At 43.5% G+C, this 288,358-nt stretch overlaps 2 protein-coding genes and 1 long non-coding RNA gene across 5 annotated transcripts; 2 read left to right on the forward strand and 1 right to left on the reverse strand.

Moving 5' to 3' along the window:
- Positions 1-16,417: 16,417 nt before the first annotated feature.
- bach2b (BTB and CNC homology 1, basic leucine zipper transcription factor 2b) lies at positions 16,418-174,292 on the forward strand. Of its 3 annotated transcripts, none has more exons than XM_074685208.1 (5): positions 16,418-16,458; positions 120,301-120,555; positions 144,141-145,640; positions 164,616-164,822; positions 167,586-174,292. In XM_074685208.1, exons 2-5 carry the CDS (start codon positions 120,313-120,315, stop codon positions 168,111-168,113), a joined length of 2,478 nt encoding a protein of 825 aa, XP_074541309.1. In that variant the 5' UTR covers positions 16,418-16,458; positions 120,301-120,312; the 3' UTR covers positions 168,114-174,292. The 3 variants fall into 3 exon arrangements, with proteins under 3 accessions (XP_074541309.1, XP_074541308.1, XP_074541307.1); XM_074685207.1 differs by having other exon boundaries at positions 16,438-16,463; XM_074685206.1 differs by lacking the exon at positions 16,418-16,458 and adding an exon at positions 17,379-17,697.
- A 1,637-nt stretch (positions 174,293-175,929) lies between these two features.
- Positions 175,930-180,278, reverse strand: LOC141802284 (signaling lymphocytic activation molecule-like). The gene is made up of 4 exons (XM_074685823.1): positions 180,245-180,278; positions 177,836-178,138; positions 176,237-176,485; positions 175,930-176,087 (listed from the first exon to the last, which is right to left on the reverse strand). Exons 1-4 carry the CDS (start codon positions 180,276-180,278, stop codon positions 175,930-175,932), a joined length of 744 nt encoding a protein of 247 aa, XP_074541924.1.
- A 6,304-nt stretch (positions 180,279-186,582) lies between these two features.
- On the forward strand, positions 186,583-192,278 carry LOC141802218 (uncharacterized). Its single transcript, XR_012599461.1, has 3 exons — positions 186,583-186,831; positions 189,250-189,403; positions 191,823-192,278. It is a non-coding gene; the product is annotated as an uncharacterized LOC141802218 (long non-coding RNA).
- Positions 192,279-288,358: the final 96,080 nt, after the last annotated feature.

Consider the following 288,358-nt stretch of genomic DNA (forward strand, 5'->3'; position numbering starts at 1 on the left):
CCCCACAGTCCACTTTAAATGGGTTCAGGTTCAGAGAAGCCTCCTCTGATTCTGGATCAGGTTTGTATCTGGTTTCCTCTTAGCATGGTACAGTTTAAACCTGACTAAATAAATACATGCAGAGTTGATTTACAAAGAGATTCATGCTTTTATTAATGCAATGATCTCCACCTCAGAGTCATGTCTGTTTCTGAACAAGGACCTGAAGATTTGGTCCACCTTGTCCTGGTTTTGCTCCTTGTCCCTATTGTTCAGAGGTTTCTCCAGATTCTCTGAATCTTTTAAAGATATTTTGTTCTTTTGATGATGAAATCCACTCGGTATTTCTCATTTCACTCTGAGGAACATTATTCTCTACCTGTTGAACTATTTGCTCACACAGTCTCTCACAGAGTGATGAACCTCTTCCTGTATTTCTGTCTTCTTACTAACCTGCTGATCATTATCTAAGTAAAGTGGAAGATGTAATGTTCTTAACTTTTTTTAATGCTGGCATTAAATTTTAAAGGGGCACATCTATTTTCTTATGAAAAAACAGTTTTCAATATTTGATTTTTTTTTTTTACTTTTTAATCATTTTTTGATTTCTGGTTTTGACTGTTATCATTTGCAAACTATCACATTCTGTTTTTACACAGCACCAATTTACAAGCCGACTTGTGTCTCCTAATGAGATTAAATGACTCATCCATGTTTTCTGTATTGAAATGCTGAAGCTCTTCAGAGTACGACTGCTTTGAACTAATCAGAAAACAACATCCTGTTTTAGTTTGCTGATTAATATCCACAGGCACCATTCTCTTGAAGTTTGAACTCTGTCACTGGAGTATTTCGCTTGCTGCCAGCTGAATGAGTCAGCATCATCTGCAGGAGCGATGGTGGTGATTACTGGAGGATGATGGGTAAAATGAGGACATTTTCAAACAGTTTAATGTCAGCATGTGACGGAAAACAAATATGAGTGTATTTTGCTGCCCCCCTTTTTTTCACAGCCTGACTTATTCTGCTGCTAAATCATCTCCTGATTCCTCAACTCATAAAATGGAAACAGAACATTGAGTGTTCATTGCACCAAAAACTGAGCTAAATTAAACATCAGCTCTTAAAGGTTGGAAACAAAAGGCTTCTTTTCTGAAAAAAGAGACCAGATCTGAGGGGGACAGCAATGACATGTCATTTATTTAAATGCTCTGGTTACTGCAGCTTTAGAAAGCATAAACCTCACCACCTGTTTTAATCAGAGGCACGATGTGCTTTAAAAACTGAGCCGAGCTGATGACACAGAACTGAACTTTGTGGTATTTGCAGGATATGAAGGAGCCGTGTTTAAGAGGCGTGGTGAGAACACCGAAAGTATCTGTCAACAACAACATCAGATTAACATCTGCCCTGAGAAAGATGTAAACCGTCAATATCATGACATAATTTCTAACTGAGATTATTTATCAGTGTGTGTGGATGATCTCAGATTCACAGGGTGTTTCTCCAACACACAGAGTAAACTGAGCGCTGTGTTCTCAGAAAGATGGTGTTTTCTGCAAGCAGCTAACTTTCTCTCCCCTTCTACACACAAACACACACAAACACTCACCTGACAAGCCCACAATGACATCTGTCATCTGTGGAGTTGGAGGCTTTTACCGTCTAATCTCTGAGGTATGGAGAGCTGAAAATGAGCTAAGTGTGTCAGAAGCATGCTGGGTAAGCTGGAGGCAGGGATTGACCCCTGCAGTTCCTTCACACTCAGACACACACACAAACACACACACACACACGTTGGTTAGAAAACACACACAGTATGAGGCGGGTTCATGCAGCTGAGTTCATCTGCAGCGCTCAGATAGTTTCTGAGCGTTAACCTCTGTGAACCTGCTAACTCAAGACACGAGTTCAGGAGAAAAAACGTCCTGAACGTCTGCTGCTCTGAAGTTTGAGAAGAAAGCTGCTTCATAGAGGAAAAATAAGTGGTGAAGCTTTGAGAAGTAAAAACAGGAAGTAATGTTTTATTCAGCGATTCCTCTGATTGGCAAAAGACTAAAAAAGGACTCAAACAGATTCATGTCTGACACTCACGAAAGAGTCAGGCGTTCATGTCTTCATCAAAATCTTGCAGGACTTTTTCTAAGTTTCAAACTGTTCAGAAATCTCTAGATAATTTCAGCTGCACCTTGTATGATGCAACATATTTTGCACCTCTGGGCAAATATTTGATGTTAGTAAAAGCTGATAAGTGACTTGAACCTGAGGCTGTGAAGCTGTGGAGATAAGAAAACCAAACCTGTATCAGGCCATCACATTATCACTTTCTCTGCTTCCTGTAAAGTTTGAACACAGTCAGGTTGGAAAGAACCTGTGAAAAGTGAATCTATTAAGCCAAAACAGTAATACTTTTGCTAAAGTTACAGATTTTCTCAGTCACTTTGGTACATTTCTCGAATCATCCTCTGCATTTTCAAAACAGTTTTTACAAAAAGCAAAACACTGTGGATTACCTGCAAAAGACAGTCTCTTACCCAAATTCTTAGTTTATCTCTCAGCATCAATAGCCACGGTTACATGAGGACTTTTTCATCTTTCCGAATGGAATCTTTCTGAATGACTTTTCCGAAAACAATAGTATACATGGAAAGGAATATTCCAATCTCTGGTCTACATGCGCCACTATAATGAAACAGAACAGTCAATGGGGCATGTGCAGAAAAAACGTAAGCATCACAAGATTTATCAAAGCTGGAGGACAACAGTTTGTTTATCACAGTGTTTCAATACTCCGTATTGCGAGTTTGTCGTCCGTCCAGTCTAGAAATTATGTTCATTTCTTTCAAAGTTTGGATCAAAAACAAACTTTCCGCAGCAGTCCAGTGCTGACGGCTCGCCGCCATTTTTAAAGTTGAGAAACGTCTCTAGTTGCGTCTTACGTCATATCTGAGCATGTGCTGAAAGAACGCACCCTGACAACTTTCTGTTTGAGTGAATGCAAGATACTTCAATCGGTTTGGAGAAAGGAATAATCCACCCCTGTGGAACCGATTAAATGTCCATTGGGATTGGCACTTTTCTTTCGGACTGAGGTTTATACAAAGGTTAAATTCTTTCCGTTTGAGCAAATAAACCGAATGCAAGCGGAATATTTGGGTCCATGTTTACGTGGCTAGTGAACGTGTCAGTGCATCAGAATGATGAGTCCTGGTGTCAGTGTGTATGGATAGGACAGTCAAAGTGCTGAGTCATGTTGTCAGTATAACAGGATGTTCTGATGTAAACTATGATTCAAGTTTTGATGACAGTTACTGTAAATTGTAAGTTACATCTTAGTGTGTGTGGAAGACTGATTACAAGAGACTGGACAAAATTTACATAATTTTTTTCGCAGAAAGGAAAAGGCACTGTATGCAAAAAAATAAATAAAAAAATAGATGTGAACATCTAACAGTCTCTTTAGGGAAAACTGTTCATGCAGTGCTGTGAGAATACAGGTCAGTGCAGTCTTTCTACACCTCCTCATGTTCCTGGATGCTGGGCCACACACACACACACATATATATATATATATATATATATATATATATATATATATATATATACATATATATTAATTCTTCAATATTTAACCTTGCAATGCTGCGTTCATGTCCAGCATGGAAAATTGCCTACTCTTTCACTCCCTCACAGTCACAAGGATACATTCAGGTACCTAACTGTAAACATGGTACCTTTTGATTTAAAGGGACGGTTCAATTTTTTTTTCAAGTGGGGTTGTATGAGCTCTATGTGACCACTAAGGACATTAGATACAGTAGAAAGTTGTCTCCTCTCCCTCAGTAAGCCACAAACTGTAATCGATGGTGACGAGGAAATAGACGCTAACAGGGAGAGACCGTACCAAATTCAAAGGCTATTTTCTCTGCCTACAAGAACTAAAATCAAAAAGTAATACCACAGTTTAAGAGTACGATACATAAAACATTTTTTAAGTGCATTAAGTCTTCGGAAATATAAACATTTATCCGGACCTAACTAACTGGTCATGTATCCTTCTGCGCAGCGCTAGTGCACTCCGTCCCCCCTCCTCCTTTCAGCTGTAGGGAATGTAAACAAGCTATGCTTTGTGCACAGGTTGTAGCCTCGTGTAAGTTTGATCAAGTATCGTAATTCTTTTGTTTGTACTCTAAGGATTGTGAGGCAGCGTAGGAAATTCAAAATGAGTGACTATGACAGGGACGAAGAAGTTCCATTCACTTTGGAACCAAAAGGATACCTGTATGAACCGGAGTACACAGAAGAAGAGCTGCTACAGATGGTGACTGAAAAGAATACAGAGGAAACATCCACGGACGACTTTCTACTGTATCTAATGTCCTTAGTGGTCACATAGAGCTCATACAACCCCACTTCAAAAAAACTGAACTGTCCCTTTAATGTGAATTGGCACCCACTACTTTTGACAGAATTCGGTCGGTTCCTATAAAAGTACCTGATTCGGTACCCATCCCTTGTTGCCACTGTCTGTACAGGGGAAAGTACACAGACATACTTACCAGTTGATGGTTCATGAGATGAATCTTTGAGCTGTTTCAGAAAACTGGTTGATCAGTGGTTGATCTGATGCTTCACACGTTTCCATTTGTTAAAGAAAGTCACAATTGACCAGAGAGAAATTTTCCAACTCAGACAGATGTAGAAAAAAAAGTCTAATGGAATCATGTGGAAAGATGTTTGACAGATTATGATAACCTGTTCAGCCTTTTTGCACGCAGTAACTTGTGCAATTAATTCAACTCCTAAAATGTTGTAAATGCTCACCATTTCACTTTGGACTGCTTTCCCAATGAGGGCCAGTACAAAGCAGGATTCACCAAGAACCTGAAGCTGAAGCATGGATCTGTACCAACTGTCTGTGGCCCTGCGTGTGGGAGCTGTAAGTTTTACTAATTTATGTCGCTTTGCTATATGCGCTACCTAGCTCGATAGCTTGATGAATGTGGTTTTAGCATGGCAGCTAACGTAAGTTACGGTTTGTAACTTAGTTTCCTCACGCTACATTAACACACAGGAGTAAATAATATTAGGGGACATTAAAGAGAAGATATATGGACATATATTTCACGTGAAGCCAGCTTTATATACACAATGTTATCTTTTGTTTGGACAGATGTGACTGCTTGTCGCGGTAGCCCTCGGCGGAGCTAATGTTGTGCAATAGGGTAGCCAACGCACTCTCAGCTGTTATTAAAGACGCTAAGACCACAGTCACCACTAATGTGTGTGTTACTGCAGCAGTTTAGTTTTTTTGATAGATGTCCCTCATGGTACTGTCTACACACAGTTCTTTCTGCTCAGTATGGTTATGTAACTCTGATTAGCACCAAGCTTCTAATGTTAGCTTTATTTACCTGATGGTAACTGCAGCAGCATATCAAGACACACAATATTTGTTACTAACCACTCAGAAACGTCCTGCTGCAGCCGTAGAGTTTGGATTTCTTCAGGCGCCTCTCCTTCTGGGTCAGACTCTGGATCAAACTGGTACCACTGAACCACGGCGCTTCTATGAGCCATATCTACGCATTCTATGTAAACACTGCAGCATGGTACCGGAGCGAAAACCACACCCTCGTCCAAAGAAGTTGTGAAGGAGGCGTGGACAGGGCAGCTCATTATCATTTAGAGCTACGCCCACAGAAACCACTTGTTCTCAGGAGCGCTCAGTAGAGGGATTTTACAGAGTGGCTAAAGTCCAGAAAATAACTGGATTTTGAGGAAAAAAACTTTATATCGACTGTCCTGGGACTTCTGAGACCCGTTTGAACTTGTTGAAAAGTTGCATAATATGGGACCTTTAACAGTGACCATGATAATCCATTTTGATCAACAGAAGTAATTGACAATGTAGGAAACAGCAGAGAACTGTACGCAATCATTTGCATGGATGTCCCAAATTATCTGCGTTTTGTTCAAAGAAATGAGAAACAGCTTTTTTGATGAGCACAACAGACATGATGATGTGAAGATTTAACAAGTAGTTTTGAGAATTTCAATTCTGATCTGAGAAATGAACCAATGCAACTGATAAAACCTGTAAATGACAAAGTCCACACCAAGGATGTTCATTTTTTGACTAAAAAAATCTGTTACCTTTGTAGAGATCCTTTCATTACTGCCAGACATGATAAATAACAACCTGAGTCTATCTGTGAAGATAAACTGACTCCAGAATAGAAGAAGGCACATATACTGCAAACGATAATGACCAATCCACGGCTCAGAATCTGTATTTCTTTAAAATTCAGGTTCTCGTTGAAGGAGTAACGTGCACACAGTGCCTCAGTCTGAGCTGTGTGTGTATGTACGTGTGTGTTTGTGGAGACAGAAATAACACTGATGAAATATGCATCCAGTGTTTTCTTTCAGGTGTTTTATTGTGTTGCTGCATGTTTTCTCACAGGAGCCAGAAGTCGTCCTGCAGGTAACCCGAGCATGATCGCTCGCTCAGAGGCGGTCGTTGTTATGAATGGCGGTTAGATCGCTCCCCGAGGCCCCGTCAGACTCGCTGTAATTGATGTAATCAAAGGCATTTGGCTCTGGGTCACATGCCGGCTCACTGACTGAAAACAGCGCTGCATTTACGTCTTTGTGCCCCTGCCTGGACTTGCCTGTCTCCTTAGCCAGCAAATTCGTGGAAGTTCTTGTTGGCTGGCGGTCCTGTTTGGGTGACCGCAAACCCCGATGAATCATTTGGAGATGAGTCATCCGCGCTCTCGAAGTGATGACTCTTTGACCGAAGTATCTCTCGCTCTGAGCAGGGCTGTTTTTTTCATGCTTTGGATCTGCTTTGAACACTTTTCCTATGAGTCATCGCTGTGAGCAGATGCAGGATTATACATGTGCCTGTTTGCTCACGGTGCAGATTTACTGAGGAGGTCTGGATTCAAACCACAGACTGAGCTCCATGAAAGCCCAAAACTTGTGGAATAAAGAGAAACACTTATTTAAGCTTGTAATGCATTGTTGTTCCACGGTATGCAAACAGCTCTCATGGGCTCTCTGTTAATGAATCTCGCTCTGCGCTGACACAGCTGCAGGTTGTCTGTGTTTCTCTACACATGGTTCACATCAACTGATGCAGCTGGGTTCATTTTCACCTGATTCCCACTAAACTCAAGGATGGGTCTCCTAACCTGACTTTATCACCAAAGTTTAAACCAAGAAGGAAGAGTTTTAGGTCTGGATGAGAGAAGGGGGAGTAGGCTACAAAAATGTCCACGTTACCTCCCACAGAAGTCTCTATTCAGTGTGAGTTTGATCTCACAATAGCCCAGTTTACATGGGTCCAGAAATCCTATTTAGAATCAGATTGAAAGGTCAATCAGACTTACAATGTCTCGTGTAAACACCTTAGCCAATCTGATTCACCCAAATCTGATTGTATTTCAGGTCAGATTGTCTGGGCATGCGCTCCCTAAAACGTAAAAGGCATGTAAGTGAAGTACGCAGAGCAAAATGCGGTCAAACAAAAAACAAACATAGCAAACAAACAGAAAAACTGGACACAATAAGCGTACCCAACAAAACACAATGTGAATCCATCTTTCCAAAGGTTAACAGGAACAGGAAGTACACCTCCCCTTCTCTTACACATTTACAAGTATTGGCAGAGTGACATAATGCACAGGTCAAAAAAAAACCCCAATACATTCGGATTCAGCTAGGACCATGTACAAGCGGATTGAACGTGGCTCTCTTTACTTAAACTTCATGTGTACAGATCAAATCAGATTTACCTAATCTGATCGATTCCAAACAGATTGAATTACCCATGTAAACGGGGTAATTGACTTTTCTGCATGGCATTTACATCTTATTTATGTTTATGTCTTGTTTTCTGTGGAAGTTTTTGAGGGCTCTGTCCAAGAAATTTTCAGGAGTTGCAAATTTGCACAACGTGATGTCTTTCCTGATGGATCAGGGGAGAAATAAATGTCAGGGAGCAGGATGTGATATCAAAACCCAACAGTACAAAGCTCCAGGGTAATATTTTTTTTTAACATGATGGTGGACAAGGTGACAGAAATCAACAGTATTGATTCTCACGTTTTCAGCTATCAGCATCCGGCTCACACGCCGCCTACCACAAGGGGGCACAGTTGGTTGTGGAAATGCAAACAGGACCAGGCTTAACCAAGTACCAAACCATAATGATTTAAAGGATAAGTTCAGTTTATACAGCTTTTACATTGTTTATAAAATGAAGTAGAACAAAATACTCACCCAGAAGGCTTTCCTGATCCAAGCAGTGCTTCAGGAGATATTTAGATCCAAAATCGTGCTGCAGACGTCCGTATAATTGGATCCATCAGGGCATCGACAGCGCCGCTCCTAAAACTGCATTAATCGTCCAAAAACTCATGTTTTTCACCAATATTCCATCATGGTCCGCTCCGGGTTAGTCCTCTGCTGCAGTCTGTGTCACTCCAGACAGTGCTGTGTGGCTGTAATGACCTCTGAACTGATGAAGACTTTGTTTACGTTTGCCCCTCCGCGCATGCGCAGTACTCTCTGGAGAGCTGACTCCACTTCCTCCTTTCTTTAAGGGGCAAACGTAAACAAAGTCTTCGTCAGTTCAGAGGTCAGTACAGCCACACAGCGCTGTCTGGAGTGACACAGACTGCAGCAGAGGACTAACCCTGAGCAGACCATGATGATGGAGTGGCGCTCTCTATGCCCCGATGGATCCCATTATACAGACGTCCGCTGTACAATTTTGGATCTAAATATCTCCCGAAGCACTGCTTGGATCAGGAAAGCCTTCTGGGTGAGTATTTTGTTCTACTTCATTCTAAAAACAATGTAAGAGCTGTATAAACCGAACTTATCCTTTAACAAAAACAAACATGACTGTGCAGTGGAGATCACTGCACTCAGCTTGTTCTCAGCTCACAGTTCAAAGCTAGTGTCCCTAATGGTCCTGAATCAGGAGAGTCTATGGAGTGTGGGCTTATACATTTGTGAAGACGCCATTAATAATGCTGAACAATATTTACAGGTTTAAGAGAAGCACGTTCTGCCATCCAGCTGATGGCTCCGTCTACATGCAGTCGAAATTCACGAGAAGGTCAATAATCTGGTTTCTGAAACATTTGAAATAGCATGTTTACATGTGTGAGCAATGGTATCCCAATCAAAACAGCGACAACACCAAGCACTGACAACATCTTGACGCATAGAAAACACCATGACGCAATCGGCATCATTTCTGTTGGGTCTTCCTTTATCCATAGCAACAGCAACAACAACAACAACAGCAGCAGCAGCAGCATAACAGACTCCCTGTAATCAAAAGACCAAGACTCCTTGCAAACAGAACATGTGCAGAACACAAATAAAAGTTCCTTTGGATGGGGATATCCTGATAGGCGTTTACATGAACAAATAATCAGATCAGAAAATGAGGAACCCCGGGGGAATTTTCAGGTTTTTAAAAAATGGAATATGAGCATATTCTGTTTTTTTTTTTTTTTTCTTTTAAAAAGGGTTACTGGTGTTTACATGGTCGTGCACAACCAGGTTATTGCTCACAGCTGACAGGTTTCAGAGAGACCAGGACAAACCACATTCTGCAGGATTAAAACAGCATGGCTCTGAAGGAGAGGAGTTGGAGCATCATGAAGTGAAAAATATGACAAAGGAGACCCTGAACCGTCTTCTCTCAGCTGAAAATGAGACGTTTCACTGTCTCATTTTTTCTGAAAAAAGAGTCTGCTGATTCACAAACGCTCACAGCGTGCTTTAACTAAATAACTCTCACTGCAGGTAAATACAGAGATTAGATGATAAACCCTGATGTTATGATGTGGATTAACTGTAGATGTGAAGAAATATGTTAACTATGAAGGACGCAACGCATCTGAGAGCCTCACAACAACACCTGAGATGAACGCTGCGCTTATCTGTGCTAATGCATGAATGACAGGACGCATTTTCTTATGACACCTTTAAAACAAAGGAGGACATTCTTCACATGTTGCACAATCTCAGAGAGGATTTCAGAGTCTGCACACACACACCGGTCCTCCTGTGCGCGCATGTGTGTGTGTGTGTGGAGCTTCCTCTCTGTGTCACAGCGGACGTCTCACATGCTGCTTTTATTAACCATAATTAAGCTTCCTGACTTGAGAACACACTGTTTGTCCGCAGTGTGAGGGCTAGGCTGGGAGGGAAGGCCATCGCTCGATGGACTCCCTCAACCCACACCCTCCACCCCACCCCCACACCTCCCCCCTCTTCCCCCACATCTCCCCCCTCTTCTTCCGCCACCCAACTTCAGTCAGCCGCCTTTCTTGAAAAGCCTGAAGGAGAGGTCACTGAGTGCAGGAATGCCACTGCTCACTATGTGTGTGTGTGTGTGTGTGTGTGTGTGTGTGTGTGTGTGTGTGTGTGTGTGTGTGTGTGTGTGTGTGTGTGTGTGTGTGTGTGTGTGTGCACGCACTCAGTCTATACTCTGTAATTAAATTCTCCTCATGCATTTAGTGCATTGGGACCATGAGGGAGATGTTGACAGTGAATGCAGCGCTCTGAGACAAAGAGCTGGAGTCTCGTCTCACAGCCTCTTTAGACACGGGGCCGCTCCCGCCTGCACGAGGCCCCCGGCCCCCGCTTTAGAGCTCCAACACTTCCAGAAATAAAAACCCTCAGATGTCCTGAAGGTTTCTGCATGGATGAATATGAATACCTTCACTAATCTGGGGGATTAGCTGCTGGATTGTCAAAATGCGTCTCTGGACCCCCCAAAAATTACCCCTCAAATTCCTTCAGTGCTGTCTTGTTTTTTTCTTGGCATTTAGCTTCTTACTCCAGGAACCCTCAGATATTCCTCTGTCACATTTGACTTTTAAATCATGAGTAATGCATATTAATTTCAGGCTACAGCGTGCACAGGCAGCAAAGAAAACCTGTACCTGTCATCTGGGCTCTTAGAAGTGAGCTGAGTTTGCACAGTTGCAGATTTTGGATTAGGCAAAAACTCATCCGTCTGTTTTCAAACACACTGTCTGTCAAAGAGGATGTTTAAATTCTAACTGCACTTGATTCTCTTTTTTCAGTTCAGTCTTTATCGTTCACAAAAATCTTAATTATTTATTATTTTCATAAGAGAGATTCTCAGAGATTCCTTGAAAACAGGTGAAAACAGATGGAGAAAGCAGCATTTCTCCATCTTTAGCAGCCGTCACTCGGTTCCAGAGGGTGCTGCAAGCTGAGCTGAAGCATTCTGGTTTCTATGTTCTCAGTTTGCTTTTGATTTTTTGATTCAGGAGACATCCTTTACAGCTGACATCATCATACCTTTATTGACACTAACATACTCTGTAGTGGGCCAAATTTAGATACATTGATAGAAACATTTGGAAAAGAACTAAGTATGTTAAAGAAATGGGTTGATTCACATAAATTAACTTTAAATCTACATAAAACAAAATTTCAAAATTTTCAAATTATGGCATAGAGGTGTGGGGGAATACGTATAAAACTAATCTTGATCCAATTTGTGTGATCCAAAAAAGAGCAATTAGATTTGTAAATAAAGTGACCTACAGGGAACACACAAACTAACTTTTTATCAAACTGAAGGCTTTAAAATTTAGGGACTTGGTTATCTTTAAAACAGCCCAGTTTATGTATAACATAAAGAACAAGTTACCTGTTCACATTCAGGGATTGTTTCAAAAGAGAGATGTGTTTTTTAATTTCCGAGGGGGTGAAATATTTAAAAAACAGATTGTAAGAACAAACACAAAGCAGTACTGTATTTCTGTTGCTGGGGATAATATTTGGAACAAGTTGGACCCAGAGCAAAAAGACTGTTTATCATTATTTCAATTCAAAAAGACAACCAAGAAAAACATTTTAAATTCCTATGTTGAGAGTGACCAATGACTGTTTAAAAAAAAATGTTGAAAAGTCTTTGCATCCAGTATATTTTGTCTTGTGTCTTGTATTAAAGCATTGTGATGCATATCGGCTTAAAAAAAGAATTGGCAGTTTCTGTTAAAGCTGTGATGTATGGACTGGTAGCCTTCTATATGTTTTAAAAACAGTGTAACTTGTGTTGGGGGCAGGTAAAATAAGCTTCAGCTTCAGCCTGCTCCTTTTCAGACTACCATGTTGTTTTGTTGCTATTTGTCGCTCAGTTAACAAGTTTGTCTGAATAAACTAAAATAAATGAAAAAATAAAAAAAAACATCATCATACCTGAGCAACTCGACAGCACAAGCAGCTTCATACAAACACGTATCTGCATGTTACAGCAAGTCAAATGAAGGACTTTTTAAGACTTTTTAAAGCCACCTTGATTAAAATTTAAGATCGAAGTCACTAAAAATAAAAGTGATGGTTGGGGCATCCTGCTGTTTTACAATCCAAACAGACGTCATCCAGCCAACCCTCAATAAATTAGTACTTACCCATAGTCACAGACTGGCTAGCTAGCATGCAGTAACAATTTATATCAGATGGATTAAAACAAAAACAAATCTGACAGAAAATTGTCAAAGTATAAAACTACAGGTGCCTTATGTTTCAGGAGTAAAACTGACACGTTTCTCTTTGTTGAAGCTAAAGATCTGGGCTGACAGAGATGAGCTGACCTCTTTTTAACAAATCTGACCAACAGTCAATTGAATTTTATACCTATGTGGAGTAACAGAAGCAACAGGTGTTTCAAATAAAACCTTGAATTGATTAAAGTATCAAGAAGTTATTAAAGTCTGGGGAAATATCCCCCAGATAGAAAAAATCGAACTATTCTAACATTAAACAGAAGTGTTTTGGAGCATTTTAAGATTGGGTTATGATTAATGAGGACCTGGTTTTTATGCAGGTTAGGACAGAGGAATAAGAAGCCTCCTATGTTCTTGACCTGGAGCAGCCTGAAGTAGAAACAAGTCGTACAGACCCTCAAACAAGTTCCTAAAGTTGGAGTAAAAACACGTCAGACTTTAGTCTGGAGGAACAAATGAAAAACAAAACTGTTCTTAGATTATTAATTGTATCAATATTTAAAATGCATGAATGTGTTCCTGATTTTATTGTTGTTGCTAGGGACCAATACCAGTCTGAGTACTCCCTCTTGAATACTCACTGCTACAGAGAACCGATACTACCAGTACTTTTGATACACAATTACACTGACAAATTATTTAACGAAGACAGCACAATCACTCTGCCATTAAGTCCAAAAAGACCCACAAACAATTCTCTCTGAGTTTACCTTTTATTTATATATATATATATATATATATATATATATATATATATATATATATATATATATATATATATATATATATATATATATATATATATATATATATATATATATATATATATATATATATATATATATTTTTTTTTTTTTACAAAAAGTGCAAAATAAAATTAGTCACAACTTTCAGAATTTAGTATTTTTTTAAATTAAATTAAGTGCAAAATAAAACAGTTAAACTCTCCCTGGTTCATTCATTATGTCTGAACAGAACCTGAGGCATATTTGCCATGGTGTCAAACCAAAGCGAGTAGCAGTACTTACTGGTGAGAAGGACTTACTTGACATAGGTTTTTTTTTTTGCCTTGAGTACCTTCATGAGTACCGATACCTTGAAAAAAGGCTGGTGTCCCGATACCGATACCATCCCTAGTTATTGCTATATTTGGAGCGAATCCTTTTTACTGAACTGTAGCTGGATGTTTGGTGGGGCGTTTGGGGCGTTTGGCACGGCGCGTTTGGGGCGTTCGCGCGTTTGGGCGGCAGACGCAAATTCGCTCAAGTTGAAAATATTGAACTTTTGACACAAATTTGTGTGAAGGCTTGCCGCGGCGTCATTGATTTGATGACTTTTTGGGGGGAACCACCACCTGCTCCGGCTCCAACTCCGCCAGAAGATGGAGGAGAAAACAATCTGTGTGGTGTGTCATCATCCAGAGTTATACGATACAACATGTGTACTCTACAGAGACCAGAAAAAAAGGATCAGGCTTGGGTGAAAGTTGCTGAGGAGAGTTCTGAAGGTAAGTTCTGTAAACATTTGCTTCCAGCTGGATTTGCCTGCACAGGTCATCACTGAGTCCGACTGTGTTTTCCTCAGCTGAGTTTTGAGCCTGATAGAGAGGAGGAAAGAGCGGGGCAGTGGCAGAGCCAGGGAAAAGATGGAAGTTCTCTGTGGTCCTCTCTTTCCTCGACCCCTTCATTATCCCCAGGGAGACCTCCGGGAACATGGGTCGGGGGGTCGAGGATGAGGTTGCAGGGAACAGCCAAGCAGGGCTGGTGGATTACCAGGGAGAGGCAGCAGGCATTGATTGTGATCTCCAAAGCTTTTACACACTCTCCTGTCATACTTTTGAAACCACAGCTCATTGTTTTTCAGCTGCTCTTTTGGGCTTTCGGTCTTTAAATGAACGGGCTCTCTACTCCGCATGCGCAGTGCCGCGCTAACGCCCGTTCGCCCCTCAGCTTTTTAAAATAGTCCAGCAGCGAGACTCGGGTGTTCACACGGCGTGTTACAGGCGGTTTGCGCGAATAAATTTTGCGAGTTCGCTTTTGGTGTGGCTGCACCATAAGAGGGCTTTTTTTTACATTTTGACATCACTTATGTCGTATTGACCCCAAAGTCATTAATAGTAAAAAAAAAAAAAAAAGAAAAAAAAAAGCTAACTTGTGATCTAATATGTCATGTAAGTATTGTGTTGTCAAATGGTCCACTTTAAAGCGCTTTCATGTTGGGGGGGCAGTCTGTTGTCTGTTTTACAGTGACGAAAAATACCACAATTCTGAAACTGATGAAACTGATCGTACAACTTAAATCCCCGATACCAGCTGCTAGCAAGAAAGTAACCATTCTACATCTCCTTCTTGAAATGTCCCGTGAGAAAATGAAAAAAAAATTGCATTAACTAGTCCTACCCTACAAATTTTAAGACCTTTGAATAATGTATTCTAAACCAGCATATAACTTTTTGAATGAATTTAAGTCATTTGAAAGGACTTAATTTTGGGAGTTTTTAAGACTTTTTGAGGACTAACTGATCAGGTGTTAAAGTTCCCCTGCTGTCACGACTTCCCCTTTGGAAACAGCACATTTCTTTAACTGTTTTTGATTTTGGTCATGTAATGACGCTGTCTCCTCGCCAGCACCAATCGGCTGTTGGTGTTGTTGTTTTGATGTCGAGGCACCGTCTCAAATTGAGGGTTAGAGCGTGCAGCAGCAGAGAGAGCTGCTCTTTGAATGTGGCTCAGTGGAAAGTGACGGCTGCTCTGAATGAGGGGGCTGTCTGCTGTACTGTGATAATTCATAATTACATGCAAACTCCCCGGGGGTAGTTTTTACATTAGGAATTAAAACATCTCCACCGAGTGTTCGCTTGTCCAAATAGGTTGTGAGCTCCTTCCAGAACAAAACGCTGCCTCCCTCACATCGCTGGCGTTTAAGCCGAGCAGCGTTCGCCAGCTTACCTCCCTCCCACCACCTCGCTCCGCTCATTTCACTCCATCATCTGCATTTCTGTTTGATTTGTTTTTACTTATTCAATCTCATCCCTTATTTCTGCCTTCTATCTTAAAATTATTATGATACTTTTTATGGAATTCCACTTTTAGACCCAAACACTCAGATTTATAATAAGCGCATACTTACCCAAAACTTGACCCAAGGGTGGAAGAGTGAATGGTTTAGCCAATGTCCCCATTAAATTGTTGTGCTTCAGAGTGCATATAAAAAGAAACGCTGGATGTTCAGACTAAGTGTGTGCAGATTTCAAAACTTCTATATATTCTATGTTGTAGAAATCTCTTAATCTGTCTGTAAACTGATCAAAAGTTAAACTATTATTTTGAAAAAACCACTAAAACCTGACCATATCTTTGCTGGATGTTCGCCGCATCTTCACCAGACCTTCACCAGACTTGCAGAAATGATGAGGGTGTGCCTAAAACTCTTCCTCTGACAGACCTCCAGAGGGCTGGCCAATCAGAGGGAAGGGGGTTTATGGGGCGCGGAGCCTTAAAGAGACAGCAGCTCAAACAAAGAGTTTCAGACAAAGGCTGACATAAGGCTTTCCTAAAACACCAGAGACAGAAATCTAGAGATTTTTTAAAGCTGTAAATCATGTAAAGATACTACGGGGGCACCAGAAGGACACAATAATGACTGTTTAAAGCACAATTCCTCCTCTTTAGGTAACAGCAGTCAAACATCTTTACCCCACAGCTGGTGTTTTCAAGATTACAAGATTATGCAAGGCCTCCTGGCCATGTGTTTCCCTCCTTTTTGATTGCTCCTCATGTGTTTCACCTGTGTCTTATTTCACACCTGTGGTGATTGCCCCTCTGTCGCCATAGTCTTCTTGAGCTCTGTGTCAGTTCGAGGTCGCCTGTTGCTGCCATGTGTCCGTTCCTTGTCTTCAGTGGAGGTGATGTGAGTTTTGTTCAATAAATCTTTTTCTGAGTAATCTGTGCTTGGGTCCACCTCTTATGTTTCCTCCTCCTACTTCCATGACCCATAAGCTCTTGTTGGGATTTCAGTTAAAGCAGTGAGCTGCCTTTCTCTCATTGACAAAATAAATACTAAAAATATTGTCTATATTGTCTATTTTTATGAATGTATTTATGTATTTATTTATTTTCATGTTTTTCTATACAATGAATCCAAATGTGTCTGATCACTGATCATACAATTTACACAACTGCAATGTAAGAGGCATGACAAGCTGTTTATTTAGTGTTGACATGTAAAAAGTTGAGCTGTAGCACAAGCAAATTATAAATAAATAGATAAGTAAATAAATAAAGAGTTAAAGGCCCTGAGACAAAAGGTGTTCCTACCATCCCCGCTCGCCCCTGCTTGAGAAAATTACTGCTCCATCGTGTACCCCCCAAATCGCTTTAACAGCTCTGCGTCTGGTCTTCTGCAGCGTTTTTGTTTTATTTAATAAATAAACAAACTGGTAAACAAATCAGTGGCGGTGTTTTCATGGGTCCCCGTCTTTCAGACTCTAACCGGGCTGGTTTTGAGGCGGTCTGACAGGAACTGGAGCCCTCACAGTAATAAATGTGTTTTCACTTTTTGTCCGCAGCCAGAGAGAAACACCTTGTGTCATCTTTCACCGTCACATTCCCGCTGTGTGTGTACAGAGAGAGGGGGGCGCGAGCCAGCGAGCGCGAGGGGGAGGGGTTTCAGCGCGCGGGCAGCGGTGCGATTCTGGAAGCTTCACTGCGAACATTCTACCGAGTGCGCCGGCGCTTCACGCCCTCCGTAACGCCAATCCCGCACGGGCCTGACGATGTTGTGAATGAGGGGGATAGAGTGACGTCAGCGGCCGAATGTCAACAATGTAGCGACTGAGAGAGTAGGCGTTCCAGTCGAGTGTAACAAACAGCGGAGACGGAGCGGCACGCCGCGCGGGATCACCACGCACGCATTACTCACACAAACACGCGCGCGCACGGACCGTAGAATTACACACGGTGTTTCCGTTCTTTCTTTCTCTAAAAAAAATCAGATAGAAGTGACCGAGCGGAGAAGAAAAGAAGAAGCGATGTATGTGCAGAAAGGAGGCTTTGAGGAAACGACAAAGCGAGTCATCATGTGAAAGAACTTATGTGGGAAACGGACGCACGGGCTGGAATACGAGCAGAATAGAAAGTCAAAGGTGAGCGGGCATGCACCTTCTCTTTCAGCGTTTTCCCACCTTCAACAGCAGAGCCTCGCTGTGTTTCCTCTCCCTCTCCCCTCTTTGTGAATCTCGCTGGATGTTGATATCCTCATAACCGAGTTGCAAACTTGCATAAGTGTCGCAGCGGTGTTGTGCTTCTCCAGGCAGCAGAGCAAGCAGCCAGGGAGTCTTCTGTACTATATGTGGAGAAAAGCTGCTCTAGAAAACGCTGATAAAAACCACATGTACTGATCCTGAAAGCTCGGCGGTGGTGTAAATACACTGAAGGGTGTAAATGTGTTTGGGTGTGAACGCGGGTTCAGGAGTGAAACTCTACTCTTGTACCACATCCTGTTATGCTCTGAGTCAACACTCCGTCCGTGTGCGCTCCCCGTTTCTCGGGTTGTGCACGGAGAGGAGATGCGGCGGTGATCCCAGTGGAGTGTGAGGCATGCTGAGGAAAGAGAAGCTGTCACCTGCAGCGTCACTACACACCTTCATTCAACTGTACGCACATCAGATTAATCTGAACACAAAGCGTGCTGTTATTGTTATGAATACGGCTGTGTTGTGGTGGTGGCACTGTGCTTCCAGTCACTCCCACTAATGTGGAATAATCTGCTCTTGAATCAAATAAATTTTGGAATCGAATGGTGAAATATTTGCTGTGTAAGGACGAGCTTTGTTTTGCTCCGGCAGCCAAAGGAATCACCTCATCGTAGCGCTCGTTGGCGGGCTTACCGAACAAAACCCCCCACTTTTATTCCAATTAAACCCTCTTATAAATAAAACCCGCACTCCTTGCATCTGCAAGCTCACGTAGGGGCACACATTTCTTCGAAATCGTGTGGTTGATGTTAGAAAAACAGCTGCGTCTTTACGCGCGGAGCGGTCCTGCATTGTCATGTGAAAGGGTGCTGCAGTGTAGTGGCTTAGTCAGTCCCTGTCAGTCTTGTTATTGTGTAGCAGTCAGTGAGGGGTGTAGTGGTGAAATGTGCTTCCTTACGCATCGATGTGATTTTTTTTTAACCCTGTTTGATACGTGTGTTCGTTCAGATTCTGCTGTTTGGTGTTTTTTTTTCTTTCTTTATATTCCATCAAAGATGTTTTTTTTAGAAGTGAGGTGCCTCAGGTGTTGAATAAGAATAAATTAAGCCTCATTGAATTGTTTCTGCTGGGTTCTTGGAATAAAAGCGGTGTGGCCACAGCGCTCACGCAGTGGGAGAATGATGTTTACGCAGAAGAAATGTCTTTTATTTTTAGATACTATTGTTTGATCTCGTTTGTGTGTGAGTGTGTGTGTGTGTTTAATCATGGGGGAGCAGAGTGATGCTGCCGCCGCTGCTGCTGCCATTAATGCGGTGATACAGCATTTTGAGGAGCGGTGACATCCAGCCTCTTTGTCTGTTTGTGCTGATGCAACGCGATGATGGCACTGGGGGGATCGCATCATCGAGCCTCCACCCGCGACCATCCCTCTCTCTCACACACACACATACACACAGGATGGAACGCTGCTCTGCTTCTGGAAAATTAACGGATTGCATTTCATGAAAGCGCGCTGCAGATGAGTGTGAGCGGAGAGGAGAGGAGAGGCTTTATTCGTGCCGTCATTGTCAGTGTAAATGAAAACAGTCGTTCAGTGACATCGCTCCGCTCGCTCAAACACGTGCATGGCGGCAGCACTCATGCGTAGTTTTACGCACACAGCCTTTTGTTCTGTACAGTATAGCTCCGCTGCCTGCTTTTCCCATGCATGGCAATCCTCTGCTTATTGCGAGGAGGGGGGAGGAGGAGGAGGAGGGGTGTCCAAAACTGTAAACCCCACAGTGACTCAGTCAGGCTTAAATGCCACTTCATCCAATCTGCCAGGCTTTGTCTCTGCGGCTGCTATCACTGTGTCAGCTCAAATATCGAGCATGTTTGTGTCTCTGCAGCAGGACTCTTTGTTTCTTTGTCCATCAGTGTAAGAGGAGGAGGAAGTAACACATGGAAATCCTTACTTTGATAGCGCTTATTTTGCACACAGTAGGGGAGACTGGGGACAGTTGTAACATTTTGGACATTTTTTTCTCTATCTTTGAGCAGAACCAGCCCAGAAAGAGAGCCCATATTACAGCGGATTCAATGTCTCTGCATTGGCTGCCCGTTTCTTTTAGGATAGATTTTAAGATTCTCTTACTGGTTTTTAAAGCTCTTAATGGTCTTAGTCCTTTATATTTATCAGATTTGGTTTTACCGTATGAGCCCCCTCAGGAAGCTCTCTGTGAACAGTTCCCAAAGTTAAAACAAAAACTTACAGTGAGGCATCTTTTTACCACTATGGCCCCCACTTATGGAACAGCCTACCTGAAGACCTGAGGGCTGCTAATGTTAATGTCTTTAAAAACAAACTCAAAACCTGCCTATTTAGTCGAGCTTTTACCTGAATTACCTTTTAGTGTTTTATTTATTTTAAGTACAGACCACTTTTTATTATTTTATCTTGTTTTATTTATTTATTTTCTCTTTTCTTTTTGAAATCTTTAATATTTTCTATATTTTAGTCTTTAGTTTTCCTGTTTTATTCTTCATTTATTTATCATTTTATATATATGTATATTTTAACTTGACTTCGAGTATCTTTTAGTCTTAATTCTTAAAAATCATTTTCTTATTTCATATTATGATATATATAATTTTATACTTTTTACCTAACCTCCAGTGTTTTCTCATTTTTAAAAATTTAAGACGGCGTTTCCTCAGTACGTACTGGGCACAGCAGTGTGCTTTATTATTATCTTTTATCTATGTTGCTTTTTATTAACATTGTGAATGGATTGCTGTGTGGGTGGAGCGGCTTTGGGGTATAATTCTTTTATTTAACTCACGTGTCTGTTTGTAAAGCACTTTGTGCTACATTTTATTAGTATGAAAAGTGCTATATAAATACATTTTGATTGTTTGATTGATATTTTAACCCAGTGTCTCCAAACTGCTGCACATAGTAGCTTCAAGTGCCTGCTAATGCCTTTGCAACACAAACAGAAAATACATGGCTTCATTTAAATACAAGGAGTGAAATGTTACAAATCACCCCTGAAGTCCAGGTCCGTGTTTTTCTTTTTACCAAAATTGCTGTGGTTCTCCAAAGTACAGGATTTAACCCTATAACGCCTAATGTGTCATTTGATACACAGATTTCAAAACCTCTAACTCATCAACATGATAGTTTCCTGAAAAAAAACAATTTAAAATGTAAAATGTTGCATACAGTTTTAGGCTGCAGCTATCGAATATTTTAGTATTCGAGTATTCTACTGAAAATCCCATCGATTAATCGAGTAATCGGATAAAATACATTTTTGTTTAGTTAAAGAGCAGTTATTTTTCAAATGAAATTTTTTCTCTTCAAGAAATAGAATTTTCTGATACAGCACGTCAGTAAGAGCACTTGCTTTGGTAGCTCCAAAATTTGTTAACACACTTTGACACATTTTTCGTGCCTTGTACATCTCAACAAATGCTGTGGACCCAAATGGCACCAGTTTCATAGAATGACCCATTAGTCTCCAAACTCCAGAAAAGAAGCTAGATTTGTTGCTAGTTGCTATTTTGTATAAGAGGTAGCTTGAGGGGTCTGAAAACTCTCTTAATATGGCCTCAGCTTTGTTTGAAATACCACTCTTTGATCTTTTTTAAAATTAAACGATTCCTCGAGGCGAGAAAATTACTCGAGTAATTTTTGAAATCGAGTACCTCGAATCATTCGAGGAATCGTTTCAGCTCTAATACAGTATTTTGTGCATTAAAAGAAACGTGTATTTAGCCAAATTAGCCAGATTTATCAAATTTAGCTTTAAATATACTATAAACTGAGCTGTGCTCAGTGAATGAAGAGAAAACATTTAGCACAGTGTAATGACCTGTTTGTATTGGATTAGTGCAGCACTACTACTACTGCTGGCAGCAGGAGAGAGAGAAAGAGAGAGAGAGAGAGAGAGTGTGTGTGTTTAAACTTCAGGGCTTTAAATATACTATAAACAAAATATAGCAGTAAATAGATAAACAATAATAATTATTATTATGCAGATTTTGTTAAAGGGATAACAAAAAATCTCAGTTCTAGGGAAAAAAAGTTCGATGGCTATTTTTTGATGGTTCAGGCTTTAGAGGGATGAACTACACTCATGTCTAAACATTTATAATAATAAAACTTTACAAAAGGTACTGTGCACTCCCTCTGACAATCAAACATTAGTGTGTTTGTGTTTGTCTAACACTAAAATTTAGAAATAATAAAAATGAACAAAATGTGACAACACACACTGGCTTAGCTGTGTCTATTTCAGGGCATTACTTCTTCACATGTGGACTGGGATTTAAATGTGTGTGTTCAGAGTGAATCAGGACATAGTTTCAAAGTGTCTCAGGTTCTTTGACTTTGAATGAATTTGGATATTTTGCATTCAGCATCATCTAATTCCTGCATCCAGGAAAGACCTTTCCAACGTGCTCCAAGCATAATGAAACAACATTTTTAATACTGTTATTTAAAACCTTTCATTCAAACATGCAGCATTTACAATTGAAAACCTGAGAAGAAAATATCTGAAACCAGTGGGACACAAAATTGTTTTTTTTTAGTATCAGGTGAATCAGAGATGATTTTTAACATTCATTAGAAACATCATATATCCTTATTTTGAGGTGTAAAAGTCTAAGATAGAGAAAACTGTTGCATTAAAGTTTAACAGCATTGGGAAAAAAATCCACATCACTTTATAAAAATGTTTTTACTAACTTATATTCAATCGGTGTAATTAAAACTGATTTAAAGTTTTGTGCCTGTCACCTCGCTAGTAGTCAGAAAGTGTACTTAAACTAGATTATCCACATTTTTGTCTAGTTTTGTGTATCCAAACATCATATTCTGATCGTAAACTGACAGAATATCTTAATCTCTTGCTTTATTAAAAAAAAAAAGAAAAGAGAAAGAAAAAAAAAAACAGATTGTGCTGCCTGGAGAACAAAAGCTAGGTTGACTTCAGCTTTTTTAGATGGCCTCTCTTCATGACGGGCTGAAAACTGTCAGTCAGAATCAGATGGGTAATGTCACAGAGACCACGTCAATATATTTACATACAGTCCATGAGTTTTTCTTACAGCGCCATCTTCTGTCCTGGCATGCATACTGCAGCATTTTCAGTCATACTTTTAGATCCTTGTGAACGCATAATTTCTGAAACATTGTCATATGAATATGAAGGAAAACTTTCCTTTTTTTAATTTTTTTTTATTTTTAACTTGGTCTGTTTTCACGGAAATGTGAAAGAGAGCAGCTCTGGACCTGTAGCTTATTGGAGGAGGTGAATCTGAGGAGCAATCGGCCGAGAGAAAGAAATCAGGACACAGAACAGGAAAACACAAAGCTTTAATATGCAGAGAACTAATACAGCATCACACAACTTTATATCCTAGTGATATGAAGTTGTGTTTCTCACACCCCAAAATTTAAAGGTGTTATAAATAGCCGCTGTTATAAATGGATAAAGTGTGAGCATATTTTTAGTCTGAAAGTGGGGTTACATGCCTGTAAAGCTCTCTGAAGTCAGATTAAAAATTAAACATAGGACATGTCCGACTTGGTGCAAAGTTATGGTATCTGCACCTCTTGCTTGGAAAAATCTGGTTTAAAAATGAAAAACCCTGTCAGTCTGAGTGTTTGCTAAACTCCTGACCCCGAGCTTTCTGTGAGACATGTCTGAGCTGATGATCTCTAAAGTTTGTGACCTTGGCTTCATGTTTTTCTTGAAGCTGGAAAGCTGCTTGTTTGTGCTTGGTTCACTGTTGGAAAAAAGATCTCTGATATCAATGGGATAGTTTGCATCTCTGTGAAGTATTTCTGTTGATTTGCGCAGCTGCAGGGGAGTCTGAGTGGGACTGGTCCTTTAAAAGGATAACCCACATTGTTTTTACAGAATAACTGTTATTATATAACATCTGTGGAGTGGAGCGGTCTTGGGAACGTCTCACAGTCTCAGCAGTTCTGTTTGGGGGATCTCAGTGTAATGAGTCCCTCAGGGTTCCCCGGCCACAGCTGAAATCCCACACGGCAGCAGAATCCCTTCATGTGACCCCGCCGGTCCCACCATTCATGCCATCTTTCCATTCTGAACTGCGCCGTCCCAGACCCGTAAACCGCTCCTCCAGGTGTCCTCTGAGCGCGTGCAGTCATCAGGTTCTCTGCTGCTGAAGCTGCTATCAAGCTCATTAAAACGCTGATGATAGAAGAAGCTGCTCAGATAGTAACCGGGCACTTATGGGTTAATGATTCATGAAATTGCACTTGGAGGAGGATGTGATGGAGCGATCTCTTTGTGTGATTGTCCCTAAAGCTGCAGCAGTTTGGCTCCAGATATTACAAAGTCTGCTTTGAAAGCAGAGCCCCTTTAAAGAAACACAGGAAAAACTGCAAATCCATGAGATTTTTTTTCTTCTGTGCATCATTAAAGGATCGTTTGCATCACTGAGGATGTTTAAGTAACCCCCACCGGCTCAGCCCAACATCCCCAGCCTCAGCCTCGGCCAGGAAAAAAGAAGAAAACATGTTCCCATAGCTCTCCCACGTCAGCACAAAGGCATGTTTGACTGGGCCGCTGCCAGGGTGAGGCGTAGATGGAGCAGCACTGCTGGGAGAAATCTAAGATCCTGCACTCTACGCTCATTGTTCCCCCCTCGCTCCCTCCTCCCCGGCTCTGTCATATCATGGCTGCTTGTCCCTCTCCTCTGGCCGTTCAGGGCAGCGATGTGCACTGGCATTATGGCCTGGCATGTGAAATCAGATTGCGTTATCCTGCCAGCTCCCATCAGTCTGCGGTTGCAGAGTCAGAGCCTGTCTGTGTGTTTGCTGCTCCTGAGCCAAGAAGCCATCAAACCCAGAGCACCACAGGCACTTTTCTGATTGTTCTGTTTGGGTTTGTTTTCTTTTTTCCCCCTCGTGTTGCCTGTTAGAAATTATCAGGACACGTAAATCATCCTGATCGTTGCGTCAAACATTTGCAGTGATCTCAGGGCGGGCTGCCTCAGGCGCAGAGCTTCACCTCTTCACCTCTGCTTTAATGCTCTTTAGTAACCCGTCCTGTGGTCATCCATAAGGATGCAGAACATATTGAGCTAATGAAATGATGCACATATGGTCCTAATAGCTGTGGAATTAAAACACTTAGAGGGAGGGAGAGTGAGGGAGGGGGCAGGAGGTCTGAAACAGTGGAGGAGAATGAGCTGCGTGCAGAGCTGTGCTCAGTGAATGAAGAGAAAACATTTAGCACAGTGTAATGACCTGTTTGTATTGGATTAGTGCAGCACTACTACTACTACTACTACTGGCAGCAGGAGAGAGAGAGAGAGTGTGTGTGTGTGTGTGTGTGTGTTTAAACTTCAGGGCTCAGTGTGGAGGAGCTGCAGAGAGAGGAACCTGCAGCGCTCCTGTTTGGACACAGTTAGTTTTCCAACTGATGAGGTGTAACAATTGCAGCTTTGTTATCATCAGCATCTCAACTGTTTCATCGTTGACATAAAGATCATCTGTCAGTGATGATGTGACATCTGCAGTTAAAAAAGTTACTCTATGATAAATGTGCCATAAGAGCCCATGTCAGTACATATTTACAAACTCTCCACATGTTACTAAATCTCTGATTATTCATTCCTACTTGAGCTTTGTTTGTTTGTTTGTGAGTATAATGTATAAAAGCTGCTCAAGTGTCCAAGTCTGAACAGCCTCATGAAGCATGAGGTAAATTTAGCTGTAAAGTATAACCTGAGTGTGATTACGCTTCAAAGACTTCAAATCAAATGTCGAGACATCTAGAGACAAATCTAAGCAAATGTTTACGTCTAAGCCGCTTTCACCTGACAAGTCCAGGAAAATGTCTCATTTTAAAGGTAAAGTCTACATAATTTTTCTTAAAAAATCACAACATGTTAACTTATACAGGAATAATCCTGCCCAATCATCTCCTATGGCTTCTATACACGTGTGTCAGTGTCTGTGTCTGCCTCAGCCCCCTCCTCTGTCTCTGTTGATGTTTTGGTTGTATTGGTACGTTTCTGGGCAGAGAGCACGGTTACATTGGACATCTGCAGTGCGTTCAGTGACTTTACGTGCTGATGTTAGTGGGTGGAAGAAGCTAATCAGAGCTGCTACGATAGTGGAAGTAGCACGAAGGCAGGAAAATGCAACCATAGTGAAACAAAACTCCAAAAAGATAAAACTTTTTCTTAAATGAGGGTGAAGCTTGGCTCGACTTTCACTCACTTTGGAGAGCAGAACTGGACGAAGAGGGACATGAGTTGTCTTTCTGCTAACCAGGTATGTGTCAAATACCTGTAAACAGCTCATGCTAACATGTCAAGCCAGGCAGGGGCGTATTGAGTCGTTTGGGGGCCAAAGGCAAACCCAGTCAATGGGGCCCTCCATGTCCTTGTAACTCATCTTCCTCAGAGCTAGACTGGCCTTCCCTGGGTCCACTGTCTCTTTCCCAGAATCAAGGCATGAGACAGTGCTAATCTTTTACAACGCAACTAAATGCATTTCCTCAAGTTCTGTACTTTAGTTTGATTTTTAAAAAAGTGAAAACATGATTCAGTCCACTTTGTCCTGGATTTGAAATCTGTTATGGTTAATTGACAGCTTATTTGTCCCACAGTGGGGAATTTACAGAGTAACAGTAACAAACAAGAAAGTATGAGGTGAAAAACATTACAATGATTAATTTTGAAAAAAATAATTTCGTAAAGAAGAAATATGTAAATATCAAGCACAACATAAAACTGGAAAAAATCTACTGAAAGAGGTGATATTTACAGTTAGCATACTTTTTGGTACTATTATTTTAATTTTGTATTGTAAATTTTGTATTTTTATTTGACCCCTGCCCAGTGAGTTATGTATCCAAAAAAGAGATTTTGTACAATAATGTTTTTGTGCAATAATGTTTATCACCAACTTTATGGGCTAGATAAAATCCTTAAAATCCTAAAAGTCCCATATGTTTATCTTAGATCTCAGAGCAACATTGTTTTTATTTCTGACTTGGTTGAAAAAAAAAAAATCAAAAAAAGTTTTTAACCACTTTCTTCCTGAATCAAATTTTCAGATGTGTTGTAACATGGAATAGCCCATTGAATAAGAAGGGAGGGGGAGTACCCAAAACGATCATTAAAGATTAAGCCTTTTGATGTATTTTGAAGTATGTGAAGTAAGATTTAGAAAAAAAGAAATGCTTTCAATTGAAGAGAACTTCAAAAATCAGTTTTTAAGAGATGCTTTGGGGGCCCCTGGGAATCTTGGGGCCCCAGGCAACTGCCTGTGTTTGCCTAATTGTAGCTACGCCCCTGAAGCCAGGTGCACAGCTCGCGAGTCTCTCCCACTCAGAAACGTACTAACAAGTAATGAAAAGTTCTGCAGACAGTACCTTTGAGGTTCTGAGACAAAAATAACCACTTAAGTACCAAAAAAAGAAATAAATGAAAAAAAAATGTACTTGTTTATTTCTTGAAAAAAAATATACATATATTTTTGGTCCTCTAATATTTTGACGGGAGACACTTTTTCTTGACTTCTCAGGTGAATGTGACTTTAATTGACTCAAATGAGAAAAAAAAATGCATTGACGCTTGATTAGATTAGAGTTTTTGCAGTGTGGTAATTAATCTGTCAGTGGGGTGAGAAAAAAGACGCTTCAAGTTTCTCTAAATGTGATTTTCTTTTTCTAATTAAAAAAATAAAGCGAGTAAATTCTCCCTAATCACATCAAGATGAATTCACTCTCCAGAACTTAAAGACTTTTTTATTCAGGTTGTTTGTCTAAGGCAATAATCAGGACTCATCAGGTGGAAATGGCTTTTACTGAGACTAATGAGACATGTTGATTAAAAACGAGACAAAAACAACTTATTTTAAGTTATTTTAAGCCAAAGAACCAGTTATAACTGCACATGCTGTGAGAGATAGGAAACTCAACAAGTTCAGATATAATTTTACTCATTTTATATCTTACTACTTGTCAAAACTTTTAATAATATCAGTACACAATGCATTTTCAGGATAGGTTAGCATTATTCATGCCATTTCCTTTTGAGTTTGACTCTTAAACAGGTTTCACTCAGATCTCAGCATGTGAAAATGAAACACGTCGTAATTTTTTTTTAACATAGTTAGAAAATTTTCTCAACTGAGAAAAAAAAAAGAAGCTGAGAAATGTTACAGGCTTCATTGTGAAAAATAACAGAGTTGGTTTGATTTTCAGATTATTTCCTTTTAATTCAGACACTGAACCTTTGTTTAAGACTGTTTTGTATCAGTGTTAAAGTGATGAATAGTAAACGTGATGGAGATGTGTCCTCTACACTTATGAGGATTAAAATGCTGGAAGTCCTTTAAATTTCACAGTTTCTCTGTGCTGTAAGGAGGAGAATGAAAGGATCAGAATAACATTTTTTTTTTGTTTTATTATCAGCTTTTTTTTGATGTTGACAAATTGAAAAACAGTTTTGTTTACCAGATTTTATGAGTAAAGTGAGCTGGTGCAGGTTTGCAGAGCACATGCAGAGCGATGCATGAATCCCACGCATGCTTTGATGCCGCTCTTGCATGTTTTTTTATTCCCCTTACTTGTGTGTGGTCGTTTTTTTTTTTTTTATTATTCCAGGCGTCACAGAAAGTGAGTGACATGTGTGCTGCATGAGCCCTCTGAGGAAAATGGCGGCCTCAGAGCCACAGGAAGTGCTTTCAGTGAGTCTAGATACTCACCTTGGAAACAGAAACGGAGCGTTATCGTGGCATGAAGCCCAGCCAGCTTCTCCTCACATTCACGCTGCATTTTCTGAGGGTTGCAGAGGTTATTCAAAGTAAACACTGTTGTCTGTGTGCTCCCCTGAGCCCCACCCCCCCACCTCTCTGCTGCCGCCATAGAAATGATATGCATACCATATCACATTAGAGCCGTTTGCTGTGAGTACGGCGGAGTAAACAGAGAGTGTCTCTGGGGTGAGGCTTCCTCTGGTGCTGAGGCTCTCAGGAGTCGTAAAAAGTCTGAGAAGAAGTCTGTCAGCAGGTTTTTCTTCTCAGCTGCTGAGTCAGAAATAACACAGAGACTCAAACTGACCTGAGAACAGCCGCTGCAGCCTGTCCACGTTCAGCTTCATCACATCTACAGGCTTTAATGTCAGTCTGAGCTTCTTTGTTTGTTAAAGACTGTTTGTGATGGCAGCTTCTTCTGCAGCCTCAAGCTTTACACAGCAAAAACTGAAATCGAAGCAAGTGTTTTTTCTGAGTTTAAGTAAAAAAAACTGTCTCTTATACTTGATATAAGCCACATTTGACTGCCAGGCTCAAAAACATGTCTTATTCAGAGATATTTAAAGACAAAAATGAGATCTGAATATAAAAATATCAGTCAGTGGGATAAGGAAAATGTGCTTGTGGGGAAATTAGAAATAATGTTGTGATACGAGAAACTTTTCTTACCCCATAGATTTTTTTTTTACTTGTGAAAAGCATTTCAGACCTCATTTTTTGTCTTGAAATAACTTGAAATAACTTGAAATAAAACATTACAAAGTCAGACCTTAATGTAGAGCTAATTACATGGGAGAAAATGTTTGTTGTGCAGTGAAATCTTCAAGAAAAACAAAACAGGATTCTGGGTTTTGTTTTTTCCTCCCACTTTTTACTCTGACAGAAATGTACACATTTTTAAGTCACAGGTTAAGTAAAACAATAGTTAAAAGTAGGGACATCCCGATCCGATCACATTTTCGGAATCGGGCCTGATCACGTCATTTTTTTATCAATCGTGGGAGGGGGAATCGGAAAAAGCCTGTGGCCTTAGTTCTTGTTTTTAATTAAAATGTGTATAATAGCACGTCATCATTCATTTTAGAATAGAACTTTATTTGTCATTATAACAAGCACAACAAAATTGCAAACAACGAAATTGCAACCTTATTGTCACACACATACAAGGTAGTCTAGTTGATCCAATGCTGCACTAAGTAGAGAAAAAAAGCTATATACATGTTGGCTAGAATGATACCTTCATTTAAATAAAACAAGAAAAACTCAAAGGACAACTTGTAGGAGTTTTCTTTTCTTTTTTCTTAATACATTGCTGAAAGATGGGATTTGGAAATATCAGGATCGGCAGATACTCGAAATAAAAAAATCGGATCAGGAGCATAAAAAACGGGATCTCTAGTTAAAATACAAAAATGATGCAAAATCCACTCGTAAAACAAAATATGTCAGCATGGAAGAATTATACTGAAGCGTTGTGTATCAAGACATTATTTTCATTTCAAGAAACTTGACTGGAAAATTGATCTCACCCTGTACTTTTTGTGTACTTTTTAAAATCTTTACAAGTAAATCTGGCATCATTTTTGTCTTTGAATATCTTTAAATAAGACACTTTTGGTGAATTTGGCTGAAAAGAAGTCTAATAAGACAAGTGTAGAGTGCACACACTTCTATTTTAGTTTTTTAAATTCCACCTGAAGACATGTTGAAATATTGATCTCTGTGTTTGTTCATCCTAATGTCAGATTAGAAACACAGTGACAGTTTTTCAACACGTCTCCGCCCTCCTGCAGAACAAAAGCTGCTGTGTGCTTCTTCCTCTGAAGTTTGAGGTCACATCCTTGTGCGTGTGTGTGTGTGTGTGTGTGTGTGTGTGTGTGTGTGTGTGTGTGTGTGTGTGTGTGTGTGTGTGACAGTCTTTTGTTCTCTGAGTTTCTGACATTACACCGCTGACTGCAACAGTTAAAGTTTGCCAGTGATCCTGAAATCAGCTCAGTCTTTTGCCAGTGGCTGAATTATTATCACCATGAACTCATTAAAATCATTCTGCATTTATTTTATTTTCAAAAACACAAAAGTGGCACATTTTATCTGAGTGGAGGTCTCTGCATTAATAGAAACAGACGTGACTCTGTAGTGGAGATCACTGCATCAGATTCCCTACTGGAGAAACGTCCTCCTCAGTGTGTTACGTTCACAGACACTGACCCAGTCAGTGGCCGTGTGGAGGTAAATGAGCTGGTTTCCATCTCACTGGAGGTCTCTGTGCTTCCTGACGGGGTCATGTTGTTTCCCCTCACCGCTCCGTCTGCCCTCGGGTTGATGGGAGAAAAAATGGCGCTGGGCCGAGCGTAGTGGAAGGTATTTCAAACAAACAGAGGAGTTTGGAGGGTGAGCATATTGTTTGAGTGGAGGATGCTGTGAACTTGGAGGTGACAGCGGCTCTCACAGAGGTCACAATTCCTCCACAGATGCATTCATCCGCTCGTCTTTGTACTCCAGACTCAGCTGACAAAACAAACACTTCCACAGTGTGTGTGTGAGTGTGTGTGTGTGAGTGTAAGATGTAAATAGAAAATAAAGAGCTGTTTCTCGTAGGTCGAGGTAAGCAACACGTCTGAGAGGAGCGGCTGATCCTTCAGTAAACAACAGTTTGATCTCTGGTTTGTTTTAAGCTCACAGCTCACTGTTAGGAATGATGACAGGAGAGATGCTCTCACCTCCTGCTCATCACTGGAGCTATCAGTACCATCATGAACCCAACTTCATAACATCACCTTAAAGTGACACTTCACTCAAAGAAGTAAAACACAGATTCACATTCTGCCTTTGAAGTGTTTGAGCTGCAGTTTGAACTCTTTTCTGCTTTCATGATATCCATGTGAGACATTTCTGTCTTGAAGAAGGTATAGACTTGGTGTCAGGATAGGGCAGAGACTACTGGGTAGAGACCTGAAGAAGATACTCAAACTATCAATAAAAAAATCCTCTTTGAAATAAGGAAACTTGAATCGTGTGTGAGTTTAAATCAGCATTGTTGTCAAGTCACAAGTCTGAGTCCAGAGACAGGAAACAGTTGGGAAATCTAGGACAGGTTAAAATCTGAAACAAAAGTTGGAATGCTCAGAAAGAAGTGCAAACTTTGAGATGGAAGTTTGAGCTTTGAGAAGAAGTTTAAAGAACTCATTTTGTTAGTTTTCTCTGCAGCTTTTTTTTATTTTATTTTATTTTATTTTTTTGCAGAAGATGAATGCATTTAAGTCTACTTCAAAATCCCCCCCCCCCAGGATTATTTCAAAAAGTAATGTAATGATAAAACAAATTTAACAAGTTGAGAAATGAAAACTGGATTTAAGAAAATAAATTTTTAAATTTTTTAAATGAATTCAGACATCTTAGAAACTGAATTTACATCTTAGGAAAATCCTATTTTAAAAAAATATAAGATTTGAGAAACATTTAAGCTCAAAGTCAGAGCTCTGGGGTTCTGGGCTGAATTCTTAAATTGAATTCTGTGAAATTTGCTAGAAGTCTGAGAAAAAATTTAGAAATATAAAAAAACATCGTAATCCTCAGGGTTTTTTAAATAATTAGTATTTATTTATTTTATTGTTTTACTTTTTTTACTGTATTTTATTCAACTACAAAGTAATCCTGAGTGATAGAAAGGCACATTTAAATAAAAATATTATTATCATTATTATTATTATTATTATTATTATTATTATTATTATTATTATTATTATTATTATTATATGTTTTATTATTTTTATTTAAAACGTCCGTAAAATCTGAAAACAGTTTTAGTCTTGAATTTTCTAGTGTTCAAGTGCAATGTTTATAGAGATTGTAAGGAAAAAAAAAACAAATTTTGGGATTAATTTGAGAATTCTGAGGAAATGTTCAAATTTTCAGATCAAATTCAGAAATTTTATATAAGGCCATAATCCTGAATTTGTTGAGAAGGAGTTATAATTCTGTCTTTTCTTTACAAATGTGTCACAAAAAATGATCCTTGTCTGTTCACCTGTATGTTTATCAGAAAATATCTTAGTGCTGGGATCAACATTAGATCCTGTGAGTAATGAAAAAAATCTGAGAAAGAAGCAGAATTTAGATCTTAGTTTTTCACTGCTTTCAATCCCAGAGTTTTTTTCCCCCCATGCATTATGAAATAAAAAAGTTTTCAGCTTTAAAAAATATAGTTCCTCTTCTTCTGTCCTTTAGTTCATAAATAATGTATCTATCTGTTAATTTTCAAATGGTTACAAAAAAATGATTGAAAAATGATCTAATCTCCCCTTTTTGATTTTTTCTTTGTCTTTTCTTTCCTTCTTTTTCTTTCCTTTTTTTCTTTTCTTTTCTTTTTTTTTTTGCTAAGAAATAAGCATTGTCATAAAATTGGGTTTGGTATTTAATGTAGAGCTTTCAGCCAAGGCTGTTAAAATAAAAGAGACAAGGAGAATTTAAAGTTTTTCTAAAGATTTTAGAGTCTGATCTGACATGGACCTGTGAGGTGTCTGTGTGATACCTTTTGATTTGACTGTAGACTGGTCTCTGTGATCCCAGCTTCATAAAACCAGAACCATCTGCATCAGATGAAGGTAAATTTGGGCGCTCGACTCTGAGCGATCTGAGTCAGTTTACAGTAAATCGAACGCTCTCTGACGTCGAAGCAGTGGAGTGTAAAACAACAAAGTGTGCTCAGAGTGCGGTTTGGTGAAGACGTGCAGCTGTAAAGGAGACTGTGTGAAGGAGGGGAGGGGGGCGGGGGGGTTAGTGGAGGTGGGGGGGGGGGGGGGGGGGGGGGGGCATCCTGTGAGACCAGCACAGGTGGTTAGGAGGGGTGTGGGTGATGTGGAGGGGAGGCTGTGGGCGTGGAGGAGCAGTAATGTGCCCACTTCCTGCACCGAGCCCCCGTGCTGCTCTGTAAGGCAGTAAGCCTACAACGAGATCAGCAGGATTTGCCGGTGGTGGCGTGCTGCCATCTCACAGCAGGCGGCCATAGGTGGAGATCCTGTCTGTGCGCGAAGTGGCCCACTGCGCCTCGTTCGCCTCCTCATCATCATGTGCTTTATTTCTGATCATGCCACAGAGAAGGCACATTAAACCTACGGCATGCATTGGACGTATAAAATCTGAGGGCATGACGTTCTCGATGGGTTTTCCATTTGTTGCTCACAGATGTGGATGGAAAACATGAAAGACTAAGTGTTGGGTTGGATCCATGTATACAGCCCTTCCTGTGGGGGAGTCATGTGTACGCCGATACTCGCTGGTTTGAGCTGATTTCATCCTGTAATTTGGTAAAACAGCCTATAAAACATACAGCAGGCACACATCCTCCCAGGACATGTTTACATCATGCATGTAGGAGCAGGTCAAACTCATTCTGGTCCTGAGGTGCAACAGAAGACTAATAAATGAGACGGGGAATCTGTTCCTGCAGAATGACAGCAGACCTTTGGAAAGCTTCGATCTTTAAAACCCATGATCTGCAGCTCCAGATTAAACGGACCCTAATACGTCAGTCCAACCAGCTCTGGTTCAGTTTTATCTGATATGAAAACAGTTAAAAGTTTTTCTTTAATATTCTTACTAACTGGTTTGTGATCCACCATCACACACAGAGGAGGAGAAGAAGTGCAGCTGCAGCAAACGGACAAGAAAGTGAAAATGGCCTCACCAGGTTTGAAGCCCTTTTTTTAGACAAGGCAGTGAAAAGATTAGAAACCAGGGAACGAAAGAACGGACACACCTGTGGTGAAGGGCTGCAGGAACCTTGGTCGCCTTCTTTAAAGGTGATAGCCTCTATAGAAAGGTCTGCTTTATGACATTTGTGAAAAACCAGGGCCATGAAAGTCCTCAGTTTTTTTTTCAGGGGAAAGTGCCTTTTCATATCTTAAAAATGGATATACAGTAACCGTTGGATGTTCAGACTGAGTGTGTGCAGATTGTCAAACCTCTGCATATTGCTATATTGTAGAAATTAGACGATTATAGCCTGTCACCAATTAATCAACATCGGCCAAAATGTAGCCGATCATAAAAAAAAAAATTCTCCACAGAGTTTCTGTCACTCCTGCCCCTGTGTGTTAATAAATATAAGGCTACGACACAGCGTCTCACTTAATAATGCCATGCAGGATTAATCTGGGCTTATAAATTCATTAGTTATTGTTTTGGTTGAAATAAATTTTGAAAATGTTTCTATGTATTTTGTTATAATTGTATTTATTGCATGCTTTGAAAGCAGCGACATTGTTACTTAAAATCTAGTTTAGTCCCATGCATGAAATGGAAGATGGAACTTTTTAATAGCTAACCATAGTTTGTGTAAATATACAGTATTTATCCTGTGTATATCAATGAATTTATTACATATATCAGCCCATGTATTGAATATCAGTTGATATATCGGATATCGGCTTCTTTTTGCCCCTAGTATCAGTATTGACATCGGCCCCCAATATCTCATATCGGTCCCTGAATCCGTCCATAAACTGATCAAAACACTTCATTCTAAAAATAGAACCCTATGCATGTCCAGCAATGATAACAGTTTGTATTAATGGTGAAACAAAAAATCTATTAGTGGTATGCATGCACCAGGATAACACCCCAACAGATCATTGACTTAAATGGAGGTAGCCCCCGCCATTACAGAAGCTAACAACAGGATTACAGCGCCTGTTTGTTCAAGTTCATCAAACAACTGCTTTAAGAGTTATTTATCAAGTTACTAAGGCAGCTTTCATAAATCTTGTTTTATTTCTGGGGTCTTCAACTGTGCGCTTGGAAGCACCACACACACTTACTCTGTTTAGGAGCTTTATCCAAACGTTTTTTTCTCTTTGTTTATCTGATTGATTTGCTGATAACAGTGGTTTGCAATTTCTTCCATTGAAAAATGTTTTTCTTGAGCTTCTCTCAGTCACGTTATCACTCATCATGTATTGTTGTTTATGCATAGGAGTAGGGGTATAACGAAATGGTCAATTCACGAAATGATACGAAATACGAAATAGAGCTCACGATACGAAATACTCATGATACAAAATAAAGATTATAGAAAATCCCAAACAGAGGGAAATTGTACCAAAATCTTATTTTCTTTATTTTTTTTTCCAAATAAACAATAAATATTGCTTTATCAGTAAATAAATGCTTTTTGAAAAAAACAAAATTTTAGTTTTTTTTTCCCTGAATTACACTTCAGTGCAAATACTAAATTAAAATCTCAATAAAAAGTGTTTTGTTGTTGTAACAATCAGGATAAGAACCTTCTTGAATGAAAAGGAAAACAAATAGCAGTCCTCAGAGCTGCAGTTTTTCGGCTCAAGTGTGCGGATCAACTGTCGAAATCCAGCATCATCGACAACAGAAAAGTGCTGCATATCATTGGCTATAAAAAAGTCTATACTCTGTGTTGTGTCTTTTGCTCGCTTACTAGCAGCTAGCAGTGGTGCAGCGAATGCTTTCTGTAGAGTCGTTTGGTCTTTTGCTTGATGTTTTTTCGGTGTAGCTTCCAGTAGCTTCTCTTTGTGACGTCGTTGTAAGTGGTACATCATGGTTGTTGTACTCGACGTAGTATACGGCGAACTGTAGCGGTATATTCTGCACACAGTTGTTGTTTTGTCCACAATCTTTTCACCGTTCTCCCGTCTTTTACATGGGAAGCCAAAATAGGTCCACACAACCAATTTATTTGATGAAGGAGCGTCAGCTCATTCCTCCACATCTTCCTCCATTTTGAAGCGAGTGTCAGGCTACGGTAGGCGAGGAGGGTAAAAAAATCATTAGTCTCAGTTGTGCCTTTGCGGTTTTTATTTCATACTTTTATTTCGTATGTCTTTGAATTTTATTTAGTCATTTTTTATCTCTCGAAATTTCGTGGCACAAAATTTCGTTACACCCCTACATAGTAGGCATTCACAATTTGTATTTGTTAGATGGAGTTTTCTAGGAGGTTCCCTGTGATTATGACATGTTCTGCTTTCGCCTCGCTCTCATGGTGTGATTAGTTAACGTGCAAATTAGTTACAGTTGTCCATGCGGCTAACGCTATAGCCAAACAGGCCATTCCATAACAATACATTAAGACTAATAGTCCTGTTTGTGTAATGACTGGACGTGCGTATGGGTCCTGATCTCCACAAACGCTGAAATGATGAGGTCATTGCATAAGGTTAACCCAACTGACAGGCCTCCAGAAGGCTGGCCAATAAGAGTGAAGGGGGTTTGCGGAGAGGGGAGCCTTAAAGAGACAGCAGCTAAAACAAAACATATCATTCATTAAAGCCTAAACAGTTTAAAGCTTCAATAAATCCCAATTCCTGAATTTCTCTTTGGGGATTGATAGAGTACATTATATTCTATTCTACCCCCTCTTTAAGTTTTTTTTTTTTTTTTTTTTTTTTTTTTTCTCTTGACATGTTTGGCTTCTTCAGACAGATGAGCACTGTGTAAGTGGGGATATTACATATAAAATAACACCTACCCCCAATGGTTGCTCACCTGAAATGAAGCCATTATATATTCATATATAACCTGCATCAATAAAAACTAACAACTTAACATTTTTAACATTTAAATTTATGACCAAGAAAACCTCTAAACAGAGTTAAAGGTTTACAAAAGATCAAAGTAAAATCTGTACAAAATTAAAGATAAAGTTACTCAAAGGTTACACCAACCACTGACTCACAAGGTCTAACTAAACAAAATTTATTGGTAATTAGAATAATCAACATCACAACAAAAAATATATAAAGAAGCCAAAATTCACTGAGCAGTAACAGCACGTTTTTGCTAACACATATCAGTGAGTGTGGATAATGTGTCATCAAAGCTCTGTGTATCTCAGGAGAGGAGCTCAGGATGGAAAACAGATCACTGAACAGTTATCAAAGAAAATACCTCAGACCTAACAAAGCATTATCAAAGAGCTGAAACTTCTTTCCAGCTGAGCTTCTTCTTCACGTGCAAAGTGTGAGTCCCATCATCCAGACTGTGCACAAAACGACCAGAGGAGGAAATGACCTGAGAGAGCACAGTTTGACGGCTGTTAGAGGACAGATGTTGACGTCTGGTACCTGGCAGTGACTCTGAAGTCTCACAGTCTGAAGTGATAAAACGTGTTTGATGGAGAGAAAATGCTCATCGTAGCTTCAGGACGTGTGAACCTGAATGACCTGAACAAACAGGGAGTGTGACCAGGGTTCATGGTGGGTCCACGGTCTGTGTGTGAGTCTCTGGTCTGCAGTGAGTCAGCAGACCGGTTGTGTACCTGCAGCGTCACATGGTGCTCCGTGCAGGCTGCTGGTCGGACAGATGGGGAAAGGTCAACACGGCGGAGCTGTGGACTCTGCTGTTGATTCTGAGTCACAAGATGTGCGTCAGTGAAGCATGTTAGACCGCAGAAGAGGGTCTGGACTGCCTGGTCCTGAACTTTTACTACAGACACCTCTTTGTTTCTATGATTGGTTATCTGGTTAAACTTTTAATAAGAAGAACATCTTTCTGATGTGAAATTATGGTTGCTTTGTTACCCTGGTTCAGAAGCTGTCTCTATCTTTTTTAATTAAGCTCTTTGCGCTAATTAACATCAATTAACATCAGCATCTGATTCAGTGTTTGTACTGTCATGGCCTTACCATCATGGTATCGATGCTATTATTGGTTAAAAGCTTTTGTTGCTTTTAGCTTGCTTCTCATTCTTTGTCAGCAAATCCTGAATCATTGGCTATGTTTACATGCAGTCATTAATCCTTTGTAAACACCAATAACTGGCCATGTAAATACCAATAACCCTTTTTAAAAAACAAAATTTGCCCATTTACTAGTTTTTAAAAATCTGAAACCGCCCCTGGGTTCCTCCTTTTCTAACCTGAATATTTGGTCATGTACAGGATATCTCCATCCAAAGGAGCAATAATTTGTGTTCTGTGCATGTCCTGTTCACAAGGAATCTTGATCTTTAGAGTACAGGAAGTCCACCATGCTGCTGCTGTTGCTTTGGACTGCTATCAAATATTTTGGTATTCGAGTATTCTACTGAAAATCCCATCGAATAATTGAGTAATCGGATAAAATACATTTTTGTTTAGTTATTTTCAAATGAAAATTTTTCTCTTTAAGAAATAGAATTTTCTGATACAGCATGTCAATAAGAGCACTTGCTTTGGTAGCTCCAAAATTTGTACACTTTGACACATTTTTTGTGCCTTGTACATCTCATCAAATGTTGCGGACCCAAATGGCACCTGTTTCGTAGAATGACCCATTAGTCTCCCAACTCCAGAAAAAAAGCTAGATTTGTTGCTAGTTGCTATTTTGTATAAGAAGTAGCTTGAGGGGTCTGAAAACTCTAATATGGCCTCAGCTCTATTTGAAATACCACTCTTTGACCTTTTTTAAAAAGGTGGAGAAAATTACTCGAGTAATTTTTGCAATTGAGTACCTCGAATCATTTGAGGAATCGTTTCAGCTCTACTATGGACACAGTAAGAAGAAGCATATATGTTGTCCATGTGTCGAGATGTCATCCGTCCTGCTTTGATCGGGATATAGTGTAAAGGTAAAAGCCTTTAATGTGGTGTTTATGTCTGGTGTTAGCTTTGTTAGCCATGTCTGTGAATAACATGATGCTACCCAGCCTTCTGGCATTTCCTTTGGCGCTGGGTTAGCACAGCTAGCTCGTCCATCTTATTGGATATAGATCTTACGTACCCAGTAACGATGGATGGGAGGACAGGTTGATGTCAGCTCTCTTTAGCTCACACAGCAGCACAAGCACGTCGTCATCACCTCCTTCTCCTCAGCTCGCAGAGAACACCAGTCCTAGCACCGGTTAGCATATGCTGCAGAATGCTAACAGGTGAAATCTTGTGAGTAAATAATGTAAATGTAAATCATGGTTATACATAGGAGCTCTGGACACACAAAAAAGCCAATGAATGAGACATGAAAAGTAAAGACAGCCTCCAAACGTGAAGATGACAAAAAAAAAGAAAAAAAAAAAGTTTTTTTTAGTTTTGTTTATTCCCAACAGACATTAACTATGATTTGAGCATGTGACAGAAAACTCCTTATAGGAGCTTTAATGCAAAAATCTGCACGTTTACATAAAATAAATTCAGATAATGTATCATATATTGGCATTGTGCTTTACCCTAAGCATCAGATTCTATGACACTGGTGTGTATGGTGCAACTACCCATGCACTACTCTATAAAAAAGCAGTTTAGATCCATGCATGGGAACTAAAACTGAAGTTGATAAAAAGTCAGGGTGACGAGTTCATTCTCAAACTGTTTGTTTAAAAATGTTAGGGTGAAATTTCAATCACCTTAGCTCTCATCACTCAGCAGTAAACCAGATCCACATTTGGTGTGATATATACAGTACACAGTTACTCCCAAGATTTTATGGTAAAGATACAGGAGGGTGCTCTGTGTTTGTCCTGTTAAAGGCAGAGAAGAAGAAATCTGAGACAAACAGAGAGGAGATCAATGTAGGTGTCTTGGTGGTGTCTGTAGGAGCCATTTGGATGAATTACTGAAGCCCAGCTCTCTTTTCATGTCTGTTAAGTACTGACTCTGAAGTAAATTGGCCTTCATGGTGCTGTGTAGTGATAGCAGAGTCTGTTTGAGTGCTCTGATGTACAGTGAACGCCTTCAACATGATGTTCAAGAGGAGAGGAGCTGAGCGGCAGTGACAGACTGAAAACAGGCTGAAAACAGGCTGATCCATTGTCTCTGCAGCGTTTTTTAACATGTGCTTCATCATCAGGGCGTGTTAACCATCATGAAATCTGTCACCATCAGTAAGAGCACGCTCGGGTCGAGCTGTGTGATTGTAATAAATCGACGTCAGTGACAAAAGAAGAAGAAAGAGAAAAAAGATGTCGCAGCTGATTTAATTCTGAAAGTGAAAGATTTCTGCAGCAGAAAGACACTCAGTGCTGTTTGCTGTCGCTACATCAATGATTCTAAATCCCCTCAGACTGTTAAAACTGCTCCATGATCGCTGTGACTGACTCCAGCTCCCTGCAAAGCAAAGAAACCTCCAGATAATCCAGTCTGATATCAAATGTGTTTACAGGAGTGAACTTAATTTCAGTGGAAACTGATGAAATGAGACAGAGACTGTAAAACAAAGAGTTAAAGAAAACATCAATAGGCTTAACATTATGTGCTACTATGTGCACAGTTAACATATATATATGTAATTTCATAATCATAGTCTGTTTGAGATTATTGATTGATGGCAAAAAAATCAACTTTTACATGCAAAATAAAACCTGAATATCCAACCCCCTTTATCAAACTAACAGAAGCGCTTTTTGGCATAATGTATTAGATTTAACTCATTTACACATACATTCAACCTTAGAATACACACAGTGAAAACTGAAATCTGAGCAAGTGTTTTTGTCTTATTTAAAGGAAGAATTGTCTTATTAAGCTTGATATGAGCCACATTCAACTGACAAATCAAGACACGCACCTTGTATTAAGATGTTGAAGGAAAAATGAGGTCTAAATTGCTTTTAACAAGTAAACAAAAAATCTGCCAATCAAATAAAGAAAAAAAATGCACTCGTCAAGTTTCTTGATATTACAATAATGTCTTACTACAAGAATTTTTTTTCTCACCCAAATGAGAGATTTTTCTTTTTTTTTACTTGTTACAAGCAATTCAGACCTCATTTTTGTCTCTAAAATAAGACATTATTCCTAGACTGGTCAGGTGAATCTTGCTCATATTACGGCTTAAAGACTTCAGAAAATATATTATTATTATTATTATTTTTTTTTTTTTTTTAACAAAAATAAGACATAAACACCTTTTCCAGTGAAGTAACATTGAATTAGAAAATAAATAAATAAATTAATAAATAATCAAATAAATAAATTAATGAATTAATTAATAAATAAAAAAATACAAAATTAAACTGATGAATTTTCAACAAGGATTTTTTTTTCCAGCAGCACACTGCTGGTTGAAAGAAAAACTTCATAACAATTCCAAATGTGTTTCTTTAAATAACTCACTTGAAAATGTGAAAAAAATGTTATCCTGTAAAAAAATGAACAAATGAAATGAAATAAACAATAAAAAAGAAATTAAAATGGTACTGTTAAACTCTATCCTCAGAGAAATTTTGACATTCACCAAAAATCCAACTTTAATCCAAAATTTGGATTGTTGGACTTAAAATGTGTGAAAACAATCTTTTTTTTTTAAAATAATGGTGACCAGTGATGTAGCTTTAAAAATCCAAAAATCTATTATTTATTTATTTTTTCATTTCTTTATTGAAGTGGATTTTTAAGAATCCCAGTTTTACTTTGTTTTATATTCATATATTTATCTAAAAACATGTTAACAAAAATCATTTCAGGCGGTTAATAGATTAACCAATGATGTGTTAAAGCTTAGGTCTGTAGAGTGACCGGAAGGATAATCAAAGTAAATCATGCTGGTACCTAAAGCAGCTCTCTTTAAAGCATTTATCACTTTCCATCAAATAACATAAACGTGCTAATCGTTGAATCATTAAAAACTCAGATCATTGAAGAGGCTGGATGATATGTAATCATGGCAAACATGCTTCATCGTACTAAGGAACATCCTGAACCCTGTGATGTAAAAAGATCTGAGTCTTTCATTAAAAAAAAAAAAAAAAAAAAAAAAAAAAAAACAATCATAAAAAAACTGAATTTGAAAGTTTATCAATGGAACAAATTCAATCCTCAGGTGTGTGAGTGTTTCTTTACAGTGATACACATCAGCCTGTTTTACAGTGTGTGTTCAGTTTGTGTGAGTATTTATGGATGATGGGAGGGTCTGATTCAGTCCCCCCCACAGACACACTCACACACACACAAACACACACTCACAGTCATAAAGCTACCTGTCAATCATGACTCTGACTGCCTCTGACTGACAGTGATGTTGTCAGTGTGATAGTAACGCAGCTCGTGGATAAGTGATCAGTGATCAGCGTCAGGACATGAAGGACGGCTTTGTAAGTAGCTCTGCTCACTCTCCGGTTTAATGTTTTTAATGGTGAAAACACGACTTTCTGCTGGCAGGAAGGCTGTGTTTTATTTTTTCCTGTTGTGGTTAGACTGTGTGAAGGCGAAGGCAAACATTTGTCACACTGATACACACAAACAACAAATCAGACTGAAGATGGAGCCTCTTATTTCACTTTATGAGCTGTGTTTTACTAACAGTTTTCAACCCCAGATAAAATCACATTTTTTTAAAAGAAATTCTGTTATTTACCTGCATTTACCTTCATCTGTTTTTATGTTGTTGTAGTCTCGTGACAGATATATCTGTGAAAAGCAGACATATCAGAGTGATAATATTTTCAAAACTAGAGAAACTGCTGAAAACTGGTAAATACTCGTCAAAGTTCAACTTTCCATTTATAACTTTATGCTGCAAAGGAAATTAAGCTTCCCTCTCTGACTTCCTTTGCAGGTGTCAGAAATGCGGCTGTTGTAGACTTTATATCCAGAGATAATAGGGTGAAAGCTGTTTTTTCTCTCCTCTTTAAGGCCTTTTGACAACATCTTCAAACTTTATGTTACACTACACATTTAACCCTTTCTCTTCAGGCTAAAATCCCACTGAATAACGGCTTATTTAAGGGGACTCTGTAATGACACGCTGCTCATAAATCTCTTCATGGCACCGCTCACGTGTAAATAAAGTCAGAACTCTTATCCCTACTTCTCTTTCTAATCTATCCTCAAACACAAAGGCGCTCTTTGTCCTGGAGCTGTTAGTCTCATAGCCAGAGTTTGTGGCTTAGCGCAGATCCAGGAGTTAAAGCGGCTGTAGGAGGAGTTGAAGTTGTCACAGTGCTTAGTCCGGACCACGTGGAGAGTCGACTCCTGGGCGACTGGCTCTGTGGTGGCTGTCGCATGCTGCTCACAGACCTCCCACTGTCAAAATACAGACATCTAAAATCAGAAAGCACCCTCACCGACGGATTCATACGCTGCATATCCTGTTTTCACTGCTGTAAGCCTCTGCTCGACAATGTTAATTTGAGAAAACAAAAAAAAATCTTAGACTAAGTGCTGACCAATCAGGCATCAGCAGGACTTAGTAAAGGCAGGAAAACAGTTTGTATAGACAGCAGAAGAAAAAGCAACATAATCCACTCCCAGCTCCCATCATCAGTGATCTGACATTGACTTCTTCTCTTTATAGACAGATATCTGTATACAAGAGCAGCTAACAGTCTGTTCTGGATCATTTACATGAGGTGTGGTTACATGATCACTTCAGATCAGATTAGAAATGGAAAAGATTCAAGATTCAAAGAGTTTATTGCCAACTACACAGTATAGAAACATGTTTCCCTGTTCAATGAAATTCTGTCTTTGTTGTCCACATTGAATGCCAACAACAAAAACATTAGAAGTGTCACAGAAAAAAAGTAAAACTAATAATAGGAAAAAGGATGGACAAAAAAAAAGTCTAAAAGATAAGGCAGTTCAAGGCAGTGTAATAATTCCCTCAACAGAATAAAATGACTCATAAAAACACCTTGATCAGATAAATTCAATTATATAGATTAATTCAAGTATAAATTCAGTTCCAATTAAGGCATAGAATTTTCCTTTAGTTTTGATTTAAAAGTTTCATTACTTTTGACTTTGAAGCCAAATGTCAGCAAAAGAAACTGGTCAGAGAATGAAGTAATGGTCTTCATGGACTTTTAAAAAAAGGCAAAATATCATTATTAGGCTTGGAAAAAAAAAAAAAAAAAGACTGACATTGGCTTGGTTTTCTTAGTTTTGAAATTTACACAACAATAAATAATAATAATGTAAATATAACAATAAAGGCACAGCTGACTTGATCACCAGGAGGGTATGCTAGCTGTTAGCAAAGAGTCTCAAGGCCCGCCTCCACTTTGCCTCTTGATCTCATCCAAAGTTAAGCTAAGTGAGCACTTCCAACATGTTGCTGCTGACCATGAGCTTCAAAACTCAGTATCAGAAAAAAATGAGTGATGTCACAGAGATGGCTACTACTCATTTTACTGCCTAAAGCAAGAATAAAGAAACCTGAACAAAGCTGTCACCGTCTTGTCTTCTCCTATCGGGAACAGTGCCATATTTTCACACTGCTTTATTATAATAGAAACAGAGTGCAGATGGTCTGGTGGTTTGGGTCACGCTCCAGGAGGTTCGCCTTTGCCCAGGTGGCCCGGGTTCGGTTCAAGCCTGTGGCCTCTTTCCCACATGGGGCTCCCCATTCTTGCCCCCTTTCCTGCTCTATACACTGTCCTCTACTACGCATTAAAGGCAAGAAAAAGGCCAAAAAATATCTTTAAAAATTGTATTAAAATAAAATAGAAACAAAAATCAGTGGTAACTGACATTAACATTACCTTAACTCTCGTTATGCTGTTACGACCAGAATAGATCATGTATTCAAACAGAAAGATTTCAATTGAAACTGTAAAAAAGTGGCTCCCTAACCCTGAGACACTTAGACACCAATCTGCCTGATGCTGTATACCAAAAGTGAGTTTAGACTTTGTAGAATTGATCCAGAATGATTGATACAACAAACCAACGCTGTGAAACTAGTCTTCCTCTCTTCTAGAGAACAGATCTGAAAATGCTTGACTTTTTGGATGGTACAATGATGTAAGTCTTCTCCTGAGGATGGAGCTGCTCCTTCCCATCAGAAGGAGTCAGCTGACATGGTGCAGGGATTTGATAAGGATGCACCCTTAAGAGGTGTTTGGGTTTGTCCGGCTGGGAACAGGGCCCCAGGACAGACCCGGAGTTTCCTGGAGGAATTCTAGCCTGGGAATATCTCTGAATCCCCCAGGAGGAGCTGGGAAACGCTGGGAGAGGGATGTCTGTCTGTAGACTTGCTTGGACTGCTTTATATGCAACCCCACATGGATTACTGTGATGACTTTTTACAACTAGTAAAAAGGTGCTTCAGAGAGGGACTCTTTGCTGACTCACAGTGGCTCTTGGGTTATCAAATGTGTCATTTCCCAATAAAATATGAGCCATTGTTTTCTTTAAGCAGTTGGATTTCCCTTCTCCTTTGTCTGGTTTGCCTTCTGTCTTGAGTTTTTGCCAAACACTGTTTGAAAACACAAGATTTAATGACCTGAGGAAAAGGAAGTCATTCAGAGATCCTGTTAAGGCGTCCAATATTGAAACTTTGAACACAAAGTTTAGATTTAAACACCAACTTTTAAAGGTCCTTCTATCGAGCCCCACTCTTTGAGAAAGCAACGAGCAAAAGAAAGAGAACTGGTCGTTTGTTTGCCGACACGGTAAAATGTGTTGCTGGGAGCCATGATGAAATCTATCAGATAGGATGGGCCTGATGTGGGTCTGTTTGAGTCTACTTGAGCCCGTTTCTACCAAGAGGTTCAGTTTGGTTTGTCATGGTACGGCACACCTTTTGTAGCATTTCACCAACCTGTGCTGTCCCACTTTTTGGTACCCTTCTGTTGGGGTGCCAGACACACCGATACAACCCCAGAGGGTGGAGCTAGAGACACTGCAGTCCGTTGATTGGTGGAAGGAATCGTCACTTCCTGTGCGACAGTGATAATAACAAACCACACATGATCCGGCCATGTTTAAATCCAGATGACTTTGTGAAAATAACTTTCTTTTTGTTTGGAAAATGGCGTCAGGAAAAAGTATGAAACTGCTGTCTTCTCAAAAGTGTGTCTTGTTTTTCTTCTTCGTTGGGTGTTGCCCTGCTATAGTGTCATACTATTACGTAACTGACGCAGCTATCGGCATCCAGGTTACACACTGATCCAAACCGGACCACTTGGAGGAAACAGGGCTTAGCAGAGCTGACAGGAACAAGTGAAAACCCTGAATCACACTCGTCCCCTTTGACTGCTTCCTACATAAAATCAGGAGTTGTTTGAGGTCTGTGAACCGGCTGACCTCTAATCCAGACGGAGTGTTTCGTCTGTGTGTGTGTGTTTTACACAGCAGGAGTAATCCCAGCACATAACTCACACATGGCCCATATCTGAAGTTTAAGTGCCATTGCTTGTTGCCCGGGTTTGTGTGAGGCCTCCCTGAAGTATCCGTGCTGAACTGTACGAGCCTGTCTGCCTGTCTGCTTCCCATAATGCACCTCCCCATCTCCAGGCTGGCGAGGGCAGTGAAAGAGGCCATTGTTCGTGTCACTCTGAGGCATGTTGCATGCACTTATGACACAGAGTGGGAAAAATTATTCCCATTATACTGCTGGAATGTCTTTGAATCAATCAACTCTGTATGAGGGGACGCGGCTCTGCGGTAGACCTACATTTACAAAGTCCAGCAGTCACAAACACGGCCTGTTTACATGTTTGATAGAGACATAAATCAAGTAGAGTTCAAAAGTAGTTTAAAGGGGCTTTCAGTCAATTCTCAACCTGATTTTTTGTCGATTTTGGCAGAAACAAAACACAGAAAGTTCAGGAATTCCTTCGGGAGAACCAGCAGTCATGCCACAAAAGGTAACAGGTCGATGAAAGTACGTCATCCCAAAGTTCAGCTACTGGCTAAAGATGTTGATTTAAGTGCCTGAAAAGATCCCAGTCCAGATTAGATTACAAGATATTTGTATGAGAAAAAGCTGTTGCAGAAATCCTTTAAAGCCAACAGAAATCAGCCCTTTGTGCTCTGATTGGTCAGTTCTATCAGAGGGGCGGAGGGGGTAGAGCCAGGGGGCGGTTTTTGCAGAATGGCAGTATTTACAAAATCAACATATTGAATGGGGCAGACCGAGCGAATTTGCTGTTTGCCAAAACTTCACCGAAAGGCATTGATAGCACTAATAAAATGGCAGAGTGTAGGATACGTCCTTTTGTATTGGACCCCGAGTCAGACCCGGATGGTTCAGCAGCTCAGGAGGAAGAAAATCCACCTGGACACAGATCATCTCAGGACGCTTCAGTGTGGTGAGTCAAACCGGTACTGTAACATGTATAGTTTATACGTTTATACTCGGCTCTTGGTGGGTGTATCCCTCGATGGTGGTTCTGTGACTAACTGACATCACAGAGGAGGAGCTGCTTTATCAGATTACTCCAATAAAAAGAAAGGATCCTCGTGTCGTCATGAAGATCGAAATCTCGCGGCCAACTGGCAATGACCTATTTTCAGAGGCATCAAATCTCATTCTAGGATATCAGAAAAAATACAATATCTCATTTTTTGAAAGTTCAGGGGGTGAAAGGTCTTGTTTTCAAATTTATTATATTATATGTGAGTAATAAATCACGGATCAGCATGATATGTCCCCTTTAATGACACGTGTCATGTCATTATTATGACAGGGTCATGTCAGTCTTATGCATAACCCCTCAAATGAAGTGTTGCCAGAGGTCTTTGAGTGATTAACTCATTATTTTATTACTTAATTTTAACCAAATGAGATAAGTAGCTCAATTAAATTTTTATTATTTTATTTTTTTCTGTTTGACAGCTCCCTGTATTAAATATAACAATTTTCTAATTTCTTAAAAGCATGTAATTGTCCAAGTTCCCCTGCATAGGCATGATAAATTCTTATAAATACCCTTTTACCAGAAGCCCTGAGATAAAATTGATTTATGTTCAAATTCAGTTTCCCCAACTTTTGCAAAAAATAATGAATTTATGACCAAAACATGTCTGTAATTCCTCAAATGACATCCTGTTTCAAACTGATACTGTGGCAAAGTTGATGCTGCTCCTTCTTCTTTAACGCAGATCAGAAAATCCAACTGAGCACGTGCAGAGTGTCATCTGCCTGACTTGTTTCTTTTCAAAGGAATTGAGTGTGTTTCCACGACTGTGATTCTGATTGCCTTTTTTATTTAATTATTATTTTTTCCCCCAATGTATTCATCCTTTACATTACCAGACATGTCAGAAGCACTCAGGTTTAGAAGTGCAGAGCTGAGCCTTTTAAGGTAGGGTCTGCAGGATTTTTTTGTTACCTTCCAGTAAACACAACATTTAAACTGGGATCCTCCTCCTCGGGTCAGTGCCAGCAGCAGCACACACCGACTGCCTCCAACCAGGGCTATGAGAACACCTGACTTAGCATGTTAGTACAAGCTAATCTCGGGTATTTGGCGCCTACCTGGTTAACAGAAAGCCAACGAATGCGCTTTTTGTCCTGTGCTGCTCTCCTAGTTCCTAAAGGCAAGTGAAAATTGAGCCAAGCTTCACCCTTCACCCAGCTGCTCAGGATAGCTTCTTCCACTCCCCATCTACACTCAAAGTCACTCACTCACTGGGCGGGCTGTGATTGGCTGATGTAACCACGCCTACTCTCCACCCAGAAACATCTCAACACAACCAAAACATCAATTTACGGACAGAGAAGGGGGATGAGGCAGACACAGACACTGACACACGTGTGTAGAGACCCATAAGAGACTGAGCAGAATAATTCCTGTAAAAGTTGAAGTTTCAGAATTTAGGAAAATCCTGCAAACTCTAGCTTTAAAGAAAGATTATTTAAAGGTTTCACATCAGGAGAAACAGCCTCTTTCAAGCTTTTTGTGCTTGTTTTTATTTTCATCGTAACCCTGAGCAAAAACCACCTACTTCGTCTGATTCAGCTGTCCGATCCTTTGAATCTGTTCACTTTCCAAGGAAACAAGAGGCTTTCAGGACTTCTCTCCCATTAATCCTTCTTTCTTTCTTTCTTTCTTTCTTTCTTTCTTTCTTTCTTTCTTTCTTTCTTTCTTTCTTTTCTCACTGAGCTCTGATTGATGTTAAGGAAGCCACAGTGGGAAGCTTGCAGCTCCTCTTGTGGATTCTTCCTGCATGACGTAATGTTTCGATGAGCCTCTGTGTTGTGTGCACATGTGCAATGACATCAAAACAAAAGAAATATCCTCCCCCTGAAAAGGTGGACTTGTCGGCCACATCATTTATGCTCCACATGATGGGAGACCCTTTGAATCCCCTTAAAACAGGACATTTCTCTCCTTTGACATGCGTGAGAACGTTTGATTCCCCCTGTTCTCAAGTTCTAGTGCTACATACGACTCAGGGGGTTCCAGATCCGGTTTCTGCGTCTTTAAGTGGTGTAAGAAAAGTCCTTGTTTTGCTCAGACTGCTTGTAGGAGTCACAGCTACTCCAGGTGTAAACCAATAGCACTGTGCACAGAGGTCATGAAGCCTGCCTCATCCGTCAGCACGGTCTATTTTTAACCTGCTGTATCATGTATCACCTCTTCACATTCTGTCCTTTTGTTCAGCGAGGAGGGATATTTTGGGACACTCTCGGGTAGCGTGGGAGGCAGGAGAGGTTCCGCCTCACCCCGACAGTTGATCTTTCCTCTGTTTGATGTGTGTGTGAGGTGAGGTGAAGCCCACGCCTGCTGCTGACCTGTTGCAGGGGTTCAAAATGTGCTCTCCCCATTCATTAGGCTGGGCGGCCCGCGCTGCTACCAAAGCGCTTTCACTACATCTGTATTTGTGGTCTCTGATCGGATCCAGATGGCAGTCTGGAACACCCGTGCAGACCTGGTACGAGCTTCACATATGGCGAGCAGTAAAGGAATATTTAAAGGAGCTCTGCTGCCCGGGTCACTCTGCAGACACATGATGTCCTGTTCTTTAGAAAGGAAAGATAAAATCTGCAATTCAGGCTCATAGAGGTCCTAAACCAGCATCTAAAGATAAAGACAGACACAGCTTTTTGTACAGTTTTTAAATGGAGGTGACTGAGCTGTCTTATTTGAAAGCACTTACTATTGGACAAATCATTACACTGTTTTTGCAGTTATGTTTTTGCTTGCATTTCCCACAACCTTAAGTTCAGGGTATTTCTCTCTGGTTATAACTGTTACTTGGTCGTAAAAGTTTCCCCCTGGTAGTGACCATCAGGACAGCTTGAAACTGCTCCACATGTTTATGAATATTGTTTTCCTTTAACAGCGTTTTACAACAAAAATATGTTAAAAAAAAAAAAAAAAAAACATAAAAAAAATATGATAATAACTGGCTGAAATGACGCTGTAGCATTAGCATGGTGTGGATATAAGGTCTCCGTGTAGATCTCTACCATTGTTGTAGAAAGAGTTCAGATCAGAAGCCCTGACCCTCCTTGATTCTGACTGCTCAATGATGGAGTATTGTCATCAAAGGTCATGTGAAGACTTATCAAAATCATTTATTTCTTATTTCTCAGTATATGTGGCTGGAGCTGATTTTCCCAGAAGAACTCAAATCCATGTACGACACACAGACTATAAGTCCTGTTTCCACCAAGCCATCCAGCTTGGATCAGTACAGTTTGGTACGGGTTGGATTGGTTAAGCCTGATCCTGTTTGCATTTTCACAGCTAACCATGTCCAGGCCTGTCACAATAACAATTTTTGCTAGATGATAATTTTCCAAAATATTGTTGCTGATAAACAATATTATTGTCAATATTATTTAGATTTTTTTTTTATTTTTTCATTGATGTAATTATGATAAATGGGATAATAAAGTGAGTACACCATATCAAAAGCAAGAAACTTTAATTTCTTTAGAGTATTTAACTGTAGTTAAAAGGTCAGGATCTTTTAAATAAAAATAAATTAAACCAAAAATATAATAATTTTAACAAACAAGAAAGAGAAAAAAACACAATAAAAATGAAATGGACTCTCTTTTAGAAAAAAAACATGTCAATGAAAATAATTAATACTAATCAAAAACAATAAAACATAGACCCTGTCTCTGAAGAAAAAACAAAACTCCAAAAAAAAAAAAAAAAAAAAAAAAACCAAGAATAAAAACTGTAGCCTAAATAAAAGGGAGTTTATACAGTTCCTGAATTGTTTGTAACATGTACTTTTTCCCAGTCAATCCATATTGTCTGTCAAACATTTCTAACATTTCTGGCTTTCAACCGTATTGAAGGGCTGCATTTCTTTGGCAATGTATCTGTCTTTGAGCACCCACCATTTGGTGCTTTTATTTCTATTTACTTTGCAGACCAAAAGCCTCAGTAAGAGCGGATTGTCAAAGAACAAGGCTCCGCTGCACCTCCCCTTCTTCTTCTTCTTCTTCGTCGCCACTATTTTCAAACAAATGCGACATATCAGCTCGTTGGTGTTTATGAGCTCACACTTTGTTCATTCTGATAAAAAACAAAATATTCCCACACTGGGACTGTGGCAGGCGGCTTAAGAACCGTATCTTTCGTGCCATCACTCATATTAGCGTGTGTTTCCTCCTTACCCCTCAGGACGCTCGCTTCAGCTCTCTCCGTGTGTACGGGCGAGCAGCCCCGTCTTCACCCCAAAGATCGCATTTTTGATAGATGCTCACTCCACTATAAATCCGCTAAATCCGCTATAGAACCTATGCTCCCCAATGTTAGGAAAGATAGACGTAGTGAGCCATCTTCTCATTCAGCCTCTTTGGTCAAAAGAGAGGGGGAAAACAAACATGCATGTTCGTGTCAGTTTATCGAGGCTGGCAAACTTACCGAGGACGTTTTTATTTATCGTTCGGTTAATTGATTTATTGATTATCGTGACAGGCCTAACCATGCCCTTCTTGGTAGGCGGCATGTTAGCCAGATCCAGATACATAATAGCTTGATGCCATAGCAGCGACACAGTGTACCCCGCTAATAAATCCAATGAAGAAGAAAAAAGCAACACAGTAAACAAAGAGCAATGATTGAAGACATCCAGCAATTAATCTTTTTGGTTATTGGCATGTGGCTCACTGGCACTTCTATAGAAAGGGTACCAAAAAGTGGGACAGTATGAGTTGGTAATTTGTACAGGGTTAACAGATCCAAACCATGTGGTGGAAACGAGGCTTAGAAGTCCCTTTGATGACATACGCTAACTCACAAAGATTTAGCAGTGAGTAGCTAAATCTGTCCTTTTGCTTCAAGATAACAAGAGTCTATCAATGAAATGAAGAACCATGATACATTAGATCTGCTTGGTGAGGTTGCTGCTGATAGATGAGCATTGGTAGTCCCCACAGAGAATTTAACTGGCATGTTGGTGCATCAAAAGCTGGACTATATTCCGCTGAGTGCGCTGTGAACTGCAACATAATACAACTCACAATATGTCTTTCGTAGAAGTACCAGGACTAATTTTAAGTTTATAAAAAATAACACTGATTTACAGAGTCGTGGCTAAATGTTGTTTGTCCTTTCCGTCCCCAAAAAGCACAGATGCAAAATAACCACCAGGTTCTTGAAACTTTGAGTCACCGAGTATGTCACCAGATTCTGCTTCATGGTTATCAAAGATGCGTTTTTAAAGTCCAGGGGCTGGTTATCTGCACATCTGTGGTAACACAGTAAACCGATGTGCAGATTAAATGATCTTTACAGGGGCAGACTGAACTTTCAATAACCCTGGTGAAGGTAGTTTAGGGTTAGAGAGGAGAGAGAATGAAATATTAACTGCTTGATTTCACAAAGAGTAGTTTAAAACATTTAGAGCACTTTCCTGGAACATATGCTATAAATAAAAAATGAATGGTGATCACACAGGGCTGTTCTTTGAGTTTTTCAAAAGGAAAAATAATAATAAAGGAGTACAATAATAATTAGAAGCATTAGTTCAGTGGATTTCTTTTCTCTTGAGTGGTGTTGAATCATGTGTGTGAGCGTTAATCTGCTGGAGGACTGAGCCCACAGGCTCGTCTGCTGCTGTTTGTTTGGGTTGGGCTGTGATCCTCCTTTCCAGTCTGCTGCTGCTGCTGCTCTGTTTTGCTCTGATTTTTGCTGCTATGAATGTGGCGGGGGAATGTGCACGGGGCGGGGTAAATGAGGGGCGGGGAGGGGGGGGGCAGGAATTCCCACTCACTTGGCTCATCTTGCATCTGCTCAACCCTTTCGCTGAATCTCCCCCGCCGCACATGGAGAAGGGGATGTTTTGTTTGTGAAACAGCGCTCTGAGGCTGTACGGATTGTTTTTCAGGCACCGGAGGGACTCGGAGCACTGCGTGATGTGGTAACTCTGTTAGCCAGAGGAGCACCGCTGAGTTCATTCATGCGCCTGTCATGGGCCTCCTTTTTGCTTTTATTTTTAGCCAGAATCCATCAGGTCTGACAAGCGGGGCAATTTGAGCCCAGGCGAGGGCAGCGCTCCAGGTTCCCCCCACAAAGTCAATCTTCTCCTCCTCTGTTGGGTAAAAAAACTGAGCTGTGGATAGCCGCGCTGCAGGCTCCGGGTTTTGTTGAGTCATGTGAGATCATGTACACAGAAACACAGGAGAGGTGGGGCTGAAGGTGGAGGGGGCCTGCAGGGTAAATGAGGTGGGTGGGTGGGAGCTAAAATCTGCTCCAAGGCCGTCAGACGGCAGAACGTGCTGCTGCCAGCCTTGTATAAGGTAATGTCTAGTGAGCATGCTGGGGTGGGACGTGTGCACAGTTTATTTTAATACATGGCAGGTCCTGCCAGAGGGGGGAGGGATGTGGAGCCTGCCAGCTCGTCTCAGGACCACTGTCACACACCCGACGAGACAGGACTTTTTACTAGACAAACCCACCACAGGCGAATAAAAACACTGAAAAGAGGCAAGTTTCAGTCCAAGTTTGACGTTTTTAATCTGCATGATCACCCTGGATTATCTTCACGTCCTCTGAATGCTGTTTGAACTTCTTTAAACCTCTCTGCTGGCTCCTCTCACACATGCATGTTTTGAGACAACCGCCCTGCAGGGAGGTCTGGCTTTGGCATGCCTCTCTTGTATTTAGCATTACAGTGATACAGCATGAGTGGAGCCTTTAGGTGGTGACGCTGCACAGAGTGGGCGTCTTCTGGAGCTTCATACCTGAGAAGAAACATCTCTGCATCACATGCTCAGAGAATGGAGATTTAATCTGACTAATGAGATGCTGTAGGGGCTGCATCACTAATTTAATCACGTAAAAGCTTGGCGGATGAAGAACAGAAACTCTTCAGTCCTTTTTTTACAAGTATTCATGCAGCATTTAGAGTTGTAACATGTTTTGCTGCAGTGTTAGCATAACTCATAATTAGAGTTAGTTTGTTTCTGGATGGTTACTTAGTAAAAGCTGAATTCTAATCAAGTTTTTATCAATCCAAGTCCAGAAAAATGTCTTATTTTAAGATTTTAAAAGAAACAACTGAAGCATGAAATATTTTGTTCACCCATCCATCGTCCACTAAACGGCTCCAGCAATGCCATCAGTCAAGACCAGTGGCAGCTTCCACCGGCTCCTCTGAGGGGATACTGAAGCGTGCCAGTTCAGCCAGCACATATAATTCCTCTATCGTGTCCTGGGTCTACCCTGGGGTCTCCTCTCAGCTGGGTATGCCCCAACCACCTCATCTGGCTCCTCTCAATGCAGAGGAGAAGCGGCCCTTCTCTGAGCCTCTCCAGAATGTCCGAGCTCTGAACCCAATCTCTAAGGCTGAGCCCAGACGCCCTGAGGAGAAAGCTCATTTCACACGCTTGTATTCATGATCTTGTCCCTTTGGTCACTACCCACAGCTCGTGTTCATAGATGAGGGTTAGAACGTGGATTGACTGGTAAATTGAGAGCCTCGCCTTCTGGCTCAACTCTCCCTTCACCACAACAGACTGGTTCAGCATCTGCATCACTGCACTGCTGCTCCCAACCCTGAGTGGACAGTCCACCCTTTCCCTTACTGAGAGCCATGGCCTCAGACTTAGAGGTGCTGATCTTCATGTTTCACACTCAGCTGCAAGGCACCCTAGTGAGAGCTGCAGTGTTCAATGAGGCTAGGGATGGGTACCTTACACATTTGAAACACTACGGTACCGATGCCCGGTACCTAGCAATTGGTACCGGTACTCAACGGTACCAATTTTTGGTACCGGTACTCAACGGTACCAATTTTTGGTACTTTTTGTGGTTATGTGGTGAAAACATTAATTTGTTTAACAATGAAATATATATTTTTTTCAATTTAACATATTTATTCTTCTATATATAACCTTGAAATGCTGCGTTCATGTCCAGCCTGGAAAAACCCCTACTCTTCCACTCCCTCACAGTCACAAGGATGCATTTAGGTACCTAAACATGGTACCTTTTGATTCTACACTAATCCATACCCGTCACTTTTGGCATAATTCGGTCGGTACCTAAAAAAGTACCTAATTCGGTACCCATCCCTAGGCAAATAGAACAACATCATCTGCAAAAAGCAAGAATGGGATCCTAAAACCCTAAACCTGACTTCCTCTGTCACTTGACTGAGCCTAGAAAACCTGTCCATAGAAGTAATGAACAAAACCAGTGGCAAGGTCAGCCCTGTTTTTTGGTCATTAAAATAAAAAAATCAGCCAATGGGCTAAAAAAACAAAAAAAAAAAACAACAACACTTTTTTCATGTTTCTCGAAATTGAACGAATGACTTTGTACAAGAAACCAAAGAAAACCATTTTTCTTACCAAATGCAGATGTTTTTAACCAATCCAGGTGTAATTTTTGTTTTTGATTTTTTGAAATAAGACATTTTTCTGGACTTGTCAGATGAACGTGGCTCACATTAAGTCAAATAGTACATTTTTTTAAATTGAAATAAAACAAACACTTGATTAGATTAAATATCAATGACCCAGAGAATCACAGAAGGAATTTCTTATCACAGGGAAACAATGTAGATACAAGGACATTCATGCCTTGTCATCATGTGAAAACTTTAACACAATAAGTGAGTCTATCTCAGCTTTGCATTTCCCCTGATCTATAACTGATCTGTGCTTATGAACATCCACATTTTGTGGTAATGCACAAATATTAGTCTGTCATAAAATCAAGTGTTACACCCACCACTGTGTCAGTCTCCTATCTCTCAATGCTGCCAAAATGATGGGCTAGGCTTGTGATACAACAAATTCATGACTGAGCTTTGATTTGTGGTGCATTATGGGTGTTTTCTTTAGTTGATACACCACCAGCCTTGGCAGAAACACTGGCTTACATCTTAGGCATTGTACTGGGATTATACACCTTCTTTTATGTCTGATGTAATTCACAATCCTGATTTTGGGAAACTTGATGAACCCATTATCAAATCATCATCCTGGAACCACATATGGGTCAGAGTACATCCTGGAAACAGGTCTCACACTGCCGTAGACTCTTATTCTTGTTGTGCAACCAAAGCCGGAGAGAGAAAGCATGCCTTCCCAGCATCAATAATTGAATCTGAGCTAATTTTGGAGTTGGACGGCCATGGGATGCTACTATCAGGTTCAGGGTTGACTTAATGGCTAGTCGCCAGTGACAGTTGCCAGTGATTGGATTGCATGGACTTTCTTCTTTATCAGCAGCATTATCTTTACAGGAGCCGGCTCTGGCTGTTCTCCTGCAGCTGGTTTTAAGGTTTGGAGGACAATCACTGGGTTAATAATCTTTGCAGCCAATGAAAACCTGCATCAGTCTCTTAGGGTATAAATCAGCGGTGTGTCTTTGCGGGGTGTTGTCAGGCGTGGTGGAAAAGGCTGTTCGCCACAGAAGCACAGGCTTTTCAAACCCACCTTGAGCAGTGAAGGTTACACAAGAGGAGAGTTAATGACCGAGCACGCAGGGCAGCTTTAATGAGCCCTGCACAAGTGTTATTTAGGTTCCATTATAGCCTGTCTTTCTGCTCCTGTTGGAGCTGTCAAGAGGCTGTATATTCTCCGTCTGTGCATGTGTGACTTTTGACTGTGGCATCTCTGCATGTCTACACTGCTGTGCTCATGGGGGGATGGAGGGTGATGCTCTATAGGAGGATATCTACAAGTACTACATTTATAAGGAAGAAAATCCAACCACAGCCATAATGTCATTAATCGTGTCTTATTAGGGCACAGTGGAGCTTTTGTTTGTACTGTTAGAGTGCCCGCTTCCTGACCCTGTGATCTCTACGCATGAACATACTGAAAGGCCAAACTGTTAAATGTAGCTCTGATGTAGACAGTTTGGGGACAGAGGTTGATGATACAAATGCTTTGTCTGCTGAAGCCACTTAGCATTTAACTGGTACTTAGCCTAGAGGTGGGCCCAAGAACTGGTGGTTTTAGTCTTTATTCTGTCCCTTTGATGCCCCCGAAAAACTTCACATGATTTACAGCTAAAGAAAAATCCCCTCTTTCTCTCTCTGGTGTTTCAGAAAACTCTTGTTTCAGTCTCTTGTCTTAAACTCTTTGTTTTAGCTGCTGTCTCTTTAAGACTCCCACCACTCCAAACCCCCTTTTACTCTCATTGGCCAGCCCCCAGGAAGCCTGTAAGGGGAGGTAGCTAAGAGCAGACCTTGGTGTTTAAGGTCTGCCCCTCAAAATTGCAGTGAACCAGTTAGGATATCCTTATGTGATATCCTCATCATTCCTCATCATTCAGAAAGTCTGATTAAAATCTGGTGGAGACCTGGTGCAGATCTTGGGTAGATCATAAAGTGTAAATCTGGTTTAAGGCTGGTGTAAGTCTGGTGGAAATCTATTTTGTATCTGGTGAAGGTCTGGTGTAAACCTGTTGAAGATCTAGTGAAGATCTGTTGAAGATCTAGTGAAGATCTGGTGTAAATCTTTTGAAGATCTGGTGTAGATCAGGTGTACATCTGTTACAGATCTGGTGAACATCTGTTGGAGATCTGGTGTAGATCTGTTAGAGATCTGGTGTACACCTGGTGTAGATCTGGTGTACATCTAGTAAAGATCTGAAGAAGAGCTAGAGTAGATTTGGTGAAGATCTTTTGAAGATCTGGTGTGGATCTATTAATGATCTGGTGTAAATCTGTTTAAGATCTGGTGTAAATCTGTTGGAAATCTGGTGTTCATTTGTTGGAGATCTGATGAAGATCTGGTGTACATCTAGTGTAGATCTGGTGAAGGACTGTTATAGATATGTCGTGCATATGGTGTAGATCAGGTTTTATAGCTGGTGTAGATCTGGTATAGATCTGTTGGAGAACTGGTGTTCATTTGTTGTATATATGTTGTACATCTGGTGTAGATCTGGTATAGATCTGTTGTAGATCTGGTGTACATCCAGTATTAAATTTGTCTAGAGCGGGTGTAGATCTGGTGTAAATCTGTTGAAGATCTGGTGTAGATCTGTTGGAGATCTGGTGCAGATCTGTTGGAGATCTGGTGTAGATCTGTTGGAGATCTGGTATTGATCTAGTGTTTTTCTGGTTTAGAGCTGTACATTTAGTGCAGATGTGTTGGAGATCTAGTGAAGATCTGGTGTAAATCTTTTGAAGATCTGGTGTAGATCAGGTGTACATATGTTTCAGATCTGGTGAACATCTGTTGGAGATCTGGTGTAGATCTGTTAGAGATCTGGTGTACACCTGGTGTAGATCTGGTGTACATCTAGTAAAGATCTGAAGAAGAGCTAGAGTAGATTTGGTGAAGATCTTTTGAAGATCTGGTGTGGATCTATTAATGATCTGGTGTAAATCTGTTTAAGATCTGGTGTAGATCTGGTGTAAATCTGTTGGAAATCTGGTGTTCATTTGTTGGAGATCTGATGAAGATCTGGTGTACATCTAGTGTAGATCTGGTGAAGGACTGTTATAGATATGTTGTGCATATGGTGTAGATCAGGTTTTATAGCTGGTGTAGATCTGGTATAGATCTGTTGGAGAACTGGTGTTCATTTGTTGTATATATGTTGTACATCTGGTGTAGATCTGGTATAGATCTGTTGTAGATCTGGTGTACATCCAGTATTAAATTTGTCTAGAGCGGGTGTAGATCTGGTGTAAATCTGTTGAAGATCTGGTGTAGATCTGTTGGAGATCTGGTGCAGATCTGTTGGAGATCTGGTGTAGATCTGGTGTAGATCTGTTGGAGATCTGGTATTGATCTAGTGTTTTTCTGGTTTAGAGCTGTACATTTAGTGCAGATGTGTTGGAGATCTGGTGTACATCTAGTGTCAATCTGGTTTAGAGCTGGTGTAGATCTAGTATTGATCTGGTGGATATTGTGTGCTATTTTGAGAACAGAGTGTTGTGATCAGTTTACAGACAGTTTGATAAATTTCTACAACATGTAGAGCTTTGAAAATCTGCACATGCTCAGTCTAAACATGTGGTAACATGGTACTTCAGAATCAGGTTTTAGATATGGGAGAGCAGGGAACCCCCTCTTTAAAGAGAGTGCTCAAAAACATAAAAAACCATGTTAAAGATATCTTGAAAAAGTATCAAAGGGATTTTATTTTAAACAACACTTAACCAACAAAACTATATTTTCTTTGGAAAAAAGTGCAAGAGAATTCTGAGTTTTGTTCTGTACTTCTTCAAACAAGAAGAGATCAGTCTGAGCTCAGTATGGAAATGACATGCTCTACACACACACACACACACACACACACACACACACAGAGCTACAGATTTATGAGAGGCCATTACTGCCTACCACTTTGTATGAGTATGTGTGAATGCAGTGTTGGTGGTTCGCTCTTCAGCTACTAGTTCCCCAAATAGCCCTGCAAGTAGTCATTACCTCACCCAGCGTATTTTGCAAGGACACACTGATGAACTCTGTCACATCAGTGTCCAGCCCTCTCGACCCTCCCTGCTCCGTAAAGGTCAGCATTACTCAGACTCCTCTCCTGTGGTTCCTAACGCAGACTTCTATCTCTGAATTTAAAGACTTGGGACAGGCTTTGGTGACCCTGATGACTTTGTTTTTACATCATCTGGGGTCAAAGCTCATCTGGAGCCAAAAAGAAATCATTACACAACAGTCTGAGGTTGACCAACATGAGTCAGATCTGTCATGAAGAGAGTGAACAAACAGTTCATGCTGTTTTTAAATCATTAAATGAAACAAACCTGTTTTGAACAAGTTCCCTGGAGATCCATGTCTGATCTTGATATTTGGGGCTGACTCATTTGTGTTAGTCTGCAGTAAGTGATCTGGTCTCCTGTCGTTGCTAACAGCGCTCTGTCTGACCAGTGCCAGCTCATTGAGTCGTGGTAGATGTGGTTGGTGCTGAGGCTGTTCCTGTTCCATCTTTCCTCTTTCAGTGTGATATTAGACACTCGCTAAGCAGCCCCCAGCCTCAGGTTGTTAGCTTTTCTCAAAAGACGAGGATTCTTTCCGTCCCTTTGTTCTCTGTCGGCTGCTTTCGTTGTTGATTTCTAAATTGCTGAAAGGATTATTGAAGTAAATGCTCCATAAATATTTCACAGAGCTAGCTGGAGAGCGCTGCTTCGTATCATAAATTAGAATTCCTGAATATTTCATTCCTGCTGAAGTTGAACTGACCCTCCTGAAAGGATGTGCTCCTCCAGACTTGTGGATTCTGTTAAGGATGTTGTTTTCTCCCAAACTATTGATGCATGCAAATTCCTCCTGTGTTGTCAGGACCGTAGGCTGAAAGGATGCCTGTGGGAAAAAAGGCTTTAGGAAGTTTGGGGCTGTAGCCAAGGATCATGGGAACAGCCGAGAGGGAAACGGAACACGGACAAAAGCGGATTTTCTTTTCTGTAAATCGGAGTTTACTTACCTTCTGGCACAGAATGCAAAAAAGGAGCCGGCTGAAAAATGTTCCGTAACGGAGCGGTGGAAGTTGGGGGTCATTGTTCTGCAGGTTCATTTCTGTACCGCGGCCCTGGATCCGTGCACCCATCACTATGGAAACCATTATGTGGGGCAATTGGCGTCGGAGTACTTTAGAAACCTCCTTGGAATATATTAGAGGCAGCAAAGGCCCCACTCTTCTCACCTTCAACCTCACGCTATTATCTGCCGGCTAGTTTTTACTCCAGGCCCCGTTCTCAGGATTTCTGGAATGTTCAACCTAAAGCTGGAGGTAAAAACAACCTCGCTGCTGTCAGCTGAGCTTTAAAGACACAAAACAAGCCCTGTGAAATAACCCTCCACCACTCACGCTCTGGATCCTCACCTCCTCTTTTTTAAAGGAGGATAAATCAAATTGGAAATATTCATCAGGAGTGGTGAGCGCTCAGAGCTCCAGGAGTGAAATGATTTGCGCGCTCTTTCTCCTGATGCTGCAGAAAACTGAAATAAGACAAAGACTTCACACGCAGCAGATGTGCTGAGGCTCAAATTTCACTGAGAAACTGACGCTGATTCAGACGCTTATTGAATTGTCAAGCTGTGTATGTGTGTGTGTGTGCATATGTGTGCGTGTGGTCATTAGCACAGACCTGCCTGCTGAACAGCCTGGGAAACACTCAGAATATGAAATGGATGATTTTCCTCCATCGTAGCGTTATTACCTCTCTGCCCTTCACACACATTTCCCTCCGGTACCAGTTCTCAAACTTGAATCGCTCAGCAGTTTCACGGCCGTCAGCGGAGATTTCTTCAGGGCTGCAAACTACAAACTGACAGCACAATACATCAGTCCAATAGGCTCACATTCCTCTGCTGAAGCCATGCACTTTGATTTTATAGCTGCATAATTGTACAACAAGCAATGTCGGCGGTAAAGTTCATAAACCAGATCTCAAAATGACCCTTTAGTGTTCATCACTCAGGTTTTTAGTGGAAGCAGAATTATCCAAAGGGGTCTCCTGAGGTCCAAAACAAACACACTGGTTAATCAGAGCTGTAAAAACCCTCAATGTTGCAGTTCTGTGTTAAAAACCAGTGTTTCTTTAGCTCAGTCCACGACTGGCTCAGAGTCAAGCAGTTGCTGACTTGCTGAAGAAAATGTGTTTCATTGTTGGATAAAAGTCTGATTTGACAGATGTAATAATAAGGGAGAAGTCAGCTGGAAGTGATTTCATGTCAGTCGTACTTGAGTTTTCAAAAATGTGCCTGTTAAAGTCAAAACACGAGATTCATTGTCCGGAAAAATTGGAGCACTTTAGCACTGAGGAGCCAAATCCAATTTGTCTGACATGTTTCTGATCTGGATTCATCCTGGATTACTGAAGGCAAACATTATTGTATCACCACTTTTCCTTTCAGTGCAGATTTCTGTGTTTCATCTCAAAATGGCACATTTCTATTCAGCAGGAAAACAAGCTTCCTAAAGATCTGCTAACCCATCTGGCTGAGGTGATTAGCAAAAGCCGAGGCAGATGGTGCCACGGCCAGATTCTGCGTTGCTTCAGGGGTGTATTAATCTGCATACACAACTGACAGCCATGCTTGGCTGAGAGGAATATTTCTGTGCCGCTCAACGAGTGTGAAAGTCACTCTTTCCCAGCAGTGTGTGGGGTTTTTCTGGTGGCTCATTTAGCGTGGCGAGCCGATTGACTGGGACCCTCAGGATGTTTTTGTTCAGGGACGGAGAGCAGGGAGGGGTGTAGGGGGGGCGGTATGTGGACCTACATGTGGAGTAAAGTGAAAGAGCCATGCAGCAGCAGCCCCCCCCCTCCTCCTCGTTCACTGCTGGCAGAGGGGTCTGGAAATGTTGACACACGGAGCGGGGAGCAGCCCCAGAAACCCCAGGAATCCCCCCGAGAAAAGGCTGGGCGGGAGGGTGAGGTGGAGCCTTGGAATGCACTCGGAGGAGTCAGTCACTTATTTACTAGCTGAACTCGGTGAACCCTGCCTGAGTCAGCCACTTCCACCCGCGGCCAGTCTGCCCCACCTCTCCCTCCCACTTTCCTCTCTGTTTTGTTCTTTAACCTACCCCGCAGCTCTTCGTCTGCTCAGCCCTCCCTCCCCATCTTAATATTGACAGACACTTTGCTCTGTGGCTCCTTATTGGACAGAGAGAGTCCTAATCCAGCCCCCTCCTGACCTCTGTCACCCTGTTGCTCACCCTCAAGCTGCAAACGTTGAGGTCATGGGCCCATGATGAGTGCAAAACAAATGTCAGTGGAAATGTGAGTCAGGCCGGGCAGAGTGTGCAGTACAGCCGGGTACAGGAAGCGCCACACGCCCTGTGGGTCTTGGAGATTGTTCCCTGAGCTCACATCATGCAGGTTACTCAGGACACCTTGATTTCAAAGTGGGGTTCAAAGTGAGAAGAGGTCATGAACCTCAGACAGTTAAACACAACTGAAGAGAAGAACACCTGTTACCACATCGTATAGCTTCATCAAGTGTTCAAGAAAAAGCCCACACTGGAGATTTTAGTGTGGAAGGTGTACTTTAATTCTACCAGCATTACATCATGCACTGAGAGAAAATGTTGAAGCCATTTGATAAATAAACCTTTGGAGTGTTGGATTGGTTAGAATTATGACTCAGCTTGCAGGCTGCCAGTGACTGTCACTGCGCCAGTCTCAGTGGATTGGTTGCAGCCAGGTTAACTGATCATACCTTAAGGCCTACGCTACCAGAGGCTTAGCTTCACTACAGCACTAAATGGGTGCAGTTTTAGTTTGGCATCTTTGTGTTTTAATATCTTGTAATAAAACATTTCTCTGGACTTGTCAGGCTAATGTGGCTCATATTAAAAGTAGGATCTGCAGGAATTTTTGTTACTTCTCAGTAAACACAACATTCAAACTGGGCTCCTCCCCCTTGGCTCAGTGCCAGCAGCAGCACACACCCACTGCTTTAGACCGAACCTACATGAATACACCCACTATCCCAGCAATTCCCCAAACCATCGTGTTTCTATGCTGGAGAGACTCAAGATGTGTGCACCTGACTTGGCATGTCAGCACGAGCTAATCACAGGTATTTGACACATACCTGGTTAGCAGAAAGCTAACTTGTGTTACTCCTTGTCTTGTGCTGCTCTCCAAGTTCCTGAAAGTTGAGCCAAGCTTCACCCTCATTCAGGGATTAAGTTTTATCTGTTTGGTGTTTTGTTTCACTTTGGTTGTTTTTTTTTCTTGCTCAGCTATCATAGCTGCTCTGATAAGCTTCTTCTACAAGCTGCCGTCTACAGGCAAATTCACTCGCAGACTTGGCACGCTGTGATTGGCTGATGTAATTATGCCTACTCTCTGCCTGTAAACACCCCAACACAACCAAGACATCAACATCCAGGCAGAGGAGGGGTTTGAGGCAGATACAGACACTGACACGCATGTATGGAGTCCCATAGGAGACAATTGAGCAGGATTTTTTTTTTTTTTTTCAGGAATAAACCTGCAGACCCGATCTTTAAGCATAATAAGACAATTTTACTAAAACACAAGACACAAGCACTTGCTAAAATGCCAGTGTTTGCAGTGCAGACAGGCTCTTTATCCCAGATTTTGTGGTTCGATTTGTGCTGGGCCTCTGAAAGAGAAGGTTCCGTTTTGATGTGGATATAAATGGGAAGTTCTTGTTTCTTAAACTGCTGTGGCTCTAAATGATCAATAGGTATAGAAAGTTTTAGAAGCGCTGGAGTCGATTTCTTCATCCAGCAAACACTGAACAGGCTGTGATGGCTGCTGGGTAATCCTCGGAGGCAGATTTGGCTCATGCTAAGTAAAAGTGTTTTTAGTGCTTTTAAGTGTCTGACAACACCACAGAAAGGATCCCAGCAGAGACAGACCTTTCTGTTTGGGACTAAGACTCTTTCCCTCCTTTAGAGCCACCAGACTCCATTCATAAAAACAGTCGTTTTACCCACAGAGCCCAGGAGTTTCTGAGCTACCACGCAGTTTGTGTGTGTATGGTATTGTGTGTATCTGCTGTTTCAGATGAGTAAAAACAACCATACAGAAACTGCAGGAGAAAGAAACACGCAGAGAAACAAGATGAAGACAGCATTAGGCCAGTAACTCCTGTGTGGAGTAAAACATTGATATTTTGAATGGAGTCTGGTGGCTTTTCAGCTTCTTCTTTATCTGTGACACAACAGTCTGTAGAGAAATTCTGTATTTAGTATCAACACTCATGTAGCCATATATATATATATATATATATATATATATATATATATATATATATATATATATATATATATATATATATATATATATATATATATATATATATATATATATATATATATATATATATAGTGCTTTGGCGGAGTAGTTAAAGGTCTGACTAGACAGAGGAACCAGAGGATAGTGAGCCTTCAGCCAGAGAGGAGCATGATGAAAGGAGGTGTGATGATTTACAGCTGTCTCAGTTCTCCTCTCTGACCACTGATCTAATGAGAGGACAATAATCCATGAGTGTGTGGGAACCAGGCGCTGTCCGTCCGTCTCTGATAGTCTCTGCATGCTGATTACTCAGACTGGGAGCTGTCAGTGGACTGACTCAGTCTGCATGCAGGAGAGACGAAACTTGCCTCTGGTTTTTACATAAATCTTTTAGTAACTTCAGTGAGAAATCTTGTGGAGACAGAGAAATGTGGAGCAGAGCTGACCTGACTGTGGACTCTAAATGAAGTCTGATGGATGGAGATGATCAGGCTTCTCTCATTTCTTGCAGGGTGCTGTTCCTGCTCTTTGTTATCACCTTCTTATGAACTTTACCGCCGTAACACTGCCAGTCAGATCCCTGCTGCATGGCATCCCATCATGCATTGCAGAATGAAAGCATTTGCAGCAATGGATGATGTTGCTAAAGTTTTTCTCTCAAGATGTCATAGTCATGCTTTTAAGTCAAACAGTGGTGTGAATCCACAGAGTGATGAGTGTCACAGCATCCATGAGCAGTCAGTTTACTCCGTGTTTTCAGATTTGAGGACTATTACCTCTAGGAATGGTTACCTTTCACATTTGAAACAATACGGTACCGATACCCTGTAACTGGCAATTGGTGCCAGTACTTAACAGTACCAATTTTCGGTACTTTTTTGTGTTTTTGTGGTAAAAAATATCAATTTGTTTAATAGTAAAGCATTTTTTTTTTTCAATTTTACATACTTATTCCTTGGTGTATAACCTTGAAATTTTGTGTTCATGTTTAGCATAGAAAATTACCTACTCTTCCACTCCCTCACAGTCACAAGGATGCATTTAGGTACCAAAACATGGTACCTTTTGAATAGGGATGCACGATTTTGGATTTTTGCCGATATCCGATATGCCAATATATCGAAACCCTTTTTGGCCGATACTGATACCGATACCAATAATCACAAGTTTGTTTGTTTCTTTCACTGTAAAGAAAGCTAAGTCTATCCTGTACTGGCATGTATATGTTACTCTTATTGTGACGGTCTTATTTGTTTAAGAAACACACACAAAACAAGACAAAAAACATTTGATTTTACCATAAATAAGAAATGTATTATTTTTTCAAACTCAAGACATTCAGTATTGAAATACAGAAAAATAATATCTTTAGATCACATGAACTTTAAATGTACAATGCATTTTTAAACATAACCAAGTTGCATTTGATTATTTTAGAGCTACTGTAACAACCTGGTGGCAGACACAGAGCTCTGCAGTGCAAATAAATGAAGTGCTACATTTTATTTAAGGAGCTTATTTTTCAGATGGAAAATAATAATAATCCTAACTGAATAGCACCTTATCGGCTGTGCCTATTGGCAGAAATTTTCATATCTGCTGATACCGATAAACGTGTTTTTAAGCTTTTATCAGCGGATACCGATATTGTGCCGATAATATCGTGCATCCCTACTTTTGATTCTACGTGAACCGGTGCTCAGTACTTTGGACAGAATTCAGTCGGTACCTTTAAAAGTACCTCATTCAGTACCCATCACTAATTACCTCACTGGTTCATTCAAACTTACAACTAAAATAAACAAAATCTGTAACAGTATGCTGCTGACAGATTCTGAGTGTTGCCCAGCCCTATTCCTATATTAATGATAGATTTTCTCTTGAGAAAGGTGAAGATTTAACATAATATGAGTACCATGATTTTTAAAACTGGGACGATGCAAAACTTCATTAAGAAAAAGACACATTATTTTGTAAATTATATCATCAGATAGTTACATTTTTTAAATATTTTTTTATGGTCCAAGTTCCATTTCCATGCAGCCCTCAGCCTTCATATTACAATGTATGACTTATGGCGCTTAAGGTAAACATGCTCTTACATATTTGGACATTTACATCCTCTATCAAGGTCACAAACCAAACTTGATTTTATTGTGTTCAGCATGCAGGAACAGAAATATTTCTGCATAGAAAATAAAAATGTTTTTCGTAGGTTAAAATAGCCTGAACATGAAAAATAATCCTGATCAAATCCAGGTCCTGATTCTGACATTAAAAAAAAACATCCTGAAACATTTTACCCACATTGTCCAAGTATGTGAGCGAAGTGGAGTGAGGATTTCTGCTCCTTGCTACCCGAGGTGCCTACCGACGTCGTTCCCTGCTTAAAGTCACCATGCCACTCTATCCGCTCACTCCGAAAATATGCGCCTGCACACTTTACTTATCTTTAATTGAAGCCTTAGACCCCAAATATGTTGGAGGTAATAAACTATTTGTACTCAGATACTGTACTTAGATTTTGGCCCAGATGTGTGCATGCATCAGACTTTTGTTGAGAGCAGAAATGAGCAAAAGTTTAGCAGGACGGCGCCCCGCTCTGCCACCCCAATAATAAAAAAAGAAACCCAGTTTGCGCTCCTTACAAAATTTGGCCCCTCTGCTCACATGCTCTCTATATCACCCCCTAATGGAGAACATGTTCCTCGGTCAGAAGCAGAGTTTGCTGATGTTTTTGCAGCACGTAACACTGCAGAAAACTGACCACTGATCATCTGGGATCAGAGACACCTGAGGGAAAAAATGAGCTTTGATTTCATCAGACTGTGATGATGGAACAAGGAGGTATGAGCACACTAAGTAGCTGATTTTTTATAAAAAAAACTATCATTAAACGAAAAAAAAAAAAAAAAAAAAAATTCACAAACAGAGCATCCATATGTTACTTGGGAAAAAAAAGTCGCTGAATAGATGCCAGTGCCCATCACTGATATCTTTTACTTTTAGTTAAACTGTCTGAAAAAACAAGGCTGTCAAGTAAAGAATTGAGACATGGTGTTCTGATCTCTTCACAGCACAGAACAATTCATTCACACCTTTGTACCAATGTGCAGAGGGTGTCAGATTTTATTTGTTCATTGCTGCTTCCTGTCTGCTGTGTGTCTCACTCGTCTGATTGTCACGGCCATAAACGACTTGAGCAAACACACCAGTGCACCTGTGAAGCTTCAGGCATGATGATGCTTTCCCTCCAGTCTTATGACATTCTGAAATCCATTTCCTCCCCTGGTTTGAGTATTTGGCAAACATCGTCCAAACAAGTCCACTAAAAGCTGTTGTGACACTGATATTTCTGCACAGACGAGTTCGGACATGGTTTTAGAGTTGGACCTGAGGGTCAGGGGCTGCTGGGAGAGTTGTGAGTACACAGAGAGCGCAGTTTACGGAGGGGACCTTTGGCCTACTTCTCTGATCACTCATCTCCAAAAGCTCTCCAAACTTTGTTCCCTATTTACAAACTGTCATTATCTAATACCATCGTCCTGCTGCACTGGCAGTTTGAGATCTTTCACCATCCTGCCCTGCGAGGGCATTAAACTGGGTCTGTGTTTGTGCCTGTGGGTGAGAATCAGGAAGAAAACACACTCTGTCTCCGCTCTCCTGAAGACACTCAACAATCAGCGAGTGCCGCTTTGTTTTTTTCTCTTTTTGTTTTGACTCTCCACATCCCGGCAGAAAGTAGGTCACAGGCTGACCGAGGTAAAGTATGAGGCAGCAGTTTACTGGCCCCCTCCCCTCCCCTCCCCTCTCCCTCTGAGGCGGGTCACAGCTCCAGGAAGCTCGCTGCAGAGGAGACGTTAAACACACAAGTTCCTGTTTCACATCTGTTTCCAGCGAGCCTCGCAGACCTGCAGAGGCCTCCCTCACCTTGTCGGTTTAACTGCTCTGTGACCCTCTTTCCCTCCCCTCGCTTCCTAGAAACCAGAAAACTGTGATGACGCGCCTGCCGTTGACTCTCTGCCCAGAGTAACGAAAACTTGAGAGATAAAATCAGGAAATACAGGTCCTGTGCACAGGCAGCTTCTCTGCTAGAGCGCCGACCCTCGGGCTGTAAATAATTAACCAGGTGTGTGTTTAAGAGGAGACGCAGCTTTGTGTGAGAAGCTGCTTCTGGATCTTGATATTTAGCCCTAACAGTCCTCAGCGTGGTGAGCCTGAAACAAAAAACCATTCAAGAAATCCTCTCAGAGAGATATTGTCAGCTCCACGGTCCGCTGTTTCCTCCAGCTGCTCTCACATAGCTCCAGTTTGTTTTTCCGTCATCAATAAAGTGGTGTAAGCTTCAGCCGGGCTTCCCTGCACTTATATAAAGACACACACACACTGACAGGATGTATTTTTAGCTCCAGGAGATACTGTGACCTGCCAGACATCACAGAACAAATTATCCTCCTACTACACCTTGCTGCTGGAGAAACCCTAGATAGGCTGAGGCGTGGTTAGACAGCGGTGTCAGAGGAGAGGCTGAAAGACAACACGAGCAGTGACAGAGTCCAGGCGGGAGGCCAGAGGAGCTCAGGAAGAGCCGGGAGCAGGGAAAGGTGTGTCTGCTGCTGTTACCTGGACTTTGTGCTGCAGCGCCATGACCTCAGGGCCAGGACGTCATCAGCAACACTACACATTCAGAGAGGACAGGACGGTGCATAGAGCAGGAAACAGGGAGACTGACTCAAGGGCTTACGTCATGTAACTAGATCTCTTTTCAACCAAACTATTACTAGTTCTGGTTCCAGGATAGTGCCTGCACCAACTCTTTGCTGGCAGTGTTGCCAACTCCTCAGCATCGGAAGTCACTATAGGCCCACCATAAAGTCGCTAGAAGTCACCAGATCATTTTTTTTCTATCCAAAGGGGCAGCGCCCTGTGTGCTGGTGAGAGAAAAGACGCAGACAGAAAACTCCAAATCCAAACTGCTGTTTTTAGTCACTCACTGAAATGATAAGTTCAACCTGAGGTATCCTGCATCACGAATTGTTTATACCGGGGTGAAGACAGTTTCATTTTTAACATTCACCTTTTTTCTGTAAAAGTTGTGAGAGTATGTCCAGGACACATTAGAGGTGATTTCTTGATCATAAATTAAAAAAAGACAAAGCTACTGAAATCCCAAGTTGAAAAAAAAGCACATTTATAGCAACTGGCCCTTTATTATGGTCTCAGAAGGTTTTTTTTTACAACCTTTAATAAGCAAATTAAGAGCTGTGAAAGTTGTGAGAGGATGTCCAGGACACACAAGAGATGATTTGGTGTCAATTAATTAAAAAATGACAAAGGTGTTGAAATTTCAACCTGGAACTAGCACATTTTCATTGACTGGCCCCTGATTATGGTCTGTGTTTTTTTTAATGACCTTTTATAAATGAACTAAATACTGTGAAAGTTTTGAGAGGAGAAAGCTACTGAAATTTTAACCTGAAAAATTGTCTTTTTAAGGCAAAATGTTGTTGATGATGAAGATTAGCTGAGTTTCTTTTAATTATTATGTAGAATTTATTGTTGTGATATGTTAAGAGCTGTCACATCCTAAAACAGCAGTGGATCGAGGCAAAAAGTTGGGGGGGGTCACTAGTCTGCACTCAAAACTTTAGAGCCCTGTGTTTTATGGTGAAACAATGATGCAGCTCCAACGTAGCTCTTTACTGATGGAAAACTGAACCGTTTCTTAGAAAGAGCGTGGTTAGTAGCCCTGTCACGATAATAAATTTTGCTAGACGATAATTTTCAAACATATTATTGCGGATAAACAATATTATTGTCAATAGATTTTTTTTTTTCATTTTTTCATTGATGTAATTATGATAAATGGGATAATAAAGTGAGTACACCATATCAAAAGCAAGAAACTTGAATTTTTTAAGAGTATTGAACTGTAATTAAAAGGTCAGGATCTTTGAAATAAAATAAATTAAAAAATATATAATTAATTTAACAAACCAGAAAGAGAAAAAAATACAATGAAAATGAAATGGACTCTCTTTTAGAAAAAAATACATGTCAATGAAAATAATTAATACTAATCAAAAACAATAAAACATAGACCCTATCTCTAGAGAAAAAACGAAACTCAAAAAAAACCCAACAACAACAATAAAAACTATAGCCTTAATAAAAGGGAGTTTATACAGTTCCTGAATTGTTTGTAACATGTACTTTTTCCCAGTCAATCCGTACTGTCTGTCAAACATTTTTAACATTTCTGGCTTTCAACAGTATTGAAGGGCTGCATTTCTTTGGCAATTTAGCTGTCTTTGAGTGCCCACCATTTGGTGCTTTTATTTCTATTTATAGACCAAAAGCCTCAGTAAGAGCGGATTGTCAAAGAACAAGGCTCCACTGCACCTCCCCTTCTTCTTCTTCGTCGCCACTATTTTCAAACAAATGTGACATATCAGCTCGTTGGCGTTCATGAGCTCACACTTTGTTCATTCTGATAAAAAAGAAAATATTCCCACACTGGGACTGTGGCAGGCGGCTTAAGAATCGTATCTTTCGTGCCATCACTCATATAAGCATGTGTTTCCTTCTTACCCCTCAGGACGCTCGCTTCAGCTCTCTCCGTGTGTACGCGGGAGCAGCCCCGTCTTCACCCCAAAGATCACTTTTTTAACAGATGCTCACTCTGCTATAAATCCACTATAGAAACTATGCACCCCGATAGACGTAGTGAGCCATCTTCTCATTCAGCCTCTTTGGTCAAAAGAGAGGGGGAAAACAAACATGCATGTTCGTGTCAGTTTATCGAGGCTGGCAAACTTACCGAGGACGTTTTAATTTATCGTTCGGTTAATCGATTTCTTGATTATCGTGACAGGCCAAGTGGTTAGAACCAACTAAGCGCCAGCACCGAACGAGCACTGATGGTAAGGGGGTGTAGGATATACTGGTGCACCACCACATGACAGAAACAACAGAATCTCATCCAGGAAGTGTAGCGACACGAATCAACTCAAGGCAATTCAAGTGCTGGACTCCTTCTTTCAGGAGTAATGACACAGAAGAAATACCTTAGATTCAAGACTCTGACCCCAGGAAACACGCCTGACATCAAAGATGAAAAGTAACAGGACAAACACAGACACAGAAAAACGATTCACGAGGTAATGAAGCACAAGTGGAGCTAATGAGGGTGGGGACAACAATCACTGAGGCAGGAAGTGCATTAAGAACGAGTCAAAGCTACAAAAGAAAACTGAAAAACAAAGAAGACTGAGAGAAAAAGTCTGAGTTTGACAAGTAGAACAGCAACTCCTACTTTCTGAAACAACATGAGGATTTCTGTCAGAGCAGTGTGACGGTTTGGAAAAGGCACTGATCATTTCTAATATCAGAATAAACACCTTCCTCTTTCTTTCACCTACGGTTGTGTTTGTTTTGAGGATGATACATCTTCAAACAGGTAAACACTGTTTTTCACATGTTGCTTCTGGTGTTTTGTTGCAACAAAAAGAGGATGTGGTGAAATAAATCTGCATGGAATAATAAATGTTTTTATTCAAATGCCACGTTACTCATCACACATGAGATAAAAAACCTCCTGCCCACCTCCCTCCTCAGGGGAGGCAGATATTCAGCGCTGAGGGATGTGATACAGTCTGATTTTTTTGAATATGTTAAACCTCTGTACATTTTCCAGTGTGGAAACAATGAGGGGTAGTGGGCGCAGCCTACATTTCCACAGATTTCTCAGCGTTACAGTGAGTGATTCACATTTTCCACTTACTGTAAAGTAAAGCTCCTGGCAGCTGAGGGTGCTCTGTGAGTAATTTGTTAGCTGTTAGCATCTTCAAAGATGCTCTGCTCAAAGAAAGAGCGGGAGAGAGTCTGTAACAGCTCATCATCACATCTGACACCGTGAATGCTGCTGCTTTCATACAGCGGCACAGGAATAAAGAGGAGCACAGCTTGAATCACAATGCAAAGTGAAAGCTTTATGAAGAGCTACCTGCGTCTTCTTAATGATCGCTTTGCTGCAAAACCAATCTAGCCGCGGGGGGATGAAAAGCCTCTGCTCATCCTGTGTGATTGTGCACTTCAGGGCTTAAGAATCGCAGCGGTATCGACGGCGCTCTGATCAATAAACCATGTAGAGGAGAGGGTGCAGGGATTCAGGGGCTGGTTCCTCTCCGAGTATGTGGGAGTCGTGGGATGAGAGGAGGAAAAAACACGCTCTGTTTGTTGTTGCTCCGCCGCTGCAGGCTGAGATCAGACTAATCAATAGCAGGGATAATGTGGAGATGAGTCGTATGACATCAATATTAGGAGCAGAGGCCCAGAAACACCATTGTGCTGCTCTCCAGCTGCACTGTGCTGAGTAAACAGTGGCTCCCCTGAGAGAAAGGCAGTCATTGATGGCTCTCCTCCTCCTCCTCCGTGCCACTCAGAGTCCACTCATCACCGAGGGGAATCTACCTGCCCACCCACAGAGGAGGACAAGGAGCCGCGGTCGATCGGCGGTTAAATACGACGGCGTCTCGGCGCTTTGTGACATTGACAGACGGTCTCCAGCACTCCGCCACTCTCCTGCCTGGCGTTTTTATTGGATGGTGAAATAAATCACTGAGGTTCTGTTCAGGACGATTCATGTGGCTGATTGAGTGGAAGGTTAGGGTTTCACTGACACCTGATGATTTCACAGCAGCTCTCATTTTCCCGGAGAGAGCGTGCAAGAGGGTACAGAGGAGAAAAGATGCACAGCCTGTTTTTATAAAATCAATCCAACACTTATTCTGAAACTCATATTTCATGCCTGAGATAATGACTCCCTGGATGGATCAGAGATTGTACAAAAGACGTGGACCAAGATGCTGCCATGTCACGTATTGATTTGGACCATCTTTTTGATCTGTTTGACAGTTTTAGTCGTCTTCTTTTGCTAAAAGATGGCCCCACTTTTGAGAAGTAGATGTTGCAATGCTCTCTCTTTAAAGCTTCTACTTCATAGAAAACTGCTGCAATTGAGTCCCATAAATGATGCACTTGACCCAAACTTAGCCATTGCAATACCCAGTCTACAGGAAGTAGTCTCTGTGACTGATAACGTTGAACTCAGTCTAACTTTGAGTTAGCATAGGGATGGGTAATAGTAAGATTTTATTGATACCAGCGCCTGAATGGATTCCGGTTTCTGATTTGATTCTTTATCAATTCCTTCAGAAAAATTCCTCTGTATAGAAGGTAGCTTTACAGGTTTTCTGTGTCACTGACATTATATTGAGTTTAAAAGTAAATAAATATGAAATTGGTCAGTGGATCTGGATGTCTATGTAAATAAATAAAAATATGTAAAAATCGCACATTACTTGAGTTTGTAGTGTTTTGTTAGAAGTAATTAAGTGAAATAGGCCATCTAGTGTCTGGAAGTGGTCATAGCAATGCTTTAAGTTGTTTAGAACATTGAGTTTGCCATAGTTATGCTGAAGTCAGCCATGAGCCTGTACGTATCGTTGCTTTTATCGTTCCATTTGTAAAACATTTTTCTGTTAGTGTTTTGACATTTAAAGGTTTCAGTGTTGATCACAAAGTAATTTTGATTTTTCTTTGATGAAAGTTGAAATTCTGTTTCAAGACCAAAGTTTTACAGATGTATGCTAACTAGAGCCCGACCAATATGGGATTTTCGGGGCCAATGCCGATACAGATACTGAGGGCAAAAAAACCCCGATATCCGATATATCGACCAATATCCGATATATCGGCTGATATATATAGAATAAATTCATTGATATACACAGGATATAAACTGTACATAATCACAAATCATTATAATACCCATATGATTCAAGACAGAGACAGAACACTAATAAATTAAAACAAGGAACTTTAATTATAAAACTGTCAACATATGAACTGTAGTGTAAACCAATGGTAAATAAAAACAAGCTGTAAACACAATAATAAATAAAGAAGTCAAACTGTAAACACAGTAAGTAGAAAAAAAATAAAAAATGTAAACAATGAGCAACTTACACGACGTTAAAACGCTGTATTAAAGTCTTACATTAGATAATGGTGGACCTGTGAATTAACAGTAGCATTTATCTCTGTTTATCTCACAAAAAAGCAACTAACACAACGTTAAAACATTGTTCTATAGTCTTACATTACATAAGGGTAGATGGAGGGGGCAGTGTGCAGCCCAACACACAGGAACAGGAGCAGGAGCAACAGAATCTCCCTGGAGCAAGAATTTTTATAATCTGCTACATTTTGGCTGATGTTGATCAATCGGTGACAGGCATAATCGGCCCGATTAATTGGCCTTACCGATAAATCGGTTGGGCTCTAAAGCTAACCACTAGCATATAAATGCAATTTCTTGTATGTGTTGGCATCAAGCTAGGACTATTTTTCTATATCCTTTGAGGTTCATTAGGGGATGTGTAACATGTTAAATGTATTAAAATTGAATCTGGTGTGAGAGAGTAATGTACATTTATGTGTGTGTTTAGTTCTTCAGTAAAACTTCAGGAAGAAAAACCTTAATAAAAGTTTTCTTTGGAAACTGTTATCCATCTGCTAAGCAAAGCTAAGTTAGCTGGGGGAATCATCAACATAAGGTCCAACAGCTCTGGCGTAATGTATAGAATTAGAAATAATCATTCAAGTGTCATCTCATTGTGTCGTAAAACGGCGCTACCTCCGCTGCAGAGCCACAGCTGGCTACGAGGCACTTGCTGCTTAGTGTATCAGTCCTCGCGCGGCGTGCCAGATATAAACAAACGCAGGTAGTCTGCCAGGACGAAGAGACACGATGAGAACTAGAGCCCGATTTAGCAGTGCTTTTGTGTGAAAGTAACGCGCTTAAAATTCCTCTAAATAAAGCTTGAATGCAGACCAATATCAGATTTTTTCGGTGGGAGTCCGTTTATTTGTGTTTTTGGTCAAGTAAAATATGGCCCCGTCTGAGTGCAGAGGAAACCGGCAGAGGAGCAGGGAGGGGGTGTTTGGTGCGAGCGCTCTGGGCTTCTGCACAAAAACACTGCTGTAGGGGTAATTTCTGCCCTAAACCTTGTGATAGGACCCAACTTGTTCCATCCCGGAGCATCACTTTAAGGATACCAACATTGATGAATTGAACCATTTATTATCTGTTCTTAACTGGAATTGTTTTATGTTACCAATCCCCAAGTTAGGGTGAGGGAAATCGGCTGGTCGTTGGCTTCATCTGAGAAACTTACTATAACACTTGTTAAACAGGGAAAGTGACAACCCATTGATCAGACAACACAATTAAAGACTCAAGTCTGAGGGACACCCTTATGTTGTGACCAGGCACATGTTTCACCATCTCAGGAAATGTATACAGTCATACAGGACCTGAATGAGAAAACTCCTGTACATGCTGTTACATAAACATGCTCTGCACGGTCAAACCACTTTAACCTGAGTAACTTGAATGATTCAGCGTCTGCTTCTAGTTTCTGGAGAGATCACCTCAACAAAAAGGTCTACCTCAGTTGCAAAAGTCTGATTTTTTTCCAGTGTACATAATTTGATAAAGCGCAAAATAAAATGCAGCTCTCAGGTGTGGAAAAAAAGGAAAATCTGAGGAGATATCCTGCTGCAGACCTCAGAGGGAGAAAACATCTGGCTTTATACGTTTTAAAACTATGCATGGATGTTGATGTTGGATTGAGAATATATGCCGTGCAGTAATCTGTCTCTTCGAATAACTGACATGAGATTCCTGAAACTATATGATCCACATCTAAGGTTGCTTTTATTTTTCCATGGAGTCATTTTTCCCTGTGCAGGTTTGTGTGTAAATGGCCCGACCAAGTTGGCTCTGCTTCAGACGTCGGGCTCTTCCAGGAGCTGCTGGGCCGCCTGATGAATCGCTGTAATTCCCTCTGCAGTTCATGCTGGCGCAGAAAAAAAGGTAGAAAGGATAGGAATCCATATCCCTCTCCATTCTTTCTCTCAGGCATGACTAAGCGAGGCCACTGTTGCCTCGATGCTGTTTTATCCTGCAGCTGAAGGCCGGAGCTGCTGCTCTGAACTGTTTAAGCTCAGGAGGGAAAGATCAGGCAGTTTAACTCTCCTCGCTGCAATTAAAGCTCTTAATGTGCTGATCTGCTGATGAAGCCTCTTGTGTCTCCCTAACAGCTTCAGTTTTGCACCAATGAGCACATTTTCTGCACTGAGTTGAGAAAAGGACTGCTCTCTTTCTTTGTTTGGACTGAAATGATGTGGTAGTTTTTTAGGTGTAATCTCCTCATAGGCTCAGGATAACAGTTAGACCTAACATTGTTGTTTAAACCAGCTCTAACGCTGGGTGGTGGATGAAGTGAGTCCTTTATGCAGCTCACGCTAAAGACCCTGTAAGGCCCTTTTATTGGAAACAATAACTTGGAGGGACAGGAAGGTGGAGTCTGCGATACTCAGCCTGTTTTTGGATTATGTTGTGTTAAAGAGGGGGTAGTCTGAATATTTTCAACAATCTTCACCGGACTTGTTGAAACAGTTAACTCATCAAATAGGGATCTCCTGACTGGTTCATGACATGTTGGAGGGGCGGGCCTCAAACACCAAGGTCTGCTCATAGCTTGACAGGCCTCTGGGGGGCTGGCCAATCAGAGGGAAGGGGGTTTGCAGAGCTCCTGCTCTTTGATCTCCATACAGGCTGTTTTTCTGCAAGTCAAAGCCTGCTGATACTTTATTGGCTGATTCTCTCACTGAAATTAGATGTGAACACAAAGCACTTTCAAAGCTAAAGTCTAGACTTATCCAATCAATCAATCAATCAATCAATCAATCAATCAATCAATCAATCAAAATCTAAACCTACCATCAATAGATCGTACGTTTTTTATAAAACAATATCTTTTGGGCTTTTTTGCCTGTTTTTAGGAAACAGGATGAGGGTGGGGGATGACATGCTGAAAAGAGGCCCCAGACTGGATTCAAACCCGTACAAGGGGGAATCTCATGGAGCGCGACCTAAACCATGAGGCCAGCTGTGCTCCTACATAGATCCTACATTTTTTTTCAGAGTAGAATATGTCAACAGATTTTAGGTTTAGAGCCAGTCTCAACTGTCACTCTTTCACCTTGGTCTTACCCTTCTCTCTGTCCCAAGGGGTGAAAACACATCACTTAGAAACGAGACACCACTCGATTCCTGCTACGTCGTGGCCCTTGGTTGTTTTGCTGGCTGTTGAAGGCAGAGCAACTGTTTCTTCTTTTCCAAACTGAGCACACTTTTACAAAGTGACGATAAACCGATGTCAGATTATGGTGACAAACTCACAGCAAACGAACTTCACTACGATGTACTGTATTACATGAGTGATGAATTAAGCAAACGTTACAGTATTCAGAGGCCATATCATGTAGCTTCTGAATACTGTAACGTTAGCTTATGTTGCTAATGTGGCTTAGCTGTCTGATCATTTTTGAAATGCAGCTCACTGTAGTGAAGTCCGTTTGCTGTGAATTTGTCACTCTGGCCTAACAGCGGTGTAGCTATTATTAGCTGTAGCTGTTGCTATAGCAGCGTTAGCCAGACAAGTGATTTCAAAATACAACCAACACTTCAAAACATGGCTTATATTTTTGTGCACTAGCAAAGGATTGGGTATCTGGTAAGGATAGACTCTATTATCGGCCGGGCCGATTGTTGGAACCGTTATTTGGCATTATTTTTTTTTATCCGACGGCTGATAAACAAATTTACAACCGTGTTGTTGCAGCTCTGATGCAGCCGCTCTGCTGTCTGCAGTCAGTACTAAATTCCCATCACTGTCCCACCCACAGTATCATCTGATTGGTTACAAGCAGAGACATGGCTTGGGTATCAGCCAATCAGCAGTGCAGTTATAACAGCTATTGCAGTTGCAATAAAACTTTGGAAAACTTTATTTACTATAGGAAACTTTAGCTATTTTTTTTAATATTTTCATTTAACTTTATAAAACATGCTGCTGAGCCTGGGAGCTGTTTAATAAACTCATGCTTAGACGGATTTGAATGAAGTTAAGTGTTGGAGTTTGTATTGTTCAAAATTTTGACACCAATATTTTCACTTTGACTGCAAATTAATATCAGCTTCAAATATCAGTTATCGGCCTCCTTGACTACAAATAATCAGTATCGGAATCGGCCCTGAAAAATCCATATCGGTTTATCTCTCGTATCTAATAAAGTGAGGTTCGGGTTTGTCTTTGTTTCAAAGGCTGTGTAGTCCTCCACCTTATGGAGAACCAGGACACCACTTCACTAGACGTGCACGTGCAAAACCAATGACAAAGGGTTAGAACAAGAGCTAAGGGATGGAGCTTACTGACCCCACAGGGATGCTCCTAGCAGCATGAATGGTCAGCATCATGAATGAGGAGGAGCTAAACAACAGATCGTGTAGTTTTATATCATGTTATTTCAGTTCAGTTGAAATGCCATAAACTGTTTTCACTGGATCACAGTTGGTGTTGAACAATCAATTTTCTATTGTGCATGATCCACCGTCAGCTAGTAGAAGGGGCCCCTATGTAACACTTGATTTAAAGCTTGAATTGATAACTACCCATGATCCTTCACTCTGCCTTCCATCCCCCCTCACGGTGAGGCTCACTGCTCTCGATGGAGGGGGATGCCCGACGTATAATTGGCGGAGCTTTGATGTGACGCTGCTCCGCTAAGCCTCTCAATTCTGCACTTAGCACTTAACAATGCTCGTCTCCTTCATCTGCAAAGCCAATTAATTTGTGGCGTGGAGTAGCATTTCAAAGGCCGGCTGCAGAGAGGGGGTCGTTTATGTTTTTCAGATGTTTCATATGCTTTCATTTGAAGTTTCTGCACAAATGAGTCGTCATCAGAGGTGGTCACGCAGGCAGGGGAACCGAAGTGCCACATTTCTCGCTGAGTGTCTCTGTTATGTGGTTTTTTATTGTCAGAAGATGACCAGAAAGCAGCTTCAGGCTCGTCTGCACAGTTATATTTTGTGTCAGATGGCAGACAGTCACTGGGAGTCATTCATGCAGTCCTGAGATGTACTATTCAGCTTGTGGAACATTTTCTGACTCATTCCTGGCTTCCTCCTTCATAATATGAGTCAGAGGCACGGGGTGAACAAAGGTTTCAGACTGCACAGCATTCTTCTCTCTGTGTATCTGTGTGTGTGTGTGCAGGAGTGATTCAAGCTGTTTGTGCTGTATTCATGAAATAATGAGATCAGATTGCAAATTTAAAAGTGGCGTTTATCGCCAAAAGAGGCATTTCGAAAGGAGGGAATCCCGTCACTGCAGCCTTACTAAATCGGAGACCTCATTCGGAGTCTTCTAGAGATTTACTGAAAGCCTTAAACTGAGACTGAGAGTGTGAAATGCGGTCTTTATTTCCACCCTTTCTTTCTAGATATAAGTTTAAGTCGATCATTTAGAAGTGTCACTGTGGGGATGTTACCAACTCTATTACGGACGCACAAACAGACTGAGATTTACCCCATTTTATTGATAAATGTTCTGGTCATCAAATCTTATCTGAAAAAGAATCATAGTTTTCTTTTACTTCATAACAAGCCTACACGTTCTGACTCTGTAGGAAGCCGTTATGCACGGCAAAGAGGAAAACGTGCACCCAAAGCAAACTGATGAGGAAGAACAGCGTCACCGGTGTGGATGTTTTTCACTGTTGCAGAGGAGGATAGGAGCATTGCAATTTGCAAAACATTTGCTGCAAGTATTCAGTGAAGGAGGGGAAAACAGAGCTCAAGATTTAACACAAGCAACCTTTAAAGTCAACTGGAAAGTTGTCATAGAGAAGTAGCTCGTATTAGCATAAAATTATTCATCAAAAACAGCTTCTTCAGCAGCCACTGCTGCACTCAGTCTCAGGCTGATCAGTCTGTTTAACTTGTGCAAGAATTCAAATGAAGTCCATTATAAGATTATATGAAACCTCTTTCAGTTAAATTTTAAAAATCAAACATCAAGACCACAAGGACATCAAATCGTAAAATTACACCAAACAATCTTTGCAAATTTGAATTTTGACAAATAATAAAAGTAAACATCTGAAAAAGTAGCATCCCTCAAGTTTTCTCAAAACAAAACTTATGATTAATATTGGATCAATATTCACTTAAATTTGGTTGTACTAGGCGCTGGATGCAATATTGTCTTCTGACATTAATAACAGTCATACATGTGAAACCTGGGAGTTTTGATTAACATTCATGTTTTTCTCTAATATCACCCCAGAGTGTTACACTGTGCAGCTAAATGTGCATGCTTTTCTCTGAGAGGTTGGGTCTGCTGCTGTAATCCGCTGGACAGCCGCTCTTATAGTTTGTTACAGAAGGAGAGGAGAAAATGGATCTCAGTTTCTATTTCCTCTGAAGAACAGTGTGGACATCCTCTCATTTCTCTGGGCATCCATTCTTTCTCATAGCGACCTTTTTCAACCTGTAGCTGATGCTCAGACTCTGAACATTGTTAATGTGCGTCTCTGTTTGGGGTTTTTCCCACTGATCAGATACTGTGCTGGGGAATTTTCTCTGTTTAGTAAGCCTGAGCATTCTAGTTTATTGATGGATTTAATTTCATTTTTCCACTTGTCAAGGTAAGGAGCTCTGTTTTCTTTGGTTATAGATGCCAGGTGAGTTTTGGAGAGATTTTGGTTCTTACATTTTGAGTTGGCAGGTTTCTCTGATGTTTCATAGAGGAGCTGTCACTTGGCAGAGGCTGTTACTAATAAAAGGCTTTGTGGTGGTAGGAATCAGGATCAGCTCCTGCTAAGTGAACCTGGAACTGAACAGACCTCCTCGTGTGTAGAGACAGGGGGAAGTGTCCCAGCTCTGCTGTGCGTCCACGGTTTGGACATTTTCTGTGGGTGTTGTGTCCCATGTCTCTGGGTGAGGATATCTCCACAGAAACAGAACCAATATCTCTCTGGCCTGTAGAAAACAAGTTATTGAAGCCACTCTTTTATCAGTTTTAGAATGCGAAGACGTGATCTACAGGCATGCCACAGTTACCACACTCAAACCACTCAGTATACCAATCAGTCCTAAGATTCATAACTGGTGACAGTTTCTCAACCCATCACTGCATCCTGTATGTAGAAGGCCGGCCCTCGTTATCAGTTAGACAGGACAGGCATTGGTTACTTTTCATACAGCTTTTTTGGGCCACCCCCCTTTGCATCTAGGGATGGGTGCCCTTCACATTTAAAACAGTACAGTACTGATGCCAGGTACCTGGCAATTGGTATCAGTACTCAACAGTACCAATTTTCGGTACTTTTGTGTGTTATGAGGTAATACATATCAATTTGTTTACTGATAAAATCTCAAAATTTTTCAATTTAACACATTTATTCTTCGATGAAGAACCTTGCAATGCTGTGTTCATGTCCAGCATGAAAATCTGATACTCTTCCACTCCCTTACAGTCACAAGGATGTGTTTGGGTACTGAAACATGGTATCGTTTGAATTTACATGAATTATGGTGCATTCGAGGCAACCTGTAACTCGTATGTTTCCCAGTTGAAATCTACAAGTTTCGACCTGAAGGCAATTTAAGACTTCAGTTTGAGCGCAAGGAATTCTGGGATGTAAACAAACTAGCATGGCAGAAATTCTCAGATTTATTCTTGGTCATTTCAATTACCAAAGGAGTCTGCAAGTTCTTTATTCAAGGGAAATGGAGGAGGGGAAACGGCGCATGAGGCATTTACTTTGTATTTCACAGTATATGTCGTTATTTTAAAGTATATTTTTTGTTGATTAATGGACTGAACGCCAGAGTTGCTGCCAATGTGCAATGTGTGAACATCAGACTCGAAGTTTACACTTGAAGCCCAGTGATGATAGCTCTCTCTCTCTCTCTCTCTCTCTCTCTCTCTCTATTAACTATTTCATGTTAGCGACACATTTGTCCACCGTCTCGGATACATAAAAAATTATAGTACATAATCGTGTGTGTAAATTGTGATTGCAACGTTCAAATTTACTTTACATTGTTGTGAAGTCTATTTCTCACCCTTTGTCATGTGCAGCACCACCGCATCCATAGAGGCTGCCATATTGTTTTGGCACAGATGTGACGTCACAAGTCGTAACTCGGAGTACATCGATCTGGTACGGGTTCACGGGTCGTAAGTTACGAGTTCGACTGCCGTTCCAGGGCATTTTCATGAGTTACAGGTGGGAAATAAACAAGTTACGGGTTGCCTCGAACGCACCATTAGTACTTGGTACTACAGATGGAATTATAGGTTGAATGAATCTGAGGGCCAACACCTCACTTCTATAAATGAGGATGGGTTGCATTGGTGGTTTGAATTTATTTAGTGAAGTTTTGGTGCTGTAGAGTGCCCTATATGTCTTATCTCTGAGGGAAGTTAGTGCTTTGTTAAATTTTCCAGGTGCAACCCCCCCACCCCACCCCACACACACACACACACACTCTCCTGTTATGTTAAAGATAATTCTTCTCTTCACACATGCAGACTTGTCACAGCAGGAACGCACAGGTGTGATACTCCCACTAATGATATGTAAACCTGTGAGGTAGCCTGGAGGACCTGCGTGGTATGCAGCCATCATTATTAATGTCATTAATGTTATTAGTGCTTTTACTTTTATTAATGTCATTAATTACACAAGAGCCTTTGCTAATACAACCAGTCTGACTGTGCACAAAGAGAGGACACGTCTTATTTGTCACCAGACCTCACAACATAACAGCCTCAACATGAAAATAAAAACACAATCAACAAGTGTTTAAGATCATAGTGTGGTATACTTGGTGTGTGTGTGTGTGTGTGTGTGTGTGTGTGTGTGTGTGTGTGTGTGTGTGTGTGTGTGTGTGTGTGTGTGTGTGTGTGTGTGTGTGTGTGTGTGTGTGTGTGTGTGGGCCTGCTCGGTTCTGCATCTGTGGGAATGTGGAAGTGAAACAGAGCGAAGGCCCCTCAGCCGGTCTGTGTGTTTGTGTGTGTGTGTGTGTGTCTGTAGAAGAATGGCAGGGGATGCATGTCCTGCGGCAACCCCGGCTCTTTGTGAGCTGTTTATGAGTCTCCTTTGCCCCTCACCCCTCCTCCCCCTCACCCCTCCTCACCCCTTCACCTCCTCGGTAATGAATTTGTTGTGACGACCTCGAGCCACAGTTCGAAACAAGATTAGGACATTCACAGGGATGTGAACCATTTCAGAATAAGACAGCTTGTGGGGTTTATAATCTGTGGCGGGTGTTTACAGTGGAGCTGATTGTTGGTTCCTGGAACTCAGAAAAGACGAGCACAAAGCCAATAAAAGTCAAAACTTGGAGACAAACAGCAGCAGCTCTGGTGACGTCAGCTCTTCCCTGATGTAACCCTGAGTCAGCGCAGGCCTGACGAATGGACCGTGACTCACTGGAGCTGTTGCCCCGGCAGGTGAAGTCTGGGCTGTGTTTTTATGAGCTCTGCGAGCCGCAGAGGTGAGAAAAGTTCACAGGTTTATGCGAGGAAGGACCAGAGGCTCTGCTGAGCCACACTGGTAAACTGAGCTCATGTTGAAACTTGTCTGCAGAGATATCTGAGATACTGTCCAGAAACACACTAAGTGTCACATCTGTGATGTGGTCACTTCCTTAAAGTTCAAATGTCTGTTTTTGATCAGAGAGTCAATTATAAACATTTCATGATGCTGTTACTGACGGCTAGTGTAATACATAAAAGTTACTGTTGTCCAACAGCTTCCACTGATACAAATCTACACTGCTGCACAGAGCAAACTTTGTTCTTAGAGGTGCATTCTGTATATTCTAAGGCACAATTTGTAGTATTTAAAACTATAGCATCTAGTTGAAAAGTTTCAGTGTGTAATCTTAAAAGGTACATTATGTAGTATTTTAAGGTACAATGTGTAGTTTTTAAAGGAACAGTGTATAGTTTCCAAAGGAAAAGTGCGTAGTTTTAAATTTATGGTATATGGTATATAAAGGTACAGTGTGTAGTTTTAAAGCTACAGTGTGTAGTATTTAAAGGTACAGTATGTAGTTTTAAAGCTGCTGTTTGTTGTTTTTAAAGGCATGGAGTAGTCTTTTTGAATCCTGCAGACTGACACAGCTGATCAGTGTGTTGCAGCTAGAGACACAAAGGTTAAATTAAAAAAAAAAAAAAACAGCACGTAAACCCAACGCTGAAAAGTTTCTCTACACAGTTAGACACTTACACAACTTTTTTAGTTCAGCCTGTTTTGTATTAAAATGGCCTAACAGAAGCGGTGGAGCTGACCTGTCTAGAGAGATTTATGCTGTGAACATTCACCAGCTCTGCAGCCGGTCTCTAAAGAGCTGAGCGGGATCTCCTACCTGTTGACTTCACACAACACCACTTAAAAAAGAAACTATCCCACTGAACAATAAATCAATGAATGAATGTTTTCATCTTTTCTAGTAAGTTTTAACCTTGCAATGTTCAGTGTTCCTGACTCCTCACAGCAAAAATGCATCAAACATTTTAAACTAAGGCAGCAATCATGTGAGTCAGTCCACCCCAACCAGTGTACCAACACCAGGCCAGGAGGCAAATGTGTAAATGTTTCAGTCAGCACATCGAAAACATCCCAAACCTCCAAAACCAGCGGAGCTGGGTCCAAATCCTCTGTGGTCACATGATGGATGGATTTTCCTGTTTGCCTCCGTAAGCAGCGCGACCAGTGCTGAAGGTGTTCAAACACAGAAAAGTGAGATTTTAATACACAAAAACCAGATTGTGATGGATCCATAATCCAATGAGGATTACTCATGTCATGATTTCACTGAGATAAATGAGCGTTAAACTAGCTGACATGCAGTGTGTGTCACAGAGTTATTGAGTTCATGTAGGCTGTGAGTCGATGTGAGGCTTTACATTCGAACATATTGAACTCGGTAAACTGGGACATGAGCTGGGCTTCAGAGTGGAGAGAGGTCACACAGAGCAGCTGTGTGGGGCTCAATACTCACCTCTGACATGTGGAACAGCAGCCAATCAGCAGCTTCTGGACGAACATGCTCATACCTGAGTGTGTGCGTTGCACTGAGAGAGAGGAGAGCTTGAGGTCTGTGTTGTGTCTGAATGAGAGCTGAGAGGCTTCTGCAGGAACACACACAGACTTATACACCTCATCAGAATTTTAACACAAGTTCAGTTATACAAAAAGAAAACAAGTGATCAATTAATTGAAAACAATTAAAGTGTTCATCAGCCGATCACCTTTACGTATTAATGTTTCTATTTTAGTGTGTTGTTACGGCACCACTGTTCATTTTTAAAGATGTTTCAGATGGATCAAGAATCCAGTGAGCGATGTAATGACACGTTTACCTGCTGAACGCTGTTAACTTACCAGTAGATGTCATTTCATGACACACTGCAAAAACTGAAATCCAAGCAAGTGTTTTTGTCTTATTTGTTTCGAAAAAAAAAAAAAAGTCTTAGTCTTGATATGAGCCACGTTCAACTGACAAACCAAGATGTCTTATTTCAAGATGTTAAAAAATAAAAAATATTCAGTCTGAATTGCTTGTATCAAGTAAAAAATAAATGAATAAATAGATGAAATAAAATTGAAAAAAAATTGCCTATGAGGTAAGAAAAATGCACTTGTCAAGTTTTTTTTAAATTATCTCAATACAAGAAACTCTTTTCTAACCCCATTGGCAGATTTTTTTTTATTTACTTGTTACAAGCAACCCAGACTTTATTTGTCTTTGAATGACTTGAAATACGATTTTTTTTAAAAATCTACAAATACTTTTTTCCTGTAAATAAGTCAAAAACACTTTCATTTTTTTTATTATTTATTTTTTGCAGTGTAAAATTACTGGAATGTTTCCTCTTTGTGTGAACAGTTCTTGCTGTCTTGGTTGAGATCTTTTGATTTCATCTCTTAGGGAATGATTCTGGTACTCCAATATTCTGGCAGCAGGTTGCTTGGCCTGCAGGTTACTTCCTGAAGGGGCGGGGTAAACCCCAATCAATTTGCATATTCCACTCCAGAAGATGAAACAGCTCGCTGAGAAATGCAGGGAAACAGAGGGATTTTCTGCAGGCCTGAATTAATGATCCGACTTTTTTTTTAGAAAAATGCTACACACATGGACTTTTTACAAGTATATTTTACCTTAAAAAGAAATAAAGGGCAGTTTTGCCCCACTCAGACTTTGTTCTTTTCTCTTCCTCGCTCAGGAAGTATTCTTGAGAAAGTTCAGCTCTGAGCATGTTTAGATGTTGAAGACATCATGGTGGATGTTGTTGTGGTGTTCAGTTCTGGAGCAGCTAGCAGCCTGCAGAGAACAATGAAGGAAACTGAGCCGGTGTCCCAGCTTCCTGCTCTTTATGCTTAAGTCTGGAGGGGTCCTGTTCCTGACAAAATCCTGAGAGAGGGAGATCATGCGGTCTGTGTGTGGTCATGTTAGTCTCCTCCCACTTCAGCAGATTAGCCGTAAAGCTAAAGCTTAGCCCCTCAGAGTGTCTGCAGGCTTTTAGGGACACTATAAAGAGCTCTAAAAGACATAGATCAGACTCTCCATGATGAAACTGTTGCAGAATTCCCCCTCCCTGCAGCTCTGATTCATCACACATAATCATCTGGTGTCTGTCCCAGAACTGCTCTCTTTTTCCATAACAAGGCTGACAAGCATGTATGTGCCATGTATATATATCACTTTTCATAACATGCAGGAATTTTCTGTCATAATGTAAATGAAAAGGGCAGGAGTAATGACAGATGAGACATAAACCCAGTCTGCTCGTGGAGCTTTTCATGCTTATTTTTGTCATCTGGCCAGTCTCAGCCATTATGAATCCATTGAAGGATTAGGTAGTTATAAATAGCCTGCTACCATAGGGGACTCAGTGCACAGTCTGAACCATAAACAAACAAACGGCATTTTGTCCACGGCTCAGTCTGCCAGCGTTTCAGGGAGTAATTTGCGGTGCTGACCTCGGTCAGGAAGCGGCGGCAGGATAAAGAGAAGCCATTTAGCTGCGTTTAGAGCTGCAGCCTTCTGAATCGGCCCGCTCGCAGGCCGCTGTGTGGCAGCTGCACGGCCACAAACAGGCTAAAATGCTCCGATGTGAAGCGGAGATGTGCATCAATCATGCTTTCCAAGAACTGTGCGTCTCCAGCAGACCCAAAGTCCTCCCGCAGACCGTCGTCCAGCAGGTCATTTCAGCCAACGCTGTCTCTTCTACATTTAGCATCAGCTTACGTCTGCGTTCCTCCTCCAGAGGTTTCCGTAGAGAGCGGCTCTGAGAGGAGGGTCAGACCTCTCAGCAGACTGAGAACGGGTTGCTCTGGCCTTGAACTCAGGCTGAGGAGGATCACCTCTGAGATGAAGAGCAGGGAAGCTTGTATCCCCAGATCCACAGCCCAGGATTGTTGTGTGCATGTCCACAGAGACAAGTTTCTGTCAGGAACAGCTGTCTGACTAAACTCACTGAAGACTCAGGATGAGAAATGTTTTTATTTATGCCTCAGTTTTGAATTTTGTTGCTGTTGTCTCTTTTTCTGGTTGAAGTGACTTTGAAGAGATCAGCAGCTCAGAGATGCTCTCATCAGCTCTGTTGTCTGTGTCTGGACTGCAAGACAGGATGTTGCTCCTGAGACAGAGAATGACTAACTTGTTTTTGCCACATAGTCAACAGGCAGACAGAGAATGTCATGAACCACTTTCTGTAGCTTGGTTTGATTTTACATGAGACTAGATTTTCCTGAAGAGAGTTTTTGTTGTTGAAAATGAACCCCCATTGTAACAGGGCTTCGACCAATCAGAATCAAGCATTTACACCAAGCATTTGATTAAGTCCAAACTGTTTCATTGGCAGGCTGTGAATGTTGATTTTTGCAAAATAGGACACTTTGGCCCCGTTTTCACTAGAGCCTGACCGATATGGAATTTTTGGGGCCAATGCCAATACCCATACTGGGGGCAAAAAAAGGCGATATCCGATATATCGATCAATATCCAATATATCGATCAATATCCAATATATCCACCGATATCCGATATATTGGCTGATTTATATAGTAAATTTATTGATATACACAGGATATATTCTGTATCTCTAAAAAAAGCAACTAACACGACGTTAAAATGAGATTCTATAGTCTTACATTACATAATGGTGGACGGAGGGGGCGGGCACTCAGGCAGTGTGCAACCCAACACAGAGGAACAGGAGTGACAGAATCTCCACAGAACAAAATTTTTTATAATCGGCTACACTTTGGCGGATGTTGATTAAGCCGTAAAAGGCATAATTGCCCCGATTGATTAATCGGCCCAACCGATTAATTGATTAATCGGCCCAACCGATTAATTGATTAATCGGCCCAACCGATTAATTGATTAATCGGCCCAACCGATTAATTGATTAATCGGCCCAACCGATTAATTGATTAATCGGCCCAACCGATTAATTGATTAATCGGCCCAACCGATTAATTGATTAATCGGCCCAACCGATTAATTGATTAATCGGCCCAACCGATTAATTGATTAATTGGCCGGGCTCTAGTTTTTACCAAGCAGTCTGGTTTAGTACAGTTTGGTACAGGTTGGATCAGTAAAGCCAGATCCTTTTTTTGCGTTTCCACAGCCATGCCCCCTCTTGGTTGATGGCGTGCTGGATGCCGGAACTGAACCTCTTGGTATCGGGGCTTAAAACATGGAGCTTTGTAGGGATTGACCCACATCTGCAAACAGCCTCTAGTGGACACCTGAGGTATTGCAGCTTTGGCGCTTGTACATGTGGTTTATTTAGAACTTATTTAGAGGTTTGTTAAGTTCTTCCAGAGTTTGGTGCAGCACATTTAAGGGAAACACTTTGAAAACTTTAAACTGAGTGGGTGCTGCAGGTGTCAGTGCTCTTTAAAGAAGCTAAGTCATTCCGATCAGGTTTTATGTTGTTTTTGTCACTCATTAGGTTCGAGAATCAGACCACCTCTGTGACCCTGAATTTCTGAAGGACTGATGAGAAACTGGCCCCAAATCAGTTCCAGTTACACTTAAAGTAAACCATTTGCATATGAGTCAATTTCCCTTTTGATTGAAGGCTGGATAAAACAGAGCGCAAGAATTTCCCTCCTTCACTCTTTTCATGTTTGATCTGAAAGGGAAATTTACACACAGAGCGGGACTCGAAAGGCAGCGACACTCTGCATTTAATTCAGGGACTTATCTCCATAGCATCATTCAGCCTTCCTTTTTTCAGTCATAAAGACACCAACAGAAGCTTTGATGCTTTCATGAGCTGCAGAGTCATTAGAAAAGGCCAGACTGTGATGGATCATGAGTGTGTTAAGTGTTTCTCTTCCTGACTTTGACCTGGAAAATGTCTGGATTGGAGGCCTTTCTGAGGTGAGAGGAAAATGAATTAGATCAAGAGCGGATCAATGTGTGAAAACAAGTCGTCCTGCTCTGGCTAGCTGCGTGTTGCCTATAGATGTTGTGCTCCCAACTGATTATTGGATTAGTAATTTCCAGCCATGATGGAAAAATCAATCAGAGAAATGTCCTCGGTATAGAAACCATCACAGGGTCTGCTCGCTGTGGAGCTCAGGGCCGGTGTGTGAGCTTCTGCAGGAGTGACTCGTCCAGAAACACTGGCCTGCTTTTCGACCTCAGTGCTCTTTCTCCTTGAACTTGTTACAATGCAGTGTTTTTAATCCTGGAGGAATCAATACCCTCAGCAATAAACATTGATCTGTGCAGAGCCCAGACTGTGACTGAGTTTTTCAGGCAGAGGTATGCACAATCAGAGAGGAGCACACAAAGGTCAGAAAAGCAGCAGAGAGGAGAGGTTTATTATATGTATTAAACCATGCTCTCTTTGCCTACACGTTTATATTTCAGCTTAACAAACCTGAGGATGTGAAAGTGAAAAAAGCCTCTGTTTCTGTAACCAGCCCACGATGGAAATGTGGTTTAAAGTGGTGACATCACAACAGTGGAGCAATCAGTCCAACTCACAAATCCACAGTAAAGACAAGTCATGATTGATGCTTCACAGCTGTAATCAACCTCACGCCACAAGGGTCCATTTGAGTTTTTATTTGAAAAATATAAAAAAAATTAACTTAAACAACTTAAAAGTTTTTATGCTTATGGAAGTTATATTAAACAATTTCACTGTAAGCTAGAAGGTCACCGGTTTGATTCCCAGCTAGACCAGTGGGCTTTTATGTGTCGAATTTGCAGGGTTTTCTCCAGGTACTCCGGCTCCTTCCTACAGTCCAAAAACATGCTCACCAGGTTTATTGAACACTCTAAATTGTCCATAGAGTGTGTGTGTGAATGGTTGTCTGTCTCTGTGTCAGCCCTGCGATTGGCTGGTGACCAGTCCAGTGTACCCCACCTCTCAATGACAGCTGGGATAGGCTCCAACACACACACACACACACACACACACACACACACACACACACACACACACACACACACACACACACACACACACACACACCCCGACCCTGAACAGGATAAGCGGTTCAGAAAATGAATGAATGAATGAATAAACTTCACTGTAAAAAATAATAATAATTAATCCACTGAACAGTAAAAAATGCTGAATTTTTCACCTATGACTAACCAGTTTATCAGCAGAAGTAACATAATATAGTATATGTATTTTTTTAACCAAGCTGCTTTTTTCTTTTCCTCTTTATTTTCTTTGATAGACATCATGTGCAAGGCATTACTTAGTTGACAAAGTTTTTTTTTCCTTTTATTTATTTTATATTTTTTTTAATTCCCCCACACAAAAAAAGAAAAAAAAAGAAAAGAAACTAGATTTTAGGAACTTAATTGGGAAATAAAAAAATACTTACAGCAGTTCAAATAAATAAATGAATAGACAGGTATTTTGGATATTTTATAGGACATCAATTAGGACAAGGATCTGCAACCTAGTTTAAACATACTGAACAATTGTCTTAATGATATGTTTGAATTTATGAAATTGTAGAACTACAAATAAAAATTAATTTGATTAGGTACATGGATAATGTTGCTCAACTTTTCATTTTTTGTCATGTGCTAATGTCTTGCCACATATCAAATATGTATATGGAGTAGGAAGTTACATGAATCCATCCACACAGAATTAGAATCTCTTATTTCTTCCACATTTGTCTCTTTGCTGATTTAGTTATCCTACCAGGGCTGTAAAACTTGAGGTTAGCCACAGGTGCATGGAAAGTTGGTGGGGTGTTGTAGGTGGTGAAGAGGTGGCAGGCTTTATTTGAAGGTGTGATGCACATTTAGTTCAACAAAATGTCAATGCATCATTTTATTTAAGTGCCTGTTTATCATCAGTATTTTTATTTTGACAATATATTTTCAAAGCCACAGGAAGCCACTACAAAGGAGTCAGAGAGCAGCATGTGACTCCAGAGCCGCAGGTTGCAGACCCCTGGTCTAGAGGTAGAAGAACAAAAAAAAAAAAGACTGACCCTGGTTTGGGACACTTGCTGTGGTAACTGTGGCTGTAACATGTCAGTAGGTGCCTCCACTTGTTCAGGGTCAGACCCCGGATCAGACCTGCAGTGTTCTGGTGTGGGCTCTTCTGGAGGGCTTGACGTGTTTGTTTTGGTGTTTTTCCACCTCTGCATTTATCCGCGTCAGTCAAAGTTCAGGCAGCCCACCAGCACAGTTACTCATTATCACAGCATCGCAACTGACACTGAAACTGAGACTGCAGATCCCCCACTGAGGCTGAATTTATGTTTTCTCTAAGTGGATTTTGTCGTAAACAGATAATGATAGCATTATACGAGACCTTTAAAGGCATCACCAGTAAAACAATCTTTAAACTCAATGAACTAATCCCATTTAACTTTAAAGTCTGCGTTTATTTGCATTAGGAGAAGAGTTAAATTGATCTTTCATTTTCATCCCATAATGCATCAAAGACAAAATTATTTTGTTCAGTCCAACATGCAGCTAAAGTCGGAGTCAGACTAATGACTTCCACAGACAGGAACAATATTCAAGATTGCGAAAGAGTCAATACCCTAATGCACTATCATTTCCCAACAATAGGATCATTACAACACCTTTATGAGCCTTTAAAGGTTGGGCATTAACGCATGCAGCGCAGCATCATGCAGACACAGTGGCTCAATCTTTACTTATAACCCACTTTGTATTTTGCATAGATCAAATCCAGCTCCTCAAACATTTGACTCACTCTTCTCCTGATGCAGAATATTTCCACTGTCACTTGTGATTTGCGTTTGCGTGTGGAGGGGTCTGATAAATAAGCACTTTCTGCTTTCTCTTCTCAGGTTGACTCATCAACACTTTTGCCCAAAAGCCACCAAACCACACTGCGTGTCACGTCTGCGCACATTCGAAACCGTAACCTTTCGGTCTGTGCCCTCGCTGTCAGAAAGAGAGGAGTCAGAGCTCATGAGCTGACGTACTCTGATCTACCTGATCCATTATCAGCCGCACTGATGGTTTAGAGAATGCAAACGAAAAGCTCAGTCTGCAGATTTTATCTGGAAGAATAAAAATTCACGCTGAGCTTCATTTCAGGCTGAGAAAGCACTTTTCATGTGAGGAATCAGTGAAATCTGCTGACTAATGATTGCTGAAACACGCACACTCTAGACATGATCGATTTGAGTGTTTCACCAGAAGCTGTGAAATGAGCGCAGTGGTTACAGAAACCACTGAGATGAGTGAGATTATAGAGACACGTTAAGACGGCTCCTGCATGTCAGGCTGACTGATACGACAGAATATATCACAGCACATCACTGATCCATACTCCGACAGTAACGGCACAATGTGTTCATCTCATACTGACATTTTAACCTCTATTCCTCTGCACGAACTCAAGGGTTGAATTTTGTTAACTCAGTATCTATTGTTTTAAATGAACCTTACAAGTGAAAAAAACTCAAATGTCTTTAATAGTTCACATTAACATAAGTGCAGTTTTTGTCATGTAAATTTAGTTATTTTTCATATTTGGATTTGAAATTTCCACATTCACTTTATGAATTTCACCTTTTCATTCCCTTTATTTTAAACAAGTAAAAAAATGTGTGATGAACCTAAAACAGAAAAAAAAACTCTCAGCACATTTTCAAACTTTGCATTTGCTGAAAATATTTCTTCATATATGGAGGAAGTTTGTTCAACTAGCAGATCGAGAGGAGGCTTTTATAGAGTTGATAGTTTGTGTGTTCATCTGAAATTTGACACCAGCGGTGCTGAAGGGAAGAGTTGTATCTCATAAAAGTGTAGTGGGAGTGAGAAGTGGTGCAGACAGAGCAGAAAAACCCTGACCTCAGGCTGCCTGACACCCTCAGCTCCATGTGCTGTTGTTTTGTGTGCGCTCAGAAAGGTCAGAGAGATGCTGAGGTTTTTGGCTAAAGTTCAACATCTCAAGTTTCAAGTTAACACTTTTCTGTCCACACTTGCAATCTTGTTTCTTGAAGCTTTTTTTAATTTTTTTTAAACAAATTGAACAGACTAAGTGTTCAGCAGATGTTTAGAAAATATAACCAGAATGACATGCTGAAAAGCCACCAGACTCCATTTTTAGAAATCTTCACAGGGGTTGCTGGTCTACTGCTGCCTTCATCGTATTCCTGTGTGTGTTTCTCTTTTCTACAATTTTTATTTGGTTTTATTTACTCGTTTACACACAAACTGTGTGGTAGCTCAGAAACTCCTGGGCTCTGTGGGTAAAACGACTGTTTTTGTGAATGGAGTCTGGTGGCTCTAAAGGAGGGAAAGGTCTGTCTCTGCTGGGATCCTTTCTGTGGTGTTGTCAGACACTTAGAGGCATTAAAAACACTTTTAGTGAGCATGAGCCAAATCTGCCTCTGAGGATTACCCAGCAGCCATCACAGCCTGTTCAGTGTTTGCTGGATGAAGAAATCGACTCCAGCGCTTCTAAAACTTTCTATACCTATTGATCATTTAGAGCCACAGCAGTTCAAGAAACAAGAACTTCCCATTTATATCCACATCACAACGAGAAGCTGCTCTTTCAGAGGCCCAGCACAAATCGAACCACGAAATATAGGATAGATATAAGACAGCCTGTCTGCACTCACTGCAAACACTGAATTCTGCAATGAAGAGAGTGATTCTAAATATAACCAATAACCAATATTTGCATTTTGAATAATGTATACTCCAACACATAACTTAATTTCATGGTTATATGTTTATTAAACAGCTGAGCAGCTAGCTGACGTGAGAGGGGTAGTGGGGAAGGACGAGGTGGAACCATGGGCATGACTGTGCGAAGCGAGAGAGACAGGGGATTGGATGGACTCACGGACCAATCCGAACCACGCATGCCATGCGCGGTTAGTATTGACCAACTAGTGTGCAGCTTTGCAGCGGATATACTTAATGGATTTTTTTCGTTCTTTTTGGTCTTTATATTGTGTAGATTGGACCACAGGACTATTCCAGCCCTATAAACGGTGTTATTAAGATGTACAAAGCTTCCAAATAGTAGACCATAGCTTTAAAACCAAGTTTTTGCAGCCCGAAATTTCTCGTGTCATAAATCATTTTGATTACTTTTTCGCAATTAACTTTTTATTGCTTTGGGGGGTTTTTTTATAGAGCAAAACAAACATAAGGTTGGACAGTATAAACACAGCACAGAAAAACTACAAAAGTATAGTTTAACGAAAGATATAAATGGTACCACTACTGACACCACTACAACAAACAAACAAAAAGAAAAAAAAAGATACACAGTTTCATGTGTCATAATCATTTAGATAGCGTTTGCTGTCCCAGCTGTTGATTTGTGTAATTCATAAATGAGTTTATTGATGTTATGGGCGTGCAAGCATCATGTGACAAATGTTTTCAGTGACATATTAACACAGCACAGACGCTTCTAGTCAGTCACCATGTTATTTAAAGACCCCGTATCGCTATGTGTATGTGTACACACACTTTGTGCTACGTTAACACTTCACTCCACTTTCCTGTGAGTATATGTGGGGCCTTGTGTGTGTGTTTTCAGTGTCACATCACTTCTTAAATTAGCTCCGTCACACTGCTGCAGCTTCCAGAGGCTCCTCTAACCCCGTATGGCCGTTCTCTGGCTCTGTAATGTGAGTTGGTGAGCTCTCAGTATACGAACATGTGAGTAACCTGACAGTGACGGCTGTCCAGCAGATCCTCACACATGCATGCAGGGTTTCTGTGTGACCGTCTGATCACCTTAAGGTGCAGTGAGGAGAGTCTTACGTCCGTGTCCGTATGAAATGGGTAACATTATCTCTGAGCGCTTAAAGGTCGACTTTCTGATTCAGTAGAAGAAGACCCGGTCTATCTGCGCTGGTGTATTTTTAGCTGTGTCATCGCACACAGGGCTTTGCAGGAGCAACATGGCGGGCTGAACTCTTTACAAACCGAGTCCCAGAATAACCCGTACATGTTCATGTCACAGGTTTTTAAATTAGGGCCGTAACATCCACAGAAGCCTCCTCCTCTACAAAACAAAGAGACATGCGGCTTGTTTGATAAAAATTGAGAAATATGTGGTATCATTTATAAAAAAGTGTTCCTTTAAAGGGGCTGTGAGGAGTTTCAAAATGATCTTGAAAAAGTCTCCCCTGATCGTTATCCACACTTTAAGATTACCACCGCCAATATAGTTTATTCTTAAACGCTATTCCTTAGCTTCCAGGTCAGGCCAACCAGGACCAGATTGATTTGTGGCACGTCTAGGTCTCTGACAACACCAAGTCAGCCGATGAAGTTTAGGAGAAAGAAGAGAGATCCGGGTTTTTCTTGGCTGAAAATGATTTCTGTGATTAATTTTGTAGTGATGGTGGACACCAGAGCCTAACTGTCAGACAGAAGAAGACAGAAACAAAGAGAATTTGTTTTACAAACAAGATTCGATCTTGTTCATTTCCAAAACAAACACACCCCTTGTTGTGAGGTACGCCTTCACTACGGTGTGAGTGAGACTCCGGGCCTAATGGTGTCACTGAAGTCAAAGTGGAGTTTGTTGGAGTCAGGATGGATGGATTCAACCAGCGCTCATTTTAATGAAGTTTTGATCAGCACCAGGTTTACCAACTTTTTCGCAAAGCAAAAGAATTCAGACGTTAAAAAAAGAGTCAAACTAAGGCATGCACAGAAGTTTGAAAACTGTCAGGAGCAAGCAGTAACCTCTAATGTTAAAGTATGAAGCTGGTACAGAAGTGCTAAAACTGCAGTTTCTCCAGTGTCCCCTTTAGGCTGACTGCAGAAAGACCAGAAATCACACACACACCATTCCTAAGAAACTGATCTTAACGCAAAGATAAACACCACATTTTTTAGTCTGTTTCAGGAATATAAGTTTCCCACTGATGCTTTTGTCAGTCATCCTTTTTTTTTTTTCATAACTTGTTCATTCATTGAGCATGCCCATATAAGGGCATGGCTGACTTGACTGACAGGTGGACACCCAAAGAAGCTGAAGTCCCACCTCTCTACCTCATCTCCAGTCAAAAAAGTTGGGTTGAGTTCAGCATTTACGACATGGCCTCTGCAAACGCTGGGCTTCAAAACTCTGAATCAGAATCTAATGGGTGATGTCACAGAATTTAGGATTCTGAGTTAAACAGACTTTAAGCAAGACATGCTGCACAATGAGTTTTATTTTTGCCTCTCTGACAACTAAATTGCTCAAATGTGTCTTGTCTTTTGCAGTTCACAGACACAAATTTTAAACTGAGAAGAATAATCACAAAGGCGCTTTGTTTTAAGGATACTGTTGAATTATTCTCTGAGGTCTCTTTCTTTTTAAAACAAACTGAGCTGGACTTCAAACAAAACTCCTCAAAAATACAAAATAGAGAAGTTTTATGCTCTCTTTTGTTTGCGTGGCTTGAAACTCCTAAATAGTGGACAGTCAGAAATGTTTAACCCACAGCCAACATGGTTTAGGTCTGTTAGAGTTCAGATCTTAAAATTAAGAAATATCAAGACTTCATATTGAAAAGTTTAACTCCACTGAGAAAGTCTGAGCCTGATGCAGCCTTCTAGTTTCCCTGAAGTATTTTGTGTCTTGGATTTTGTCAGGAACAGAAACATGTAAAGATGATTTGTATTTTGTTGCTGAATGAGCAAAAACCGTCGTTCTTTTAGCGTGAATGACAGCTGATGTCATCTCGCAGCTTTTTAATAAATGAGAAGTGAATGAGCGACATCACACAAGCTTTTTTTGTTTATGGTGTTACAGAACTGTTTCTGTGCAGCTAACAAGAAGTACACAACAAGACGTGTGAACAGCACACAAACACGAAGGGGAGATTAAATCGATGATAACAGCTCCAGTTTATTGTGTGGAGCTTCACGTCTCCCTGTGCTCATCCAGGATCTCTTACAATCACTACCATCAGTCCATGTGTCTCTCATCCTCCTCCTCGGCCCGTCAGTGTTTCCCTTTCATCACAGCTGGATAAATAAACACACACACAGCTCTGCGTTTGTACACTCGTGCATGCTTCTGCCACACAAAGGCTGTTTGCATGTTTTCTTAGAGCTGGCGATGTTGCACGCAGAAGAGCAACGTGTGAAAAAATGCATTTGTCTGCCGTATCAACAGACTTGTACCCTCCAGCCCACTCACACATCCACACACACGCACACACATGCTCTTTGCTTTGCGCACAAACACCCACGCACACACACATACGTGTGCACAGACGTGGCTTTTGAAGGTTTTGGCGTGGGCGGTGCCTCTGTGTCACCTCTTTCCTGTGGGGAGACTTTCCACTTGCCTTTTTTTCCATAAGCGCTCTGAGCGTGAGTTGACGGTTGAATTTTTGTCAACCTCACGCGCACATTGAGATTTATAGATTGAATAAAAGGCTTCCACCTCCACCCTGCCCCCCACTCTGCTCTCCATCCGCTTCCACCAGGCCACATTAATAATGCAGAGGATAATCCAGTCTCGGCACACTTATGCCAGCAGCCCCTTTGGCCTGCCAATCATCGGCCTCATTAGCTCCCCTGCTCCTTCTGAGGCTGGAAATCACCACACGTCATGTCCTAACCTGATCCCTCAGAGGCCACTCTCCATCTTGCAGCAGTGGTTTTTGGGGTGTTTCGCCTCCATCATGAGGCGGTTTGATGTCTCTGTAAACACAAACCTATTTCCTTGTTGATTCAGCCTTTTACACAGGAAGAGGTTCAGACAATCTGCCGTGTGCGTTCAGGTCAACCTGGCCAATGTCAGATTGAATAAAGGCACGAGGTAGGATCTGCAACAAGCCTCTTCTCCTCTCACGGCTCTTTGTGTGTCTGTTGTTGTGGGTGTCTGACAGTTCGAAGTGCTGCACGGCTGCTGTGGTGTTTTCATTTCAGGTTAAGAAACCAAAAAGGCTCTGAGTCATGTTGACTCACCAAAATGTTTGGCAGCTTGTCCAGAGCTGAAACCAGATTCATAAATGTGAATGTTTGAACTCATCTGGGCTACCCCAGAGTGCCAACCAAACCGACTGTGAGTTTAAAGTAGAGCTGGGCGGTTACGGCAAAAATCAAAATCACAATTGACTGAACTTTCTACCTCAGTTTTGGTTAACGTTGGATTATCCCACTCTCAACTCAGTTCATTCTGTAAATATTGGTATAGTTTTGAATCAACTGAAGTAAACACAGATGAAGAATTATGGGTTATTTGAAGCAATGGAACTGAAAACACACATCAGCTAGAATGGAAATGCTTGGTGAGAAAAAAATGAAAAAGAAAAAAATATATAGTGTATTTAACAAGCAAAAGAAATAATGTGAATTCTGTGGTATTTATGTAAAAAATAACTTTTACCTTATGAAAAAGGGACGTCACTACTTTTTGGTCAGCTGACACAGAATTCCTGTTGGGTACAAGCTGGTTGTGCTGTCGGTGTTTGAGTTTTCCTCCATGACGCTTCTGCTCTCCCAAAACCAATAGTAATATCTGTGTGCGTCAATCAAGCTGTGCTCAGTCCACTCTCGGCCTATCTAAGCTGTTTACATGCATCTTAATAGTCTGATTTCATTCTGATTAAGCTCATAGTCCAATTTCTTAGGCTGCATGTAAACGTTCTGTGTGTAGTGGACTCGATGGGACAGAGTCACATGGCTTCTTCTTCTAGTGGTTTTCTGGCAGCCTTCACACTTTGCAACACCTGGCTGCCTATTGTGTATCTACACAACCAGTTTTGTATTTTAAGGGGATGGTATATTAGCAGAGAGAGAATTACAAAGGGGGAAAACAAATAACCAAAAGGACAGTTTTGATTATTTTTTGGTTAATCTCCCAGGCCTTATCAAAGTCAACCATGGCTTCACAGACCAACAAGTCTCTGGAAGAAAGTGACACCCTTGGGTGTTGTAGAAGTGGTGCTTTTGGAACAGAAGTTTCCATAAAGTGTAAAGGTTAGCTTGGGTCAAGCTGTTAAATAGAAGTCATGTGTTGTGCTGGCCACATTAAAGCATCTTAATGCAAGACTGACAAATTATCTCACAACAATTCTTCTCTCATACACTGTGTGGTGAGCAGACCTGGTGCAGAAGTTAAACAAATGAATGGGCACCAAAACCAGGTAAAACTGAAAGTTAAACAGCTTCCTCTCAGTAGACACCAGCCTATCGAATCCACCTTGTGTTGATTTTGTCGACCCCTGTTGTCATAGCAGCGTCTCATCCCTTTGCTAATTTTGTCTCACACAGGTTTCTTTCATTTCTTTTTATCTCAGCGTGCTTTATTTATGACTCAGAGGAAATCTGGCCATGGAAACTGTAAAAAAAAGAAGACGCCTACACCTCAACAGCAGTTTGAGACATGAAACATAGCTACACATGACGGGCTGAAGGTGTTGTTCTTGTGGCTTTTTTAGCTCATGAATAGACATCAGTATTAATTTCACTGTGTTTACTCACCATCTCATGCAAAGACACACTAAATTAACCTTAAAATCTGCTGCCCCCATATTCCTTTTGTTGGGCTAAATCTTTTCCATGTGGGCGCGTTAGGAACCAGGAGCAAGGCTGAAGCTTTCAGCACTAAACTAGCTAACGTGTAGCCATCAGCCCCTCTCAGGCCTGTGTAACCATCCTAATAAAGCTAGCAGTTTTCTGACGACTTGGAAAAGCTAACAGCTGAATTATGAACAGCTTCAAAATAATTTATATTTACTCAAAAACAGCTATGAGCACTTCAATCAGGCTTGATAAAAAGCAGTTCCCCAAACAACATTAGCTAGTTAGCGATGAGAGTAGCTACAACTAACTGGATTAGCTCACCTGGTTTAACCAACTGCTGCCAACTAGCAAGAGTGAGACAACTAATTGAGCACATCTAATGCTAAAGCCACTTATAACAATCAAACAAAACAGTTTAGCTATATCATTTGTAAGTAGCTGTAAGCTATGTTAAAATCTTCTTCATTAGGTGTGGAACTCTGCACAAGCTCGCAGAAGCGTCGTTCCTACCTTGCTCAGTTTTGTACTTGGGCTAAACAAATAAACTAAGCTAAACTATGCTTATAGAAACAAGTGGTCTTCAAACTAGTTAGCTCATTGGAGCTACCTGTATGAGCCAGGCTAATGCTAACATATTCAGGCAACAGGAACTCCTGTTTAGAGCTGAAAGATTTCTAACCACCTGTAAAGATTTGTTAGGATTTGTATGGCTTACCTTTCTTTGGTGCAACACAATTTAAAGACTTTGAACCCAACCAAACAATAACAATTAATTTGGTATGATGCCATAACATAAGTTATAGTTTAAAAAAGAGGATTATTTTCTAAATTACAATACACTTAACATAATTTGATAAAACGTGACAGGATGCAGTACTACACAAAACATGACATAGTTTAATAGGATAATATGGGACACAAAGAGTGAGAATATAATGTGACTAGTGCTGTCAAGTGATAAAAAAATAATAATAATCAAGTTAATCACATGACTATTCTGTGATTAATCATGATTAATCACACATCCTTGGTCTTAGTAAAGTCTATAAATACTATCTATATAGAAGTACTGCAATTGACTAGAATTTTGCTTTGAGTAGTGCTGTCAAACCATTAATCACAGGTCCTGTGGATATTAATCATGTTTCATTTTGCAGGAGCAAACCAATTCAAGAAAAAAAGGGAAAATTTGCAATTAACCTGTAAATTAAACACCTTTAACAGTTAATGTTAAAAATTAAAACTTTGTGCTTCTTGATGGAGCCTTGTATAATGCATCTTGAGAGGCAAATTGCAAAACCCTTGTAAAAACCATGTCCCTGCTGATATAAATGGGTCAGCAGTTTGTTGAAATCCACTTTGTAATTTGTCCAAGGTAGTCTTGCTAAGGCCCTGAAACAAACAAACAAACAAAAGAAAAACCTCCTTCCTGCAGTGTGCATTATGCTTAATGTTGGTCCACCATTCTTTTTTTATTTTTTTTGTACTCAAATTTACTTGGACAACCCGCCCAAAATGAGTTGCCAAAGACATTTGTGGGATTTTGAATCATTCTGCACAGCAGATGAGTTAATTGAGTTAAAATTTTAAATCAGATTAATCATGATGGTGGGATTAATCTGATTAATGCTTCAATTTTGACAGCCCTAGACATGACACAACATGGCATGATGGATGATATAATATGGTACAATCTGCTCTATCTTAAACAAGACGTAGTCCAAACAGTCAAAACAATGTATAAAATGATAGAAAAGTGAATGATACCACATGTCACGATGTGGTGTAACACAATATGGCACAACAAGATATGACAGGATACATCACAATAGGACACCATGTGACAAGGTGTCATGATCACCTCCTGCGTACTGTCTCTTTAAATGGTATTTATATCTATTAGTTTCCATGGTAACTTAAGGTCAGAGTGGAGTCAGCCCAGATTTCTCCCCAGTCTGGAGTGAATGCTTAGGTGATGTGTTTGTGTTGTATTTACTTTCCCTCTAAGTCTGAAACAGGATGTGAACAGAGTTTGAGCTGTGATACAATGAATGCCCAGTGTGACAGTAAAAAAAGGTTTTGAGCTCTGTTAGCAAATTTAATTTATAACACAAGTTATAATTTGATAAGACACGTCTAAAGATGATGAAATCTCTCAGTTTAATAAATTATTATACAACATGACATGACATGAGATATAAACCCATACCACACGATATGACAGTGTATGATGTTAAATATACATATTTGTAGGAGCACTTGCCTCAGACAAACAATACACGTAGTGTTAAGTGAAAAACACACCAGTGAATTGGATTATTCCAGCTTTCAGCTTTGTTGGGTGTATGCATTACAAATTTAAAGTCAAAGTTTCATTCTTATTTCTCTGTGAGCCTTACGTGTCTGCATAAATGATAAAGGCAGTGTCATAAACATGTAACTGTTTTCTAGGAAGGTTTTGAGTTGTCATGATTTCATCGGGACAGCCGAGGTTCTCATGCAAATGGAAGAAGAGATTGAACGGAGACAAATGAGTTTCACTCAAAGACCAAGACAGAGCTGAGAGGCTGCAGCTCTGCTACAGACATCTGACAGAGCGAGCAGTCTATAGATAACCTGAGTGTTTCTATCACATGTGCAGCGTGTTACCATATAAGACAGCAATATGACTCACCCCGCTCACTGACCTACTATGTGGGAAGTCATGATTCATGCAAGCTGCATTTAAGCATGCAGGGACCAAAAATACTCTGGCATGCCATCACCCAAACACACACTCACACATACCTCACTTGCTCAGTCATACTCACCACCCACAGACACACAGATAGGCTCTGAGGCTGTCGGTAACACACACAGTGAGAGACATTAGAAAGTTGTCAGAACAAAGACTGGACTAACAAGATGACTGGATCTGCACCTGATGCCTGTTTGAGGTAAAACCAGCAGCGGCATCTAGATTTTAACAATAAGACCAGGTAATTCTTTGTATTTAGCAGTCAAGTGTCCTCCTCTGCTGCAACAGGTAGCCTAAGAAAAGACTTTAAATTATTTGTAGCTGGGCTTATTGTTCCTCGATAGCATCTGTGCAACTAATTTCTTCACAACAGCTCATCCTGGAAGGTTGTTCCCCAGCTTTTGCTTGATATGGTTCTTCAATGTGAGCAGATCTTCCACGAACTGTTAGTCAGCAAGATATTTTTAGCCTCTTTGGTGTTGCTGTTGAGAGACAAAGCTTTATGAGTTCTTCTGCAGAGGAGTCCAAGAATTTGTTCTCTAAATACCTGTCAGAGGACAAACCTCCCGCTGAGACATGGACCTTAAACTTTACAGAGGTTAAAACAGAGATTTGTGTTTTGATACCAGTTTTTGTCAAGAACTGTTTGATATCTTAGATGTTGTCAGCTAAAGATTTAGTCCATAATTCCTCGATAGCATCTTTGCTAACGCTCTGGCGTGGCCATATAGAGGACCAAAAATACTGTCTGTGGTGTTGTTTGTTAGTCAGCAGTGTGTTCAAAGCCTTTGTGTGTCAGTGTTGTGACTGACACTGCTTCAAGACTCTGAAATAGCACCAAGTGTTGCAGCAGTCTTAGCTAGCTAAATGTATGAACCTCATGTTTTAGAGATGCCGTTAATGAGAGGAACTGAAGACAGACAATAACGTTCTTTGATCCAGTGTTAACTAGTTTTTTTGTATTTCTGAAGAAAGGGAAATAAACTTTTGCGCATTTTAATGATGATGTTGCCACCCTTTTAAATGGTATTTAGCCATGCAAATACTTCCTCATTACCCATGCTGTTTATGGGTACTGATGCCACACAACATACCTCACTCCGTCTTTTCACGTCTTTCAGTTCTTTAACACGTCAAAGATTTTAAAAACAATTACTTATACCATCTCAAGTGTTGCAATCTTGATGCAAACATGACATTATAACAATTAGCTAAGAGCTCCATTTGCATCCATTGCGCCGGACTTGGTATGTTAGCAAAAGCTAATCATGAGTATTTGACACACACCAACTCGCGTCAATCTCCATCCCATGCTGCTCCAAATTCCCCAAAAATGAATGAAAGTTGAGCCAAGCTACACCCTCATTTAGTAAAAAGCTTTATCTCTTCGGCGTTTCGTTTCACTTTGCTTGTTTTTCTTCACTACGTCCACTGTCGTAGCTGCTCAGATTAGCTCCTTCCACCCACTATTATCAACAGGCAAAGTCACCTGTGCACTGGGCTGGCTGTGATTGGCTGATATAACCACACCCATTCTTCGCCCAGAAACGTCCTGACACAACCAAACTTCAATATACAGGCAGAGGAGGGGGGTTGAGGCAGACACAGACACTGACACACAGGTATAGATGCGACAACCCAAAGGAGATGATTGAGCAGGATTATTCCTGTAAAAGCTGACATTTTATTATTTAGGAAAATCCTGTAGACCCCACCTTTAAGTTAAGAAAATAAACCACTGTGCCTTTTGGAGATGTAACTGTATTATATTATATTTTATACAAAGATGTCACTGCTCAGCAAACAGATTTTTGGCCATGCAGATTTTTCCCTTGTTTTGATTTAGATAGCATCTCTGCTCATGTTTGGACTCAGTCACAAAGCAAACAAACAGCTCACTCTGACTGTGTTTATTTTTTGCTGCCTGATTTTGTTTTTCAAACTAAGCAGATATGTTGAGACCTGTTAGTCAGGAAGATTTTTTTTTTACTTCTATTGAGTTCCTGTTTTGATACAAACATACAAACACACTGAAGATGTGTAATCATGTCCAGGAAAGTGCTTCATGCACTTTTAACACATTTATTGTTGGAATGTCAGCTTTAGTGATGTGGTTAAAGTTTGAATTCAGTCACTTTATTTTTAATGAGAGCTGTTTTTTTCCATTTTGACATACCATAGCGTTTGTCACAAGTACAATGCACTTTGCAGACAACAGCAGCAAAAGTCCCTGTATTTATATAAATATTACTTCCTGTAATGACGTGCAAATGCAAAGCTGATTTGTGTTTTATATTGCTAAGTAGTATGTGCATGTTTTTTTTTTTTTTTATGTTATAAAATTCAATCTTGTTTCTTTATTTTTGTGCAGTAATGCAGATCTAAAAGGCACTTCGAGTAACAGAGATTTTTGAGGATGATGGTGATTTAAACATAGCGCTGTGTGTCTGTTTCATTTTCAGCCTGTGGTCAGGGTTAGCTTGATGTTTTCACTATGTATTAAACATTTATCTCAGTGCATTATGAATGCAGAGGTGGTCAGAGCAGTTAATGGGTTTCTCAGTTTGTAATCCCGCTGTGTTTGATGCTTCTGTTCAGCTTGCGCTCCACACTGATTGTTTCTTTCTAAAGGTAAATCTTGCTGCTTGGTTTGAGTATTGATCCACATGGTCGAGGTCGCCTCATGAACCTCCTCAGATGAAGTAGCTCTGCTGTTCATTACGCCGGCTGCAGATAGATGCAGGTTTGTGCTGGCTTGTTTTCAGAGCTGATCCATTCATCAGCGTCAGGCGCAGAGCAGGACTGTCCGTCTTACCTGAGTCATATGACCATGACAGGCGTGGTCCTGCACATAAAACAGAGGAAGAGCTAAGATATTCTGTCCTCCAGTCAGACATTCGGTGACGACGTTTCAGGAGTCAAGGTGAATCCTGTGTAGGGTCTCTGCTTCCTGCCCCAGCTGCGTGTTCAGGAATTGATGCCGTGTTGTCTTTCCTCAGGCCCTCGATCGAAGCGCAGGCAGACCGTATTGATTTCTATCTGGAGTGAAAAGCACTTGATCCATTTGTTGATGGACTTGAGAATAATGACTCCAGCGGTAGCCTGAGATGACTCTGTGTCCTCCACATTTACCTTGAACTTTCTTAAGCAAAAACATCCCAGGAGCCGGCAGAAGAAATCATCCATCACTGTTTATTTCCTTTTGATGATTATAATATCACTTCTAAACTTCTGGTGTTTGAGCCAAACTGAGAATCCAGAGGAGTTGATGAGCCCTTTCAATTGACACTTCGGAAGTTAAATAAGCTCCCTTAGTGTGCTAGTTGTTGCCATTTTATACATTTTTTAGCACGTCTGCAAAGAAATACAGGACTTGAAGTTGTATATTTTCTTTGTCTTCAGTTTCCCGTCCCTAGAGCCTGTAGGACTCAAAAACATCCACATTTTGTAGATAATACTTTAGTCATTAAGGTGTTTTTGTACTTGTGATTCATATGATTGATTTAGAGTCATCCTGAAAGAGTTTTCATGTTGTTTTGACTCTTGTGCCCCCTCTGGATGAAGCTAATAGTGCTTTTCTGGGATAAGGACTGCATTTCCCATGAGCACCAGATATGTGTCATTTGTTTTTGAAGAAAATAAATGATAACTGATCTTTTTTAATCCTACCTTTTTTGTACAGACAACTGTATGGACTAAACTTCATAAGCTCTGATCTGTCACCCTTATTAGCTTACAAAAGACCAAGTCCTGGTTTTTGAGGGGGGTTTTTTTGAGTTTCTCTGTTCAAAGCAAAACTTTAAAAATCTGTTTGTTAATCCTGCTCCAGTTTCAGCCATAATGACATAACAAAACATTACTCAGTTTTATTACACAAAACTGTGTTGGTCAAATTGGAAACACAAAACACTATTAATGTGAACAACAGTAAATTTAACTTAACTTCCTCACTTTAAAGCTACATGAAATCACTACACTGCTTTAACACAACAATATTATGATAGATTCACTGACCCCATATTAAGTTAACTTAAAATGACTGAGTTTGAATAACTTAATACAAATAAACATTATTAAGTGGTAGGTTTATGATACTACAACAACTTAGTTGTACTGGTTAAAGAAAAAGTTGAATACGCTATGCAGTGGATGTGACACCTTGCTGAATGATAAGATGTGAGGGCACAGACTGTCTGTGCGCCATATTGATAATTTAAAGTTACCTGAAAAAAAAAAAAAAAAGATTAAATTTGATTAAATCCAGCTTGAAAATGTACGTATTAATAGGTGCATGCATAATGCCATGGAGCACAGACAGTCAGTCCATGCCATGTCTCAGTGATGGCAGGGTCTCATATCCTTTACATTCCCTCTTCACTCACAGACACCCAGTTTATGCCACGTGGAGCACAGACAGACAGTTCATCAATCAATCAATCAATCAATCATGTTTATTTATATAGCACATCTAAAAACAACCAAGGTTGACTGAAGTGCTGCACAGTCTTAAAACACAATCAAATAAAACCAAGTTTAAAAAAATAAAATAAAAATGAAAAATAAAAAAATTTAAATAAAATTAAATTAAATTAAATTCATGCCACGTGAAGCACAGACAACCAGCCTGTGCCACGTTAGGCACTAGCAGCTTGTCCATTCCATGCAGAGCAAAGACAGCACATGCCCCTGTGCAGCACCTCAATGATGGCAGGGTCTTATTTCCACTGCATCCCCTCCTCGCTCTCAGTTGCAAATGCCGTCAAAAAATAAAAATGTATTTGCTGAAACCATTTTTTAATGTAAAGGAGCAGTTTTTTAAAGTTTTGAATATATGATTGAAAATTATGGAAATGTTAGGTTAGCTTTTCTGAATTTTGAGTTGGATTTATAAAAGGTGATGATTTGAAATGGACAGTATAATATCTCATAGAGGATCTTTGTGTGCATGTTGGATTTAAGTGAGACCGTTGTGTTTTTTTAACAAATGTGTTTTATAGACCTGAAATATCTATTATGGATTTCCAATGAAACATTGTTAAGTTTTCTGTACAAAATGATAAGCTTTAGTAATTTAAGTACAACAAAATTACATAATGTGAAAAACATCACTGTTTCATTTTTTAGAGTGGAGGTTCAGGTTTCTGATTTCCAGTATGTTTAATTCATGTGAGCACCTATGTTTTTGATTTAAATACATATGAGAAATAATTCTAGCAGCGGTGTTTCAGAGAGCTCAAACATGCCAAAGACACTCTCATTATGCTTCCACATTCCTCTGTGTGTAATGAGCAGAGCCTGCTGAGCGTCAGCACTGTGTCTCAGACGTGGCTGTGCTGCATTTATTATCTTTGGATCAATATCAGAAACCCGGTGACCTTCTGAGAGTCTGCTCGCCTTATCAGCAGCGAGGAGAATCAGGAGCTCCTGTCATGGATGTCAGAGAACTTTCCGTGGTCAGAGTGGAAAGCCCCAAAAACTGCTCGGCTTCAATCTGGGTGAACAATCTCGAGCAGAGTATCTGACTTCAAGCGGGATGTTATGTTGCTCTTAGAGATTAATAACAAAACTAATTTCATTTTCATTTCTCTTTCTTTGGAAACATCCTGCGAGGTGAAGTGAGTTAAAGCACGTGAAGAAATCAATCTCACGGCTCTGTCAGATTAGTTCTCCTTTTCTGCGTTTTAACCGCACTAGATTCTGAGTTCATTACTTCCTAAGTTTGCTCACTGCAGCACAGACGCGTCAGCCTTCCTTCCTCTTACTAAGAATGGCCTTTCCTATAGAAACTGTTTATTTATGTTGTTACGGTTAATTTAAACAGAAACATGGAAGTATTTTTGCTGAGCAGGGAGTGTTTTTATGAAAAAGTCTGAGCAGCAACAGATGCAAATGAAAAACATGTTGAGTAATGAGAATTCCCCTCAGGAAGTTACAGAACCGGCCTGGTTTTAGTCTTGATGACAGAGCAGATTTGCTGCTATTTGGTTGGTTTTGTAGTTGTGTCATAAGCCACAGAGGTCACAAAGTAAACCCACAGATTACCATGTAGTTAGTTAATGTAATACTTTAGTTAGGACATAATAATGACCAACCTCATTTTCACAGAGAGGAGCTACAATCACAAGTTAAGGCATGTACCAGGGGCAGTTTAAAGATCAGATCTTTAAGGGGGCTCAGCCCTAAGAGAGATTGTTATCGGATTATGAAATTCCATACATAGTTTAATCATACTGCATAATATATAATCAGTACGTAATTTGAAAATTTTAAGTTGTAGAACTACAAAAAGAATATTTGAATTTGATAACATATACTGATATTGTCACTCAACTCATCATTTTTTTTTGTCTGATAATTTTGTAAATGAATCCATTCACACAGAATTAAAACCCTAAATTTTCTCCAGATTTGTCTTTTTGTAGATTTAATTTTCTTACCAGGATGTAAAACTCGAGGTCAGCCACAGGTGCCAGGAGAGTCGGTGGGTAGTTAATGACGTAGGAGGTGAAGTAGAAAGTTAACAGGCTTTATTGCAAGATGTGATGCATGTTTAGTTCAACAAAATGAATAAAACATTTTTTTTTTATTTGTTTTTATTGAAGTTTTTTTAAATTAAAAAAAAAACATGGGCAATGGGGAAAATATTGAAGATCCCCTTAGTTATAGTTTTAGGATTAAAACAGCATTCATTGTCCTATATATGATATTCCTATTCACACCAGTAACACTTCATGACTCGTTCTACAACAGGAAATATTTCAGAAACTGAAAGGTGACGAAACTAGGAGTTTCTGATCTACCATTAGAGTGCCACCTTTTGGTCTATACCATGGAGAGTGATTGCAGATAGATGTTTCTAAAAAGGATTATAAAAATGCAGTTAAAAGGGAAAAAAATAAAACAAATCTAAACAACACATAGTAATATTGGCATTGTTCGTCATTTTTACTAATTAAATTCATGATCTACAAACTTGTGCAACTTGAGGCCCAGCCAAAATTTATTTGGCCCACCCAAAAGTGAAATCCTGGCTCCGTCCCTGGTATGTAGGCAGCAAGTCTCAAACAAAGAGTGTGAATCAGAGAAAACTGGAGGAAATCAAGAGGGAGGTATAAAGTTAAACCATCCAGGAGTTCTTCCTCCTCATCATCTCTAATCCAGCTGAGATAAAGCAGTCTGTGTTTAATCAATCCAGGAGCTGAGGCCCCTGCATGACGCTCGTAATGACCCATTAACACGTTTCTGATGATCTCTGCAGTTTGTCCTGCAGGGAAGCACCAACCGGGGTGTGATCAGCTCCACCTCTGATAGCTATTAAAGACCATCACCTGTGGTGCACGTATGATTCACTGTATCTCAAGATATGTTTTTATTTAATCAAGTTCCAGTAACACATCTTATTACTAACTTTACAGTTATTACAGCGTCAAACGGCATAAACACCTGTGGAAATGTAATGCAGTCCATCCATCTCACATGAAGAGGGCACGCTGTGATGTAGAGAGACTGATTCATGAACTGAAGGAAAACACATCCGAATAAACTCAGCTTAAATCTGTGACACATGACAGCTCATTGTGACCAAATTTGTCACTGGTCCTCACAGCCTGAGATTACACATTTGGAAGAATGGTTTTTTTTTTGGGGGGGGGGATCTGGTTGAAAGGAAAAGTCATTAAATGCAGTAATTCTATAACAAAATCTAAAAATCCTGATTTGAAATTTTTTGTATAACTAAAAAAAAGTAATGGATCAAAAGAACAAACTGCAAAAATAAGGCTTTACTGGAATATGTATTAACATGGAGTGTGTATGTACTGACATAAAGGGACGTTTGCAGTGTTCGATAACCAGATAAAGGTAGGGTCTGCAAGAAATATTCGTTACTTGTTTGTAAAATCAACATTCAAACTGAGCTCCTCCTCCTTGGATCAGTGCCAGCAGCAGCACACACCCACACCCTCCAACCGTACGTACATGAACACGCTCACCAGCCCAGCAACCACCTATAGTATCGCGTTTTTATGTGGGAGAGACGTGTGAGCTGTGCACCTGACTCGCCATGTTAGCACAAGCTAATCACAGGTGTTTGACATATACCTGGTTAGCAGAAAGCTAACTCATGTCATTCGTTCGGTTCTTCAAGTGCCCAAAAACCAAGCCAAGCCTCACCCTCTTTTGGGAAAAAGGTTTATTTTTCTGACATTTCTTTTCACTATGATTTCGCTTTTCTTCCTTTGTGCTGCGCCGCTATCGTAGCTGCGCTGATTAGCTTCTTCCACTCACTATTATCAACATGCAGAGTCACTTGTGCACTGGGCGTTCTGTGATTGGCGGAGGCAACTACGCTTACTCTACATCTAGAAATGTCTCAACACAACAAAATACCAACATACAGGCAGAGGAGGGGGTTGAAGCAGACACAGACACTGACACACTTGTAGGGGCCCATGGGAGATTATTCCAGTGAAAGTTGACTTTTAAAATTTAGGAAAATCCCACAGACCCTACCTTTAAGTAAACGTAATGCTTCTGATTTTTTCTGTTTGTCTTTATGTTTTGGTGCTTTGCATTTGGTTTTTTAAACAACACTCTGTGTTATTCATTTATTAAGCCTGGAAACTGTCACACACTCTGGACCATTGCTCCTGTCATCATCGTCACCCTTCACATTGACATGTGCCGCCTCACACAGCTCGAAGGGCATCTGATGCTGCAGCCTAATTTGATAACTCCAATTAAAAGCATGTTCATGCTCGACGCAATTACAGTCATCTGGCAGCAGCCCTCCCCTCCGATTGTGCGCACATCGTTCATGTTTGTCCCTATCACTCTGAGGGGATCATGTTATCAGGCTGGAGAGTTCAGCAGTTTAGACTGAAAGCTTGTAACACAAGGAGCAACATGGAGGGTTTAAGGATCGTCAAAGTTCCATCGTGAAGATGATGCATTGGACAAATCCTTCCAATAAGTCAAGAGGTGTAACTATAAAGGGTGCTTGGCTTTATTATGAGCTGTAATCAGGGGCGTAGCTACAATTAGGCAAACACAGGCAGTTGCCTGGGGCCCCAAGATTCCCAGTGGTCCCCAAAGCATCTCTTAAAAACTGATTTATGAAGTTCTCTTCAATCGAAAGCATTTCTTTTTTTCTAAATCTTACTTCACATGCTTCAAAATACATCAAAAGGCTTAATCTGTAATGATGGTTTTGGGTACTCCCCCTCCCTTCTTGTTCAATGGGCTATTCCATGTTACAACACATCTGAAAATTTGATTCAGGAAGAAAGTGGTAAAAAACTCTTTTTTTCCTTTTTTTTTTTTTTTCTTATTTTCAACCAAGTCGGAAATAAAAACAATGTTGCTCTGAGATCTGAGATAAACATATAAGACTTTTAGGATTTTAAGGACTTTATCTAGCCCAGGAAACAGGATCATTTTCTCAAAATCAAATTTTTTGAGTTGGTGATAAACATTATTGTACAATATCTCTTTTTTGGAAACATAACTCACTGGACAGGGAGTCAAATAAAAATACATTAACTTTAAAATAATATTACCAAAAAGTATGCTAACTGTAAATATCACCTCTTTCAGTAGATTTTTTTTTCAAGTTTCATGTTTTATGTTGTGCTTGATATTTACATATTTTTTTCTTTACTAAAGTTTTTTTTATTATTATTATTATTATTTTTTTTTTTTAATATTTACCTATTGTAATGTTTTTCACTTCATACTTTCTTGTTTGTTACTGTTACGCCCCTGGCTGTAATGTTGCCTATTTCTGCCTAGTTCTTGGTTTTATGAGGGTGTTAATCTTGCAGAAACAGAAATGAGTGAAAAGCCAACAAGCACTGCTGGATAGTTTGTAGATATTTGCATCAAAGAAAGGCACGGAGAATAGAAAAGCTTTTAAAGAGGAGTATTCTGCTTTCCCATATGTGAAACATGAAGTTCCAAAGCTGGATGTTAAGACCAAACGATCTCCACCAGATCCTCATCAGACTTGCTGAAATGAGGACGTTATCACTCAAGGATCTCCTAACTGATAAATGACTTCCATTTGAAGGAGTGAGCCCATACACTCACTATAAGTAAAATATGGACGTAGTCTCCACGTCACCTGTCTATTCCTGATACAAATGAGGCCTGTCATCAGCAGTATAATGTGGGCTTTGAGCTTCCTTTTTACAGCTACAAGGCAGCCTCCAGTTGCATGAACTGAGCTGTGTCTAATTGGACAATCAGAAGATCATAATATTTTCTAAACCAAAGAGTTAGAAAAAAATCATCCACCGTACAGTGTGTGCCAAAAGAGAAATCAGCGTTTCAGACCACAGCCATTTTTTGAACCAGGCTGGAAATGAATTTTTGGGGGGTTGGTGTGTATGTGGTTTTGGGTCTTTCTACAGCCATCTTCATCCGGATTCTTGATGAACAGAAACTTTTAGCACCTCCACCCAGGCTGGCGTCATTATTCTAAGGCCTCCAGAGGGCTGACCAATCAGAGTGGAGGGGGTTTGTAGAGCAGGGAGCCTTAAAGAGATGGCTGCTAGAAGACAGGGCCTGAATTAAGAGTTTTCTAAAACAGCAGAAAGAGAGAAAAATAGGGACTATTCTGGATCTGTTAATCATGTAGAGCTACTACAGGGGCACCAGAGGGACAGAATAAAGACTTCAGAAAACACAATATCCCCTCTTTAAAATCAATTAAATGCCTGCAAACATGATTCAAAAAGAAAAGTTTAAAAATGATTCATTTGTGTGGAAACTGAAGTATGGGCGTAGCTTTGTGGTGTTTATTCATCTGCTTGAGGCACACATCTTCCATACTGTAGTTTTAGAGTCCATAGGGGTGCTGAAGATGCCGTAACAACCCATAAACTCTGGTAAAAATTAACTATTTTGGATGTATTGACAAGTTTGCGTCACCTTCCTTTTCATTTAACTGTTACACTGTGTTACTTGACTATTGGTCATTAGAGCAGATAGTGACACACGCAGCTGAGGTTGTCTCAGCTCTGTGTGACCCCTATGACCTGCTGATAATGAGAGGAAAAATGGCGTGCAGTTTGCACCGCAGAGAAATCTTACAGATCCTCCTTTTTTTTTCTGCCGCTGTTTGCTGTGAATCATGTCCTATGTCTGATTCCTCTGCAGGCCGTTTGAGTCTGAGCGAGGAGTGTTTGCTTACAGTGCTGACAAAGTTAATCAGCTAATCAGTTCATCAGAAGTAGAATCAGAGTAATGGAGGATATGAATCACACTAATGAGGCAAACATTAGTTTGTTGATTATGTTTATGATTATTATAATTAAAGTTGAATATTCTCTCAGATGGGGCCGAGCAGATTGGTACATATCATAGACTATAAAAAAAAAAATCAAATAATGGCGTCATCTTGCTGAGCTCAAAGTGAGGTTTCCACAAAAAATGCTCCCCCTGGTGGCTGGTTGCAGTATAGATCAAAAACTCAGTCTTCCCAGTCATTCTAAATGGGCTGTGGTCAAACTTTAAAGGATAATTTCGGTTCATACAGCTTTTACATTGTTTATAGAATGAAGTAGAACAAAATACTCACCCAGAAGGTTTTCCTGATCCAAGCAGTGCTTCGGGAGATATTTAGATCCAAAATCGTGCAGCGGACGTCCGTATAATGGGATCCATCGGGGGCATAGACAGCGCTGCTCCTAAAAATGCATTAATCGTCCAAAATCTCATGTTTTTCACCAATATTCCATCATGGTCCGTTCCGAGTTAGTCCTCTGCTGCAGTCTGTGTCACTCCTGACAGCGCTGTGTGGCTGTAATGACCTCTGTACTGACGAAGACTTTGTTTACGATTGCCCCTCTGCGCGTCTTCATGTAGCCTGCCGTCTTCCCCTGAAACAATGAGCCGCACTGGGCATGCGCAGAGGGGCAATCGTAAACAAAGTCTTCATCAGTTCAGATGTCATTACAGCCACACAGCGCTGTCTGGAGTGACACAGACTGCAGCAGAGGACTAACCCCTAGCAGACCATGATGGAATATTGGTGAAAAACACGAGTTTTTGGACGATTAATGCAGTTTTAGGAGCGGTGCTGTCTATGCCCCGATGGATCCCATTATACGGACGTCCGCTGAACGATTTTGGATCTAAATATCTCCTGAAGCACTGCTTGGATCAGGAAAGCCTTCTAGGTGAGTATTTTGTTCTACTTAATTCTATAAACAATGTAAAAGCTGTATTAACCAAACTTATCCTTTAAGAAAATAATTCACCTCACATCAATATGCTGTGGTGATAGACAGATGTTCTGTTCAAGTCCTTTTATTTCTGAAAAGTTTTGTGTTCATTGGTTATCAGAGGTTAATACCTGGGTTTTATATTTCCTTTGATGGTTAACAGCTGCCAATCTTATGTAGTTTCTTCGAGGATAGTAAAATACGTCAAGAGGGAGAGCCAAGAAATAATTGGACTTTCAGAAGAAAAAGATGAATTTTGTTTTTTATGTCACCTGGCTTCACTCAGATTCTCACAGAGTCCCTCTTGTGCAAACTCTGGCTGAACAATGGCTGAACAATGGCTGAACAATGGCGACACCTCGGACACTTGTATTTTGGATTCAAAACACTACAATTGTAAAAGACTGAGCCACACTGTCCATTTTAAATACCTTCTATGATTCAGACCCCCCATCTCCTCCTCTGCTGACATTCTGCACTTATGGAGCAAAGGCATGAGGACTGACTTCACATCATGTTAGTTTGCGTGTTGCACAAGCATTATGATGAATCTCAGAGGGTTTCACACTTGCATCTTTTGGAGATGAATTGATCTGAAACATGCAGAGTTTCCTCTCTAGCTTTGGCTGTGTGTGAGCTGAGATCACACAGGAGAGATGTTTCCAAGAGATTTCAGAGGGTTTGAGAGGAATTTTTTCCTCCCCATCACTGGAATATCTCAGCTCAATCATCTACAATCCAGAAAAGACTGCTACCAGGCAAATAAAACAGAGATCAGAATATCGTTGACTGCATCTTTGAGGCAACATTTGGCCGTTAGAGTCGTAGAAGGAGAGTGTCTGTAGATGTTGTGTACCTGTGACTGTGGCACATAAAGCCTAAATTGTCTGGATCAGGTGTCCAGCTGTCGTACAGTTTTCTTATTTCCTCCAAACATCTCTCAGTTGGCTTCCTCGGATAACGACCTGTCTTCCAAGAATAATGTTTCCAGATGCGGTCGTGAGGCTCGGAGAAATCCAAACAGGCTATTTCTGCCCTGGAACGCTCGTTCGCCTCACTCAGACTTCAGATGCAGAGAGAGGAAAATGCAGCGGTGACACAAACACACGCACAAATCCAGCGCAAGCATATTCCCAAACACACACATACACACACACACACACACACACACCACAAAATAGCAGGTTGTGGCAGAATTCTGATTAGAAGTGCTGATGGATGCAGAAGGTTTGCTTTTTTCTTCCCTTTTTCTTGACTAGCAGGGTTGGTTGTTGACGACAGCTTGTGCACTGATGCTCTTAAACCTTTCTGTGCGTTTCCAACGTTTCCCTGCAGATCAAAAGCCCAGCGTGATAGTTATGATTCACTCCTGCAGCGGCGGTCACAGCTGACTTCAGGCTCTCATCCATAGAGAGCCTGCAGATCTGAGGGGGCGCTGATGAAGACTAATGTGGCTCAAGACCCTGTTAGCTCAGCATAACCCATTACGACGATTAGGCTGGTGGAGCTACTGTGCTTAAAGTCCACGGGCATGAACGTACTGTACAGGGAGAGAAACCCTGACCCACACAAAGGCGTCATTATGCCTGAATGGAGGGCCTTCACTTGGTCTACTTGCTCACTGCAGTTATTCCACATTAACCTCTTCTCTTTTCACTATGAGAGTCAAACCCTCCCTGCTATCACTACTGTAAGGGATACGCTGAAAAAAAAATTACAGATTTGAAAAAAGTAGCACGCTCCCCTACCAACTGCGTACCCTAATTTCTTATGGTTACAATATTTGTTGAGTAAAATAATAATTTTCAAACCCAGTTTGAGAGTCAGTGGCACGAACCAACTATCAGACAAGATATTTGCAGAATGAAAAATTTGTAACATTATAAACATTATGATATTACATGGCTGAAATGCATTCTGGGAATAGCTTAGATAGGCTCATCCATGACTTGTAAGCTGAATTTCTTTCCCTACAGCATAAATCTAGTTTTACCTTTACAAATGAACTTTTTATACTCAGCACACATCTGTCGCCCCTCCCTGTGGGGATAAATCATTTCAAACTCAAACTCACCTCAGACTTTTGGTGACATCACCAGTACTTCTGCACATGTGCATAGCCCGTGTTCAGTGAAAGCTTCAGTAAATTCAAGCATATCACAAAGAGTTTACTCAAACTATTTTAATTAGTTGCTATTTTAAATTTCCACACAGCACATGTACTTTGTGTTTAGCAATTATTATGAATAAAGGGCGTTAGGAGTTTCTAAGTGATTCTGAGAAAGTCTCCCTACTAGATATATGCCTATGCCCATGTCACTTTAAAGCTATGGTGTACAATTTTGAAGCTTTGTACATCTTAACAACACCGTTTATAGGGATGTTATGGTTCTATGGTCCAATCTAAAGAATATAAAGACCAAAAGGAACGAAAAAAATCCATTCAGTATATCCGCTGCAAAGCTGCATACTAGTTGACCAATCCGAACCGTCCGTGAGTCCATCCAATCCCCTGTCTCCCTCGCTTCGCACCGTCATGCCCATGGTCCCACCTCGTCCTTCCCCACTACTCCTCTCACGTCAGCTAGCTGCTCAGCTACCGAAGCGTCATGAAGCCAGTGTTACCCTCCACAGGGAAGGGAAGAAAACGAAAAAGTTTCAAGGAAAAGGCTGAAGCAAGGAAGAATTATGAGCGATACAGGTGCCAACAGAGACTTAATATTGGAGAAATGTACGACCAGCCAAACTGGGTTTCAGATCGTAAACCATAGCTTTAAAATGAGATTATCAGCACCAATGTATGTTATTTCAAAATGCTTCTAGAGTGTGCAATTGTTTGTTTTGTCTGTTAGGTGCAGAAAGGCACCTTCCCAGCCTGGAAACCAGAACTAAGCACGGAATGACCATGAATTTTTGCAATTTTTAGATAGCTTTTTTTTTTTTTTTTTTTTTTTTTTTTTTTTTACCCCAGATGATGTGAAATAGTTGAATGATGATCATCATCATCATAATGTCAACAGACTATATTAGGAGCCATATTTCCCAACAAATGCACATGAGATTTATTCTGGGTAAAAAAAGACTAAAATGAAGGCCTTAAGTTTGAAGAAGATAAATAAATAAATAAATAAATAGATAAATAAATAAATACTCAGTAATAACATTTCTAATATCTTTTAAATCCAAAATCTGGTGACACTAAACCCCTGGAATTTCCAGCATTTTTTCCTTCCCTTCACTGCCCTCCTCTGTAGTTGACTTTCTTTAGCTGTTTTCACTACATCACAGAACTAATCACTGAACCTGTGGCTTTATGTACCGATTTCCCATCGGTCTCTTGATATCATTTCTCTGTGAAGCTGGGTGAGCTGATGTGAGAACACTGCAAGAGATATTCAAGAAAATGTGCCACAGGCGAGAGAAGACAGGCAGGGTCATGACGTCCATGTAATGCAACTGCTGGAAGAGCTGTGTTTAACAGGATGGACTGAACCATGCAGAGTTAAAATGCAATCGCTTTCGACAAGATATCAGTAAGATACAAGCTCTAAATGATGTCAGAACTTTTGTTTAGACATTTCATTTCATTTGAGCTGACTGTGGTTGGGAAGGGGTGTAAATAAATGACTCTTCATTGTGAAGTTTTCATCATGAGTCACCTTCTTTAAGAGGAGACTCTGCGTATGGAGCTTGTATCAGCTAAGTTTTTTTAAATAAGAGACAAACTGATTTATCTATATCTACATTTTGACGTTTCTGACTGCTTCAAATCTAAATGTGATCTTCTGGGGTCCAGTGTGGAGTTCAGATCATTCTGTTGTGAGTCACGTCTGGGTGTTTTTGTACTTTCAGGCTTTAAATGTTAAAGGGAGCGTGAGGACATGAAGCAGAGCGCAGTCAGTCGGGCTGTTTGTGTTGAATCATGAGTCCGGCTGCAGCAGACCGTTGGGGCTGATGTCAGCCCTGCGGTATGCTGCTCTCTGCTCGCTGTAAGCTGACCCCCTCCTCTGTTGTGTTTCTATTTCCAGGGCGTGAGCGGAATGTCCGTGGATGAGAAGCCTGAAGCCCCCATGTACGTGTATGAGTCGACGGTTCATTGTACCAATATCCTCCTCTGCCTGAACGACCAGCGGAAGCAGGATATCCTGTGCGATGTGACCGTCCTGGTGGAGGGCAAGGAGTTCCGCGGGCACCGGGCCGTGCTGGCCGCCTGCAGCGAGTACTTCCTGCAGGCGCTGGTGGGCCAGGCGGAGAATGGGCTGGTGGTCAGTCTCCCGGAAGAGGTACGTCCATTAAACACACAGTTTCCCAACAGTTTTCTCCTGCAGGGTGGAAATGTTACTGACTGTCAGACAATGAAACACTAAAACTCCCCACTGACGGGCCACCCTTACTGCGACCTCCTTCAACACCCGCTGCCACACACAGAGCCTGACCTGCAGAATGAGTCTGACGGAGGATTAAAGGATATTACCACTTGATTTGAGTTCACTTTTAGAAAAATGCGCTCAAAGTTAGTTCTCTTGCAGCGTTTTATCTTTTCACACTGCTTTTTGTGCTAAACAGCGGCTAACGTTGTTGTAATTCAAATCCATTTAACACTGGACGATGTGAAATAACCAGAACCTATGACTAAGCCACACCCCCTCCACTCACTCCAACAAACACTGAACATTCAGTGACAGGTGCTATGGAAGGAAACACAGTTGGAAACATTTCACAGGATGCTTTTGATGATTTTTGAAGATAGAAAAATCATATATCATCTTCAGTCACCAAAAGTCTCTAAAGTCCACATTGGAGCGGTAGATGAATTGTTTTATTGTTGAGAAGGTCGATAAAAAGCTTTCGAGTTAAAGTTACAGACGACTTTTACAGCTCCTAGAGCAAACCTGACAAACAGCATTTGGTTAGCATCAGCATCTCAGACAACAAGATAGAGGATCAGCATTGGTCAGGACAAAAACATAACCTCCTTTTTACCATCTTGACAACCTGTGTTATCTCATCTATTACGGATGAGCTAATGAAGCTAAGCTCCAGAAGCTAATGTTAATTTAACTTTGGACAAAAGCTAACCATGATGTACTTTCACCAAAGAACAACAACTAGAACAAAACAGGCCAATGAACTCCCATCAAACAAAGAGACAGGATGAGCAACCCAGCTAGGAGCTAACGTTAGAGAAAAAAAAACATGTATATCTTCAAATGCCTCTCGGGATACTTAGTGTTAGAGTTGCATGTTCCTCATGAACACCGTTTGACCATTTTTAAACTCAAAGTGTCAGGAAAACTTTATGAGACTGAATGAAAACCGAACCTCTGCAATGTATTCCAATGGACATGCAGGCAGAGAATCTGAGTGTATTTGAAGGCTATACACACTGTGATTGGCTCCTCGCATTTGTGGGTGGGACTTACTTATAGGTCAATTATTACTCAAGTCTTAGTTTTGTCCCTCTGGTGCCTCTGTAGTAGCTTTGAATAATTAGCTGCTTAAAAACATCACTATTTTTCTCTCTCTGCTGTTTTAGTAAACCCTTGTTTTAGCTTCTGTCTGAACCACTTTGTTTTAGCTGTTGTCTCTTTAAGGCTCCCTATTCCACAAACCCCCTCCACCCTGATTGGCCAGACCCCTGGAGGCCTGTCAGGGGCACAGCTGTGGGCAGACCTATGTGTTCAAACCCCTTTACTCTCCCCAACTTGTCGTGAACCAGTTACGAGATCCTTACATGATGACACCATTCTTTCAGTGAGTCTGTTGAAGATCTGGCCCGTATGCGCAAGGAACCCAGAGCATCAATTTTAAAGGAAGCAGACCCCACCATTACAGACGGTAACAGTGGGATTACCACGCCTGTTCGGCTGTTCAGCATTGGTGCTTTATATCCATCTTTCCAATATGAGAAAGCAGAATACCCCCACTTTAAGGTTTGATCATCACCGATTTATTGTCGGAGGTAAAAGCAGAACATTTTTTGTTCCTTGGTGGTCTCAGTGATCTCAGAGTGCAGACATGGCCCTGACTCCACCTGTAGTAAATTATCACTTCATTGAAAATCCTCTGACTCTGCCCTCAGATTATTTGCCTTTTTGAGACACTTTTTTAATTGGACGTTCAGTTCGCTGGAGGATAAAGCTTCAGTGGAAGGTGCGAGAAAGTGCATCATTGAGTCTGAAGGCTGTGATTGCCAATTAGCACCTGCCAGCCGCCGCCACCTCGCCGCTGTCGGCAGCAGGTAGCATTGTGGAGATTAACGCCACTTCAGGCTCAGCTCATCTCATCGGGTTCAGAAATGCTCGTCTGCTGCTTACCTCAGCTCCACGCTGTCACTTTCAGCTGATCCCCGCTAGAGCGCCTGAACACACCATGAAAGTGTCCCACTGGCGCATTGATGTCACACACACATGTGTGAACATACATGTGGGCTGTGAAAAGTGGGGCACATCCCACATGTGCCGCTGCAACTCCTCGCTGGGCCGGCGCGCGTTAATAAAGCGCCGCCTGTCAAACGCTCGCTGAAAGAGAAGTTAGCGTCAGATTGTCGTCTTATGTAAAATGAGAATCAGCGGCTTTTAACTCAAAGAGCGACTGCAGGGAAACGGCTCCTGGATGCCTCTTTTCATTCAGCCAGCGTGTGTGTGTCTGTGTGCGTGTGTGTGTCTGTGTGTGTCTGTGTACATGAATAATACATGAGCTGCTGTGTGTTTCAGGTGTGAGTGGAGTGTGGAAAGTAACATCTTTCAATGACTCTTCCTGTTATGTGCTGCAGACAGAATTACTCCCACTGAGCCTTTCACACAGTCGCTCCTCTCAGCCCAACATCTGACATATTTTTATTTTTAACCTTTATGTAAATTGAGAATCACACAGCACCACTCACACACTGGTTTTATTCTGTCCCTGTGGACACTGGAGGTAACTGTACCCAGCAGCAGGAATAACGGACCAACTGTTACTGTCACGATGGAACCTGACTGATGTCAATGTTCACGTGTGCAGCTTTTCCTCAACCTGATTAAAATAACTCTGGTTGGAGATGTAGTTTTCATGGATGCTAAATGAAGTGACCTAACCAAGATGTGCAGCGAGAGTTGAATCTGAAACAACAATCTGAATCTGTGTCAGAAACAAACAAAGAACCTCTTCTCCTCTCTGAACCACAGATTATATTCTCCTCTTCTCTCTGGTTTATGACTTTGGAGAGCTGTGCCTTACTATAATTTTCAGTTTTATTATGTTTCTTACTTAATTTCATTAATGCCTTTTTACCCCTTAAGACCCTGAGTCCGCATATGTGGACCAAGCGACAACCTCCGGTCTAAGAATATGAGGCAATGCTGAAGTGCTAAAATTCGCTGTTTCTTGAGTGTCCACCTGAGGCTGAAGTGCCGGAAGTCACACACCAAGCCAAAAAAGTCATGTTCAAAGCAGAAATTAACCTATTTAAAGCCTGGTTCATAAAACATCTCCTGTCTGGGTCGCTAATTTTACTACCCGCACCCACTGTACGTGGGGTGAATTTTTTTCTAACTCAGCCGTTCAGGGGATATTAAGATTGAGAGCTCCCCAAATAAGAGGCACAGCTGAGGGTCACATGACGACCGGCGCCCTATGGCTGTAGTTGAAGCCTTTGCCACTACCAATATGGCAGCTATAGCAGATGTGCTTCGTTTTCTGTTTCAGAAACAGACGAATGACGTCAGCGAGACTACATCCATATTTTATACAGTCTATGATATGGACCTTACATTTCTGCCCTCAAACCCATTATACTTCTTTTTTTAAAACTTTGACCGATTAGCCACATTCAGGGACACTACCCACATCATCTTTTGGTGAAATCACAACATTACACCCATTAAAAAAAAAAAAAAAACTTATTGTAATAGAAAACTCATAACACAAATAATCAAACTTTCCATACAATGGGCAAGTTTAGATATTAAACTTATTAGGTCTTACCAGGGGTGTATTTAGTGGTTTGGGGGCCCAAGGCAAACCCAGTCAATGGGGCCCTCCATGTCCTTGTAACTCATCTTCCTCAGAGCTAGACTGGCCTTCCCTGGGTCCACTGTCTCTTTCTGAGAATCAAGGCATGAGACAGTGCTAATCTTCTACATGGTAACTTTCCGCAACTAAATGCATTTCCTCAAGTTCTGTACTTTAGTTTGATTCTAAAAAAAGTGAACACATAATTTAGTCCACTTTGTCCTGGATTTGAAATCTTTTATGGTTAATTGACAGCTTATTTGTCCCACAGTGGGGAATTTACAGAGTAACAGTAACAAACAAGAAAGTGTGAAGTGAAAAACATTATAATAGGTAAATATTGAAGTATTATAAATAATACTAATACTAATACTTATAAATAATTTAGTAAAGAAAAAATATGTAAATATCAAGCACAACATAAAACTGGAAAAAAACATCTACTGAAAGAGGTGATATTTACAGTTACCATACTTTATGGTACTGTTATTTTACAGTTAATCATGTTTATCACCAACTCAAAAAGTTTGATTTTGAGAAAATGATCCTGTTTCCTGGACTAGATAAAGTCCTTAAAATCCTAAAAGTCTGATATGTTTATCTCAGATCTCAGAGCAACATTGTTTTTATTTCCGACTTGGTTGAAAATAAGAAAAAAAAAAAGGAAAAAAAAGTGTTTTTTACCACTTTCTTCCCGAATCAAATTTTCAGATGTGTTGTAACATGGAATAGCCCATTGAATAAGAAGGGAGGGGGAGTACCCAAAACCATCATTAAAGATTAAGCCTTTTGATGTATTTTGAAGCAGGTGAAGTAAGATTTAGAAAAAAGAAATGCTTTCAATTGAAGAGAGATTCATAAATGAGTTTTTAAGAGATGCTTTAGGGGTCCCTGGGAATCATGGGGCCCCAAGCAACTGCCTGTGTTTGCCTAATAGTAGCTACGCCCCTGGGTCTTACTTATCCTAAACAGCCAGGTGAATCAAAAATTGCACACCATACAGAAGCTCAGGTCACAAGAGGTTAAATTACTTTTCTTTTAAATTATTTCAATTAACAAGATGTTCAACAATGCAGAGTTTAAAATTTTCACCTCAGGTTTCGTAATCCTAAACAGTTCCCAAAGTTGGGGTCAGTACTCCATGGTGGTCACAAAATGCCCTGCTAAATCAAAAACCATCCTCAATTGCTTATTCAATCCATCACTGTAAAAGTATAACTGGGGCAGTTGTGGCTCACTGTGGTCAACCCTCAATCAGAAGGTCAGGGTTTAGTTAGGGGTGGTTAACCTGTCTGATTTCCCAGTTTAATTCATCTATTATAATTAAGGTCCTGATTTGGTTACCAACCAATTTCAATTATCAACAATTCTCAATTGTTGATTAGTGATTACTGACTTTCTGTTTGACGATAACCCAAAATTATTGCACCATTAAAAAGCAGTCTGATGCTGAATTACTTCTGTTTTATTGAGAAACAACAGTGGGGGTGTTTCAACTGTGGATAACAGAAAATGCTTTCTTTAAAGTCCAGAAACAGCAGCCTTTCCTCTGTTCGTGATTAGTGATCTTTTAGTAACTGATTTTTCAAAATTCAATAACCAGTTCTTACTTATCTATCAGTGTTCTCATTAGTGCAGCTTCTAAGGCTGGTAAAATGTGGATGGCTGTATCAGGAGGGGCATCCAGCATAAAACATGCATCAACAATCTGGAAAACAAACTTTATTAATTGTTTTAGACCTTTGTTGTCTTTTGATCGACCTGTTAGTGTATTTGGGCTGTATAAGTGTTGCAAACTGTAAAGTTTTGAGACCCTTGATATGTGCGACACATTTAGCTTAAGTTTCCTGAAGCTTAGCCTAATGATGTTCTCAGAAACTGCAGAGCTGAAAGACTTCAGCTTTAGTGACATTCAGTCATTTCTCTTGTGAGAAATGTACACTGAATATGTCAGCCATACTTTGATGTGTGAATACAGTTAAAAAAACACGAGTATAAATCGTTTAATTATCTGTAAAGACAAACTGTATGTGAAAGAGTATATCTTTGAGATGCTTGTAGAGTCTGGGCAGCTCTAAAGGCAGCACAAAAAAGAAATGGTAAACTACACAAGATATGATACAACAGTCTGTGTTCCAAATCTTGTGACTGTGTTTTTTTTATATAGGGCGAAATAACCCTTTATAAGTTGTTCTTTCGCCCTGGTTAGCAGGTGCTGCATTTCTCTTTCTGTCTAGACCGCCACATCATGATGTGTCCAGTCAAGTCTTTAATGTTCCCTGTCAGCGTTTTGCTTTACGGTCAGTGAGCGAAGCCTGCTGACGCATCCCTGCCCCCCCTGAGTCTGAGCCACATCTCTGCTGTGATGAGGATGATGAGGATGATGATGAAGAGAGGGCTGTGTCTGCTCACAGAAGCAGCCTGAAGCTGTGCTTTGTTAGCATCTCTTCAGTGACACTCGTGCGTGTGTGTGTGTGTGTGTGTGTGTGCCTGCAGTCATGGAGAGTTTCTCTCCTGCAGCCACCTTTAGAAACAAAGGAGGAAATGAGGAAGACCTCTGCTGCAGCAGAGAGGAAGGGGGAGGCAGTGATGGTGCGGATGAAATGTGAAACAAAGACCACCTCCCCCCACCACCTCCATCTCTCCTCTCTCGCTGCCCTGGAAGTAGCCGGGGCTGGCGCGGCTGAGTGACATCATCTATATCTAATGTGATTGTGGGCCTGCAGAGGAGCAGCCGGCTCCATCAGGGGGCTTTGTTGGCCATCACATCATGGGAACAAAACAATCCCGCTTTATCCCAGCAGCGCTGTCCTCTGGGCCTGTCATCAGGGGGAGGGAGAGGAACATGACGTTGATGTTGGACCAGGGAGGCTTCACTGTGTTTCATATTTCTTCAGAGTTTCAGAACAAAGAGGGATTCAGAGGAATCTGCCTCAGATAGAGGAAGATTCAGAGAGCGCCCTCTACTGGAGAGGAAAACATTTCCACAGACTCCACCTCCTCACCAGTGTTGGTCATATTACTTTAAAAAAAAGGAATTAGTTAGTCATAGTTACTCATTACCTACTTGAATTAGTAACTAAATTACTCCTTCATGAATGTAATTAGTTTTCAGGGAAAACAGTTATTGCGTTACTTTTTAGAGAAACCTTCAAATATATGAAAGAATTTGAGCTTGTTTTGTTCTGTGACATAATGCAGATTCATGACGTTGAAGTAGTGTCTGTACTTCCTTTCGCAAAACGCCAGTTTGAACTCCACAGACCACTCCGGCTGAAGCTGTTTGCAGCATGTTGAGGTTTGTAAAAAACAACAACACCCACCTACCTGAACCCTGGCTCTGATTGGCTTACCCTGATATTGCACTCTACCGCTAACCAATCATCATTACTCATGTGTTTGTCACCCCTTGGCCCTCACCAAAGAGGACAGCCAGAACAAAAACACACACATTTTATATGCAGCTCCTTACCTGTGCCTGGCTAGCAAGCCAGGTTGGACAACAACTGTTAGATATTGGTGCATATAAACACATTTCACCGCTCAAAATATTAGCTATTTAGATTATTACTGGAAAGCTATAGCGGTGTTAGTAACACTGTTATATATAGCACTGCTCCTTACTGCTCCTTAGAGTCACTTCAACAACAAAAATACAACAGGGACTTGATTGTATCACCAACATCAACTTATCATGAGAAAGCATTGTATAGAGAAAAATTTAGCTGCAAAAAGTATTGAACACTGCAGTTCCCCCAGTGTCCACTAGAGGCTTGCTCCAGAAGTAAGTCAATCTCTGTAAAGCCCCTTGTTAAATTGTATAACTTTCTAGCACTAACAGAAATGTTTAAGGTCAGAGATAGATTTTTATCTTACAGTTATTTTCACATGGGAAAAAAGGATTCAGCTCATCAGCACTCAAAAAAGCAACATGGGTGTTTGTTCAATCAGCAAAAGTAAATCATGTAGCTTCTACTATATTATTTCATGTTCAGAGGTTAAACATGATTAAATCATGTTGTTTTAGCATGATGTGCAAAATCGTTAAAACTACAAGTTTGCTTTATGTTAACTCAACCTGTTGGGTTGAGGTAGGAATCCCATAGGCCCTCCTTACTTACACAACATCATGCATTTCGAATGATGTTTTTTGCCATGTTTTATCTGCACCTCTGGTAGTATTTTAGCACACAACTGCCACTCGATACACATGACTGCACTGTCTGTTGACACTTACCAGACAGTGGAATACCAGGCCGTAAACATCTGTCAGTAAAGCAGAAACCCTCCCAAAGCAGAGCACACAGACCGCTGAGCATGACACTCAGTTCGTATTAAAGGGCCTAGAAAACTACGTCCAGAGAACTGCACCAGATCCATCAGAATATCAATGGTAGGTATTTTAGGGTAACAATCACTGTTTAATAGTTTGATACAGTAATTTCACTTTGGTCATAAAATCTGTTTCTGTTATCATAATTTATGTTCACTTATTATTTACTCTCTATATTGATTCCGTCCGTAGTCACAACCTCAGCCCAAACCAACTTTTTCTTTAAAGGGGACATATCATGCTTGTTTCTCCTTTTCACTATGCCAGACTAGGATGCCTGTAAAGCATTTCTGCCCTCAGTTCAAGTCATTTAGTCCCTTCATAGCCCCACAATAGTGTTCTCAATATCCTCATTTTAGTCCATTCTGAAGATCTCGTTGAAACGCTCCGTTTCCAGAATGACCTTCAGTAACTTTGCAACGTCACAGCCCTTTGTGCTCTGATTGGTCAGTTCTATCAGAGGGGCAGAGGGGGTAGAGCCAGGGGGCGGTTTTTGCAGCATGGCAGTATTTACAAAATCGCCACATTGGATGGGGCAGACCGAGCGAGTTTGCTGTTTGCCAAAACTTCACTGTAAGGCATTGATAGCACTAATAAAATGGCAGAGTGTAGGATACGTCCTTTTGTATTGGACCCCGAGTCAGACCCAGACGGTTCTGAAGCTCAGGAGGAAGAAAATCCACCTCGACACAGATCATCTCAGGACGCTTCAGTGTGGTGAGTCAAAGCGGTACTGTAACATGTATAGGTTATACGTTTAAACTCGGCTCTTGGTGGGTGTATCCCTCGGTGGCGGTTGTGTGACTAACTGACATCACAGAGGAGGAGCTGCTTTATCAGATTACTCCAATAAAAAGAAAGGATCCTCATGTCGTCACGACGGTCGAAATCTCGCGGCCAACTGGCAATGACCTATTTTCAGAGGCATCAAATCTCGTTCAAGGATATCAAAAAAAATACAATATCTCATTTTTTTTTTAAATTCAGGGGGGGAAAGGTCTTGTTTTCAAATTTATTATATTATATGTAAGTATTAAATCAGGGATCAGCACGATATGTCCCCTTTAAATACACTTATTAAAATCTGGATTGAGAATATGAGCAGTTAATACTTATTTGCGATCAAACCTGGTTAACTGAGGTTGGATAAAGAAGATGCATTTAATTACACAGCCACAGACATTGCTGGTGTTTTAGTGTAAAGTGTGACTCTGTTAACTGGTGACTGTCGGCCAATAATCACTGATACCTTCAGCCGAGGGTCACCATTTAGCATGGTAGCTATTAACTCCAAAACACTTGTTGCTCTGTAACGGTCAAAACTTGACAGAGGTGAACTGTGTTGTATAGTATTATTTCTGACAACTGACCACAGAACAACCAGACATTTTTGTGCTGCTTACAGCTTTAAATTTTGGGCTTTGAGAGCGATAAGTCATCTGAATGAAGAGGGCTAAACACTGCTCCTGCAGTCAAAATACATCTTTATGATGACGTAGACTGATAATGCCTCTATAGGATCAGTGGATCAGATAAATTTATCAACCAGAATGAAGTGACTAATTGTCCTCAGAGCCCTTTTCATGACGCACTGCTCTATTGTCCACTTCCTCATTGATCTGAAGTCCAGCGTGGGAGCCCTGTGATAAAACCCAGACCTCTGTGAGGACAGAGAGCAGCTCCAGACTGTGATGGATCATCAGCGCTAAAAGTTTCTGGCCCCTTGTATTTTTAATCTGGAAAAAAGGAGAGGTCTGCTACTGTGATTCAGCAGAGCGCTGCTGGTTCTCAGACCTCAAACCACCTCCTGTTTGTCAGCTCTTTCCTCAGCCCTGAGCCAGGGAACGCTGCACATTCTTCTCCTCCAAAGAAAAACAGACAAATGAGCACCCTGTTTTTAAAAAGAGAGTTTATCCTGAGGTGGTGTCGCTCTAGATTTGTCCTGATTTATTCCAACCAGACGAAAAGTTCTGCTTGTGGCCCCTGGAGGCTGCTGTGTTCTTTGCAGTGCAGAAGTTGAAACCACTGGAAAGAATCTGAGAGTGTTTGCTCATCATACTGTTGTGAAAGAAGTGCAAGAGCTTTGCAGTTGTGCGAATGAGGGTCTGGGTCAAGATTCGGGTTTTGTACGGATAAAGGTCCTTAATGGCTCTGACAAAAAACTAAAGCTGCTTTTCAACCATTATCCTACCAGGAACTAAATTTTGTCTGTGACCAGTGTTTGAGTTTTTACTGAGCCCTGAAGTCTCACAAAGACTATGCAGATCAGATTAGTGACAAATGGAAGAAAACTAAAAGTAGCTGCACTTTACCATCACACCAGTAGAGGGCAGTGAGACAGTAATGGAAGCCATTCAGCAAAGATGGCACCACAGAAGCAGAAGACAGGCCAACATTGTACTCTGCAGTTAGCCTGTGCTGGATTTCATGGCGATGTCACTGCAGGTGGATTCATACCCACAGGGAAACAAGTGCAAGTGGCAAAGCCATTTCAAAAAGCCTGTTTTGGCTTTGACTGGCTAAACACCAGCAGATTTCTGCTGCTGAAAGCATCAAGAGATCAATCTGTGTCTCATCAAAGAGAGTGACCCTGTAGATTGAGGATTTGACTTGACTTGAGCAGGATGCATCATTTTCAAATAGCTTTAGATCATCACTAAACGTTGGTCTGATGATGAGAGGAGGAGATTTTGACACGTTTTGCATTCCCCAGGACTTCTTCCATGTTAGAACAGCTGTTGTAAACTGGATATCGACTGGCACATTCAGCTGAAGGTCTCCAGTTTTCTGGGTCACTCTTTAAACTGGAACACCAGGAGCTGACACAGACACACTCACACATAAGGGCTCAAAGAAGACCATTGTCAGGAGGTCCTAAACCAAGTCGGTCACAGCTGGGGTCATCTTAAAGCTATGGTGTGTGATTTGGAAGCTTTGTACATCTTAATAACACTGTTTATGGGGCTGTAATGGTCCAATCTACACAATATAAAGACCAAAAAGAACGAAAAAAAAAAAACATTCACTATTTCCGCTGCAAAGCTGCATACTAGTTGACCAATCTGAACCACCCATGCCCATGGTTCCTCCTCATCCTTCCCCACTGCCCCTCTCACGTCAGCTAGCTGCTCAGCTACCGAAGCGTCATGGAGCCAGAGAAGACCAAAACCAGGAAGCTGTTACTGTTACCCTCCACAGTGAAGGGAAGAAAACGAAAACGTTTCATGGTAAAGGCTGAAGCAAGGAAGAATTATGAGCGATACAGGTGCCAACAGAGACTGAATATTGGAAAACGACCGGTGGAAAAAGCTGCAGAGTTTTACAAATGTGTCTCAAACTGGGTTTCATCGGATCGTAGACCATAGCTTTAAGGCTTTTACACACTGGGTATGAAATTGAAACATGTTGAAAATTTGATCCCAGGTTATGTCAATCTTGTTCACACACTCATTCTAAAACTTAGGTCTAAAACTAGGGTCATAGGCTACATGCAGCGTAACATTTTCACATATTCCAAAACATTTCGTGTTAATTCAGACTATGTTTAGATAATGAACGAAGGTGTGTGTGTGTGTGTGTGTGTGTGTGTGTGTGTGTGTGTGTGTGTGTGTGTGTGTGTGTGTGTGTGTGTGTGTGTGTGTGTGTGTGTGTGTGTGTGTGTGTGAGTGTGTGCGTACCCATTTCTCAAACATACTGCCAGCCTCTGCTCAGGATCAATTGCTAAATCACTGCTTGATGGCTCCATTTTTCTCATACTGCAAATTTTCGCAATCAGTAGAAAAATAAACAAATCTGATTCATTGTACAATGTGTGTAGGTCTACGTGACATTTCCAAAAAACGTACAGATTATGGATTCAAGAAAACACATCTGAAAAAAAGGGACTCAGTGTGCAAAGGCTTACATTGTGGATGAAGGGAGAAGGGAAAAAACCTCTGTGGCTGCTCTGCCAATCAAAGATGTTCAGCTCACAGGTCCTGCCCCAAAAAAGTTTTGGACAGCTGATCAGTTACCCCAGAACTTAATTTAGACATGTTTGATTCAAACAGAATTTCTACCTCAGCAAATATTGAAGGTTAAAGGTTGAAGACTTTGAAATAAAACACAGGGATGGAGCTCATGTGGAGGTTTAATGAGTGACATCAGTCCACCGTCACAGGGTCAACTTGCACAAAACTGGCTAATCATAGGGGGGCCTCACTTTGACGGGCCCCACACCAAGAGCCTACCCAGGACAGCATCTCACACACACAGACACACACACACACACACACACACACACACACACACACACACACACACACACACACACACACACACACACACACACACACACACACAGCCTGTTAGACAGATGGCAAGAGACAGGAGCTGGGACTTCCTAAAGATGGGGGTTGGGTGGTTAGGAGATGAAAGAGGAGTGATGCGCAGCGGTGGAAGTGCTGGCACTAATACCCAGCACCCCCCTCCCCCCAGACCAGCAGGGGGTCTCTCTTTCTCTGCCAACACAAGGACACATCTCACGCTGTAAGCTGATGGAGAAGATGTTCGGTCTTTGTTTGAGGACGGCAGGAAAAGCAGCAGCACTCTGCAGACTGATCACAGTGTTTACGCTTCTTTGTGTTTAACCTCAAAAACTCTGGCTTCTGTTAAAAGAGAACAACAACTTTCATTAATCTGCTCTCAAAATGCTGAAACAAGCGTCGTAATCCTCAGGAAGGTTGGACTCAGAGCTGAGAAAAGCACCTACACGTGTAAATATGATTGGAAACGATTGATTTAGCGCATTTCTACACAGAAACAAAGCGTATTCTAACAGCAGGGGTGGGGTCATGTCCTCCCTGGTGTCTGGACTGTACAGTAAGCTGCACAGAGAGAGGATTAGGACGTACAGTATCTGATTTAATCCATCTTCAGGGGGAGGTTTATTCACCCAACTCACCCCTAGCTCAGCAGCACCAGCGTCTGAGCTGCTGCTGTCCCTGACCATGACACTTTCCTTCAGATTTCAAGTCCCTGAACATGAATTTACTCAACTAAGGACCTTTATTTGAAAATGGCTGTGGGTTTGTTAGAGGCTTTTAAACGATATATGATGTCAATAGCTGCTTGCGTTTTTAATCCTCTGTTTGAGGATTTGAATTTGATCTAAACTTTTCGGACAACACTGTCACATATTAAGAAATAAGCAGGAGACTGTTGTTCAGAAAACATAGTTTATACCTCAGTGCAGTAGTGGTCTATACAGCTGTGAGCTCTTAATGCTTCTGCTCCAATGTGTCCACGTTGCTCTGCACTACTCCTCCAAAACACATGAGGGCGATGTGGGCTGTATAACTGTCAATATTGAGGGTTCTGATGTTTAGAAGCTGGTAGAAATTCTGATCATCATACAGCAACTGCTACAAGGTTGGAACAGAGAGGAGACAGAGGACATGGAGTTTATGGCTGGTGTGTGGTGAAGTGTTGTAAATACGGGAAGCAGAAAATAAGCGGAAACCAGGAGAGGCTCGAAGTAGAGCCACTGCTCCTTTGCATCAAGAGGAGCCAGATGAAGTTGTTCAGGCATCTGGTGAGGATAGCTCCTGGATGATTTCCTGGGGAGGTGTTCAGCTGGAAGGAGACATCAGGGAAGACCCTGGACATGGTTGAGAGATTATATCTCTCAGGCCCCATTTACATGCAATATTTCATCCCAAAACCCCAAAACACTGAAAAAAAAATGGGCCTGTAGTTTGCACTAAAACTGTCTTGCCGCAATCGTCTTTTGGTAGATCACCACTGAAGTAGAGTTGGGCTGATCATGTGGTGTATCGGTGAATGCTAAGAGCAGAAGTGGAGCAACAGATGCACATTTGTTGAAAGACAGTCACAGATTCAGCAGATTGAGCAGCACAAGCTCAACATGGTAGACCATGACGACCGTAACGGTACTGTTGGACTGTAGTATGCGCACGCCTCAAGCTGAGCTTGACGTCAGCGTTTTCAGCTAAAACTCCGGCTTGTAGTTTTACATGGCAATTGTGGCATCAGCGTTTCAGAAAAATACACTCTGGGGGCCGTTTTATAAAGTTTCCATTTTAGATCGGCTAAAACACAGTTTCTGTGTAAACAAGAGGCTGAAATGCAACAATCGGTCTTTGTCAGTGACGCCATCTACAAGCCCCTCCTGCCATTTTGGTGGGTAAACGGATGTAAACAATAGAGGTAAACAATAGAGGTAAACGGAGAGGCAGTGAGGAGCTCTACGATTTTATACAATGTTAAAACTCAAAAAACAAAAGCCAAAGGAGCGGAAACCATATCGAGATAAGCTGAAGAAAGATGCCAGGGAAAGATATTTTGAAAAATTGTCAACAATTAACAATATTGATCCTTACACTGCAGCGTTTGTGGATGTGACGTCACCTGACAAAGACCGATACTTCTGCTTTTTATTCTAAAACTGCTGTTGTGTAAACATCCCCTCAGCTGGCCCACACCTCAGGATCCCCCCAGAGGAGCTGGTGGAAGTGGCTGGGGACAGGGGCCACTGGTCTCTGCTGAAGGCATTGCTGCCCTTGCGACCCGGACTTGAATAAGAGATGGAGGATGAGATGAGATGAGATGAGATGAGATGAGATGAGATGAGATGAGATGAGATGAGATGAGATGAGATGAGATGAGATGAGAAATTAGCAATTCAGAGTTGGGTTTCAGAAATAGCAAGAGAGTGAGCACTCTCACATGCTATAGACGATCTTTGACGTTTCTTTTGCTCGCTTCTTGTGTCCAATCCTGAGACAACAGAGATAAACAGAGCTAATTTCACCATGTTGTTATGTATTCATTTTCATAACAATGTAACTTCAGACAGCACACACAGTGAGAACTTTCTTTGAAGCCCAGAAACAGTGGAGCAGCCTTTCCTCTACGTAGCATGTTGTTTTAGCATGAAGTAGATTTTTAAAAATTCAATAAATAATTCATAGTCATCCATGACAAAATCAGGCATAATCAATAATCGATTTCTTTCACCACCCCTCGACAAAAGATGAACTCTGAGGATGTAACTTTTTTCTTTTTTTTTCCGGTGCTGAGGTGTTTAAATGGTTTAATGTGCTGGAGAATACAGCATAGAGTGTGTTTTTGTTGTGTGTTTTTCTTTTTTGTAGTTCCTTAAATTTTGAACAGACATATGATGCTGTTTTTTCTCTTGCTTGAAGATCCAGCTCCTTAACCAAAGGCAAACCTTCAAGCTCAGTCTCAGCTTTACACCCTGTTGGTCTCTGTTCATGCCCACAAACACACACTCACACACAAACACACACACTCAGATTGTTGCTGCAAATCGAGCCCCCCGACTGAAGCGGTGAGGCAGTTTAAGCTGAAATGAGTGTGTGCGTCCGGCTGAGCTGCTGATAAACAGTAAAGCTGCTGGAGGAAAAGTGCTGAGCCTACCGGGGATCTATTTTCAGCTAGTATCAGCAGCTGCTGCCTGCAGGAGTGCATCTTTATGTGCGCCCTGCACCATATGTGATTACTCCACTGTTACTACCAGCACAGCAGCCTAATGAAGGACAGGGATGGACTCTGGAGGAAGGGAGGGAGGGAGGGGAGAGGAAGAAGAAACATGTAGGAAGAAGAGGAGGACAGGGAGGATACACAGACTGTTTCCTGGTCATTAGCTCACTGCCGTGACGTTTGAAGGGTTTGGGCTGTTAGCAGCACTTTCTGTATGACTTCAAACAAGAGGGAAATACATCAGCATGACAGGTCGAGGCCGTTTTGAGCCAGCGCTGCCCTGCTCTCCGTCTGCAGGACAGAAGATACAGTCATGGGGCAGCAGCCAATCACAGATCCAGACAATGAGCTTGACATTTTTAGGAAGTCTGCCAAATATCCATTCATGACAAGCTGAGCAACACCACCCTCCTCTCCTCCCTCCCTTCCTCACCCAGCACTCCTCTCTTACATCGGCCTTTTCGCCTCTGAAGAAGAGATGGCTAATTTATGCAAATGTGCTCCAGCGAATTCCTGCATGTCATGCATGCTAATGGAGTCGTGGCTCGGCATGACAATGGGGAGCTTCCCAGCACAGGAGAACACACTCTGTCTCCATTTGAGAGGACGCATTAAACATCAGATGTGCTGAGCAACCTGACATTAACCTCTGAGCGTGCAGACAAACAGGAAGCAGCTCCAGTCGCAGTGATAATGGAGATGAAGCAGCGCTGTAGTGTACGCTGTCAGGGTTACACTCTAATACTGTAAGAGATGACAGGGACAAAAGGCTGCTGCAGAATAAAAGAGCCACAGGGCCAAAGGACGGGTTTAATACAGAGAGCAGCGAGTTATCAAACAGCGCCTGTAGGTCCTACAGTCACACAGAGAAAAGCCTGACAAAGCGTGTCATCACCCTGCTGATCAGCAGGTCATATCTGACACAACGTGCGACACAGTTCACCTTATTAACCAAGCTCCTCTTCTGAATCAAGATTTTCCCTCCCACTGATCTTATGCTTGGTTTTTCTTTCTCCAGACCAGCCAATCATTCACGTCCAATGAAAACTAACAAAGTTATTACATAAAAAGAAAGAAGAATTCATGGTGGGCATCATGTCTGCTTTTTCTTGGCCAAGCCTTTCATTACACTCTGGTGTGAACAGCAGATTTGGTTTTGAACGTCTGCACTGTTTCCAAGCAACAGTGAAAGTTTTACAGGCAGAAATTTTGAAAAGTGAAAGATTACCCAGGCGCATCTATAGTTCACGTATCTGCATGCTGAGGAGCAAGATGGAAAAAAAAAATCAATGGCTGCTCGAATGGAAGAAAGGGCAGCATGCTCTGTGAAATACAAAGAATGACGGACGCCTGGTTTGAGTTAAAAAATGTGAATATGCCTGTATGCGTCTCAAGAAGCGTTTATTATCTTCTTTTCCAATATTAGTTCGTAGCATGGAATCAGTTTTGGTGTGTTTTGGAAGGAAAAAGTTGATTTTGTGTGAATATTTTCATTGTTTTCATCAAAGTCAGCAATGTGCAGTTTCTGTGCAACTGTGAACCTCTTTCTTATATGACCTGTCTGTTGTGCTAAGCAATTAACATGTCAACAAAGAAGCTAACTCTGATATCAGCTCGTTACTGCATGCAGCAGGAACAGAAATGTGTGTGTGTGTGTGTGTGTGTGTGTGTGTGTGTGTGTGTGTGTGTGTGTGTGTGTGTGTGTGTGTGTGTGTGTGTGTGTGTGTAAGCAGTGCCGTTGTACTGTTGAAGATGTGCTGCGCTCATCAGTAGAGCTGATAGTCCAGTCAAAGCTTCTACCCTCCCCCCAACCTGTCACAATCTCACACACATACACTCCCACCGCCCCCTTACTCGACATGCGCGCGCACACACACACACACACACACACACACACACACACACACACACACACACACACACACACACACACACACTAATTCCACCATCCCCCCTGCACAGTTATGGAGTCAGCAGCTTCCTCTTAACAATGACTGATATATCTGCTGCTGTTGGACTGCTAGCTGTTAGCCCAAGCAAGGTGCTATTAGATCAGGTGCATGCTGGGAGTTTTTTGATGCAGAAAATCAAGAAACAAAAACAGATGCACACCTTGAGGATATAAAGAGAGAGAGACAAAACAAATTTTGGATGTTAAATGTTTGCAAACAGATGTATGTAAGGCATTGAACACATCTGTAAACACTTTACACACACACACCAAACACATTTATTTAAATATATGTATTTGGAGTGTTGTAACATAGGTAAAGGGAGCATACACGCTAATTTCTAAACCCAACAGGGAAATACTTGAAGCCAGGAGAATGTAGGCAGGATCTGACAGCTGTTGCTGACACTTCACAGAGCTGCAGATCAAGCGGGAAATAAGGGACACGTTTATTTATAGCTCTCAGAGACAGAGAGGTGGATAATAAGAGGTTTGTAATAAGCTGGAGAAAACTATGTGGAGGGGAAGGATGGTGAGATTAATGCACAGAGCTGATGAGTTATGAGTGCAGCAGTACTTGAGTTCAGTCAAAGAAAAGTCTCTTTTGTGCCCACTCCTGATGTGTTATGTTCTGGTGTTGATAAGCTCCGTTTCCACAAATCAGTTCAGTTCACTTTGTCTCAGTACAGTGTTTCCTTTCACCTAAACCAGGACAGCTCTCAAAATTACCGTCCGGTACCATTCCACTTTTTGGTACCCTTCTGTTGAGGTACCGGACATACCAATCCAACCCCAAAAGGTGGAGCTACAACACTACAGTTCTTTGATTGGTCAAAAGAATCAATACTTACTCTACGACAGCGGCTGTTGCATTTCTCCTCACAGCACACAGCCGACGAATTGCTGGATGTCTTCCATTGTTGCTCTTTGATTATTCTGTCTTGTTTTTCTTCTTTGTTGGATTTATTAGCAAGGTACGCTGTGTAGCACTGCTGTGATGTCACGCTGTTACATACCTGACGTGGCTATCTGCATCCAGCTTTCACACCGCCTACAAAGAGGGGGCACTGCTGGCTGAGGAAACCATAAACTGTCAAAAATAAATGGATGTCATCTTGCTCAGCTCAAATTGAGGTTGCAGCAGAAAGTGCTTCCCCTGGTGGCTGGCTGCAGTATAGGTCAAAAAATCCGGCTCTCCAGTCATTCCAGATGAGTGTGGTCAAACTTTAAAAATTGAATACACCTCTTAGAAGAGTCTCTCACATCCGATTGTTGAGGTGATTTTAAGATACAATTTGGCTGCCTTGTTTTCAAGTCCCCTTTTTTTCTAAAGAGTTTCATTTTCAGTAGTTATAAGAGGTTAGAAATTAAGTTTTACATTACATTTAACTATGACTGCCAGCTGCCGCTCTTGTGTATTTTTTTTCGGGGATTGTAAAATATGTTGGGAGATAGAGTCAAGAAGTAATAAGACCCTCCAAAGAAAAAAAAAAATACTACTTTTGTCACCTGGCTCCACTCAGATTCTCCCAGAATTCTCTACTGCACAGACTCTGGCTGCACAACTGCTACCAATGGCTGCACCTGTGACGGGGGAATTTTGGCTTTAAAACCGTGCAATGGTAAATGGTAGAGCCACATTGTCCACTCTATATACAGTCTATGGTGGAAACGCAAACAGAATCAGGCTTTTTGGATCCAACCTTTACACGACTGTACTTATCTAAACTGGACTTGTGGTGGAAACAGGACTAAAGTCTTGGGCACAGTCAGTGAGGTCTGGACCACAACTCATGTTTCCCATTCATTATGAAGGGATGTAGGCTTCCATTTATTGGACATGTATATAAAGTACCAACCCTGGATGTTCAGACTAATTGTGCAGACTTTCAAACCTTTACATATTTGTATGCCATAGAAAACTGTGAATCAAATTCTGAAAATCCCACTAGATCTTGAGTGGATCGCTCGATCAATCAACTTTTTTTATAAAGCACCAAATCATAGCCAGCATTATCTCAGGACACTTTTCAAAAACAGTAACAGGTATTGTCCTGTTAACGTTAATAAAACAGTATTTTTTGAACAGACACCCAACATCAAGACAAGATAAGGAGTCTGATCTAATCTTAACCCTCCATGAGTCGAGCCCTTTGCAGCATTTAGCAAGTTACAGTGAAGAGGAACAACTTCCCCTTAACAGGCAGAAACCTTGGACAGAACCAGACTCATTTTGACAGGTATCTTTGTCATAAGGATGTAATAAAGGTCTCTTCAGTCTTTGGTACTACCAGAGCAGATAACTGGGGGTTGAGTCAGCAAACGCTGAAGTGTTTTTCATTGCACATATAGACCACGGCATGCTGTGATTTCAGAGTAAAAGAGCACAACATGCATAACAAATGATGAGCCTGAGGGGTATTTTAGCAAATGCACTTTATTCAGATTTTGTTAATGAAGTGTGTGTTTGTGGCTATATATGTGTGTGAGTGGTGTGTGTGTGTGTCCCAGTAGACAATCGGTTGTTCATTCGGTGGCCGGGTGGTTGATTTGGCTGCACCACCTATGAGATGCACAGAATAAGATGACTAAGGTCTGAGCAGATTTGTGTGCTCATTAAAAGGAGTGAACAGTTCAATATGAATTAAGAGACAACATAAGGCTCATCACTTACCTGTGCCTTTCTGTCTCCACTCCCAGGGTGTGTGTGTAAAATAGTCACTGGGGAAACAAGCAGCCTCTTTAACGTTACAGGAAGGCTCCATCAGATAGATTTGTAAGGGGAGTAATCAGTGCTACATTTTACATTCATTAAACAGAGTTTGCAAAATGTGACTAATCTAAAACAGTACTCACATGAAGTAATGTAGCCTTTAGTCACTGCTATATGTATTTTAGGGTTTGGAGTTTTCGAATAGTTGTTATCAAAGTTTTCATGTTTCTAGCACCCATGCATGTGGTAACACCTGATTGGGGAGGGTATATAAAGGAGCGTTTTTCTTTCTCTGAGTTTTATTCATCTCCTGCCTCTGCCACCTTATATGGTAGCCACATTCAGCATCATTCTCACAAAGGATCTGTTAACTGGTTTATTAAATGATAAAAGGGGTGGGCCTCAAACACCAAGGTCTTCCAATAGCTTCACCCCCTGACATACCTCTAGAGGTCTGGCCAATCAGTGAAGGGGGGGGAGTCTTAAAGCTGAAATATAGGTTTTCTAAAACACCAGGAAGAAAAATGTGGATTTTTTAAGCTGTAAACCATACAAAGCTACAATGGGGATACAACAGGGACAGATTAAAGAAAAAAACAAACAAACAAACCAACAAAAAAAAAGCTAAATACCCCCTCTTTAAAAATAGACTGAGTTGAGTTGTTCTGACAGATTATCTACCAGATCATGGCTTGAAGTCACATTTCAGGACTTAATCTTTAATTATCATATTTGTTGTATTATCATCACATAATCCAGCCTGTATTTTGGGATCATGCTCTCATTTAATTGGCACAAAAAACATTTTCCTTTGTGTTGTTGATCTCTGAGCCTGCAGCGTGCATTATCCCTAATTTTATACAGAATATTTTGGAGAAGTCTGCTCCATTTTTTTAAGTCAGTAAGCTAATGCACATGTTTATCTTCTTAAAATCCACGCAGCCAGATGATTAAACACATTCTTTGACTCATACAGATGACCTCAGGCTGTTTTTCTCTGACATATTTGTGTTTCCTCATGCATACTGCTAAGTTGTTTTTCCAGGCGGAAAAATCCAACGAGCAAATTCTGCGGTCTCTGAAACTTGATTACTTGGGAGGGAAAATCCTGTTTTACAAGAGGGGTGTCTGGCAGGGGCCACGGACCTTTAGAGGCTGCTGTGTTGGCGCTCACACAGCGGATACCTTCACTAATTCATCTTCTCATTTTTCCCCTGACAAAGGCAGCAGAACAATCAGTAAACAGAGGGCTCATTAAAAGCACAATGCGCTGCTCATCCCGTACATCTGCACGCCTCTGTTAAGTCATGTAAGAAACACTTTACATCACTCAGTCTCTGAAAAGAAGCTTTGTAGGGCAAACAATACACCCCAGATTCACAGTGAACCCGTTGTAATTGTGTTTGCGAGCACACCTTTTCCTCTGTGTGTGTGTATGATTGCTTTCCCCCGAGCACCCAACAGTAATTTGTTTGTCACCAGAGAATAAACCAGGATAAAGCTGCAGGGACTGAGCGCTTGAGCCTGAGTAAAGTGATGAACGCAACCTAGTGTGAACCTCACGCTGATCTCCCAACAGCAGACAAGCCGAGCATTAAAGCAGCTCCTTTCTCTGCTCTGTGTGCTCAGTGACTGCAGCAGCAGAGGGCGGCCTGGACTTCTGCAGGCTCAGGAGTTTACCTAATTATCTGGCATTAAGTCTAAATGGAAGGCTTCCCTCTATCATCCCGCGCCACATGGTCACAACAGGGATAAGCCGTGGTCTTACAAACCATTAGGCTTTACAGGCACTTGACCTGACGATGCAGGGCACTGACACAGAAAGTGAGGCTGTGGGTCCACGTCCTGATCCAAACACCTTCAGCAACACTGAGCAGCACAGACAGTTTATGCACAGTCCTCTTTATCAAAAGTACAGCTTTAAAAAAACTCAAGATTTTGTTTGCAGTATCTTGAGTCATTTACTGTAACCCTTAGGTCACCAGGATACAAGTGATTCTTCTATAAAGTTACCAAACTGCTGCTTTTGTTTGTCATGGTCTCATTATTTGAACATTTTGATACTTCTAATTAAGGAAAACCCTCATAATGAACGTCTATGGTGTTTTTATTGTATTTAAGATCAATCAAATCAAAAGAAGAGAGCCTTGAGACATTTTCTAGCTTCCAAATCAGATCTGAAAAAGATATTTAGAAAAACACTGAAGCTGCGTGTAGTTTAGTATCCATTCAGAATCTCTCTGAAATGACACCAAACATCATCGAAAGAACAAAACCAGGGACAAGTATCTTTGCTAAACTGTGGTGCCTTCCATGGAACTTTTAATAAAAAGTGCAAAGAAGGGTTTTTTTTCTTTCTTTCTTGTCCCTTTGGTGCCCCTGTAGTGTCTTTGCATGATTTTCATCTCAAATAAAATCTTCTCTTACTAGTGTTTTGGAAAACCATTATTTCAGCCTCTGTCACTTTGTTCAGTTACTGTCTTTTTAAGGCTCCCTGCTCCACAAACCCCCTTCATTTGAATTGGCCCTATCATTTCAAACAAGTCTCATAAGATCCAGTATAAATGCCAAAAGAAAACATTTGGTACAAATCTCATCAAATTGATTTAAAAAAAAAAAGAATCACATAACTATTTATGGACAAATGAAAAATTACACCCCCCTACAAAACTATTTACAAATCCACAAATATTAATTCAATTCTTGTCATAAAATTCTGTAAATGTAAAAAAATATTTTAAAAAACATAACGCATTTTGTTAATTCCCAAATTAGATCACAAAACACAAACATGTTTGAAAAAGAAAAAAAAAAGACCTTTCAATTAGTAGATCTGTGAAGTTTGTTGGGAAAAAAAAGATTTTTTTTAATTTGATGTTTTTTGTTTGACAATTTATGTGTAAAGTGTTGTTTTTCAATCACAGGAAGTTGTCTTCAAATTTTTACAAATTTGGCCACCAGGGCCACCGTAGATTTAACTTCAACATGGACTCAAGCTGCAGGCAGGCGTTCGACAAGATGCACTTGTGCTTTAACATCTGACCACATGTTAATAGACAGATGCAGTGACATGGGTGGGTGTAAGCAGGCCAGTGGTGTGACCGCAGACAGTGGTGCACTGCTGGAATGTCCCACAGGTTGTTATTATGAACATGAGGCAGGACACAACCTGCCAACATCCCCAGAACAAACCCACCAGTTCTTATTTACTGCTGCGTAGAACGTTCAGTGCTGACCCATAGAAAGATTAAGCGGTACTTTACAGTGTTTGTTTTTGATGGTTGGAGCTGTCCGGTTGTCTCACCACACTCCAAGTGCTCTGAACAATGCCTGTGCTGATGGTAATGCTGGCAATTTCCCTGTTTTTTTGCAGGTCACTGCCAGGGGATTCGCCCCATTGTTGCAGTTTGCCTACACTGCTAAGCTGTTACTCAGCAGAGAAAACATCCAGGAGGTCATCCGCTGTGCCGAATTCCTGCGCATGCACAACCTCGAGGACTCATGCTTTCGCTTCCTGGAGGCTCAGCTGCGCAGCGAAGAGGACGGCCTGCTGCTCTGCCACAAGGTGGCGGCGGAGGGGAACAACTCAGAGGATGAGAGCATGCAGTCAGAGGAAAGGCCCACCTCCCCCAGGGCGCGGCGCTGCGCAGAAGCTTTCTCCTCCTTCCGACACCCGGACGACGATCGGCTAGGGGTGTCCATGCCCGGTCAGCTGATGGATGGGCGGCTGGACTTTGATCGACACGGAGCGTCAGACCTGCCACGATGCCCCAAGTACAGGAAATACCAGTGGGCTTGCAACAAGCACAATAATGACACCTCCTCACACACCAGTACCTCAGGTTTTCCAAGCACATTAAAGGAGAGCAGCATTGGTGGCACCGTGCCGGGTCAGGGCAGGCTGCCTCTGGCACAGATCAAGGTTGAACCGCAGGCCGAGGAAGAGGCAATCTCATTGTGCCTGTCAGGGGACGAGCAGGACGGCAGGGATAAGGACAGTGTGACTGCCATGGAGATGGATCACCCCGTATCTGTGGAAAGAGCCAAGAGAACCAAGTCGCCGTCCTGCCTCCGAGCCTTCTTCAAGAAAGGGGCGGACCTCCCCAACACTTCGCAGCAGCTATTCGCCAACAGACTCGTCTGCCCCCAGGACAAAGGAAACTCTCAGGGAGATCATAAAAAAGACTTCAGGCCTTTCACTGGGGAGCTGAGTCTGTCTGTTACATCCTCGAAAGATGTGGACGGTTTCCCTGTAGGGTTGTCCCTCAAGTCTGCTTCCTGTGATGGGGTCTGCAAACAGGAAGTTGAGCTAGACCGCCGTAGTGTCATATTTTCCTCAGGGGCCTGCAACCGTCTGGGAACTCCAGCGCATTCCTACCCCGGTGGGAACTCCTTGGAGATGGATCTCACTGAGCACATGCCAAAGGGCGTGTGGGCTGGAGCCAGCCAGTCCCTCCCCACCTCCCAGACCTTTTCTCCCAGCACCACCACCTCTGAGCCCCCCATCCTGTGCCGCCCACGACCCAACACCAGCTGCCCAGTGCCAATCAAAGTGTGCCCTCGCTCGCCGCCTTGTGAGACTCGCACCCGCACCTCCAGCTCCTGCTCCTCGTACTCGTACGCGGAGGACGGCAGCGGAGGTTCCCCTTGCAGCCTGCCCCAGTTTGAATTCTCCTCCTCGCCGTGCTCCAATGTGGCGCGCTGCCTCAATGTGGACCAGCAGGAGCAGAGCGTGGGAGGGGAGGCCCTTTTCAACCAAGTGCGACCCAAGATCAAATGTGAGCAGTCGTACGGCATCAACTCCAGCGACGAGTCGGGCTCCTTCTCAGAGGGAGACAGCGAATCTTGCCACGTCCAGGAGCAGGGGCCAGAGGTGAGTGTCGAACACGTCTCCTACATGTACCACACAATGTAGCCGCACTCTCTACTCCTTCATGGCTAATTATATCGCAGTGGCCTGCTCTCCAGGTCTGCATTAGCAGTCATTAAATCATCATGTAATTGAAGCGGGAGTGTTGAGTACAAGATTTACAGCACCTCCAAAGGGCACAGATGTGCTTTGATATTATTAATCTGCTTCATGCACCGCTGGAGATCTGTGTAATGAGTCTGAATGTGAGAGCCTGGGACAGACGCAGGATGCTGCGATGCTGTTTTTTGAGACGGTAACCCTAACCCTGACCGTGTCTCCATGACAAGGGTCAGGCTGCTCTGAGGATGGGTCTGACCCCTGAAGTGATCCCCCTGTCTTACTCTTCCTGTGCTAACCAGCCATTCTGTTTTAGAATCAGCTTGTAGACGCATGCTAATCTGAGCGCAGCACAGCAGAGTCCTGACATTTCTGATCTACCAACAATTAGCTGAAGCCCAGCTGCAGCCGAGCCGTGCATCACAAAGGGATTACGAGCAGCACATTACAGCCGCTGTGTGCTGCAGCCATAAAGTTTTAATGGCGCGGCGGCTGCTGCGAGTCGAACGTGAGTGGGCAAGAGCTTCAACACAGCTCGACTGTGCTGACAAGGATGAATAGCCAATCCTCTAATCACCCTTCCCTAATCCACCTGGGCAGACGTCCTCCGAGCTGCAGACTAGACAACTGTTGTTGTTGTTGCTGTCGTTGTTGTTGTTGTTGTTTACCGGCTAAAGATCAGTCAGGGACCCTCTAATTCACAGATGGAGCTCAGAGCAAGTGTAATAACATCACAGAGAGCTGATTCTCCAGCCAAGGGAGAGTGAAGGACTGTGAAGTCTTTTCAGAGGGAGAGATGATGTTTTCTCACTCACGGTGATAATCTCCATCTGAGATCTCACCTGTGAGTTACTGTCAGCTGAGGTTCTTACCTGCAAGAGGTCTTTTAACCAGATCAGACAGAGCACAAGTACTTTACTTTTTTTTTTTTTAAATCAAAACAGATCTACACAAGGTTTACTTATTACATGTACATTTACTACAGTTTTCTTTATCTCCATTTACCCAGCATGCATTGCTCCTCAAAGCAGTCAGTTGGTCCCAGCTTCTGGTTAAAACAATGTACAACAATAAAATACCTTTCTCTGCATTAAATGTATCCTCTAAACAAATCCTCTTTTTTAAATCTAGGCTTGTAAATTATGACTTTATTTGCAAACTATTATTACAATAATAATAATAATAATAATAATTATTATTATTATTATTATTATTATTATTATTATTATTATTATTATTATTATTATTATTATTATTATTATTGTTATTATTATTATTATCATTATTATTATTATTATTATTATTGTCCAAAGCGACTTACAACACAAGCAAGAATTTAGACAGAAGGAAAACCTAGTTAGTGCGACAACAGTGCTTCAGGTTATTTGGCTGCAGGTGCTGCCATTAAGTGCAAGTTTTATTTATTTATTTATTTATTTATTTTTTTTTTTTTTTTTTTGGGGGGGGGGTCACAATAATCAACAAGCCAACTGCATGCAATGCTGCAACAGTATACCTCAATCTTCATCAAAATTCAGTAATAGTGCTAAAAAATCATAAGAGCTGAGTCTTAGACCCTCTGACTCATTCTCCCCCTGAAGGCAAAGAGGAGAGAGGTCAGCTTAAGTGCACAAGTGTTCCCTGAACAGATAAGTTTTCAGACTTCTCTTAAAGGTAGAAAGGGACTTTGGGGATCGTATAGTTAGGTAATTCATTCCACCATTTGGGCACAACAGAGGAGAAGAGTCTGGCTAGTGATTTGGAGCCGCACTGGGCTGGGAGCACCAGGCGTCTTTCACACGCAGATTGTAGTGGGCGAGAGGGAGTGTATGCCTGGATGAGAGACCCCAGGTAGGCAGGAGCTGTTCTTATTAATGTTTTGTAAGCCAGGAGAAGAGCTTTGAATTTGATTCGAGCTGCTACTGGAAGCCAGTGAAGAGAGATTAACAGCTGGGTGACGTGTGCTGTTTTGGGCTGGTTAAAGACCAGACGTGCTGCTGCATTCTGGATTATCTGCAGGGAGTTAAAAAAGTAGGAGTGAGTATTGGCAAGAACCTCATTGCACGATTCAATACTTGGGTCATGATACAATAATATTACGATATCACAATATTGTGATGTATTGCAATATTCTACACAGTTAACTACTTCATTGAAAACAACTTTTCTATTTTATTGTGTTTTAATAATGAAAGTCAGATGCAGATTGAGCTCCTTTTTGTGCTGCCTGCAGTTAGAAACCCCTCTGACATAAATAACTCTGACACCACTCCAGCTCCTTTCACCTGTGCTTCCCTGGACTCTCACATCATATCTTGGCCATTGCAGAGCCTGACCTTTGACCTTTCAGGCTCCATCGACACTCCTGAATATTTGCTGGAGGTGTGGGGAAAATAATTTTTGATGAGCTCTGGGAAGAGGAGAAGAAGGAGGAGGAGACGGAAGGGGAGGGGGGTGGGGGCTTTGCTCGGAGTGCACGGCTGGAGCAGAGAAGAAGATGGAGAGAGGAAGTGGCGTGTTTCCATGGTGACCGTATCCACAGAGCGAGTCAGTGTGTTGCGTAGGGTTTGGAGAGACATGACAGGATTGTGCTTTTCAGAGCGGAGCTGCAGATAAAGAGGCTCAGCAGTAATGTGTGATTATCACCTTCACAGTGAGGATCAGATTCATGAGTGAATTATGATGAGCTGATTTACAGCTGAGACATAGGCTCCAAAATGACAAGGATGAGTGTGTTTTTATGTGTGTGCGTGTGTGTGTATGTGTGTGTGTTGCCATTATAGGCACTCCATTACTCCACACATATACCCTCTCACACACAGTTATCAGCCAGCTTTCCTCTTCACTATCGCAGGTTATAGATGAGATTCTGCATGAATTAATGTCCCGACACCTTCCTGATCTGCAGTTTACAGCACTGAACAGACTTCCTGTGACAAGAGCAGGTCCCAGGCAGAGGTACTCAAACCAGGATATGTGTTTCAGGTCAGGTAATGTCATGAGAAGAGTTCAGCTTTTGCATCACATATGGAGATATGATGAAAGGAAAGGGGGTTTTAATGATTATTTAAAGCTAGATGAAATATTTTGAAATATATTTTAAATATTTTTAAGCAATTTGAATCCTCAAGAAATGAGACCGAGTCTAAGAAAAAAGATTTCAACATATACCTGTCCCTCTGGTCCTCTATAGTATCTTTACATGATTTACAGCTTAGCCTAACTTCAACCTCTGTCTGAAACATCTCAGTTAATGTGTCATGAACCAGTTCATCAGAGATCCTTGTGTTGTGACTTCATCATTCAGCGAGTCTAGTGAATTTCTGGTGAAGATCTGGTGCTATTTTTAGAACCGCGAGTTTTGAACATGTAGAGGTTTGAAAAGATTCACACGCTTAGTCTTAACATCCAGGAGGAGGGGTGCAGTAAATTACAGTAAAAAAGGTAAAATGTCTTTTAAAATAAGGACAAATCAAAATAAAACTTGAATGTTAAAGACACTTACTTTGTTCTGACCGCTACAGCCTGTTTTTTTTTTTGTTTGTTTGTTTTGTTTGTTTCTTTTTTACATTTTTTGTCCTGAAACTCTTAACCTTAATCCTTTTTTTTGACATCACGTTATCTTTGTAAAGTTACACAAACAAAGAAAAAATCTTTTCCTTTATGAAAAAATGAACAATTAAAAAAATTAAAAAACAAAACAAAACAAACAAAAAGGCAGGTTTAGGACTAAACTGAGTGAGACAGTGAGTACACTGAAGAAAGAAAAGCTTTATTCTCTTAAATTAACAATATCCTTATAACTATAAGAGTAAAATTCTTGTAGTTTGATACATTTTTTTGAAAGTTAGTCAGATAGCATTTCCAGGAATTTTCAAAACAATAAAAGTGATGGATTGAGTAAAAAGTTAAAAAGGCATTGAGTGAGTATGACATGAAAAGAAATAGATAGAAATCACAATCACTTTAATTCGGAAAGTGATAGTACAAGGGAATTTTTGTAACTGTACTTTCTATTTACTCTAAAATAAACAAATATTATAAAAGTAGGAAGGAGTAGGAAGTTTAAAAAAACAACTTTTGTAGGCTATTTTAAAGCTCTAAATACAGCAATGCCTGTTACTTGTTAGGTTATTATCTGTTAGGTTGTTACCTGTTAGCGGATCAGACTGAAACCAATGATAACGCCTCCTCACGATACAGAAAAGCAAACAAAGCTATCAGCAACAAGACTGATGATTTCTGCGCTGTCATATTGAGGTCTCACACTCAGAAGCCTAATTATTTACCTTTTTTTTTACATTTACCACTTCAGATATTTGCGTTGAATGGAACTGCAACCAATATGTTAGAAGGAAGATTATTTGGATACTCAAGTCCCTCACAGGAGCTATGAGCCAAAAATAAGACACAAACATTTTTAAATGAATTTCAATTCTGACCACATTGATGTGAACACTTTTTTAATGCTGTTTAGATTTTCTGGCTCATTTTGTTGCCAAGCTTTAACAGGTGTGAAGAGTTTCTGAAGTTGCAGTTGCAGATATCTGAAGATAAAGTCTCCTTGCACCTTGTTTTCGCCCTCGCGCTCTGTCTTTTTACTTCTTTTACCTCCCACCCTCCCTGTGGTGGAGAAGTGCTACCTCATGCTTCCTGAACCACATATTTTCCCAGCAGCCCTCTCTGTAATTCTACTGTACAAACAAACAGAGGGAGAAGCTGGCCTCTGTGTGTTTGCAGAGCAAACGGCAGAGGGGGGAAAGCAAGCTGCTTCGTTATAAATAGCGTCGGCCCAGGACTGCAGACTGGACACAATGAATCCCGATGAGGAAGGAAGTTGTTAAAGAGCGGGCCAGGCTGACCAAAGCCTAGTCATTCAAGGTAGCAAGAGTCACTTGAGGTCTCAGGGCGGCTCCTGCTCTGTGGTGAAGGTCTGTTGGGTCCATGTGGAGCCACATGTGTGGAGAATTATCAGCAGATTTACACAGAGCAGAGTCCCCTGAACTCAGAGACAAAGCTGCTTTAAAGCAGGATTAATAACTCCTGGTGTACAGGTAAAGTTCTGTGACTCACAGAGAATTCTCCTTTTTCTTATAATGGTGCACGTAATGTTTACAGCGACAGCTGAAGGCTGACTCTCCCCCTACACACATTACAGGATGGATGATTAAACTTAGTCTGATTACGCTGCACTTCAAAGAAAGTCATGTGCCGTGTACAGGGAATGTTGTGGCTCATATATCTGCCAATAAAACAGAAACATGAAGTTTGTTTAAGGCATTAAGATTAAAATGAAGATCTCAGCCTGGAAACATCTCAACTGTGTCAGATTGAGTATATGGGACTTGTTATGTTTGTGTGTTTGTCGGTAAAGGAGGCCAACTGTAGGTCACAGATAGAGCATCTGTTTTCTACAAGGGGAAACACTCCTAAACAGACAGGTTACAAGGTAGATGGTTTTCAGGGTCCTGAAAAACATAGCTAAGAAATTGGGGCTTTGTTAAAAACTCTGGTAGACTTAGAAAGATATTCACAGATTCAGCTTTCCCCGATCAATAACTCATCAGTGGAGCATTGCTTTTACAAACCCTCACCTCTCTGCAATCACAGCAAGCTAGTCTGAGAGCTACAAACGTGCTGTCCTCTCCTCGGCACACTTGGGGAACTTGAATGGGCATCTATGCAGAGCTGGCCCTTTGTTCTGAGTGAAACGTCTGCAAATTGCAGCATCAATGAATATGATACTGAAATATTAAATGACCTCACCCAGGAGAGGTGTCGCATCATCAGAATCATTTTACACACATGTGAGCTCATGTTTTTCAGACTACATTTCTTAGATCTTCTGTAAACACGGCTGTAAGATACGGCCTAAAACCAATATCGCAATATTTTTAAGCTATTTTTTGATCCACGAAACAAATTCAGATTTCTGCTCTAAATGACTGTAAACATTTTAAATTCAACTGTTTGATGTGTAAACTGACACCAGTATAATGATTCAAGCAGACCCCTCAGTTGGATTTGTAGGATTTTTATTTGCAAATCCCAAACCTGTGTCTGATGACATATGCATGCAACTGTTTTCCCTCCTTTCCCAAAACATGCATGAGAGTTTTCTGGGAGGGTGGGGGAGTGTTCTGCTTGCTGTGACAGGAGCACCAGCAGAAAGTGAAGGAAGAAAAACAAGACACAGAGTTACATATACACACATCTTAAAACATATGGGTGATAAATTGTACAATTTGTATTTGATATTAGGGCTGGACGATTTTAAGAAAAGATTGAATTACGATTTTTCTGGCAGATATTGTGATTTCAATTTGATTCACGATTTTCTCAAATCAAGCTTTTGAATATTCACATGTAGGGCTGAACGATTTTAGGAAAAGATCTAATTTTTCTGCCAGATATTGCAGTTCACGATTTTTTAATCATCAAACTTGATGATAATCTGTTTTCATCAACTTCTACTCCTAAACAGAGGCTTTGTGTTGTTGACCTGCTTACCAGCACTTTTAACGTATAGATTGTCTACAAATTTGTAAAACAGAATGTGTATAATACTTGACACAAGAGATCCTAAGTCAGTCAGGAGCGCTGCAAAAATTTGCTGCTTTGGGGATCTCAAAATTGTATAGTCTAAAATTGCGATTTCGATCTGAAAACGATAAATTGTTCAGCCCTATTATATATATATATATCTATATTTAAAATTCATTTATTTTTCGTTCATTTTAATATACAATAGTAAAGAACTTCCCAATTACAACTATTTTTTTGCACAACATAAAATATAGAATTTATATATATATATGTATATATATATTCTTTATTGGTGTTGTTATATATATATATTCTTTATTGGTGTTGTTTTATATATATATATATATATACACACACACAAACACACACATACACATATTTATATATTTTAAGACACACAATTATGCATGCATACGTACATAGGCACATACATATATTGAGTATATTGGATATATCCTTCACCTCTGCCTATGGACTAATACGAGTTTATTCTCTTAAACTTAAGATTTTGTTCTTGTAAATTTTTATTTAATTTAACATGGCCCTAATGCTCTGTTGTCCTTTTACACCCTATAACACTGAAGCAGAACTGGAGCGCTACTGAAACCAGTGGTATCTGAGCTGTGAGTGTACCGTGTGTCTCTGTGCAGCACCATTTGTAGCTCTCTCGCGCTCTTCAGCTCCTGGTCTCGGTGTAGGCGTTGAGCTCATTCTAGCGTATCGTCTGGCCACAGAGCTGCAAATATTGATCTCAGAGCGAGTGGGAGGAATGAGGAAGCAGTCCTGATACATCAGCACTTTGTTTTTTTTCTCTCTTCTCTCTTTTTTTATCAGTTGAAACATGAAATAGAAAGAACGTGTGACAGGAAGTGCACGCTCCCTAATATCAGCTCTACTCTATTTGCACAAAGACTGAGAGCCTCTAGATATGATGTGGCTGTGGTCTGAGTCTGATTCTCTCTCCAGTATATCAGCTGCACAGATATTTACTCTTTTTAGTCATAACAACATGAAAGTTGATCATACAATCTTATAAACAGATGAAACCTTCCATTTTTAAAGTGGCGCAGCCCTTTAATCCTCGGGTGCTGTGAGTAATCCATTACAGAAGCATGTGTCATCGTTATCAGGAGGAGAAATGTTCAGTGTTCTTGACGTCGGGGTGGAAAACAAACAGTATTTGAGGGTAAATTTAGCTGCTGGTCAAGGTCTTGCTGCAGTAGCTATAGAAACGGAGCGTCTTGTTTGCTCTGTGTGATCTGAGAGGAGACGTATTCAAGTTTCGAAAAAAAAAAAAAAAGTGTTTCCCCTCTTGAATCTATATTTAATGAAAGCCATGCATATGAAAAATGTTCATATGGAAACACAGGAGGGGGCTTATTTTGTAGCCCATAGAGTATGCAGAGGGATATTTGCTCAGATTGAGTGAGAGCATTTCTGTTTACTCTAGCACTTTACTTTGAGATCTATATTTATCTGTCTCAATGCATGTAGAAAAACTGTAGTAACAAGGTAATAAGATCCAGTCTCTCTTCATTACCCCCAAATCGCCCCTGAAGGATGAGCTGCGTGGCTCTGCAGCCCCTGAGCAGAGCGGGACAAACGTGGGATCAAATACAGGCACAGAGATGCTTCTGTTCCTCTCAGAGTCTGAAGGAATCACTGAGACATTCAGCATCCAGCCACCTCACCGTGCTAATCCCTCACATTCCTGCCGTGTTGATTTTGGCCGCCGCGATGTAGCTTGGTGCCCAGTGCTGCGGCGTTTTCTTGCACGAAAATTCCCAGAAATAACTTGGCCATGTGACAGCGTGTCCAGTTTTCTGAGTGGAGTTGTTTGTTGGAGTTGACTTTGGGTTTGTCTGTTGATGAGGTTTGACACATTTTTCTTCCTGTTTCCTTTCGTGTTTCCCTCAAATAAACTTTTTCTGCCGCAGCAGGCGAAGGGGAGGCCTCAGATGATTTTCCATGGGACTGTTAGCCTGACACCTGAAGGGTCAGTAAAGTGTAATCACTGAGGAAAATAAATTCACAAAATTGTGTTGAAACAGATAACTGTTTTGATATTATTCTGAGGGGTTGTCTTCTTTGGCACCTCATTTTTGAAATTAAAAAAATTCCACTTGGATCCTTCTGACTACAGACAGACACAAGTGGTTTTCTCTTAACTGGTTTATTTCAAGCTTATTTTCCAAATATACAGTAAAAACATGTCAGATGCATCATCTTTAAACCTGTTAGTGCACAAACCTGTGTCTTTCTCAATTTCAAGACAAAAGCACCATTGGTTCAAAATGAAACTACTCATGATGCATTTAAATTAAAAACAAATCTAACTCAAAAACATCAGTTCCAGTTAGTTTCAACAAATCTGGAACACAGCAATTTAGTTTAAAATTGCATCAGTTATACCTCATCATTTGAATGTGAAGCTTTTAAAGCCTCAATGGGAAGTTTTAAAGTGGTTCAAACAGAAATAACCTGAACTGTGAGCACATCAGCAAATTAAACCAGGAAAATAAGCTGGAAAGTGCTGGGATTTTATTGTTTGATGCTGTGGTATCAAAAAGAATCATCAGGCCCAACTTAGATTAAGTCATTACAGATATTATCTAAAGATGCTTTCCCTTAGTTCTGGGTCTGCTAATGTTTTAAAAAAGACCTGTCAGGTCCCACTAAGCAGACATCTGATAGACGTGCAGGTTAAGTCTATGTCACATCTGTCAGTGCAAGACCAATTCTGGACGTCTACACAACGTTTAAATCTGGTCCTCTATTTGGACGTCTAACCATGACCCCACATGGACGTTAAAATAAAGTTCAACATTTGAATGTTTTCTTTTTTTTTAACGTTAAATGAAACAGAAGTGAGTGAGTGAACCCACTGAGCAAAGTGGCGTTCAAAGGACGTACTTTCAATGTCACTTCTGGACATCTAATTTAAGCATAATTTGGGAGGAAAAAAAACAATTCAAAACAATATTTGGTTTATTTCCATTTCCTGTGTCCCATTCTAAAATGGTGACATGTTTTAGAATAGAATAGAAAATGGAAAATACTTTATTTATCCCCGAGGGGAAATTCAGGAGTCACAGCAGCAATTAAGAAAACAAAAGTAAGAAAGTGATCAGAAAGTGCAAAAAGGTCCATAAGAAAATAGATGACGACAGCCCGCCCACCACTCCAGCCCAGCCAGTCTCCACCTCCACAGGGTCCAGGACTGAGCCTCCCCAGAAGTCTGTTCAGTCTCTGTCTCCTGGATCCTGTCTGCTCACAGCAGGCGAAGCTCCTCCAGTGTGGCGCCGGAGTCCGATGTCAGCTCCGTCAGCGACGTCCATGAACAGCACAATGCCACTCTGCCCTCCGACAGCCCCTCTGCCGCTGGACTAGCATTACACTAGTTAGCATTGACATGCTACAGGCTGCTAACAGCTAATTTCACATGTAAACAATGCAGCCATGGTTACATGTAGGATCTCCAGACAAACACAGGACAAAAGTAGTGAAAATATCACTGAAGCCAAGTTTGGTGTCCATGACCAACAATGAACCATACAAAGTAATGATCCACTCCAAATACAAAGATGACGAAAAAGACGAAAAAATTACAAGAAACGGACAAAGAAGAGAGAACTGCTGCAGGGAGCTACTTGGGCAGCGCCTTGCAACGAAGAGGTTTTCCTGTAAAGGTTAATTTTCCTGTAGCTTCATTTGGCTCAGCAGCAGGTTTAAAGTGTATATGTATATTATCTTTGTTTGTATTTACAGACACCATCTGCTGCTGAGAAAATCAAATGAAGCAGAACAGTATGCCACCTTCTGAAATTTGGACTGTAGTCATGCGCAGAGGTTGGAGTACAGATTAGGAATAGGCTTTGGACCTGGAGGGCTGCTGGTTTGAGATCTGGCATGGACACGACTACTTTTTTGGGGGGTATACAGAGTTACTGTGGATGTCATAACTGGATGTTCAGTAGACGTCATCTGGAGTTACAGCCTTCACCTTCGGGAGACTAAAATAAGATGTCAAAAAACGGCCATGAAAGGACGTTCTTTGAGCTTCTCCTTGGTCAGTGGGGTAGTGCCAAAAACATGAGAAGGGGGGACCCAGGCGCAGGTTTCATTTATCAAACAAAAATCCAAAAGAACAAAAGAAATAGAAACTCCAACAACATTTGAAAGATCTAAGAATTAGAGGAGAAAGGAACCTTACAAAGATTACACGAGCACAAGGACAGTGTGGCTCTGGAATTAGACGAGACCAGATGATGAGGAACTGAACAGGAACTGAAGAACGGTGAATCTAAACAGACAAAAAGGTGAATCAACACAGGTTTAAAACAAGACACAGGTTAAAATCAGGAGCATCAATCAAAACACCAGGGAAACATAGGGGCCACCCTGGGAAACCAAAAAACACAGGGAGTGAGAAGGGGAATCACAAAAACCTGACATGAAAACTCTATGGAAAACATACAAGACAAGGACCACTAAGAAATAACACATAAATAGAAATAGAATAGAAGTAGAAAATACTTTATTTATCCCCGAGGGGAAATTCAGGAGTCACAGCAGCATTTAAGAAAACAAAAGTAAGAAAGTGTATAGAAAGTGCAAAAAAGGATAACTAATGACCCAAAAAAAAAGGATTAATCCATAAAACAGAAACACTCACAGTACACATGACTTAAATCAGGCTCATGCCTGTGTGTTGCAGTTTACCATCTTGTTTACAAGCATGTGAGACATCCCAGGGTTAATTAAAGAGACAGCACATGAGCTGAAAATCACAGGCTAACGTCTGATTTAGCTTGGATTGGATAGGGAGCAGTTTACACCGACAGGGAGCTCATCAGGCAGATCATTTTTCCACCAACGGGCCCTTTTTTTTTCCACGTGTGGGAGTATGTGGGTGGTTACAGTTATGAGAAGCATTCAGCGGTCAGACCTGATTTCACCTTTTTCAGCCAAATTTCAACACTGAAATCCCAGATAGTCAGGAGAAAGCATCTTCTCCTGAAAGGCTGCCAAAAGACAGAAACAGCTTTTCTGTGAATGGAGTGAGTTAAAGCTTCAGAAGCAGGTCAGAAGACAGCAGGTGAGCACAGAGCACCATGACCCTCAGAGTCAGGGTCATCCAAGCAGGCGTGACTCACCTGAGGTCTCCACCTGCTGCAAGCTGTCCAGACAGACACACACGCACAGACACAGAGACACACACACACTGCAAAATGTCCTACTTAACAAGTCTGAGCGTCTCTTTTCAGTGAATAAGCTTTTTTCACTTAAGCTCTTTGAGTCTATCTCCAGTTTCTATGCTAAGCTAGGCTAAGCACATCCAGCTCTGCGTTTATGAAACTGATGCTGAGTGATATCTCACTCCCAGAAAGAAAGCAGATTAGGGATTTCCTCAAATGTGAAATCAAAGTGGTGAAGCTGCATCTTCAGGCTTTATTTTAAAGGGATAGTTCAACATTTCTGCAGACTTGAGTTGGAACACTTTAGAAGTGAACACAGAGATACTTAACTGGTCTCCATAAGTGGTCTTAAAATAGCCTCACTGTTATATATTTGCTGGTTCATAATCCATGATTTAAAATAAGATTATTAGCTCTAAAATGTGTTATTTCTAAATTCTATTTCTCAGTGCGGCTTTTCCATAGAGAACACAATTTCACGTACGGCACATCGACTGAAAGTCCCTTCAATGACATCACGCTGGCTGACATAGTTTAGTGTAAGAAGAGATATCTGTGTTTTTCTCTGGTGGAAATAATTTCTGTGATTTATTTTGTAGTGATGCTGAGCAATGGAGCCAAACTGTCAGACAGGAAAAGGACAGAAGAGTAGAAGAAAGATAACATGAGAGTGAAAGAGCTCCAGCTAAAACATGGGTTAAGCTGTTTGTGATAATACTTTTTCCAACCAAACAAACAGTAGCTATAGCTAAAGCCACATAACTGTAAATAAAAAAAGAACATTACCTCATAGCTCTGCATCCTGGGAAAAGTTGTCTTGTGCAAAAAGAGTAGAGTTAAAAGAAAAAAAAAAGGTCTGCCCCACAAAACAAAAGCATGCCTTGATTAGCGTCACGTTTCTATGTCAGTGGTTGATGATGCTCATGGGAAACTGAGTCTTGATCAGCAGATAAACCGCTTCACATTCAAGAGCCCCTGGAACAAAATGGTGCCTTTGTCTCTGCTTCATCATTTGGTTTGCTTTTCATTTTCCACCCAAGGTATGATGGGAAATAATTCAGTGGACTGTAGCGTAGAGTTAGTGTTTGAGGAGAAACAGGAGAAACAAAGACGACTTTTTCTTTTTTGAAGTAGTTTTTGGGTCTTTTTATGCCTTCATTCAGAGAGGACAGGGCAGTAGATAGAGCAGGAGACGGGCTGAGAGTGGGGAGGGATATGTAGGAACAGGGTTGTTAGCTCCTCAGTAATGACAGTCGCTATTGGCTGTCCTAGAAGTTGCTGTAAGTCACTAAATGCCAGCATCACTCAATTTGCATAATAATCAATTTACATGTAATGGACCCTGGAGGTATGAGGAATAACATTGTGTTACAGAAATCATGTAAAACATTACACACTGTGTTCATAACTAAAAATGGACTTTTCAGTATGTATGTATATCGACCCTCTTCCTGTATCTGGTTTTGGGACCAGCAAAGTGACCTAGGAGAGACGGGCACATGCATGATTCATTGGCCTGCAGTCGTCTGCTCTGGCTGCAGCTGGGAGGGACTGCTGCCTATGAGTGGTCTGGAGGGACCCATGGAGCTCGATTTGTCCCTAGTTGTTTTTTTGAAGAGTAGTTGCTAAGTGAAGATTGTTGTTGATGTTGTGTTCACATTAGGCATAAGTAACATTATTTCACTTTCTGGTTTAAACACCACGATTGTGTGTTAACTCGCTGCAGTCGCACAAAGAGCTCACGCCTTCATTTTTGCAAGACCTCAAAGATGGTTACGCTAATTTGAGTCAAGTTGTTAGTATTAACTGACAGCCATAATAATTTGACAAACAAAGTTTTTACAACTCAAGCTATTGTCACTGCTGCTGCCACTGCAGCCATTTTAGTCATTCTCATTGTTTTTATACTCCTTCTGGTTATTGTGTGTAACCGTAGTCCAGTTTCTGAAGGTGTCATGCTGTTCTGATTCATTTTCCTGTAGCTTCATTTGATTTTCTCAGCAGCAGATGGTAACTGTAAATACAAACAGAGGAGTTATACATTTCCACTTTAAAGTTGCTGCTGAGCAAAATGAGGCTACAGGAAAATTAACCTCCACAGGAAAACACAGCACTAACAAAATATTAGTTTGAAAGGCCATTCTTTGGGAGGTACTGTGAACGTCATAAATGGACTTCCGGTAGATGTTGGAAAAAGACGTCTTGGAGTAGCAGTCTGGACCTTCAGGAGACCGAAGTTGGATGTAAAAAATGACGTCCTTTGAACGTCTCTTTGCTCAGTGAGCTCACTCGCTTACTTACTCCTTAGACGTCCACTTGACCTCCAAAAAGTCAACGTTTAAATGATAAACTTCATATTAACGTCCAAGAAGGGTCATGGTCAGACGTCCAATGAGTGGACCTTATTTGAACATTGCACAGACTTCCAGAGTTGGTCTTGGACTGATAGATGATCTGCGCATCCATCAGATGTCTAATGGATTTGTTCAATTAAGCAAACAAAGCAAGTAGTGTCGCAACTTTAAATTCATGTAATTCATCACTCATCTGATGAGACCTCAACGTGAAAGAATGAAAACATGAGTGATGAGAAGACCTGATCGATTCAAATCAGACCCAGTGTTAGTAAGTATTAGTTACAAAAGCTCAACTGCCTGAGTTTCATCCCCTCTTTAAAAACCCTCTTCGGCTTGACTTTCAGGCGTGAAAACATGTTTCTATTTTCTACTTGCTCAATGTCAGAGCTGAGACCCAGAGTGGCTCTAATGACAGATGAGTCCTAGTTTTCTCTCTGTCCTCCATCTGCAGGATAATGACCCAGAGACAGAGAGAAATATAAATCCAGAACAGTTGGCTGTGAATTTATGACCACCAGTGAAGTGTACTCTGTCATCCCAGCTCTGCTGCTGAACTGGTTTCTCGTAGTAGAGCGGCTAAATTTAGCCGTCCCCTGTGTCTCACTGGCTGGTGGATGAGGGGCAGAAAGAAACCATCACAAGGTCACAGCGTCTCCTTCCCCGTAGCGTTCCGATCCCGTAGAGCTGAGTGCTCACACTTTCTGTAACCGCTGCTCGCGAAGCTGCACGAGCGATCTGATCACAAACAAAGTCATCTCTCGCCCTGCTTTAGATGAAGCTGGCAGCTCGCACTGATGTTTTATAGCTTCCCCGCGCCTCTCTTTGAGGCTGGAGCTGTCATGCCCTAGCAAAACAGAGAGAGCAGAGTGTGGCCTTGAAAGCTCGGCCCATCATTAATTCATGTGTCTGCATGCAGATGTCGAGCTGAGATGAGAGAGAGGGCTCCTGGCGGCTCAGAGGGCTGCACTCCTAATGAGGAAACTCAAGCCATTTTCTCTCTCAGGGATAGATTGACGTCTAGATTTGCTCTTCAGTCAGCTCTGTGTCATGAGTAGTCACCTTGTTTTATCCCCGTGAGAGCTCGCTTACACCAGGTGACGCCACTCTGCCTCTTTGTGCAGAAACAGAGCTGAGCTGCCTGTGCTGCAGCCTCTGCCTGCAGTCAGAGCCGTTTGGGGTCTCAGGGGACCATCCAGCAGTCAGGTACACTGAGAAGTCACAACGCTTGCTCCTCTTCCTCCTTTGTTTGACTTTGTTCCTCCTGAAGCAGCCACGGGGAGGATGAGTGAGTGAGGAGAGGAGAAAGAGAGCTGCAGATCCTCTCATCTCTGCCAGCTCTCCGGCTGTCTTCCTCTGGCTCTTTGTTATTCCTCCACCGCTCCGCTCGCTGCCTGAAGCTACGGCTCCCTGGTGCACACAGATACCGCTGGGGTGGATGTGCCTGTGATGTGCTTATCATAAGGTTTGCCATCACCTGAGGGAGAGAGGCTGACTTATTGTTGCTCTCAAAACTGAGCAAACAAACACGCTCACCCTCCATGGGTTCTTTATTCTCATTTCATACCACTCTGCTTTTCCTCCTCCAAACACTGCGCGGCATTTCTTCCAGCAGCTCTTTTGTTCTGCAGATCGTCAGGACTGGCCTGCTGCTTTTTTCTACAGACATCCATGCCCTCAGAAATCACCTGGCACTGATTTGGATCAGGTCTGGAGTCACTGCCCCCTCAATCTGTCCTCCTGGCAGCTCTCCAGGTGCCGGGCGACAGATGGAGGAGAGGGACTCCTTTCTTGCATCACCTTTTCCCCTCAGCCTGAAAATGTGCTCCATGTTAAACACGCGGCGGGCGTAGGAAGGCTCCCTGTAGCCTGTTTGGTGAGGTGTGTGGAGCAGTGCTGTACTGCCATCTTGTGGTTGAATTAAGTAACTACACTACAGAAAGCAAAAACAATCAACAACTCCTTTGTTGCACCTGTCTTACATCAGTAACAGAGGCTGTTTTGCAAACCGCCCACTACACTACACTGCATACTGCCTACTGCTTCTGCATGTAGTGGTCTGACTGTTCTGTTACTTTGTTAATAATACCACTGCAGAAACGTCATATTTGATTTTAAATCTTACACAAAAGCTGTGTGGTTTATCTAAAAAAATCTGGAAGGGATTGAATTTTTAATTTTACAGCTGATGGAAAAACCACTTCCGCATAATCCAAGTATGGTTAAAATAAAGGTAATTATTGGTTTAAATGGGCTTTAATGAATTTGTAGAAGTAGACGCCCCCTTTATAACTAGAAGTGATGAGATTTACTGGTGTTTCTTTCTCATCACTTCACTTCTATATCAAGGACCGTCTAACGTTAGTGCTGTTGTATTGTAGTTATAATGCCGACTCATTCCAGTAGATGGCGCTAATTCACCGAAACCTGCCTCCCGTATAAAACAGCATTAGAGCCGTGCATTGTGGAAAACAGTATGCCAGGTAGACTGGTCCATTGCATAGTGAGACATTTTCCTGGATCAGTTGGACATCCGAGGATTCTTAGTATACTGCAGATTTTGCAAGTTTTTCGCATACTGGCGTCTACATACTGAATTTCAGACAAAATAGTGGGTACTGCTACACATGTAGCCGGGATTTTTCAAAAACGAACACCTCCCATTTGTTTTTAAAAATACTTTCATCCACATGTACCAGGAAAATCTACCAATAAGAGGGACTCGAAGCATGCTAAACCCATAATGGGTAGTGTTTTTTTTTCCAGATGTAAAACCCCTGCCACCCAATCAGCATGAACCCCCGTCATTTGTGACGTTTAAAAACCAAAAACTCAGATTCTCTGCGTCTACATGAAACCACAAAACTGGAGGTTTCCAAAATCTTTGCTTTGGCCGAAGTTGTCAGAAAACATTGTTTGTAGTGACTTAAAACTGGTTTCTTGTGGCTGACAGGCATAAATGTATGAAAATATATGCGGTTTCCCAGATACCCGGCTACGTGTGGACATGACCTCAATCTTTAATCAAGTTTCTTAACTTCACTTTATCAGAATGATTTCAGATTAGAAAACCGCAAACATTTCTGAAAACACCTCTTCAGCAGTGCATGTTCTGGTCAAATAATCCTTAATCCTGCTTTTGTTTTGCTATTACTCTCCAAAAACAATAATCTGAATCAAGTAGCTTGTTTCGGGGGCGCAGATGGCCGAGCGGTTTAGGTCACGCCCCATGAGGTTCGCCCTGGAGCGGGTGGCCTGGGTTTGAGTACAGCTCGTGGCCTGTTTTCTACATGTCATTCCCCACTCTCAGCCCCTTTCCAACTCTATCCCCTGTCCTCTCCTCTATTATTAAAGGCACTGAAATCCCCAAAAATAACTTTAAAAAAAGCTAGGTACGCAAATTGCGGTTAAAAGTGCAGGATAAAGGGTTTTAAGGGGGGGACACCTGCACTTGGGATAGGGCCCTACAACAAGCTGGTCCTGCAGGGAAAACTGTATAAAATATCACTGTTAAAAAACAGTAAGGTGCTGGCAGCAAAAATGGCCAGTTATTTTACAGTGCATGTACTGTAATTTATTTTTACAGTATGATACTGTATATTGGATTAAAGTATGAAGAAAACACTGCCAACCCTGCTGCCAGTATATTGCCATTCGTTTTAACATTGATTGCCATTGCCACAGCTCATCTGGACCTATAGGGAACATAGAAAGCCAGTCCATGCCATGTGTAGCAAAGACAGTCTGCACCCTCTCCCACGTATCCTACAGTACACCAGGGTCTCATGGCCACTTTGTTTCCTTGTCACTCATGGTTAAAAAAAGGCAGTCACAACAAAAATTACTTTACTGCAAAATTACGGTAAAAAAAAGAAAAAAAAAATTCTACAGTGTTTGCTAACCAGCTGGGAGGGGCTAAAGTGTGTGAAACATGAGGACACAAACTGATGAAGGATAACAAGAGGAAAGTACTTCCAGGAGAGGAGTGGTGTGTTCTGTTTGAAGTTTGATGGTTTTAAAAATCTGACGTAGGTCAAAGAACAGTAAAAATAGAACAATTATTGTAACCGTGAGTGAGGAGGGAATGGGGCGCAGCAGCACAATGTAACATGTGAATTAAAAACAGATGATCTTCCTGTAAAAAGGCCATCCAGAAAAATCTGTGATCGTATTACAGTACATTGGAGCATATTTGTACGTACTTTTCTTACAGTAGCTGGAAAAGAACTGACTCTTTATGTGAGCCTGTGGTGTTTGTGTGTCATGACAAACTCCAGCTAAAGCTAATCTTACAAATGACTTCAAACTGATGAAGTGATGGTTTTTACCTGTTCTAAAAAGCAAAGCAGCCACTCACCTGTTTACTTTCAGGATGGAGTTGGCTAACAATCTGACTTCAACTCCATTCTCCTTTCAAGCTGTGGTCTCACCTTCTTGTTCCCAAAATGCAAAGAATACAAGTAATGACTGTTTTCTTTCCTTGACTCCATGGTAGAGTAAATACTGTTATTATACAGGGTTGTCCTGGATTTAACCAGAATAGGATTTTACCCCGAAGTTTCGTCATAAATTTACAGTCATTTGTTACAGTGTAGTATTCATTATACAAATACAGTGTCTGTGATGTCACACATTTGTTTCTGATACAGAGTTTTGAAGTCCAATGTCAACAGCAGGAGGCATGATTGTCTCTAAGAATGCAGAGGGACAGAGGGTGGAGATGTTGAGGGCCGTTTCCTCTCCACATGATGCTAATACACATTGTTTTCTTTCTGCTCCAGGTGAAGCTGCCTTTCCCTGTTGATCAAATCACGAATCTTCCACGGAACGACTTCCAAATGTTGGTGAAGATGCACAAACTGACCTCGGAGCAGCTTGAGTTTATCCATGACGTGAGGCGGCGGAGCAAAAACCGCATCGCTGCGCAGCGCTGCCGCAAGAGGAAGCTTGACTGCATCATGAACCTGGAGTGTGAGATCAGGAAACTGGTGGGTTGAATATTTTATGTACAAACTTCTTTTCAGCTGTCATCTGTCTGTGAGACACCATCTTTCCTTTTACACACCTAATTTTAATCAGGAAGAAAGACCTAAAGCCTGATCCAGTACTCTCCAGAGTTTATAGGTACAGTTTATAAAGCTCTGCCCCAAACCTGCAGACAAGACTTTATTTTTGTGTGTTTGACCAAAAAATTGGATTTTTTAATTTCTGTCTAAGATTCTGGAAATATTGCAGCTAAATCCTCTTCACTATATATTTGATTACTAAATTGATTTAAAAGACTAAAATAAAAGGAAACTTCAGAAAAACTTTTTTTCTGGCTCAATCCTCCTTAATCCTCTGTTCATAGACAGAAGGCCTGTCCCCCTCTGTAGGAATATGATTGTAACTGCAGCCTGATTGTTATCCCTCCTGAAGCCTGGTTTATACTTCTGTGTTGTCCTTACTCTGTAGTGGATGATCCAGTGATGAGCACCACATACTTTTGAGCTGATGTGTCAGTGTGGGTCTGCAATGCTCCTCTAAAAGACATGAGGGCAGTTCAGGTTTAGATTCAGATTCAGACAACTTCATTAATCCTTCATGGGACAATTAGTGTGGAGCAGCGAGTACACATAAGAAAGAAACAGGAACGAATAATCTTCCAGTTGACTTATTACACCATGAAAGAGATGCAGGTGCAGATTATGGCATAATTCAGGTGAACCTCTTGGAAAACCCCATCAAACAATGTCAACTGTGCATGTTTACCACTCATAAACAGTGATAAACCTGGCGAGCGGTAACGGTGTGACTGAGTGAAGATCAGGACATTTTTGGACATTTTTATAACAACAATTCACTAACAGCTGTTATCGGTGAGTTTATCAGATGATGAATAAAATTATAAAAATAATAAGTAATAAACAAAGAGAAAGGGAACAGAGTTTTTATGAGTGGCATTTCAGAGTGTACAGTAGGAGAACACAAAAATAAAATAAAAGCAAGAGCTGAGCTTGAGCTTTTCTATACTTTTTACAAAGTATTCAAGATAGAAAGTTTTTTAACCTCCAAATCTCACTCTGCCTGAAGGATTGAGGTTACCCTCCACTGTTGGGCAAGGCTTCCCAGGGGCGTATTTAGTTGTTTGGGGGCCCAAGGCAAACCCAGTTAATGGGGCCCTCCATCTTAACTCATCTTCCTCAGAGCTAGACTGGCCTTCCCTGGGTCCACTGTCTTTCTGAGAATCAAGGCATGAGACAGTGCTAATCTTGTACATGGTAACTTAACGCAACTAAATGCATTTCCTCAAGTTCTGTACTTTAGTTTGATTTTGAAAAAAGTGAACACATAATTTAGTCCACTTTGTCCTGGATTTGAAATCTTTTATGGTCAATTGACAGCTTATTTGTCCCACAGTGGGGGAATTTACAGAGTAACAGTAACAAACAAGAAAGTATGAAGTGAAAAACATTACAATAGGTAAATATTGAAAACAATTATTTAGTAAAGAAAAAATGTATAAATATCAAGCACAACATAAAACTAGAAAAAATCTACTGAAAGAGGTGATATTTACAGTTACCATACTTTTTGGTGCTATTATTTTAAAGTTAATGTATTTTTATTTGACCTCCTGTCCAGTGAGTTATGTATCCAAAAAAGAGATTTTGTGCAATAATGTTTATCACCAACTCAAAAAGTTTGATTTTGAGAAAAAGATCCTGTTTCCTGGTCTAGATAAAGTCCTTAAAATCCTAAAACTCTTATATGTTTATCTCAGATCTCAGAGCAACATTGTTTTTATTTCCGACTTGGTTGAAAATAAGAAAAAAATTGGAAAAAAAGTGTTTTCTACCACTTTCTTCCTGAATCAAATTTTCAGATGTGTTGTAACATGCAATAGCCCATTGAATAAGAATGGGGGGGAGTACCCAAAACCATCATTAAAGATTAAGCCTTTTGATGTATTTTGAATAGGGGTGCACGATTATCGCAATCGCAATGACAGCACATGCAATTCAGATTTTTCTCCATGATAACCAAGCAAGTCTGTAGACTCGTCATGACACAACTTTTTTTATTAAATCGCAAGCACAATCGCAATCGCAATATTGTCCACCTAATCGCAAATCGCACCTTTTCCCCAAATCGTGCAGCACTAATTTTGAAGCATGTGAAGTAAGATTTAGAAAAAAGAAATGCTTTCAATTGAAGAGAACTTCATAAATCAGTTTTTAAGAGATGCTTTGGGGGCCCCTGGGAATCTTGGGGCCCCAGGCAACTGCCTGTGTTTGCCTAATTGTAGCTACACCCCTGAGGCTTCCTTAGTGTCATGGAGCCTCTTGCAACGTATTACGCTGACACTGATACATGATGCAGTTTATCATGCAGTTATTATTACAAGCCTAGAGGTGTAAGTACAGGAAGCATGATCCCACAAAGTGGGCCAATCACAGGGTGGGCCGGTCTAACTTGTTTTATAACAGAGGGCTGAAATGCAAATGTCAAATCAAAACAGTCCACATCGATGCACACTGTTTGCAGATTTGCAGATAATGCACCCCCTCATGTAATATTGGGCCCCATAGGTTGTGGAGCCTTTTGCGCAGTGCATGTTTTGCATATAGAGAGGGGCGGCGCTGGACACAAATATATTTGAATAGAAGGCATATCATGAGTATGTTGGGTAGGAGAGCTTGTCCTTATGTATACAACATGAACCAAGTTCACCTTTCATATGTTTGTGTGCTTCATGTGCTTGGTGACAGGTCCATGAGAAGGAGAAGCTGCTGACGGAGAGGAACCAGCTGAAGGCCTGTATGGGTGAGCTGTGGGAGAACTTCTCCTGCCTCTCCCAGGAGGTGTGCCGGGACGTGCAGCTGAGCCCCGAGCAGGTCCAGTCTCTACACCACTACTGCCCCGTGCTGCGGCCCGCCAACTCCACTGCCAGCAACAACAACAACAACACCGCCCACCAGCCCAAACCGGCCCCCCTCAGCCTCACCACCACCAACACCAACAACGCCACCACCACCAGCATCGACCTCACCACCCGCTCGGGTTCAGCCACACCGGAGCCCAGCTTCCACGGCTCGCCCGGCCCCTCAGAAAGCGAGCCGGACTCGGCCATCAGGAACGGGGCGGACAGAGAAATGGACGGCCAGGACGCCAGCTTGTTCTCAAAGTCAGGGCTGTCTGTGGAGAAGTCCAACCAGGCAGTGACGGTAGATTTCTGCCAGGAAATGACTGAAAAATGTACAACTGACGAGCAGCCGAGGAAGGACTGCACTAAGTAGTTCTCTGTGTTTGTTTTGATGTTTTTTATTATTTAATTTTAATCTTCTGACAAACCCTCGCTCTGGGTTGTTGAGACGGTCAGCCTCCGCCAGTGTTCACTGAAAAAAAAACAAGCTTTGTTTGTATTTATGTCTTTTTGTGCTGTTTTTATTTTGAATGGTTGACACTAAAGTTGTCTTAACAGCAGCAATACTGTTCTCCAGGTATTCTCCTTTTACCATGACAGAGTGGGAACTTCTCACCAAACCCTTACAATGGTGCTAAACTCACCCCGGCAGCAGCGGAGACTCTGATCTCCACACATCACAACTCAAAGTCAAACCTCATCGGACCTAAACAGCAGCAGCAGCTCTCTGTCTCTCTGTTCCTGCCTTTTTCTCTTTCACATTTGCTCTTCTCTTCCCACTCTGTCCCTATCAATCTCTACTCTACCTCTCTCTGTCTCCTCCCGCGCTCTGTCTGTGGTTCCTCTTTCACTATTTATCTCAGTGGCCCTTTTTGTCACAGCAATTCAAACTCAGGAAAGAAAAAAAATCCTCTGAATGTTCAACCTAATTCATGAAAATGAGAATACAGCTTCTGTACGCGAGGGATGCAGTCGGGCTGTAAAGTGTTCATATGCAAAAATGTCTTCAAGCGTCTCACGGTTGTATTTCTGTACAGGAGAACTTCTTTGTAACTAAAAACATTCCTCCTTTGCCTTCCTCAGCACTGAATTGAAAGGTAAAAAAAAGGTCTTTGCGGGCGGTGAAATGGCTATTTTTGTTTCCCACTCATCAGCAATACCATTGTATTTGGATGTTGTGATGGTGACTTTCAAGTGCTTGTTTGGCAGAAATGTACATAGTATGGAGCATGATGACTGTAACAGTGATTTTGTACAGGTAGAGGCGTAGATGTTTCTTTTTCACCGGGGTTATATCAAGCACCTTTTTCTAAGGGAAAAATCTTTGCTTTGCTGTTTCCTGTCCTGCCTATCGAATGCTCCCCATCACGGCGGGTGTTCTTAAACTCAGGAAATCAGCTCGAACACACACATAGACACACACATGTGACAGAACATACAGACACACGCGTCAACACAGAGTTTTGAGCCCCATGCATGTATAAAAGTTAGACATTCAAGACGTGTTTTTTGAAAGCGTGGCTCAGGCCAGCTCCCCTTTGACTCCTCTTTAAATGTGAAAAGTCGAGCTCTGCCTTGTGTTTTGGAGGAAATCTTGTTTCTTATCAGTATTTAAAATATGCTTACTGTGTACACATGCTTTAGATTTTCTTCAGTGTATCCAGTTGATGTTCAGATAGAGCTATAAAATGACAGATGCTTCAACTTTTTTTAAACTAAATTCTTATACGAAAAGGAAATCGACTAAATCCCGGCACTTTGTTTCTGCCCCCTAACACTCAAAGCCAGCACTTCAGTTAGCCCCCTAAAAGTCTGAAACTGGAGCACTTAATTCGGCACTTAAAGAGGAAACGTCATGTTTAATGTTAAAATCAATAGACCATAAAGTGATCTATGTGAAAAAGGCGTATCAGAAACACAAAAGGAAGCTAACGTTTTAGAATAAGATTGTTTATTTGTATTTCTTTAGAAATCCAATAAGCTTATTCATATTTCCTTTGACGTGAAACAAGTATATGTGTTGTCCAAATGATTAAGTAACAATCATATAAGATATTTAGAAGTTTGCCCTTACTGTGCATTTGTTTGAACATCCTGCTTTGTGATGTGCATGCATGCTCTCTGTAGCTACAAGTCTAGTTAGTTTGTCTTTAGCTTCTGTTTGCCTCGTGACTTCTTTCTGGAGCTTTTTAAATGATCATTTTAAAATTTATATGTATAAAACAAGCTGAATCAAGTCGAGCCTCACTAGAGGCTGGTTCTGTGTGAAACAGGTGGATTTTAATTGGAATGTAAAGCTGTATTCATCACTCTTTAAAGCCTCAATCCATTATAGCCCCTCCTGTTAGCTTAATTGAAAGCTAATTCTCATACGAGGCTAGCTGCAGTTCTACTACCTAGCTCTTTCTTGTTCAGGAAGTTGTTTATTCGTTAAGAAAGTTTGACTGGTGAGAATCCACTACAGTACTTGCTCTTGAAATAATAAACCCTCAGTGATAAAATATAAAATAATTAGCAGTTTGTAAGGTAGGAGCTAACTGCTAATTATTATAGCATTTCTTTGTTTTTACCTTCTAAATCCTTTTTAAAGAGATATTCTTGAGGATAACAACCAACATGTATCCATTTAAGAGAAAAGGCTATGAGAAAAGAAGCAGAGAGAAGGCGCTACTTTCAAGTTACCATGGACTGTAGCAGCCTGAGCAGACAAACCAAAATTTTACTGTTCTGCTTTTCATATTTTAAAGGAATTAACTTATTGTTGCTGATTGTATCAATAGAACATGATCAAATATAGAGTGAAACATAATAGAAATATCAAAACAGTTCATACATCCAAACCTGAACTAGCTAACATAGCATTTTATGTTGTGCTAACAGAGGATGAACAAAGAATGATTGCTGAGTGGATTTAAGCGCTACATCATCAAACCACAAGGAAGTTTAATTAAAACTTTTTTTTTTCACTTATTTGTGCCAAACTTTCTTTTCCTGCTTTCTTTTTTCCGGCATGTTGGCAACTGAACAACCACGTTTCAATGATAGTATGTAACAACTTTGTGCAAAGTGACAAACTAGCACTCCCCCTTTTTTTCCCATTGAATCAAATTACACAGGGTTTTAAATCTAAGAGCAAGTGTTGTAATGGAAACTTCAAGTCTTTTTAAAAAGTAGCTAACCCTGTGTAGCTGGGTGTAAAAGGAAAAAATGGTGTGAATAAGCTAACAAAAGGGTTTTCCGCACACCATGACACTCCCTCTAAAGCCCAAAAGTGTCTAATTCATTTAAAGCAAATTTTCAAGGAAAATGTAAAAATCATAATCAAACCTACATAAAGTGTATTTGGGATGATAAATCAGATATTGGGGCGTTAAAGTTTGAACATGTTTTTAAGTCCACCCTTCCTACCACCCCTGACTCAAAGTGAATTTTAGATGTAGTTTAAAATATGATCTCAGACTGTTTCTGTTCTACAGCCAAACAGAGTTGAGTGTGTTTTATAAATCTGTCTCTGAATCGTCAAAAGACCTGTCCCTATTTAGTACTTAGTAGAGTACATTAAAACCTGCACAAACATACACACTCACATATAATGATACAACACATTCACACACACACACACACACACTTAGCACACACATGGTGGCACAGCGCAGTAGTGTTGGTTCAGTCCTTTTTCTATTTATGCTCTCTGCATTTTTACTGGAGCTAAACAGTATTTACAGCATCAAGTGGAGAGTCGGCCAGGTTCAAGCCACAAACTGAAACTTTTTCTTCATGACATAAGCTTCATCTCTGCAAATGTTATGCAACTCGTTTTTTGTTCAGCTACTTTTTCTTTTGCTCTGTGTTAAATTAAGAAAGCCTGGTGTTCAATCAGAGAGCACCAACTCTATTCTTTGGTCTGTCTGGAGGTAAACGATTCATGAAGTTTTATGTTTTTTTCAAAAATTGTTGCGTCAAAGGCCCCTGAGTGTCTCTGCAGATGTTGCTTTTAATACTTCTCAGTCTTGTTTTTTGTTTGCAGGATTTCTCTTCAATCTTTGAGAGTGCAACGTAAAAAACCCTTAGATTCACAAATAGCCTAGACAAGGATACAGTACATCAAACTGAAGCTAAATCTCCAGTCAGAAAAGCTTTTTGGCCAGACCTGTAAGCTCTTTGACCTGTGTTGCACGTAATTTAAATGCATCTTTAACCATATATAAAGAGAGGTTATGGCAGCCTCCCAGTTTCCACTTTTGGACAGAGGTCAGTTCACTCAAATCACCAAAACAAATGAATGACAGTTTAACTTCCACTTCTCTTCAGCGTATGACAATTAAGGCATTTTAATTACTAAAACTAAGAAATATAATATTTACACCACAACAGTTTTTTTATTGTACTCTACAGTAATATCAACTATAACTTACTGGGAATGTTTTTTCAGTGTATTAATGAAAACACCAAAGGATGTGAGGGGAAAGATGTTGTAGTCGTATAGCACCTTCCTGGCAGTAAGTTACTGTAAAATTTATAGCATCCTTTTTACAGTGTAAAAAATACAGAAAATAGTTTTGGTGTAAAAGTAAATCAGAAAGAACCCCTGCCTTACCATAACTTAACAGTAGGTGAGGTCATTGTGCTGGTATTAAAGACAGATGAAGATTTTTTTCAGATGGAATTTGCAATTGAGGGATTATAAGAATTTTATGATCGACTCAGTAATTCTTACCATATTACAATGAAATTGATTCTGAATTTTAAGAAGAAAATCAAGATTCTTTAAAAGATAAAAGTTTTACAGTTTTGAGTTTGAGTTTTGATTATCAAAAACAAATCCCAATTCCCAATTTGTGGCACAGTTTTGCACGCATTACTCGCTTCATTCGCGCAAATCTGTGCCACCCCATTTGCATCTTTAACTCGTATTTGGTTTGAACACAATATTAATTCAGATTTGTTTCTTAAGTTTTGTTGAATGAAAAGTTTTCCTGCACATTCAGTCTTCAAGAGAAGTTATGATTACTGTTGTGGTTTTGGTGAACTGACAATTTATTGCCCCAGTGTGGAAAAAAAAAGAAACCTGCCCTTAACTCTGACCCATACTATTTTCTTGTCATTGTCTGAGAGATTTATAAAATAACCCTTTCAAAATAGAGAAAACTTCAAGCTGCAGTGGATATTTATTTTCACTTGGGGGCAGCAGAATATTACATCTCAGACATGACATGTAACAGTGGCTTTAAAATCCACAGTTTCCCACATTTATTCCACTGTTGTGTTTGTGTCCATCTGATGAATGTACACCTAAGAACTGCTCTTTTTTAAATCTTTTTCTTTAGAAAAACACCTCCAGTAGTTTTCACAAGCCAGTAGCTAACTGTTTGTCTGCTGTTTAGCACTGGTTAGACCCCAAACGCTTACTTTTGTATATTGTTTGCAACACATCTTGGTCATAAAAACTTATTTCTCTGCTGGTCTATTGCAAAAAAAAAAAAAAAAATCCACACATTCATCGGATCCATTTTTGTTATATCAATTGTGCAGCTCAGTGCAGCTTTAAACTGATGCGACAGATAATTATTTCTATGCATAAATACCTAAACAAAATTTGATACCAGGACATGAGGAGTCCACCAGGTTAGCATATAAAGGCCAAACTTTATTTTTGATGCCATCTCAGCAAATTGAAGTAAGAAAACTATTTGCTGTAATCTGTACCTGAACTATTGAACACCTTTTTGCTTTTTTTTTTTTTCGTTGCTGCTTCTCTGAAACAAACACTGGCTTTTTCGACTCCAAAGGTAGTTCTGTCAAAGAATATGAACAAAAACATGCCTTTCTCTGAAAAAAAAAACAGAAAAACAAACAAAAAAAAATCTGGTATCCTGGTTGAATGCGCAGGCTGAGATCATTAAGTCCAATTGAAAATGGAAATGTTTACAAATAGGTGTCATGTTTGATAAATGTTTGCCATGTTAAACTGATGGTCAGTTCTGTTGTGTAAAGAGACAAAGAATGAGTTTTCTCACCTTGTCTTTAATTCAACTTTTGGGATGGGTCAGCATGGATACAAGTGCACCTCCGATATTTGCCTTAGAACTTGCAGAGGCCATAGTTCACATTCAAATGAAGTGAGTGTATGCAGGGGCCCCGGGCCCCCATCCCTGAGTCACCAGTGCGGACTTTCTCACACTTATCTACCTGTGAAATCCTTCATACCTCTCATAACTGGTCAATGACTGTATCAGCAAACTGCATCAGGTGTTTTTTCTACATGCTTTTTACACAGATTATATGGATTATTGTATTAGTAGATTTTGGTGCATCATTTTTAATGTAATAGCTCTTAAGCTTGTAGTTCAAGTTGTTGTTTTTTTCTTTCATTTTTCTAGATGACTGTTTTGTGTTAATATTGTCAATTTGAAATAGCTGTCATTTGCTTATTCTCTACTAAGAGTTCTTACCTTTATAATTTTTAAATGCTACATGACCCTAATTAATTAAAATGACTTAATAACCATTGTAAATACGGTATTGTGCAAACCCCATTTTCATTCATTTCAATTGCTAGTGTTCTATAAATGACTTTTTTTGTCTAGACACCATTTCTCTTTATGAAATAAAGAAACATGCATATCAACCTTTGTATTCTGCGATCTGTTTGATAGAGTGGAGTTTATCTTTTCTGCCACTGGGAGGCAGCACTGAAGACACAGTATGTTCTGTTTTCAAACTTTCATCTGTGAATTCATAAAGGTATGTTAATTAACTGTGAAATGAAAATCTGGTAGTTTCACTTTAGAGTTTTACATCCAATAATTAATTATTTCCTAAAGGCCAGTATTGAGGACTTTTTTTCTATAAGCCACAGTGTTGTACCAATGAGATTCACCAGCTAACACAGCTTTTACTTCCGCTAACCTGGCTACTGTGAGACGTGTGCTGTCGTGAATCTATTGTCAGTCAGTCAAAACCCTCAAAAATTCCTCAGTATTTCCTCACTCTAAATTGCTGTTTTTTTCAAGTGTGAGTGTGGTAAGGTATGAGTTGTATCAGGATCCAAGAAACCAATTAACAGCCAGGCCGAGACTAAGGCTATCAGCTACCAGCCAGGCATAGGCTTTTACCAGATTGGCAAAAATAGGATGGAGTGTTACCTGCAACCTGGTGGACCAGCCTTGTGGTTGGACTACAACGGAGCAGACCCAGTGTAAGTTGACAGATTGACTTGAATGGAAACCTAGACATGTCTGTAATATGTAACGGTAACTGAATCCTCGTTATATCCTCCCACTGCTTATCTGCCAAGCGGAGCTAACACAACTTGTCTTATTATTTTATTTTAAAGGGCAGATAAATTGATGTTGACGCTTCAGAAAGGAGACATAGAATGTGTGGTTGGAAAAGAGAAAAAGATAAAGCTTTGGTTTCTATTTCTTTGCTACATGACCTGTAGCTCTTTAGCACTACTACAACTCAGATGAGGGACACAAATCCTGGTATGGCAGCAGAAATATAGGGTAGACCAGCCTCTGGAGCTACAACCTGTGATCTCATGCATAACCTCACCATGGGTATGTCAAGGTCTAGGTCAGGGCCTTCAGTTTATGTACGGGACGTGGTTTGTGTGGAGCGTAGACAGAGCTGGTAGTGAAAGTAAGATGCTGCTCTCTCTTTCTGTGTTTTCTTTTTGTTAGAGTGTTTACAGCGTTAGCGTGAATTTCAGTGGAGGTGGGTGTAACAGAGCTAAAATTACTCTTGATTTTATTTCTTCAAAATTCATGTGGTTTTAGTATCTGAGTAACTTTGTTGCCACCTGGTGGTCAAATGGGTGTAACTGCAGTTGCAAGGCTCTGAGCTGGACACCGTCCATACCTCAGTCAAGGATCTGTCTCCTGAGATGTATAACTGTTCTAAAAAATGTCAGTAACGTGTATTTGGACCAGGAAAATCCAGAGAAGAAACTAGAATCATCAGCAACAACTTAATGAACAGCTTGATGAAAAGAGTTTACCCTGATGAAAACATGGACATGGACTGAAATACACACATGCTGAAGAGACGTGAGGGGGAACTAGAAACTGGTAGAAACATGAGACTCCAAGAATTCAAATGTGTGTGTGTGTGTGTGTGTGTGTGTGTGTGTGTGTGTGTGTGTGTGTGTGTGTGTGTGTGTGTGTGTGTGTGTGTGTGTGCTGACGTCAGTTCAGGTCAGCCCCCTCAGTCTCTCTTTCCCTCTCCCTGTCTCTCTTCCTCTTTCTTTGTCTCTTAATGCTCATCACAGCGAAGCCAACAGCAGCGGCTCCCCACAACAGGAGCGCAGGAACCAGGAAAAACCTCCGTGAGTTAGCGCCACCTGTCAGGAACAGTTAGCACCAACATGAGTAAAACAAAGCTAAACTCATGGAGGAGATGAACACTCAGTCCGACTGAAGCTGTGATGGATTCAGCTCAGAAGTTAAAACCTACCATAGCACTCCTGAGCCTGACAGTTTGTCTGCCTATGTAGATCACAGAGGGGCCTGGCATTGACATAAACTGTCTTATTTTCTGCTGGGTTTTCTGCCACACATCTGTACGATGGGGTGAAGTCCTCCACAGTGAGAGGCAGAGAGAGAGCCAAGCTGCTCTGGTTCAATATTTCTGTGTCTCTGTACCAGAACAGAGTGGTCTCCTCAGCTTCCTGCACCTCACACAGCAGGGTGCAGCTCTCTGTGCTCACATTCAGCTTTCTCACCTCTGGAGCTGATACAGGCTCTGGAAAAGAGGAAAAAAAAATCAAAATTAGAATCAGAAATGCTTTATTGATCCCCAAGGGAAAATAACATTTCAGTTTCATCCCTTCCAAGATGCATAAAAATGCACAGTAACATGGGGAGTACAGGAATGGAAGAAGTGTGTAAACTACCAGCGTGCAGCTCCCTGTTGTAATAGATAAGAAATGAAGGGAGGAGAAGGAAAAAAAAGTAGGGGGGCATAGTTTGAGATAAAGAAAAAACACCTCAGTATATAACAGTGGCGTTTTCTCCCGGAGGCCAAGGGAAGCCATGCTTCCTCACTTTTTTCAGACTGTAGCTGTGTTTTAATGAAAATACTCCTTTACAGTTTCGATAATTCTTCCGTGTTTCGTCACTGTCATCTCCTCCTTATTTCTCTCCTCTACTTATTGAGCATTTTACGATGTGTAAAACAGCGCCCTCCTAAATGTTATGCTGTGAATAAGTGGTGAAAATATGATACTGCACACTGTTGTCTGCAAGGAAGCCAAGCAGAGTTGGCGTCCCTTCGTGAAAAAAAAAGAATGATTAACCAATCAGATGAGGCTGCGGTCATGACACTGCTCACCTGTGATTGGCCAAGACCGTGTCAAGGGAAGCCACCCCGTCTTTGGCCTCAAACCAATCAAATCACAGAATCATCATCATCAAGCCACTGAATGAAATCAGCGAGATTAGCACATTAGCAGTGTGCATGAAGCGGCCGATTGTGCGTTTGAGCAGGCGGTTGAGTAAATAAATAAGACATTTAAGCTAAGTCAAGAGGACAATGTACGCGTGTTAATGAGTGAGTGAGGGTGGGAGAGTGAAAGGGTGTGTGTCGGTGTTCAAAGTAAGTAAAACGAGCGCTCTCTGGGCGCTCTAACAGGTCATTCCATTACATGAAAAAGCGATATACAAGCTGCAACAAAGCCTTTTATGTACCCCACTCCCTAAAAATCATACAGATTAGAGGCTTTGTCTCACTTGGCTTCCTCAAAAAAAATCCCCACGCCACGCCACTGGTATATAAGCAGATCTAGACTTTTGGATGCACCAATGTGAGCTCCACTCTCTGGAGCAGTGGATAGAGCAGCAGACAGAGTGAGGACAGAAGAAACAGAAAGAAGCTGCAGGTTGGATTCAAAAACAGGGCCACCCGCTTGTGGGGCGCACAACCTAGACTGCTAGGCTGTGCTTTTTGAAGTTCATTAAAATCAACTTCATTCTGAGGCTTGGCTCAAAACATCCAGGGATAAAATCCTTAGTAACACATGGACTAAGTCAACAACCATGCAGAAAAACCAGAGTTACCACCAACACACTGACCTGTAATGTAGGGCTAACTTACCGTACACTGTGAGTTTATGATATGTACTGACACCTTCTCCATCTCTGGATTCAATTTTATAAATCCCAGAGTCATTTCTCTCTAGTCCTCTGAGTGTGAAGAGTCCAGTTTTGTCATCCCAGAAAAGTCTGTCCTTGTAAATCTCCTCTAATATCTCATGTTTCCCCCCACCCACTGAAGCAATGGTGTTGCCTTCAAAGGAGAAAAATCCTTTCTTCAGCACTGGATCAGGAAAAGTGACAGACTCTCCCTGAACACGTGTGAGATTACTCTTTATGTCCTCAGCAGCAGATGAGAGCAACACTGTAAAGAAACAGAGAGATAAAACAGTCAGTCAGAGCATCACAGCTTTGATAATAACCTGTTTTGTGTGTGTCTCAATCTGGTCTCAGAGTGGGGAAATAATTACACTTTGCACTTAGCACTGATTTGAGAGCAGCCTGAGGAGCTACCAGACCCCAAACAGCTGATAGAGTTAAGTGGAGTAACATCCTGTCCTGCAATCCAGACACAGATAGCAGAGTTGGAGAGAGGCTCTATGTACAAAGTCTAGTTTTGTTAGATTTAATTAACAAAATAAAGTTTGAATTTCTTGAGTTTTCTTTTTCATGTACAAAAATAATCAAGTATTCTTAAGAAAGAAAAATTTAGTTTTTGATACATAAATAAATTATGCAAAACGTTGCCTCAATTTTTTTTAAAGTAGATTGGGCAGGAAATTTTTATCAGCGTGATCTGTGGATCTCTACAGAGTCACTTCAACAAGAAGAGGAAACAATAACAGCTGAATTCTGTTAAAAAATTGGGAACGTTTCAGTAAAAGTTGTTCTGAAATTATCACAGTCTAGAAAAATGTTGGGTCGAATTGTCCTGACCTTTTGTTAAATTTGAGTTTCATTCAGAGGCAACATCCACTGAACTTCTCTAAACATTACCACCAATATTTATTCAATAAGATTGCTGATTTTTACTGATATTTTGGTAGATTACAGGAGCAAGATGTCTGGAATTTTTCTGGAAAAATGTGTAAATTTAAGGAGGGAAACTCCTTTAAATCAATAGAATCCTAAAAAGATATTGGGAGCTAAACAAAACAGTCAAACCTGCAGCACTCAATCAGAGGGAAAATAAGAAAAATCCATAGGTTTTAATAATGTCAAATGATATTTCATTGAATCCTCAAAAAACAAACTCTGGCATTGTGTTATTGACGAATCTATATGCTTTTGTTTTTCTGTCACATCGACTATCGAAGGTCTGAATCTACAGCTGAGTTCAGACTCTGATGGTCTCCAACAGCTCTTCTGTCTGCAGAGACTGAACTCAGACAGGAAGTGCTTCAACGTTTTATAATTTTTCAGAAATGTGTTTCTCTACTTCCTCAAAAAGCATTTCCTCTAAAGTTGAAATCGTTTTTAAGACGTCTACAAACGTGGCTGAACTCAGATTAAAGCTGTGTGAAAAGTTTTCTCCCTCTCTTAATTCTCACAGAGGATTAAACAACTGTCTTTGCGCTTTTTCTCATGTGAGGAACATCTAAAGCTGCTCTTTCTCTGATTTCTGCTCATAATGGAAAAAGTTTGAAGGGATATCATCACAGTAATCTTCTCAGCCCTCTTTAACTGTTACTTATAATAAATAAAAATGTCTTTTGACAAGTTGCTGAAATCACTGCTTTGGATTACATTTCATGTAGTTTAGTTTCGTTGTGTCTTCTTCCTTTTTTTCTTCTGACCTAATACCTGATTATAACTCGTGCAGATACTTTAACACATACAGCACACATAAGTATATCTATCATATTATAAAACTTTATTGAGCATGTCTCAGTCCATCAGGCTCACTGCAGTGCTGATAAAACTGGTGTATGTAGATCAAGTCTGGGACCACAGAGCAAACAGAGACAAAGACTCTGTAAATGGTAAATGGTAAATGGTAAATGGTAAATGGTAAATGGACCAGTTCTTATATAGCACTTTTCTTGTCTCTCAGAGACACTGATGGTGACACTGATTCCATCAGGTTTTATCAAATACATTCACACCCATCCACACACCACTGACCAACAGTGGGAGCAATTTGGGCTTCAGTATCTTACTCAAGGACACTTCGGCATGTGACTGCAGGAGCTCAAACCAACCTTCCAATGGAGAGGCGACTACTCTACCACTGAGCCTTCTGACCCTCTGTGATAGAAACTGTTGAAATTTTCCTCCTGAGCTTCCTCTGACTCCTGCTTGAAGTCTTTTCCAGCCTGGTTCACGTTCTGTGGGTATATTCTTTAAAACTATAGGTTTTTCAAACAGCTCAAACCAAAACCCTGCTGTTAGTTCTACAAAAAAAGAAGAGAGACGGTGGAAATAACACAGCAGACGTTTAAGTTACAGTAAGTAATAAAACAAAACTTACTTATAAAGAGGAAGATGATTTTCATCTGCTCCATTGAAGCTTTGTGTCCATGAAACAAAGTTTTGATGCAGCAGAAAGTCCTTAGGACCCCAGTTTCTGCAAGAGAGGAGTTCAAATAATCCAACTCTGGTCTTCTATAGGAACTAGATTTTCATGTGAGGTCATAGACCAACAGTCTGACAGAACAACCTCTGAACCATGCCTCTCCCCTCTGAGGTGCTGGACTAAAGATCTGCAGCCAGACCCCTCCCCTTCCTTCTCCTTCTCTCTTCAGTAAATTTAGCTAAGACAATCTGCACAGTTTATTGCTTCTACAGATCTTGCTAAGTATATTAAAAATGAGGGTTGTATTTCTGAAATATTAATTTTGGTTGGTCTCTGATTACAGAGTTTTTTTGGTAATTTTGATTCTTGTTTAATAAATCGTTGAGTCCTCTCTCTTTGTTGAGCTTGAACTGTGACCCTCAGCACGAACTTTTGATCACTTAGTTTACTTTTACTGATTGTGAATCATTAATTCTGGAATTTCCACCACATAAAGTCACTAAAATTTTTCTTTAAGTCTCTTAAAACTATTGTTTTAATAAGAGACTTAACATGATGTGTTTTAGGACAAGTTCACCTTCTGTAGGAGGTATAAAAGCAGAAGTAGACTGTCTTTGAATTTCCTTTTGTGGTTTAAAGCCTCAGTTTCTCGTGAGGCTCTCTTATTTTCTTAACTGAGGCTTCTGTTCTCATGGTTTAAAGTTCCCCTTCTCTAATAGACAGACACCTCTTCCTGTCATGCTTTACCTCATAGCTTCTCTGGGGGACAGAGAAGCTATGAGGACTGGAGCCTTCTGGTCAACCACAGGCTGACATATCTGAGTAAAAATACTCATCAGCCTATTAAGATGAAGTTGTAGGTATGTATGCACATGTTTATCACTGTTTATCACAGCCTAATAAAACAGACCAGATATGGCAGAGACAGCACAGACCCTGTGTTATATTAACATGACAAACAGTCTGAAAAAATGCAGCAGCAGCAGCAGCAGCCATCTGTTACTCTGATGAATATCCCTTTAAATACACCCAATGACCGTTCCTCTAGTCACGTGAGCTTCAGGAAGTTATAAAGATTTTTTTGATGGGAAATGTTCTACAAGAAGCAATTAGTATCACACTTCATTTTCCTCTTTTTCAGCCTTTGAGAATGGCCCTCTGATGTGGTAAAGCTGAACTCATCCACTCTTTAAGCTTCTTTATTGTTAAATTTGACTTTTTTTTTAAAATTTTCTTTTTTTTTTTTTTTTTTTTTTAGAATTTTTAAAATGTGGTTTATATGTTGTAAGTCTGTGGTCATCAGGTAGCATGTTACTCATGCCACAAGCAGTAAAGACTAATTAAGTTAATTCAACATGAATTGTCAAATTTAGTACACTTAATTTAAGTAGAAACAACATGACATTTGTTCGCTAAACTTTCTCTTTTAAGTTTATTAAACTTGAACAAAGTGGTTAAGACATCATGCTGAAGAGTATTTCAATGCCTTAACGTCCTGCTGTCTCATTGGTAATGAAGAAGTTGTTACTAAAATAAGTAGGTACATTTATTAAAAAAAAAAAAGAAAAGAAAAGAAAAGAAAAAATTGTTATTACATTTTTATATCCGTGATATTACCAACTGCAATTAATGTTATAAACATAGTACCTGGTTGGAGCTTATGAACTAACAACTTCTGATGGTTAAAAAAAATAAAAAAAAGAATTTATGGAACTTCGTTTGAAGATAGGCTATTCTAAATTATTAGGGTGCCTCTACCCATCCGAGGGGACCATATTCAGGCGTGCTGACTTCTGTGTTACCCTTTAACATTAAGGCTAAAATTAATTGTGCTATGATAATAAATTATCTCTTTGTGACTGTTGAGTGTTTAATTGATTAGATTAAAAGTATTTGTTCATGTAGATAATGTATGATAAAGAAAAACGTGCAATACCCGAAATAAAATTAAGCTAACGTTCAATTTGGACGTTCTGTTTAAAATATCACAGCACTTGATGCTGCTCCTCATTTCTATAAGTGAAATGATTTTTGTATAGAAAACTCAGAAATGTGTCGAACAGATGTAAAATGGGGAAAACAGGTGTGAAGTGCTGACAAAAAGTTGGTGTTTTTTCAGTTTTGGGAGCAATAATTTGCTCACATTTTTCGTTTGAAATCCAGAGAGAAGATGGCACCGGCGCCAAATTTTGGAAAATGCTAATATTAAGTTTACATGTTAAGATGTTAAAACTCATGAACAAAGACGAGTGAAAGACATTTAAGCTTCCTTTGTCATTTATGAAGATCTGTTTTAGCTGTAATGATGCCATCAGCTGAAATACCTTGGTGTATTGGTTTTCTAAAAGTAGGTGTCCTTAAACATTATCGCTGCTGTGTCCTTAGTTCAAAATTGAGTCAAAGTCAATTTGTCAAAGTGACAGAACTGTGTCTTATTTTTATTTCATGTGAATGTGTTTGAGTATGCAATAATGGGTTTGAAAATAAAAAGACAGCATCAGTCCATAAACATGGATGTCATCTGGTTTTGTATTAGAAGTATGATTTGACTATTGGCTAAAATGTGACTCTGCCTAGTTAATCTCGAGTGACCTGCTTAAGTGTTTAAACTATTTAAATGCCAAAAATAGATGCTGCAGTTTTTCCCTTAAAATTTAACAATCATTATTATAGTCTTACCACCTAAAAATCATACATGTGATCTGTTTTCTCACCAAAAACAGACTGTAGACATATTTAGACCTGTGTGTTTAACTGAGGATAGTGAATTTCCTCCATATCATGACAAGTCATTTGGAGTTTGATGTATCCCTAGATCACCTTGATCACCTTTGTGGCACTGTCAAAGAAACTCGTTGGGAACCAAAAAGAAGACCTGAAAGCCAAAAATTCATCATCAGTTTCTTGTTGGGAATGAAAAGCTGTTTGGACCTGAGCCCCTGCAGTGTCTTTTAAGTTGGAAATATTTTTTATGTACTTAATTAACAAACATAGGTAACTTTTGTGTAGTGTTAAGTGGTGTGGAAACTTAAAAAATATAAAGATAATCACAAGTTAGGGGTGAGAACTTGGTGATGGTGATTAGGAAAAAGCAGGTAACTGGGTCATTTAAAAAATGTACACAAAAATTGTGTAAGGACAGAACTTTTTAGAGTCAATGTCTGGATGCTCCTGGTGAGAGGTACTGCATGGGGCTCCTTTCTCTATAAGGGGGATAAATTATGTTCAGCTGGCAAATACATTGTCAGGAAATGTATCAGTGTTACAGCCGGTGCTGAATTTTTTGCCAAATTGAAAAGAAAAAAAAGGTTTTTCCCCGCATGCACCTAAATTCTGCTGTCTCTTTGGAGCTGCACCAGTTTTATTATATTTTTGTATGGAGGCACGCAATTAGATTTTTTTTAATGAAAAAAGGACAGCAATCGTATTTTCTGAGTTTATGACATATAATAAGAAGGTTAAAAGCCTTTGGGTGGTGTGACCTACTACTAAGGAGTATTTAAATTGAATTGACAAAGTAAAGGTCGGGACTTTTTTATTAGAAACTTTTCTTTGGATTAATAAAAGGGGAATATCAAAGACTTTCATGACATCCTGATATGCGCACGCGCAGACACAGGCGCGCATTATCCGTAGTGATGACAGCAATGCGGGGATGACGTTTGAACGTGATCGTAGTCATAACAAGTGCGGGCTGACGTCTAAACGTGGTGACGTAGCTGCCGTCCACTTCCTTGTTGCACCGGACCGGACTTGAGAAACAAGTGCTGATCTTCGGTGCTGTGAGGTGTAAATCTTTGAAATCTTTTGGTTTCATTAGGATACACGAAGGACAACACAACGGAAGAACTCCTGACAGACTTCGGCTCGAGTTTCTGCTGTAAAAATAACGGATTTTAGCCAACTGAAGCGCTGACGAGCACACTGACACGCAGACCGGAGAGACACTTTGGATCAGAGACCTCTGTCATGTAGGACAAATCTTGAGTTCATTCTTGTAGTTATAAATTATGTCTTTGTGACTGTTGAGTGTTTTATTGATTAGATTAAAAGTATTTGTTCATGTAGATAATGTATGATAAAGAAAAACGTGCAATACCCGAAATAAAATTAAGCTAACGTTCAATTTGGACGTTCTGTTTAAAATATCACAGCACTTGATGCTGCTCCTCATTTCTATAAGTGAAATGATTTTTGTATAGAAAACTCAGAAATGTGTCGAACAGATGTAAAATGGGGAAAACAGGCGTGAAGTGCTGACAAAAAGTTGGTGTTTTTTCAGTTTTGGGAGCAATAATTTGCTCACATTTTTCGTTTGAAATCCAGAGAGAAGATGGCGCCGGCGCCAAATTTTGGATAATGCTAATATTAAGTTTACAGGTTAAGATGTGAAAACTCATGAACATGGACGAGTGAAAGACATTTAAGCCTTCTTTATCATTTATGAAGATCTGTTTTAGCTGTAATGATGCCATCAGCTGAAATACCTTGGTGTATTGGTTTTCTAAAAGTAGGTGTCCTTGAACATTATCGCTGCTGTGTCCTTAGTTCAAAATTGAGTCAAAGTCAATTTGTCAAAGTGACAGAACTGTGTCTTATTTTGATTTCATGTGAATGTGTTTGAGTATGCAATAATGGGTTTGAAAATAAAAAGACGCATCAGTCTATAAACATGGATGTCATCTGGTTTTGTATTAGAAGTATGATTTGACTATTGGCTAAAATGTGACTCTGCCTAGTTAATCTCGAGTGACCTGCTTAAGTGTTTAAACCATTTAAATACCAAAATAGATGCTGCAGTTTTTCCCTTAAAATTTAACAATCATTTTTACAGTCTAACCACCTAAAAATCATACATGTGATCTTTTTTCTCACCAAAAAAAAAGACTGTGGACATTTTTTGACCTGTGTGTTTCACTGAGGGTAGAGATTCTCCTCCATATCATGACAAGTCATTTGGAGTTTGATGTATCCCTAGATATATGACATTTTCATGTTTTCATAAACTGCTGGATTCAAATATCCGTTTGGGCTTGTGTACCTGTATTTTAATTTGTCAGAGGTGCTGGGATGAAACTTAGCATTTCTTTAGAAGGGTCTTAAATGCCCATGCTCTGTGGCAACATGAAATGACAACATTAAGCATATTGTTCATATAAGCTTATATCCTGGAAATATAAATGATTTTAGAAAATCAAAGGAAGAGTTCAGACACGGTTTATGTTTTTTTGTTTTAAATACTAAAACTGGCTTTTAATTAACCAAAACTAAACGATGTTTGAAAAGACAACTAGAGGTTTTTAAACTGGTTAAAGGTGCAAAACTGAAAAGAAAGGGAATTGTTTGTTATGCATCCCCCCATTGACTGGAAACAGATGAACACCAGACTTGATCACCTTTGTGGCACTGTCAAAGAAACTCGTTGGGAACCAAAAAGAAGACCTGAAAGCCCAAAATTCATCATCAGTTTCTTGTTGGGAATGAAAAGCTGTTTTGACCTGAGCCCCTGCAGTGTCTTTTAAGTTGGAAATATTTTTTATGTACTTAATTAACAAACATAGGTAACTTTTGTGAAGTGTTAAGTGGTGTGGAAACTTAAAAAATATAAAGATAATCACAAGTTAGGGGTGAGAACTTGGTGATGGTGATTGGGAAAAAGCAGGTAACTTGGGTCATTTAAAAAATGTACACAAAAATTGTGTAAGGACAGAACTTTCTAGAGTCAATGTCTGGATGCGCCTGGTGAGAGGTACTGCATGGAGCCCCTTTCTCTATAAGGGGGATTAATTATGTTCAGCTGGCAAATACATTGTCAAGAAATGTATCAGTGTTACAGCCGGTGCTGAATTTTTTGCCAAATTGAAAAGAAAAAAAGATTTTTCCCTGCATGCACTTAAATTCTGCTGTCTCTTTGGAGCTGCACCAGTTTTATTATATTTTTGTATGGAGGCACGCAATTAGATTTTTTTTTTATAACAAAAGGACAGCAATCCTATTTTCTGTGTTTATGACATATAATAAGAAGGTTAAAAGCCTTTGGGTGGTGTGACCTACTACTAAGGAGTATTTAAATTGAATTGACAAAGTAAAGGTCGGGACTTTTTTATTAGAAACTTTTCTTTGGATTAATAAAAGGGGAATATCAAAGACTTTCATGACATCCTGATATGCGCACGCGCAGACACAGGCGCGCATTATCCGTAGTGATGACAGCAATGCGGGGATGACGTTTGAACGTGATCGTAGTCATAACAAGTGCGGGCTGACGTCTAAACGTGGTGACGTAGCTGCCGTCCACTTCCTTGTTGCACCGGACCGGACTTGAGAAACAAGTGCTGATCTTCGGTGCTGTGAGGTGTAAATCTTTGAAATCTTTTGGTTTCATTAGGATACACGACGGACAACACAACGGAAGAACTTCTGACAGACTTCGGCTCGAGTTTCTGCTGTAAAAATAACGGATTTTAGCCAACTGAAGCGCTGACGAGGAGCACACTGACACGCAGACCGGAGACACACTTTGGATCAGAGACCTCTGTCATGTAGGACAAATCTTGAGTTCATTCTTGTAGTTATAAATTATGTCTTTGTGACTGTTGAGTGTTTTATTGATTAGATTAAAAGTATTTGTTCATGTAGATAATGTATGATAAAGAAAAACGTGCAATAGCTTCAATATTATTAAGCTAACGTTCAATTTGGACGTTCTGTTTAAAATATCACAGCACTTGATGCTGCTCCTCATTTCTATAAGTGAAATGATTTTTGTATAGAAAACTCAGAAATGTGTCGAACAGGTGTAAAATGGGGAAAACAGGTGCTAAGTGCTGACAAAAAGTTGGTGTTTTTTCAGTTTTGGGAGCAATAATTTGCTGACATTTTTCGTTTGAAATCCAGAGAGAAGATGGCGCCGGCGCCAAATTTTGGAAAATGCTAATATTAAGTTTTCATGTTAAGATGTTAAAACTCATGAACATGGACGAGGGAAAGAAATTAAAGCTTCCTTTATCATTGATGAAGATCTGTTTTAGCTGTAATGATGCCATCAACTGAAATACCTTGGTGTATTGGTTTTCTAAAAGTAGGTGACCTTGAACATTATCGCTGCTGTGTCCTTAGTTCAAAATTGAGTCAAAGTCAATTTGTCAAAGTGACAGAACTGTGTCTTATTTTTATTTCATGTGAATGTGTTTGAGTATGCAATAATGGGTTTGAAAATAAAAAGACAGCATCAATCCATAAACATGGATGTCATCTGGTTTTGTATTAGAAGTATGATTTGACTATTGGCTAAAATGTGACTCTGCCTAGTTAATCTCGAGTGACCTGCTTAAGTGTTTAAACCATTTAAATGCCAAAATAGATGCTGCAGTTTTTCCCTTAAAATTTAACAATCATTTTTACAGTCTAACTACCTAAAAATCATACATGGAATCTGTTTCTCACCAAAAAAAGACTGTAGATATATTTAAGACCTGTGTGTTTCACTGAGGGTAGAGATTCTCCTCCATATCATGACAAGTCATTTGGAGTTTGATGTATCCCTAGATATATGACATTTTCATGTTTCATAAACTGCTGGATTCAAATATCCGTTTGGGCTTGTGTACCTGTATTTTAATTTGTCAGAGGTGCTGGGATGAAACTTAGCATTTCTTTAGAAGGGTCTTAAATGCCCATGCTCTGTGGCAACATGAAATGACAACATTAAGCATATTGTTCATATAAGCTTATATCCTGGAAATATAAATGATTTTAGAAAATCAAAGGAAGAGTTCAGACATGGTTTATGTTTTTATGTTTGGAGTAGTAAAATTGGCTTTTAAATAAACAAAACTAAACAATGTTTGAAAAGACAACTAGAGGTTTTTAAACTGGTTAAAGGTGCAAAACTGAAAAGAAAGGGAATTGTTTTTTATGCATCCCCCATATGACTGGAAACAGATGAACACCAGACTTGATCACCTTTGTGGCACTGTCAAAGAAACTCGTTGGGAACCAAAAAGAAGACCTGAAAGCCAAAAATTCATCATCAGTTTCTTGTTGGGAATGAAAAGCTGTTTTGACCTGAGCCCCTGCAGTGTCTTTTAAGTTGGAAATATTTTTTATGTATTTAATTAACAAACATAGGTGACTTTTGTTTAGTGTTAAGTGGTGTGGAAACTTAAAAAATATAAAGATAATCACAAGTTAGGGGTGAGAACTTGGTGATGGTGATTGGGGAAAAAGCAGGTAACTTGGGTCATTTAAAAAATGTACACAAAAATTGTGTAAGGACAAACTTTTTAGAGTCAATGTCTGGATGCACCTGGTGAGAGGTACTGCATAGGGCCCCTTTCTCTATAAGGGGGATTAATTATGTTCAGCTGGCAAATACATTGTCAAGAAATGTATCAGTGTTACAGCCGGTGCTGAATTTTTTGCCAAATTGAAAAGAAAAAAAGATTTTTCCCCGCATGCACCTAAATTCTGCTGTCTCTTTGGAGCTGCACCAGTTTTATTATATTTTTGTATGGAGGCACGCAATTAGATTTTTTTTTTTTTATGACAAAAGGACAGCAATCCTATTTTCTGTGTTTATGACATATAATAAGAAGGTTAAAAGCCTTTGGGTGGTGTGACCTACTACTGAGGAGTATTTAAATTGAATTGACAAAGTAAAGGTCGGGACTTTTTTATTAGAAACTTTTCTTTGGATTAATAAAAGGGGAATATCAAAGACTTTCATGACATCCTGATATGCGCACGCGCAGACACAGGCGCGCATTATCCGTAGTGATGACAGCAATGCGGGGATGACGTTTGAACGTGATCGTAGTCATAACAAGTGCGGGCTGACGTCTAAGCGTGGTGACGTAGCTGCCGTCCACTTCCTTGTTGCACCGGACCGGACTTGAGAAACAAGTGCTGATCTTCGGTGCTGTGAGGTGTAAATCTTTGAAATCTTTTGGTTTCATTAGGATACACGACGGACAACACAACGGAAGAACTTCTGACAGACTTCGGCTCGAGTTTCTGCTGTAAAAATAACGGATTTTAGCCAACTGAAGCGCTGACGAGGAGCACACTGACACGCAGACCGGAGACACACTTTGGATCAGAGACCTCTGTCATGTAGGACATATCTTGAGTTCATTCTTGTAGTTATAAATTATCTCTTTGTGACTGTTGAGTGTGTTATTGATTAGATTAAAAGTATTTGTTCATGTAGATTACGTATGATAAAGAAAAACGTGCAATAGCTTCAATATTATTAAGCTAACATTCAATTTGGACGTTCTGTTTAAAATATCACAGCACTTGATGCTGCTCCTCATTTCTATAAGTGAAATGATTTTTGTATAGAAAACTCAGAAATGTGTCGAACAGGTGTAAAATGGGGAAAACAGGTGCTAAGTGCTGACAAAAAGTTGGTGTTTTTTTCAGTTTTGGGAGCAATAATTTGTTCACATTTTTCGTTTGAAATCCAGAGAGAAGATGGCGCCGGCGCCAAATTTTGGATAATGCTAATATTAAATTTACATGTTAAGATGTTAAAACTTATGAACATGGACGAGGGAAAGAAATTTAAGCTTCCTTTATCATTGATGAAGATCTGTTTTAGCTGTAATGATGCCATCAGCTGAAATACCTTGGTGTATTGGTTTTCTAAAAGTAGGTGTCCTTGAACATTATCGCTGCTGTGTCCTTAGTTCAAAATTGAGTCAAAGTCAATTTGTCAAAGTGACAGAACTGTGTCTTATTTTTATTTCATGTGAATGTGTTTGAGTATGCAATAATGGGTTTGAAAATAAAAAGACAGCATCAATCCATAAACATGGATGTCATCTGGTTTTGTATTAGAAGTATGATTTGACTATTGGCTAAAATGTGACTCTGCCTAGTTAATCTCGAGTGACCTGCTTAAGTGTTTAAACCATTTAAATGCCAAAATAGATGCTGCAGTTTTTCCCTTAAAATTTAACAATCATTTTTACAGTCTAACTACCTAAAAATCATACATGGAATCTGTTTCTCACCAAAAACAGACTGTAGATATATTTAAGACCTGTGTGTTTCACTGAGGGTAGAGATTCTCCTCCATATCATGACAAGTCATTTGGAGTTTGATGTATCCCTAGATATATGACATTTTCATGTTTCATAAACTGCTGGATTCAAATATCCGTTTGGGCTTGTGTACCTGTATTTTAATTTGTCAGAGGTGCTGGGATGAAACTTAGCATTTCTTTAGAAGGGTCTTAAATGCCCATGCTCTGTGGCACCATGAAATGACAACATTAAGCATATTGTTCATATAAGCTTATATCCTGGAAATATAAATGATTTTAGAAAATCGAAGGAAGAGTTCAGACATGGTTTATGTTTTTATGTTTGGAGTAGTAAAATTGGCTTTTAAATAAACAAAACTAAACAATGTTTGAAAAGACAACTAGAGGTTTTTAAACTGGTTAAAGGTGCAAAACTGAAAAGAAAGGGAATTGTTTTTTATGCATCCCCCATATGACTGGAAACAGATGAACACCAGACTTGATCACCTTTGTGGCACTGTCAAAGAAACTCGTTGGGAACCAAAAAGAAGACCTGAAAGCCAAAAATTCATCATCAGTTTCTTGTTGGGAATGAAAAGCTGTTTTGACCTGAGCCCCTGCAGTGTCTTTTAAGTTGGAAATATTTTTTATGTATTTAATTAACAAACATAGGTGACTTTTGTTTAGTGTTAAGTGGTGTGGAAACTTAAAAAATATAAAGATAATCACAAGTTAGGGGTGAGAACTTGGTGATGGTGATTGGGGAAAAAGCAGGTAACTTGGGTCATTTAAAAAATGTACACAAAAATTGTGTAAGGACAAACTTTTTAGAGTCAATGTCTGGATGCACCTGGTGAGAGGTACTGCATAGGGCCCCTTTCTCTATAAGGGGGATTAATTATGTTCAGCTGGCAAATACATTGTCAAGAAATGTATCAGTGTTACAGCCGGTGCTGAATTTTTTGCCAAATTGAAAAGAAAAAAAGATTTTTCCCCGCATGCACCTAAATTCTGCTGTCTCTTTGGAGCTGCACCAGTTTTATTATATTTTTGTATGGAGGCACGCAATTAGATTTTTTTTTTTTTATGACAAAAGGACAGCAATCCTATTTTCTGTGTTTATGACATATAATAAGAAGGTTAAAAGCCTTTGGGTGGTGTGACCTACTACTGAGGAGTATTTAAATTGAATTGACAAAGTAAAGGTCGGGACTTTTTTATTAGAAACTTTTCTTTGGATTAATAAAAGGGGAATATCAAAGACTTTCATGACATCCTGATATGCGCACGCGCAGACACAGGCGCGCATTATCCGTAGTGATGACAGCAATGCGGGGATGACGTTTGAACGTGATCGTAGTCATAACAAGTGCGGGCTGACGTCTAAGCGTGGTGACGTAGCTGCCGTCCACTTCCTTGTTGCACCGGACCGGACTTGAGAAACAAGTGCTGATCTTCGGTGCTGTGAGGTGTAAATCTTTGAAATCTTTTGGTTTCATTAGGATACACGACGGACAACACAACGGAAGAACTTCTGACAGACTTCGGCTCGAGTTTCTGCTGTAAAAATAACGGATTTTAGCCAACTGAAGCGCTGACGAGGAGCACACTGACACGCAGACCGGAGACACACTTTGGATCAGAGACCTCTGTCATGTAGGACATATCTTGAGTTCATTCTTGTAGTTATAAATTATCTCTTTGTGACTGTTGAGTGTGTTATTGATTAGATTAAAAGTATTTGTTCATGTAGATAATGTATGATAAAGAAAAACGTGCAATACCCGAAATAAAATTAAGCTAACGTTCAATTTGGACGTTCTGTTTAAAATATCACAGCACTTGATGCTGCTCCTCATTTCTATAAGTGAAATGATTTTTGTATAGAAAACTCAGAAATGTGTCGAACAGGTGTAAAATGGGGAAAACAGGTGTGAAGTGCTGACAAAAAGTTGGTGTTTTTTCAGTTTTGGGAGCAATAATTTGCTGACATTTTTCGTTTGAAATCCAGAGAGAAGATGGCGCCGGCGCCAAATTTTGGAAAATGCTAATATTAAGTTTTCATGTTAAGATGTTAAAACTCATGAACATGGACGAGGGAAAGAAATTAAAGCTTCCTTTATCATTGATGAAGATCTGTTTTAGCTGTAATGATGCCATGAGCTGAAATACCTTGGTTTATTGGTTTTCTAAAAGTAGGTGACCTTGAACATTATCGCTGCTGTGTCCTTAGTTCAAAATTGAGTCAAAGTCAATTTGTCAAAGTGACAGAACTGTGTCTTATTTTTATTTCATGTGAATGTGTTTGAGTATGCAATAATGGGTTTGAAAATAAAAAGACAGCATCAGTCCATAAACATGGATGTCATCTGGTTTTGTATTAGAAGTATGATTTGACTATTGGCTAAAATGTGACTCTGCCTAGTTAATCTCGAGTGACCTGCTTAAGTGTTTAAACCATTTAAATGCCAAAATAGATGCTGCAGTTTTTCCCTTAAAATTTAACAATCATTTTTACAGTCTAACTACCTAAAAATCATACATGGAATCTGTTTCTCACCAAAAACAGACTGTAGATATATTTAAGACCTGTGTGTTTCACTGAGGGTAGAGATTCTCCTCCATATCATGACAAGTCATTTGGAGTTTGATGTATCCCTAGATATATGACATTTTCATGTTTCATAAACTGCTGGATTCAAATATCCGTTTGGGCTTGTGTACCTGTATTTTAATTTGTCAGAGGTGCTGGGATGAAACTTAGCATTTCTTCAGAAGGGTCTTAAATGCCCATGCTCTGTGGCACCATGAAATGACAACATTAAGCATATTGTTCATATAAGCTTATATCCTGGAAATATAAATGATTTTAGAAAATCAAAGGAAGAGTTCAGACACGGTTTATGTTTTTATGTTTGAAGTAGTAAAATTGGCTTTTAAATAACCAAAACGAAAAAATGTTTGAAAAGACAACTAGAGGTTTTTAAACTGGTTAAAGGTGCAAAACTGACAGGAAAGGGAATTGTTTTTTATGCATCCCCCCATTGACTGGAAACAGATGAACACCAGACTTGATCACCTTTGTGGCACTGTCAAAGAAACTCGTTGGGAACCAAAAAGAAGACCTGAAAGCCCAAAATTCATCATCAGTTTCTTGTTGGGAATGAAAAGCTGTTTTGACCTGAGCCCCTGCAGTGTCTTTTAAGTTGGAAATATTTTTTATGTATTTAATTAACAAACATAGGTAACTTTTGTGTAGTGTTAAGTGGTGTGGAAACTTAAAAAATATAAAGATAATCACAAGTTAGGGGTGAGAACTTGGTGATGGTGATTAGGAAAAAGCAGGTAACTGGGCCATTTAAAAAATGTACACAAAAATTGTGTAAGGACAGAACTTTCTAGAGTCAATGTCTGGATGCGCCTGGTGAGAGGTACTGCATGGAGCCCCTTTCTCTATAAGGGGGATAAATTATGTTCAGCTGGCAAATACATTGTCAGGAAATGTATCAGTGTTACAGCCGGTGCTGAAATTTTTGCCAAATTGAAAAGAAAAAAAAGGTTTTTCCCCGCATGCACCTAAATTCTGCTGTCTCTTTGGAGCTGCACCAGTTTTATTATAATTTTGTATGGAGGCACGCAATTAGATTTTTTTTTAATGAAAAAAGGACAGCAATCGTATTTTCTGAGTTTATGACATATAATAAGAAGGTTAAAAGCCTTTGGGTGGTGTGACCTACTACTGAGGAGTATTTAAATTGAATTGACAAAGTAAAGGTCGGGACTTTTTTATTAGAAACTTTTCTTTGGATTAATAAAAGGGGAATATCAAAGACTTTCATGACATCCTGATATGCGCACGCGCAGACACAGGCGCGCATTATCCGTAGTGATGACAGCAATGCGGGGATGACGTTTGAACGTGATCGTAGTCATAACAAGTGCGGGCTGACGTCTAAACGTGGTGACGTAGCTGCCGTCCACTTCCTTGTTGCACCGGACCGGACTTGAGAAACAAGTGCTGATCTTCGGTGCTGTGAGGTGTAAATCTTTGAAATCTTTTGGTTTCATTAGGATACACGAAGGACAACACAACGGAAGAACTCCTGACAGACTTCGGCTCGAGTTTCTGCTGTAAAAATAACGGATTTTAGCCAACTGAAGCGCTGACGAGGAGCACACTGACACGCAGACCGGAGACACACTTTGGATCAGAGACCTCTGTCATGTAGGACAAATCTTGAGTTCATTCTTGTAGTTATAAATTATGTCTTTGTGACTGTTGAGTGTTTTATTGATTAGATTAAAAGTATTTGTTCATGTAGATAATGTATGATAAAGAAAAACGTGCAATACCCGAAATAAAATTAAGCTAACGTTCAATTTGGACGTTCTGTTTAAAATATCACAGCACTTGATGCTGCTCCTCATTTCTATAAGTGAAATGATTTTTGTATAGAAAACTCAGGAATGTGTCGAACAGATGTAAAATGGGGAAAACAGGCGTGAAGTGCTGACAAAAAGTTGGTGTTTTTTCAGTTTTGGGAGCAATAATTTGCTGACATTTTACGTTTGAAATCCAGAGAGAAGATGGCGCCGGCGCCAAATTTTGGAAAATGCTAATATTAAGTTTACATGTTAAGATGTGAAAACTCATGAACATGGACGAGTGAAAGACATTTAAGCCTTCTTTATCATTTATGAAGATCTGTTTTAGCTGTAATGATGCCATCAGCTGAAATACCTTGGTGTATTGGTTTTCTAAAAGTAGGTGTCCTTGAACATTATCGCTGTTGTGTCCTTAGTTCAAAATTGAGTCAAAGTCAATTTGTCAAAGTGACAGAACTGTGTCTTATTTTTATTTCATGTGAATGTGTTTGAGTATGCAATAATGGGTTTGAAAATAAAAAGACAGCATCAATCCATAAACATGGATGTCATCTGGTTTTGTATTAGAAGTATGATTTGACTATTGGCTAAAATGTGACTCTGCCTAGTTAATCTCGAGTGACCTGCTTAAGTGTTTAAACCATTTAAATGCCAAAATAGATGCTGCAGTTTTTCCCTTAAAATTTAACAATCATTTTTACAGTCTAACTACCTAAAAATCATACATGGAATCTGTTTCTCACCAAAAACAGACTGTAGATATATTTAAGACCTGTGTGTTTCACTGAGGGTAGAGATTCTCCTCCATATCATGACAAGTCATTTGGAGTTTGATGTATCCCTAGATATATGACATTTTCATGTTTTCATAAACTGCTGGATTCAAATATCCGTTTGGGCTTGTGTACCTGTATTTTAATTTGTCAGAGGTGCTGGGATGAAACTAAGCATTTCTTTAGAAGGGTCTAAAATGCCCATGCTCTGTGGCAACATGAAATGACAACATTAAGCATATTGTTCATATAAGCTTATATCCTGGAAATATAAATGATTTTAGAAAATCAAAGGAAGAGTTCAGACACGGTTTATGTTTTTATGTTTGAAATAGTAAAATTGGCTTTTAATTAACCAAAACTATAAATGTTTGAAAAGACAACTAGAGGTTTTTAAAATAATTAAAGGTACAAAACTTAAAAGAAAGGGAATTGTTTTTTATGCATCCCCCCATTGACTGGAAACAGATGAACACCAGACTTGATCACCTTTGTGGCACTGTCAAAGAAACTCGTTGGGAACCAAAAAGAAGACCTGAAAGCCCAAAATTCATCATCAGTTTCTTGTTGGGAATGAAAAGCTGTTTTGACCTGAGCCCCTGCAGTGTCTTTTAAGTTGGAAATATTTTTTATGTTTTTAATTAACACACATAGGTAACTTTTGTGTAGTGTTAAGTGGTGTGGAAACTTAAAAAATATAAAGATAATCACAAGTTAGGGGTGAGAACTTGGTGATGGTGATTAGGAAAAAGCAGGCAACTGGGTCATTTAAAAAATGTACACAAAAATTGTGTAAGGACAGAACTTTCTAGAGTCAATGTCTGGATGCGCCTGGTGAGAGGTACTGCATGGGGCCCCTTTCTCTATAAGGGGGATTAATCATGTTCAGCTGGCAAATACATTGTCAGGAAATGTATCAGTGTTACAGCCGGTGCTGAATTTTTTGCCAAATTGAAAAGAAAAAAAGATTTTTCCCCGCATGCACTTAAATTCTTCTGTCATTTTGGAGCTGCACCAGTTTTATTATATTTTTGTATGGAGGCACGCAATTAGATTTTTTTTTTATGAAAAAAGGACAGCAATCCTATTTTCTGTGTTTATGACATATAATAAGAAGGTTAAAAGCCTTTGGGTGGTGTGACCTACTACTGAGGAGTATTTAAATTGAATTGACAAAGTAAAGGTCGGGACTTTTTTATTAGAACGTTTTCTTTGGATTAATAAAAGGGGAATATCAAAGACTTTCATGACATCCTGATATGCGCACGCGCAGACACAGGCGCGCATTATCCGTAGTGATGACAGCAATGCGGGGATGACGTTTGAACGTGATCGTAGTCATAACAAGTGCGGGCTGACGTCTAAACGTGGTGACGTAGCTGCCGTCCACTTCCTTGTTGCACCGGACCGGACTTGAGAAACAAGTGCTGATCTTCGGTGCTGTGAGGTGTAAATCTTTGAAATCTTTTGGTTTCTTTAGGATACACAACGAACAACAAAACGGAAGAACTCCTGACAGACTTCGGCTCGAGTTTCTGCTGCAAAAATAACGGTTTTTAGCCAACTGAAGCGCTGACGAGGAGCACACTGACACGCAGACCGGAGAGACACTTTGGATCAGAGACTTCTGTCATGTAGGACATATCTTGAGTTCATTCTTTTAGTTATAAATTATCTCTTTGTGACTGTTTAGTGTTTTATTGATTAGATTAAAAGTATTTGTTCATGTAGATAATGTATGATAATGAAAAACGTGCAATAGCCTAAATATTATTATGCTAACGTTCAATTTGGACGTTCTGTTTAAAATATCACAGCACTTGATGCTGCTCCTCATTTCTATGAGTGAAATGATTTTTGTATAGAAAACTCAGAAATGTGTCGAACAGGTGTAAAATAGGGAAAACAGGTGTGAAGTGCTGACAAAAAGTTGGTGTTTTTTCAGTTTTGGGAGTAATAATTTGCTGACATTTTTCGTTTGAAATCCAGAGAGAAGATGGCGCCGGCGCCAAATTTTGGATAATGCTAATATTAAGTTTTCATGTTAAGATGTGAAAAGTCATGAACATGGACAAGGGAAAGAAATTTAAGCTTCCTTTATCATTTATGAAGATCTGTTTAAGCTGTTATGATGCCATGAGCTGAAATACCTTGGTGTATTGGTTTTCTAAAAGTAGGTGTCCTTGACCATTATCGCTGCTGTGTCCTTAGTTTAAAATTGAGTCAAAGTCAATTTGTCAAAGTGACAGAACTGTGTCTTATTTTGATTTCATGTGAATGTGTTTGAGTATGCAATAATGGGTTTGAAAATAAAAAGACAGCATCAATCCATAAACATGGATGTCATCTGGTTTTGTATTAGAAGTATGATTTGACTATTGGCTAAAATGTGACTCTGCCTAGTTAATCTCGAGTGACCTGCTTAAGTGTTTAAACCATTTAAATGCCAAAATAGATGCTGCAGTTTTTCCCTTAAAATTTAACAATCATTTTTACAGTCTAACTACCTAAAAATCATACATGGAATCTGTTTCTCACCAAAAACAGACTGTAGATATATTTAAGACCTGTGTGTTTCACTGAGGGTAGAGATTCTCCTCCATATCATGACAAGTCATTTGGAGTTTGATGTATCCCTAGATATATGACATTTTCATGTTTCATAAACTGCTGGATTCAAATATCCGTTTGGGCTTGTGTACCTGTATTTTAATTTGTCAGAGGTGCTGGGATGAAACTTAGCATTTCTTTAGAAGGGTCTTAAATGCCCATGCTCTGTGGCACCATGAAATGACAACATTAAGCATATTGTTCATATAAGCTTATATCCTGGAAATATAAATGATTTTAGAAAATCAAAGGAAGAGTTCAGACACGGTTTATGTTTTTATGTTTGAAGTAGTTAAATTGGCTTTTAAATAACCAAAACTAAAAAATGTTTGAAAAGACAACTAGAGGTTTTTAAAATGATTAAAGGTGCAAAACTGAAAAGAAAGGCAATTGTTTGTTATGCATCCCCCCATTGACTGGAAACAGATGAACACCAGACTTGATCACCTTTGTGGCACTGTCAAAGAAACTCGTTGGGAACTAAAAAGAAGACCTGAAAGCCAAAAATTCATCATCAGTTTCTTGTTGGGAATGAAAAGCTGTTTTGACCTGAGCCCCTGCAGTGTCTTTTAAGTTGGAAATATTTTTTATGTATTTAATTAACAAACATAGGTAACTTTTGTGTAGTGTTAAGTGGTGTGGAAACTTAAAAAATATAAAGATAATCACAAGTTAGGGGTGAGAACTTGGTGATGGTGATTGGGAAAAAGCAGGTAACTTGGGTCATTTAAAAAATGTACACAAAAATTGTGTAAGGACAAACTTTTTAGAGTCAATGTCTGGATGCACCTGGTGAGAGGTACTGCATGGGGCCCCTTTCTCTATAAGGGGGATTAATTATGTTCAGCTGGCAAATACATTGTCAAGAAATGTATCAGTGTTACAGCCGGTGCTGAATTTTTTGCCAAATTGAAAAGAAAAAAAAAATTTTCCCCGCATGCACCTAAATTCTGCTGTCTCTTTGGAGCTGCACCAGTTTTATTATATTTTTGTATGGAGGCACGCAATTAGATTTTTTTTTTTTAATGACAAAAGGACAGCAATCCTATTTTCTGTGTTTATGACATATAATAAGAAGGTTAAAAGCCTTTGGGTGGTGTGACCTACTACTGAGGAGTATTTAAATTGAATTGACAAAGTAAAGGTCGGGACTTTTTTATTAGAAACTTTTCTTTGGATTAATAAAAGGGGAATATCAAAGACTTTCATGACATCCTGATATGCGCACGCGCAGACACAGGCGCGCATTTTCCGTAGTGATGACAGCAATGCGGGGATGACGTTTGAACGTGATCGTAGTCATAACAAGTGCGGGCTGACGTCTAAACGTGGTGACGTAGCTGCCGTCCACTTCCTTGTTGCACCGGACCGGACTTGAGAAACAAGTGCTGATCTTCGGTGCTGTGAGGTGTAAATCTTTGAAATCTTTTGGTTTCATTAGGATACACGAAAGACAACACAACGGAAGAACTCCTGACAGACTTCGGCTCGAGTTTCTGCTGTAAAAATGACGGATTTTAGCCAACTGAAGCGCTGACGAGGAGCACACTGACACGCAGACCGGAGAGACACTTTGGATCAGAGACCTCTGTCATGTAGGACAAATCTTGAGTTCAGTCTTGTAGTTATAAATTTTGTCTTGTGACTGTTGAGTGTTTTATTGATTAGATTAAAAGTATTTGTTCATGTAGATTACGTACGATAAAGAAAAACGTGCAATAGCTTCAATATTATTAAGCTAACGTTCAATTTGGAGGTTCTGTTTAAAATATCACAGCACTTAATGCTGCTCCTCATTTCTATAAGTGAAATGATTTTTGTATAGAAAACTCAGAAATGTGTCCAACAGATGTAAAATAGGGAAAACAGGCGTTAAGTGCTGACAAAAAGTTGGTGTTTTTTCAGTTTTGGGAGTAATATTTTGCTCACATTTTTCGTTTGAAATCCAGAGAGAAGATGGCGCCGGCGCCAAATTTTGGAATATGCTAATATTAAGTTTACATGTTAAGATGTTAAAACTTATGAACATGGACGAGGGAAAGAAATTTAAGCTTCCTTTATCATTTATGAAGATCTGTTTTAGCTGTAATGATGCCATCAGCTGAAATACCTTGGTGTATTGGTTTACTAAAAGTAGGTGTCCTTGAACATTATCGCTGCTGTGTCCTTAGTTTAAAATTGAGTCAAAGTCAATGTGTCAAAGTGACAGAACTGTGTCTTATTTTGATTTCATGTGAATGTGTTTGAGTATGCAATAATGGGTTTGAAAATAAAAAGACAGCATCAGTCCATAAACATGGATGCCATCTGGTTTTGTATTAGAAGTATGATTTGACTATTGGCTAAAATGTGACTCTGCCTAGTTAATCTCGAGTGACCTGCTTAAGTGTTTAAACCATTTAAATGCCAAAATAGATGCTGCAGTTTTTCCCTTAAAATTTAACAATCATTTTTACAGTCTAACCACCTAAAAATCATACATGTAATCTGTTTTCTCACCAAAAACAGACTGTAGACATATTTAAGACCTGTGTGTTTCACTGAGGGTAGAGATTTTCCTCCATATCATGACAAGTCATTTGGAGTTTGATGTATCCCTAGATATATGACATTTTCATGTTTTCATAATCTGCTGGATTCAAATATCCGTTTGGGCTTGTGTACCTGTATTTTAATTTGTCAGAGGTGCTGGGATGAAACTTAGCATTTCTTCAGAAGGGTCTTAAATGCCCATGCTCTGTGGCAACATGAAATGACAACATTAAGCATATTGTTCATATAAGCTTATATCCTGGAAATATAAATGATTTTAGAAAATCAAAGGAAGAGTTCAGACACGGTTTATGTTTTTATGTTTGGAGTAGTAAAATTGGCTTTTAAATAACCAAAACGAAAAAATGTTTGAAAAGACAACTAGAGGTTTTTAAACTGGTTAAAGGTGCAAAACTAAAAAGAAAGGGAATTGTTTGTTATGCATCCCCCCATTGACTGGAAACAGATGAACACCAGACTTGATCACCTTTGTGGCACTGTCAAAGAAACTCGTTGGGAACCAAAAAGAAGACCTGAAAGCCAAAAATTCATCATCAGTTTCTTGTTGGGAATGAAAAGCTGTTTTGACCTGAGCCCCTGCAGTGTCTTTTAAGTTGGAAATATTTTTTATGTATTTAATTAACAAACATAGGTAACTTTTGTGTAGTGTTAAGTGGTGTGGAAACTTTAAAAATATAAAAATAATCACAAGTTAGGGGTGAGAACTTGGTGATGGTGATTAGGAAAAAGCAGGCAACTGGGTCATTTAAAAAATGTACACAAAAATTGTGTAAGGACAGAACTTTCTAGAGTCAATGTCTGGATGCGCCTGGTGAGAGGTACTGCATGGGGCCCCTTTCTCTATAAGGGGGATAAATTATGTTCAGCTGGCAAATACATTGTCAGGAAATGTATCAGTGTTACAGCCGGTGCTGAATTTTTTGCCAAATTGAAAAGAAAAAAAAGGTTTTTCCCCGCATGCACTTAAATTCTGCTGTCTCTTTGAGACTGCACCAGTTTTATTATAATTTTGTATGGAGGCACGCAATTAGATTTTTTTTTTTTATGAAAAAAGGACAGCAATCCTATTTTCTGTGTTTATGACATATAATAAGAAGGTTAAAAGCCTTTGGGTGGTGTGACCTACTACTGAGGAGTATTTAAATTGAATTGACAAAGTAAAGGTCGGGACTTTTTTATTAGAAAGTTTTCTTTGGATTAATAAAAGGGGAATATCAAAGACTTTCATTACATCCTGATATGCGCACGCGCAGACACAAGCGTGCATGGTGACAGCAATGCGGGGATCACGTTTGAACGTGATCGTAGTCATAACAAGTGCGGGCTGACGTCTAAACGTGGTGACGTAGCTGCCGTCCACTTCCTTGTTGCACCGGACCCGACTTGAGAAACAAGTGCTGATCTTCGGTGCTGTGAGGTGTAAATCTTTGAAATCTTTTGGTTTCATTAGGATACACGAAGGACAACACAACGGAAGAACTCCTGACAGACTTCGGCTCGAGTTTCTGCTGTAAAAATAACGGATTTTAGCCAACTGAAGCGCTGACGAGCACACTGACACGCAGACCGGAGAGACACTTTGGATCAGAGACCTCTGTCATGTAGGACAAATCTTGAGTTCATTCTTGTAGTTATAAATTATGTCTTTGTGACTGTTGAGTGTTTTATTGATTAGATTAAAAGTATTTGTTCATGTAGATAATGTATGATAAAGAAAAACGTGCAATACCCGAAATAAAATTAAGCTAACGTTCAATTTGGACGTTCTGTTTAAAATATCACAGCACTTGATGCTGCTCCTCATTTCTATAAGTGAAATGATTTTTGTATAGAAAACTCAGAAATGTGTCGAACAGGTGTAAAATGGGGAAAACAGGTGTGAAGTGCTGACAAAAAGTTGGTGTTTTTTCAGTTTTGGGAGCAATAATTTGCTCACATTTTTCGTTTGAAATCCAGAGAGAAGATGGCGCCGGCGCCAAATTTTGGATAATGCTAATATTAAGTTTACATGTTAAGATGTTAAAACTCATGAACATGGACGAGGGAAAGAAATTAAAGTTTCCTTTATCATTGATGAAGATCTGTTTTAGCTGTAATGATGCCATCAGCCGAAATACCTTGGTTTATTGGTTTTCTAAAAGTAGGTGTCCTTGAACATTATCACTGCTGTGTCCTTAGTTTAAAATTGAGTCAAAGTCAATTTGTCAAAGTGACAGAACTGTGTCTTATTTTGATTTCATGTGAATGTGTTTGAGTATGCAATAATGGGTTTGAAAATAAAAAGACAGCATCAGTCCATAAACATGGATGTCATCTGGTTTTGTATTAGAAGTATGATTTGACTATTGGCTAAAATGTGACTCTGCCTAGTTAATCTCGAGTGACCTGCTTAAGTGTTTAAACCATTTAAATACCAAAAAAGATGCTGCAGTTTTTTCCCTTAAAATTTTCCAATCATTTTTACAGTCTAACCACCTAAAAATCATACATGTAATCTGTTTTCTCACCAAAAACAGACTGTAGACATATTTAAGACCTGTGTGTTTCACTGATGGTAGTGAATTTCCTCCATATCATGACAAGTCATTTGGAGTTTGATGTATCCCTAGATATATGACATTTTCATGTTTTCATAAACTGCTGGATTCAAATATCCGTTTGGGCTTGTGTACCTGTATTTTAATTTGTCAGAGGTGCTGGGATGAAACTAAGCACTTCTTTAGAAGGGTCTTAAATGTCCATGCTCTGTGGCAACATGAAATGACAACATTAAGCATATTGTTCATATAAGCTTATATCCTGGAAATATAAATGATTTTAGAAAATCAAAGGAAGAGTTCAGACATGGTTTATGTTTTTATGTTTGGATGAGTAAAATTGGCTTTTAAATAACCAAAACGAAAAAATGTTTGAAAAGACAACTAGAGGTTTTTAAACTGGTTAAAGGTGCAAAACTTACAAGAAAGGGAATTGTTTGTTATGCATCCCCCCATTGACTGGAAACAGATGAACACCAGACTTGATCACCTTTGTGGCACTGTCAAAGAAACTCGTTGGGAACCAAAAAGAAGACCTGAAAGCCAAAAATTCATCATCAGTTTCTTGTTGGGAATGAAAAGCTGTTTTGACCTGAGCCCCTGCAGTGTCTTTTAAGTTGGAAATATTTTTTATGTATTTAATTAACAAACATAGGTAACTTTTGTGTTGTGTTAAGTGGTGTGGAAATTAAAACATATATATATATACTCACAAGTTAGGGGTGAGAGCTTATTGATGGTGATTAGGAAAAAGAAGGCAACTGGGTAATTTAAAAAATGTACACAAAAATTGTGTAAGGACAGAACTTTTTAGAGTCAATGTCTGGATGCGCCTGGTGAGAGGTACTGCATGGGGCCCCTTTCTCGATAAGGGGGATTAATTATGTTCAGCTGGTAAATACATTGTCAGGAAATGTATCAGTGTTACAGCCTGTGTTGAATATTTTGCCAAATTGAAAAAGAAAAAAAAATTTCCCTGCATGCACTCAAATTCTGCTGTCTCTTTGGAGCTGCACCAGTTTTATTTTCACCAGTTTTATTATATTTTTGTATGGAGGCACGCAATTAGATTTTTTTTTTTTTGAAAAAAGGACAGCAATCGTATTTTCTGAGTTTATGACATATAATAAGAAGGTTAAAAGCCTTTGGGTGGTGTGACCTACTACTGAGGAGTATTTAAATTGAATTGACAAAGTAAAGGTCGGGACTTTTTTATTAGAAACTTTTCTTTGGATTAATAAAAGGGGAATATCAAAGACTTTCATGACATCCTGATATGCGCACGCGCAGACACAAGCGCGCATTATCCGTATTGATGACAGCAATGCGCGGATGACGTTTGAACGTGATCGTAGTCATAACAAGTGCGGGCTGACGTCTAAACGTGGTGACGTAGCTGCCGTCCACTTCCTTGTTGCACCGGACCGGACTTGAGAAACAAGTGCTGATCTTCGGTGCTATGAGGTGTAAATCTTTGAAATCTTTTGGTTTCTTTAGGATACATGACGGACAACACAACGGAAGAACTCCTGACAGACTTTGGCTCGAGTTTCTGCTGCAAAAATAACGGATTTTAGACAACTGAAACGCTGACGAGGAGCACACTGACACGCAGACCGGAGAGACACTTTGGATCAGAGACCTCTGTCATGTAGGACATATCTTGAGTTCATTCTTTTAGTAATAAATTATCTCTTTGTGACTGTTGAGTGTTTAATTGATTAGATTAAAAGTATTTGTTCATGTAGATAATGTATGATAAAGAAAAACGTGCAATAGCTTCAATATTATTAAGCTAACGTTCAATTTGGACGTTCTGTTTAAAATGTCACAGCACTTGATGCTGCTCCTCATTTCTATAAGTGAAATGATTTTTGTATAGAAAACTCAGAAATGTGTCGAACAGGTGTAAAATGGGGAAAACAGGTGTGAAGTTCTGACAAAAAGTTGGTGTTTTTTCAGTTTTGGGAGCAATAATTTGCTCACATTTTTCGTTTGAAATCCGGAGAGAAGATGGCGCCGGCGCCAAATTTTGGAAAATGCTAATATTCAGTTTACATGTTAAGATGTTAAAACTTATGAACATGGACGAGGGAAAGAAATTTAAGCTTCCTTTATCATTTATGAAGATCTGTTTAAGCTGTAATGATGCCATCAGCTGAAATACCTTGGTGTATTGGTTTTCGAAAAGTAGGTGTCCTTGAACATTATCACTGCTGTGTCCTTAGTTTAAAATTGAGTCAAAGTCAATTTGTCAAAGTGACAGAACTGTGTCTTATTTTGATTTCATGTGAATGTGTTTGAGTATGCAATAATGGGTTTGAAAATAAAAAGACAGCATCAGTCCATAAACATGGATGTCATCTGGTTTTGTATTAGAAGTATGATTTGACTATTGGCTAAAATGTGACTCTGCCTAATTACGAGTGACCTGCTTAAGTGTTTAAACCATTTAAATGCCAAAATAGATGCTGCAGTTTTTCCCTTAAAATTTAACAATCATATTAATAGTCTTACCACCTAAAAATCATACATGTGATCTGTTTCTCACCAAAAACAGACTGTAGACATATTTAAGACCTGTGTGTTTCACTGAGGGTAGAGATTTTCCTCCATATCATGACAAGTCATTTGGAGTTTGATGTATCCCTAGATATATGACATTTTCATGTTTTCATAAACTGCTGGATTCAAATATCCGTTTGGGCTTGTGTACCTGTATTTTAATTTGTCAGAGGTGCTGGGATGAAACTTAGCATTTCTTTAGAAGGGGTTTAAATGTCCATGCTCTGTGGCAACATGAAATGACAACATTAAGCATATTGTTCATATGAACCTCACATTAATTCATATACATAGATTTTATCTTGTTTGGTTTCATAAGTATGATTTAACTATTGGTTAAAATTTGACTCTGCTAAATTTAGTTGATCTTGAGTGACCTGGTGGAGTGTTTTAATCATCAAAAAATGCTGCAGTACTTGTCCAGTTCAAACTTTTTTGATGAGATGATTTAGACATAGAAGAGATCTGCCTTAGGCATGCTTTTTATTTGACTGAATATTTAACATTAATTCAACATTTGTATTCCCACATTTAGGATTTCTATTGACCACAACAATACTTGTTACTTTATGTTTTACACCACAAAATAAAATTTGAAAAATGACAGGATATACGGGTTTAGAGCATCTGTTTAAAAATGTATGCAGTTAACTAAAATACATCAGTTAAGTTAAAAATGACACTTCTGTAACTAGAGGTGGGCAATACCGGGAATTTTGATATCCATCTGATACCAAGCAATTACAGGGCCAGCATTGCCAATACTGGTTCTGATGCTTTTTTAGTTTTAAAGGTTGATGTATCATCAAACTGCTAACCTGTAGGTATTTTTGTTATTTTTTCTTTTGACTGTGTTGTTAAAACCTTGGACAAAATTGGGCCAAAATAAAAGGTGACTTCAAAGTACTTGTAGGTGATGGTTATTACTATGGTCATGATAAACATTTATGTTTAGCAAAAATACAATAGTAACACAATAAATTTTTCCTGAAGCATTGTTATGTGTGGAATTCTTTTCTTAGAAAATGATAATAAAAAAAATATCACTTAAATGTCAAACTAAATCATTTTTTAAGGTACAGAGTTGAAGACTACACTACAAAAAATAAATAAAAGTTCTCACCAAAACAAATGGTATAAAATATTTCAAACAAATTTCTTTTTTCAAGTACAAATGTTTATTAACACTACAAAATTTAAGGAATATTTTTTCTTTCAGTGCACTTCTATTTCTCAGGAATAAACAAATTGAAAAATTATCACTAGAAAAGGAATAAAAACAAACATTTTTTGAGGTAGAGAGTGAAGAAAACAGAGAGAGCAGAGTAGGTGAGTCTTGTGGAGCCTGTTTGCTTGTTTCCCTGGCGCTGCTGAGCCACGTGATGGTGCAACATCAAAACACAAGGGGGTGCAAAAGAGTGCTGCGCCATGCTGTGACACAGCAGCACTTACACAGACACAGCCAGGTAACCACTTTCATAAAACTGCAACAGTCAGTGCATGCCGGAGAAAAAAATTAAACTAAACCAGAATACCTGATCTTTTTACACTATCATTCAATATTAATAATAAAGTTGGTATCGATATTATCGATATTTTGATCTATCTGCCAACCTCTATCTGTAACTGTTACTATATCAACATGACATTCCTAGTCATTTGGAGTTTGATGTTTACATATGACATTTTCATGTTAAGTACTTGATGAAAAATATCTGGTTGGGCATGTGTACCTCTATTTTTATTTGTCAGGAGTGTTGGGATTAAATTTAGGGGTGCTGTAGCACTCCTTTAAAAAGGGTCTAGAAACACCCATGCTCTGTAGCAACATGAAGTTACAACATTCAACACATTCAACTGTGCTTAGCCACAAAATATAATGATTTTGGAATATCAAAAGAACAGTTCAGACACAGTTTGTGGGGGGAACTTTTCAAATACTAAATTGGGCTGATAAATTGCCTTAATGTGCAAATGTTTGAAAAGACTTCCAGAGGATTTAAGATGATCAGGGGCCAAAATGCACAAGATAGGCATTGTTTTTTCTTACTTCCCCAGATCACTGAAAACAAGGTAACACCAGACCCCCTTTGTGGCGTTGGCAAATCTCTTGGGAACCAGACAGAAGACATGAAAGGCAGAAATTCATCATCAGTTTCCTGGTGGGAAAGAAAAGTTTTTTGTTCCTGAGCCCCTGCGGAGGAGCCCTGACAGACCAGAAAGGGACGATGGATCTGAGACTGTTTTCAGTAGGACACACACACACACACACACACACACACACACACACACACACACACACACACACACAAACAAACAAACACACAAATGTTATTGTTGTTAATTTATTTTTTCCCTGGATAAGACCCTTCTTTCTGTTGGAAGGTTCTGTTCAATTGTGTGATTAGTACAATGAAATGGAATATAATGTACTTAAGTTTATTACTAGGGTATTAAAGGAGTCAGTGAAGGTCATGTTTCTTCACCAGACCAAAATTGTAAGGATTTTTTTCATGCTTTTTTGTGACCTAAAGCTGAGTAGTATGTCAATTAACTGTAAGCAAACTAAATCAAGACCTATTTACAAAAACGCGCTGCTTCCAGTGAGGTTTGACAATCGGAGCAAGACCACGGCGCTCCGCTGCGCGGCGCGGTGCTTGCGGTGGAATTTAGGGGTTACTGTGTTATCAAACCACACCTCAACCTACCTATCTAGTGCAAGGGAGGGGTGCTTTAAACCACTTAGAAATATTAATCGACAAGTTATGTGCACTATACTATACATCAAACCAAAACCGAATGGAGATGAGAGAGATTGCTGAGAGCCTATGTCCTGCTATGCAAAAAAGGTAAGGTTTTGAACATTAAATGGGTGGCATTGAGTTTTAGAACTGTTGAAGCAGGGAGAAAGAACTACCCAGCACTTAACTAGCATTTAAAAACTACATCAGAAGATGCCTCCAGTGAAATCAAACATGCTTCTTATGAAGCAAACATTCAGTGGACTTTATACACCCATATCTTCACATGCATTTGTAACTGAGGTTGAGTCGCTGTGTCAGTGCTTCAAAATCACGAACCTGCGCGCAGTCATACAGGCAAATGGAAAACACATCCCTTATGAAATGATGGAGTTATTTGTTGCTGTCAACAGCATTCCCTCACTCACTCACAGCCTTGCCTCTCTGCGAAAATCCCCCATATTAACGTTAATCTTAGCAAAACTTATGGGACTCTCCTTGGATAAGTTCAATTCCGTTCCGTACATGAGGTCATGGGTGGTAAAAAGACAAAGGACTGCCAAAGACACATGCAGTAAAACCCAGAAAAGGGAGGAGGAGAAGGAAAATCCTGACGTGGTAAAGATGTGGGGTGTTTTGCACAACATCTAAGGTAAGCATACTGTTTATTACAAGTCCGCCATGCCTCTCTTTAACCAAATAAGGTGGAAGGACTGTGTGACTGATGTAAGCTCAGCATTTTTTCTTTAAAGTTTTACATGTTGGATCAGTTGGAATGATTGAATACTGAATTAATAGCTGCTGATCGAACACTGTAAGTCCCACCTGTGGTATTGTGGGCATTTACCTGTGCTGTGAAGGGTATATAGTTGAATAATAGTTGTAAATAGTTGTCAAAGGATTTTGAAAACTGATATAAGTTGAAATAAGGCTTGAATGGCCCAAACACAGGCAGTGGGAAATCATGTATTGTTTAGAGCTGCTTTTGATGAAAATGTAAAATGACCAGTCATGAAATAATCATCCATGCAACATCATGTGTACTTTGGTTGCGGGTATGGGTTGAGGGGAGTTTAGTTGAGCTGCTTTGGCTACCTGTCTGAGGGGACCATGTTTTGGGGTGCTGTTGCAGTTGCTGGATATCAGGTATAGCCCTTTGCTGGCTGCATTCCTAAGGCCAACTGCAACAGCTGCTTTGGCTACCCGTCTGAGGGGACCATGTTTTGGGGTTGTGACAGCCTCCTTCCACCTGGGCTGCTGCAGCTGTGTGTTCTTCCCTGTCAGTGTATTGTGTCCTTGCAGGCCCTGTCAGGGGCGTTTGCGCCTGTGTGGATCTCACAGGTGCATAATTTCTTGCCATTTCACGCTTCCTGGGTAGCCTGCACCAGTACTACCAGGCTCAGCATGGTCTGGCAGGGTGCAGTTCCCCTCGTTTTGTACCTTAGTTTCTGTATTTATCTCTTTTGTTAGTTCAATTCATTTTGCTTCAGTTGAGAATCCTTTTGAATTTAAATTTTGTTGAGATATTTATCCTTTTATGACTTTGAAACCATTCATCCCCCTGTCTATTTTATGGCCTAGAGCAAGGTTGATACAGGGTGCTGTTGTGGTTGCTGGATCTCAGGAATAGCCCTTTGCTGGCTCAATCCTGAGGCCAACTGCAAAAGCTGCTTTGGCATCCGTCTGAGGGGACCATGTTTTGGGGTTGTGAAAGCCTCCTGCCACCTGGGCTGCTGCAGATGTTTTTCTCCCCTGTCTGTGTATTGTGTACTTGCAGGCCCTGTCAGGGGCGTTGGCGCCTGGGTTGATCCCCCAGGGGCATAATTTCTGGCCTTTACAGGCTTCTTGGGTAGCCTGCACCAGCACTACCAGGCTCAGCATGGCCTGGCAGGGTGCAGTCCTCCCTTGCTTTGTACCTCAGTTTCTGTATTGATCTCTTTTTTTAGTTCAGTTCATTTTGCTTCAGTTGAGAATACTTTTGAATTTAAATTTTGTTAAGTTATTTATCCTTTTATGACTTTAAAACAATACATCTCCATGTTTATTTTATGGCCTAGAGTCAGGTTGATACAGGGTGCTGTTGCAGTTGCTGGATCTCAGGTATAGCCCTTTGCTGGCTGCATTCCTGAGGCCAACTGCAACAGCTGCTTTGGCTACCCGTCTGAGGGGACCATGTTTTGGGGTGCTGTTGCAGTTGCTGGATCTCAGGTATATCCCTTTGCTGGCTGCATTCCTGAGGCCAACTGCAACAGCTGCTTTGGCTACCCGTCTGAGGGGACCATGTTTTGGGGTGCTGTTGCAGTTGCTGGATCTCAGGTATAGCCCTTTGCTGGCTGCATTCCTGAGGCCAACTGCAACAGCTGCTTTGGCTACCCGTCTGAGGGGACCATGTTTTGGGGTGCTGTTGCAGTTGCTGGATCTCAGGTATAGCCCTTTGCTGGCTGCATTCCTGAGGCCAACTGCAACAGCTGCTTTGGCTACACGTCTGAGGGGACCATTTTTTGGGGTGCTGTTGCAGTTGCTGGATCTCAGGTAAAGCCCTTTGCTGGCTGCATTCTTGAGGCCAACTGCAACAGCTGCTTTGGCTACCCATCTGAGGGGACCATGTTTTGGGGTGCTGTTGCAGTTGCTGGATCTCAGGTATAGCCCTTTGCTGGCTGCATTCCTGAGGCCAACTGCAACAGCTGCTTTGGCTACCCGTCTGAGGGGACCATGTTTTGGGGTGCTGTTGCAGTTGCTGGATCTCAGGTATAGCCCTTTGCTGGCTGCATTCCTGAGGCCAACTGCAACAGCTGCTTTGGCTACCCGTCTGAGGGGACCATGTTTTGGGGTGCTGTTGCAGTTGCTGGATCTCAGGTATAGCCCTTTGCTGGCTGCATTCCTGAGGCCAACTGCAACAGCTGCTTTGGCTACCCGTCTGAGGGGACCATGTTTTGGGGTGCTGTTGCGGTTGCTGGATCTCAGGTATAGCCCTTTGCTGGCTGCATTCCTGAGGCCAACTGCAACAGCTGCTTTGGCTACCCGTCTGAGGGGACCATGTTTTAGGGTGCTGTTGCAGTTGCTGGATCTCAGGTATAGCCCTTTGCTGGCTGCATTCCTGAGGCCAACTGCAACAGCTGCTTTGGCTACCCTTCTGAGGGGACCATGTTTTGGGGTGCTGTTGCAGTTGCTGGATCTCGGGTATAGCCCTTTGCTGGCTGCATTCCTGAGGCCAACTGCAACAGCTGCTTTGGCTACCCGTCTGAGGGGACCATGTTTTGGGGTGCTGTTGCAGTTGCTGGATCTCAGGTATAGCCCTTTGCTGGCTGCATTCCTGAGGCCAACTGCAACAGCTGCTTTGGCTACCCGTCTGAGGGGACCATGTTTTGGGGTGCTGTTGCAGTTGCTGGATCTCAGGTATAGCCCTTTGCTGGCTGCATTCCTGAGGCCAACTGCAACAGCTGCTTTGGCTACCCGTCTGAGGGGACCATGTTTTGGTGTTGTCACAGCCTCCTGCCACCTGGGCTGCTTCAGTTTTTTGTTCTTCCCTCTCTGTGATTTGTGTACCTGCAGGCCCTGACAGGGGCGTTTGTGCCTGGGTGGATCCAAGGGTACATAAGTTCTGGCCACTACACACGTCTTTGGTAGCCTTCACCAGCACTTCCAGGCTCAGCATGGCCTGGCAGGGTGCAGTCCTCCCGTGCTTTGTACCTTAGTTTCTGTATTGATCTCTTTTTTTTAGTTCAGTTCATTTTGCTTCAGTTGAGAATACTTTTGAATTTAATTTTGTTAAGATATTTATCCTTTTATGACTTTGAAACCATACATCTCCATGTCTATTTTATGGCCTAGAGCTTGGGTTGATAAAGGGTGCTGTTGCAGTTTCTGGATCTTAGGTAAAGCCCTTTGCTGGCTGCATTCCTGAGGCCAACTGCAACAGCTGCTTTGGCTACCCGTCTGAGGGGACCATGTTTTGGGGCGCTGTTGCAGTTGCTGGATCTCAGGTATAGCCCTTTGCTGGCTGCATTCCTGAGGCCAACTGCAACAGCTGCTTTGGCTACCCGTCTGAGGGGACCATGCTTTGGGGTGCTGTTGCAGTTGCTGGATCTCAGGTATAGCCCTTTGCTGGCTGCATTCCTGAGGCCAACTGCAACAGCTGCTTTGGCTACCCGTCTGAGGGGACCATGTTTTGGGGTGCTGTTGCAGTTGCTGGATCTCAGGTATAGCCCTTTGCTGGCTGCATTCCTGAGGCCAACTGTAACAGCTGCTTTGGCTACCCGTCTGAGGGGACCATGTTTTGGGGTGCTGTTGCAGTTGCTGGATCTCAGGTATAGCCCTTTGCTGGCTGCATTCCTGAGGCCAACTGCAACAGCTGCTTTGGCTACCCGTCTGAGGGGACCATGTTTTGGGGTGCTGTTGCAGTTGCTGGATCTCGGGTATAGCCCTTTGCTGGCTGCATTCCTGAGGCCAACTGCAACAGCTGCTTTGGCTACCCGTCTGAGGGGACCATGTTTTGGGGTGTTGTTGCAGTTGCTGGATCTCAGGTATAGCCCTTTGCTGGCTGCATTCCTGAGGCCAACTGCAACAGCTGCTTTGGCTACCCGTCTGAGGGGACCATGTTTTGGGGTGCTGTTGCAGTTGCTGGATCTCAGGTATAGCCCTTTGCTGGCTGCATTCCTGAGGCCAACTGCAACAGCTGCTTTGGCTACCCGTCTGAGGGGACCATGTTTTGGGGTGCTGTTGCAGTTGCTGGATCTCAGGTATAGCCCTTTGCTGGCTGCATTCCTGAGGCCAACTGCAACAGCTGCTTTGGCTACCCTTCTGAGGGGACCATGTTTTGGGGTGCTGTTGCAGTTGCTGGATCTCAGGTATAGCCCTTTGCTGGCTGCATTCCTGAGGCCAACTGCAACAGCTGCTTAGGCTACCCGTCTGAGGGGACCATGTTTTGGTGTTGTCACAGCCTCCTGCCACCTGGCCTGCTGCAGTTTTTTTTTCTTCCCTCTCTGTGTATTGTGTACTTGCGGGCCCTGTCAGTGGCGTTTGTGTGCAGGTGGATCCCACAGGTGCATAAGTTCTGGCCACTACACACTTCTTTGGTAGCCTGCACCAGCACTACCAGGCTCAGCATGGCCTGGCAGGGTGCAGCCCTCCCGTGCTTTGTACCTTAGTTTCTGTATTGATCTCTTTTTTTAGTTCAGTTCATTTTGCTTCTTTGAGAATACTTTTGAATTTAAATTTCTTAAGATATTTATCCTTTTATGACTTTGAAACCATACATCTCCATGTCTATTTTATGGCCTAGAGCTTGGGTTTATAAAGGGTGCTGTTGCAGTTGCTGGATCTCAGGTATAGCCCTTTGCTGGCTGCATTCCTGAGGCCAACTGCAACAGCTGCTTTGGCTACCCGTCTGAGGGGACCATGTTTTGGGGTGCTGTTGCAGTTGCTGGATCTCAGGTATAGCCCTTTGCTGGCTGCATTCCTGAGGCCAACTGCAACAGCTGCTTTGGCTACCCGTCTGAGGGGACCATGTTTTGGGGTGCTGTTGCAGTTGCTGGATCTCAGGTATAGCCCTTTGCTGGCTGCATTCCTGAGGCCAACTGCAACAGCTGCTTTGGCTACCCGTCTGAGGGGACCATGTTTTGGGGTGCTGTTGCAGTTGCTGGATCTCAGGTATAGCCCTTTGCTGGCTGCATTCCTGAGGCCAACTGCAACAGCTGCTTTGGCTACCCGTCTGAGGGGACCATGTTTTGGGGTGCTGTTGCAGTTGCTGGATCTCAGGTATAGCCCTTTGCTGGCTGCATTCCTGAGGCCAACTGCAACAGCATCTTTGGCTACCCGTCTGAGGGGACCATGTTTTGGTGTTGTCACAGCCTCCTGCCACCTGGGCTGCTTCAGTTTTTTGTTCTTCCCTCTCTGTGTATTGTGTACTTGCAGGCCCTGTCAGGGGCGTTTGTGCGCAGGTGGATCCCACAGGTGCAGAAGTTCTGGCCACTACACACTTCTTTGGTAACCTGCACCAGCACTACCAGGCTCAGCATGGCCTGGCAGGGTGCAGTCCTCCTGTGCTTTGTACCTTAGTTTCTGTATTGATGTCTTTTTTTAGTTCAGTTCATTTTGCTTCAGTTGAGAATACTTTTGAATTTAAATTTTGTTAAGGTATTTATCCTTTTATGATTTTGAAACCATACATCTCCATGTCTATTTTATGGCCTAGAGCTTGGGTTGATAAAGGGTGCTGTTGCAGTTGCTGGATCTCAGGTATAGCCCTTTGCTGGCTGCATTCCTGAGGCCAACTGCAACAGCTGCTTTGGCTACCCGTCTGAGGGGACCATGTTTTGGGGTGCTGTTGCAGTTGCTGGATCTCAGGTATAGCCCTTTGCTGGCTGCATTCCTGAGGCCAACTGCAACAGCTGCTTTGGCTACCCGTCTGAGGGGACCATGTTTTGGGGTGCTGTTGCAGTTGCTGGATCTCAGGTATAGCCCTTTGCTGGCTGCATTCCTGAGGCCAACTGCAACAGCTGCTTTGGCTACCCGTCTGAGGGGACCATGTTTGAGGGTGCTGTTGCAGTTGCTGGATCTCAGGTATAGCCCTTTGCTGGCTGCATTCCTGTGGCCAACTGCAACAGCTGCTTTGGCTACCCGTCTGAGGGGACCATGTTTTGGGGTGCTGTTGCAGTTGCTGGATCTCAGGTATAGCCCTTTGCTGGCTGCATTCCTGTGGCCAACTGCAACAGCTGCTTTGGCTACCCGTCTGAGGGGACCATGTTTTGGGGTGCTGTTGCAGTTGCTGGATCTCAGGTATAGCCCTTTGCTGGCTGCATTCCTGAGGCCAACTGCAACAGTTGTTTTGGCTACCCGTCTGAGGGGACCATGTTTTGGTGTTGTGACAGCCTCCTGCCACCTGGGCTGCTGCAGGTTTTTATTCTTCCCTGTCTGTTTATTGTGTACTTGCAGGCCCTGTCAGCTGCGTTTGTGCCTGGGTGGATCCCACAGGTGCATCAGTTTTGGCCACTACACACTTCTTTGGTAGCCTGCACCAGCACTTCCAGGCTCAGCATGGCCTGGCAGGGTGCAGTCCTCCCGTGCTTTGTACCTTAGTTTCTGTATTGATGTTTTTTTTTTTTTCAGTTTATTTTGCTTCAGTTGAGAATACTTTTGAATTTAAATTTTGTTAAGGTATTTATCCTTTTATGATTTTGAAACCATACATCTCCATGTCTATTTTATGGCCTAGAGCTTGGGTTGATAAAGGGTGCTGTTGCAGTTGCTGGATCTCAGGTATAGCCCTTTGCTGGCTGCATTCCTGAGGCCAACTTCAACAGCTGCTTTGGCTACCCGTCTGAGGGGACCATGTTTTGGGGTGCTGTTGCAGTTGCTGGATCTCAGGTACAGCCCTTTGCTGGCTGCATTCCTGAGGCCAACTGCAACAGCTGCTTTGGCTACCCGTCTGAGGGGACCATGTTTTGGGGTGCTGTTGCAGTTGCTGGATCTCAGGTATAGCCCTTTGCTGGCTGCATTCCTGAGGCCAACTGCAACAGCTGCTTTGGCTACCCGTCTGAGGGGACCATGTTTTGGGGTGCTGTTGCAGTTGCTGGATCTCAGGTATAGCCCTTTGCTGGCTGCATTCCTGAGGCCAACTGCAACAGCTGCTTTGGCTACCCGTCTGAGGGGACCATGTTTTGGGGTGCTGTTGCAGTTGCTGGATCTCAGGTATAGCCCTTTGCTGGCTGCATTCCTGAGGCCAACTGCAACAGCTGCTTTGGCTACCCGTCTGAGGGGACCATGTTTTGGGGTGCTGTTGCAGTTGCTGGATCTCAGGTATAGCCCTTTGCTGGTTGCATTCCTGAGGCCAACTGCAACAGCTGCTTTGGCTACCCGTCTGAGGGGACCATGTTTTGGGGTGCTGTTGCAGTTGCTGGATCTCAGGTATAGCCCTTTGCTGGCTGCATTCCTGTGGCCAACTGCAAACGCTGCTTTGGCTACCCCTCTGAGGGGACCATGTTTTGGGGTGCTGTTGCAGTTGCTGGATCTCAGGTATAGCCCTTTGCTGGCTGCATTCCTGAGGCCAACTGCAACAGCTGCTTTGGCTACCCGTCTGAGGGGACCATGTTTTGGTGTTGTCACAGCCTCCTGCCACCTGGGCTGCTGCAGTTTTTTGTTCTTCCCTCTCTGTGTATTGTGTACTTGCAGGCCCTGTCAGGGGCGTTTGTGCGCAAGTGGATCCCACAGGTGCATAAGTTCTGGCCACTACACACTTCTTCGGTAACCTGCACCAGCACTACCAGGCTCAGCATGGCCTGGCAGGGTGCAGTCCTCCCGTGCTTTGTACCTTAGTTTCTGTATTGATGTCTTTTTTTAGTTCAGTTCATTTTGCTTCAGTTGAGAATACTTTTGAATTTAAATTTTGTTAAGGTATTTATCCTTTTATGATTTTGAAACCATACATCTCCATGTCTATTTTATGGCCTAGAGCTTGGGTTGATAAAGGGTGCTGTTGCAGTTGCTGGATCTCAGGTATAGCCCCTTGCTGGCTGCATTCCTGAGGCCAACTGCAACAGCTGCTTTGGCTACCCGTCTGAGGGGACCATGTTTTTGGGTGCTGTTGCAGTTGCTGGATCTCAGGTATAGCCCTTTGCTGGCTGCATTCCTGAGGCCAACTGCAACAGCTGCTTTGGCTAGCCGTCTGAGGGGACCATGTTTTGGGGTGCTGTTGCAGTTGCTGGATCTCAGGTATAGCCCTTTGCTGGCTGCATTCCTGAGGCCAACTGCAACAGCTGCTTTGGCTACCCGTCTGAGGGGACCATGTTTTGGGGTGCTGTTGCAGTTGCTGGATCTCAGGTATAGCCCTTTGCTGGCTGCATTCCTGAGGCCAACTGCAACAGCTGCTTTGGCTACCCGTCTGAGGGGACCATGTTTTGGGGTGCTGTTGCAGTTGCTGGATCTCAGGTATAGCCCTTTGCTGGCTGCATTCCTGAGGCCAACTGCAACAGCTGCTTTGGCTACCCGTCTGAGGGGACCATGTTTTGGGGTGCTGTTGCAGTTGCTGGATCTCAGGTATAGCCCTTTGCTGGCTGCATTCCTGAGGCCAACTGCAACAGCTGCTTTGGCTACCCGTCTGAGGGGACCATGTTTTGGGGTGCTGTTGCAGTTGCTGGATCTCAGGTATAGCCCTTTGCTGGCTGCATTCCTGTGGCCAACTGCAACAGCTGCTTTGGCTACCCGTCTGAGGGGACCATGTTTTGGGGTGCTGTTGCAGTTGCTGGATCTCAGGTATAGCCCTTTGCTGGCTGCATTCCTGAGGCCAACTGCAACAGTTGTTTTGGCTACCCGTCTGAGGGGACCATGTTTTGGTGTTGTGACAGCCTCCTGCCACCTGGGCTGCTGCAGGTTTTTATTCTTCCCTGTCTGTTTATTGTGTACTTGCAGGCCCTGTCAGCTGCGTTTGTGCCTGGGTGGATCCCACAGGTGCATCAGTTTTGGCCACTACACACTTCTTTGGTAGCCTGCACCAGCACTTCCAGGCTCAGCATGGCCTGGCAGGGTGCAGTCCTCCCGTGCTTTGTACCTTAGTTTCTGTATTGATGTTTTTTTTTTTTTCAGTTTATTTTGCTTCAGTTGAGAATACTTTTGAATTTAAATTTTGTTAAGGTATTTATCCTTTTATGATTTTGAAACCATACATCTCCATGTCTATTTTATGGCCTAGAGCTTGGGTTGATAAAGGGTGCTGTTGGAGTTGCTGGATCTCAGGTATAGCCCTTTGCTGGCTGCATTCCTGAGGCCAACTTCAACAGCTGCTTTGGCTACCCGTCTGAGGGGACCATGTTTTGGGGTGCTGTTGCAGTTGCTGGATCTCAGGTACAGCCCTTTGCTGGCTGCATTCCTGAGGCCAACTGCAACAGCTGCTTTGGCTACCCGTCTGAGGGGACCATGTTTTGGGGTGCTGTTGCAGTTGCTGGATCTCAGGTATAGCCCTTTGCTGGCTGCATTCCTGAGGCCAACTGCAACAGCTGCTTTGGCTACCCGTCTGAGGGGACCATGTTTTGGGGTGCTGTTGCAGTTGCTGGATCTCAGGTATAGCCCTTTGCTGGCTGCATTCCTGAGGCCAACTGCAACAGCTGCTTTGGCTACCCGTCTGAGGGGACCATGTTTTGGGGTGCTGTTGCAGTTGCTGGATCTCAGGTATAGCCCTTTGCTGGCTGCATTCCTGAGGCCAACTGCAACAGCTGCTTTGGCTACCCGTCTGAGGGGACCATGTTTTGGGGTGCTGTTGCAGTTGCTGGATCTCAGGTATAGCCCTTTGCTGGTTGCATTCCTGAGGCCAACTGCAACAGCTGCTTTGGCTACCCGTCTGAGGGGACCATGTTTTGGGGTGCTGTTGCAGTTGCTGGATCTCAGGTATAGCCCTTTGCTGGCTGCATTCCTGTGGCCAACTGCAAACGCTGCTTTGGCTACCCCTCTGAGGGGACCATGTTTTGGGGTGCTGTTGCAGTTGCTGGATCTCAGGTATAGCCCTTTGCTGGCTGCATTCCTGAGGCCAACTGCAACAGCTGCTTCGGCTACCCGTCTGAGGGGACCATGTTTTGGTGTTGTCACAGCCTCCTGCCACCTGGGCTGCTGCAGTTTTTTGTTCTTCCCTCTCTGTGTATTGTGTACTTGCAGGCCCTGTCAGGGGCGTTTGTGCGCAAGTGGATCCCACAGGTGCATAAGTTCTGGCCACTACACACTTCTTCGGTAACCTGCACCAGCACTACCAGGCTCAGCATGGCCTGGCAGGGTGCAGTCCTCCCGTGCTTTGTACCTTAGTTTCTGTATTGATGTCTTTTTTTAGTTCAGTTCATTTTGCTTCAGTTGAGAATACTTTTGAATTTAAATTTTGTTAAGGTATTTATCCTTTTATGATTTTGAAACCATACATCTCCATGTCTATTTTATGGCCTAGAGCTTGGGTTGATAAAGGGTGCTGTTGCAGTTGCTGGATCTCAGGTATAGCCCTTTGCTGGCTGCATTCCTGAGGCCAACTGCAACAGCTGCTTTGGCTACCCGTCTGAGGGGACCATGTTTTTGGGTGCTGTTGCAGTTGCTGGATCTCAGGTATAGCCCTTTGCTGGCTGCATTCCTGAGGCCAACTGCAACAGCTGCTTTGGCTAGCCGTCTGAGGGGACCATGTTTTGGGGTGCTGTTGCAGTTGCTGGATCTCAGGTATAGCCCTTTGCTGGCTGCATTCCTGAGGCCAACTGCAACAGCTGCTTTGGCTACCCGTCTGAGGGGACCATGTTTTGGGGTGCTGTTGCAGTTGCTGGATCTCAGGTATAGCCCTTTGCTGGCTGCATTCCTGAGGCCAACTGCAACAGCTGCTTTGGCTACCCGTCTGAGGGGACCATGTTTTGGGGTGCTGTTGCAGTTGCTGGATCTCAGGTATAGCCCTTTGCTGGCTGCATTCCTGAGGCCAACTGCAACAGCTGCTTTGGCTACCCGTCTGAGGGGACCATGTTTTGGGGTGCTGTTGCAGTTGCTGGATCTCAGGTATAGCCCTTTGCTGGCTGCATTCCTGAGGCCAACTGCAACAGCTGCTTTGGCTACCCGTCTGAGGGGACCATGTTTTGGTGTTGTCACAGCCTCCTGCCACCTGGGCTGCTGCAGTTTTTTGTTCTTCCCTCTCTGTGTATTGTGTACTTGCAGGCCCTGTCAGGGGCGTTTGTGCGCAAGTGGATCCCACAGGTGCATAAGTTCTGGCCACTACACACTTCTTCGGTAACCTGCACCAGCACTACCAGGCTCAGCATGGCCTGGCAGGGTGCAGTCCTCCCGTGCTTTGTACCTTAGTTTCTGTATTGATGTCTTTTTTTAGTTCAGTTCATTTTGCTTCAGTTGAGAATACTTTTGAATTTAAATTTTGTTAAGGTATTTATCCTTTTATGATTTTGAAACCATACATCTCCATGTCTATTTTATGGCCTAGAGCTTGGGTTGATAAAGGGTGCTGTTGCAGTTGCTGGATCTCAGGTATAGCCCTTTGCTGGCTGCATTCCTGAGGCCAACTGCAACAGCTGCTTTGGCTACCCGTCTGAGGGGACCATGTTTTGGGGTGCTGTTGCAGTTGCTGGATCTCAGGTATAGCCCTTTGCTGGCTGCATTCCTGAGGCCAACTGCAACAGCTGCTTTGGCTACCCGTCTGAGGGGACCATGTTTTGGGGTGCTGTTGCAGTTGCTGGATCTCAGGTATAGCCCTTTGCTGGCTGCATTCTTGAGGCCAACTGCAACAGCTGCTTTGGCTACCCGTCTGAGGGGACCATGTTTTGGGGTGCTGTTGCAGTTGCTGGATCTCAGGTATAGCCCTTTGCTGGCTGCATTCCTGAGGCCAACTGCAACAGCTGCTTTGGCTACCCGTCTGAGGGGACCATGTTTTGGGGTGCTGTTGCAGTTGCTGGATCTCAGGTATAGCCCTTTGCTGGCTGCATTCCTGAGGCCAACTGCAACAGCTGCTTTGGCTACCCGTCTGAGGGGACCATGTTTTGGTGTTGTCACAGCCTCCTGCCACCTGGGCTGCTGCAGTTTTTTGTTCTACCCTCTCTGTGTATTGTGTACTTGCAGGCCCTGTCAGGGGCGTTTGTGCGCAAGTGGATCCCACAGGTGCATAAGTTCTGGCCACTACACACTTCTTCGGTAACCTGCACCAGCACTACCAGGCTCAGCATGGCCTGGCAGGGTGCAGTCCTCCCGTGCTTTGTACCTTAGTTTCTGTATTGATCTCTTTTTTTAGTTCAGTTCGTTTTGCTTGAGTTGAGAGTACTTTTGAATTTAAATTTTGTTAAGATATTTATCCTTTTATGATTTTGAAACCATACATCTCCATGTCTATTTTATGGCCTAGAGCTTGGGTTGATAAAGGGTGCCGTTGCAGTTGCTGGATCTCAGGTATAGCCCCTTGCTGGCTGCATTCCTGAGGCCAACTGCAACAGCTGCTTTGGCTACCCGTCTGAGGGGACCATGTTTTTGGGTGCTGTTGCAGTTGCTGGATCTCAGGTATAGCCCTTTGCTGGCTGCATTCCTGAGGCCAACTGCAACAGCTGCTTTGGCTAGCCGTCTGAGGGGACCATGTTTTGGGGTGCTGTTGCAGTTGCTGGATCTCAGGTATAGCCCTTTGCTGGCTGCATTCCTGAGGCCAACTGCAACAGCTGCTTTGGCTAGCCGTCTGAGGGGACCATGTTTTGGGGTGCTGTTGCAGTTGCTGGATCTCAGGTATAGCCCTTTGCTGGCTGCATTCCTGAGGCCAACTGCAACAGCTGCTTTGGCTACCCGTCTGAGGGGACCATGTTTTGGGGTGCTGTTGCAGTTGCTGGATCTCAGGTATAGCCCTTTGCTGGCTGCACTCCTGAGGCCAACTGCAACAGCTGCTTTGGCTACCCGTCTGAGGGGACCATGTTTTGGGGTGCTGTTGCAGTTGCTGGATCTCAGGTATAGCCCTTTGCTGGCTGCATTCCTGTGGCCAACTGCAACAGCTGCTTTGGCTACCCGTCTGAGGGGACCATGTTTTGGGGTGCTGTTGCAGTTGCTGGATCTCAGGTATAGCCCTTTGCTGGCTGCATTCCTGAGGCCAACTGCAACAGTTGTTTTGGCTACCCGTCTGAGGGGACCATGTTTTGGTGTTGTCACAGCCTCCTGCCACCTGGGCTGCTGCAGTTTTTTGTTCTTCCCTCTCTGTGTATTGTGTACTTGCAGGCCCTGTCAGGGGCGTTTGTGCGCAGGTGGATCCCACAGGTGCATAAGTTCTGGCCACTACACACTTCTTTGGTAACCTGCACCAGCACTACCAGGCTCAGCATGGCCTGGCAGGGTGCAGTCCTCCCGTGCTTTGTACCTTAGTTTCTGTATTGATGTCTATTTTTAGTTCAGTTCATTTTGCTTCAGTTGAGAATACTTTTGAATTTAAATTTTGTTAAGGTATTTATCCTTTTATGATTTTGAAACCATACATCTCCATGTCTATTTTATGGCCTAGAGCTTGGGTTGATAAAGGGTGCTGTTGCAGTTGCTGGATCTCAGGTATAGCCCTTTGCTGGCTGCATTCCTGAGGCCAACTGCAACAGCTGCTTTGGCTACCCGTCTGCGGGGACCATGTTTTGGGGTGCTGTTGCAGTTGCTGGATCTCAGGTATAGCCCTTTGCTGGCTGCATTCCTGAGGCCAACTGCAACAGCTGCTTTGGCTACCCGTCTGAGGGGACCATGTTTTGGGGTGCTGTTGCAGTTGCTGGATCTCAGGTATAGCCCTTTGCTGGCTGCATTCCTGAGGCCAACTGCAACAGCTGCTTTGGCTACCCGTCTGAGGGGACCATGTTTTGGGGTGCTGTTGCAGTTGCTGGATCTCAGGTTTAGCCCTTTGCTGGCTGCATTCCTGAGGCCAACTGCAACAGCTGCTTTGGCTACCCGTCTGAGGGGACCATGTTTTGGGGTGCTGTTGCAGTTGCTGGATCTCAGGTATAGCCCTTTGCTGGCTGCATTCCTGAGGCCAACTGCAACAGTTGATTTGGCTACCTGTCTGAGGGGACCATGTTTTGGGGTGCTGTTGCAGTTGCTGGATCTCAGGTATAGCCCTTTGCTGGCTGCATTCCTGAGGCCAACTGCAACAGTTGTTTTGGCTACCCGTCTGAGGGGACCATGTTTTGGGGTTGTGACAGCCTCCTGCCACCTGGGCTGCTGCAGGTTTTTATTCTTCCCTGTCTGTTTATTGTGTACTTGCAGGCCATGTCAGGGGCGTTTGTGCCTGGGTGGATCCCACAGGTGCATCAGTTCTGGCCACTACACACTTCTTTGGTAGCCTGCACCAGCACTTCCAGGCTCAGCATGGCCTGGCAGGGTGCAGTCCTCCCGTGCTTTGTACCTTAGTTTCTGTATTGATCTCTTTTTTTAGTTCAGTTCGTTTTGCTTGAGTTGAGAGTACTTTTGAATTTAAATTTTGTTAAGATATTTATCCTTTTATGACTTTGAAACCATACATCTCCATGTCTATTTTATGGCCTAGAGCTTGGGTTGATAAAGGGTGCTGTTGCAGTTGCTGGATCTCAGGTATAGCCCCTTGCTGGCTGCATTCCTGAGGCCAACTGCAACAGCTGCTTTGGCTACCCGTCTGAGGGGACCATGTTTTGGGGTGCTGTTGCAGTTGCTGGATCTCAGGTATAGCCCTTTGCTGGCTGCATTCCTGAGGCCAACTGCAACAGCTGCTTTGGCTACCCGTCTGAGGGGACCATGTTTTGGGGTGCTGTTGCAGTTGCTGGATCTCAGGTATAGCCCTTTGCTGGCTGCATTCCTGAGGCCAACTGCAACAGCTGCTTTGGCTACCCGTCTGAGGGGACCATGTTTTGGGGTGCTGTTGCAGTTGCTGGATCTCAGGTATAGCCCTTTGCTGGCTGCATTCCTGAGGCCAACTGCAACAGCTGCTTTGGCTACCCGTCTGAGGGGACCATGTTTTGGGGTGCTGTTGCAGTTGCTGGATCTCAGGTATAGCCCTTTGCTGGCTGCATTCCTGAGGCCAACTGCAACAGCTGCTTTGGCTACCCGTCTGAGGGGACCATGTTTTGGGGTGCTGTTGCAGTTGCTGGATCTCAGGTATAGCCCTTTGCTGGCTGCATTCCTGAGGCCAACTGCAACAGCTGCTTTGGCTACCCGTCTGAGGGGACCATGTTTTGGGGTGCTGTTGCAGTTGCTGGATCTCAGGTATAGCCCTTTGCTGGCTGCATTCCTGAGGCCAACTGCAACAGCTGCTTTGGCTACCCGTCTGAGGGGACCATGTTTTGGGGTGCTGTTGCAGTTGCTGGATCTCAGGTATAGCCCTTTGCTGGCTGCATTCCTGAGGCCAACTGCAACAGCTGCTTTGGCTACCCGTCTGAGGGGACCATGTTTTGGTGTTGTCACAGCCTCCTGCCACCTGGGCTGCTGCAGTTTTTTGTTCTTCCCTCTCTGTGTATTGTGTACTTGCAGGCCCTGTCAGGGGCGTTTGTGCGCAGGTGGATCCCACAGGTGCATAAGTTCTGGCCACTACACACTTCTTTGGTAACCTGCACCAGCACTACCAGGCTCAGCATGGCCTGGCAGGGTGCAGTCCTCCCGTGCTTTGTACCTTAGTTTCTGTATTGATGTCTATTTTTAGTTCAGTTCATTTTGCTTCAGTTGAGAATACTTTTGAATTTAAATTTTGTTAAGGTATTTATCCTTTTATGATTTTGAAACCATACATCTCCATGTCTATTTTATGGCCTAGAGCTTGGGTTGATAAAGGGTGCTGTTGCAGTTGCTGGATCTCAGGTATAGCCCTTTGCTGGCTGCATTCCTTAGGCCAACTGCAACAGCTGCTTTGGCTACCCGTCTGCGGGGACCATGTTTTGGGGTGCTGTTGCAGTTGCTGGATCTCAGGTATAGCCCTTTGCTGGCTGCATTCCTGAGGCCAACTGCAACAGCTGCTTTGGCTACCCGTCTGAGGGGACCATGTTTTGGGGTGCTGTTGCAGTTGCTGGATCTCAGGTATAGCCCTTTGCTGGCTGCATTCCTGAGGCCAACTGCAACAGCTGCTTTGGCTACCCGTCTGAGGGGACCATGTTTTGGGGTGCTGTTGCAGTTGCTGGATCTCAGGTTTAGCCCTTTGCTGGCTGCATTCCTGAGGCCAACTGCAACAGCTGCTTTGGCTACCCGTCTGAGGGGACCATGTTTTGGGGTGCTGTTGCAGTTGCTGGATCTCAGGTATAGCCCTTTGCTGGCTGCATTCCTGAGGCCAACTGCAACAGTTGATTTGGCTACCTGTCTGAGGGGACCATGTTTTGGGGTGCTGTTGCAGTTGCTGGATCTCAGGTATAGCCCTTTGCTGGCTGCATTCCTGAGGCCAACTGCAACAGTTGTTTTGGCTACCCGTCTGAGGGGACCATGTTTTGGGGTTGTGACAGCCTCCTGCCACCTGGGCTGCTGCAGGTTTTTATTCTTCCCTGTCTGTTTATTGTGTACTTGCAGGCCATGTCAGGGGCGTTTGTGCCTGGGTGGATCCCACAGGTGCATCAGTTCTGGCCACTACACACTTCTTTGGTAGCCTGCACCAGCACTTCCAGGCTCAGCATGGCCTGGCAGGGTGCAGTCCTCCCGTGCTTTGTACCTTAGTTTCTGTATTGATCTCTTTTTTTAGTTCAGTTCGTTTTGCTTGAGTTGAGAGTACTTTTGAATTTAAATTTTGTTAAGATATTTATCCTTTTATGACTTTGAAACCATACATCTCCATGTCTATTTTATGGCCTAGAGCTTGGGTTGATAAAGGGTGCTGTTGCAGTTGCTGGATCTCAGGTATAGCCCCTTGCTGGCTGCATTCCTGAGGCCAACTGCAACAGCTGCTTTGGCTACCCGTCTGAGGGGACCATGTTTTGGGGTGCTGTTGCAGTTGCTGGATCTCAGGTATAGCCCTTTGCTGGCTGCATTCCTGAGGCCAACTGCAACAGCTGCTTTGGCTACCCGTCTGAGGGGACCATGTTTTGGGGTGCTGTTGCAGTTGCTGGATCTCAGGTATAGCCCTTTGCTGGCTGCATTCCTGAGGCCAACTGCAACAGCTGCTTTGGCTACCCGTCTGAGGGGACCATGTTTTGGGGTGCTGTTGCAGTTGCTGGATCTCAGGTATAGCCCTTTGCTGGCTGCATTCCTGAGGCCAACTGCAACAGCTGCTTTGGCTACCCGTCTGAGGGGACCATGTTTTGGGGTGCTGTTGCAGTTGCTGGATCTCAGGTATAGCCCTTTGCTGGCTGCATTCCTGAGGCCAACTGCAACAGCTGCTTTGGCTACCCATCTGAGGGGACCATGTTTTGGGGTGCTGTTGCAGTTGCTGGATCTCAGGTATAGCCCTTTGCTGGCTGCATTCCTGAGGCCAACTGCAACAGCTGCTTTGGCTACCCGTCTGAGGGGACCATGTTTTGGGGTGCTGTTGCAGTTGCTGGATCTCAGGTATAGCCCTTTGCTGGCTGCATTCCTGAGGCCAACTGCAACAGTTGTTTTGGCTACCCGTCTGAGGGGACCATGTTTTGGTGTTGTCACAGCCTCCTGCCACCTGGGCTGCTGCAGGTTTTTATTCTTTCCTGTCTGTTTATTGTGTACTTGCAGGCCCTGTCAGGGGCGTTTGTGCCTGGGTGGATCCCACAGGGTATCAGTTCTGGCCACTACACACTTCTTTGGTAGCCTGCACCAGCACTTCCAGGCTCAGCATGGCCTGGCAGGGTGCAGTCCTCCCGTGCTTTGTACCTTAGTTTCTGTATTGATCTCTTTTTTTAGTTCAGTTCGTTTTGCTTCAGTTGAGAGTACTTTTGAATTAAAATTTTGTTAAGATATTTATCCTTTTATGACTTTGAAACCATACATCTCCATGTCTATTTCATGGCCTAGAGCTTGGGTTGATAAAGGGTGCTGTTGCAGTTGCTGGATCTCAGGTATAGCCCTTTGCTGGCTGCATTCCTGAGGCCAACTGCAACAGCTGCTTTGGCTACCCGTCTGAGGGGACCATGTTTTGGGGTGCTGTTGCAGTTGCTGGATCTCAGGTATAGCCCTTTGCTGGCTGCACTCCTGAGGCCAACTGCAACAGCTGCTTTGGCTACCCGTCTGAGGGGACCATGTTTTGGGGTGCTGTTGCAGTTGCTGGATCTCAGGTATAGCCCTTTGCTGGCTGCATTCCTGAGGCCAACTGCAACAGCTGCTTTGGCTACCCGTCTGAGGGGACCATGTTTTGGGGTGCTGTTGCAGTTGCTGGATCTCAGGTATAGCCCTTTGCTGGCTGAATTCCTGTGGCCAACTGCAACAGCTGCTTTGGCTACCCGTCTGAGGGGACCATGTTTTGGGGTGCTGTTGCAGTTGCTGGATCTCAGGTATAGCCCTTTGCTGGCTGCATTCCTGAGGCCAACTGCAACAGTTGATTTGGCTACCCGTCTGAGGGGACCATGTTTTGGTGTTGTCACAGCCTCCTGCCACCTGGGCTGCTGCAGTTTTTTGTTCTTCCCTCTCTGTGTATTGTGTACTTGCAGGCCCTGTCAGGGGCGTTTGTGCGCAGGTGGATCCCACAGGTGCATAAGTTCTGGCCACTACACACTTCTTTGGTAACCTGCACCAGCACTACCAGGCTCAGCATGGCCTGGCAGGGTGCAGTCCTCCCGTGCTTTGTACCTTAGTTTCTGTATTGATGTCTTTTTTTAGTTCAGTTCATTTTGCTTCAGTTGAGAATACTTTTGAATTTAAATTTTGTTAAGGTATTTATCCTTTTATGATTTTGAAACCATACATCTCCATGTCTATTTTATGGCCTAGAGCTTGGGTTGATAAAGGGTGCTGTTGCAGTTGCTGGATCTCAGGTATAGCCCTTTGCTGGCTGCATTCCTGAGGCCAACTGCAACAGCTGCTTTGGCTACCCGTCTGAGGGGACCATGTTTTGGGGTGCTGTTGCAGTTGCTGGATCTCAGGTATAGCCCTTTGCTGGCTGCATTCCTGAGGCCAACTGCAACAGCTGCTTTGGCTACCCGTCTGAGGGGACCATGTTTTGGGGTGCTGTTGCAGTTGCTGGATCTCAGGTATAGCCCTTTGCTGGCTGCATTCCTGAGGCCAACTGCAACAGCTGCTTTGGCTACCCGTCTGAGGGGACCATGTTTTGGGGTGCTGTTGCAGTTGCTGGATCTCAGGTTTAGCCCTTTGCTGGCTGCATTCCTGAGGCCAACTGCAACAGCTGCTTTGGCTACCCGTCTGAGGGGACCATGTTTTGGGGTGCTGTTGCAGTTGCTGGATCTCAGGTATAGCCCTTTGCTGGCTGCATTCCTGAGGCCAACTGCAACAGCTGCTTTGGCTACCCGTCTGAGGGGACCATGTTTTGGGGTTGTGACAGCCTCCTGCCACCTGGGCTGCTGCAGGTTTTTATTCTTCCCTGTCTGTTTATTGTGTACTTGCAGGCCCTGTCAGGGGCGTTTGTGCCTGGGTGGATCCCACAGGTGCATCAGTTCTGGCCACTACACACTTCTTTGGTAGCCTGCACCAGCACTTCCAGGCTCAGCATGGCCTGGCAGGGTGCAGTCCTCCCGTGCTTTGTACCTTAGTTTCTGTATTGATCTCTTTTTTTAGTTCAGTTCGTTTTGCTTCAGTTGAGAGTACTTTTGAATTTAAATTTTGTTAAGATATTTATCCTTTTATGACTTTGAAACCATACATCTCCATGTCTATTTTATGGCCTAGAGCTTGGGTTGATAAAGGGTTGTGTTGCAGTTGCTGGATCTCAGGTATAGCCCTTTGCTGGCTGCATTCCTGAGGCCAACTGCAACAGCTGCTTTGGCTACCCGTCTGAGGGGACCATGTTTTGGGGTGCTGTTGCAGTTGCTGGATCTCAGGTATAGCCCTTTGCTGGCTGCATTCCTGAGGCCAACTGCAACAGCTGCTTTGGCTACCCGTCTGAGGGGACCATGTTTTGGGGTGCTGTTGCAGTTGCTGGATCTCAGGTATAGCCCTTTGCTGGCTGCATTCCTGAGGCCAACTGCAACAGCTGCTTTGGCTAGCCGTCTGAGGGGACCATGTTTTGGGGTGCTGTTGCAGTTGCTGGATCTCAGGTATAGCCCTTTGCTGGCTGCATTCCTGAGGCCAACTGCAACAGCTGCTTTGGCTACCCGTCTGAGGGGACCATGTTTTGGGGTGCTGTTGCAGTTGCTGGATCTCAGGTATAGCCCTTTGCTGGCTGCATTCCTGAGGCCAACTGCAACAGCTGCTTTGGCTACCCGTCTGAGGGGACCATGTTTTGGTGTTGTCACAGCCTCCTGCCACCTGGGCTGCTGCAGTTTTTTGTTCTTCCCTCTCTGTGTATTGTGTACTTGCAGGCCCTGTCAGGGGCGTTTGTGCGCAAGTGGATCCCACAGGTGCATAAGTTCTGGCCACTACACACTTCTTTGGTAACCTGCACCAGCACTACCAGGCTCAGCATGGCCTGGCAGGGTGCAGTCCTCCCGTGCTTTGTACCTTAGTTTCTGTATTGATGTCTTTTTTTAGTTCAGTTCATTTTGCTTCAGTTGAGAATACTTTTGAATTTAAATTTTGTTATGGTATTTATCCTTTTATGATTTTGAAACCATACATCTCCATGTCTATTTTATGGCCTAGAGCTTGGGTTGATAAAGGGTGCTGTTGCAGTTGCTGGATCTCAGGTATAGCCCTTTGCTGGCTGCATTCCTGAGGCCAACTGCAACAGCTGCTTTGGCTACCCGTCTGCGGGGACCATGTTTTGGGGTGCTGTTGCAGTTGCTGGATCTCAGGTATAGCCCTTTGCTGGCTGCATTCCTGAGGCCAACTGCAACAGCTGCTTTGGCTAGCCGTCTGAGGGGACCATGTTTTGGGGTGCTGTTGCAGTTGCTGGATCTCAGGTATAGCCCTTTGCTGGCTGCATTCCTGAGGCCAACTGCAACAGCTGCTTTGGCTACCCGTCTGAGGGGACCATGTTTTGGGGTGCTGTTGCAGTTGCTGGATCTCAGGTTTAGCCCTTTGCTGGCTGCATTCCTGAGGCCAACTGCAACAGCTGCTTTGGCTACCCGTCTGAGGGGACCATGTTTTGGGGTGCTGTTGCAGTTGCTGGATCTCAGGTATAGCCCTTTGCTGGCTGCATTCCTGAGGCCAACTGCAACAGTTGATTTGGCTACCTGTCTGAGGGGACCATGTTTTGGGGTGCTGTTGCAGTTGCTGGATCTCAGGTATAGCCCTTTGCTGGCTGCATTCCTGAGGCCAACTGCAACAGTTGTTTTGGCTACCCGTCTGAGGGGACCATGTTTTGGGGTTGTGACAGCCTCCTGCCACCTGGGCTGCTGCAGGTTTTTATTCTTCCCTGTCTGTTTATTGTGTACTTGCAGGCCATGTCAGGGGCGTTTGTGCCTGGGTGGATCCCACAGGTGCATCAGTTCTGGCCACTACACACTTCTTTGGTAGCCTGCACCAGCACTTCCAGGCTCAGCATGGCCTGGCAGGGTGCAGTCCTCCCGTGCTTTGTACCTTAGTTTCTGTATTGATGTCTTTTTTTAGTTCAGTTCATTTTGCTTCAGTTGAGAATACTTTTGAATTTAAATTTTGTTAAGATATTTATCCTTTTATGACTTTGAAACCATACATCTCCATGTCTATTTTATGGCCTAGAGCTTGGGTTGATAAAAGGTGCTGTTGCAGTTGCTGGATCTCAGGTATAGCCCCTTGCTGGCTGCATTCCTGAGGCCAACTGCAACAGCTGCTTTGGCTACCCGTCTGAGGGGACCATGTTTTGGGGTGCTGTTGCAGTTGCTGGATCTCAGGTATAGCCCTTTGCTGGCTGCATTCCTGAGGCCAACTGCAACAGTTGTTTTGGCTACCCGTCTGAGGGGACCATGTTTTGGTGTTGTCACAGCCTCCTGCCACCTGGGCTGCTGCAGTTTTTTGTTCTTCCCTCTCTGTGTATTGTGTACTTGCAGGCCCTGTCAGGGGCGTTTGTGCGCAGGTGGATCCCACAGGTGCATAAGTTCTGGCCACTACACACTTCTTTGGTAACCTGCACCAGCACTACCAGGCTCAGCATGGCCTGGCAGGGTGCAGTCCTCCCGTGCTTTGTACCTTAGTTTCTGTATTGATGTCTATTTTTAGTTCAGTTCATTTTGCTTCAGTTGAGAATACTTTTGAATTTAAATTTTGTTAAGGTATTTATCCTTTTATGATTTTGAAACCATACATCTCCATGTCTATTTTATGGCCTAGAGCTTGGGTTGATAAAGGGTGCTGTTGCAGTTGCTGGATCTCAGGTATAGCCCTTTGCTGGCTGCATTCCTGAGGCCAACTGCAACAGCTGCTTTGGCTACCCGTCTGAGGGGACCATGTTTTGGGGTGCTGTTGCAGTTGCTGGATCTCAGGTATAGCCCTTTGCTGGCTGCATTCCTGAGGCCAACTGCAACAGCTGCTTTGGCTACCCGTCTGAGGGGACCATGTTTTGGGGTGCTGTTGCAGTTGCTGGATCTCAGGTATAGCCCTTTGCTGGCTGCATTCCTGAGGCCAACTGCAACAGCTGCTTTGGCTACCCATCTGAGGGGACCATGTTTTGGGGTGCTGTTGCAGTTGCTGGATCTCAGGTATAGCCCTTTGCTGGCTGCATTCCTGAGGCCAACTGCAACAGCTGCTTTGGCTACCCGTCTGAGGGGACCATGTTTTGGGGTGCTGTTGCAGTTGCTGGATCTCAGGTATAGCCCTTTGCTGGCTGCATTCCTGAGGCCAACTGCAACAGTTGTTTTGGCTACCCGTCTGAGGGGACCATGTTTTGGTGTTGTCACAGCCTCCTGCCACCTGGGCTGCTGCAGTTTTTTGTTCTTCCCTCTCTGTGTATTGTGTACTTGCAGGCCCTGTCAGGGGCGTTTGTGCGCAGGTGGATCCCACAGGTGCATAAGTTCTGGCCACTACACACTTCTTTGGTAACCTGCACCAGCACTACCAGGCTCAGCATGGCCTGGCAGGGTGCAGTCCTCCCGTGCTTTGTACCTTAGTTTCTGTATTGATGTCTTTTTTTAGTTCAGTTCATTTTGCTTCAGTTGAGAATACTTTTGAATTTAAATTTTGTTAAGGTATTTATCCTTTTATGATTTTGAAACCATACATCTCCATGTCTATTTTATGGCCTAGAGCTTGGGTTGATAAAGGGTGCTGTTGCAGTTGCTGGATCTCAGGTATAGCCCTTTGCTGGCTGCATTCCTGAGGCCAACTGCAACAGCTGCTTTGGCTACCCGTCTGCGGGGACCATGTTTTGGGGTGCTGTTGCAGTTGCTGGATCTCAGGTATAGCCCTTTGCTGGCTGCATTCCTGAGGCCAACTGCAACAGCTGCTTTGGCTACCCGTCTGAGGGGACCATGTTTTGGGGTGCTGTTGCAGTTGCTGGATCTCAGGTATAGCCCTTTGCTGGCTGCATTCCTGAGGCCAACTGCAACAGCTGCTTTGGCTACCCGTCTGAGGGGACCATGTTTTGGGGTGCTGTTGCAGTTGCTGGATCTCAGGTATAGCCCTTTGCTGGCTGCATTCCTGAGGCCAACTGCAACAGCTGCTTTGGCTACCCGTCTGAGGGGACCATGTTTTGGGGTGCTGTTGCAGTTGCTGGATCTCAGGTATAGCCCTTTGCTGGCTGCATTCCTGAGGCCAACTGCAACAGCTGCTTTGGCTACCCGTCTGAGGGGACCATGTTTTGGGGTGCTGTTGCAGTTGCTGGATCTCAGGTATAGCCCTTTGCTGGCTGCATTCCTGAGGCCAACTGCAACAGTTGTTTTGGCTACCCGTCTGAGGGGACCATGTTTTGGGGTTGTGACAGCCTCCTGCCACCTGGGCTGCTGCAGGTTTTTATTCTTCCCTGTCTGTTTATTGTGTACTTGCAGGCCCTGTCAGGGGCGTTTGTGCCTGGGTGGATCCCACAGGGTATCAGTTCTGGCCACTACACATTTCTTTGGTAGCCTGCACCAGCACTTCCAGGCTCAGCATGGCCTGGCAGGGTGCAGTCCTCCCGTGCTTTGTACCTTAGTTTCTGTATTGATCTCTTTTTTTAGTTCAGTTCGTTTTGCTTCAGTTGAAAGTACTTTTGAATTAAAATTTTGTTAAGATATTTATCCTTTTATGACTTTGAAACCATACATCTCCATGTCTATTTCATGGCCTAGAGCTTGGGTTGATAAAGGGTGCTGTTGCAGTTGCTGGATCTCAGGTATAGCCCTTTGCTGGCTGCATTCCTGAGGCCAACTGCAACAGCTGCTTTGGCTACCCGTCTGAGGGGACCATGTTTTGGGGTGCTGTTGCAGTTGCTGGATCTCAGGTATAGCCCTTTGCTGGCTGCACTCCTGAGGCCAACTGCAACAGCTGCTTTGGCTACCCGTCTGAGGGGACCATGTTTTGGGGTGCTTTTGCAGTTGCTGGATCTCAGGTATAGCCCTTTGCTGGCTGCATTCCTGAGGCCAACTGCAACAGCTGCTTTGGCTACCCGTCTGAGGGGACCATGTTTTGGGGTGCTGTTGCAGTTGCTGGATCTCAGGTATAGCCCTTTGCTGGCTGAATTCCTGTGGCCAACTGCAACAGCTGCTTTGGCTACCCGTCTGAGGGGACCATGTTTTGGGGTGCTGTTGCAGTTGCTGGATCTCAGGTATAGCCCTTTGCTGGCTGCATTCCTGAGGCCAACTGCAACAGTTGATTTGGCTACCCGTCTGAGGGGACCATGTTTTGGTGTTGTCACAGCCTCCTGCCACCTGGGCTGCTGCAGTTTTTTGTTCTTCCCTCTCTGTGTATTGTGTACTTGCAGGCCCTGTCAGGGGCGTTTGTGCGCAGGTGGATCCCACAGGTGCATAAGTTCTGGCCACTACACACTTCTTTGGTAACCTGCACCAGCACTACCAGGCTCAGCATGGCCTGGCAGGGTGCAGTCCTCCCGTGCTTTGTACCTTAGTTTCTGTATTGATGTCTTTTTTTAGTTCAGTTCATTTTGCTTCAGTTGAGAATACTTTTGAATTTAAATTTTGTTAAGGTATTTATCCTTTTATGATTTTGAAACCATACATCTCCATGTCTATTTTATGGCCTAGAGCTTGGGTTGATAAAGGGTGCTGTTGCAGTTGCTGGATCTCAGGTATAGCCCTTTGCTGGCTGCATTCCTGAGGCCAACTGCAACAGCTGCTTTGGCTACCCGTCTGAGGGGACCATGTTTTGGGGTGCTGTTGCAGTTGCTGGATCTCAGGTATAGCCCTTTGCTGGCTGCATTCCTGAGGCCAACTGCAACAGCTGCTTTGGCTACCCGTCTGAGGGGACCATGTTTTGGGGTGCTGTTGCAGTTGCTGGATCTCAGGTATAGCCCTTTGCTGGCTGCATTCCTGAGGCCAACTGCAACAGCTGCTTTGGCTACCCGTCTGAGGGGACCATGTTTTGGAGTGCTGTTGCAGTTGCTGGATCTCAGGTTTAGCCCTTTGCTGGCTGCATTCCTGAGGCCAACTGCAACAGCTGCTTTGGCTACCCGTCTGAGGGGACCATGTTTTGGGGTGCTGTTGCAGTTGCTGGATCTCAGGTATAGCCCTTTGCTGGCTGCATTCCTGAGGCCAACTGCAACAGCTGCTTTGGCTACCCGTCTGAGGGGACCATGTTTTGGGGTTGTGACAGCCTCCTGCCACCTGGGCTGCTGCAGGTTTTTATTCTTCCCTGTCTGTTTATTGTGTACTTGCAGGCCCTGTCAGGGGCGTTTGTGCCTGGGTGGATCCCACAGGTGCATCAGTTCTGGCCACTACACACTTCTTTGGTAGCCTGCACCAGCACTACCAGGCTCAGCATGGCCTGGCAGGGTGCAGTCCTCCCGTGCTTTGTACCTTAGTTTCTGTATTGATCTCTTTTTTTAGTTCAGTTCGTTTTGCTTCAGTTGAGAGTACTTTTGAATTTAAATTTTGTTAAGATATTTATCCTTTTATGACTTTGAAACCATACATCTCCATGTCTATTTTATGGCCTAGAGCTTGGGTTGATAAAGGGTTGTGTTGCAGTTGCTGGATCTCAGGTATAGCCCTTTGCTGGCTGCATTCCTGAGGCCAACTGCAACAGCTGCTTTGGCTACCCGTCTGAGGGGACCATGTTTTGGGGTGCTGTTGCAGTTGCTGGATCTCAGGTATAGCCCTTTGCTGGCTGCATTCCTGAGGCCAACTGCAACAGCTGCTTTGGCTACCCGTCTGAGGGGACCATGTTTTGGGGTGCTGTTGCAGTTGCTGGATCTCAGGTATAGCCCTTTGCTGGCTGCATTCCTGAGGCCAACTGCAACAGCTGCTTTGGCTACCCGTCTGAGGGGACCATGTTTTGGGGTGCTGTTGCAGTTGCTGGATCTCAGGTACAGCCCTTTGCTGGCTGCATTCCTGAGGCCAACTGCAACAGCTGCTTTGGCTACCCGTCTGAGGGGACCATGTTTTGGGGTGCTGTTGCAGTTGCTGGATCTCAGGTATAGCCCTTTGCTGGCTGCATTCCTGAGGCCAACTGCAACAGCTGCTTTGGCTACCCGTCTGAGGGGACCATGTTTTGGGGTGCTGTTGCAGTTGCTGGATCTCAGGTATAGCCCTTTGCTGGCTGCATTCCTGAGGCCAACTGCAACAGCTGCTTTGGCTACCCGTCTGAGGGGACCATGTTTTGGGGTGCTGTTGCAGTTGCTGGATCTCAGGTATAGCCCTTTGCTGGCTGCATTCCTGAGGCCAACTGCAACAGCTGCTTTGGCTACCCGTCTGAGGGGACCATGTTTTGGGGTGCTGTTGCAGTTGCTGGATCTCAGGTATAGCCCTTTGCTGGCTGCATTCCTGAGGCCAACTGCAACAGCTGCTTTGGCTACCCGTCTGAGGGGACCATGTTTTGGGGTGCTGTTGCAGTTGCTGGATCTCAGGTATAGCCCTTTGCTGGTTGCATTCCTGAGGCCAACTGCAACAGCTGCTTTGGCTACCCGTCTGAGGGGACCATGTTTTGGAGTGCTGTTGCAGTTGCTGGATCTCAGGTATAGCCCTTTGCTGGCTGCATTCCTGTGGCCAACTGCAACAGCTGCTTTGGCTACCCGTCTGAGGGGACCATGTTTTGGGGTGCTGTTGCAGTTGCTGGATCTCAGGTATAGCCCTTTGCTGGCTGCATTCCTGAGGCCAACTGCAACAGCTGCTTTGGCTACCCGTCTGAGGGGACCATGTTTTGGGGTGCTGTTGCAGTTGCTGGATCTCAGGTATAGCCCTTTGCTGGCTGCATTCCTGTGGCCAACTGCAACAGCTGCTTTGGCTACCCCTCTGAGGGGACCATGTTTTGGGGTGCTGTTGCAGTTGCTGGATCTCAGGTATAGCCCTTTGCTGGCTGCATTCCTGAGGCCAACTGCAACAGCTGCTTTGGCTACCCGTCTGAGGGGACCATGTTTTGGTGTTGTCACAGCCTCCTGCCACCTGGGCTGCTGCAGTTTTTTGTTCTTCCCTCTCTGTGTATTGTGTACTTGCAGGCCCTGTCAGGGGCGTTTGTGCGCCAGTGGATCCCACAGGTGCATAAGTTCTGGCCACTACACACTTCTTTGGTAACCTGCACCAGCACTACCAGGCTCAGCATGGCCTGGCAGGGTGCAGTCCTCCCGTGCTTGGTACCTTAGTTTCTGTATTGATGTCTTTTTTTAGTTCAGTTAATTTTGCTTCAGTTGAGAATACTTTTGAATTTAAATTTTGTTAAGGTATTTATCCTTTTATGATTTTGAAACCATACATCTCCATGTCTATTTTATGGCCTAGAGCTTGGGTTGATAAAGGGTGCTGTTGCAGTTGCTGGATCTCAGGTATAGCCCTTTGCTGGCTGCATTCCTGAGGCCAACTGCAACAGCTGCTTTGGCTACCCGTCTGCGGGGACCATGTTTTGGGGTGCTGTTGCAGTTGCTGGATCTCAGGTATAGCCCTTTGCTGGCTGCATTCCTGAGGCCAACTGCAACAGCTGCTTTGGCTACCCGTCTGAGGGGACCATGTTTTGGGGTGCTGTTGCAGTTGCTGGATCTCAGGTATAGCCCTTTGCTGGCTGCATTCCTGAGGCCAACTGCAACAGCTGCTTTGGCTACCCGTCTGAGGGGACCATGTTTTGGGGTGCTGTTGCAGTTGCTGGATCTCAGGTATAGCCCTTTGCTGGCTGCATTCCTGAGGCCAACTGCAACAGCTGCTTTGGCTACCTGTCTGAGGGGACCATGTTTTGGGGTGCTGTTGCAGTTGCTGGATCTCAGGTATAGCCCTTTGCTGGCTGCATTCCTGTTGCCAACTGCAACAGTTGATTTGGCTACCCGTCTGAGGGGACCATGTTTTGGGGTGCTGTTGCAGTTGCTGGATCTCAGGTATAGCCCTTTGCTGGCTGCATTCCTGAGGCCAACTGCAACAGTTGTTTTGGCTACCCGTCTGAGGGGACCATGTTTTGGGGTTGTGACAGCCTCCTGCCACCTGGGCTGCTGCAGGTTTTTATTCTTCCCTGTCTGTTTATTGTGTACTTGCAGGCCCTGTCAGGGGCGTTTGTGCCTGGGTGGATCCCACAGGTGCATCAGTTCTGGCCACTACACACTTCTTTGGTAGCCTGCACCAGCACTTCCAGGCTCAGCATGGCCTGGCAGGGTGCAGTCCTCCCGTGCTTTGTACCTTAGTTTCTGTATTGATGTTTTTTTTTTGTTCAGTTTATTTTGCTTCAGTTGAGAATACTTTTGAATTTAAATGTTGTTAAGGTATTTATCCTTTTATGATTTTGAAACCATACATCTCCATGTCTATTTTATGGCCTAGAGCTTGGGTTGATAAAGGGTGCTGTTGCAGTTGCTGGATCTCAGGTATAGCCCTTTGCTGGCTGCATTCCTGAGGCCAACTGCAACAGCTGCTTTGGCTACCCGTCTGAGGGGACCATGTTTTGGGGTGCTGTTGCAGTTGCTGGATCTCAGGTATAGCCCTTTGCTGGCTGCATTCCTGAGGCCAACTGCAACAGCTGCTTTGGCTACCCGTCTGAGGGGACCATGTTTTGGGGTGCTGTTGCAGTTGCTGGATCTCAGGTATAGCCCTTTGCTGGCTGCATTCCTGAGGCCAACTGCAACAGCTGCTTTGGCTACCCGTCTGAGGGGACCATGTTTTGGGGTGCTGTTGCAGTTGCTGGATCTCAGGTATAGCCCTTTGCTGGCTGCATTCCTGAGGCCAACTGCAACAGCTGCTTTGGCTACCCGTCTGAGGGGACCATGTTTTGGGGTGCTGTTGCAGTTGCTGGATCTCAGGTATAGCCCTTTGCTGGCTGCATTCCTGAGGCCAACTGCAACAGCTGCTTTGGCTACCCGTCTGAGGGGACCATGTTTTGGGGTGCTGTTGCAGTTGCTGGATCTCAGGTATAGCCCTTTGCTGGCTGCATTCCTGAGGCCAACTGCAACAGCTGCTTTGGCTACCCGTCTGAGGGGACCATGTTTTGGGGTGCTGTTGCAGTTGCTGGATCTCAGGTATAGCCCTTTGCTGGCTGCATTCCTGAGGCCAACTGCAACAGCTGCTTTGGCTACCCATCTGAGGGGACCATGTTTTGGGGTGCTGTTGCAGTTGCTGGATCTCAGGTATAGCCCTTTGCTGGCTGCATTCCTGAGGCCAACTGCAACAGCTGCTTTGGCTACCCGTCTGAGGGGACCATGTTTTGGGGTGCTGTTGCAGTTGCTGGATCTCAGGTATAGCCCTTTGCTGGCTGCATTCCTGTGGCCAACTGCAACAGCTGCTTTGGCTACCCGTCTGAGGGGACCATGTTTTGGGGTGCTGTTGCAGTTGCTGGATCTCAGGTATAGCCCTTTGCTGGCTGCATTCCTGAGGCCAACTGCAACAGCTGCTTTGGCTACCCATCTGAGGGGACCATGTTTTGGGGTGCTGTTGCAGTTGCTGGATCTCAGGTATAGCCCTTTGCTGGCTGCATTCCTGAGGCCAACTGCAACAGCTGCTTTGGCTACCCGTCTGAGGGTACCATGTTTTGGGGTGCTGTTGCAGTTGATGGATCTCAGGTATAGCCCTTTGCTGGCTGCATTCCTGAGGCCAACTGCAACAGCTGCTTTGGCTACCCGTCTGAGGGGACCATGTTTTGGGGTGCTGTTGCAGTTGCTGGATCTCAGGTATAGCCCTTTGCTGGCTGCATTCCTGAGGCCAACTGCAACAGCTGCTTTGGCTACCCGTCTGAGGGGACCATGTTTTGGGGTGCTGTTGCAGTTGCTGGATCTCAGGTATAGCCCTTTGCTGGCTGCATTCCTGAGGCCAACTGCAACAGCTGCTTTGGCTACCCGTCTGAGGGGACCATGTTTTGGGGTGCTGTTGCAGTTGCTGGATCTCAGGTATAGCCCTTTGCTGGCTGCATTCCTGAGGCCAACTGCAACAGTTGTTTTGGCTACCCGTCTGAGGGGACCATGTTTTGGTGTTGTCACAGCCTCCTGCCACCTGGGCTGCTGCAGTTTTTTGTTCTTCCCTCTCTGTGTATTGTGTACTCTCAGGCCCTGTCAGGGGCGTTTGTGCGCAGGTGGATCCCACAGGTGCATAAGTTCTGGCCACTACACACTTCTTTGGTAAATGCACCAGCACTACCAGGCTCAGCATGGCCTGGCAGGGTGCAGTCCTCCCGTGCTTTGTACCTTAGTTTCTGTATTGTTTTTTTTTTTTTTTCAGTTTATTTTGCTTCAGTTGAGAATACTTTTGAATTTAAATTTTGTTAAGGTATTTATCCTTTTATGATTTTGAAACCATACATCTCCATGTCTATTTTATGGCCTAGAGCTTGGGTTGATAAAGGGTGCTGTTGCAGTTGCTGGATCTCAGGTATAGCCCTTTGCTGGCTGCATTCCTGAGGCCAACTGCAACAGCTGCTTTGGCTACCCGTCTGAGGGGACCATGTTTTGGGGTGCTGTTGCAGTTGCTGGATCTCAGGTATAGCCCTTTGCTGGCTGCATTCCTGAGGCCAACTGCAACAGCTGCTTTGGCTACCCGTCTGAGGGGACCATGTTTTGGGGTGCTGTTGCAGTTGCTGGATCTCAGGTATAGCCCTTTGCTGGCTGCATTCCTGAGGCCAACTGCAACAGCTGCTTTGGCTACCCGTCTGAGGGGACCATGTTTTGGGGTGCTGTTGCAGTTGCTGGATCTCAGGTATAGCCCTTTGCTGGCTGCATTCCTGAGGCCAACTGCAACAGCTGCTTTGGCTACCCGTCTGAGGGGACCATGTTTTGGGGTGCTGTTGCAGTTGCTGGATCTCAGGTATAGCCCTTTGCTGGCTGCATTCCTGAGGCCAACTGCAACAGCTGCTTTGGCTACCCGTCTGAGGGGACCATGTTTTGGGGTGCTGTTGCAGTTGCTGGATCTCAGGTATAGCCCTTTGCTGGCTGCATTCCTGAGGCCAACTGCAACAGCTGCTTTGGCTACCCATCTGAGGGGACCATGTTTTGGGGTGCTGTTCCAGTTGCTGGATCTCAGGTATAGCCCTTTGCTGGCTGCATTCCTGAGGCCAACTGCAACAGCTGCTTTGGCTACCCGTCTGCGGGGACCATGTTTTGGGGTGCTGTTTCAGTTGCTGGATCTCAGGTATAGCCCTTTGCTGGCTGCATTCCTGAGGCCAACTGCAACAGCTGCTTTGGCTACCCGTCTGAGGGGACCATGTTTTGGGGTGCTGTTGCAGTTGCTGGATCTCAGGTATAGCCCTTTGCTGGCTGCATTCCTGAGGCCAACTGCAACAGCTGCTTTGGCTACCCGTCTGAGGGGACCATGTTTTGGGGTGCTGTTGCAGTTGCTGGATCTCAGGTATAGCCCTTTGCTGGCTGCATTCCTGAGGTCAACTGCAACAGCTGCTTTGGCTACCTGTCTGAGGGGACCATGTTTTGGGGTGCTGTTGCAGTTGCTGGATCTCAGGTATAGCCCTTTGCTGGCTGCATTCCTGTGGCCAACTGCAACAGCTGCTTTGGCTACCCGTCTGAGGGGACCATGTTTTGGGGTGCTGTTGCAGTTGCTGGATCTCAGGTATAGCCCTTTGCTGGCTTTATTCCTGAGGCCAACTGCAACAGTTGTTTTGGCTACCCATCTGAGGGGACCATGTTTTGGTGTTGTCACAGCCTCCTGCCACCTGGGCTGCTGCAGTTTTTTGTTCTTCCCTCTCTGTGTATTGTGTACTTGCAGGCCCTGTCAGGGGCGTTTGTGCGCCAGTGGATCCCACAGGTGCATCAGTTCTGGCCACTACACACTTCTTAGGTAACCTGCACCAGCACTACCAGGCTCAGCATGGCCTGGCAGGGTGCAGTCCTCCCGTGCTTTGTACCTTAGTTTCTGTATTGATGTCTTTTTTTAGTTCAGTTCATTTTGCTTCAGTTGAGAATACTTTTGAATTTAAATTTTGTTAAGGTATTTATCCTTTTATGATTTTGAAACCATACATCTCCATGTCTATTTTATGGCCTAGAGCTTGGGTTGATAAAGGGTGCTGTTGCAGTTGCTGGATCTCAGGTATAGCCCTTTGCTGGCTGCATTCCTGAGGCCAACTGCAACAGCTGCTTTGGCTACCCGTCTGAGGGGACCATGTTTTGGGGTGCTGTTGCAGTTGCTGGATCTCAGGTATAGCCTTTGCTGGCTGCATTCCTGAGGCCAACTGCAACAGCTGCTTTGGCTACCCGTCTGAGGGGACCATGTTTTGGGGTGCTGTTGCAGTTGCTGGATCTCAGGTATAGCCCTTTGCTGGCTGCATTCCTGAGGCCAACTGCAACAGCTGCTTTGGCTACCCGTCTGCGGGGACCATGTTTTGGGGTGCTGTTGCAGTTGCTGGATCTCAGGTATAGCCCTTTGCTGGCTGCATTCCTGAGGCCAACTGCAACAGCTGCTTTGACTACCCGTCTGAGGGGACCATGTTTTGGGGTGCTGTTGCAGTTGCTGGATCTCAGGTATAGCCCTTTGCTGGCTGCATTCCTGAGGCCAACTGCAACAGCTGCTTTGGCTACCCGTCTGAGGGGACCATGTTTTGGGGTGCTGTTGCAGTTGCTGGATCTCAGGTATAGCCCTTTGCTGGCTGCATTCCTGAGGCCAACTGCAACAGCTGCTTTGGCTACCTGTCTGAGGGGACCATGTTTTGGGGTGCTGTTGCAGTTGCTGGATCTCAGGTATAGCCCTTTGCTGGCTGCATTCCTGTGGCCAACTGCAACAGCTGCTTTGGCTACCTGTCTGAGGGGACCATGTTTTGGGGTGCTGTTGCAGTTGCTGGATCTCAGGTATAGCCCTTTGCTGTCTTTATTCCTGAGGCCAACTGCAACAGTTGTTTTGGCTACCCATCTGAGGGGACCATGTTTTGGTGTTGTCACAGCCTCCTGCCACCTGGGCTGCTGCAGTTTTTTGTTCTTCCCTCTCTGTGTATTGTGTACTTGCAGGCCCTGTCAGGGGCGTTTGTGCGCAGGTGGATCCCACAGGTGCATCAGTTCTGGCCACTACACACTTCTTTGGTAACCTACACCAGCACTACCAGGCTCAGCATGGCCTGGCAGGGTGCAGTCCTCCCGTGCTTTGTACCTTAGTTTCTGTATTGATGTCTTTTTTTAGTTCAGTTCATTTTGCTTCAGTTGAGAATACTTTTGAATTTAAATTTTGTTAAGGTATTTATCCTTTTATGATTTTGAAACCATACATCTCCATGTCTATTTTATGGCCTAGAGCTTGGGTTGATAAAGGGTTGTGTTGCAGTTGCTGGATCTCAGGTATAGCCCTTTGCTGGCTGCATTCCTGAGGCCAACTGCAACAGCTGTTTTGGCTACCCGTCTGAGGGGACCATGTTTTGGGGTGCTGTTGCAGTTGCTGGATCTCAGGTATAGCCCTTTGCTGGCTGCATTCCTGAGGCCAACTGCAACAGCTGCTTTGGCTACCCGTCTGAGGGGACCATGTTTTGGGGTGCTGTTGCAGTTGCTGGATCTCAGGTATAGCCCTTTGCTGGCTGCATTCCTGAGGCCAACTGCAACAGCTGCTTTGGCTACCCGTCTGAGGGGACCATGTTTTGGGGAGCTGTTGCAGTTGCTGGATCTCAGGTATAGCCCTTTGCTGGCTGCATTCCTGAGGCCAACTGCAACAGCTGCTTTGGCTACCCGTCTGAGGGGACCATGTTTTGGGGTGCTGTTGCAGTTGCTGGATCTCAGGTATAGCCCTTTGCTGGCTGCATTCCTGAGGCCAACTGCAACAGCTGCTTTGGCTACCCGTCTGAGGGGACCATGTTTTGGGGTGCTGTTGCAGTTGCTGGATCTAAGGTATAGCCCTTTGCTGGCTGCATTCCTGAGGCCAACTGCAACAGCTGCTTTGGCTACCCGTCTGAGGGGACCATGTTTTGGGGTGCTGTTGTAGTTGCTGGATCTCAGGTATAGCCCTTTGCTGGCTGCATTTCTGAGGCCAACTGCAACAGCTGCTTTGGCTACCCGTCTGAGGGGACCATGTTTTGGGGTGCTGTTGCAGTTGCTGGATCTCAGGTATAGCCCTTTGCTGGCTGCATTCCTGAGGCCAACTGCAACAGCTGCTTTGGCTACCCGTCTGAGGGGACCATGTTTTGGGGTGCTGTTGCAGTTGCTGGATCTCAGGTATAGCCCTTTGCTGGCTGCATTCCTGAGGCCAACTGCAACAGCTGCTTTGGCTACCCGTCTGAGGGGACCATGTTTTGGGGTGCTGTTGCAGTTGCTGGATCTCAGGTATAGCCCTTTGCTGGCTGCATTCCTGAGGCCAACTGCAACAGTTGATTTGGCTACCTGTCTGAGGGGACCATGTTTTGGTGTTGTCACAGCCTCCTGCCACCTGGGCTGCTGCAGTTTTTTGTTCTTCCCTCTCTGTGTGTTGTGTACTTGCAGGCCCTGTCAGGGGCGTTTGTACGCAGGTGGATCCCACAGGTGCATAAGTTCTGGCCACTAAACACTTCTTTGGTAACCTGCACCAGCACTACCAGGCTCAGCATGGCCTGGCAGGGTGCAGTCCTCCCGTGCTTTGTACCTTAGTTTCTGTATTGATGTCTTTTTTTAGTTCAGTTCATTTTGCTTCAGTTGAGAATACTTTCGAATTTAAATTTTGTTAAGGTATTTATCCTTTTATGATTTTGAAACCATACATCTCCATGTCTATTTTATGGCCTAGAGCTTGGGTTGATAAAGGGTGCTGTTGCAGTTGCTGGATCTCAGGTATAGCCCTTTGCTGGCTGCATTCCTGAGGCCAACTGCAACAGCTGCTTTGGCTACCCGTCTGAGGGGACCATGTTTTGGGGTGCTGTTGCAGTTGCTGGATCTCAGGTATAGCCCTTTGCTGGCTGCATTCCTGAGGCCAACTGCAACAGCTGCTTTGGCTACCCGTCTGAGGGGACCATGTTTTGGGGTGCTGTTGCAGTTGCTGGATCTCAGGTATAGCCCTTTGCTGGCTGCATTCCTGAGGCCAACTGCAACAGCTGCTTTGGCTACCCGTCTGAGGGGACCATGTTTTGGGGTGCTGTTGCAGTTGCTGGATCTCAGGTATAGCCCTTTGCTGGCTGCATTCCTGAGGCCAACTGCAACAGCTGCTTTGGCTACCCGTCTGAGGGGACCATGTTTTGGGGTGCTGTTGCAGTTGCTGGATCTCAGGTATAGCCCTTTGCTGGCTGCATTCCTGAGGCCAACTGCAACAGCTGCTTTGGCTACCCGTCTGAGGGGACCATGTTTTGGGGTGCTGTTGCAGTTGCTGGATCTCAGGTTTAGCCCTTTGCTGGCTGCATTCCTGAGGCCAACTGCAACAGCTGCTTTGGCTACCCGTCTGAGGGGACCATGTTTTGGGGTGCTGTTGCAGTTGCTGGATCTCAGGTATAGCCCTTTGCTGGCTGCATTCCTGAGGCCAACTGCAACAGCTGCTTTGGCTACCCGTCTGAGGGGACCATGTTTTGGGGTGCTGTTCCAGTTGCTGGATCTCAGGTATAGCCCTTTGCTGGCTGCATTCCTGAGGCCAACTGCAACAGCTGCTTTGGCTACCCGTCTGAGGGGACCATGTTTTGGGGTGCTGTTGCAGTTGCTGGATCTCAGGTATAGCCCTTTGCTGGCTGCATTCCTGTGGCCAACTGCAACAGCTGCTTATGCTACCCGTCTGAGGGGACCATGTTTTGGGGTGCTGTTGCAGTTGCTGGATCTCAGGTATAGCCCTTTGCTGGCTGCATTCCTGAGGCCAACTGCAACAGTTGTTTTGGCTACCCGTCTGAGGGGACCATGTTTTGGTGTTGTCACAGCCTCCTGCCACCTGGGCTGCTGCAGTTTTTTGTTCTTCCCTCTCTGTGTATTGTGTACTTGCAGGCCCTGTCAGGGGCGTTTGTGCGCAGGTGGATCCCACAGGTGCATCAGTTCTGGCCACTACACACTTCTTTGGTAACCTGCACCAGCACTACCAGGCTCAGCATGGCCTGGCAGGGTGCAGTCCTCCCGTGCTTTGTACCTTAGTTTCTGTATTGATGTCTTTTTTTAGTTCAGTTCATTTTGCTTCAGTTGAGAATACTTTTGAAATTAAATTTTGTTATGGTATTTATCCTTTTATGATTTTGAAACCATACATCTCCATGTCTATTTTATGGCCTAGAGCTTGGGTTGATAAAGGGTGCTGTTGCAGTTGCTGGATCTCAGGTATAGCCCTTTGCTGGCTGCATTCCTGAGGCCAACTGCAAAAACTGCTTTGGCTACCCGTCTGAGGGGACCATGTTTTGGGGTGCTGTTGCAGTTGCTGGATCTCAGGTATAGCCCTTTGCTGGCTGCATTCCTGAGGCCAACTGCAACAGCTGCTTTGGCTACCCGTCTGAGGGGACCATGTTTTGGGGTGCTGTTGCAGTTGCTGGATCTCAGGTATAGCCCTTTGCTGGCTGCATTCCTGAGGCCAACTGCAACAGCTGCTTTGGCTACCCGTCTGAGGGGACCATGTTTTGGGGTGCTGTTGCAGTTGCTGGATCTCAGGTATAGCCCTTTGCTGGCTGCATTCCTGAGGCCAACTGCAACAGCTGCTTTGGCTACCCGTCTGAGGGGACCATGTTTTGGGGTGCTGTTGCAGTTGCTGGATCTCAGGTATAGCCCTTTGCTGGCTGCATTCCTGAGGCCAACTGCAACAGCTGCTTTGGCTACCCGTCTGAGGGGACCATGTTTTGGGGTGCTGTTGCAGTTGCTGGATCTCAGGTATAGCCCTTTGCTGGCTGCATTCCTGAGGCCAACTGCAACAGCTGCTTTGGCTACCCATCTGAGGGGACCATGTTTTGGGGTGCTGTTGCAGTTGCTGGATCTCAGGTATAGCCCTATGCTGGCTGCATTCCTGAGGCCAACTGCAACAGCTGCTTTGGCTACCCGTCTGCGGGGACCATGTTTTGGGGTGCTGTTTCAGTTGCTGGATCTCAGGTATAGCCCTTTGCTGGCTGCATTCCTGAGGCCAACTGCAACAGCTGCTTTGGCTACCCGTCTGAGGGGACCATGTTTTGGGGTGCTGTTGCAGTTGCTGGATCTCAGGTATAGCCCTTTGCTGGCTGCATTCCTGAGGCCAACTGCAACAGCTGCTTTGGCTACCCGTCTGAGGGGACCATGTTTTGGGGTGCTGTTGCAGTTGCTGGATCTCAGGTATAGCCCTTTGCTGGCTGCATTCCTGAGGCCAACTGCAACAGCTGCTTTGGCTACCTGTCTGAGGGGACCATGTTTTGGGGTGCTGTTGCAGTTGCTGGATCTCAGGTATAGCCCTTTGCTGGCTGCATTCCTGTGGCCAACTGCAACAGCTGCTTTGGCTACCCGTCTGAGGGGACCATGTTTTGGGGTGCTGTTGCAGTTGCTGGATCTCAGGTATAGCCCTTTGCTGGCTTTATTCCTGAGGCCAACTGCAACAGTTGTTTTGGCTACCCATCTGAGGGGACCATGTTTTGGTGTTGTCACAGCCTCCTGCCACCTGGGCTGCTGCAGTTTTTTGTTCTTCCCTCTCTGTGTATTGTGTACTTGCAGGCCTTGTCAGGGGCGTTTGTGCGCAGGTGGATCCCACAGGTGCATCAGTTCTGGCCACTACACACTTCTTTGGTAACCTGCACCAGCACTACCAGGCTCAGCATGGCCTGGCAGGGTGCAGTCCTCCCGTGCTTTGTACCTTAGTTTCTGTATTGATGTCTTTTTTTAGTTCAGTTCATTTTGCTTCAGTTGAGAATACTTTTGAATTTAAATTTTGTTAAGGTATTTATCCTTTTATGATTTTGAAACCATACATCTCCATGTCTATTTTATGGCCTAGAGCTTGGGTTGATAAAGGGTGCTGTTGCAGTTGCTGGATCTCAGGTATAGCCCTTTGCTGGCTGCATTCCTGAGGCCAACTGCAACAGCTGCTTTGGCTACCCGTCTGAGGGGACCATGTTTTGGGGTGCTGTTGCAGTTGCTGGATCTCAGGTATAGCCCTTTGCTGGCTGCATTCCTGAGGCCAACTGCAACAGCTGCTTTGGCTACCCGTCTGAGGGGACCATGTTTTGGGGTGCTGTTGCAGTTGCTGGATCTCAGGTATAGCCCTTTGCTGGCTGCATTCCTGAGGCCAACTGCAACAGCTGCTTTGGCTACCCGTCTGAGGGGACCATGTTTTGGGGTGCTGTTGCAGTTGCTGGATCTCAGGTATAGCCCTTTGCTGGCTGCATTCCTGAGGCCAACTGCAACAGCTGCTTTGGCTACCCGTCTGAGGGGACCATGTTTTGGGGTGCTGTTGCAGTTGCTGGATCTCAGGTATAGCCCTTTGCTGGCTGCATTCCTGAGGCCAACTGCAACAGCTGCTTTGGCTACCCGTCTGAGGGGACCATGTTTTGGGGTGCTGTTGCAGTTGCTGGATCTCAGGTATAGCCCTTTGCTGGCTGCATTCCTGAGGCCAACTGCAACAGCTTCTTTGGCTACCCGTCTGAGGGGACCATGTTTTGGGGTGCTGTTGCAGTTGCTGGATCTCAGGTATAGCCCTTTGCTGGCTGCATTCCTGAGGCCAACTGCAACAGCTGCTTTGGCTACCCGTCTGAGGGGACCATGTTTTGGGGTGCTGTTGCAGTTGCTGGATTTCAGGTATAGCCCTTTGCTGGCTGCATTCCTGAGGCCAACTGCAACAGCTGCTTTGGCTACCCGTCTGAGGGGACCATGTTTTTGGATGCTGTTGCAGTTGCTGCATCTCAGGTATAGCCCTTTGCTGGCTGCATTCCTGAGGCCAACTGCAACAGCTGCTTTGGCTACCCGTCTGCGGGGACCATGTTTTGGGGTGCTGTTGCAGTTGCTGGATCTCAGGTATAGCCCTTTTCTGGCTGCATTCCTGAGGCCAACTGCAACAGCTGCTTTGGCTACCCGTCTGAGGGGACCATGTTTTGGGGTGCTGTTGCAGTTGCTGGATCTCAGGTATAGCCCTTTGCTGGCTGCATTCCTGAGGCCAACTGCAACAGCTGCTTTGGCTACCCGTCTGAGGGGACCATGTTTTGGGGTGCTGTTGCAGTTGCTGGATCTCAGGTATAGCCCTTTGCTGGCTGCATTCCTGAGGCCAACTGCAACAGCTGCTTTGGCTACCCGTCTGAGGGGACCATGTTTTGGGGTGCTCTTGCAGTTGCTGGATTTCAGGTATAGCCCTTTGCTGGCTGCATTCCTGTGGCCAACTGCAACAGCTGCTTTGGCTACCCGTCTGAGGGGACCATGTTTTGGGGTGCTGTTGCAGTTGTTGGATCTCAGGTATAGCCCTTTGCTGGCTGCATTCCTGAGGCCAACTGCAACAGTTGTTTTGGCTACCCGTCTGAGGGGACCATGTTTTGGTGTTGTCACAGCCTCCTGCCACCTGGGCTGCTGCTGTTTTTTGTTCTTCCCTCTCTGTGTATTGTGTACTTGCAGGCCCTGTCAGGGGCGTTTGTGCGCAGGTGGATCCCACAGGTGCATAAGTTCTGGCCACTACACACTTCTTTGGTAACCTGCACCAGCACTACCAGGCTCAGCATGGCCTGGCAGGGTGCAGTCCTCCCGTGCTTTGTACCTTAGTTTCTGTATTGATGTCTTTTTTTAGTTCAGTTCATTTTGCTTCAGTTGAGAATACTTTTGAATTTAAATTTTGTTAAGGTATTTATCCTTTTATGATTTTGAAACCATACATCTCCATGTCTATTTTATGGCCTAGAGCTTGGGTTGATAAAGGGTGCTGTTGCAGTTGCTGGATCTCAGGTATAGCCCTTTGCTGGCTGCATTCCTGAGGCCAACTGCAACAGCTGCTTTGGCTACCCGTCTGAGGGGACCATGTTTTGGGGTGCTGTTGCAGTTGCTGGATCTCAGGTATAGCCCTTTGCTGGCTGCATTCCTGAGGCCAACTGCAACAGCTGCCTTGGCCACCCGTCTGAGGGGACCATGTTTTGGGGTGCTGTTGCAGTTGCTGGATCTCAGGTATAGCCCTTTGCTGGCTGCATTCCTGAGGCCAACTGCAACAGCTGCTTTGGCTACCCGTCTGAGGGGACCATGTTTTGGGGTGCTGTTGCAGTTGCTGGATCTCAGGTATAGCCCTTTGCTGGCTGCATTCCTGAGGCCAACTGCAACAGCTGCTTTGGCTACCCGTCTGAGGGGACCATGTTTTGGGGTGCTGTTGCAGTTGCTGGATCTCAGGTATAGCCCTTTGCTGGCTGCATTCCTGAGGCCAACTGCAACAGCTGCTTTGGCTACCCGTCTGAGGGGACCATGTTTTGGGGTGCTGTTGCAGTTGCTGGATCTCAGGTATAGCCCTTTGCTGGCTGCATTCCTGAGGCCAACTGCAACAGCTGCTTTGGCTACCCGTCTGAGGGGACCATGTTTTGGGGTGCTGTTGCAGTTGCTGGATCTCAGGTATAGCCCTTTGCTGGCTGCATTCCTGAGGCCAACTGCAACAGCTGCTTTGGCTACCCGTCTGAGGGGACCATGTTTTGGGGTGCTGTTGCAGTTGCTGGATCTCAGGTATAGCCCTTTGCTGGCTTTATTCCTGAGGCCAACTGCAACAGCTGCTTTGGCTACCCGTCTGAGGGGACCATGTTTTGGGGTGCTGTTGCAGTTGCTGGATCTCAGGTATAGCCCTTTGCTGGCTTTATTCCTGAGGCCAACTGCAACAGCTGCTTTGGCTACCCGTCTGAGGGGACCATGTTTTGGGGTGCTGTTGCAGTTGCTGGATCTCAGGTATAGCCCTTTGCTGGCTGCATTCCTGAGGCCAACTGCAACAGCTGCTTTGGCTACCCGTCTGAGGGGACCATGTTTTGGGGTGCTGTTGCAGTTGCTGGATCTCAGGTATAGCCCTTTGCTGGCTGCATTCCTGAGGCCAACTGCAACAGCTGCTTTGGCTACCTGTCTGAGGGGACCATGTTTTGGGGTGCTGTTGCAGTTGCTGGATCTCAGGTATAGCCCTTTGCTGGCTGCATTCCTGTGGCCAACTGCAACAGCTGCTTTGGCTACCCGTCTGAGGGGACCATGTTTTGGGGTGCTTTTGCAGTTGCTGGATCTCAGGTATAGCCCTTTGCTGGCTGCATTCCTGAGGCCAACTGCAACAGTTGTTTTGGCTACCCGTCTGAGGGGACCATGTTTTGGTGTTGTCACAGCCTCCTGCCACCTGGGCTGCTGCAGTTTTTTGTTCTTCCCTCTCTGTGTATTGTGTACTTGCAGGCCCTTTCAGGGGCGTTTGTGCGCAGGTGGATCCCACAGGTGCATCAGTTCTGGCCACTACACACTTCTTTGGTAACCTGCACCAGCACTACCAGGCTCAGCATGGCCTGGCAGGGTGCAGTCCTCCCGTGCTTTGTACCTTAGTTTCTGTATTGATGTCTTTTTTTAGTTCAGTTCATTTTGCTTCAGTTGAGAATACTTTTGAATTTTAATTTTGTTAAGGTATTTATCCTTTTATGATTTTGAAACCATACATCTCCATGTCTATTTTATGGCCTAGAGCTTGGGTTGATAAAGGGTGCTGTTGCAGTTGCTGGATCTCAGGTATAGCCCTTTGCTGGCTGCATTCCTGAGGCCAACTGCAACAGCTGCTTTGGCTACCCGTCTGAGGGGACCATGTTTTGGGGTGCTGTTGCAGTTGCTGGATCTCAGGTATAGCCCTTTGCTGGCTGCATTCCTGAGGCCAACTGCAACAGCTGCTTTGGCTACCCGTCTGAGGGGACCATGTTTTGGGGTGCTCTTGCAGTTGCTGGATCTCAGGTATAGCCCTTTGCTGGCTGCATTCCTGTGGCCAACTGCAACAGCTGCTTTGGCTACCCGTCTGAGGGGACCATGTTTTGGGGTGCTGTTGCAGTTGCTGGATCTCAGGTATAGCCCTTTGCTGGCTGCATTCCTGAGGCCAACTGCAACAGTTGTTTTGGCTACCCGTCTGAGGGGACCATGTTTTGGTGTTGTCACAGCCTCCTGCCACCTGGGCTGCTGCTGTTTTTTGTTCTTCCCTCTCTGTGTATTGTGTACTTGCAGGCCCTGTCAGGGGCGTTTGTGCGCAGGTGGATCCCACAGGTGCATAAGTTCTGGCCACTACACACTTCTTTGGTAACCTGCACCAGCACTACCAGGCTCAGCATGGCCTGGCAGGGTGCAGTCCTCCCGTGCTTTGTACCTTAGTTTCTGTATTGATGTCTTTTTTTAGTTCAGTTCATTTTGCTTCAGTTGAGAATACTTTTGAATTTAAATTTTGTTAAGGTATTTATCCTTTTATGATTTTGAAACCATACATCTCCATGTCTATTTTATGGCCTAGAGCTTGGGTTGATAAAGGGTGCTGTTGCAGTTGCTGGATCTCAGGTATAGCCCTTTGCTGGCTGCATTCCTGAGGCCAACTGCAACAGCTGCTTTGGCTACCCGTCTGAGGGGACCATGTTTTGGGGTGCTGTTGCAGTTGCTGGATCTCAGGTATAGCCCTTTGCTGGCTGCATTCCTGAGGCCAACTGCAACAGCTGCCTTGGCCACCCGTCTGAGGGGACCATGTTTTGGGGTGCTGTTGCAGTTGCTGGATCTCAGGTATAGCCCTTTGCTGGCTGCATTCCTGAGGCCAACTGCAACAGCTGCTTTGGCTACCCGTCTGAGGGGACCATGTTTTGGGGTGCTGTTGCAGTTGCTGGATCTCAGGTATAGCCCTTTGCTGGCTGCATTCCTGAGGCCAACTGCAACAGCTGCTTTGGCTACCCGTCTGAGGGGACCATGTTTTGGGGTGCTGTTGCAGTTGCTGGATCTCAGGTATAGCCCTTTGCTGGCTGCATTCCTGAGGCCAACTGCAACAGCTGCTTTGGCTACCCGTCTGAGGGGACCATGTTTTGGGGTGCTGTTGCAGTTGCTGGATCTCAGGTATAGCCCTTTGCTGGCTGCATTCCTGAGGCCAACTGCAACAGCTGCTTTGGCTACCCGTCTGAGGGGACCATGTTTTGGGGTGCTGTTGCAGTTGCTGGATCTCAGGTATAGCCCTTTGCTGGCTGCATTCCTGAGGCCAACTGCAACAGCTGCTTTGGCTACCCGTCTGAGGGGACCATGTTTTGGGGTGCTGTTGCAGTTGCTGGATCTCAGGTATAGCCCTTTGCTGGCTTTATTCCTGAGGCCAACTGCAACAGCTGCTTTGGCTACCCGTCTGAGGGGACCATGTTTTGGGGTGCTGTTGCAGTTGCTGGATCTCAGGTATAGCCCTTTGCTGGCTTTATTCCTGAGGCCAACTGCAACAGCTGCTTTGGCTACCCGTCTGAGGGGACCATGTTTTGGGGTGCTGTTGCAGTTGCTGGATCTCAGGTATAGCCCTTTGCTGGCTGCATTCCTGAGGCCAACTGCAACAGCTGCTTTGGCTACCCGTCTGAGGGGACCATGTTTTGGGGTGCTGTTGCAGTTGCTGGATCTCAGGTATAGCCCTTTGCTGGCTGCATTCCTGAGGCCAACTGCAACAGCTGCTTTGGCTACCTGTCTGAGGGGACCATGTTTTGGGGTGCTGTTGCAGTTGCTGGATCTCAGGTATAGCCCTTTGCTGGCTGCATTCCTGTGGCCAACTGCAACAGCTGCTTTGGCTACCCGTCTGAGGGGACCATGTTTTGGGGTGCTTTTGCAGTTGCTGGATCTCAGGTATAGCCCTTTGCTGGCTGCATTCCTGAGGCCAACTGCAACAGTTGTTTTGGCTACCCGTCTGAGGGGACCATGTTTTGGTGTTGTCACAGCCTCCTGCCACCTGGGCTGCTGCAGTTTTTTGTTCTTCCCTCTCTGTGTATTGTGTACTTGCAGGCCCTGTCAGGGGCGTTTGTGCGCAGGTGGATCCCACAGGTGCATCAGTTCTGGCCACTACACACTTCTTTGGTAACCTGCACCAGCACTACCAGGCTCAGCATGGCCTGGCAGGGTGCAGTCCTCCCGTGCTTTGTACCTTAGTTTCTGTATTGATGTCTTTTTTTAGTTCAGTTCATTTTGCTTCAGTTGAGAATACTTTTGAATTTTAATTTTGTTAAGGTATTTATCCTTTTATGATTTTGAAACCATACATCTCCATGTCTATTTTATGGCCTAGAGCTTGGGTTGATAAAGGGTGCTGTTGCAGTTGCTGGATCTCAGGTATAGCCCTTTGCTGGCTGCATTCCTGAGGCCAACTGCAACAGCTGCTTTGGCTACCCGTCTGAGGGGACCATGTTTTGGGGTGCTGTTGCAGTTGCTGGATCTCAGGTATAGCCCTTTGCTGGCTGCATTCCTGAGGCCAACTGCAACAGCTGCTTTGGCTACCCGTCTGAGGGGACCATGTTTTGGGGTGCTGTTGCAGTTGCTGGATCTCAGTTATAGCCCTTTGCTGGCTGCATTCCTGAGGCCAACTGCAACAGCTGCTTTGGCTACCCGTCTGAGGGGACCATGTTTTGGGGTGCTGTTGCAGTTGCTGGATCTCAGGTATAGCCCTTTGCTGGCTGCATTCCTGAGGCCAACTGCAACAGCTGCTTTGGCTACCCGTCTGAGGGGACCATGTTTTGGGGTGCTGTTGCAGTTGCTGGATCTCAGGTATAGCCCTTTGCTGGCTGCATTCCTGAGGCCAACTGCAACAGCTGCTTTGGCTACCCGTCTGAGGGGACCATGTTTTGGGGTGCTGTTGCAGTTGCTGGATCTCAGGTATAGCCCTTTGCTGGCTGCATTCCTGAGGCCAACTGCAACAGCTGCTTTGGCTACCCGTCTGAGGGGACCATGTTTTGGGGTGCTGTTGCAGTTGCTAGATCTCAGGTATAGCCCTTTGCTGGCTTTATTCCTGAGGCCAACTGCAACAGCTGCTTTGGCTACCCGTCTGAGGGGACCATGTTTTGGGGTGCTGTTGCAGTTGCTGGATCTCAGGTATAGCCCTTTGCTGGCGTCATTCCTGAGGCCAACTGCAACAGCTGCTTTGGCTACCCGTCTGAGGGGACCATGTTTTGGGGTGCTGTTGCAGTTGCTGGATCTCAGGTATAGCCCTTTGCTGGCTGCATTCCTGAGGCCAACTGCAACAGCTGCTTTGGCTACCCGTCTGAGGGGACCATGTTTTGGGGTTGTGACAGCCTCCTGCCACCTGGGCTGCTGCAGGTTTTTATTCTTCCCTGTCTGTTTATTGTGTACTTGCAGGCCCTGTCAGGGGCGTTTGTGCCTGGGTGGATCCCACAGGTGCCTCAGTTCTGGCCACTACACACTTCTTTGGTAGCCTGCACCATCACTTCCAGGCTCAGCATGGCCTGGCAGGGTGCAGTCCTCCCGTGCTTTGTACCTTAGTTTCTGTATTAATCTCTTTTTTTAGTTCAGTTCGTTTTGCTTCAGTTGAGAGTACTTTTGAATTTAAATTTTGTTAAGATATTTATCCTTTTATGACTTTGAAACCATACATCTCCATGTCTATTTTATGGCCTAGAGCTTGGGTTGATAAAGGGTGCTGTTGCAGTTGCTGGATCTCAGGTATAGCCCCTTGCTGGCTGCATTCCTGAGGCCAACTGCAACAGCTGCTTTGGCTACCCGTCTGAGGGGACCATGTTTTGGGGTGCTGTTGCAGTTGCTGGATCTCAGGTATAGCCCTTTGCTGGCTGCATTCCTGAGGCCAACTGCAACAGCTGCTTTGGCTACCCGTCTGAGGGGACCATGTTTTGGGGTGCTGTTGCAGTTGCTGGATCTCAGGTATAGCCCTTTGCTGGCGTCATTCCTGAGGCCAACTGCAACAGCTGCTTTGGCTACCCGTCTGAGGGGACCATGTTTTGGGGGGCTGTTGCAGTTGCTGGATCTCAGGTATAGCCCTTTGCTGGCTGCATTCCTGAGGCCAACTGCAACAGCTGCTTTGGCTACCCGTCTGAGGGGACCATGTTTTGGGGTGCTGTTGCAGTTGCTGGATCTCAGGTATAGCCCTTTGCTGGCTGCATTCCTGAGGCCAACTGCAACAGCTGCTTTGGCTACCCCTCTGAGGAGACCATGTTTTGGGGTTGTCACAGCCTCCTGCCACCTGGGCTGCTGCAGTTTTTTGTTCTTCCATCTCTGTGTATTGTGTACTTGCAGGCCCTGTCAGGGGCGTTTGTGCGCAGGTGGATCCCACAGGTGCATAAGTTCTGGCCACTACACACTTCTTTGGTAGCCCGCACCAGCACTAACAGGCTCAGCATGGCCTGGCAGGGTACAGTCCTCCCGTGCTTTGTACCTAAGTTTCTGTATTGATGTCTTTTTTTAGTTCAGTTCATTTTGCTTCAGTTGAGAATACTTTTGAACTTAAATTTTGTTAAGATATTTATCCTTTTATGACTTTGAAACCATACATCTCCATGTCTATTTTATGGCCTAGAGCTTGGGTTGATAAAGGGTGCTGTTGCAGTTGCTGGATCTCAGGTATAGCCCTTTGCTGGCTGCATTCCTGAGGCCAACTGCAACAGCTGCTTTGGCTACCCGTCTGAGGGGACCATGTTTTGGGGTGCTGTTGCAGTTGCTGGATCTCAGGTATAGCCCTTTGCTGGCTGCATTCCTGAGGCCAACTGCAACAGCTGCTTTGGCTACCCGTCTGAGGGGACCATGTTTTGGGGTGCTGTTGCAGTTGCTGGATCTCAGGTATAGCCCTTTGCTGGCTGCATTCCTGAGGCCAACTGCAACAGCTGCTTTGGCTACCCGTCTGAGGGGACCATGTTTTGGGGTGCTGTTGCAGTTGCTGGATCTCAGGTATAGCCCTTTGCTGGCGTCATTCCTGAGGCCAACTGCAACAGCTGCTTTGGCTACCCGTCTGAGGGGACCATGTTTTGGGGTGCTGTTGCAGTTGCTGGATCTCAGGTATAGCCCTTTGCTGGCTGCATTCCTGAGGCCAACTGCAACAGCTGCTTTGCTACCCGTCTGGGGGGACCATGTTTTGGGGTGCTGTTGCAGTTGCTGGATCTCAGGTATAGCCCTTTGCTGGCTGCATTCCTGAGGCCAACTGCAACAGCTGCTTTGGCTACCCGTCTGAGGGGACCATGTTTTGGGGTGCTGTTGCAGTTGCTGGATCTCAGGTATAGCCCTTTGCTGGCTGCATTCCTGAGGCCAACTGCAACAGCTGCTTTGGCTACCCGTCTGAGGGGACCATGTTTTGGGGTGCTGTTGCAGTTGCTGGATCTCAGGTATAGCCCTTTGCTGGCTGCATTCCTGAGGCCAACTGCAACAGCTGCTTTGGCTACCCGTCCGAGGGGACCATGTTTTGGGGTTGTGACAGCCTCCTGCCACCTGGGCTGCAGCAGGTTTTTATTCTTCCCTGTCTGTTCATTGTGTACTTGCAGGCCCTGTCAGGGGCGTTTGTGCCTGGGTGGATCCCACAGGTGCATCAGTTCTGGCCACTACACACTTCTTTGGTAGCCTGCACCAGCACTTCCAGGCTCAGCATGTTCTGGCAGGGTGCAGTCCTCCCGTGCTTTGTACCTTAGTTTCTGTATTGATCTCTTTTTTTAGTTCAGTTCGTTTTGCTTCAGTTGAGAGTACTTTTGAATTTAAATTTTGTTAAGATATTTATCCTTTTATGACTTTAAAACCATACATCTCCATGTCTATTTTATGGCCTAGAGCTTGGGTTGATAAAGGGTGCTGTTGCAGTTGCTGGATCTCAGGTATAGCCCTTTGCTGGCTGCATTCCTGAGGCCAACTGCAACAGCTGCTTTGGCTACCCGTCTGAGGGGACCATGTTTTGGGGTGCTGTTGCAGTTGCTGGATCTCAGGTATAGCCCTTTGCTGGCTGCATTCCTGAGGCCAACTGCAACAGCTGCTTTGGCTACCCGTCTGAGGAGACCATGTTTTGGGGTGCTGTTGCAGTTGCTGGATCTCAGGTATAGCCCTTTGCTGGCTGCATTCCTGAGGCCAACTGCAACAGCTGCTTTGGCTACCCGTCCGAGGGGACCATGTTTTGGGGTGCTGTTGCAGTTGCTAGATCTCAGGTATAGCCCTTTGCTGGCTTTATTCCTGAGGCCAACTGCAACAGCTGCTTTGGCTACCCGTCTGAGGGGACCATGTTTTGGGGTGCTGTTGCAGTTGCTGGATCTCAGGTATAGCCCTTTGCTGGCTGCATTCCTGAGGCCAACTGCAACAGCTGCTTTGCTACCCGTCTGAGGGGACCATGTTTTGGGGTGCTGTTGCAGTTGCTGGATCTCAGGTATAGCCCTTTGCTGGCTGCATTCCTGAGGCCAACTGCAACAGCTGCTTTGGCTACCCGTCTGAGGGGACCATGTTTTGGGGTGCTGTTGCAGTTGCTGGATCTCAGGTATAGCCCTTTGCTGGCTGCATTCCTGAGGCCAACTGCAACAGCTGCTTTGGCTACCCGTCTGAGGGGACCATGTTTTGGGGTGCTGTTGCAGTTGCTGGATCTCAGGTATAGCCCTTTGCTGGCTGCATTCCTGAGGCCAACTGCAACAGCTGCTTTGGCTACCCGTCCGAGGGGACCATGTTTTGGGGTTGTGACAGCCTCCTGCCACCTGGGCTGCAGCAGGTTTTTATTCTTCCCTGTCTGTTCATTGTGTACTTGCAGGCCCTGTCAGGGGCGTTTGTGCCTGGGTGGATCCCACAGGTGCATCAGTTCTGGCCACTACACACTTCTTTGGTAGCCTGCACCAGCACTTCCAGGCTCAGCATGTTCTGGCAGGGTGCAGTCCTCCCGTGCTTTGTACCTTAGTTTCTGTATTGATCTCTTTTTTTAGTTCAGTTCGTTTTGCTTCAGTTGAGAGTACTTTTGAATTTAAATTTTGTTAAGATATTTATCCTTTTATGACTTTAAAACCATACATCTCCATGTCTATTTTATGGCCTAGAGCTTGGGTTGATAAAGGGTGCTGTTGCAGTTGCTGGATCTCAGGTATAGCCCTTTGCTGGCTGCATTCCTGAGGCCAACTGCAACAGCTGCTTTGGCTACCCGTCTGAGGGGACCATGTTTTGGGGTGCTGTTGCAGTTGCTGGATCTCAGGTATAGCCCTTTGCTGGCTGCATTCCTGAGGCCAACTGCAACAGCTGCTTTGGCTACCCGTCTGAGGAGACCATGTTTTGGGGTGCTGTTGCAGTTGCTGGATCTCAGGTATAGCCCTTTGCTGGCTGCATTCCTGAGGCCAACTGCAACAGCTGCTTTGGCTACCCGTCCGAGGGGACCATGTTTTGGGGTGCTGTTGCAGTTGCTAGATCTCAGGTATAGCCCTTTGCTGGCTTTATTCCTGAGGCCAACTGCAACAGCTGCTTTGGCTACCCGTCTGAGGGGACCATGTTTTGGGGTGCTGTTGCAGTTGCTGGATCTCAGGTATAGCCCTTTGCTGGCTGCATTCCTGAGGCCAACTGCAACAGCTGCTTTGGCTACCCGTCTGAGGGGACCATGTTTTGGGGTGCTGTGGCAGTTGCTGGATCTCAGGTATAGCCCTTTGCTGGCTGCATTCCTGAGGCCAACTGCAACAGCTGCTTTGGCTACCCGTCTGAGGGGACCATGTTTTGGGGTGCTGTTGCAGTTGCTGGATCTCAGGTATAGCCCTTTGCTGGCTGCATTCCTGAGGCCAACTGCAACAGCTGCTTTGGCTACCCGTCTGAGGGGACCATGTTTTGGGGTGCTGTTGCAGTTGCTGGATCTCAGGTATAGCCCTTTGCTGGCTGCATTCCTGAGGCCAACTGCAACAGCTGCTTTGGCTACCCGTCTGGGGGGACGATGTTTTGGGGTGCTGTTGCAGTTGCTGGATCTCAGGTATAGCCCTTTGCTGGCTGCATTCCTGAGGCCAACTGCAACAGCTGCTTTGGCTACCCGTCTGAGGGGACCATGTTTTGGGGTGCTGTTGCAGTTGCTGGATCTCAGGTATAGCCCTTTGCTGGCATCATTCCTGAGGCCAACTGCAACAGCTGCTTTGGCTACCCGTCTGAGGGGACCATGTTTTGGGGTTGTGACAGCCTCCTGCCACCTGGGCTGCAGCAGGTTTTTATTCTTCCCTGTCTGTTCATTGTGTACTTGCAGGCCCTGTCAGGGGCGTTTGTGCCTGGGTGGATCCCACAGGTGCATCAGTTCTGGCCACTACACACTTCTTTGGTAGCCTGCACCAGCACTTCCAGGCTCAGCATGTTCTGGCAGGGTGCAGTCCTCCCGTGCTTTGTACCTTAGTTTCTGTATTGATCTCTTTTTTTAGTTCAGTTCGTTTTGCTTCAGTTGAGAGTACTTTTGAATTTAAATTTTGTTAAGATATTTATCCTTTTATGACTTTAAAACCATACATCTCCATGTCTATTTTATGGCCTAGAGCTTGGGTTGATAAAGGGTGCTGTTGCAGTTGCTGGATCTCAGGTATAGCCCTTTGCTGGCTGCATTCCTGAGGCCAACTGCAACAGCTGCTTTGGCTACCCGTCTGAGGGGACCATGTTTTGGGGTGCTGTTGCAGTTGCTGGATCTCAGGTATAGCCCTTTGCTGGCTGCATTCCTGAGGCCAACTGCAACAGCTGCTTTGGCTACCCGTCTGAGGAGACCATGTTTTGGGGTGCTGTTGCAGTTGCTGGATCTCAGGTATAGCCCTTTGCTGGCTGCATTCCTGAGGCCAACTGCAACAGCTGCTTTGGCTACCCGTCCGAGGGGACCATGTTTTGGGGTGCTGTTGCAGTTGCTAGATCTCAGGTATAGCCCTTTGCTGGCTTTATTCCTGAGGCCAACTGCAACAGCTGCTTTGGCTACCCGTCTGAGGGGACCATGTTTTGGGGTGCTGTTGCAGTTGCTGGATCTCAGGTATAGCCCTTTGCTGGCTGCATTCCTGAGGCCAACTGCAACAGCTGCTTTGGCTACCCGTCTGAGGGGACCATGTTTTGGGGTGCTTTTGCAGTTGCTGGATCTCAGGTATAGCCCTTTGCTGGCTGCATTCCTGAGGCCAACTGCAACAGCTGCTTTGGCTACCCGTCTGAGGGGACCATGTTTTGGGGTGCTGTTGCAGTTGCTGGATCTCAGGTATAGCCCTTTGCTGGCTGCATTCCTGAGGCCAACTGCAACAGCTGCTTTGGCTACCCGTCTGAGGGGACCATGTTTTGGGGTGCTGTTGCAGTTGCTGGATCTCAGGTATAGCCCTTTGCTGGCTGCATTCCTGAGGCCAACTGCAACAGCTGCTTTGGCTACCCGTCTGGGGGGACCATGTTTTGGGGTGCTGTTGCAGTTGCTGGATCTCAGGTATAGCCCTTTGCTGGCTGCATTCCTGAGGCCAACTGCAACAGCTGCTTTGGCTACCCGTCTGAGGGGACCATGTTTTGGGGTGCTGTTGCAGTTGCTGGATCTCAGGTATAGCCCTTTGCTGGCTGCATTCCTGAGGCCAACTGCAACAGCTGCTTTGGCTACCCGTCTGGGGAGACCATGTTTTGGGGTGCTGTTGCAGTTGCTGGATCTCAGGTATAGCCCTTTGCTGGCTGCATTCCTGAGGCCAACTGCAACAGCTGCTTTGGCTACCCGTCCGAGGGGACCATGTTTTGGGGTGCTGTTGCAGTTGCTAGATCTCAGGTATAGCCCTTTGCTGGCTTTATTCCTGAGGCCAACTGCAACAGCTGCTTTGGCTACCCGTCTGAGGGGACCATGTTTTGGGGTGCTGTTGCAGTTGCTGGATCTCAGGTATAGCCCTTTGCTGGCTGCATTCCTGAGGCCAACTGCAACAGCTGCTTTGGCTACCCGTCTGAGGGGACCATGTTTTGGGGTGCTGTTGCAGTTGCTGGATCTCAGGTATAGCCCTTTGCTGGCTGCATTCCTGAGGCCAACTGCAACAGCTGCTTTGGCTACCCGTCTGAGGGGACCATGTTTTGGGGTGCTGTTGCAGTTGCTGGATCTCAGGTATAGCCCTTTGCTGGCTGCATTCCTGAGGCCAACTGCAACAGCTGCTTTGGCTACCCATCTGAGGGGACCATGTTTTGGGGTGCTGTTGCAGTTGCTGGATCTCAGGTATAGCCCTTTGCTGGCTGCATTCCTGAGGCCAACTGCAACAGCTGCTTTGGCTACCCGTCTGAGGGGACCATGTTTTGGGGTGCTGTTGCAGTTGCTGGATCTCAGGTATAGCCCTTTGCTGGCTGCATTCCTGAGGCCAACTGCAACAGTTGTTTTGGCTACCCGTCTGAGGGGACCATATTTTTGGTGTTGTCACAGCCTCCTGCCACCTGGGCTGCTGCAGTTTTTTGTTCTTCCCTCTCTTTGTATTGTGTACTTGCAGGCCCTGTCAGGGGCGTTTGTGCGCAGGTGGATCCCACAGGTGCATAAGTTCTGGCCACTACACACTTCTTTGGTAACCTGCACCAGCACTACCAGGCTCAGCATGGCCTGGCAGGGTGCAGTCCTCCCGTGCTTTGTACCTTAGTTTCTGTATTGATGTCTTTTTTTAGTTCAGTTCATTTTGCTTCAGTTGAGAATACTTTTGAATTTAAATTTTGTTAAGATATTTATCCTTTTATGACTTTGAAACCATACATCTCCATGTCTATTTTATGGCCTAGAGCTTGGGTTGATAAAGGGTGCTGTTGCAGTTGCTGGATCTCAGGTATAGCCCCTTGCTGGCTGCATTCCTGAGGCCAACTGCAACAGCTGCTTTAGCTACCCGTCTGAGGGGACCATGTTTTGGGGTGCTGTTGCAGTTGCTGGATCTCAGGTATAGCCCTTTGCTGGCTGCATTCCTGAGGCCAACTGCAACAGCTGCTTTGGCTACCCGTCTGAGGGGACCATGTTTTGGGGTGCTGTTGCAGTTGCTGGATCTCAGGTATAGCCCTTTGCTGGCTGCATTCCTGAGGCCAACTGCAACAGCTGCTTTGGCTACCCGTCTGAGGGGACCATGTTTTGGGGTGCTGTTGCAGTTGCTGGATCTCAGGTATAGCCCTTTGCTGGCTGCATTCCTGAGGCCAACTGCAACAGCTGCTTTGGCTACCCGTCTGAGGGGACCATGTTTTGGGGTGCTGTTGCAGTTGCTGGATCTCAGGTATAGCCCTTTGCTGGCTGCATTCCTGAGGCCAACTGCAACAGCTGCTTTGGCTACCCGTCTGAGGGGACCATGTTTTGGGGTTGTCACAGCCTCCTGCCACCTGGGCTGCTGCAGTTTTTTGTTCTTCCCTCTCTGTGTATTGTGTACTTGCAGGCCCTGTCAGGGGCGTCTGTGCGCAGGTGGATCCCACAGGTGCATAAGTTCTGGCCACTACACACTTCTTTGGTAACCTGCACCAGCACTACCAGGCTCAGCATGGCCTGGCAGGGTGCAGTCCTCTTGTGCTTTGTACCTTAGTTTCTGTATTGATGTCTTTTTTTAGTTCAGTTCATTTTGCTTCAGTTGAGAATACTTTTGAATTTAAATTTTGTTAAGATATTTATCCTTTTATGACTTTGAAACCATACATCTCCATGTCTATTTTATGGCCTAGAGCTTGGGTTGATAAAGGGTGCTGTTGCAGTTGCTGGATCTCAGGTATAGCCCCTTGCTGGCTGCATTCCTGAGGCCAACTGCAACAGCTGCTTTAGCTACCCGTCTGAGGGGACCATGTTTTGGGGTGCTGTTGCAGTTGCTGGATCTCAGGTATAGCCCTTTGCTGGCTGCATTCCTGAGGCCAACTGCAACAGCTGCTTTGGCTACCCGTCTGAGGTGACCATGTTTTGGGGTGCTGTTGCAGTTGCTGGATCTCAGGTATAGCCCTTTGCTGGCTGCATTCCTGAGGCCAACTGCAACAGCTGCTTTGGCTACCCGTCTGAGGGGACCATGTTTTGGGGTGCTGTTGCAGTTGCTGGATCTCAGGTATAGCCCTTTGCTGGCTGCATTCCTGAGGCCAACTGCAACAGCTGCTTTGGCTACCCGTCTGAGGGGACCATGTTTTGGGGTGCTGTTGCAGTTGCTGGATCTCAGGTATAGCCCTTTGCTGGCTGCATTCCTGAGGCCAACTGCAACAGCTGCTTTGGCTACCCGTCTGAGGGGACCATGTTTTGGGGTTGTCACAGCCTCCTGCCACCTGGTCTGCTGCAGTTTTTTTTTCTTCCATCTCTGTGTATTGTGTACTTGCAGGCCCTGTCAGGGGCGTTAATGCGCTGGTGGATCCCACAGGTGCATAAGTTCTGGCCACTACACACTTCTTTGGTAGCCCGCACCAGCACTACCTGGCTCAGCATGGCCTGGCGGGGTACAGTCCTCCTGTGCTTTGTACCTTAGTTTCTGTATTGATGTCTTTTTTTAGTTCAGTTCATTTTGCTTCAGTTGAGAATACTTTTGAATTTAAATTTTGTTAAGATATTTATCCTTTTATGACTTTGAAACCATACATCTCCATGTCTATTTTATGGCCTAGAGCTTGGGTTGATAAAGGGTGCTGTTGCAGTTGCTGGATCTCAGGTATAGCCCTTTGCTGGCTGCATTCCTGAGGCCAACTGCAACAGCTGCTTTGGCTACCCGTCTGAGGGGACCATGTTTTGGGGTGCTGTTGCAGTTGCTGGATCTCAGGTATAGCCCCTTGCTGGCTGCATTCCTGAGGCCAACTGCAACAGCTGCTTTGGCTACCCGTCTGAGGGGACCATGTTTTGGGGTGCTGTTGCAGTTGCTGGATCTCAGGTATAGCCCTTTGCTGGCTGCATTCCTGAGGCCAACTGCAACAGCTGCTTTGGCTACCCGTCTGAGGGGACCATGTTTTGGGGTGCTGTTGCAGTTGCTGGATTTCAGGTATAGCCCTTTGCTGGCTGCATTCCTGAGGCCAACTGCAACAGCTGCTTTGGCTACCCGTCTGAGGGGACCATGTTTTGGGGTGCTGTTGCAGTTGCTGGATCTCAGGTATAGCCCTTTGCTGGCTGCATTCCTGAGGCCAACTGCAACAGCTGCTTTGGCTACCTGTCTGAGGGGACCATGTTTTGGGGTTGTGACAGCCTCCTGCCACCTGGGCTGCAGCAGGTTTTATTCTTCCCTGTCTGTTCATTGTGTACTTGCAGGCCCTGTCAGGGGCGTTTGTGCCTGGGTGGATCCCACAGGTGCATCAGTTCTGGCCACTACACACTTCTTTGGTAGCCTGCACCAGCACTTCCAGGCTCAGCATGTTCTGGCAGGGTGCAGTCCTCCCGTGCTTTGTACCTTAATTTCTGTATTGATCTCTTTTTTTAGTTCAGTTCGTTTTGCTTCAGTTGAGAGTACTTTTGAATTTAAATTTTGTTAAGATATTTATCCTTTTATGACATTAAAACCATACATCTCCATGTCTATTTTATGGCCTAGAGCTTGGGTTGATAAAGGGTGCTGTTGCAGTTGCTGGATCTCAGGTATAGCCCTTTGCTGGCTGCATTCCTGAGGCCAACTGCAACAGCTGCTTTGGCTACCCGTCTGAGGGGACCATGTTTTGGGGTGCTGTTGCAGTTGCTGGATCTCAGGTATAGCCCTTTGCTGGCTGCATTCCTGAGGCCAACTGCAACAGCTGCTTTGGCTACCCGTCTGAGGGGACCATGTTTTGGGGTGCTGTTGCAGTTGCTGGATCTCAGGTATAGCCCTTTGCTTGCTGCATTCCTGAGGCCAACTGCAACAGCTGCTTTGGCTACCCGTCTGAGGGGACCATGTTTTGGGGTGCTGTTGCAGTTGCTGGATCTCAGGTATAGCCCTTTGCTGGCTGCATTCCTGAGGCCAACTGCAACAGCTGCTTTGGCTACCCGTCTGAGGGGACCATGTTTTGGGGTGCTGTTGCAGTTGCTGGATCTCAGGTATAGCCCTTTGCTGGCTGCATTCCTGAGGCCAACTGCAACAGCTGCTTTGGCTACCCGTCTGAGGGGACCATGTTTTGGGGTGCTGTTGCAGCCTCCTGCCACCTGGTCTGCTGCAGTTTTTTGTTCTTCCATCTCTGTGTATTGTGTACTTGCAGGCCCTGTCAGGGGCGTTAATGAGCAGGTGGATCCCACAGGTGCATAAGTTCTGGCCACTACACACTTCTTTGGTAGCCTGCACCAGCACTACCAGGCTCAGCATGGCCTGGCGGGGTACAGTCCTCCTGTGCTTTGTACCTTAGTTTCTGTATTGATGTCTTTTTTTAGTTCAGTTCATTTTGCTTCAGTTGAGAATACTTTTGAATTTAAATTTTGTTAAGATATTTATCCTTTTATGACTTTGAAACCATACATATCCATGTCTATTTTATGGCCTAGAGCTTGGGTTGATAAAGGGTGCTGTTGCAGTTGCTGGATCTCAGGTATAGCCCTTTGCTGGCTGCATTCCTGAGGCCAACTGCAACAGCTGCTTTGGCTACCCGTCTGAGGGGACCATGTTTTGGGGTGCTGTTGCAGTTGCTGGATCTCAGGTATAGCCCTTTGCTTGCTGCATTCCTGAGGCCAACTGCAACAGCTGCTTTGGCTACCCGTCTGAGGGGACCATGTTTTGGGGTGCTGTTGCAGTTGCTGGATCTCAGGTATAGCCCTTTGCTGGCTGCATTCCTGAGGCCAACTGCAACAGCTGCTTTGGCTACCCGTCTGAGGGGACCATGTTTTGGGGTGCTGTTGCAGTTGCTGGATCTCAGATATAGCCCTTTGCTGGCTGCATTCCTGAGGCCAACTGCAACAGCTGCTTTGGCTACCCGTCTGAGGGGACCATGTTTTGGGGTGCTGTTGCAGTTGCTGGATCTCAGGTATAGCCCTTTGCTGGCTGCATTCCTGAGGCCAACTGCAACAGCTGCTTTGGCTACCCGTCTGAGGGGACCATGTTTTGGGGTGCTGTTGCAGTTGCTGGATCTCAGGTATAGCCCTTTGCTGGCTGCATTCCTGAGGCCAACTGCAACAGCTGCTTTGGCTACCCGTCTGAGGGGACCATGTTTTGGGGTGCTGTTGCAGTTGCTGGATCTCAGGTATAGCCCTTTGCTGGCTGCATTCCTGAGGCCAACTGCAACAGCTGCTTTGGCTACCCGTCTGAGGGGACCATGTTTTGGGGTTGTCACAGCCTCCTGCCACCTGGGCTGCTGCAGTTTTTTGTTCTTCCATCTCTGTGTATTGTGTACTTGCAGGCCCTGTCAGGGGCGTTTGTGCGCAGGTGGATCCCACAGGTGCATAAGTTCTGGCGACTACACACTTCTTTGGTAGCCCGCACCAGCACTAACAGGCTCAGCATGGCCTGGCAGGGTACAGTCCTCCCGTGCTTTGTACCTTAGTTTCTGTATTGATGTCTTTTTTTAGTTCAGTTCATTTTGCTTCAGTTGAGAATACTTTTGAATTTAAATTTTGTTAAGATATTTATCCTTTTATGACTGTGAAACCATACATCTCCATGTCTATTTTATGGCCTAGAGCTTGGGTTGATAAAGGATGCTGTTGCAGTTGCTGGATCTCAGGTATAGCCCTTTGCTGGCTGCATTCCTGAGGCCAACTGCAACAGCTGCTTTGGCTACCCGTCTGAGGGGACCATGTTTTGGGGTGCTGTTGCAGTTGTTGGATCTCAGGTAAAGCCCTTTGCTGGCTGCATTCCTGAGGCCAACTGCAACAGCTGCTTTGGCTACCCGTCTGAGGGGACCATGTTTTGGGGTGCTGTTGCAGTTGCTGGATCTCAGGTATAGCCCTTTGCTGGCTGCATTCCTGAGGCCAACTGCAACAGCTGCTTTGGCTACCCGTCTGAGGGGACCATGTTTTGGGGTGCTGTTGCAGTTGCTGGATCTCAGGTATAGCCCTTTGCTGGCTGCATTCCTGAGGCCAACTGCAACAGCTGCTTTGGCTACCCGTCTGAGGGGACCATGTTTTGGGGTGCTGTTGCAGTTGCTGGATCTCAGGTATAGCCCTTTGCTGGCTGCATTCCTGAGGCCAACTGCAACAGCTGCTTTGGCTACCCGTCTGAGGGGACCATGTTTTGGGGTGCTGTTGCAGTTGCTGGATCTCAGGTATAGCCCTTTGCTGGCTGCATTCCTGAGGCCAACTGCAACAGCTGCTTTGGCTACCCGTCTGAGGGGACCATGTTTTGGGGTGCTGTTGCAGTTGCTGGATCTCAGGTATAGCCCTTTGCTGGCTGCATTCCTGAGGCCAACTGCAACAGCTGCTTTGGCTACCCGTCTGAGGGGACCATGTTTTGGGGTTGTCACAGCCTCCTGCCACCTGGGCTGCTGCAGTTTTTTGTTCTTCCATCTCTGTGTATTGTGTACTTGCAGGCCCTGTCAGGGGCGTTTGTGCGCAGGTGGATCCCACAGGTGCATAAGTTCTGGCCACTACACACTTCTTTGGTAGCCCGCACCAGCACTAACAGGCTCAGCATGGCCTGGCAGGGTACAGTCCTCCCGTGCTTTGTACCTTAGTTTCTGTATTGATGTCTTTTTTTACTTCAGTTCATTTTGCTTCAGTTGAGAATACTTTTGAATTTAAATTTTGTTAAGATATTTATCCTTTTATGACTTTGAAACCATACATCTCCATGTCTATTTTATGGCCTAGAGCTTGGGTTGATAAAGGGTGCTGTTGCAGTTGCTGGATCTCAGGTATAGCCCTTTGCTGGCTGCATTCCTGAGGCCAACTGCAACAGCTGCTTTGGCTACCCGTCTGAGGGGACCATGTTTTGGGGTGCTGTTGCAGTTGCTGGATCTCAGGTATAGCCCCTTGCTGGCTGCATTCCTGAGGCCAACTGCAACAGCTGCTTTGGCTACCCGTCTGATGGGACCATGTTTTGGGGTGCTGTTGCAGTTGCTGGATCTCAGGTATAGCCCTTTGCTGGCTTTATTCCTGAGGCCAACTGCAACAGCTGCTTTGGCTACCCGTCTTAGGGGACCATGTTTTGGGGTGCTGTTGCAGTTGCTGGATCTCAGGTATAGCCCTTTGCTGGCTGCATTCCTGAGGCCAACTGCAACAGCTGCTTTGGCTACCCGTCTGAGGGGACCATGTTTTGGTGTTGTCACAGCCTCCTGCCACCTGGGCTGCTGCAGTTTTTTGTTCTTCCCTCTCTTTGTATTGTGTACTTGCAGGCCCTGTCAGGGGCGTTTGTGCGCAGGTGGATCCCACAGGTGCATAAGTTCTGGCCACTACACACTTCTTTGGTAACCTGCACCAGCACTACCAGGCTCAGCATGGCCTGGCAGGGTGCAGTCCTCCCGTGCTTTGTACCTTAGTTTCTGTATTGATGTCTTTTTTTGTTCAGTTCATTTTGCTTCAGTTGAGAATACTTTTGAATTTAAATTTTGTTAAGGTATTTATCCTTTTATGATTTTGAAACCATTCATCTCCATGTCTATTTTATGGCCTAGAGCTTGGGTTGATAAAGGGTGCTGTTGCAGTTGCTGGATCTCAGGTATAGCCCTTTGCTGGCTGCATTCCTGAGGCCAACTGCAACAGCTGCTTTGGCTACCCGTCTGAGGGGACCATGTTTTGGGGTGCTGTTGCAGTTGCTGGATCTCAGGTATAGCCCTTTGCTGGCTGCATTCCTGAGGCCAACTGCAACAGCTGCTTTGGCTACCCGTCTGAGGGGACCATGTTTTGGGGTGCTGTTGCAGTTGCTGGATCTCAGGTATAGCCCTTTGCTGGCTGCATTCCTGAGGCCAACTGCAACAGCTGCTTTGGCTACCCGTCTGAGGGGACCATGTTTTGGGGTGCTGTTGCAGTTGCTGGATCTCAGGTATAGCCCTTTGCCTGCTTTATTCCTGAGGCCAACTGCAACAGCTGCTTTGGCTACCCGTCTGAGGGGACCATGTTTTGGGGTGCTGTTGCAGTTGCTGGATCTCAGGTATAGCCCTTTGCTGGCTGCATTCCTGAGGCCAACTGCAACAGCTGCTTTGGCTACCCGTCTGAGGGGACCTTGTTTGGGGTGCTGTTGCAGTTGCTGGATCTCAGGTATAGCCCTTTGCTGGCTGCATTCCTGAGGCCAACTGCAACAGCTGCTTTGGCTACCCGTCTGAGGGGACCATGTTTTGGGGTGCTGTTGCAGTTGCTGGATCTCAGGTATAGCCCTTTGCTGGCTGCATTCCTGAGGCCAACTGCAACAGCTGCTTTGGCTACCCGTCTGAGGGGACCATGTTTTGGGGTGCTGTTGCAGTTGCTGGATCTCAGGTATAGCCCTTTGCTGGCTGCATTCCTGAGGCCAACTGCAACAGCTGCTTTGGCTACCCGTCTGAGGGGCCCATGTTTTGGGGTGCTGTTGCAGTTGCTGGATCTCAGGTATAGCCCTTTGCTGGCTGCATTCCTGAGGCCAACTGCAACAGCTGCTTTGGCTACCCGTCTGAGGGGACCATGTTTTGGGGTGCTGTTGCAGTTGCTGGATCTCAGGTATAGCCCTTTGCTGGCTGCATTCCTGAGGCCAACTGCAACAGCTGCTTTGGCTACCCATCTGAGGGGACCATGTTTTGGGGTGCTGTTGCAGTTGCTGGATCTCAGGTATAGCCCTTTGCTGGCTGCATTCCTGAGGCCAACTGCAACAGCTGCTTTGGCTACCCGTCTGAGGGGACCATGTTTTGGGGTGCTGTTGCAGTTGCTGGATCTCAGGTATAGCCCTTTGCTGGCTGCATTCCTGAGGCCAACTGCAACAGTTGTTTTGGCTACCCGTCTGAGGGGACCATATTTTTGGTGTTGTCACAGCCTCCTGCCACCTGGGCTGCTGCAGTTTTTTGTTCTTCCCTCTCTTTGTATTGTGTACTTGCAGGCCCTGTCAGGGGCGTTTGTGCGCAGGTGGATCCCACAGGTGCATAAGTTCTGGCCACTACACACTTCTTTGGTAACCTGCACCAGCACTACCAGGCTCAGCATGGCCTGGCAGGGTGCAGTCCTCCCGTGCTTTGTACCTTAGTTTCTGTATTGATGTCTTTTTTTAGTTCAGTTCATTTTGCTTCAGTTGAGAATACTTTTGAATTTAAATTTTGTTAAGATATTTATCCTTTTATGACTTTGAAACCATACATCTCCATGTCTATTTTATGGCCTAGAGCTTGGGTTGATAAAGGGTGCTGTTGCAGTTGCTGGATCTCAGGTATAGCCCCTTGCTGGCTGCATTCCTGAGGCCAACTGCAACAGCTGCTTTAGCTACCCGTCTGAGGGGACCATGTTTTGGGGTGCTGTTGCAGTTGCTGGATCTCAGGTATAGCCCTTTGCTGGCTGCATTCCTGAGGCCAACTGCAACAGCTGCTTTGGCTACCCGTCTGAGGGGACCATGTTTTGGGGTGCTGTTGCAGTTGCTGGATCTCAGGTATAGCCCTTTGCTGGCTGCATTCCTGAGGCCAACTGCAACAGCTGCTTTGGCTACCCGTCTGAGGGGACCATGTTTTGGGGTGCTGTTGCAGTTGCTGGATCTCAGGTATAGCCCTTTGCTGGCTGCATTCCTGAGGCCAACTGCAACAGCTGCTTTGGCTACCCGTCTGAGGGGACCATGTTTTGGGGTGCTGTTGCAGTTGCTGGATCTCAGGTATAGCCCTTTGCTGGCTGCATTCCTGAGGCCAACTGCAACAGCTGCTTTGGCTACCCGTCTGAGGGGACCATGTTTTGGGGTTGTCACAGCCTCCTGCCACCTGGGCTGCTGCAGTTTTTTGTTCTTCCCTCTCTGTGTATTGTGTACTTGCAGGCCCTGTCAGGGGCGTCTGTGCGCAGGTGGATCCCACAGGTGCATAAGTTCTGGCCACTACACACTTCTTTGGTAACCTGCACCAGCACTACCAGGCTCAGCATGGCCTGGCAGGGTGCAGTCCTCTTGTGCTTTGTACCTTAGTTTCTGTATTGATGTCTTTTTTTAGTTCAGTTCATTTTGCTTCAGTTGAGAATACTTTTGAATTTAAATTTTGTTAAGATATTTATCCTTTTATGACTTTGAAACCATACATCTCCATGTCTATTTTATGGCCTAGAGCTTGGGTTGATAAAGGGTGCTGTTGCAGTTGCTGGATCTCAGGTATAGCCCCTTGCTGGCTGCATTCCTGAGGCCAACTGCAACAGCTGCTTTAGCTACCCGTCTGAGGGGACCATGTTTTGGGGTGCTGTTGCAGTTGCTGGATCTCAGGTATAGCCCTTTGCTGGCTGCATTCCTGAGGCCAACTGCAACAGCTGCTTTGGCTACCCGTCTGAGGGGACCATGTTTTGGGGTGCTGTTGCAGTTGCTGGATCTCAGGTATAGCCCTTTGCTGGCTGCATTCCTGAGGCCAACTGCAACAGCTGCTTTGGCTACCCGTCTGAGGGGCCCATGTTTTGGGGTGCTGTTGCAGTTGCTGGATCTCAGGTATAGCCCTTTGCTGGCTGCATTCCTGAGGCCAACTGCAACAGCTGCTTTGGCTACCCGTCTGAGGGGACCATGTTTTGGGGTGCTGTTGCAGTTGCTGGATCTCAGGTATAGCCCTTTGCTGGCTGCATTCCTGAGGCCAACTGCAACAGCTGCTTTGGCTACCCGTCTGAGGGGACCATGTTTTGGGGTTGTCACAGCCTCCTGCCACCTGGTCTGCTGCAGTTTTTTTTTCTTCCATCTCTGTGTATTGTGTACTTGCAGGCCCTGTCAGGGGCGTTAATGCGCTGGTGGATCCCACAGGTGCATAAGTTCTGGCCACTACACACTTCTTTGGTAGCCCGCACCAGCACTACCTGGCTCAGCATGGCCTGGCGGGGTACAGTCCTCCTGTGCTTTGTACCTTAGTTTCTGTATTGATGTCTTTTTTTAGTTCAGTTCATTTTGCTTCAGTTGAGAATACTTTTGAATTTAAATTTTGTTAAGATATTTATCCTTTTATGACTTTGAAACCATACATCTCCATGTCTATTTTATGGCCTAGAGCTTGGGTTGATAAAGGGTGCTGTTGCAGTTGCTGGATCTCAGGTATAGCCCTTTGCTGGCTGCATTCCTGAGGCCAACTGCAACAGCTGCTTTGGCTACCCGTCTGAGGGGACCATGTTTTGGGGTGCTGTTGCAGTTGCTGGATCTCAGGTATAGCCCCTTGCTGGCTGCATTCCTGAGGCCAACTGCAACAGCTGCTTTGGCTACCCGTCTGAGGGGACCATGTTTTGGGGTGCTGTTGCAGTTGCTGGATCTCAGGTATAGCCCTTTGCTGGCTGCATTCCTGAGGCCAACTGCAACAGCTGCTTTGGCTACCCGTCTGAGGGGACCATGTTTTGGGGTGCTGTTGCAGTTGCTGGATCTCAGGTATAGCCCTTTGCTGGCTGCATTCCTGAGGCCAACTGCAACAGCTGCTTTGGCTACCCGTCTGAGGGGACCATGTTTTGGGGTGCTGTTGCAGTTGCTGGATCTCAGGTATAGCCCTTTGCTGGCTGCATTCCTGAGGCCAACTGCAACAGCTGCTTTGGCTACCTGTCTGAGGGGACCATGTTTTGGGGTTGTGACAGCCTCCTGCCACCTGGGCTGCAGCAGGTTTTATTCTTCCCTGTCTGTTCATTGTGTACTTGCAGGCCCTGTCAGGGGCGTTTGTGCCTGGGTGGATCCCACAGGTGCATCAGTTCTGGCCACTACACACTTCTTTGGTAGCCTGCACCAGCACTTCCAGGCTCAGCATGTTCTGGCAGGGTGCAGTCCTCCCGTGCTTTGTACCTTAATTTCTGTATTGATCTCTTTTTTTAGTTCAGTTCGTTTTGCTTCAGTTGAGAGTACTTTTGAATTTAAATTTTGTTAAGATATTTATCCTTTTATGACATTAAAACCATACATCTCCATGTCTATTTTATGGCCTAGAGCTTGGGTTGATAAAGGGTGCTGTTGCAGTTGCTGGATCTCAGGTATAGCCCTTTGCTGGCTGCATTCCTGAGGCCAACTGCAACAGCTGCTTTGGCTACCCGTCTGAGGGGACCATGTTTTGGGGTGCTGTTGCAGTTGCTGGATCTCAGGTATAGCCCTTTGCTGGCTGCATTCCTGAGGCCAACTGCAACAGCTGCTTTGGCTACCCGTCTGAGGGGACCATGTTTTGGGGTGCTGTTGCAGTTGCTGGATCTCAGGTATAGCCCTTTGCTTGCTGCATTCCTGAGGCCAACTGCAACAGCTGCTTTGGCTACCCGTCTGAGGGGACCATGTTTTGGGGTGCTGTTGCAGTTGCTGGATCTCAGGTATAGCCCTTTGCTGGCTGCATTCCTGAGGCCAACTGCAACAGCTGCTTTGGCTACCCGTCTGAGGGGACCATGTTTTGGGGTGCTGTTGCAGTTGCTGGATCTCAGGTATAGCCCTTTGCTGGCTGCATTCCTGAGGCCAACTGCAACAGCTGCTTTGGCTACCCGTCTGAGGGGACCATGTTTTGGGGTGCTGTTGCAGCCTCCTGCCACCTGGTCTGCTGCAGTTTTTTGTTCTTCCATCTCTGTGTATTGTGTACTTGCAGGCCCTGTCAGGGGCGTTAATGAGCAGGTGGATCCCACAGGTGCATAAGTTCTGGCCACTACACACTTCTTTGGTAGCCTGCACCAGCACTACCAGGCTCAGCATGGCCTGGCGGGGTACAGTCCTCCTGTGCTTTGTACCTTAGTTTCTGTATTGATGTCTTTTTTTAGTTCAGTTCATTTTGCTTCAGTTGAGAATACTTTTGAATTTAAATTTTGTTAAGATATTTATCCTTTTATGACTTTGAAACCATACATCTCCATGTCTATTTTATGGCCTAGAGCTTGGGTTGATAAAGGGTGCTGTTGCAGTTGCTGGATCTCAGGTATAGCCCTTTGCTGGCTGCATTCCTGAGGCCAACTGCAACAGCTGCTTTGGCTACCCGTCTGAGGGGACCATGTTTTGGGGTGCTGTTGCAGTTGTTGGATCTCAGGTATAGCCCTTTGCTGGCTGCATTCCTGAGGCCAACTGCAACAGCTGCTTTGGCTACCCGTCTGAGGGGACCATGTTTTGGGGTGCTGTTGCAGTTGCTGGATCTCAGGTATAGCCCTTTGCTGGCTGCATTCCTGAGGCCAACTGCAACAGCTGCTTTGGCTACCCGTCTGAGGGGACCATGTTTTGGGGTGCTGTTGCAGTTGCTGGATCTCAGATATAGCCCTTTGCTGGCTGCATTCCTGAGGCCAACTGCAACAGCTGCTTTGGCTACCCGTCTGAGGGGACCATGTTTTGGGGTGCTGTTGCAGTTGCTGGATCTCAGGTATAGCCCTTTGCTGGCTGCATTCCTGAGGCCAACTGCAACAGCTGCTTTGGCTACCCGTCTGAGGGGACCATGTTTTGGGGTGCTGTTGCAGTTGCTGGATCTCAGGTATAGCCCTTTGCTGGCTGCATTCCTGAGGCCAACTGAAACAGCTGCTTTGGCTACCCGTCTGAGGGGACCATGTTTTGGGGTGCTGTTGCAGTTGCTGGATCTCAGGTATAGCCCTTTGCTGGCTGCATTCCTGAGGCCAACTGCAACAGCTGCTTTGGCTACCCGTCTGAGGGGACCATGTTTTGGGGTTGTCACAGCCTCCTGCCACCTGGGCTGCTGCAGTTTTTTGTTCTTCCATCTCTGTGTATTGTGTACTTGCAGGCCCTGTCAGGGGCGTTTGTGCGCAGGTGGATCCCACAGGTGCATAAGTTCTGGCGACTACACACTTCTTTGGTAGCCCGCACCAGCACTAACAGGCTCAGCATGGCCTGGCAGGGTGCAGTCCTCCCGTGCTTTGTACCTTAGTTTCTGTATTGATGTCTTTTTTTAGTTCAGTTCATTTTGCTTCAGTTGAGAATACTTTTGAATTTAAATTTTGTTAAGATATTTATCCTTTTATGACTGTGAAACCATACATCTCCATGTCTATTTTATGGCCTAGAGCTTGGGTTGATAAAGGATGCTGTTGCAGTTGCTGGATCTCAGGTATAGCCCTTTGCTGGCTGCATTCCTGAGGCCAACTGCAACAGCTGCTTTGGCTACCCGTCTGAGGGGACCATGTTTTGGGGTGCTGTTGCAGTTGTTGGATCTCAGGTATAGCCCTTTGCTGGCTGCATTCCTGAGGCCAACTGCAACAGCTGCTTTGGCTACCCGTCTGAGGGGACCATGTTTTGGGGTGCTGTTGCAGTTGCTGGATCTCAGGTATAGCCCTTTGCTGGCTGCATTCCTGAGGCCAACTGCAACAGCTGCTTTGGCTACCCGTCTGAGGGGACCATGTTTTGGGGTGCTGTTGCAGTTGCTGGATCTCAGATATAGCCCTTTGCTGGCTGCATTCCTGAGGCCAACTGCAACAGCTGCTTTGGCTACCCGTCTGAGGGGACCATGTTTTGGGGTGCTGTTGCAGTTGCTGGATCTAAGGTATAGCCCTTTGCTGGCTGCATTCCTGAGGCCAACTGCAACAGCTGCTTTGGCTACCCGTCTGAGGGGACCATGTTTAGGGTGCTTTTGCAGTTGCTGGATCTCAGGTATAGCCCTTTGCTGGCTGCATTCCTGTGGCCAACTGCAACAGCTGCTTTGGCTACCCGTCTGAGGGGACCATGTTTTGGGGTGCTGTTGCAGTTGCTGGATCTCAGGTATAGCCCTTTGCTGGCTGCATTCCTGAGGCCAACTGCAACAGCTGCTTTGGCTACCCGTCTGAGGGGACCATGTTTTGGTGTTGTCACAGCCTCCTGCCACCTGGGCTGCTGCAGTTTTTTGTTCTTCCCTCTCTGTGTTTTGTGTACTTGCAGGCCCTGTCAGGGGCGTTTGTGCGCAGGTGGATCCCAAAGGTGCATAAGTTCTGGCCACTACACACTTCTTTGGTAACCTGCACCAGCACTACCAGGCTCAGCATGGCCTGGCAGGGTGCAGTCCTCCCGTGCTTTGTACCTTAGTTTCTGTATTGATGTCTTTTTTTAGTTCAGTTCATTTTGCTTCAGTTGAGAATACTTTTGAATTTGAATTTTGTTAAGGTATTTATCCTTTTATGATTTTGAAACCATACATCTCCATGTCTATTTTATGGCCTAGAGCTTGGGTTGATAAAGGGTGCTGTTGCAGTTGCTGGATCTCAGGTATAGCCCTTTGCTGGCTGCATTCCTGAGGCCAACTGCAACAGCTGCTTTGGCTACCCGTCTGAGGGGACCATGTTTTGGGGTGCTGTTGCAGTTGCTGGATCTCAGGTATAGCGCTTTGCTGGCTGCATTCCTGAGGCCAACTGCAACAGTTGTTTTGGCTACCCGTCTGAGGGGACCATGTTTTGGTGTTGTCACAGCCTCCTGCCACCTGGGCTGCTGCAGTTTTTTGTTCTTCCCTCTCTGTGTATTGTGTACTTGCAGGCCCTGTCAGGGGCGTTTGTGCGCAGGTGGATCCCACAGGTGCATAAGTTCTGGCCACTACACACTTCTTTGGTAACCTGCACCAGCACTACCAGGCTCAGCATGGCCTGGCAGGGTGCAGTCCTCCCGTGCTTTGTACCTTAGTTTCTGTATTGATGTCTTTTTTTAGTTCAGTTCATTTTGCTTCAGTTGAGAATACTTTTGAATTTAAATTTTGTTAAGATATTTATCCTTTTATGATTTTGAAACCATACATCTCCATGTCTATTTTATGGCCTAGAGCTTGGGTTGATAAAGGGTGCTGTTGCAGTTGCTGGATCTCAGGTATAGCCCTTTGCTGGCTGCATTCCTGAGGCCAACTGCAACAGCTGCTTTGGCTACCCGTCTGAGGGGACCATGTTTTGGGGTGCTGTTGCAGTTGCTGGATCTCAGGTATAGCCCTTTGCTGGCTGCATTCCTGAGGCCAACTGCAACAGCTGCTTTGGCTACCCGTCTGAGGGGACCATGTTTTGGGGTGCTGTTGCAGTTGCTGGATCTCAGGTATAGCCCCTTGCTGGCTGCATTCCTGAGGCCAACTGCAACAGCTGCTTTGGCTACCCGTCTGAGGGGACCATGTTTTGGGGTGCTGTTGCAGTTGCTGGATCTCAGGTATAGCCCTTTGCTGGCTGCATTCCTGAGGCCAACTGCAACAGCTGCTTTGGCTACCCGTCTGAGGGGACCATGTTTTGGGACGCTGTTGCAGTTGCTGGATCTCAGGTATAGCCCTTTGCTGGCTGCATTCCTGAGGCCAACTGCAACAGCTGCTTTGGCTACCCGTCTGAGGGGACCATGTTTTGGGGTTGTCACAGCCTCCTGCCACCTGGTCTGCTGCAGTTTTTTGTTCTTCCATCTCTGTGTATTGTGTACTTGCAGGCCCTGTCAGGGGCGTTAATGCGCAGGTGGATCCCACAGGTGCATAAGTTCTGGCCACTACACACTTCTTTGGTAGCCCGCACCAGCACTACCAGGCTCAGCATGGCCTGGCGGGGTACAGTCCTCCTGTGCTGTGTACCTTAGTTTCTGTATTGATGTCTTTTTTTACTTCAGTTCATTTTGCTTCAGTTGAGAATACTTTTGAATTTAAATTTTGTTAAGATATTTATCCTTTTATGACTTTGAAACCATACATCTCCATGTCTATTTTATGGCCTAGAGCTTGGGTTGATAAAGGGTGCTGTTGCAGTTGCTGGATCTCAGGTATAGCCCTTTGCTGGCTGCATTCCTGAGGCCAACTGCAACAGCTGCTTTGGCTACCCGTCTGAGGGGACCATGTTTTGGGGTGCTGTTGCAGTTGCTGGATCTCAGGTATAGCCCTTTGCTGGCTGCATTCCTGAGGCCAACTGCAACAGCTGCTTTGGCTACCCGTCTGAGGGGACCATGTTTTGGGGTGCTGTTGCAGTTGCTGGATCTCAGGTATAGCCCTTTGCTGGCTGCATTCCTGAGGCCAACTGCAACAGCTGCTTTGGCTACCCGTCTGAGGGGACCATGTTTTGGGGTGCTGTTGCAGTTGCTGGATCTCAGGTATAGCCCTTTGCTGGCTGCATTCCTGAGGCCAACTGCAACAGCTGCTTTGGCTACCCGTCTGAGGGGACCATGTTTTGGGGTGCTGTTGCAGTTGCTGGATCTCAGGTATAGCCCTTTGCTGGCTGCATTCCTGAGGCCAACTGCAACAGCTGCTTTGGCTACCCGTCTGAGGGGACCATGTTTTGGGGTGCTGTTGCAGTTGCTGGATCTCAGGTATAGCCCTTTGCTGGCGTCATTCCTGAGGCCAACTGCAACAGCTGCTTTGGCTACCCGTCTGAGGGGACCATGTTTTGGGGTGCTGTTGCAGTTGCTGGATCTCAGGTATAGCCCTTTGCTGGCTGCATTCCTGAGGCCAACTGCAACAGCTGCTTTGGCTACCCGTCTGGGGGGACCATGTTTTGGGGTGCTGTTGCAGTTGCTGGATCTCAGGTATAGCCCTTTGCTGGCTGCATTCCTGAGGCCAACTGCAACAGCTGCTTTGGCTACCCGTCTGAGGGGACCATGTTTTGGGGTGCTGTTGCAGTTGCTGGATCTCAGGTATAGCCCTTTGCTGGCTGCATTCCTGAGGCCAACTGCAACAGCTGCTTTGGCTACCCGTCTGAGGGGACCATGTTTTGGGGTGCTGTTGCAGTTGCTGGATCTCAGGTATAGCCCTTTGCTGGCTGCATTCCTGAGGCCAACTGCAACAGCTGCTTTGGCTACCCGTCTGAGGGGACCATGTTTTGGGGTGCTGTTGCAGTTGCTGGATCTCAGGTATAACCCTTTGCTGGCTGCATTCCTGAGGCCAACTGCAACAGCTGCTTTGGCTACCCGTCTGAGGGGACCATGTTTTGGGGTGCTGTTGCAGTTGCTGGATCTCAGGTATAGCCCTTTGCTGGCTGCATTCCTGAGGCCAACTGCAACAGCTGCTTTGGCTACCCGTCTGAGGGGACCATGTTTTGGGGTGCTGTTGCAGTTGCTGGATCTCAGGTATAGCCCTTTGCTGGCTGCATTCCTGAGGCCAACTGCAACAGCTGCTTTGGCTACCCGTCTGAGGGGACCATGTTTTGGGGTGCTGTTGCAGTTGCTGGATCTCAGGTATAGCCCTTTGCTGGCTGCATTCCTGAGGCCAACTGCAACAGCTGCTTTGGCTACCCGTCTGAGGGGACCATGTTTTGGGGTGCTGTTGCAGTTGCTGGATCTCAGGTATAGCCCTTTGCTGGCTGCATTCCTGAGGCCAACTGCAACAGTTGTTTTGGCTACCCGTCTGAGGGGACCATATTTTTGGTGTTGTCACAGCCTCCTGCCACCTGGGCTGCTGCAGTTTTTTGTTCTTCCCTCTCTGTGTATTGTGTACTTGCAGGCCCTGTCAGGGGCGTTTGTGCGCAGGTGGATCCCACAGGTGCATAAGTTCTGGCCACTACACACTTCTTTGGTAACCTGCACCAGCACTACCAGGCTCAGCATGGCCTGGCAGGGTGCAGTCCTCCCGTGCTTTGTACCTTAGTTTCTGTATTGATGTCTTTTTTTAGTTCAGTTCATTTTGCTTCAGTTGAGAATACTTTTGAATTTAAATTTTGTTAAGATATTAATCCTTTTATGACTTTGAAACCATACATCTCCATGTCTATTTTATGGCCTAGAGCTTGGGTTGATAAAGGGTGGTGTTGCAGTTGCTGGATCTCAGGTATAGCCCCTTGCTGGCTGCATTCCTGAGGCCAACTGCAACAGCTGCTTTAGCTACCCGTCTGAGGGGACCTTTTTTTGGGGTGCTGTTGCAGTTGCTGGATCTCAGGTATAGCCCTTTGCTGGCTGCATTCCTGAGGCCAACTGCAACAGCTGCTTTGGCTACCCGTCTGAGGGGACCATGTTTTGGGGTGCTGTTGCAGTTGCTGGATCTCAGGTATAGCCCCTTGCTGGCTGCATTCCTGAGGCCAACTGCAACAGCTGCTTTGGCTACCCGTCTGAGGGGACCATGTTTTGGGGTGCTGTTGCAGTTGCTGGATCTCAGGTATAGCCCTTTGCTGGCTGCATTCCTGAGGCCAACTGCAACAGCTGCTTTGGCTACCCGTCTGAGGGGACCATGTTTTGGGACGCTGTTGCAGTTGCTGGATCTCAGGTATAGCCCTTTGCTGGCTGCATTCCTGAGGCCAACTGCAACAGCTGCTTTGGCTACCCGTCTGAGGGGACCATGTTTTGGGGTTGTCACAGCCTCCTGCCACCTGGTCTGCTGCAGTTTTTTGTTCTTCCATCTCTGTGTATTGTGTACTTGCAGGCCCTGTCAGGGGCGTTAATGCGCAGGTGGATCCCACAGGTGCATAAGTTCTGGCCACTACACACTTCTTTGGTAGCCCGCACCAGCACTACCAGGCTCAGCATGGCCTGGCGGGGTACAGTCCTCCTGTGCTGTGTACCTTAGTTTCTGTATTGATGTCTTTTTTTACTTCAGTTCATTTTGCTTCAGTTGAGAATACTTTTGAATTTAAATTTTGTTAAGATATTTATCCTTTTATGACTTTGAAACCATACATCTCCATGTCTATTTTATGGCCTAGAGCTTGGGTTGATAAAGGGTGCTGTTGCAGTTGCTGGATCTCAGGTATAGCCCTTTGCTGGCTGCATTCCTGAGGCCAACTGCAACAGCTGCTTTGGCTACCCGTCTGAGGGGACCATGTTTTGGGGTGCTGTTGCAGTTGCTGGATCTCAGGTATAGCCCTTTGCTGGCTGCATTCCTGAGGCCAACTGCAACAGCTGCTTTGGCTACCCGTCTGAGGGGACCATGTTTTGGGGTGCTGTTGCAGTTGCTGGATCTCAGGTATAGCCCTTTGCTGGCTGCATTCCTGAGGCCAACTGCAACAGCTGCTTTGGCTACCCGTCTGATGGGACCATGTTTTGGGGTGCTGTTGCAGTTGTTGGATCTCAGGTATAGCCCTTTGCTGGCTGCATTCCTGAGGCCAACTGCAACAGCTGCTTTGGCTACCCGTCTGAGGGGACCATGTTTTGGGGTGCTGTTGCAGTTGCTGGATCTCAGGTATAGCCCTTTGCTGGCTGCATTCCTGAGGCCAACTGCAACAGCTGCTTTGGCTACCCGTCTGAGGGGACCATGTTTTGGGGTGCTGTTGCAGTTGCTGGATCTCAGATATAGCCCTTTGCTGGCTGCATTCCTGAGGCCAACTGCAACAGCTGCTTTGGCTACCCGTCTGAGGGGACCATGTTTTGGGGTGCTGTTGCAGTTGCTGGATCTCAGGTATAGCCCTTTGCTGGCTGCATTCCTGAGGCCAACTGCAACAGCTGCTTTGGCTACCCGTCTGAGGGGACCATGTTTTGGGGTGCTGTTGCAGTTGCTGGATCTCAGGTATAGCGCTTTGCTGGCTGCATTCCTGAGGCCAACTGCAACAGTTGTTTTGGCTACCCGTCTGAGGGGACCATGTTTTGGTGTTGTCACAGCCTCCTGCCACCTGGGCTGCTGCAGTTTTTTGTTCTTCCCTCTCTGTGTATTGTGTACTTGCAGGCCCTGTCAGGGGCGTTTGTGCGCAGGTGGATCCCACAGGTGCATAAGTTCTGGCCACTACACACTTCTTTGGTAACCTGCACCAGCACTACCAGGCTCAGCATGGCCTGGCAGGGTGCAGTCCTCCCGTGCTTTGTACCTTAGTTTCTGTATTGATGTCTTTTTTTAGTTCAGTTCATTTTGCTTCAGTTGAGAATACTTTTGAATTTAAATTTTGTTAAGATATTTATCCTTTTATGATTTTGAAACCATACATCTCCATGTCTATTTTATGGCCTAGAGCTTGGGTTGATAAAGGGTGCTGTTGCAGTTGCTGGATCTCAGGTATAGCCCTTTGCTGGCTGCATTCCTGAGGCCAACTGCAACAGCTGCTTTGGCTACCCGTCTGATGGGACCATGTTTTGGGGTGCTGTTGCAGTTGTTGGATCTCAGGTATAGCCCTTTGCTGGCTGCATTCCTGAGGCCAACTGCAACAGCTGCTTTGGCTACCCGTCTGAGGGGACCATGTTTTGGGGTGCTGTTGCAGTTGCTGGATCTCAGGTATAGCCCTTTGCTGGCTGCATTCCTGAGGCCAACTGCAACAGCTGCTTTGGCTACCCGTCTGAGGGGACCATGTTTTGGGGTGCTGTTGCAGTTGCTGGATCTCAGATATAGCCCTTTGCTGGCTGCATTCCTGAGGCCAACTGCAACAGCTGCTTTGGCTACCCGTCTGAGGGGACCATGTTTTGGGGTGCTGTTGCAGTTGCTGGATCTCAGGTATAGCCCTTTGCTGGCTGCATTCCTGAGGCCAACTGCAACAGCTGCTTTGGCTACCCGTCTGAGGGGACCATGTTTTGGGGTGCTGTTGCAGTTGCTGGATCTCAGGTATAGCGCTTTGCTGGCTGCATTCCTGAGGCCAACTGCAACAGTTGTTTTGGCTACCCGTCTGAGGGGACCATGTTTTGGTGTTGTCACAGCCTCCTGCCACCTGGGCTGCTGCAGTTTTTTGTTCTTCCCTCTCTGTGTATTGTGTACTTGCAGGCCCTGTCAGGGGCGTTTGTGCGCAGGTGGATCCCACAGGTGCATAAGTTCTGGCCACTACACACTTCTTTGGTAACCTGCACCAGCACTACCAGGCTCAGCATGGCCTGGCAGGGTGCAGTCCTCCCGTGCTTTGTACCTTAGTTTCTGTATTGATGTCTTTTTTTAGTTCAGTTCATTTTGCTTCAGTTGAGAATACTTTTGAATTTAAATTTTGTTAAGATATTTATCCTTTTATGATTTTGAAACCATACATCTCCATGTCTATTTTATGGCCTAGAGCTTGGGTTGATAAAGGGTGCTGTTGCAGTTGCTGGATCTCAGGTATAGCCCTTTGCTGGCTGCATTCCTGAGGCCAACTGCAACAGCTGCTTTGGCTACCCGTCTGAGGGGACCATGTTTTGGGGTGCTGTTGCAGTTGCTGGATCTCAGGTATAGCCCTTTGCTGGCTGCATTCCTGAGGCCAACTGCAACAGCTGCTTTGGCTACCCGTCTGAGGGGACCATGTTTTGGGGTGCTGTTGCAGTTGCTGGATCTCAGGTATAGCCCTTTGCTGGCTGCATTCCTGAGGCCAACTGCAACAGCTGCTTTGGCTACCCGTCTGAGGGGACCATGTTTTGGGGTGCTGTTGCAGTTGCTGGATCTCAGGTATAGCCCTTTGCTGGCTGCATTCCTGAGGCCAACTGCAACAGCTGCTTTGGCTACCCGTCTGAGGGGACCATGTTTTGGGGTTGTGACAGCCTCCTGCCACCTGGGCTGCAGCAGGTTTTTATTCTTCCCTGTCTGTTCATTGTGTACTTGCAGGCCCTGTCAGGGGCGTTTGTGCCTGGGTGGATCCCACAGGTGCATCAGTTCTGGCCACTACACACTTCTTTGGTAGCCTGCACCAGCACTTCCAGGCTCAGCATGTTCTGGCAGGGTGCAGTCCTCCCGTGCTTTGTACCTTCGTTTCTGTATTGATCTCTTTTTTTAGTTCAGTTCGTTTTGCTTCAGTTGAGAGTACTTTTGAATTTAAATTTTGTTAAGATATTTATCCTTTTATGACTTTGAAACCATACATCTCCATGTCTATTTTATGGCCTAGAGCTTGGGTTGATAAAGGGTGCTGTTGCAGTTGCTGGATCTCAGGTATAGCCCTTTGCTGGCTGCATTCCTGAGGCCAACTGCAACAGCTGCTTTGGCTACCCGTCTGAGGAGACCATGTTTTGGGGTGCTGTTGCAGTTGCTGGATCTCAGGTATAGCCCTTTGCTGGCTGCATTCCTGAGGCCAACTGCAACAGCTGCTTTGGCTACCCGTCTGAGGGGACCATGTTTTGGGGTGCTGTTGCAGTTGCTAGATCTCAGGTATAGCCCTTTGCTGGCTTTATTCCTGAGGCCAACTGCAACAGCTGCTTTGGCTACCCGTCTGAGGGGACCATGTTTTGGGGTGCTGTTGCAGTTGCTGGATCTCAGGTATAGCCCTTTGCTGGCTGCATTCCTGAGGCCAACTGCAACAGCTGCTTTGGCTACCCGTCTGAGGGGACCATGTTTTGGGGTGCTGTTGCAGTTGCTGGATCTCAGGTATAGCCCTTTGCTGGCTGCATTCCTGAGGCCAACTGCAACAGCTGCTTTGGCTACCCGTCTGAGGGGACCATGTTTTGGGGTGCTGTTGCAGTTGCTGGATCTCAGGTATAGCCCTTTGCTGGCGTCATTCCTGAGGCCAACTGCAACAGCTGCTTTGGCTACCCGTCTGAGGGGACCATGTTTTGGGGTGCTGTTGCAGTTGCTGGATCTCAGGTATAGCCCTTTGCTGGCTGCATTCCTGAGGCCAACTGCAACAGCTGCTTTGGCTACCCGTCTGGGGGGACCATGTTTTGGGGTGCTGTTGCAGTTGCTGGATCTCAGGTATAGCCCTTTGCTGGCTGCATTCCTGAGGCCAACTGCAACAGCTGCTTTGGCTACCCGTCTGAGGGGACCATGTTTTGGGGTGCTGTTGCAGTTGCTGGATCTCAGGTATAGCCCTTTGCTGGCTGCATTCCTGAGGCCAACTGCAACAGCTGCTTTGGCTACCCGTCTGAGGGGACCATGTTTTGGGGTGCTGTTGCAGTTGCTGGATCTCAGGTATAGCCCTTTGCTGGCTGCATTCCTGAGGCCAACTGCAACAGCTGCTTTGGCTACCCGTCTGAGGGGACCATGTTTTGGGGTGCTGTTGCAGTTGCTGGATCTCAGGTATAACCCTTTGCTGGCTGCATTCCTGAGGCCAACTGCAACAGCTGCTTTGGCTACCCGTCTGAGGGGACCATGTTTTGGGGTGCTGTTGCAGTTGCTGGATCTCAGGTATAGCCCTTTGCTGGCTGCATTCCTGAGGCCAACTGCAACAGCTGCTTTGGCTACCCGTCTGAGGGGACCATGTTTTGGGGTGCTGTTGCAGTTGCTGGATCTCAGGTATAGCCCTTTGCTGGCTGCATTCCTGAGGCCAACTGCAACAGCTGCTTTGGCTACCCGTCTGAGGGGACCATGTTTTGGGGTGCTGTTGCAGTTGCTGGATCTCAGGTATAGCCCTTTGCTGGCTGCATTCCTGAGGCCAACTGCAACAGCTGCTTTGGCTACCCGTCTGAGGGGACCATGTTTTGGGGTGCTGTTGCAGTTGCTGGATCTCAGGTATAGCCCTTTGCTGGCTGCATTCCTGAGGCCAACTGCAACAGTTGTTTTGGCTACCCGTCTGAGGGGACCATATTTTTGGTGTTGTCACAGCCTCCTGCCACCTGGGCTGCTGCAGTTTTTTGTTCTTCCCTCTCTGTGTATTGTGTACTTGCAGGCCCTGTCAGGGGCGTTTGTGCGCAGGTGGATCCCACAGGTGCATAAGTTCTGGCCACTACACACTTCTTTGGTAACCTGCACCAGCACTACCAGGCTCAGCATGGCCTGGCAGGGTGCAGTCCTCCCGTGCTTTGTACCTTAGTTTCTGTATTGATGTCTTTTTTTAGTTCAGTTCATTTTGCTTCAGTTGAGAATACTTTTGAATTTAAATTTTGTTAAGATATTAATCCTTTTATGACTTTGAAACCATACATCTCCATGTCTATTTTATGGCCTAGAGCTTGGGTTGATAAAGGGTGCTGTTGCAGTTGCTGGATCTCAGGTATAGCCCCTTGCTGGCTGCATTCCTGAGGCCAACTGCAACAGCTGCTTTAGCTACCCGTCTGAGGGGACCATTTTTTGGGGTGCTGTTGCAGTTGCTGGATCTCAGGTATAGCCCTTTGCTGGCTGCATTCCTGAGGCCAACTGCAACAGCTGCTTTGGCTACCCGTCTGAGGGGACCATGTTTTGGGGTGCTGTTGCAGTTGCTGGATCTCAGGTATAGCCCCTTGCTGGCTGCATTCCTGAGGCCAACTGCAACAGCTGCTTTGGCTACCCGTCTGAGGGGACCATGTTTTGGGGTGCTGTTGCAGTTGCTGGATCTCAGGTATAGCCCTTTGCTGGCTGCATTCCTGAGGCCAACTGCAACAGCTGCTTTGGCTACCCGTCTGAGGGGACCATGTTTTGGGACGCTGTTGCAGTTGCTGGATCTCAGGTATAGCCCTTTGCTGGCTGCATTCCTGAGGCCAACTGCAACAGCTGCTTTGGCTACCCGTCTGAGGGGACCATGTTTTGGGGTTGTCACAGCCTCCTGCCACCTGGTCTGCTGCAGTTTTTTGTTCTTCCATCTCTGTGTATTGTGTACTTGCAGGCCCTGTCAGGGGCGTTAATGCGCAGGTGGATCCCACAGGTGCATAAGTTCTGGCCACTACACACTTCTTTGGTAGCCCGCACCAGCACTACCAGGCTCAGCATGGCCTGGCGGGGTACAGTCCTCCTGTGCTGTGTACCTTAGTTTCTGTATTGATGTCTTTTTTTACTTCAGTTCATTTTGCTTCAGTTGAGAATACTTTTGAATTTAAATTTTGTTAAGATATTTATCCTTTTATGACTTTGAAACCATACATCTCCATGTCTATTTTATGGCCTAGAGCTTGGGTTGATAAAGGGTGCTGTTGCAGTTGCTGGATCTCAGGTATAGCCCTTTGCTGGCTGCATTCCTGAGGCCAACTGCAACAGCTGCTTTGGCTACCCGTCTGAGGGGACCATGTTTTGGGGTGCTGTTGCAGTTGCTGGATCTCAGGTATAGCCCTTTGCTGGCTGCATTCCTGAGGCCAACTGCAACAGCTGCTTTGGCTACCCGTCTGAGGGGACCATGTTTTGGGGTGCTGTTGCAGTTGTTGGATCTCAGGTATAGCCCTTTGCTGGCTGCATTCCTGAGGCCAACTGCAACAGCTGCTTTGGCTACCCGTCTGAGGGGACCATGTTTTGGGGTGCTGTTGCAGTTGCTGGATCTCAGGTATAGCCCTTTGCTGGCTGCATTCCTGAGGCCAACTGCAACAGCTGCTTTGGCTACCCGTCTGAGGGGACCATGTTTTGGGGTGCTGTTGCAGTTGCTGGATCTCAGATATAGCCCTTTGCTGGCTGCATTCCTGAGGCCAACTGCAACAGCTGCTTTGGCTACCCGTCTGAGGGGACCATGTTTTGGGGTGCTGTTGCAGTTGCTGGATCTCAGGTATAGCCCTTTGCTGGCTGCATTCCTGAGGCCAACTGCAACAGCTGCTTTGGCTACCCGTCTGAGGGGACCATGTTTTGGGGTGCTGTTGCAGTTGCTGGATCTCAGGTATAGCCCTTTGCTGGCTGCATTCCTGAGGCCAACTGCAACAGCTGCTTTGGCTACCCGTCTGAGGGGACCATGTTTTGGGGTGCTGTTGCAGTTGCTGGATCTCAGGTATAGCCCTTTGCTGGCTGCATTCCTGAGGCCAACTGCAACAGCTGCTTTGGCTACCCGTCTGAGGGGACCATGTTTTGGGGTTGTCACAGCCTCCTGCCACCTGGGCTGCTGCAGTTTTTTGTTCTTCCATCTCTGTGTATTGTGTACTTGCAGGCCCTGTCAGGGGCGTTTGTGCGCAGGTGGATCCCACAGGTGCATAAGTTCTGGCCACTACACACTTCTTTGGTAGCCCGCACCAGCACTAACAGGCTCAGCATGGCCTGGCAGGGTACAGTCCTCCCGTGCTTTGTACCTTAGTTTCTGTATTGATGTCTTTTTTTACTTCAGTTCATTTTGCTTCAGTTGAGAATACTTTTGAATTTAAATTTTGTTAAGATATTTATCCTTTTATGACTTTGAAACCATACATCTCCATGTCTATTTTATGGCCTAGAGCTTGGGTTGATAAAGGGTGCTGTTGCAGTTGCTGGATCTCAGGTATAGCCCTTTGCTGGCTGCATTCCTGAGGCCAACTGCAACAGCTGCTTTGGCTACCCGTCTGAGGGGACCATGTTTTGGGGTGCTGTTGCAGTTGCTGGATCTCAGGTATAGCCCCTTGCTGGCTGCATTCCTGAGGCCAACTGCAACAGCTGCTTTGGCTACCCGTCTGAGGGGACCATGTTTTGGGGTGCTGTTGCAGTTGCTGGATCTCAGGTATAGCCCTTTGCTGGCTGCATTCCTGAGGCCAACTGCAACAGCTGCTTTGGCTACCCGTCTGAGGGGACCATGTTTTGGGGTGCTGTTGCAGTTGCTGGATCTCAGGTATAGCCCTTTGCTGGCTGCATTCCTGAGGCCAACTGCAACAGCTGCTTTGGCTACCCGTCTGAGGGGACCATGTTTTGGGGTGCTGTTGCAGTTGCTGGATCTCAGGTATAGCCCTTTGCTGGCTGCATTCCTGAGGCCAACTGCAACAGCTGCTTTGGCTACCCGTCTGAGGGGACCATGTTTTGGGGTGCTGTTGCAGTTGCTGGATCTCAGGTATAGCCCTTTGCTGGCTGCATTCCTGAGGC

The sequence above is a fragment of the Halichoeres trimaculatus genome, unplaced genomic scaffold (genome assembly GCF_033239565.1).
Source record: "Halichoeres trimaculatus isolate MK-OKI-2021-1 unplaced genomic scaffold, fHalTri1.1 fHalTri1_scaffold_13, whole genome shotgun sequence".
Lineage (NCBI taxonomy): Eukaryota > Metazoa > Chordata > Actinopteri > Labriformes > Labridae > Halichoeres > Halichoeres trimaculatus.

Coding starts and splice junctions, on each gene's coding strand:
- LOC141802284 (XM_074685823.1), bottom strand. CDS start 180,278: ATGGAGCAGATGAAAATCATCTTCCTCTTTATAA. Junction 176,486..177,835: donor TCATAAACTCACAGTGTACG/GTAAGTTAGCCC, acceptor CCTCTTTTCCAG/AGCCTGTATCAGCTCCAGAG. Junction 176,088..176,236: donor TGCCAGGCCCCTCTGTGATC/TACATAGGCAGA, acceptor AACTGTTCCTGA/CAGGTGGCGCTAACTCACGG.
- bach2b (XM_074685208.1), top strand. CDS start 120,313: ATGTCCGTGGATGAGAAGCCTGAAGCCCCCATGTACGTGTATGAGTCG. Junction 145,641..164,615: donor TCCAGGAGCAGGGGCCAGAG/GTGAGTGTCGAA, acceptor TTTCTGCTCCAG/GTGAAGCTGCCTTTCCCTGT. Junction 164,823..167,585: donor AGTGTGAGATCAGGAAACTG/GTGGGTTGAATA, acceptor GCTTGGTGACAG/GTCCATGAGAAGGAGAAGCT.